We start from the raw sequence: 288,237 nt of genomic DNA, 5'->3' as shown, positions 1-288,237 counted from the left end.
CAAACACATGGCACATACAGAAACATAGCACAGTAGAGTATGTTTGGATTCATTTAAACAGATCACACTCGCACACTCACACACACACACACACACACACACACTCAAATATACATCTACTCACATACACAAGCATAAATACACACACTGACGCCATGATGTATCTGTGTCAGTGAAGCACTAATTCAGTGTTGTTTGTCAGTTCGCTGACAGTTGCTCACAAAGAACAATAACTGGTTGTGTGTTTTTCACTGGTTTTATGAGCGAGAAGCTGTATTTATACAGACGAAAGAAAAACAGAGACAGAAAGTGGAGGAGACAGAGAAATCAGACATGGCAAATAAGGGAAAGGGAAAATGTGCCTGTCTGTGTGTGGTTGTGTGTGTGTGTGTGTGTGTGTGTGTGTGTGTGTGTGTGTGTGTGTGTGTGTGTGTGTGTGTGTGTGTGTGTGTGTGTGTGTGTGTGTCTGTCTGTCTGTCTGTCTGTCTGTCTGTCTGTCTGTGTGTGTGTGTGTGTACCCTGTTGCCAATGCTATTAAAGTTGTATTGCACAGGGCTTTTAGAACATCGACCATCAGCCAAGCAACTTAAGCTAATAATTTTTTTAAAACCTCAGTGCTTTGTGCATGACAGTGCTCCTCTACAATATGTGTGTGTGTGTGTGTGTGTGTGTGTGTGTGTGTGTGTGTGTGTGTGTGTGTGTGTGTGTGTGTGTGTGTGTGTGTGTGTGTGTGTGTGCGTGCGTGTGTGTGTGTGTGTGTGGGCGGTGAAACAGGGGGTTGTTGGCCTGTATTTGTGTAAGACCTTTGCACCATATCTTCTCACACATGCATGCACATGTGAGACCAAGCATGAAGTTTGAAAATGATAGCATCTAAAAGTTGCTCTGGTAATCTGCTTTACATACTTATTACTAATCACTGGGATAATCTGCAACTTCTACAGGTGTTCAATAGAGAATATCTCCAGCTGCATCTTTGCCTGATATGGTACCAGCCTTACATTATTACATTACATTACAGTCATTTTAGCAGACGCTTTTATCCAAAGCGACTTACAATCAGTAGTATATTACATATCATTCACCCATTCACACACTGATGACAGGCTACCATGCAAGGTGCCACCATCAGACTCTAACTAACATTCATGCAACATCCAGTCCACACCGACGGCAAGCCTTCGGGAGCAACTTGGGGTTAAGTGTCTTGCCCAAGGACACATCAACTGCCGAAGCCAGGTATCGAACCACCGATCCTCTGAATGGAGAACTACCTTGCTCTCCACTACGCCACAGCCGCCCCTTAAGCATAAGTCTTTACAGAGGGTGTTGAAAACTGCCCAGCACATCACCAGGACGGAGCTGCCATCTATAGAGGACCTCTACACCCAGCGGTGTAATAAGACTGCTGAACTCTTGACACTTTATCATTATATACTTACTGTCTATCAAACATTCCTGTTTAAGTTTTGTTGATTCATTTGCAATTACTATCTAATTTATATTACTTCAGTTCATATTTTTTTTATGTTTTATTGTATCACATTGCATTTTAACCTACACTGATATGTTTTATATTTTCTGTCTTGATTTTTTTTTTTACTTGTGTGATCTTCCTTTTCTTTTTTTAATACATATTCAATGAGCATTGTTAGAGAATGCCTTTTCATTGCCAATGACTGCTTGTTATTGTAGCGCATAGGAAAAACACAGAACTTGAACTTGAACATAGAGTTACACTTATGTCACAGAATTGAGCATTTATAGCAAATACAAATACAAAAAGCTCTGCTCGTTGAGGGAGCTCTTAAAGGAACCAAGCAGCAATGAGAATTCTGTTAGGAGAGATAATTCCCCCTGAACACATTAATGTTGAATATTATTTAAATCAATAAGATGAAAAATAGAGCGCATAAGGAAGCTGCAAAAGGCATTGGCAGGAGCAAACCAGCAGAGTGACATTGAGTGCTCTGCCTGAACGAATGCTATGTTTCAGTAAGGGCATGCACGAGATTACAACGTTCACATTACCCCTGAATCTGTGATAATTGCATTTATATTGGTCGATTTTGTACCTCAACATTTAGTTATTCTTTGCCATCTTTTTTCTTCCAAATGCGGAGACACTAATGTCTTTGCAAATGTTACACCAAAAAAAAAGCAAGTTGAAATTGAAACTGTAATTGAAAATAAAACTATCCATTACAGAGTGTGAAAGAGTGAAATCCAAAAAGCCATTACTTTATTAGAGATATAAACCAAGAAATGAACATGCAGCCGCAAGCACAGCACCACCACCAACCACCACACACACACACACACACACACACACACACACACACACACACACACACACACACACACACACACACACACACACACACACACACACACACACACACACACACACACACACACACACACACAAAGATACTAAACTGGAGTGATAAAGGACATGGTGCCGGGAGGAAGGAGAAAAGGAGTAGACTAAAGAGAGTTTTTCTGTATGTGTCAAATTCCACATTTCAACGTTTTCTCTGTTCCATGAGGACATTGGAGCATTAATTAAACCTGATAATCATTTTTAACTCTGTGTCGTCCCTCTGCTTTGCCCGTCAGGCTTGTCAGGATGAATGCTGCCAAGTCATGATGGCACTGCGATGGCAACGCCCGCACTGCTCTCCCTTTATTTTACCCTCATCGGTCAGGATGGTTTTAGAGATAAATACAGTCCTGACAACAAATGCTGTGCTCGTGAACAAACTCAGAAAGACTGAAAATCGTCCATTTAAGACCATTTAACAATTTGATCAGCTCTGGCTTACAGCATCTGCCCACAGTCTGCCCAAGTTATAGTGTGCAGAATTACATTAATTATAACTCTAAAATAGTCTTATTATGGTTGCTTAAATCAAAGAGCATCAGAAGCAAATCATCAGGAATGTTCTCTGTGATGATGACGATGCGCAACGCCGGTGTTGCAAACTGTATCCATTTATATAGGAAAAACCCTCTTTAGAGTTTGATGTACTTTGTCCTATGTTTGTCTATTAATGCCCCCGCCTTTCATCTGTCCCTGGTGACCTTAACTGGGCTTACACAACTGACACAGGGCATTACTTTTGTTTTTGGAAACATGAACAGATGTCTGTATATGTATTAATCACTGTAGACTTGTGCACTGCAATGATTAGAACTCTGAGGTTGAAGTCCTCGTGTTGTATCTATTTTTATAATTTTTATCTGATATGGACCTATGTGTCTGAAACATCAAAAATTTTATATTTATGAAGCAGCACTTTAAAGCAGACAATTCTCCTATTCTTGTCTTTTCTCAGAAGAAGCCACAAATGAGTGAGTACCTTTTTTCACCCGTTCTCTATATATGTCCGGTATGTACACATTCCTACTACTTTGCTTTCCTATGTGGATGTCCAAAAAAAACACAGGCAAATCACTCAAGGTGACTCTGCCCAAAAACGAGCAGCCAATGCTTTGTCTGTGAGATGAAGAGAAAGACAAAAAGAGGGGAGGGAAAGAGAGGAAGAGGGAGATTAAGAGAGGGAGACAGAGAGAGAGAAGGGGGGTCGTGGGCATGCGGCAAAACAGAGAAGGACAGACTGAAGTCATTCAAGCTTTCTTCCCCCTGAATAATCCCAGTTTTGTCCAAATTTAGTTGGAGGAGATTGTGGAACACCCAGTCCTTGACATCAGCCAGAAAGTCATGTAACAGCACCAACTTATATTCTGACTAAATCACACTACTTTCTCTCCTCGTTTTTTTCTCTATCATTCTATTTACTTCTTCCCTTCCCTATTTCTTTTACTCCTCAAGTCCACAATGATGCAATATTATGTAAATGTCTCAGTCGTTGAGCTAGGATTGTCAGGAAGGGGGTCAAATTGACCCATTAGTATTTTCTTTGGTGTCTCTGCTTCATTCCAGGGGGACAACAAACAGTATGGTGAATGATGTATACTTTATGCTTTACCCGATGAGTACAACAAAAGAGAACTTAACTTATGTGACAACTGATATAAGATATAACACAAATTTAGTTTTTGATTACACGCAAGAAATGCAATTTTTTTTCAATATTGTAGAATCCTATTGGTCAAAAGTAGGAGAGTACTTGCATAATACGAGAATGCATGGTCCAGAGAGGATTCTGTGCATGCTTTTAAAATGCGCTTCACATGCGCTTCCCCTGACCAATAGGCTATCTTAACCGTAACAATTCGTCCCTTCGGACCATCCATTCTAGCATCAATGGATGGTCCGAAGCATCCTCTGTCGTTCTCCCATAGGTTTCTTCCTTTTTTCTCCCTGTTAAAGGGTTTTTTTAGGGGAGTTTTTCCTGTGCCGATGTGAGGGAAGGACTGAGGATGTCGCATGTGCACAGATTGTAAAGCCCTCTGAGGCAAATTTGTAATTTGTGATTCTGGGCTATACAAAATAAACTGAATTGAATTGAATTGAACCAAAGAATTTCCCATCTCTTCAGGACCTGGTTAGCTAATGGTACCTACAATTTCCCAGACTGACAGAACAAAGTGATTTGAGTACGAATGCAATGTATTTAAAGGAACTGTGTGTATTTGGTGGATTTGCCAGCATCTAGGGGGAAGGCTGCAAACAGCTGAATGTTCTTCAAGCTTTGCAAAGCAAGTAGGATAACCTTTGGTGGCCGATGCAGAAGCCTGAAAATGTGAAAACGCGTTACACAACAATTCTTATTTTCAGGTGATTATACACTAAAGAAGCTCAGAATGAGCATAAAAGTTATAAGTTGAAGAAATCTCTCTAGTAACAGCAGTTTAATGCTCAAGAAAATTTATTTCATTATTTTATGTTTAAGTCTTGCCAGGTGGATGATGGCACAGGGCACTGTTCAGTAGTGTTAGACAGAGTCTCCTGAATCCACAGACTCCACAGACACATCATCCAAATGTAAATGTGGCAAGGCGTCACGGGGGACAACGTAGTCGACCATGTTGGGGAGATCGGACACAACACAGCAGCTCAGGGCACTGCGGAAAATCTCCATTTCACAAGCCTCAGTCCACTCATCAGTTGTTGCGTCGTAGTACTCGACGTTATAGGAGGTGGTGAAGCCGTTGAAGCCCCCAACAACAAAGAGCCGATCATCAAGCACCTCAATGCCAAAGTTGCTGCGGGGGGTCAACATGGGAGACACTTCGTGCCAGGTGTTGTTACGAGGGTTGTAGGCTTCTGCGCTGCACAGACGGATTGAGCCATCAAAGCCACCAACCTTTGGGCGGGAAAGTGAAATAAAGGGGTTAAACGTTTGAGTGGAGTTTGAACCGATTTCTCAACACCCTTGCAAAAAAAGAATACTTGAACTCACCAAATCTCTTCATACTTCACGCAGTTAGTGTGTCAATGTTTCATGTACTTACTGCATAGACATGGTCTGCATATGCAACGATGCCAATTCCACTGCGGCGGCAGTTCATGAGGCCGATCACTGTCCACTGGTTGGTCTCTGGGCTGTAACATTCAGCCGTTTGCAGGCACTCGTTCCCATTGAAACCGCCACAAACGTAAACCTGGGGAGAATAGGAGGGGCATTTGCAAGAGGGGTTTTTAAGTAATTAATCACTTTCTTTGGCTACAACTGGTTATAAATTATACAGAGATATTTCTACTGTATTGCCAAATAACATACAACTGAGACTGAGACATCTGAGAATCGTCAAACAGATTTTTTTTTTTTAGTTAGGTTAATGTAAGTGCCATATATATAATAAGTAGTGAACTGTGTTAAATGTTTAACATGTTTACCCTCTACTTACAACATCCTCACAAAAATGAACTACAGTGTGCTATAGTGCCACACACACACCTCATATCACTCCCATGCACACAACATCATAAATTCTTCTGATAGCCTGTACGTTGCTGAAGATCTTTAGTCTGATACTATCCTCTGGCCAATTACTTATTTTACTTCAACACAAATGCAAAAAGGTCAAACAGAACCACTAATTGTGTATCTTGACTTTTCATTTTATAATCTGGTTCATTTTACAACATTGCAGTCTTGTTTTAAACAGGTAGAAAATCAAATTAGCAATGTTCCAGACTCTATCATACTACTCTCTGTTACTCTTGAATTACTCCCAGCTGCTATTCCCCTTCTCCCACCATGTTGTGGAGTGTTGTGCTGCTGGCGTCGCTCCTATGCTCGTGCATTGGCGCAATAAGACTCCACTGGTTGGTTTCGGGTCTGTAGCGTTCTGCACTGCTGAGTCGTGCGTGCCCATCATAACCTCCCATGGCATAGATGCACTTGTCCAGCACGGTGACGCTCACGTAGCAGCGACGGTAGTACATGGATGCCACCTCATGCCAGGTGTGTGTGCTCAGCTCAAACCGGCGCACGCTGTTGAAATGCTCAGCCCTGTCGAAGCCACCAACACAGTAGACATTGCCGTTGAGGAAGGCAGTGCCGTGATAGGCACGGGGACGCTCGTGATTGTTTGTCACGTTGATCCAGTAGTCAGCGCGGATATCGTAGGCCTCAATGCCGTTTGTTGGATCGCCACCACTCCAGCCGCCAATGGCCAACAGGACGGCATTAGGCAGGCGAGGACGGGCGAGAGGGTTGCAGAGATAAGACACAGAGGGTCTGTTTCTCATGATTCGACTGATGGTTTCAATGGCTTCCTTGACCATGGGCTGGCACTCAGTGTTTTTATTCACCAGCTCATTGGACATCACGTTGCTTCTCATGTAGTCCATACTCATCAAGGCCAGTCGGACCTACACAAAGGAAACAGGACAGAAACGTTGAATTGAACTTAATGGACTGTATTTGAGTCCAGTGTCCAGATACCTGTTGCGTTTTATAATTATGTTAACTATGACTAATATTCACCCTTTTTTTCTTGAATATTCAAAACTCAAATTTCCTTTTCAAACACTTTTAGACTGGTGGCATTCTGTATTTTTGTTATTTTTCAATAAATTGCTTTAAAAGCTAATAACCAACTATGTGTTTGTCTGGCTCTCAATACTCCGACTTTCTTAGCGTTGCTGTGGCACCAAGCCCATTTGTTCCTACTGAAGACATAAATCTTTAATAACGGACCATGGATGAATACTTGAAAGAAACTCAGAGGAATAAGCTATATCTGGCTTTGGATAAACAGACAATATCTGATGGTAGGGTTGGTTTTGGTCTTTCATTGACAGTAAGAGCAGTATAGAGCATGAAAAGCACCCTTAAACTGGACTTGGTCTTGGTATTGACTTTAATTTGACTAAGGTGGTTATTTGACTGTCGCTGCGATTAGGATAACACCATCAGCCAAATGCTGAAGATGTAACTCTAAACAAAATCTAGTGACAGAAGGTTATCATACCTTAGACAAGAGTACTGCGATGTGTTCTTTTCGTTCTTCAGGTACATGGGCGATCCAGCGAAGGACGGCCTCATACGCAGTGCTCTCTTTTCTCACATTGAGTTCATCTCTATCGAGGATGTCGGCGAGTTGCTGCACAGAGAGCTGCAGGAACTCTTCAGAGAAAACAACCTCTTCAAAGTGATCAATGATGTAGCGGTAGGCCTTGCTCTGCAGTTCGGAGGAGAAGCAGATGTTGGTGAACTGAAAGATGCCGATGCAGTTCTTTGGGCAGAGCTGCTCCCCCAGGAAGTTGCAGCAAGTTTGCACAATGTCCATTACATTGAGCTGATCGGCTGCCAGCAGCAGCTCCTGTGCATTTTCCTTCGTCACAGAAACAGAGCCGGAGTATGCAAACTCAATGATGAGCTGCATCATGTCAGAAGACAGGCCGGGTATGTCGAAGACCTTTTTGTCTGGAGACGACCAACGTCTGAAGAGAGCGCTGTGGGTCGGGATGACAAGGATAATGTTTTTAAGTAAGCATATGCAAAATCAACATACTACACTAATTTGTATTAAAGGGAAATTGTACAATATGTACAATCATTCAGAGTTTAACTAGCAGTAAGAATGTCACTGCCAAATAAAAGTCACAAACATGTAATATTAAATTTTGCATTACATTTTTGTTTTCTTTTGTGATCTCTCTGGAACTGTTTCAGCACCATCTACAATTCATCTCATTTTTTTGCAGCTGTAAACAGCTTCACCACTCCATTTGTCTGTTGAATCGACCATCCAGTGTGTGTAATGTATTTTTCTTTTTGCATTATTTCATTTAGTCACTTTTACGAACACACAGAATACTCAATGCTACAATACAAAACTAATCTGCTTAAAAGCACAGTACTATTGAACTGAGAGACTACTGTAGAGTTCATATAATAAATCCAACTTAAATTAAAAATCTGCAATCTGCAATCAATGTACAACCCTCCCAAATTTCACGTCATGAAAGTCTAGATTTAGTTGCAATCAACTGAAAGGTTGCAAGAACCTTCATTTGAGCTGGTATCAGATATCTTCTCTTCTATGTTAAACTTGTTTTATCACAAATGCTCCATTAACCTATGTAACTCATTACATGTTGTGATTAATCTCTCAGACTTCAGATCATTAAACATTATGTTCTGCTCATTTAAAGGATATACATTCACAAGTTTCCCCCTGATATCAGATAATCAACTCACAGGAAGTACGGGCTGCATTTACAGAGGATGACCCTGTGGACTTCAAATGCTACGCCCTCGACTTTGATGACTGCGTCGCAGAATTCTCCTTCCAGACGGAGTTCATTAAACACTGAGCTGGACTTGTGTGAAGATTGGCCCCGGTCGCCCATCTTGATTTTCCAAGTATGAGAGTTTTTGCGTCGTTCGCTTGTCTCATCAGTCTCAACAGGTCTAATGAGTCAATATAGAGAATGTGGACACACATCATAATGGGGTGCTACAATTCTAGAACCAGGATTCCATTCTAGAATGGATTCTTATTACATGACTGATGATCCAATTCAACCTGTAGACAGTGAGATTGACATACAGGCATAAAGTTAGGCGTTATTTATTGCTCTAACTTAGTTTCCATGTGTTTAACAGTAGCCTACACCAGTCTGACAGTATAGGTGATGTTTCACCAAAGTGGCAAAAACCTTATGAAGGTTGCTTTGTTTTGCATATAATCCACACTGTAAACAGTGTAGTTTGGCTTTTGTTGGCTCTTGTTCATCATCTCACAGTGTTATTACAGCTATCCACCAGTAAAATAAGCAACTCAGTCATTTTACGGTCAGTTTAAACTCCCTGGTAGCTATGTTAGGTACTATATACTAAATAATCGAATACAATCCACTACAACAGATCTACCAGATATGTTTAGTTTTTGTTAAAACTTTCAGAGAGGTGTTAAACCAACTACTAGCTTACTGTTGAGGTCTAAGTTTGCAGTACTGTACATGCATCTATGCAGGAAGCCATTCCTGTGCACATCGACACACACTTACACAGAGTCAAACACATATTCATTGCCCAAAAATCTGCAGTAACTCCCTGGTATTAAACTGCTGCCTCCCTCAAGGGCAAACACAGCAGGTAGCCTGAGATCTAATTACCAAGTTAGCCTTTGGTTGACTGAGTAAAGACCCCATCCAAGAGAAATCTGAGCTCAGTTCGCGACATTGTACTGTGATAAAGAGGAAATGTGTGCAGCAGTGAACAGTAGGAGGGAGCATTGTGTTGACAAATGGCTGCTAAATACAGCGGCTTCGGATTACACGGTATCCGAGGAGGTGTTCATAAAACAAAGCGGCAGTGGAGAAAAATGACTGTAATCAAACAGATTTCATCAAAGTACTTGAACTTATTCACCGGGGTCATTGTGGTTGTTTTCAAATCACTGGCCCACTAATCTGTCTGGAAGGCAAAACAACTCAGGAGTGAGATGTCAAAACATTCAGACACACAGTGTGATCTGAATATTTACAGGGGAAATAAGTTTTCAAAGCCCCAAAAGCAAAAAACTGGTACTATAACTCACTGAATGAGGCTGATAGAGTTGTTCATCATGACTTTCGAAACTAATTTTCAATTTTTGAATTGTAAAAATCCAGCAGCCTATCTGCATTTTGAATTGCTAAAAGACCAATTATGGAGCAACTAGTGTATGACTCAATTTCAAACTATTAATGTAGTTATTTAAGTATTTTGCAGCATGATACATATTTACCTGTTGTATCTCTCACGTAAACTTTCTCTCTCATGTTTAATCTCTGAATATGTTAGTTAGATAATTTGCAATGATATGGAAATTTTTCCCACGTTTAGTTCACTCTACAATTTGTTTTTATGAATTTAATAGTTGTAGGTCCCTGAGATTCCCAGTCTTAAATCTGTTTTCTAAGAGTTTTTCTCCCGTCTGTTAAAAATTCAATTTTAATGGGGGAAATTTGGGGAATTATGGGATTATTTGAATTATTGGGATGTCCCCTAATTTTTCTTTAGTGCCACCATCAGGTTGACATATGTAGTTTTGAGTGAAATGTCTTCATAGATATTGGATTGATTATCATGAAATTTAGTACATACATTTGTGCTCCCCCCAGGATGAATTGTTATTACTTGTTGATTAGATAATTTAACATCCAGTTTAACATGTGTGTGGTTTAGAGTTAAACATCTAATCAATAATTGGATGAATTTAATGAAATTATGAGTTACTTATTCCCCTTAATATAGGTGTGATTTTGGGCTATTTTATCACTGAGGTATTCTTGTGTGTTTTGAAGTGTTATTGTAATGTTTGGACTTGATAATTGCATTCTCTCTGGATATTTATTAGGTTGGGAAAAGTGCTTGAAATATACAAATGTGGATTGACAGTGAGCTATGGCAATAAAGAGAGTGGTGTTTCTCAAGAAATATGAACTTTTACATTATATTTACAAACATTTTCTCAAAATAACGAGAGATCATATTTACAAAGATCATCTTTCGTTATGTACCTGAGCTATCTGCCTTCAAACTCAGCATCAGTCAGGAAAAATTGTTGCCATAAATTTTACTCAGTGCAATAAAATGGTAATTCAGTCTTATTTTTCATTTCGTGCCTTTCTCTTTCTCGCTCTCTGCAGAATGCTTCCTGTGTGAGGTTAAGCTAGCATAACCATGATTAACTGGAAATATGACTAAACAGTCCTCTGAGCGCCTTTCAGTCATTATGCCCAAATATGACAGATTGTTAATACTCCCAGATTTTAACATTCATGAGGGAGAAACAAAGAAACTGGAGCAACAAAGTGTGAGCAGAGCAGAGATATGACTGGACACTAATGAAGATGTATGTTGCCAATACACCTCACTCTGTATGTGTGTTTGTGTGTGTGTGTGTGTGTGTGTGTGTGTGTGTGTGTGTGTGTGTGTGTGTGTGTGTGTGTGTGTGTGTGTGTGTGTGTGTGTGTGTGTGTGTGTGTGTGTATATGTATGTGTGTGTGTGTGTGCTTAGGAGGAATGGACTTCATCGGGATCTAAATTGCCTCTAAAGGAGCTTGATAAATGTAAGTAGAAAAAAAATGTACACTTGTCAGTTACAATTTATTCAAATAGTAAAACGTCTATTGCTCTATCATCCATGTCATTTCTGTGAATCTATTTGCCATTACCACATCCTACTGATTCATAACTTATCACCCTCTTATTATTTTTTCTTATTACCTTGCTATGCTGCTGTAGTTTTAAAAGTGTGTTTAAATGTGTTGCTTAAGAAACAGCCTGCAGCAGGACTTAATTCTCAGGTTGTCAGTCTGTCGCAAAGTCAGACTTAAATAGAAGAACAGTCAAACATGTTGCCAAATATTTTTTATTGTTGTTATGTCGTTGTTTATGGCTTATGTAAAATGAGAATTTAAGCAGCAACTGTTCCTCTGCAAAATCAGAAATCGCAGCAACAGAAAGTTAAACAAGTTTTCCATGAAAAGATAAGCACAGTAGTGCTATTTCGCTAGTCGCATGCCATTAAACCATTGCAAAGGAAGAGGGTAAAATTAAATTAAATCATTACAATACCTACAACAAACAAAAACTACGTTGGAAATGTGATGAAAATAATGCTGAAATATTATCTATTTATGTTTGCTGCATGAATCAACTTGATGTCATGTAACAGTCTCCTCATCACTCCACACAGACCATCTGGATGGAAACTCACGTTATAACAGCCATGCAGCAAAATGGCAAAAAGGTAGAATGGGGATGGAGGAAGTCCGAGATTTTTAAACACTTTAGTTGTAGAATTTCTCTTAAGCCGCTTACAGACTACAAATAAAAACAATTCAGATGTTCAGACTGTGCAAGATGGATCTCATGAAGTGTTAGTGGCAATCAGGGTGGGAACGCTAAGTTTTGTGAACGGTCCATGTAGGCGTCATGTTTTAGCAATGGTTAAGAACGTGGGGAATTAATCCTTTTTGTTTTAATCTCTCCATCATGAGTCCAACATTGTTATTGGAGTGCAATGCTAAATCTGTGGAGTGCTCTTTTAAGAGGTTCAGTAGGATATTTTCCCAGTTTGCAAAAAATGTGAAGAGACTGCCAAGTATTATAGACTTCTGATTTGTTTCTAGTTTCAGGACGAAAAACACCAGGTCCACATATAGTTTTCCTGAGGCCTCGATATGATCAGTGCCATGTTCAATACGCATGATCACTGTAAACAGCCTCCCGTTGCACTGTTGCTTTTGAGATCAATGACTAAAACACTAACTGATACTCTTTTTGTTGGCAGAAGAAAAAGTTATGTAATGTTCCAATATTTTTTGAACTGTCTCAGGCTCTTTCTTTCAAATCAAGGACAGATAGAGTATGAATCTGGATGACAGTAGAGAGAGACGAGGAATGGTTGGAAGGCAAAAGAGAAAGGACAGTAGGAGGAGAAAGAAGCTCTGCAGCAGCTGGAATTGATTTTTTAGGAAGCGACGGAGAGAAGCAGGAAACTGCTGCTACATCCCCTTGAGCCTCCTCACACACACACACACACACACTCACACACACTCACACACACACACACACACACACACACACACACACACACATCTGTGAGAACACACATGCACGTACACACTTTGCTGATTCTGCACATGACACTCTCTCTCTCTCTCTCTCTCTCTCTCTCTCTCACACACACACACACACACACACACACACACACACACACACACACACACACACACACACACACACACACCTCTGCCTCTCCGGCTCTTTCCTTTTAACCTTGCACAAAACCCAGATTCAAATCAGTGGAGAACATTGAAAATGTTTCTTTTTATGTTTTTTCTTCCCATCAGCTAAATTAGCTCGCTGGTAGGCTCTGTTACACTTCAAAAAGCAACACGGAACGGTAATAATGAAAAAATACCTGTGTGTGTTTAGGTACAATTCATTACAATGATATTGATCTGCTCAGAGGAAAAAGCTCTGAGGCCACTTCTGCCACTGTTTCCTCTGGAGGCCACCACAGCGTTTTGATTTATGATGAGTCAGCAGTAATTTGTTTAACTAGAGCTACAGAAAAGTACAACTGGCTCTTTGTTTGTATGTTGAAGATACATCTCCGTAAAGTTGAGTAGAATATGCATGTGAGTCACGTATTATTGCATGTAGCTGTAATGTTTTACTTTATATTTTTCCCTGCAAATCAGACAAGAGTGAGCCATTGTTCTTGAAGCTGCATGTTGAAGGGGTATGAGTCTGAGGGAGAGCGATACTAAAAACCAAAACATTTGTGCAAGAAATAGACTCTGCTCTAACATAAGATGCAATCCCTAGCATGTTCGGCTGCAGTTTTGATTTAAGGCCTTTGCACACTGTGAGCGTTTTCCATCTTTCACACAGAATGTAAAAATCATGTGGCGACAAAACGATGTAATTTTCTTCCAGAGCTAGGTACATTTTTCTAATCTTTTGGTCCTTGAAAAAAGGCATCAACCAATCACATATTGAAAACGGACACTATATTGTACAACAACATGGAGGCTCTGTAGTCCGAACCAAGAAGCAAAATTAATTTGATAAAGGCAGCACATACTAGATCCACTCATTCCGTTCTCACCTCACACAATAAAAAGTTTTAAAAAGTAATTCGAAAATAGCAATTTTAACCACCTAAATGAACTTGCTTTAGTTTAAATAGCTAGCAAGCTACCGCTGATAAAATCTGCCAGCCACAGTTGTAATATCAGCTGGCAAAATTGAAAAGAAGCTATCTTTTTCTACCTCTGCCAGAGATCAAGGAACTTTTGTTTAAAAAATCACTAAGAAATGTTTTAATCTGCCACACCGTTATTGTTATAAACTTTATATGTAATGTGCAAGGACAGACAGGCATAGCAACAGTAACTAAGGGGAGGCCACAAGAGCTTTTCTTACTTCTGAGTAAAAGTCCTGTTTTTTAAAGTATTTTCTTTTTCATCACCTTAGTACTGCATGTGCAAAGACTTCTTTAAATAATGCACACGTTAGCTAATTAAACTCTGGACAAAGCAGAAATCCCCAGCTAACCCCTTGATTGTCTCACTAGTTGATGAGATAACTTTAAGAGTTTGAACTCCTCACCTTTCCTTCTCATGTGAGGTAGATGTGTGGGTGCTTTCAGTATCTTTAGATAAAAACTAGAGCTGCAATTTATCTGTTTAAGTCACCAAATTCAGTCTCAACTGGTCTTGCGTGTTTTAGACTTCCTAAAAGACTCAACAAAATAAATGAACTGTTCCTGGAAATAAATATGTCTGTGGTTTTCTTTTACCGAGCCTCAACGGTGTGAATGTGTGTGAACAGAAAGTAATGAAAAACAGCACGTTTGCTCAACCAGCTTAACCCAGACAAATAAAGGTTAATGAAAAACGAGCCCCTTAACTGAACGTGTAATTTCTCTCGGAGGTTGTAAAGCTTTTGTGTAGTTATGTAAAGACACACCTTGCCTGAGCGTGTGTTTCTACACTAAACACTCACACAGCAGCAGGAAAACCCTGCAAATTAACTGTATAAATATGCAAAAGAAACCGACTGAACATGCTCTTGAAAACAAGTGATTCTTCAATGTGAATCAACAGTTGTAGAGAGTTCTCAGAAATGTGAATATGGATCAGAGTACAACTTTTTCTGCCCCGTCAGCTTTTTATTTTTTTCAAGAAGCATTGCAGCACCACAGACCTACTTTTCCTCTCCTCCTATGTATCACTGCACATTGCACCAGTGTCACTGTTTGTTCATCTTTTCAATGTACTTTCAGAAAACTATGAACTAAATAAGATTACAAAATTGAGAAACCTTAAGGCAGAAATACATTGAAGAAAGTAAATGTAAGTAAATGTATGCACTAATCTATACACATATATGTGTTTTATGTTTGTTGGTTCTTTGATATTAAGTATGGTATCCACAAAACAAGAAAGAAGTTATCACACAACTGCCTTGATCCTTTTTGTTTATATTAATGTTCCAAAATCTCACAGTTAACCATGTTTTTTTTGTTATTAACCAACTCAGCAGCAGGATCACAATAAGATCAGATCAGATTTTTGTTGTAAAAATAAAAAAAGGTTTAGACCAGAAAGACACTTATGGGCTTTCAAAAAGACTGTAAAAAGGATATAAAAAGACGTTTAAGAACAGTGTTTTGCACATCTCTGTTGTGCTCAGACAGTCACATCACATTCAGGTTCAGATTCCAAAAAATAAAAATAATTAAAACAAATGTTTACTATAACATGTTAACTGTCGCTGGTAACCTGTGCATGTCTCTACAAAATGTTAAAAATGTTATTGGGACTTCTGGCTGTTCCAAGGTCAGGGCTGAAAACTGAAGGTTACAATGCTTTTGCTGTAGTTGCACCTACACTCTGAAACAGTCTCAGAGAAACCAAATCAATCTTAAAACCTATTTATTTGGTGTTTTATTTTTATTTTGTGGGTTTTGCATTTTATACTCCTTCTTTTAATAAGGCACCTTACTTGTGCTTGCTATGACTTTATAAATAGAGTTAACGTGTTTGCTTGCTTGTTTAATTGTATGTAGTGTGTTCTTACTTTTACAAAGCAAAAGAGCTACAAAAAAGTAAAAGAAAAACATATATTTTAATACTGCTTGGATGAATTGAGAGTTCAAATACATTTTACAGCATTTAGTGGATTATGGTACTTAGTAAACATTAGTTGGATTAGCTGGAATTGTGAATGCAGTAACATGGAGAGCACAAGTCAAAAAGAAACATAATCAGAAGATTCAAATAAATACATCTCTGAAAAACAAAAACAAGATGGATAAGACTGGTAATAGCCTATAATACAAAATAATTAAACTTGAATAAAGAACCAGGAGAATGATCCTTAACAGCATAAATGACTAACAGAGATATCAAAGCAGTGAGTAATGAATGCAAAATCCAACCCAAACCTGAACTCTCCCTTTAACCAATATCCTGTGTAATGATTTTTCAGCACGTCCTCGTCCCTGAGCTAGCTAACATACTGCTCCCAAGCCAACTTAGAAACTGTAACTCTGGCTTAACAGGCACAAAACAGCTGACACAACGACACACACACCTACACACCACTACACACCCACTCACACACATACACACACACATACACACACAGCGGTATATTACCGGTCCACCAGGGAACTAAACTGCTTACAGGACACACTGGTAGGAGTCCTTAATGACCTAAGGTGTGTGTGTGTGTGCATGTATGTGTGTGTGGCAAGAATGTGTGGACACAAACAACTTTTGTATCTGCATTTCCACGTGTCTCACACAGAATGGGTGTGTGTGTCTTTGTGTGCTCCTGAGCATAACTTTGTTGCATGCAGGTGTTGTTCCTCTGAGTGCACGTTTGTGTGTGTGTGTGTGTGTGTGTGTGTGTGTGTGTGTGTGTGTGTGCGTGTGTGGATCAATAAAGCTATAGCTGTAATAAGCCAGCTAAGCTGCTGTGACAGTATTGCAGCAGTCCATGGAGAACAGATATGAGAAACTGTTGTCTAATTTACCTGAACAGCACAATTCAGAAGTGCTTCATTTCCTAAAATTTCATACATAAACACAAACAGGCACATATACGCACACACTGTACACTGTTGTTAGTATAATGGGGTAATGGATTGAATGAAGAAGCACCATAAAGTTGCAATTTTATAAGTTGACATAAGGATATAATTAAGCTGTATTGGAAAAGAAAAGCTGACTCAAATTTTGATTTGAAGGAGCAATATACGACATTCAGAGCATTAATAAGCATCGAACAACAATTTCCTCTGTAAAGATTTAGTGAAGTAATGTCTACCTGAGGAGCGAATGTTCTACACTGCTCTCATATGGCGACTACAGCTGATAAAGCCTTCCTAACCGACAACAAGTTTTGTTTGGGTTTGTGTATGCTAGACAACTGCTGAATTATAGTGAGTCTCATAATGGAGTGATGTAAAGGTTGCATGAGTTCAGATGTAACTGACACTGTATTGCCACAAAAAAAGACGTCAAGTTAACTTCCTTTGTGTAGCTTCATCCCACAACAATGTATCACTCGGCTTTACAGGCCCTCCACAGCTATGGATCCCAACAAGAACCTAGCAAACTACAGTAACAAGACAAGTAAATCCCTCCCAAAAAAATCTTAGCACAAGAGGGAAGAAAACTGGAAAAAACCCTCTTTTATATCCTTTCAATTCCACACACAGAGTGGTTTTTTTTGTTGTCTTGTTGAGGAGATTTGTGTACTTATTTGGTTCAGGAGTATCTTGTAAAGTAAAATTCAAGGAGAAACAATGTAAGTGTTGAATCTTTCAAACTGTTTTCTATTTAAATTAATGTTTCTGGACAGCTTTTTAGCCTACAGCCTCTAATCAAATGGTTATTTTACATTTGTCCTGCACAGTTATCTCTCATCTTCATTGATAATTAATAACATGAAAACAATTAGCCTGTAGACAACATCACAGCACTATAGTGCATGACAGAGAGGGAAAGAACATTTTAAATAAAGCCAATACAGGTTACTGTAAACTAACAGGATACTTTTTTTCAGTGGTTAGCTGATAACTGTTCTAATCAGGTATGACTGAATTGAATGCTAAGTAAACATTACTTATATACACATTCCTATCAGTTATGTTTATCCTGTACACACAAGAACTTTGCTAACTCTGAGTTTAACCATATTATCACACAACCTGGAAAGAAAAGTTGAAAGTTCAAGTTAAAACCCCAAATGTAACTATCAACTTTAAAAGTCCATTAAGACTTACCTCCTGGTTCATCCCCCCCCACCATGTGCAATGGACATACAAATTGACACATGCACACAAGAAATAAAAATGACATGAATACATATATATGTGTGTGTGGCCATTCATTGAGATAAAGAGATAAACTGATATTGTAGACAGAAATAAAAAAAATTAAAAAACAATGTTTCCCATTTATTAGAAAGAGACCACCTAGGAAATAATGACGTGGTGTTGGAAAAGAGAGTAAGGGATGTACGAGAAAGAGGTGTTCAGGAACTGATACCTGTGAAATAAAAATAATCATATTAAAGTGCTTACACACACACATGCATGCATGAAAGAATATGATAACATGTGAGTAGAAAATGACACACACACACACACACACACACACACACACACACACACACACACACACACACACACACACACACACACACACACACACACACATACAGCTCAATGGACAGGAAAGATGAATGATGCAAGTATGAGAAATAACAGCTCAGTGTATCTGATGGTCTGTCCTCCTCTCCTCCTCCTCTCCTCTCCTCTCCTCTCCTCTCCTCTCCTCTCCTCTCCTCTCCTCTCCTCTCCTCTCCTCTCCTCTCCACTCATCTCCACTCTCCACTGATCTTCTCTGTGTTTATTGTTGTGTTCATCCCCGGGCTAATCTTAGTCATGGCTGTCTGTTTGCGTGTGAAGGTGAATCATCCATGAGTGGTATAGTGGTTTATTAAAGGAAAACCATTAGCCTTCTGTTTGTTTCTCTCTCTCTCTCTCTCTCTCTCTCTCTCTCTCTCTCTCTCTCACACACACACACACACACACACACACACACACACACACACACACACACACACACACACACACACACACACACACACACACACACACACACACACACACACACACACACTCATACTCACACACATATATATATATAGAGTCACCCCAATTGGCCTATTGTTTCTCCCCTTTGCTTTTCTCTCTCGCAGAATATACATGATTAATCCTCATTTGATGACTCAGTTTGTTATTCTTATGTGTCTGTGTGTTTGTTCGTATAACATTGCATTTATAAACATATATATATGTGTGTGTGTGTGTGTGTGTGTGTGTGTGTGTGTGTGTGTGTGTGTGTGTGTGTGTGTGTGTGTGTGTGTGTGTGTGTGTGTGTGTGTGTGTGTGTAAGTGTTCATGAATTCATTAATATGTTTTTGTATACTATGCCTGTTGCTATATAAATATATTTTTCATTTATTGTTAAAAGATTAGATGTCGGGATTTTGACATATATCCATGTGTATCTTCATTTTTGTCCCTCCTTTTTTTTGAGGAATAGACATGGGCTTCCACAGTGTTAAAAGTAAATGGTGGTTGCAACATTTTTGATGTGATTTACTTTTGCACAGAAATGACCTATAGAGAGAAAGATAGATCTAGCGAGAAAACCAATCATTCAGTTTTTCAGTGAAACCCTTAAGTGCTGCTGCATGGGGCTGTGTCATGCATCACTGCCTGCCTCACAAACAACACTGAAACCAGCCTGAATGGTACAACAACATGTTTAGAATTATATATGTGAACAGCTAGTTATACTGAGTTATCAAGCATTCGGAAGGATACTTCTTGTAACAAGCTCAAACTCAATTTAAGTGTTCATATAACAGGTGTAATGCATTATATGCAGTCAAATTGTCTACATGCTCGAGTGCAAATATGTAAATATGCAGGTCAGTGCAAACACAAATAATCTAAAAATAATCTAAAAATTGAAACTCACACCATACAACTTCAACCAAATCCAGAAACTGATGATGAGTGTCAAATCAGCTGAAGTGCATATTGTGTCAAATCAAGAGAATACATCATAAACACATCCAATATACATAAAAAAAAACGTGTATTAATATAATGATATAACGAAATGTTATGTATATTTTCGGTGTAAATTAAGACATTTTTTTCAGCTGTAGCTAGAGTTGCATAGTGATGTTTGTTTTAATGCACTGAATGATCATTCAGGCTGCACACACACACACACACACACACACACACACACACACACACACACACACACACACACACACACACACACACACACACACACACACACACACACACACACACACACACACACTGTGGTAGAGTGTATTCGGTGCAGAGCACAGGAGACTGTTGCTGTTAAAAAATGCACATCCTGCTCTGTTGCACAAGCTGCTGCTGCATGGCTGACAAAGTGGGTCAGTACTCACACACACAGACACACACACACAACACACACACACACACTAGGGACATTGGCAGACTTGCATTCCTATGTTCTCCCTTAATGTCTGTCTCTCTCTCTTTCTTTCTTTAACTCACTCAGAAACGCCCTATTAAGAGCATTTCGCTTGCGTTTGGCAATATTTGCTCCAGCTGTTCCAGCACTCAGAGCCCGTGGTGATGAAGACTATACGAGAGGGGAGCAGGCCTTAGATGGTCCTGCAAAGAAACAATGGCAGAGATGATGAAAGGGAAAGGAGGACAGGAGGATAAAAGAATAACAACAGCGGGAAACAAGGAGACAAATAAAACAGATTCTATTGCCACAATCTTCTCTTTGTTCAAAGGCAAACACTGCTAATTTGCCAAATGAGCCTTTTGATTAACTTACCGTTGTGTAACCAAAGGGCTGATGGCAGTTTCAGCTCTGTGTGTCCAGTATTTAATTAGATCACAAAGATGCCTGCTAAAGTTTTAGCACCCTAAGAGTGTTTATTGGACCATAAAAACTAGTGTTGCATCACATCAGAAAAAAATAAACAAACATACACAGACTTGGGTGGTGATCAAAGTGTGTGTGCCGAGAAAGAAGTTGCTGTATGTCTCTGAGAATAAAGCACAACCAATACATCAACCTCTCTCACAAAGACATAACTGGGGGATGTACAGAAGGCAGGTGTGATGACACACACACACACACACACCACACACACACACACACACACACACACACACACACACACACACACACACACACACACACACACACACACACACACACACACACACATACACACTCACACTCACTGCAGTGTCTCACACTCACGCATGTAAATAAACACAGGAGACAGGAGATCCGGACACATGTGAACCTGCCACATTCAGTTGCATATTACACTGTCACTCTCATATTGCTCTCTCACTTTCTAACACACACGCACACACACGCACTCACACGCACTCACACACACACACGCACGCATGCACGCACACACATAGTTGCACAGGAGCAGCATGAAAGCCAGAAGTCCCTTGTCCTTCCTTAGCCACCTGTCAGCAGACACCAAAACCATCTGGTTTCATATCAATCACATAATGGATGGATACCTAGCGGGACACACAAACACACACACACACACACACACACACACACACACACACACACACACACACACACACACACACACACACACACACACACACACACACACACACACACAACACACACACACACACACACACACACACACACACAAGTATGTCCCACCATTTCTCGGCAGCAACATTTAGGTCTGAATAGTAAACCCCACTAAAACCCAATAATAATGAAACTCTGTGATTCCTTATTTAGACCAAGAGAAGGTTTCCATTGAAAGCAGCACTGATGAAATGCTTTGAAACTCTTTGATGTTTTATAACACTTGTATTTAGTCTGTGATATACAACATCTATCCACTGGAACCAATGAGACGCCTCAGGCAGCACACGGCGAGTCAAAGACACTATTGTATGCTACATTTAAAATAAAAAATGCAGGTCATGCATGTTCACTTTAAATAATGGAGGGAGTCCTTTCTGGTCATGCAGGAAATCTGCCTTCAGGTACAAAAATGTTTTTCTCCATGGTTATTTTGTGTGAAAGACAATCTTTTTTTTGTCAAAATCCCACCTTCATCTCATCGTCCCTCCAACATATTAAAACCTGCAAAATAAATATTGAGATTTCAAATCAAGTCACCTTGTATCCCGCATACATGCAGTTCAGCCAGATACACATATGTCCCTGATTTAACCATTTATAGCTCCCAAATAAATGTTGTAGCCATGGTGATTCTGCTGGGATAACCAAACTAAACAGGTTGTCCAGCACCCTAGCTTGTTGAAGGATTGACCAATTAAACACTCACTTGGAAAAGGTGCACTGCTAACTTCATTTAGCACGTTACGAAGCTAATCAGCTGCTCAGCTGCAGCAGATAAAATAGCATGTTAACATACCTGCAAATGACACTTTTCCCCGACGCTCTTCAATACCACTTCCAACAAACTGCCCATTTAAAATACAGCACAAGTTTGTTAACTGTGTGTCTTGTTCCCAAAACACAGCTCACATTGCAGGTTGCTGTCAATCTGAGGCAGACACAGACAGACTTTCTCATATTTTCTCTAAGAACTTTTTAATTAGTTATGAAACAGTTTTTATCTCAGCGAGAAGTTTGTCAATTTCTATAAAGTTATTCTCAATTCGACGTGAAATTCGACAAAATCATGCAGGTTCATCAGAGACGTTTCCAGTTCAGACTCCAGCAGGGCCTCCATTAGGGATCAGCCCATCGCAGACAAACCCAGATCCGATTTCTCTGCCGCCCTCAACCTGCTGTCAGAGCTCCAGCAGGAGGGAGTGAGCTCAGCGCCCGGCAGCAGCATCTCCTCCTCTGAGCTTCGCCTTGCTGCAATCAGTCCTCCCATTGCTGGACCCACTAGAGGGAAGGGAGGCAGGTAGAACCAGAATCAGGGATAAGCTGGAAAGATTGTCAGGCGATGCTGCAGTAAAATTAGAGGTTTTCAAAAGGGACTCTGGTGCTCTGACACACTACCAATTTTCTACACATGACCGAAGAAATCAACACAAAATCAAAGCTTTGCATGCTAACTTTAAATCAATAAACAACAACCATACAATAAATCTAAAAAACTAAAATCAAACACACTACTTTGTGATTCTATTTTGACTTCATAAACATGTTTTGTACATTTACCCCACACTCTTACAAGCTCTGTGGACACACAACAACCAACATGTGTCAAATTAAAATCAATTTCTAATCATTTCGTAAAGTATTATTTTCAGAAAAGTCTCCTCCATAGTTAGAGTGGACAGAAATGCTTCTGTACAAAAGATAATTATCTACACCCTGACTCAGTAACATGTTTACCACAACTTTTCTTGGACATAGTATTCTGAGACTTCGTTCAGTGGCGGTAAGAAGTGTCTCTGGTGAAATATCTCTCAGCGTAATCAAAACATTGTACCAAATTATTATCATTATTATTAGCCCCATCAGTTAAAGAGCACAGCACCAAAATACAGGCAGCTTGTTTGAGTCTGAGAGGGATGACTTGATCAGTCTGCTGTTAAAAATGACATTTCCACCATCTCTCATTCCCTTCATGTCTGCAGAGACGATAGAGTTGGCGATGTGACGTCCTGTCTTAAGTCTGAGTAGAGAGAGAGAGAGAGAGAGAGAGAGAGAGAGAGAGAGAGAGAGAGAGAGAGAGAGAGAGAGAAAAAGACTGACATCCCCAATTAAAAACCTCCAGTCCTCTATTTCTTTGTCTTTGTTCCTTTATGTTATTTTATCGCCTCTTAGACTCAGTTTCTTTCTTCATTTAATCACATCTTCACTTATTCTCTATGTTTGTTTTCCTTTTTTATTCCCTTTCTCAGATTTCTTAATCTCCATTTATCCCTCCTACTCTGATTTTACATTTTCCCGTGTTACTCTCTGCCTGTCTGTCTCTTTCACCCCCATCCCCACCACTCTATCATCTGATCAGTAGAATTAATGGCTTTATTTCCATCATATCGCCATGGTGATGAATCATGTCGTTAATCATCATATCGCTGGGGTGATGGATCATGTCATTAATCAGGATTTTTTTTTTCTGGGCTAAAGCAGCATGTTAAAGAAAGCAAACCCCAACATTGGTGATTAGCAATTAACACAACCTCATACACAGACACACACAAACACTAACACACACACACACACCGGAGGCACCCTGCAGTGTTGGAGCATAGCCAGGCGGGAGAGTGACTTCATTGCTTTTGGCTTAATCAAACTGTCACTAGTAAGATCAGAGTACACACACATGCACTGAAGTCCATGCACACACACACACACACACACACACACACACACACACACACACACACACACACACACACACACACACACACACACACACACACCCACGCACGCACACACACACACACACACGCATGTAGTGACGCTGCTGGATAAATCTAATGTAGTTTAAGCGTTGCAAGATGATTTGAACATTAGACAGATGTTTACATGGGTGGAAAATCCAAAAATGTAATTCTGCTATGCAAAATGATTTCATTTGAATCCCCATTGGCTTTATAATCGGTACAACAAATGATTCACTCTACCTTTAGGAATGTCTCTTTAACAATGGATGGACATGAAATAGTTGCCCTGATGATATCTATTTAACAAAATAATTTCTCCACAAGGTCAAGCTGATATTTCCACTATAATTGGGAGGTTTCCCAGTTGTCATTGAATTTAGTTTATTCTCAAAATAATCTCACTACATGGTCCTTCAATAGCTCTTCTGAAGATCTGAACTCATCACACACTAGATATATAATAAAAGTTATTTTTCTAGTTTTATCAAACATTTTTTAAGTGCTTGTGAAATACTGCAACTTCAGCTAAAAATACCCAACTGCTCCTTGTGTGGTTTATACGAGATTACTTATTTGTTCGACCCAGACTAGTTTTATGAATTTTACATGTCAGCAGATTAATTAAAGATTATTGTTGCCCTCCTGCTGAGAGAAGGTTGACACTAGACTTTAATTGCCCTGACTTCATCTGGGATGTCCCAGTAGTTAGCAGACATGTTTGATGTTTCATCAGTGGCCTTCTACTGTGAGCAGACGAACAAGCTGAATTGTCACTCTGATTGAGGTCAACAAGGAAATTAGGCAGGACAATGAGTGACAAAAATATGTCTCTTGGGTTCTTGGATTAACAAGGTTTTCTCAGGTGAACTCACAAACGAGAGCAAACCTGAACATTTAAGGTAATGGGTGATTTAGCCTCTCAAAATATATCCCAGTTGACCAGTCTGTCAGTCCATCTCCCACTATTCTCTGCATGGGAAAAAGGTGCTATATATCTAAATGCTAACTAAAATCAAAACAACAATCTGTCTCACAAACACATTTTTGACAAACATGCACACACACACAGGCTTTCTTCCCCCAATGATCTCAGATGAATTTCATCTGAGATCATTGCTTCATTAGTGAAGCTCTAGTTGTTCAGATTGATTTAATTATCAAATCATCTATGCAGTTTTGTGTGTGTGTGTGTGTGTGTGCGTGTGTGTGTGTGTGTGTGTGTGTGTGTGTGTGTGTGTGTGTGTGTGTGTGTGTGTGTGTGTGTGTGTGTGTGTGTGTGTGTGTGTGTGTGTGTGTGTGTGTGTGTGTGTATGTGTGTGTGTGTAGTTTGTGAGTTTTAGTGTGTGTGAGAGAGATTATGCAGTGATCTTGGCTGACATTGATCAGCCTAGTCTAATTGGGAGCATCTAGCCGTGTAATTGATTCTGCTACACTTCACAACTAGATGAGTTTAGCAACATCAACAACAGTGATTCACACTGATGAACAGAACTACACTGAACCAAACTGAGCTAAACCAAACCAAACTGAACCCAGCTGACTTGATCTAACCTGAGGGACAGATGTATATCTTATATTAATGATTGCTACATTCTTACAGAGATTTCTGATCACTGACTCAAGAGAGACAAGCAGAAGCTCAGGGAAAAATACTAAGTGACAAACTGTTCAAATTATGACTCCATCCATTTTACCGGAAGGTTTAGTTTTAACATGTTGATTCGGAGGCAGGAATCAAAGGGACGGAATCTGATTGGCTGGGAGAGCCAATGACACTTGACCCCTGGACAGCTATTAACACCAAAAAAAAAAAAAAAAAAGGTGCTCTCTTGCTGCCTCTTCCTCTTTTTTCCACTCTTGTTAAAAGGGACTTTTGAATGAAAGATATTCTTTTTTATTTGAACGAGGTTTGGCAAAAGCTGTCATAACGCCATTCACCTCAACCAAAGGGGGAAAAAAGATAATAAGGCAGAGAGAGAGCTCGAAATACGAAGTGCAGACTTCCAAAACACAAGACCTTCCTTCGTATCATCTTTCTATTTTATGGTCTAAAAAACGGAACAATCTCTTAACCATTGCATCTTATAACATCTACAAATTTTCAAACTTTCTCCCGACCGACAAAACATTTGATACTCACACAGCAAACTGGGACTACACGCGGAAAGTAGCAATTTGCTTAAACCAGGTACATAATCATCTCTCCTTATTTTATATATTTTCTTTGTGCAGTGCCCTTTCAAAGAAAGAAACATAACATACCATAAAAACTTGGGTTTGCCAAATAACCAACAATGTCTGAAAACTCCGAAAACGAGAAGAGGCTGCCCAGTAACCATGGCCATCTGTCAGGTGAACATAACATTTTCCTGGGTTGATGGTGGATTGCTAATTGATTGATTGTTGAATGTTAATTAATAAGATTCAGACTCAAAAGTAGAATCTCCTCTGAAGTTTGAATCAACATTGAATTGCTTCACAATGTTCCTTGGTGCATCTTAAAGGGGAACACCTTATTAAGAATTCCAATATGTTATATCCATGGCCATGGAAACTCACTTTTAAAGCCCTTTAAACTCTAAAACCAATGGATTGTGGTTTCAAATCTCAAAGTTCTGACAAAAAAACATGCTTGATTATTACTTGAGTGGGAGTGTGTTGATGTGATTTGATTGACAGAGACCTGGCATACAATCAAAGAGCCAACCAACCGCAATTAGGTTATTATTCTTATGTTTCGAAGTCCTGATTGGTGCACAGAAGTAAGTGACATCATCTTTTCTAAACTGAGCCTCGCCTACGTCTACAGTGAGAAGAGCAAAGAAAAAACAGGGTCTTTAAGGTTGATACAGTGTTATCAAAAAAGTTGTGATTTAATGAATATATAGTAACTTGAAAAAAAACCCAACGTGAATATGCTGCCCATGAGGCTATACAGTATATAAGCAGGGAAATCCACTCCGGTGAGTAGGGTCCACATCATGTGTTATTTAGTACAACTGTTCATTGTGGATTATTTAGGGATGTACTGTACTCCCTGATTACCCACAATTCTAAATCTGGCAGCGTACACTGACCAGTTTGCAGTCTTGTATAAAGAGGTGTGAAGGAGAATTAGCAAGTGTGAAGCCTTGAACTGTACTGTATGTAGGCTGGAAGGTTGGTTGTGTATCTTGCATGGCTTTTCTGACTGCACCCACGATGCAGAATAAAGACGACTAAGGTTTTACTCACCCATTATGATTCCTGACACATTATCTATTATGTCAGCGAAACAATTACAGGCTGTTGATTAGGGAATTACTAACTGCACTGATCTTTAGGATTTCATAAAAAATGGAATATTTCAAAGTGCCAGTTATCACGTCTGCTTTGAACTTTTGGACAAAATGCTGGAATTGCTTCGTGGGGATGGGCAGGGAGGACTGAAAACTGCCTTTTCAAGAGGCTGCCATCTTTATGCACCTGGTCAATTTGAATGAAAAATTACCTGGGCACCAGCTAAGTACACTGGCAGGTCAGCACAACACCGGGAAAATGGTGTTTATGCGAGTGCCAACTTCTTCGGTGTGTGTTCGTGTGTGTTAATCTGTGTGTGCGTGTGTGTGTGTGTGTGTCCTGAGGATTAGTCATGCTCTTCTGCCTCTGCAGCACTGCCTTCTTCCTGCCTCTCTCTCTCTCACACACACACACACACACACACACCTGCATCCATCTGGCCAGTCCCCTCTGATAGCAGAGGTGTGAAACAGAGAAAATCAGTCGACTGAGAGAAAGAGAGAGGGGAAGAAAGAGGAGCAGAGGGATGGAGGGGAAGAAGGAAGTGGGAAGAAAGAGGGGATATTAAAGAGAGATGGAGGGGAGGATAAATGGACGGGGAGGTGGAAGCAAGGGTGAGAGCGACAGCAAAGGTGGGGGAGAGAAGGAGTGGGAGAGTGATATTAAACACCAGGGAGCTAACTGAGCAAATTCACCTGCCTACTCTTTCTTTTTTGGTGACTATCTCTCTCCCTTTTCCCCCCCGTTTCCCCCCCCCATCTTTCCTTTTCTCCTTCTCCCTCTCTCATCTGTTTCTTCTCTCGCCTCCTACTCTCCTAATTAGCTCCAAATCCTCTTACAACTCCTCCTCCTCCTCTTCCTCACAGTCTCTCCCCACTCCCACCAAAAAATCAGGTTGACCTTAATGAACAGATGAAGAGAGGAGGGGAGCAATTGCATCGAGGGAGCCCAGGAAAGGCTGGGTCAGCGTTTCCTGGATCGGCGTTTGTTTACTCAGGACTCCCCCATGTGAAGCTGTCAGAGTGTCTTTTTGCCATCTCTTTTTCTACAGAGGCAAAACTATTAGGCATTAGGATCATTTGGATGTTTTAATCTTTCTCTGCTGTATCTAGTGGAAGAGTGGGAGGGGAGTTGTTATTGTTTGTGGTATTTCCTCAGTATTTGACAGGATACAGTGACAGGAGAGATAAGAGGAGGCGGGGTAGAGATGACACACAGGAAACAAAGAAAGACTAGAATCCACAACATGTGAATATTGTGAATTATATATAAGCAGCCTCATGTGCCACTGAGACGCCTAAATATAAAACATGTTACTGCAGCAAAAACACTTACAGGTTAGAAATCACCTTTACAAAACATATTCTGACACCAATTTTCACACTTTTTGTCTCTGTGTATGGCCTCCACCAACCCCTGAGAAAAACATTTGTCTTATTAGCTGCTAAAGGCTCCACTTTGTTTACCAGCTAGTTGCTAACTTTGCGTGTCTGCTGTTTGGTATTGGGAAGGTTGTGAAGAGCGGAATTAAAACAGCTACTTGGGGCAAAAAAAGATGCCATGAGAGTAGACCATAAGAGCAGTAACAATGAGATGCAAGACGCTAAAAGGCTCCGTGGAGCTGAGAGGAATTGCAGAGCTGAAAAATCATTATCTGTGGTTTCACCATTACAGGGAGTAATTTGAGTAGTGCAACTTTAAAGTCTACATGTTTTCCCCAGATTGAGTGTCAAAACCATAGACTGAATAAGAAGTGGATGGGTTTGTGGACTATAGTTTCTAATCCCTTGAGTTAGGCATTTTATGTACAAATTAATTTCCCCCTAAACTTGGCTCCCTAAGTTCTTATAAAACATTTATATCGTAGTTGGTTGGTTAAAAACGAACATTTTGCAAGACTATAGTAAGCCGTTAAAACATTTAATAGCTAAACTGTGTATATATTGCAAATATCCGTAATTCAATTATTCCTAGTCAAAAGAAAATTGAAGATGTCCACAATGGTCATTTAAGATATCCATACTCGTCATACTGTACAATGCCTTTTTAATGACCTTTTTCGACATACTATACAATTACTTTTTTATCACTTTTTTCTACATGCTATAATGTGACTTTCTTATGACTTTTCTCCATATACTATGACTCGTGATCTTTTTTGACATACTAAATTATGAGCTATTTTACAAGCTATACTTTGACTTTTATGATTTGTTTTTTGAACAAAAAATATTTTTTCGACATACCATGACTTTTTTTAATTTTGATGCTGTACAATTACTTTTTTTCGCCAAACTATACTATTACTTTCAAAAAATACTATGACTTTTTTCAACATACTATGCCATGACTTTTTAATAACTTTTTTTCAACGTACTATTCAGACTTTTTTCCTGACTGTATGTTGACTATATACAATACATTACAATACTATACTTTTTTATTACTTTTATTGACATACTATTCATTAACTCTTTTCATGCCTTTTTGTGATTTACTATATTAGGACCTTTTTTTCATCTGTCCACACACTATACTTTGATTTCATTTTCCAACATACTATAGTATTTTTTTTTTACTTTTATCGATATACTTTTTTGTGCTCCATTTCGACATACTATGCTATGACTTTTTTTACTTTTATCGACATACTATACAATAACTTCTTTCACGTTTCATGTTCTTTTACAACATAATATACTTTTTTTGGGGGGGGGGGATATTTTTAAATACCATACTCTAACGTCATACTATACTGTGACTGTTTTAATCATCTTTTTCCAATATACTAAACTGAGACTATTTTTGACTTTTACCGACATACATTACTATGATTTCTTTTTTTTAAATACAATAATGTCTTTCTTTGACTTATTTTGACCTACCATTCTTTTAAATTTTTTCAGACCTTTCCAACATTATATACTGTCTTTTTCATGACATTTTGTGCCATACGTTAATATGACATGTTTAGACATACTATACTTTGACTTTTTTTTACTATACTATGACTTTTTCATGACTTTTTTTCAACATACCATGCTCTGACTATTTTACTTCACTATTACTTTGTTTTTTGCCTCTTTTCGAAATTCTACACTTCTTTTTTTTTTTTTTTTTTTTGTCTATACCATGCCTTTTTTTTTTCTTGTATCAGGCCCTGTATCATGTCCCGATGAAACATGCCACAATACTCTATTTATCATCAATCTACATGAAAAGTACAACATGAATAACAAGAATTTTCTCAAAAAGAAGAAATTTCTCCTGCTTCACTTCAGTTAACCACTTTATGAAAAACTTTATATCTCCCTGGGTCTTACTAACAGTGTTCTGATTGGCCTGCTGTTCAATGAAATTGGCTGTGTCTTCATCATTCACCTCCACAAATCGCTCCAGACTCAATATCCTGTTAGCCAAACAGCATATCAGTGTGAATGGGTGAAAGAGATGTAGTGTTAAAGTGCTTTAAGTGGTTGAGAGAAAAGCCCTTTAGATATACACGTACATTTATCATTTACCATATTTTCTATTTCATATGTGCAGTAATTTGAACTCAACCATTCATTCTGTGATTATGTTGCATTTTTTTCTGTTACGTTTTTTATTGTATCTTAACTGTTTGATTACTCTTAATATACTTGTTCTGTTTTTTTCTGATGCCTCCTTCTGTTGCATTATCCCATTTGCTGATGTAATACTGCAAATATCCACAATGTGGGATTAATAAAGGATTATCTTTTCAAAATACTTTATTAATATATTTTATTACTTTGTTCAAAGTACTATATTATGACTATTTGTATAGTATGACAAACTAGTCATACTTTACAATACCTATGTGTTGATATTGGTGTCATACTATACTTTAACTTTTTGTTTAACTTTTTTCCATATGCTGTTTTACAATTCATTTTCAAAACACTATACTATGATTTTTTTTTGGACTTTTTGACACTATACAATGTGTTTTCAACATACTATAGTGTGACTTTGTTGTGATTTTTTAAAATACCATATCATGACTTCTTCGACATAACATTTTTAAGTCATACCATACTGTGTCAATTGTTATCATCTTTTTCTAGATACCATACTGTGACTATTTTTGACTTTTTTCAATATACTTAACAATGCCATTTTTGACTTCATTAAACATACTATACTATGACTTTTTCAACATAATATACTATGACTTTTTTTTTCTTTTTCATCATACTTTACTATGACTTTTTTCGACATACTATACTATAGTAATATTTGAAATTTAGTTTTTACTAGTAAAATCAAAGTTGTAGATATTTTAAAATACAATTTCTACTTATAAGAATATTATTATGGATAACTTTAATTATATTTCTGACTACTGAGAAACTTTTGAAAATGAAAATTGTAAGAGAAATGTTTTTACAGATATCTAAAATGTAATTACAGATAGGAATGTGCTACGATTAAATGGTAAAACTGTTTGCCATAGCCAGACACTGTTTAAAAATCTTGTAATTAAGATTTGGCTTCTTAACAAAAATCACTTGCCCTGTTAAGGTCTTTGGCTGAAGTATTTGGTCTTCAAATGGCTCTTTAATGGCACAGGACTTGACAAAGAGGAAATTCCTCCTCAGAGCACTTTTCCACAGATGAGAAGTAGCTTATCATAAGCATAGTCATGTTGCATTTGTTGGTCAGATTTGATCCAAGAGCTGTGTTTTTCTGCCTTAAAGGGATGATGTGATGTGACATAAGACAGATAACATAGAGACATCTCCAGCACCATTACAATTATTTTAATGGTCAAAATAGACAACAATACAGTGCAGTAACAGCTTGACATTTTTGTAGATATGTCATCTCTGTGACAGCATTTTTGTACAGTAATTTCTGCCACTTGTTCATTATTCCCTCTGCTAACACACATTACTTTTGGCTTTTCTTTGGGGAAACACAGGAAATCACTGACTTCACAAGTGGATGAGGCAGGTCTATTTCACATGGATTTTTTGGTTCAACCAGAACTGGAAGCATTCAATTATTATTATTTTTTTTTCCTTTTAGAGTTCAATGAAAATTTCATCAGTATCATTTCATGAGTTTTGCACTTTCAGGCGAGGGGTAAACAACTCATCATATAAACACTCACTGAAAACGCTTTGAAGTAAATACATTACATTAACATTACAAACACCTCTACAAAGGTCATTTATGGTAGCTTGAATTACTGTATTCATCAACCACAAAGCTAAACTGTATACTGTGAGAATTGTTTTGTCTTTATGGCAGAAAGTATCTTGTCATGACTATGGTTTTGCAACCTGATCTCCTCGATATTGTCTCCTGCTACAAAACACTATGGACTTCTACAATATTTAACCAAGACCACAACATTTCCCTTGCCTTAACTTAATTGATGTTAGTTCCTAAACGTAACCATAAAAACATCCTCGATCATGCCTTAGCTACTTGAAGTGGACACTGTAGGAAAACAAATTAAATGCATCGAAAACACTTAAAACACTTAGATGTAAAGATACATTTTATAACATGGTAAAAAAATTGTCATCATGTTAATAGAAAGCATAAATGGGGCATTTATTTTCAGTTGCAAATTAGTATGTAAATGTATTTTCTAAAATGCACACACATGCATCAGGAACTTGTGCCTCTTGAGAGAAGTTTGTTTTCTCGTGTTGATTTGAAATCTCAGCAACGAAACAATTTAAAGGCCACTAATTAGAATTCATCCTTTGTAGTACAGTTTGCTCTTTAGACCTGTTGCGATGTTTACCCAACTTTGTCCACATGCCTGTAGATACAAATATTTGAATTCGTTGCATTTTTTTCTTAACTCTCACTCACTCTTTTTCCTCTGAGTCATTCTATAGAGTGACGACTACACCTCCTTCCTCTGCACATCCTCCTTCCTCAGTCTGCAGAGTGACCTCGCTGAAGCCTGGCCATTGAGATAAGCTCACACCTTTCTCTCCTGTCCAGCTCTTCTGCTCTCCTCCTCTCGTTCTCCCATCCTCCTCTTTCCTTCAGAGCACAAGATTTCTCTCCCTCTCCTCAGCCTTTTGTGGTTTATTTTTTTCACTCTCTATTCCCATCTCTGTCTTTGCATCCATTTTCTTATATTTTACTTTTCCAGCTCCCAAGTTCTCTATTTGTATTTTTATGAGCCTCTCTTGCAAAGTTAACATATACCGGATCACCAAAGCGAAACACATCGCCAGGAGCTGTTTGTCTTGCAAGGTGTGTGTGTGTGTGTGTGTGTGTTTGAATGTGTGAGAGAGAGTGTGTTTGATGCATACATGCTTGTGTGTCTATCAGAGGGGGGGATTTGTGCTGACTGGTAAGGGTAAAAGATTCATGACCCAACAAAGCTTGTCAGGGCCAGACACACACATGCACATACGCACACACACACAAACACAATTTTAAGACCAGGTGAATCGGCAGAATTTGCTCTTGGGGTGAGACAAACGGAGAGAGAGATTTTAAGGAAATGTAAGAGACTCATAAGAAAAAGGGGGGAGGCAGAAAAGAGTCCTGGGTAAAAAGAAAATGTCGAAGAGTAGAGACACAGAGGGAAAGAAGACAGCTCATGAAGCTGAAAGGTCTTTCAACCGTTTAATACATGAGGGATTTCTTGGCTGTGATGACACATCAGAGGAAATGTAGAGAGAAGAAGAGGGATGGAAGCACAGCAGCAGAAAAAGACTGACTTGCCTTTCAAATCACGACTCCGTGGTGTGCTTTCAACTGGTCAAATTTGGGAAATCCCAGGTTAATTTGATACTATCAGCAGAATCAGTCAAAGTCAGAGCATGTGGCCTACCAGAGGACTTTCAACAAACAACGGGCACAATCACATGTAGCTTTTTCTTCTTCTTCCAAGCACTCTGATATTTACCTTATCTGATGTGCTAGCATAAGAAAGTCTTCCATTATCTCACATTAACTGATAGACAAAGGTGAACCCCACTGTTGGCTTTTGTTCAATGTTTTGCTAATTCTTAATCTTTTTTTCTTTAAGGGCTGAAATAAGTGCTCCTATCTAGACTTAAAGGGTAATGTTGGTATGTTTCAAACTGGACCCGACTATCCTATTTTTTTGTGTCTAACAAAAACTTGGACCACTATTTCTGAAATTGGTCCAGTATTGAAGTAAAACGCTACAAACGGCAGCCGCTAAATAGTCTGCAATGTAATCATATCAGGGCAACTTGGCACAGTCAATTTATCTCCAATTAAAGTGTTTGTTTTTGCAAATGACAGGCTCCAATTATTATTTGTGGCCTGAAATCTCGCAAGGGGACATTTTGCTGAAGACAGTAGTTAAAACGCGATGCCAGCCCGGGAAGAATTTGTTGTGTTGGAGTTCAGACAGTGTTGCTTAGTGTTATCTTAAAGATTGTCATTATTATGGCTTAATATTTAGATGATTTTGACAATAACATTTTTTTTAAAAAAGTATGAACTCCAAACACACACAAGGTATATATAAAGATGCAACCAAATACAAGAGACACAGATCCCCTCTAGGCGGTGCAAACAGAGGAGGAAACACGTCTACTTAAACTGGGTTCAGGTGGAGTGGAGGTTTTTAAGGCTGAATGTCAGCAGGCCAATAATGCTTTGTCTACAGTACAACAAGAAAGATGTAGTAAATAAATATTTCAGCCTTTTTTTGTCTTCTTATATTGAATTTGCTAACTTTTCCGATTCAGCTACATTTAAAAGCTTTGTGTTTGCAATATTTTGCAAATTTGAATAAAAACAGGTGGATGGATGTGACCTTGTGTCCGATGTTTGTCTCTGTGCACTAGAAAGTTTTTTGTCCTTGTATACTTATTCACATGTCTCTACATGTAATGTATGTGTGTGTGTGTGTGTGTGTGTGTGTGTGTGTGTGTGTGTGTGTGTGTGTGTGTGTGTGTGTGTGTGTGTGTGTGTGTGTGTGTGTGTGTGTGTGTGTGTTTGTGTGTGCACTTGAGATGCACATCCAGCCTTCTGCCGGTCCATCTGACAGCAGCAGGGAGGCTCAGCGTAGCATGAGAGAGCAGAGCATTATTTTATCTAAATACATTCAGCTCCCTCTCTGTCTCTCCGCTCCTACAGAATCAATAGTCATTACACTCAGAGTGAATTGATCTCTCAGTGCTGTTTGCTGATTCCTTGGACTAAACTAACACCAAACGAATCCCGGGCTCTCCATAAGGGTCGATGGTATCATGTGAATGAATGTCGAATGTGAGGCGGCCGGCAGGGGAAGTCGGCGAGGAGCAGAGGTCACGTGTAATAGGATCCGCTTCATTTCCAGACGCTGCATCAGTTCACTAAGATCTCTATGTGTATACCTGGTAAAGCAGCTTGTTAAAATCAGCCAACAGGCTGGACTAAATGGCTGATGATTTACTAAGCGTTATGTGGTGATGATCGAGGGATGAGTGGTAGGTCAGTGAGGAAAAGTTGAGATACAGATGAAAGGGAATGATGGAGAGGAGGTGTGAGTGAGTGGTAGAATGAATATGTATGATTGAGAAAAGACATAAAAAGAATCCTACCATGGCTTTTGAATCATCATCTTGTAAATTCACAGAAACATTGCTTAAATGTGACTCTGTTTCCTTTGTTTATACTTAAATAATGAACCTGTAAAGCAATATTATTGATAAATATCTACTTTTATAGCAAGTGCCTGCCTTTTTTAAATTCACCTTTGGTAATAATACAAAAGCTGACAATTCTTTCTCTTTACCATGTATATAGTCAAATAGAAGATATATGGTTTTAAGGGAAAATTTCCCTTATTTCAGATTGTTACATGAGAGACTGATCAACTTCATACATCTGTGTTAAGTACGAAGCTGGAGTCAGGGCATATTAGCTTAGCTTAGCATAAAGACTGGAAGCATCCAACAAAAAAAGTTTAACCTGGCCCAACTTTTGCCACAATGCAGCGCCACGATCATTGCGACCGAATACAATAATTGCCATTGTGATCAAATCGAGTGTTATAAACATCTGCAGTTTTTTGCCATCTGAAAAGCCCTCAAACTCAGAGATCTCAAACTGGACTTTCTGGATCATATTCATTTCTCACTGGTACCATTGCAGCCCCTCGTGCTTGCTGTCTGAACATCCACACAAACATCAGATTGATATCTTCTCATCTAACACTTTTATTTAAATGTGAACAATTCCTTTAATATATTTTGATAGTGTATAGATGAAAATGAGAAGACATGTAGGAGAAGAGGAGAAATCTTTAGAAATGGTGAGATACTGTAGATCCATCCCTCTATAGTGGGAGGACGGAGAGATGAAATCACTCTGTGTGTGTGTGTTCTTGAGTTTCTCTCCTCCAACACGACAATATTTTATCAGTTTTCATTTCCAGAAACACACTGTAAACAGAAACATTTAAATATAAAGTGGAAGGCAACTTAAGCTGATAGTCAATTCCAACTCTGAGCGGATCTGCCGTGGAAGGAGATTGAAATGTAATGTCACGTCCAAAGCTGTGACAGCGTAATCAAACACAGGCACGCGTTAAGACACACTTATTTATAACATAATCTGTGGTCATGGATATGGGTTTATGGTTTTGGATTACACACACACACAGTCGAGTACAATGATAACATGTGACAATTTTTGCATTAGCTCTCTTCTTGGTGTCCAGTCTGTAACTAGTCATAAGACAAATTTTGATGGATCTTCTCCAGGCCTGTATCAAGGTGGTTAATGTAATTTTATCTTTTTCCATCTCTTGTCTGTTTTGTTGACAGAGCTGAAACCAACATCTGGAGCTTTAAATCGGTCTCTGCAGCAGTATTTCGGTTCTGCCCCGGACAAGAATAAAGGATGAGGCTCGAAGCGTCATGGTATAATGCAGCTACATGGCCAGTGTAGCATAACTACTGAACCAAGAGATTAGATTTGGAGCTACTCTCTCACAAAACACATTATTTGTTTTGTGGTCTGGCTGAATGTGGTTTATAAAGGAGTGAAAGTCTTGAAACTGTAAGCACTGAAGCAGCCAAAGGCTTTTCTGGGCCATGTTTAAAACACTACAACCTTTTGCTTGTTCAGGATGAGCAGTTTATAACTTTCAGCTCCTGGCCTTGACATGTGTCCACTCTACGTCTCTTTTAATATATGAATATTTAGTCCTACATCCTACAGTGCTCCACTGCGGTCTGCCATTAGATGTCTAATGGAGCGTGGACCTCATTTTAAAAGTTTAGGAAGTAGATCACAGTTTTCGTCTCCATGTTTGCAGTAAAGGTGTAATTTGTTCACCTCTTCTAGGGCTCCATGGTAACTAAGCAGGGCTGTCCTTAGAAAGACGCTAAATCACCCAGAGAGTCCCTGAAAGCAGTAGGTGCTTCAGTCACCACAGCAGCACAGCAGCACAGCTACATGCAAGGTTTGACACGGGCTGCAGCACCCGTCTCACAAAACACCTGCTGCTGTCTGCAAGCAGCTTTTCACATCCAAGAGATTTGCCTTGGTGTTTGGTGCATGGCAATAAGCATAGTAAAATAACATAAAATAAAAGCAGGTACTGCAAAAGTCAAAATAGGTAAATATAGAATGCAAAAATGATAAAAGAGCTGTACGGTTTGTGGATGTGCAAAATATTGGCGAGGTAATACACAGAAGTTCACAGTATGAGGCATAAAGAATATGCTCAATGTACAGAGGTTGATGCAATTTTGCGTAGTGCTCACAGCAGTGACATTTTAACAAGTCCAGCAGCATCTAGAAACAGCATTGTCTGGATAATCCACAGACAGCAAAACATTTTTATAGGCACTATTTCTTCTGTAGGGAGTAGTTGCACAGAAAATCGCTCACAGTGAGGTCTGTGGATTGTACAGGACGGACAAACCAGACAACATTTTTTGAGTTTGTTAAATGCCCTAAGTACCAAAATACAATTTCATTCACATCAATTCTAATGGTCTGAAACAGAAATGTCAAAGTAAAACTATCTGCATGGACAGATACCACATGAGGTCAGTGATAAATATGTTTTTTGGGTGATTTGGGTGACCGGCCCCTGTAAAACATGGCAAGAGTCTCTGAACCTAAGTCAAGTCTGTGAGCCGGCATCCTTCAAAAAGCAAAGATCAGATTTTACTGTGTGAGTGTGTATGCACTGGTTTTTATTGTAAAGCCTGTTGATTCTTAAAACAACATTCATCACTAGTGAAGTAAACCATTTTACATAATCAAGTCTGCTATGTAACTGGCATATAATTATGTAACCCTATCAGTAACTATACATTGACTTACATTTAGAAAAATCTTCATTACCTGCTTCTATAATCTTGAATGATAAAGCCCATAAATAACAAAGCTACCTGTAACTGCAGATATTTATGAACATACCTCTAAATACCCCTAAATACCCCTAAATGAAAGTGACAAACACGCAACAAGCAAGTCCATTCTGGATGTAATTAATCTGCAACTACACTACTGCACTGCTTCCCTTCACACACACACACACACACACACACACACACACACACACACACACACACACACACACACACACACACACACACACACACACACACACACACACACACACACACACACACACACACACTCCTCCACTATGACAGTTGCATTAGAATGAATGAGAATCTCCAAACCAATCACTTTTTAGCTTTATGGATCATCTGTCAGCTCAGCCATTAGACTGCCAACTTCTTGACATTTACCAACAAATTCATATTTCTCACACTTGTATGCTCACACACACGCGCACAAACACACAGAGGAAAGAAAATGAACCCTCAGTCACCCGGTTGGTCCTCACTGTGGTAGAAGTACACCCACAAACACCCACACAGACACACACTGAACGCTTGTTGACATTTGCTAGCGCTAAACATTTTTCTGCCAGGCATTTTCAAATGAGGGACATGAGATAGATCCCTCAGACTTAAGACAGATTGATCCGTTCCCGCCATAAAACTTGTTTCACAGCCTCCCAAGATGGGCTTCTCAGCAGCGTGAACACTCTTGACACAGACAGATCCAATTTGAGTGTAAAATTTACTCGCCGTCTCTTGTTAGCCTCTTCTCTGCAGTGTGTGTGTGTGTAAATTAGATTATGTGAGGTTGATGGAACGGTTGAAAGCTGAGCAGGCCTGAACCACTGAGAGCTAGTTTGAGAGATTAACAAGACATCACGACTTAGTTATGACACATCTTAAATTAGTCAGCGGAGAAAAGGGAAGAAACTTTTAACCAAATGCCAAACTGAACTATCAGCCAGCAAAGATCAGCTTTTATTGAGCACCATGAAACCAGTCCATAAATATGTTTTTTTTATACATACAACTAGCCATGATCTTGGCTCGAATCGTGTGAATATTTCACAGGGGGAATCTGTCGTAAACTTTTGTAGGATGTTCATTGGCAGGCAACAGTCTCAACAATGAACTGATTCTAGAAAAAATGATTGTCTTTATATCAAATTCATGATATATTGAATTCTTCTGTGCCGTGGAGCTTCATTTTTGTCCAAAAACTATTAAAACCAATCAGCGTGCCACTGCTGCACTGGCTGACATGTTCCTTTATCAACATGAGCACACACACATAACCACACTGTAGTTTATTTTGACTCAATCGCACATCTGCTGCTGTAAATACTCACTGGAGCACAAAATCCGCCACTGAGAAAAGTCCCTAATGCACTATTTACTAAATTGCTAAAAACTACAGTTCCCAGCTGATTTAGGACATTTCTGGGTCTCTCTTTTTTTTTTTAACTAACACTAGATATTTGTGGCCTGCAAGCGTTTGATTTAGAGCTGGATTAACGCATTGTCGTTTTAATGCGTTTTAATTTCACCAGTCTTTTCCATTAATGGGAATAAGATCATAGAAGCCTTAAACCCTGGCACTGCTGCTGCTATGCTCATTTTATTGAATTGCATTGTATACAGCAAATGAACAGCTCTTTATCTTCAAATTCAAAATCAAAATGAATCCTTTGAGCCTAAAGGTGAATATATATTCTCCCAAAATTTGGGACAAAACCTCAACTTTGTGTGTCATGTACACACAATGACGCACATGCATGTGCATAGTGGTAAGCGATACACACCAATGGTTTAACACTATGCCGTTGATGTGATGGTAACTCTCCAAGATATGTCCCAATGTGTCAGCAAAGGCAGGGAGAGGAAGACTGCAAGCTAGTAAACATCGACATAAACAATGCTGGATTTAAATACCTAAAAACTCTTTGTGAAGGTCTGAGAAAGGAAATGCATTCAACACTTTTGTTAGACCTTAAGAACTCACACTTGTTTTGGTGAGTGACACTAATGTAAACTAAACTTTAATTTGTTTACAAGAAAACTGCACATGATCTAACTGATCAATAATATTTTGTATTTCCTCCCTTTAAAGTCCAAATTATCTTTCAAATCCTTTTCCACACTGCCAGGAATACATTTTTTGTTGAGAAACACCTTATCCTTTATTTAACGTTATCCTTAATATTTTCTGGCCTATATTTGTATATTTTGTATATTTTATTTATTTATTTATTGAGTCTGGAATCAAAGTTTTAATTCCCACCTTGTGTTAGTGGCCTCAAAAGTGGCCACTCGACTTCTTTTAAAAGTGGGTCGAGAAGCTGGTCATTGTAGTGAAGGGTAAAATTATCAAGTGGAAGCATTAATGGGTAAAAGAGATCAATAAAAGGGAACAAAATCAAAAGTGAAAAAAGTGGAGAAAATATGGCACTTGGTCAGCTGCTTTGAAAAGTTTGCATGAAATAAAATCAGGTGACATAGAGCCTCATAACAGACTTTCTGAAAGGATCTTTTCACCACTTTTAAACAGTTTGAACAGCACAGCTAAAGAAGCACATGAAGGCCCTTAAATCTTAAAGCTAAACTATTTCAACCTGCTCAGAGAGACAGAAGACTCGACGGGGCTCTTCCGTAATACTCTGGTGTCCATGGGAACAGAGGTGAGGTCAGCAGAGGTTGGGACCGATTGAAGCCATGGGACCAAAAGGACGAAAGGTCATGTGTGAAAGGCACAGGAGGTTAGTCCCAGGTGTCCACGCAGACACCCACCAAACGCACATACAAAGTAATGAGTATCAGGTATTAATAGAGCTGTATGGACCGGGCCTGGTTTAGGCTAATGAGGCCCCGGGGTTATCAGAGATTCACAATGATAAGATTGTGCTTTGTTACAAAGTTATAAGAATATTACACATTCAACTTTAAAACTTAATTTTGCACAATCACACCTGCTGGATGCTACTGAAGTCATTCTCTGGTTTATTATGTTTAGTTCCACGACTCACTATATTTATCTGTATTTATCTGTAAATAGTATTTTGATTTAATATTTATATATTTATATGGCGATATTTTCTCTTGAATCCTGTGTATGGACCTTTAAAAGCTATTTCATTAGTTTTGCGCCTAAAATTTAAGACAAAGAGAACCCTGGTACTGAAGCGGTGCTTGGTATCGGCAGATACTCTAAGTTGAGGTCAGGGCTTCTGGGGACGTGACCAAAAATCTGTCAAGTGTGCCTGTGTGTGCCTGAAATTAAGGCAGCTTTGCCAAATATACGATAATTGTGTGATCAATAATGACAAAAGTGTCATAATGTTTGATAATTTGACATTACTCTGGGCAGTCTCATTTTAATTCATTTCCAGATGAATCTTACATCTGTGTTTAGGCATCTCTTCTCACGGGAGCTTTTTTGTAGGCTACAAACGTGAGTCGCGAGCAAAAATCAAACCAAAACACACTTATGTGCGTAGATTTGTAGGTGTTACAATGAGTCACTTAAATATATGTTTTGTAAAATTACACATTGATGCATATTTTTCTTCTCATAGTTATCACTATTTTATGATAATTTCCCACAAGACACTAATTTTAAGCCTCTGGTATGATAGTTTAACATTTCCCATCTGGCAATGCTGCATTGAGTCTTTTTCTGTGTGTGTAAGCTGTGTGAAACTGTGCCCTGTAGGCTACTCCCCATTGAGGAACATCACAACCTTTAAACATACCGGTCGTTGCAGGGAGATGACTCGTTAAACATTTATCTTCATCAATATTACAATTATCAATTATCGGACAAAAACAGAAGCATTAAAAGTATTATTGCAGCACCAGGAGACAAAGTGAAAAATGTTGGGTGCATGTACATTTTGTGCTGGTGCGTCGAAATGAAAAGGGTAGGCACCCCAGTAGGCACCCCCAGGCATGTTGTACTAAACTGCAATGGACAATTATTTTTACTGAAAATTATGTCTTTCAGTCTATGACTGCTCAGTTATCACTTCATGTTACGTTGAACGATCTATGTGTTATTTCACCCTCAGCATCCTTTTACCGACCAGTCAGCGTCTGAATTTAGTAAAGTAATGGGTCATACATCTATTCCCGCCAGTCTTCAAGGTAACATGAGAGATTGCTCCATTTTAAATATTCACACACAATGTTAGAGCATGTTCGGCACATCTAACGGTTGAACCTTCACACAGTCGTAGTCACTACCGGATGTTCACGCACACATCTAGCGCACAAGGTTGCTGCTAAGCTGTAAAGTCACATCAGCATGCAGTGACATGCTGCACGCGTGTTGCCTGTAAAGCACTTTGGGACATGTTCTGTGATCCATGACAGAGAGAAGGGCTGAGTGGGAGGAGGACTAGAGCGGGAGAAAAAGGGCTGCAGACAAAGAGTTTGTGTGTGGAATGCATGTGCGTTTCTGACTGGGCCTCCACACGGGCAAATACAAACTCACAAGCCATTGTGATTGGTGCAGCTTCACAGTGAATAAAATGCAATGTGTTCAAAATGTTAAATTGTATCAGTGTACTGCTACTCTTAGATTTGTTGATCAGAGAGATGAAGGCACAACGCTCTCTCAGGGCTAAAAAGAAGCATTTATCATTAATAAAAAGGAACCTCCATAAGATCTTTGATTTCTTAAAATACTTAAAGCTTCTAACAACAGATCAACCTGACTCTGCAGTAAATAGTGTTTTAGCGTCTTTTGTCTCATTGTTTTGATTTTACGGCCTGAAATTTTACTACTTTTGTTCACTTTCACTGCACTCATCAGTGTTGTTTAAGGCAGCAGCAGGCAGCTGTTGTCACCAAAAAGCTTTAAAACCACTGTACCCAGCAGCAGACGGACAAGTTAACAACTAACTGGTGTAAATTGTTGAACATCTAGCAGATAAATAGCCAGATAGTTTTCCGAAGAAGTTGGTGGAAAGCAAAAACAGACATACAATTACAACTTGATTGCTATTTCCAAGCTCAAAACTGGTAATGACGATGACTCATGAAAGTAGTATTAGCATATTTTCTCACAGATATGAAATACCAAGAAGCTCACTTTCCGGTCTGTTTCTTGAGAAGCAAAAGGGAAATTAATGTGAAACACATCAGTTAATCAGGGTCTGGCTTTACTGCATACTGGGATCTCCCCAAATGTCACTTTTCTCTAGATAATTAACACTGATTTGCCTACATTTCTGAAACATTACCATGTAGCCAATTAATTAAAGGTTTGGCACAGTTCCAGGGCCACAACCCACAGGGACAAGATCAACTCAATCAATTAGAAAAAAAACACACACAAAAAAACAGGCAACATGGAGATTATTTTGTTGAGTCCAATGAATTAATTAAAAATAGAAGTCAGCGGTGAAAGTCGAGGTGCTGCTGTTATTGGCGACACTTGGTTGTGTAAGTGCAAACGTGTGTGGGTGTGAGAGAGAGAGAGAGAGAGAGAGAGAGAGAGAGAGAGAGAGAGAGAGAGAGAACAGCATTGGGCACACTGGGGACAACAGCTGCTCCAGGGGTCTTTGTCATGTTTTTTTCCCCTGATGACACACACACACACACACACACACACACACACACACACACACACACACACACACACACACACACACACACACACACACACACACACACACACACACACACACACACACACACACACACACACACACACACACACACACACACACACAAGCAGTATTTTATTCTGCTTTTACACCCATACACATGCATTCAGGACTTTCTTTACCAAACTCCACCCTTTGTGTTTTTCAATTGTGTTCTCTTAGCTAAAGTAACCACAAACACACTCACACAAAGATTGTTGTTTGGCTTATGCAACCTCACAGAAAGCCTGAATCAAAGGTTTCATTTACGAAAAGATGTTAAGACCTTCAGTGACGGTTAGGGTGAGCGGCGACATGGAGGTTAAAAGAAAAGTGGTGGTGTGTTTAGTGATCTTGGACGTCATTTAGTGTTGAAATTAGGGGCCATAACTCCTTCAGGCAGCTCTGTGCATAAATTCAAACCCTCCCTCTCCACATCTGCTCTCAACTCTGATCTGACCCACACTCACTTCCACTACAGCTCATTAGAAATCCTCAAGAGACTGCGCTTAAATATGTGTTCTTGAGGACCTCGGCTATCTCTTGGTTGCCTCAAACACGTCCACCAGATGTCTTTTTCTACAGTATAAATCTTTGCCTCATTTCATCCCTCTTTAACCCTCGTCTCTCTGCATCACCTCATGTCTCTGATTTGCTTTCCATCGCTGGTCGTCTCCCTGGAGGACGGACGGACAGATGCGCAGCTTTATCCTCCCCAAACACACACATAAAAACACATGTTTTCTCCAAGGAGGCCAGTTTAACAGAGCCTATGAAAAGACAACAGCTGTACAGTACAAATAGACAAAACGGAAGACAGACATGTCCTTGTTTTTTTTTCTTTAGAACTGCATAGCAACAAAAAGAGCAGTTGAATTCTTTAAATTACTCTATGTGCAGTAAAACAGTAAATCAAAATTTTCATTGTGGATCAGTGTTTTTTTCTTTCGTAAATGGCTAATAAATAGCAAAAGAATAATTATAGCCATTATAATTTACCATTGTTATAAGTCGTGTTAAAAAAATTTGTTTGACCAAACGTCGAAAACCCAAAGATATTTAGTTTACAATCATGAAAAAAAAAAACATTTGAGAAGCTTTGAGAATGAAATGCATTATTGATTAAATAATAAATTATCAAAATACCTGTCAATTACTTTTCTGTTAACCAACTAATTGTTTTTGCACTAAAATGCTGTGTGTACATGTGTGGTGGTATACTATTATCCAAAAACTGAGCGTCCGCATACCCAAAGCAAGCGCTGGGAAAATCCTCTAAACTGGAAACATCCGGCTAATCCAAGTAGATGTTTGAGCTTCTGAGAGAACTAGCAGTTTTTATTTTCTGTTGTCAAAACTTTTGGTTCAAAGGTACATAATAAATATTCACACTGTAACCAGAAGTGTTTTTTTAATTGTTTATTAATTGTTTTGACCTCATAGACAAAACCAGCTTCATATCAATGTCAAAGACATGTCTCAGTAAAACTGCAGTACAAGTACAAGGTGCAAAGAACCTGATATGTAAGTGTTTGGTACCCATAATATGAGAAACATGCATTAAAATGCCCACAGAATTTATACATACACACAAGTTATTATGGGCCAACATTATTATCTGTAAAAGCATTTGGTGCGATCAAGTTTTTGGGGAGATTTTCAGACCTGAGGACAGAGCAGTCATGAGAGGCTCCACACAAGTTCACTGGAGGGTCAACTTCAGACTCTTCATCACACCACAGTTAATTCATAATTTGGCATGAAATTCAAGTTATTTTAAATAACAGAAAGTGTGTTTTTGGTTGATATCAAACCCAATCACAAGCTGTCAAATCACATCCACTGCATCCAGATGTTGTAATAACTATTCCTCTATTTCTTATTTGATGTTATTTTGCTTCTTTTAATTTCATTTAATGATTTGCATTCAACAGCAAAAATAATAAATTGTATGTGTTTCCAAATGTGTTTCAAAAGATGGATCACTGGTTTCATAAGCAACATAGACACTGAGCTAAAATCATTAAAACGTTCTGGAATGAATCTGGGACTTTGTTTGTTTATTTGGCAAATGCATGTAGATTTGACAAGATGGATAGTAGTTGAAGTGCAAAAACTAAAAAGTACCAATTGAATGTTAACTACTATCAACAGAGCATATTCCAAGCTAAGAAAAGTTAATAGTTGCATTACAGACAAATAAAATGATGTATCTTCTATTTTTACTTTACTTTAGACTTTTTTTAGTTATTCATGAATTTTAAGGGCCTAAATCTTAATACAAACCGTTTCTTAAGTAAACTTTTAACATGGGCTCAACAGCATTCATCGTTTTTTTTTTCTTTAATTTTGGTTGGTTTTATCCAAAACTAACATGCTTCAATCATTTTTCATCTAAGGCCTCGGCCAGACTAAGACTGCTGCAGGTGTTGGTGTAGGTGTTTGAGTGTGAATGTGAGAAGAAAAAAAAAAAAAAACACAAGGAGAAAGTGTCTTTAGCACGCCAAGAGCCAGGGGCAGGAATTAAATCCTCATTATGATCTGGCACAGCAACCACTCTCTCCCTGTATGAGTGCGTGTGTGTGTGTGTGTGTGTGTGTGTGTGTGTGTGTGTGTGTGTGTGTGTGTGTGTGTGTGTGTGTGTGTGTGTGTGTGTGTGTGTGTGTGTGTGTGTGTGTGTGTGTGTGTGTGTGTGTGTGTGTGTGTGTGTATAGGTCTACATGGCACTTATAATACAATTGCACAGTAGCATCTTGACTTATGTTTGAATATCACAGACACTGGTCAAAGGGTTTTCCCTGCATATTTAGCAAAACAACAGCAAGCAAAGATTACATGCCAAAACTGCACATTTTTAAATTAATAAAAAAGAAAAATTGTCAATCACCTGTTTCCAAGCATCATAGATGCAACATAACATGCAATCACTTAAAAATTACAGCCAGTAATAAGAATATTCATTCAGTGCAGAATGAGCTTTTTGTGTAATGAGAGTGCCGACCATGCACCAAAAGATGGTAAATGTTCTCCCTTTCAATGTCATTTGTTTATAATCTTAACCTAAGAAGCGAGCTGGAACATGAACCAACATTTAAAGGAATAGTCTGATATTTGGGGAATTATGCTTATTTGCTTTCTTGCCGTAGTCAGTTGAGAAGATTCATACGTACAACCAAACTGTGACTGCGCCCAGCCTGGAAATAATCTGGCAGGTAACCAAGGCTAAAGCTACATCTCGGTTTTAATATGGATCAAACAAACAAGATGTCTTGTGTTAATGAGTAAACTTTAGAGGTGCTGGAAGCAGGACTTTGTTACCTTTGGAGAGGGTCCGTTTCTCCCTGTTTCCATCCTTCATTTATGGTAAGCTAAGCTTAACAGCTCCTGGCTATCTTTTTTTCTACTGTACTTTCATTTAATGAGCGGTATCCATCTTCTCATCTAACACTTGGAAAGACAGCAATTAAGCATTTTTCTTTAACTTCTAATCTGATTCATAATGACTGAGCAGACACAGTATTTCACATGTAAAATAACTGGATCCCCTTTAAAAAATACAAACCATCAGACTGGTGATTACAAACCATACTAACCAGAAGTTTTTTATAGCCCCACATATTAGTTTTAAATACACATTCAGAAAATCCAATAAATCTAATCAATACATGAATAGCCAATCAGATTGTCGCTCTTAAAATAAATTAGACTGTCAACAATATATACATATATATCAAGGCACTTTGAGCCCCACAACAAAAAACAAATATAACTTAGAGAATGCCAAGCGAGTTAAAGAAAGGAAAAACTGACCTGTGATTTACAATTCCTCACAACCAACACACACACTCACTCACTCACTCACTCACTCACTCACTCACTCACTCACTCACTCACTCACTCACTCACTCACTCACTCACTCACTCACTCACTCACTCACTCACTCACTCTCTGAGACACATGTCATGTATTACATGATGTATAGCTTGTTAGACTGAAAAGTGGAACATGCATAGGCTTTTCAAACAACCACCGCAGGTTATTGACTGACCAGATAACTGAACTGGCTAGCAGGCCAGCAGACTACCTGAGATACACGGCATTGATTGATTTATTGATCCTCTAATAAAATTTCAAAATCGCAGCTATTGGCATTTTCTGAAAAATTGTCTGAAACTAACTACTTGATGGGGTGGTTGACTGGTTTGTTACTACTCAGCTCTGCAATCCTTCTCAGATCAACCTAAGGCCCTACATGTGACATTTTGGTGGCTTTCTCTCTTAATACTGTAATTTGTACACAACAAAGCACATACCAGTTGAAATTATGAACTGCACAGCGACTAAAATCAACAGGGTACATGCCACGCATCTACATCTGATGACAGAGAGTGTTGTGACTCAGGTGAAGTTGTGTTTGCAGATGCAACTCAGCAGCATGCTAGCAAAAAGCTGATAAATATTTCAGAATATAAGTCGACACAGAGGATGCATTGCTGTTTGGAGAGACCCCCTGTGCTCTGTACACATGTATGTACCCCAGTTAGAAACCGCCTGTATTATTAATATTCACTTTTCAGGCACTAAAACTCAGGGATTAAATTTGGTTCAGCAATATCTACAGGGTGTGTGAAATAATAACATGATTTCTTCAATCACACTGTAGCTGTGAAATGCTGAAGAGAAATATGATGTAGAAGAAGAACTGAGTCCAAGTACTGTAGTTCTGTTGATGGCTGTTCAGGGTGGATGTTGGCGCAAACCTGCTAAATATTTTAAGAATGTAAAAGTACTGGTGTATTCTGCATATTCATTCAGCAGTTGTAGGCCACAACATCTAGGAACTGCCACAGAAAATATAGAAAATAACGTATTTCATTGCCTCCTGCATCTGATGCCTCAATGCATCTGCAAAAGCCCCACTGCGTGCATTGAGTGCTAACTGTGTGTAATGTTCACATTTTGGGCAGCAGAAAACTCTACTGTTAATGTAACTCGCTGACACCTGCAGTAAAGCAATTAATACAAGTGGCTCACAGGCAAATATCTCTCCCGCCATCTTTCCCATTTCTCTCCCGCTCTCCTTCTTCACTCATAACTGGAAGCTTTCAGCAGAAAACACTGCTCTTTAATAATTTGTATTCGTGTGTCATCGCGCTGGCTACGGGCACTTTTAGCTCTCAGATACGGCTGCAGATCCAACAAGCGCACTAAAACACCATCAACAGAAGTACGGTGAAACAAGCATGACAGTCTCAAAACGACTTATCAGCAGAATAATCAGCAAACGCACAGAGACACGTGTAAAATGTTACACCAATGGTATGGTGAGAGCAACAGCCTGAAACAGCGTGTGTCTCACATGCATGGATGGATAATTATACAAGGGGCCCCTGGGCAAAAACATGTTAAAGCCCGCCACACCTCCAACATAGGAGGAGATGCCCCACACAGAGAAACACAAAACGACTGCAAACCACGGGTTCACGTCTCTCTTTGGTATTTTGCAAGTCTGAAGTGGTTTTTGGTCTCTTTGTGGTTGTATGATGATTTAAAAAAGAAATGTTAGCAGTAACTCCACACAGAAGCTCTAGCCCAGGGGCCCAAAAGGTCAGAGGGTCATTCAGTTACCCATCCTTGCTTACATGTGGTATGAGTTTTGGGATACTAGCTCACACACATGCAAACACACATGCATCCACTCACACACATGCATACACATCCCGAGGCTGGCTCGTGGCTTACATATGTTCATAATGGTTGTGTAGCAACAGCCTGTTTGGCTCCAAGATGACTGACCTATTCCTGCTTTTCTGCAGGGTCTCCTCTCAGCAGGGGAGAAGCCCTTCAAGTCTTCGACGTCTATGTCTGTCTGTGTAAGTTTGTTTATTGTTCAGGAGCAGATGTGTGTCTGCTGTCACCATGTGTAAGTGTGTGTGTCTAACACTCTAAATCCCCACCGCCACATCAGAACAGTTGCAGTAACACCTCGGGTCCCCAGTCCATAGCCGTCTGAGCCACGGCGAACACGGCCGCCCCGAGCGTAGCCGACAGCCCCCACACCGCCATCTTCACCATCCTGTTCCCCTTCCCCCACAGCTGGACTCGGTCTCGGGGCAAAGCTGCTTCCTGACCTGAGTGGTGAGGGGCTACGAGCACAGAACAAGGAGGAGGGGTCAGACTGTGAGGAGCGGACACAAGGAGAGGTCACGAGGAGTCATAATACTGGAGGCTGAACCAAAGGGAGGATCAAGCTGCATTTTGTTACTGGGATTTAAAAAACAAAAAAAGGGGGATAAAGGGATGTCGAAACAGAAGGAGTTGAGACAAGGAGGAGGCAAAAGTATTAAACAACCAGTTCTGCTCCATGATCTCTTCTCAGCAGTACTCTCACTTTAATTAACTAGAGGCCCAAAATAGTTATGAACTCCACTTAAAGTTTGGCTTCCCCCATCAGCCAACATTCATCACTTGTTTAACATTTAGACAGCAGGTTGTCTCTAACTGACTCCCATTCCTTGTCTTCCACTGTGAAATCAGGAGGTGCTCTTTCTGTCCGTTATGCACTTCATGTTGGAGGCTGCTAATTGAATTTTTATGAAACTGCAGGGAATAATGTGCATCAATTTCAATATTGCATCGTTTTGCCCGAGGGGAATGTTAAAGCATATTTTTGATTGCCTGTACGTCACAGACAATATCTCAGACGCCACTGATCAGATTTTCACAAAACCAATGGTAATAAAGCATCTATTTGTTCCGTCCTGGCATATCTTAAGTTGCACTTGATTGGTCTGATGGGGGTGCTACATCATTTGTTTACTTGTTATTGATTGGCCCAAAGGGGGGCAGCATTTGTGGGGGATGACATATTTATTGCCTTGTTCTGAAGAGTTGTGTTCCCCCAAAATTAGGAGCTGTAGATCCATCAAACAATTTTTTATATTTGCGTCGAAATGTTTGTTCTTACAATTTCAAAGTCGATAATCTTTTTTTCCCCAAAACTTCAAAGAGCATCGAACTACATTTCCCTTTTACTTCACTCATCTGCACGTGGGTCTGTACTGTCTGTATGTATGCAGTCCTTCTTCAGTCAGTAATAAGATTACAGTTACTATTTTTACCGTGTCTGGAGTTGCTGGAGCCCTGGGCCTTGGTGAGGCGTTGGAGAACAGAGTCAGGCCTCTGGTGGAGGGTGGAGGACTGAAACGCCTGGAAGGTGCTAATGGACAGACTGGGGAAAGAAAACGGAGGAAGAGAAGGATGGGAAGAGGAACGGAGAGTTAGGAGGTGATGGAGAGCACAGTCAGGTCTAAGGTTAGCATGGACAGCTGGAATGAAATGATGAGTTGAAGGATCAACTGATGGATAAAGACAGGTGAGGGGAATTTGAGAGATCTGCCAGCTCAGTATCTCTTGTATATAGGAAGCTATGGGAGTAATGCATTATGGGACATCTTTTAGTCAAGGCCTTGTGTCAGTGATGCCACTTCCTCTCCTGAACAATGACTGTTAGTTACACCGAAGGACCAAGAGAGCGAGACTGATTGAAGAACTATGGATACACTGGGAGAATGTTCACACACACACACACACACACACACACACACACACACACACACACACACACACACACACACACACACACACACACACACACACACACACACACACACACACACACACACACACACACACACACACACACACACACACACAACCCCAAATTATTTCTATAAAACATTAAACTTATATATTCGTGTTACATGTTTTGATGAAATTATTGAGAACATAAAGTGAAGCACTACTGTTTTGTAGACTAATCATTTGATTCATTAATCATAATAGGATTTACTGTATCGAATCATTTTGCTGAATGGTTTGCTGCATGCCATCTAACCATAAAATCCCTGGTTGGATTCCAAGCCTTTGTTGCAAACCATACGCCCCCTCTCTCTCTCTCTCCGTTTCCAGTCTGCCTCTACACATTTAGTCCAATAAAAGGCAAAACATTTAAAAACATATGTAATCTTAAATACATAATCATTCACTGATTAAAGTATGGTGAATATAATCATTATTTGCAGCCCTAGATGCACAACAGTTTGAGTATGTTTTGCCTTCTTGCTTAGGCCACATGCAACAAGTATATTTGATTTATAAAGCACAGAGGGCTTAACACCTTCTATCCTAAGACAAACTATTTGACCTTGCATGACACCTCATTCAGCTATCATTCATCTAATGTGGATGTATAGTAGTAATATAATTATTATTATTAGCCATTTTTTGTTTCAGTTCTTGTCCCCTAACCTCTTGCGAGACTGCAGCGCTGCCCGCTTGGCCAGTAGAGACGGAGGGTATTGGTCGAACAGGTCCTGGGCTTGGTCAATCAGAAGTTCGTATGGGAGGTCCTGGGGGATGCGTGAGAGGAGGTGGTGGACCATGGCCATGTCACACTCTGTCTTCTTCACCTGCTTCTCTCTGTGCAACACAATCTGAGGAGGAGAGGAGGGGTTAAACCACACCAAAGCTGTGATTAGATTCTACATACAGTTCACTGGGTATCTTCAGTGATACTAGTGAGGCAGAATGAGCAATCAGCAGTGGAAAAGGCAGATAAAGAGTTAACCCCCCATGCTGAGCGCTGTTCTCAGCCTTGGAGGAAACATGAACTACATTCTGCTTTGTTGTTTCACACACTTCAAACAGAACTCTCCCTCTGCCCAGCCCCCACACACACACACACACACACACACACACACACACACACACACACACACACACACACACACACACACACACACACACACACACACACACACACACACACACACACACACACACACACACACACACAGAAATACAAAAACATCCTCAACTACCAACAAGCAAAATGTGCACAACTGCACACACTAATCAACATGCACAAAACTGTTTCTGTTTAAAAAGGCCTATTCACACTCAAATAAAACCACTAAAAACAAGATCCACAAAATAAAATTCTTTACACAAACACACCTGCACATAAACATCCAGCAGTAAACATTTCTGCCAAAACAAGGGGGAAAAAGTCCCAAGTATAAAAATGTTTTTCCTCTGTAATCTGTTTCTCCTCCTCAGTCAAACATCAGTCAGCTCTCCTTGTCGTTCTGTTTCCTGATGAAGTCCTCGTCCTTCTCCCTCTCTTTCCTCTTTTATCTCTCCCGCTATACCTCCTCTTTCACTCTCTCATCTGTTCATTAGGTGGTATCTAATTAACTAGTCTAGTGACTTCACAGTACTCTGCGTCACTGTATGCACGAGTATATGAGTGTGTGTGTGTGTGTGTGTGTGTGTGTGTGTGTGTGTGTGTGTGTGTGTGTGTGTGTGTGTGTGTGTGTGTGTGTGTGTGTGTCAGCATGTATTCACATGTGAGCACCCTGGATTACTGACAAAACAGAGGCGCTGCCTTTTAGTTCATTTCCTGTTGGCTGCTATGACGTCTTACCGTAGCGGCGAGGTAGATGGGCATCAGCGGGTGCGAGGCCAGGAAGAAGTCGTAGAGTCTCATGGTGTGTTTGAAGTCTGACAGCACGTGGCCGTACCATGTGATGAGCCAGGACAGTGCGAAGATGGTTCCCACCTCCGACCTGTAAGAAATGCCAAAACATATAAAGGGATGTAAACATAGACAGACAGAGGAACAAACAGACCAGACTTTAAATGTCACAATTTTTGATCTAACCAGAAAATCTTAACTGAGATTCACAATCTCCTTCACAAGAGTGTCTTGGCCAAGATAAGCAGCAGTGAGTTACAAACTAACTAAGAAAAAAAATATTTTTTACAAGAACAGTATTTAAAAGGAAATGCAGTTATTAAATAAAAAAAATACAGTTTAGGAATAATGTGAAAACATATGAGCAGATTACACGTTTTTCCTTTCTTATAGTCAGCTAGTGGTTTCATCACATCACAATCTATCACAGTGCAAATCTCTCCGAGTTGACTTTCATACTCTAATAGAAATTAATGGAAACCAATGGCCTCATGGAAGGCAGGAAATTACTTTGAAAACTAATGGTACACCTGGTGGTGTGAAGTACTGTACAGTACAAGCAGTTCTTAGTCAGTGGGGTAAAATAAAAAAATAAAAAGAACTGGTATTATCCGGCTAATCTTAGCCAATAAAAAGTTCTACAGGTTCTCACGAGACAAAGAATACAGAAATAATGATCTTAAACCATTTAAGCTTGTCTTAATAAGGTTTTAGCCTCTAAGGTGAACCTAAGATAACCTGAATGACAGCACAGGGGTTATTTTCTCAGACTTGACAAAGCACCTGCAGAGGACATCATACAACATGAGCAGCACTTTCTTTGATTTGTAAACTAAATTGCAATAGTCTGACTTATCCAAGAGTCATGAATCATTCGTTTGGAAGATTTTCTTGTGACCACAGCCATTTCTAAAGATGTGGTCTCATGAATTTTAAAGAAAAATACATTTAATTTACCTTCACATACTGTTTATAACCCTCCTACACGCTTCCCCTGTCTTTCTTTGTTGTTTGCAGACATACATAGACAGTTATTTCTGACAGAGTCTCAAGTAAATTGGATACTCTTAGAGGTTGTTGATAAATATTAGATAGGAACATTCAGGGAGGAAGAAGAACAAGTAAAAGGGGAAGAGAGTGACAAGTGAAAAGGAGTGGGTGGAGTGATGGACAGGGGGAGGGGTAGAGAGAGGGAGCAAAGGGCAGAGACCAAGGGGGCATAAGAGAGATCAAAAGGAGTCGAAAGGAGAGAAAAGGGAAAGAAGAAAGGAGGAAAAGATAAGAAGCCAGGTAACGGGAAGAGGAAGTGCTCACAAACAAAAGAGCGTTCCAAACTTTGAAGTCGGGTGTTGTTTATCCTTCTGCTTTTTCTGCGAGTGAAACGTCTTGTTTTTTGTGCTTTTTCTGTTTGTGTGAGCTTGTATTGGAGTAGAGATGGGTAATTTGCACAGCATCAATTATGAACGGGCAACAAGACAGCAAAGGCACTACAGACACACACAGGCGAGCACACTATCCAAATACCTTGAGGACAATTTATTCACTCAGAAACATCCCAAATCCCAGTCCTCACTACACACACACACACACACACACCAAGATTCACTAACAGTTACCAGTTGTACCATACAATTATTTCTTGTTGTTGCTTCAATAAACTGCAAAAAGATCATGAATCACTTTTCTGGATGATTACATTTCACAAATAAAGGTAAATGTGGTGCACACCTTAGTGGGGCAGAAAAGACTCTGAAACAGCTGTTGGACCATCTGACACAGTAACTCCCCAATGAGACCAACTACTGAAGCATTTTCAATTGAGCTTCAAAATCATAAACAAAACACTGGAATATTTGTCTCTGTGAAGCTCACAGGTGAAAATTATCACTTTAGTGCCCTCTAGTGGATTTTATTTACATTACGTCAAAAGCGACTTTAAATAAATAATACTTTGAAATGTAGTCAGTTACTGAACACAAATTACATGGCAATTTTTTGTAATTAGCAACAAAACCATTGTAAAACAAAAAAATGTGATATAATCTGAATGCCTACAATTACTTTTGTATTACTTCAAAGTCCAAAATTGAAAATATTGCACTTTATATAAAAAAAGTGGACGCAAAGTTTGATCTCAAAGCATTTTGAATGCAAATAAAATGCATTTCGCATTTTCAGCTATTACAGTTGGTCAAATCAAATTACCTTTATAATAACCTAAGGGTACTGTGTGTATTGTACAACATGTAAAATGCTGTTTGTTTTGTGTACTTTTTTGTTGCCGGTGTTTTTTGATCAAAGGCCACAAACAGGGGACTTTGCTCTTGTAACGCAAGAGGAGCACTTACTCAAAATGCTCTTTTTCATTTTTAATGTAAAAAAATGTAATAAAAGCTCCATTATCCATAACTCAACAGTTAGACAAGAACACATTTTAGTTAAATCAACAATAACAAACCTGTCACCCTGAGCGGACTAACTTATTATATACGAACATATTCTTTATTTACAATTGGTCAAATCAAATTACGTTTTGACACAAAAACATGCAGGCATAAATATAATCAAAAATGTAATCAAGTAATCCTTGACAATGTAGGCTAACTATAAACTGGGCTGTTTTATAGCTACTTATTTTTTGTAATCTGATTACGTGCGTGTGAATGTTTACCTGATCATGAAGTCATGTAGTTCGGTATCAACTTGTTCCAATATAGGCATCAAGTAGTTTAAAATGTGTTTGGTGCTGTCCATGGTCGGATCCATGAAATCCCTACAGACAGAGAAAATAGTCAGTAAAAAAAATAAAAAAATAAGTGTGTTTAACTTCACTGAAATGCCTAGATAAATGGTTCATAAGAGAAAAAAAATAAAAATAACCTGAGATGGTGGTTGGACAGAGTGTCCAGCATGGCAATGGCCATCCGCTCCCCGACTACCAGCAGCAGAGTGACGGCCACATCATGGTAGCCTTGGTAGTAATGGAGCTGAGGGGTGCGTTTCAAAACCTCCAGTATGATGTCAATCAGCTGCTCCTGAAGCACAGCTCTCTCTGTGGCTGGCATACCTGAATTAGAGGAAAATGTAATCTTAATGGAAAAAAATTAAACCTAGAAAATGCTTGTGATTGTCGCTGTTCTAAATAGGTTGACAGAAGTTCTGGCCCGGGTGCTTATAACCAGGGTTTTACACAAAACCAAACACTGCCCAGTTGTGGTATGAAAAGGAACACATCAATCCTTTGCACACTATTTGCATAATACATCTAGTTTAACTTCCCAAAATAACATAATTCTTACTTTTCTTGCACCTTTTACTGGCAAAATGACATACAATTCAGCATGTGTGGAGAAGCTTACTGTAGTATACAGACAGAGATCAACAAAACTGAGGCTCTAATGTTGTAAATCCAGCTTTCCCTCATTCCCTGCTGCTTTTTTCAATTAATGTTTTTCTGAAAATTGTTTGCTTCTTCTTGACAGAAAAGATTATGAAGTCAAAACCACATTTAAGTGAGATGGATCTGACAGCTTCTCAGATGAATAAGAATCTGACCCTGTTGCAGATTTTACTCAGTTCATTAATCATTAAGCCTTTCCAGATATCTGCATATTGCTGTTAGAACAGAAGTACAGGTAGATAAATGTCACGGTGAGCTATGCTGTCATCTTTAGAAATAACAAAGGCACACACCAACACACACACATACACACACAGAACACAGACCTTTAGGGAACCGCTTCATGGACCTCCTGACATCCAGGACTACTTGGTTGTAGTCCTTGTGGTTCTCCCTCACATCTCGACCTACACCATACGCAATGTAATTATTATTGTATTGTTGTCAGCATTAGTACTAGTAACAGTATTTTGTAGTATTGTGAAGCATCCATCAACCCATTAAATATTAGCATCAATCACTAACCAGGTTTATGTGGTAGATCGTACACATTGATGTTCAGTAGTTTGGGCCAGACTTTCCTCCTGAGTTCATCAGTGAGCAGTCCTCCCTTACTGGCTGCAGCTGTCCTCAGGGTCTCAATGTCCACTGGATCACTGCGAATGCACAAGTCAGAATAGGACATGGGTCAGTGGGATGCACTACTTTAGAGCCAAACAGCAAAATATTCACATTAACAAGTCTTAAAAAAATATTCTTAAAACAGGTGATGGTTTTGAGTTAATGGCTCTTAATAATATCAACTTTACAAACGAACTTACTTCAGGAATTAAATGTAAATCTCTTTATTGTAGTGCATTAGTATGTATATATATATATATATATATATATATATACATACATACATACATACATACATACATACATACATACATACATACATACATACATACATACATACATACATACATACATGCACACACACACACTTAACCACAGTAATAATAAGTAATAATACACTAAGTTACTTGTTGAAATTGATGCATATGCAGCGCAAAGCCAGTATAAAACTTGGCTGGTATTCTAACGACAGAATTTGGATGACAGCATGATGTAGGATGTGTGTCCACATATCAAAAATGAATGGACAAAAGAAAAGTGTTGATTTGTTTTTGTGCAATTAAAAGTGAATTCACAAAAATCAGCCTCAGTCCTGCATGTGCTTTCATGTGCCATTTCCCTGTCAAGTCCCACATGCCTCCTGACACTAAAGACTTCATGATCCTCATCAAACTATTCCACTGGGCACATGTGAGTAATCTTCATGTGTGAAATTAGCTTAGCAGGGAGTGCGATGAAGGTCACTGTCTAGGGATAAATGCATACCATCTAATTGTGGAACAGTGAGCAGCAGAGGGAGGCTCAATCCCACTTGGGAAAACACATCCTGTGGCCCTTTGCTCTTGTGCTAATAGAGGCATTTTGTATAATGAACCTCTCATAACTTTCTAGATTTCTAGAAATACAGGCATGTCGAGGCACATTTTAAAAGAAAGCTGCCATCGGGTGAGAACCTTGTATCTACTGGGCAAAACTTAACACCCAGTGTCTTGAGTTCCTTCACTGTTCAGGTGTTTAAAAGACAAATTCTGTTATATTTCATCATTAGAACGCACTCTCAGACATTCTTCATCAAAAAATCAAAGGGTCTAATTAGTACCAAGTTAGCAAATTTGATGAGGAATACTTAAAAAAAAAAAAACATAACAGCATCCCAGAGGGTGTTTTGACAGAAAATGTGATAAATTAAAATTAATTAATCCTGGATGACAGGACAGCAGGAAGAGAAGGAAACCTTAACAAGCAAACTGTAGTACTGATTATCATAGTAACCTGATCAAAGCCTGATGGATCTCAGCCAGCTTCTGTTTCCTCCCACAATCTGGTTCTGTAAAAGAAAGACAGAGGAATGGATGAAGAGAGAAAGGAAACACAGGAATGACAGAGAGACAGTGCGGAGATAATGTAAAGGGCAAACAGCGAAAAAGATGGACGGGGACACATAGAGAGGAAAAGAAAGGTAAAGGGGAAAAGGATGAGAGATAGAAAGATGTGGAGAGAGAGAATGATAAAAGGAGAAGAAAGACATCAGGAAGGAGAGAGATTGGGCATGGCGTTAGACACACGTATACAAAAACAGCTTGTAGGGTTGGGATAAAATAATCAACACACAATTAATAGATGTGTTGCAACAGATTAACAGTAAAATGTACCTGTTTTAATTCAAGTATGACTTTTAAAAGGATATTTTTTTCTGCTTAACATTATTGGAAGACAGGTAAAACTTGAGGCGCTTCCTACCTATTGAATGATTATTTTGACTAACACCCTGACTAATCTTTCATGAAAACAATGCCATTATGATGCCTGATCACAATGATGAGTCATAAAGATGACCATAGTTGTGAAAGTGCTAAGCAGTGAGTTTAGATCAAATTCAAAATAAGGTATAAGTGTTTTTGAATGACTTGGAGGGTAAAACCAAAAACCCAGTGTTGAGTTCTTTTGTGCGTTTGTCTATTTCAAACCTTTTGTTACAGTGAATACTGACATAATCATGTCCATCTTCTTCTGTCTGGCAAACAGCTGCAACTTTCTAAATGGTCCAAGTCGGCTGACAGGCTGCCACGCAGGCACCACTGGCAGATAAGTGGCCTAGCTAATGTTTACTTTGACACAAATGTATCTAAAGGACAATCGGCGGTTAGATATGTTAGGACAACAATGGCCCACTCGTGATTCGTATATTGTAGTTTGTGTCAGCTGGCTGCAGTAATAGTATTAACTTCACTGGCTTTTCAGGTCAAGTTTCAGGTTTCTGTCTGTCGGCTACACGTACAGTAGATGGATATAGTCAACGTTATATATGCAGCCTCGTTGTAATGTTAGAACTAGCTTTGTGTGACTCAGTATTTATATAAGTGTGCGTTTATTAAACAAGTTACCTCGCTATTTGTTGGCTGGCTTACCTTTCGTGACAGATCCATTCCCATTCACCCCAACTCCTGCGTTTTGTTTCTTCCTCTTAAGCCTTTTCATCCCTTTAAACGCGGATTACCCAATGACGAAGTTTGTGTTGTGCCATAGGCAAGTCAACAAATACACACTATGTCTCCAAACAGGTGAAAACAGGGACGATCTTTGGCTGAACGTGAAGGGTTCTCTCAACAGCTGTCCCTAAAAGACTCAACCCAACTTGCGATCATCCTGCTACGCTCTGATTGGGCAGAAACGACACGTGACACAGTGCACGAATGCGATTGGCTCCCCCTTCACTGCGCACCGCAAGGTGACTTGATTGTAGTTTTGTAGTCCTGATATTTGAGCCATAGTGTGCTGTGATAGTCATCGCTCGATTGAAATGTGCTTAGTGACACTTGCTCTGAATATGTTCACCTTTTCCACAAGGCGACAGTAAAGCTCCACGTAGCAACTGTTAGAGAAACTGGAATTTTAGTATGGACAATAAATAATACTATGTTATTATGATAACATGGACAATAGTGCATATATTGTGTGCTCTACTTTTTATTTTTCTCTCTCTCTTTAAGTGTGAAAAAATACAAAAAAATTTAACCAGAATAAATAAAATATAGTAACACTTTTGAGCACATGCAGAATTCCTAGTTTCCTGGATATTAGGTCATTTAAGGACATATAGAAGCGGTACAGCTGCCCCACCCTGCCCTGAGTGTTTCCTCTCATAGCGCTTGGTTGCATACAAACTGTTTACTGTGGCAAATCTAAACCCTGCCTATGGCCCTGACTCTAACACACATATTTCACACATACTTTCCTCTCCAGACTGCAAGAAGGCCAAAGCTGGATTAGGTTTGATTCCAGAGGGAACACATATTGCAAAAGAATTGCTTCAGAGTATATTGGACTAATGGATGGGGTTGACATAGGTCATCATTCTCTACTTTATGTATTCATACTATTGGCAACAACACAATCTGATTCTAATTCAGTGATTGGTGGAGTTTGTGTTGAGAATTGTCTCTACGTAACTTCAACAAAAAATGTATACATATTTAACTTGTTCGGTTTAATTTAGCAATGAATAGATAATAAAACAAAAAAATAGATAGATTAAAAAAACAAAATAGCAATAACAGAAGAATAAACTATACATATACGTATATTAGCCTGTCAAAGGATTGTGTGGCCCGTAGTTGTTGAAGGGTAATAGAATAATGTATCATATCTTTCTGTATCTCTGTTGTGGCAGAGAGTTAAACTTTTACAGAGATACGTGCCACTATCACCCAGTGCATTTCACTTATTTGTCAATCAGCCAAACCGGAAGTGGATTGGGACATCGGCTCTGTCGGCTTCATAGGGGGATGTCAGTTAAAAACACAGACCTGGCAACCTAAATGACACTCGCAGCCGGAGCTGCTGTGGTGATGAAACGCATCTTAACCACCAGCGTTCACACGATTTGGGACTTTTTCGTCTATTAGCTCTGGATGTAACCCCTACGGATGGAAACAAAGAATCAGGTGACCGCAGGTTGACCAGCGGTGTCAGGCAGGTAACAGCTGCGTGACGGGAGCCGCTGAAATGAGCGATAGAGCCGAGATGAGAGGGCCCGTAACCCGCCGGAGGAGGACGACCATCTCCGGCGGAGGCAGCGGAGCCGCCGCGGTGAAACAAGCCAACGGGAACAAGTGGCACGATGCCGGGGGGAAAGCCCCACATCATGCCGCTGACACCAAAACAAAAGAGGTGTCCAGGCATGCGAGTAAAAACGGGAAGATGGACAGACAGATGGGGACGTCGGAGCAGCAGCAGCCCCCCGGCAGCCCGAGGAGACAGAGGAGTGTGGAGGAGGACTTCAACCAGAGGCTCAGGTAACGTCAACCGTCGGATTTCAAAGACGTTCGAACGTCACGTACGCAAAGTAACTAACGGTAACGGTAACGGTAACTGACAGGACAGGAAGTGGTGTCAGTTAGACAGATGTGACACATCTGTATGAAACCTTTTCACTGGGGGCTAGACGTTTGTCAGATATGATCAAATGGGGCTCAAAAGGGGCCACCTAAATGTCCCGTAGCATCATAGACTGTATATATAATAATAATCATAATAATATATATATATATATATATATATTACATTACAGTCATTTAGCAGACGCTTTTATCCAAAGCGACTTACAATAAGTGTATTCAACATAGGTATTCAAGAGAACTACTAGTCACCAGAAGTCATAAGTGCATCTCCTTTCTTAAACAAGCATCTTAAAGCATAAACCAGAGCAAAAGTATAGTGCAGAAACAAATTACTACGAAAACAATAAGTGCAACAAACTAATACGAATGCAATACGTGCTACGAGGAAGGCTTCTTGATGGTAGTACTTCTTGAAGAGGTGAGTTATAGTGCTGTCACCCATGACTGCATAATTCTATTAAACAGGCTTGAAGTTAACTTTACCCGGGGGATTGGAAATTAATCTCCCATGTCCAACACCTTTCTTTTGAATAAAAGCCAACTTTATCCCCACACTTTAGAGTTACTTGTATTTATTTGGCCCAAGCACAAAAATAGACTTTTTAGGCTTTGAGTAAGAATTGTAATTTTGTCTGAATATCAAGCTGGTGTAGAGATTAAGCCCAAACATGACAGATTGGTTAATACAGTTATTACAGTCATTTAGCAGTTATGTCCCTTGATGGTGTACAGCCTGCTTTGCATAGACATGTCACTGCTACAAGGACAAAAATAAATATTAAAAAAACAAATGCTGTTGGTCACAATTGATTTAACCAAGCATTTGTATTTTTACGTGTAACGTATAGGTATCATTTCAGGAGCCTTGCTTTACATGTACTTTTACTTTGTAAAAGAGAGAAGGGGCTAGATATAAGACTGATATATGGCGGGAGATTGGGTAGGTATGAGTGAAAACAGACATTGTGAGAGGAGACATAATAGCCTGACCCTTACCCTAAATATTTTATGGTGACACGCCCACTTCCCCAGATATGTCTTCACCTTTGAAGCCAACTCTACCTATTGTTGTAAGCTGCCAAGAGTCTGGCCGGTGTTTTATTCACACTTGAACTTAAAGATAAAAGGTTTAAATCGTAAGGGCACAAAGAGGAAACTGCAACACTAGAATGCTAAAATAAAGTGATTGTAATACTTGTATTCCAGTCTTGTCCAGGGTATTCCTGATTTACAGCAACTGTGAATCAACAATGGCATGTGCTTTTGCAATCCTGTGCATGCTGACTACCTGTCTGTCAGCACGTTCTTCTGCCGGCCTTGTATTGCCAGCAGAAGAACTCATTTGTCTACTCTTTCTTCTCTATATGTGCTCATTTCCTTCACTACTTCACTTCAAACCACCACTGTCTCTTCACCTCATCTTCATTGTCCACCTTTCTCTCTTAAATACTGAATTATCCCCTTACCTTATCTCTCTATATCCTGTTTCTCTACTCTTTGTACTTGCACCTCTGCTTCTCCACCACCCACTCTTCTCCTCTTACTTTTTTCAAACTCTCCGTCCCTCTTAATGTATGTTCTTTACTTCATTCTCCTTCTCCTTTATCTTTCATCTCACCTCTGCTGTCCATCTGTCACATTTTGGCCAAGGCAAAAGTTATTGCCTGATGACAGCCTAAGTTTTCCCAATGCTCTTTTGGCATTGGGTCAAAACCTTTAACCTACATACATACAACTCTTTCATTGTGTGGTGCAGTTGTAGGACTTAACATTAGACTACTGGATATAATTAGTTCATATAAGACCCAGTAGAAACTGAAAATAATTTATTTTAATATCTCAACGATTTTCATTTCAAATAATCACAGTGCTGCTACATTACTAAATACAACAAAATACCAGTCCATAAGACATAAATAATTTGAAAGTTACTGCAGAATTACTAAGTGCTTTACAGCTAGGAAAGAAAAGGTGTCAACCAAACCAAAGACAAAAACAAGCAGTAAGACATACTAAATTTCACAAAAATGTGAATTCATGCTTCACAGGGCGTCCTCAACACTGTAATGTCAAATTAGTACATGTTAATTGCTTCGTACACCCCCACACACTCTAAATCATTTGGGCCTAACAATGAGTCACGATGAGTTCTCAGTTTGAATTATACTGCCTCTTTCAAAAATAATTGTACAATAATATTTCTCGTCATGTTTAATTTGAAGATGCAGTTGAATGTTTCCTTAACAGAGGTTTGAGAGCCACTTGAGTGATGTAGCCAATGATTTTATCCCTGAGCTTGTGGAGATAAACTGACAGGAAGAAATGTAAAGAGCTTGATGAGCCCTAAGAATCATCAATAAAACTGTTGACTCTGTGTTTCCATGCAGCTGTCATGTCCTCCAGGAGTCTCTCTTAAGTTCAGCCAGTGGCTACAGCAACTACAGAGGAATCCTCAACTGGTGTGTTGTCATGCTGGTGAGTTGAATTACGTGTCTATTCAGATCTGAAAATGTACTGTGACTTCCACAAAGGACAATGACTCATAACTACTTGATGGAAACATAACTTGCATTTTAATCATTTTTAAAGAGGCATCATTCCTAACCAGTTGCATATCCCAGTCTTTGTTTTTCACTGTCACTCACACACACAAAAACATATACTGCATATAAAGCTGCTAAGTCCTGTAGCACATGTTGCTACACGAGTGATTTTGGTGGTTGCTTTAAGAAGAAAAGCAGAAGTGCCAGCCCACACATGTACAGGACACATCCTCCTGGGATTTTGAGTTGGGCCCTTCTCAGTGACTTTCTGTGACACATGTCTGTTTGAGTTGTCGTGCGAGAAGTCTGATAAGTTGTTTTTTGGTTATCTCTCCTGAGTAGATTTTCCGCCATGCACAGTTACTCCCTCGTGGCCCGGTTGTCATTTCCTGCACTTGTTTCTCATTTCTACAATGTTGATTAAGAAGGTTTATTAGTTACATGTTAATCTCAGTGAGTTTGCTTTAAATGTTGACCTTTCCCTCTTATCAGAAGTAGACTTTCTGTTAGCTGTACTTGCATTTAGGGGGTTCTGATACACCTGCAGTCCACATCCTAAGGATTAAAGTGACAGTTCATACGTGGATCACCCACCATGGTGGACCATGATGAATATGAATGGAGGGATCATCCCTAAATTTCAGGAGAGAGATTATTATGGGGTGCAAAGTATGGAGCATCTGTTAAAACTTGTAAAAAATGTTGGAATTTTAGTGTCTTCTTTGATTTGACCCATATCCATCAGCATTATATGGTTTATTTTAAATCCTTAAAAAGTCACATGTTATAATAATAAATAATAACATCCCTTACTTGCCTGATGGATATTCACTGACACTATCTTCTGCTTGAAGTGGAGTTAGTGTGCTCGCTTAGCCAATAAAGTTGTTGCTCATACTAAAATTCTAGAATAAAACATTAACCCAAAAAATTAATCTTCTTGCAGGGACATTTTTATTTATAGCTCTGAAAAAGAGTCAGTGTGCATGACAGTTTATACTTCTATAGCTTAAGCTTGCTAGGATAAACTGATAAGAATAACTTGAAAGCAGCAACAAAAGCTGGTTGCAAAAATATGAGACAAGCACTCCATATGACAAGAAATTGAATAAGCAGGAGCTCTTGTTAAAACAAGCCAACAGGAACTTTCTGCTCTGTTCCAGTTGCTGATTGAATTGTGTGCGTCTCTGAAGCTGCCCTGCAAAGCTTCTCAATATTCAACCAATGTTAGTATTTTGATAGCGTGGAGGATACAAATATCCAGTTATCCATAATCCTAATAAAATTGAAATGCATGTTTAGTTTTTAGTTTCTATCTATGTGCACACACGTGCATTCTTTGCATATGTGGATATGTAGTTGCATGATCGCAAGCACAAGGGTTATTCCCTGTCCCTGCGTTTGTGTACATTATATAAATTTGTGAGTGTAAGTATTTCAGTTTTTTGTTTATTCAAATCAGGCCTATTTTTGCACTTCTGTGACAGGATTAATTTATGAAGACCACGTCCTGTACTTTTTGGTTACCAGGGAAAGCATCACTTGGTTCAGATCAGACCGTTTTTAGGAAGCCTTCAGGATTAGGCTGTAAGAGTGTGAAGTGGGACCGCAAAGTCGTGATTGTGTGTTTGTGTTTGTGTTTGTGTTTGTGTTTGTGTGTTTGTGTGTGTGTGTGTGTGTGTGTGTGTGTGTGTGTGTGTGTGTGTGTGTGTGTGTGTGTGTGTGTGTGTGTGTGTTGTGTGTGTGTGTGTGTGTGTTTAGTTGTGTAATTTGTCCCCAATAACCAGGACCTCGGCTAAATGCCTAAAATGTCAGCTGCAGGAGCACATGTTTCTACAGATGAGACATTAGATTTGTTGTTATGCTTCCTTCATTTTCTATTTTTAATATTGAAGTTAAAGTGTTTTCAAAATATTACTAATTTAATTCATTCACAAACCTTAAAATATAGGTTGTCGGCCCAAAGATAATTTATAAATTCACTAGTTGCCTTCCGAAACAGCTAAACTTCTTCTTTAAATTCTTGTAAAGTGCTTGTGAAGGAAGTGTTCATGTTGGTTTTTGATATCAGAATATTCTTGTTGAACATGACTTTCTCCAGTAGTTTGGAGGATGAATACATTTCAAGATCTATACCTCTCAAAGACAAGACACATACACTATTTTAAGCAGATTAAGTTTGGTGCTAAAAACAACTTTGTGCTAGTGAACCAACAAAGACATTTTGTTTTAAGATGCTCTACCTTGTTCAGTGGGCCTGGATGATATGAGGACTTAGACAGACGTTGAAGATATTTGGCATGACACTTTTTTGATCCTTGTCAAGCAAAATCATTCTGGGATGTGATACAAACAGTTGATGCTTCAGCTGGTTTTCATCATTGTTCCCTCTGATGTGCAGCCAAACAGATGATGTGAACAGCTTACATGACCACAAAGAGCCAGCTGCTGATTTATTATCACACTCAATTAGTTACTTTGCACCAAGGCTTTTAAAACGGTCACATAAGTGTAAATGACTAGTTTGTTTTATTGTTATTGTTGTTGTATTCTAAAATGTTTTTGGTCATATGAATACAAACTGCTGACTAGTTATTAGCTACAGAACATACATGCATGTCCCCAATAGTCTTTGCTGTGTGTTGAAGGAAAACATTTAACAGAAGACATTGGCCAATGCAAAATGTTCAGTCTTTGTTGGCACCAGTTCTCTCAGATTTGCTTTGTATGTCAGGGTCCTAATGTTCAGCCGACCCCGCAAGCTCTTTCTATTTTTAAACTTACCATACCTGATGTGTCTCTCCAATCCACAGGACACTGAGATACAGCTTAGACAAGTTCATTACTGAAACTATATCGTCACATTTCATCTGGTTCACACAATATCCAACACATACAGATTATTCACAGGTAATACAAATTGTGTTTATAGATTGTGAATTTTGATTTACTTGGACATTATTTGATAAATATAGACGTGTTGTTGTTTGAACAACTTATCTATAGTGTTTTATAACTGAGGAAATTGTAAATGACTATAAAGAGAAGTAGATAAGAACATGTGCTTTACTCAGAGCATACATAGTCTGATCTTTGATTCATTGAAAGGTTTGATTCAACAAATAATAAAAAAAAAATGTATTGTTCATACAACAAGATAACATTTTTATTACTGACCATAAAACAGATTACAGAAAAATACTTCCACAGGGTGGAAATAGTTCTTCAACCAGGCAGCCTGGGTTCAGTTAATAAACCCCCTGCCCAAGTGTCTTTGAGCAAGACAGAGAATCTTGCCATCTCCCAGGGCTGTTGCTCTGTATCTGACTTTGCACACTGACTTCTCTATGATCAGGGACAAGAGAGGACACATTTGTAATGTTGAATAATTGCCAAATCACATTTTGCAATGTTTTCTTAAAATGCTCTGGAGAGGCCTCTTTCACAGGATCATGATCTGCATGATGGTCCTCTGTTGTCCATGCTGAAGGTTACTGAGGCGAAGGTTACTGCTTTGGACAAAAGACAAAGTTAAATCAAAACCACATTGCTGCAGGGTCTTGGCAGGCGAGCGGGCCGAGGGGCGTCAAGCCACATAAGCAGCAGTGCATGACCTTATCGTGTGTCATACGCTCACTGTCCTCATTAGCTTAACTGTCTCTCTAACTCCTGCATTAAACACACCACATAAATTATCTAAAATGTATACATGCTATACATATGCATTGTGGCTCTCTGGGGTTAGGGTTAGGGATATGTGGGTGGATAGCTTTATCTCAGAAAGCTCAGATAACTGCTGGCTGAGTGAAAGCTGGACTCAGACCTTGAACTTAAAGACATAATATAATAATAAACTTGTTTTACTTGACACATTTAACAGAGGGGGCAGAAGCAGGGTGTGACAGTTATCAGGTGCGATGGCAGAAGGAATAAGTTGCTGAACTTAGGTTTGAAACAGATCTTATCTAGGCAGTCATTTAAATGGGTCATGAAGATATGAACATGCAATTTTATGGTGCTCTTTGTTGCTCTTTCTGTAAGTTGCTCTGAATAAAAAAAACAGCTTCAACTGTCACAGTGGTTTTTGAAAGAAAACATCCTGTTTTTGTATTTAATAATTACTCACTCAACAAGCACAATCAAACACATGGAAACCTGCATTCTAATCATTAGCAGAGCTTATTAGCCAGATTTATAGCAGAGTGCTAAAGATATTGTTGGGTCAACAAAGGGCCAGATTGAGTGAATGGCCAGATACAAAACTATGATTCTTTTTCATGCTGTGAACTATGCTCATTAGCTCCTGTTGCCTGTTGCTCTCTTTCAGGTGCTGAGTAATGCACGCCTCTTCTTAGAGAACATTATAAAGTGAGTATGCACCTTCACACCCATAATTATATACACAAGCAGGTGCTGTTGAAACACACGGCCATTTGATTATACCGCTGACCCTTGTTTATTATTACATTACATTAATGTGTCACTTTTGTCCAAAATCAATAGGAACAGGAACATTTGAAGTACATCCAACAGCACATGCACTTAGGGCTTTGTTAGTTTGTCTCTAAAGAATTGAGACAATATTAAGTGCCAGCACGGTGTGTTTGAAAAATTATACTTTTTAATTATATATTTTATTTTTAATTCATTCCTATTAAACTAGATATAAAACAGTTTCTAGTTTAGCTGACCTTCCTAGGGGTTACAATAATTATTTAATTAACCAATTGTCATAGATTACACTGTTACTAGCAGAGTGAAGTTTCTTGCCATACTCTTAACCTCACATAAACATTTTTAGCGTCACATCTACACAAAAGCATTTCTAAATGACGACTGGTGGGAACAATAATTTCTCTTCTCTTATCCAGGTATGGTATCTTGGTGGACCCGATCCAAGTCGTGTCCCTCTTCTTGAAGGACCCCTATAGCTGGCCAGCAGCTTGCCTCATCATTGGTATGGAACATTTACTCTACTGTCCCAAAGTCGTGTAAACAGCTGTTGAATGACTCACAGCCGTTTGTCCTTCTGCGACCATCAGGGTTGATGTTCAAGTTGATCTTATTGGACAACAAGGGAGGTCTCTGTATGCCCTGTACGGAAATCAGGAAACATAAGTCTCCATCACTGTAACACACAGTGTTGTTGACTGTAAAAAAACATGTTTTACAGTCTCGCCAGGTCCCAAGTGGCTGATCTGATACAGATTGTGAGAGCAGATTTAACGAGCCAGATGCTCAGTGATAGCATATAGAAGCATTGTTAGCATGAGTTCCTGTCCTGAATATTCCAGCTCAGCTGTTATTGATTATTTACTAAAGAAGGGTGGCTCCTGACATTGTCTATTTTCTGGGATCAACCAGTAAAACAAGTCAATAGAAATGTGAATGAATGTAGCTGTCCTCGGCAGGGATGGGCACTCGCCTACAAATCAATCTGAATTAAATAGAATGCTGCTATTTAGAGAAAATACTGGACTAATAGAGTACCTGAAACTTGCTATCATGCTTGACAAAATAAGTATTCACCACCAGTTACCAGTTTCTCCGTCTCTCTGTGTGTTTTATGGTGTCACACTGTAAAAGGTAATACAATAAAGTCTGTTGTTTGTCTGTCCTTTGTTCCAGTGTCCAATGTGTTCATCTTAGCAGCCTTGTACACAGAGCGGCGTCTGGCTGTGGTGAGTCATTACAATGATTTGCATACATTTTCCTACTTGCAACACATTTCCCTTTACTATTGTGGACACTGCAAATTTTGCCTAATTGATTTATTCAGTTTGCTTGTTTAAGCTTGGTTGACGAATTCCTGAAAAACTTTAACTCCACCTTTTTTGGATTCCAAAGGCTAACATTGGAATTATAACTTTGTTCAGGGTTATTGCCAAACACATTGGTGAGCTGTTAGATAAACTTCAAAGAGAGTTGAGGTTTGTTATGGATATTCATCATTGAGGCATCTCCCATGAAGGATGTTTGCCTGAAAGAGGTGCGTTACACATCCTGGAGTCTACACTGTGAATTCAGCGTCACAGCGCCTCGCCTCTTTATACCTGTTCTTAACTCTGATAAGAACATCACTCCTGGTTCAGATTAGATTACATGTGATCTAAAACAGTCATTGCCAAAGACTGGGTCTGGACCCACAGGTGGGTCGCTCAAGATCTTTAGAGAAATTAGCAGAATATCTTTCTTAGTCTTTTACTTCACATTTTTATTTGAAGTACACCTTTGAAACCACATGAAAGAGCCTGAATGTTCGTATTGTTCTGATAATTGTAGCCTTCTTAAAACACTGAATCCAATATGAAAGGCTAGCGTACATTCTGTTTGTTTAACTGATGAGAGGAAAAAAAAAAGAGACTGTTAACTCTGCCTAAGTGTATATATTTGGTCATTTATATATAGTATTTAACATGTGTATATGTTTTCAACACCAGCATTCCTCTTCAAATGGCTGGTTTACCTTTTTAAGATAATATAAGATGATGCAGAAATGACAGTAAAGATGGTCAGAACGTTCATTTACAAACAAATCTCATGATTTTCAGCCTATTGTGAAGGTAGTCGCGATGGTTTGCTATTTTAAAAAGTGTCTCCATAAAAAGTTTGGGTAAACACTGATTTAAAACATTTCTGACAGATGCAATATTTTATTTGTAAAAAGCCCATTATATCTTGAGTTGCACAGTAAAAAAGCTGTGATTTTCTGGTTAAAGGAAACAATTATGAAAGCACATCAACAGTCAAATCAAATGTTTTACAGAGACTCGTTTCTGTTTTCAATTTATCATTCCTAGGGTACCATTTCCAAAAGGACAGGACTGATTCTTCATATTTTTAACCTGACATCGTTGTTGATCTTCCCTGCAGCCACTATACTCACTGTAACTTCCATGACCCCAGGTACATACTGAATATATATACATGTTTAGAGTGTGTTTATGAGACATATGAAGCATTTTGAATAAGAACTAATGCTTATTTTGATACAAGCGCAAAAAACACATTGGTCTTCTGCATCAGAAATAGCATTTCAATCATCACTGATGTCAGAAGTTATAATATACAAAATACTAATTAGCCAATAATCCAATAAAGCCAACATTTCATTTATTGCTCTTAGTCAATGACCCTGTGTGTGTTTGTTTGTGTGTCAGTGGGTGGCGTGCTCTCGTTAGGAATCTACACAGTGCTGCTTCTCAAGCTGTACTCCTACCAAGACACCAACAAGTGGTGTCGAGAAATAAGAAAAGCAAAAGCCAAGAGATTAACAAGATCATACTCATGTAAGTATATCAAAACACACACACACACACACACACACACACACACACACACACACACACACACACACACACACACACACACACACACACACACACAGACATTAAGTCAAAGAAATGTTATCCAGATGTGAGTAGACTACTGTACTGGGACAGAGGTATGAGGTGCTCTTGAGCAGGGCACTTAACCCCAGAGTTGCTCCAGAGCAGTTTAGCGGCCAACAGATCAGACTAAGAGTAAAACTGACTTGACAAAATAAATTTGAGTCAAACACACAGACGTCAGCGCACACTTCACAGGATTCACAGGTTTTTTTAATTCAATACTGTACTGCTACTACCATCTAGTGGCGACAAGACAAACTGCAGCTTGCGGCTAACTGTCATGCACACAGACGGAGATTAAAGTTGTGTTTGTTGAACAGCTGTGATCACTTTGTGTGTTTTGAAGCTATTTTAATCCTAAATGCTACTTGACGGCTTTATCTTCTCACTGTGGGAGCTCGGATAAACTGAAAACACACACAGAGACATCCTTGCATTCCAACATGCTGATTGTCTGTTGTGTAAATATAATGTAATGTGATAAGTTTTGTAAAACCACATTGGTATGGTTGTCAATGAAATGAGCTTAAAGTACCAATTCATTTCCATTTTCATGTTTGTCTGTGTTTCAGGTCCGTCCGTGGCACAGTCAAATGGTTCAGCAGTCCATCCTCATGTCTCCTACCCGGGCAACCTCACACACAGAGGTAACCATGGTGTCGGCATGGCGATAAAATTCACTGTGGTAAATTAAATAATGATTAACAATCCTAAATTAACATTTTGTTTCTTTTGTTTGTCTTTAGACATGTACTACTTTGTCTTTGCTCCAACTCTCTGCTACCAGCTGAACTTCCCACGGTCACCTCGAATACGCAAAAGTTTTCTGATGAGAAGACTTTTTGAAATGGTAAGAGGGAATAAAAACAAATAACATTAATTGTTTTTGCTCTTGGTGTAAACTAAGATGGAAAATGAAATGACAACATACATGTTGTCATTTTGACTCGCTCTCTTTGTAGCTTTTCTTCATGCAGCTGTTGGTGGGATTGATACAGCAGGTATGTTGAACATTAACACACCTTAAATCACACAGACAAGCACTCAAAATACACACCAGTCTGCACACACACACACATTGAAACACAAGGTTAAACAGAAAGACATGGAAATATTTGCCTATTTAAACAATTTTTCTCCACGCAAAAAATGCAAGCAATTTTCATTTGTGTCTTCCAGTGGATGGTTCCTACCATTCAGAACTCAATGAAACCATTCCAGGTGCGTACACACACACACACACACACACACACACACACACACACACACACACACACACTACACACACACACACACACACACACACACACTACTAAACTGTATTGTGTATGAGGATGAAGGGATCTCAGGAGAGCAAGAAGCAAGCGACCGTAGACTGGAATTTGTTTTGTCTTTACAACAGTGTCAATAAAGAAATTGTCATTGTGTCTCTAACAGGAAATGGACTTTTCTAGGATGGTAGAGCGCCTCCTAAAGTTAGCTGTGAGTATCATGAGGTTCTGTAGTAACACTGGACACACAATTTTATCCTGTCATAACCTCACAATGAAATAAATAAAATGAAATGAAAAAAACACCACTTTTACCACTTAATCCTGCATATTGAACTATGAGGTTTTCTCCCTTGGTCATAACTGTCTGTATTAGAGGGGAGGTAGCAACATCGCAACCATAGTGTGACCTTAGCAACCTAGACACTTCTCCTAACATCTCCTATGACCCTCTTCTCCCCCTCCTCTTCTCCTCCTCCTCCTCCTCCTCCTCTTCCTCTCCCAGGTCCCTAACCATCTGATATGGTTGATATTCTTCTATTGGTTTTTCCACTCTTCTATGAACTTTGTGGCAGAGCTGCTACAGTTTGGAGACAGAGAGTTTTACAAAGACTGGTGGTGAGTTGAATAAACATCAAATACACAAAATGACATGCGCACACAAATACACAATGCACACATTAACAATTTTAACATGTTGACTCAGAGTCCGTTCCATTAAATCTCAAGGATAATACAGCAATTGACAGTTCAGTCCAAATATTTTCAGCTGTGATCCTCTAAATTGTGGATCATGTGTCACACGTCACACAGTAATTCAAGCGTATTCATTAAATATGTAGTCCTCATTCAGAACAACCAATGATCTTGTAGTCAAATTCTCAAACTGTGCAACTTTTGTTTATTTCAGGAACTCTGAGTCCGTCACATATTTCTGGTCGAACTGGAATATCCCAGTTCACAAGTGGTGTCTGAGGTGAGCACCAATTTTTTTTATTCAGCATTGACGCCATTTTGGCTTCATGTTCTCTTTGTCATCTTTATGAAATAAAATCCAAAAGAAATTGGTAAAAGAAATAAAGGTGTGGACCGCCGTTTATTTGGGGCTATTTTCCGACAGATTTTTTAGATCAGTGTAATTTGTGGAGTGTCTTTGCTTAATCATGTATCTTTGTGTGTTACAGACACTTCTATAAGCCGGTGTTGAGGATGGGAGTCAACAAGTTTCTGGCTCAAACAGCAGTCTTCCTGATGTCTGCCTTCTTCCACGAGGTAAAGTCTAAATATCTGCTCATTCAACCTCAAACCCGTGCAGTTTTTACTTATTGTCTGTTCATGAAATGGCCTGTAAAAAGATTGTGCAGCTTTTACATATTTTTAATATCTTTTTAGAAAAAGTTCTGTGACTGATATATTGTGTTTCTCTCTTCAGTACCTGGTGAGTGTTCCTCTGAAGATGTTTAGACTGTGGGCCTTTATGGGAATGATGGCTCAGGTGAGAAGCATTGAACCGTCCATCGCTTTCACTTCGTCACTTCGTCACAAATCTCTTTCTCTCCTCTGCTGTAGGCAAACACACTCTGACCTCTGAACTTTCATCTCTTCAGGTTCCTCTGGCTTGGTTTGTGGGTCGTTTCCTGAACGGAAACTACGGCAACGCTGCTGTGTGGATCTCACTCATTATTGGCCAGCCTGTCGCTGTGTTGATGTACGTCCATGACTACTATGTCATTCATCATGGGAGCACGACATAGTACCGGACAAACACACGCGTTCCCACAGTCACAAACACAAACAGGTACAAGTCATGTTGCAAACACGCACACCAGTCTGCAGGACAACTCAATGAGTCAATGTAGAGCAAGTTAAGGTGACATTAATAGAAAGACATGTTATTTTGAACCTGTCGGTGAAAAGCAGCAATAGGAAAATTGTCTTTTGACTCCTGTTTTTTTGCACTAAAGAGAAATGAACCATAGTATGCCAGGAAATGATTCTAAAAACAAGAGCAGTGTTTGCTTTAAGGCAGCATTCCACTTTAGTTAGGCAAACATACTTTTATAGTCAGCCTCATGTATTAACTTTGGGATCCGCAGTCACCACCCACTCTAAATATCTGTATCTAGCATGGGATGTTTTAACTTTAAATAATCCTGGGCCCAAAGTGTTAAAGAACTCTGATTTCTGTAATTGGAATTCAAAAAGTTAATGTGAGGAAGATTCTTGAGGTCTAACTAAGATTAGATTAGATTAAAGCACTTTGGTGCATTTAAAAGTGGAAACTCTGCTTGTAACCGAGCACTCCTCGAGTTTTTTGAAAATGTGTCCACGTTTGTGATCCACTGCCAAGCGAGCACAGGCCCGACGAGGATCCTGTCGCCAAAGAGCTGATGTGAAAATGTTGTTTCCATATCAGTGGTTGAGAAGTCACTTCTTTCTTGTATCCAAAGGCAACAGAGGAATGATGAAGCCAGATAAACAGATTGATGCAGTGCAATAGTTGAGTATAACAGATACTGTTATGATACAAAGACTTGTTAAACAAAAATGATTAATGACAAGAAACTGAAGGAAGAGATGCTAAAAAGTGAACGAGAAACTGTAAAAGGAAGTTTTTGTGACTTTATTTGTACAGTCGTGGACCTCCAGGCAGCCTCTCCTCTTCTGTCTCCTAACAACATCAATGCAAGCTTTTAGTGTAACGGTACATGCTAGAGGTGTGTTGTTCCCCGGGCGCTTCATTGCAGCCCACTGCTCCTCCGGGATGGGTTAAATGCAGAGAAATAATTTCCCCATTGTGGGACTAATAAAGGATTGATTATTATTATTATTATTATTATTATTTGTTATGACACGTGTCTTTTTGTGTTGCATTTGACTTATCAGATGCTTTATTTTATACTAGTATCATTTTATTTGTCTTTGACACTGTCTTCATTTATGTTGTGCCAAATAACAATTGGTGTTATTTTAAATTTATGATTTTACTCAGCAGTTGATTTACTGATTTCAACCAATGAATGTTTTTGCACTTTAAAGAGATGCATGCTGTTGACTAAAGCAATATATTTTAATGTATTTTTTAAAGTTTTATCAATCATGAAAGGAAGATATGTTTTGTTGAAATCATTTTATGTTTTTTGATTTGCTTGTTGACATTAGGTTGACTTATTTTTTTTTAACTTTTTAGGAAAGTAAAACAGCAGCTGCAGTGGTAATAAGGAGAGTTTAAAACAGAATTTTTATGCCATAGTTTTTTCAGTATTTAAATTCTAAAGACTCGATTTCTTGGTTTGACCGGATTTAAAAGTTGCCAATAAGGACGTTGCCATATAAAAGTTAGATATTGTGTTATTTTACCTTTTATGTTTTGAACTACTTTCCGAAGAAATAGTGACAGTTGACTGATCATGATAAGTCTGAGCCTTTCTTTGTGAGATCTGTCTTTTCTTTCCTTATTAATAACATTTCAGGTAAATATTGTTTTTAAATTATAACACCAGTTATCAAAAATACTTTGTTGGCATTCCTGATTGAAATTAATTGAAGTGCCTGCTGTTAAAAAAAAAAGCTTGAACTCAAAATGTAGAAAATGATAAATACAAATTGTTTTACATAAAAAAGACAGAGCAAATACTTCCTAAACCTTATCCTTTGTGGCAAATAGATACAAAATGCATTTCTATTCATGGTAATTGAAATATTTGGAAGCTGAAGACTTACTGCCCGATCAGTAGTTCAAATTCTTGTACAAATGAACCTTTAAGCAGAATAACACCTTTTTCAATTTCAAAGCAGTATATTTGATTATTTCATGGAAACAAGATGTTATTTTGCAGAGCCTCATTCAAGCATAACTCGTATCACCTTATTCAGTGCACAAATGGTAGCTTTAATATCTGTTAGACTGACCCACTTTTATCAACAGATGGGATCCAGTTTTAAAAAATAGTGTAAACTTTATAAACTGTGAGCAGCGGTGAGTGCATATTTGCTCAATGTTCTTTTTTTTTTTTATAAATAAAGTGAACATCTGAGGATTATTCCAGAATCAACACATGTAGCAACAGTGTTTTAGGTACCAAACTGAGGTACCATACGGCCAAAATACAAAATGAGTTTTTCAGTGTATTTTCTTTTGAAATGAATGGAAAGACTAAAACACTAAACAGTAAAATCCTTCGATATCAGAAAATACTGGACACATTCAATGGTAAACACAACTTAAATAATCCAAAAGTGCAAATTTACAATTTCTCAATTGTATGAATCTCCTTTGAAAAATATATTGACTCTAAGTTGTTTAGTTTTGTTTGCGTCTTAATTTGTTATGTTGTGATATTACTTGAAAAAGGAAAATATAAAGTGACAGGGTGTCGACCCCCAGAGTTTAACATGAGAAGCTTCATCACTACAGCTTGAGATGAGACGATCAAAATTCTTCTAAAGGATTTGTTGCATCTCCCAGTTCTTGTTTTTGTGTTTTTGTACCACTTGCTGTTCCCACAATATTACCGCACTATGTCTGCTCTTGGAATAAGAGTATGAAATGCTGAAGATGCATCTTAAAGTTGAACTGTCTTTAGTTGCTTTTGAATGATTGTGTGATGCAACATATAGTTAAATGAATGTATTACTGATCTATTCATACTGTAAACAGAAATCCAAAGTGAAACAAAGATTATTTGTTATGGGAATGCAAATCATTTTCACAGCCTTTCACTTGAAATGATGTGTGTCATTTGATAAAGATTATTTATATATGACCAATGGACTTGTCTATTAAGCCTTTTTTTTTTTATTAGCGGTTAACCGTTGAGTATCCTGAATTTACTGGTTATTATCTTTTCAAGCACATGTAACATGGCTGCTGTTGAATGCGTGGCACAAACTATTGTTTCTAGAAAACTGAAACAATAGTTTGAACCATTAATGTCAGGATTGAAAATTTTGAGGACAGATCATAAAAAACTTTATTTTGCAGAGAGCAACACAGGACGACACTCAAAACTCATTGTTTCAAAATTACAAAGTTCATCATATTAATACACACAGAAAATCTTATAGTGAAACTCAACATTGGGTCCGGTGGAACAGTGCAGGATGAGAATCTTTACTGCTACAGGAGACAAACACACAAAGGAACAAGAGTTAGGCAAACTTCTAGAAGTGGATCTACTTTTTTTTTTTTGGTATATAAAAATATATATATATATTGGTTAAATAACTTTTTCAAATATAAAAATGTCATAATGGTATGCTCTTTATTCTGCTTTCAAGCCATAATTTGCCACAACGCATTTATTCACGCACAGTGGACTAAAGTTTATCCTGAAACAAGCACCCCCATTTACTGAATTAAGAAACTGAGGTTGAATCTAGAGTCGCTTTGAATCGTGAATCGATTTTGAATTGAGGCCTCTAAGATGAGTAAATGAATTAAATCATGAGATAGCAAGAGATTCATACCCCTATTAATGTGTTGTTATATGTTGTGTATATTGTTTTGTGGGTGACATTTCACCTTTGCTTTCTGGTTCTGGACAGGCAGGTAGAGTTTAAACTCAGCTGGGAGCTCGTCCTCTGAGTACAGTCTGTCCGAGAAATACACTCTCCTTATTCGACAGTTAGCGTGGATCTGTGAGGAACATAGTTCAGAAATCAGCACCAGAAAGGAAGATCTACAGTCACACAAGTGCATCCGGAGACAGCTGGTTTCTAGTCCGTCTCTGTGCACAGACCTGTACTCGCAGCGTCTCGATGTAATTGGTTCCGTAGGCCCTCCTGGTGAAGTCCGACAGGTTGAACTGAATCTGGTTCCAGCCATCATCCAGCCTCATAGGCATGGTGCAGATAAACGGCTTCACTCGTGTCGTGCTTTGATAGTTACTCGCTCGAAAACGCCGGCGGACGTTTTTATCATCTAACACCTAAATGTTTTTTCAAGGATGGGGAGAAAGCATGAATCTGGTGACTGCAAGGAACGAACCCACACATAAGAATCACACATTCGTTTGTTCTGACACCAAGACATGGAAGCCCTCTGTATCTGCAGGAATCCTACCCTACCTGGACTTCAAAGGTGAAATATTTCTTGAGATTTTTGATGATCATAACGAGAAAGGGAAGCTTGATGCCCAATGTCTTCTTGGGGTCTGCGGGACATGTTATATACGTGGTACTGCAGGGAGTAGATGAAATAGAAAGAAAGAAGGGAGATGAATGAGGGTTACTTGAATGGGTTTACCTGAGCTGAAGAATCAGTTAAAAATAAACTCACCTGACGTTTGTCCCCTCCACCTCCAACACCAGTGAGTGGATGTCATTGTCTGTGATTCTCTTGATGTGACCATTCCTCACCTGTGAACACACAGAAATATAATGAGGTTTATATGAAGAAATCAAGCTGTGGCCTTTATTCCACTTGAGGCAGCAATAGGCCAAATGGTGGCACTGTAATTAACGCCTAATAACATGATTTTGAAAACACAGCTCACACCTTAAGCAGTATTGATTTGAAATTGAACACACATGTTCAGCTCAATGTGTGGACCATATAAGACTTTTTTTAAAAACACATGTTTGACATCTCCTCCTAAACCATAGGTCTGATTGCTATCAACCTTTCTGTGGATGATTATTGGACCAGGATAACAGGTCGTTGCTCAGCACAAAAATATACCAAAGTCACCAACCTTTGGGTAAATCATCACAAAACTGGCAGGATGTGTCCACAAGTATACCTGAAACATACCTTGAAAGTCGCTTTCAGGTCGAGAACAAGGGGGCTATACAAATGCAAAAAAAAGGGCGCAGCAAAACACAAAATCATATAAATCAAAAATAGTTTGACCATTCAATAAAAACTGTCCGGATAAGGCCATTAAACAATGACAGTTTGTCCTAACATTGCCAAACTTGTTGGATATCTTTAATTAACTCATTGAAACATCTGCCCAAATGCTGATAAATATGACTGGCAGGACTTTTGAGTGTGCAGTTACTGAAAAGCTGCATACATTGTCATGAATAAACAAGTGTGGAATCGGTGTAGCTTCTTCTTTAGACAGAATTAAACCAGCTGAGGTGAATTTGTTCAGCTTTTCAAAGCCCGAAACCCACTCACTCCTACCTGTGGCTTTGATTATTGATTTAAATAGGGCTTTAACCCAGAACGCCATATGTTATGTTATTAGTAGCCATATGTTACAAATGAGCTACTATAGTATTGACCTATAAAACCTGCATCAGTGAGGACGATGAAGTCGGTGAATAATGCCAAAACCTTTACATGTTGTTGTCTTGTGTCGTCTAGAGCTGCAACATTAGCAAATCTCAAATTGTTTTAGACAAAATAAATCCTCCACTGTTACTATTTTTACCTGTTGCTTGGCAACAGCGCCATTTCGGCCCACCTTGTGTCATGCCAACGTTAACATGTAACAACCATTAAGAGTTGGGGGCTTTATGAACTGATAAAAACAACAAGGTGGCTTTGATACAAATGTTTATCAGCGCCACAAAGCCCCTTCAAGTCAACCGAGATGAATACATGATGAATCATTAGCTACTGCAGCCTGTGTTTGGTTTCAAATGGCCAAGAAGAGGACACTTGACAGCACTACACAGAGGAGACACAGTGAGCGGATCTGTGATTAACCACACTTACCAAGTGGTGGACGGAGGCTTCATATGACACGTGAGCTGACACAGGCTCAATCAGCTGTTTGAACAATGCATCCAAAACACACCACACACAGAGAGTGCAGTTGTAACATCGCCAGGCCAGTTAGCTTTAGCACGGCTAGCTAACACGGCTAGAGCTGGTTACAGCTGCTCACCTTTTTGTCCCAGATCTGAAGGGGTTTGCTGCCGATGCTGTATAAAATGGACAAGAATCCGCTTTGAAACGTATTTTTAAACATCTTCCTCGCGCCTGGTCCACGGTGGTTGTGCACACGTGCGTCAGTCTGCTGGGTGAACTCGGACTGCTGCTCGCTAACAAGAGTTCCTACGTTTGTTTACAGATCTGGTTTCCGTCCCCATCGCTACCGGTTCCGTGTGGTACGAAAAACAAAAACGTTCCGATGCCAGAAGTGAACACGCTTTGGTTGAATATAAATCCGCCTCGCCGGGTGTTTTTATTCTCCCACACGTCCCCGCTCGGCACGAGTCAAAGCAGAAGGGAACTGTTCACATTTAAATGTTATTTCTACGAGGGTTCACCTCTCCATTACTTTAGTGTTGCTAGGGAACGCAAGCGCTTGGCGTTGTTCACGTCGGGTTCTATATGGTGACGCAACTCAGTCGCCGTGGCAACACAAAGCCTGACCGATTATAAACATTACATTAATCATAGAAATGTTGATGCATATATATATATATATATATATATATATATATATATATATATATGATATATATATATATATATATATATATATGAAATGGTCAAAACAATATGAGCTCATCATGGTAGCCTAATATACAAAATAAATGTGAATAGATACAGTACCAGTCAAAAGTTTGGACATTCTCATTCAATGGTTATTCTTTATTTTTATTTTTATTTTTTTCTAACAAACAAGTGCTCAACAAACCAGAATATGTTTTATATTTCAGATTCTTCAAAGTAGTTGAATGAGAAGGTGTGTCCAAACTTTTGACTGGTACTGTATATATATATATATATATATATATATATATATATATATATATATATATATATATATATATATATATATATACACATATACATATATGAACCACAAGTTCTTTTTTTAGAGAACGTATTTGCATGCCACAGAAACTTAATGTCACTATTATATCTCGTGTAATGAATTATTGGGCTGCATTACAATTTGACACACTGAACCACAAGTCTAGGAATATTTATATATTAAATCTCTGCTTCATTTGAGAAGTTCTATAGATGCATTCCTGCTCATTGTCAATATGGTCATAATTCTGCACTTCCATAAAGTTGTGGAGACAAAATATTGAAAATAATTGTCAAAGTGATAAAGCACATGCAGAAATGTCCAGACTTTAAATCCCCAGTTAGGATACTATTCTCTGTATAATGAAATTTGATAGCATTTGACCCTCACATGGTAAAGGCTTGCAAATGTATTTGTACCACAGGTTTTCTGTTAAAAGTCCAAGCAAAGAAAATCAAGAAATGCTATTTTCGGACTCGAGAAAAGCTCCTCCAGACATACAGAAAAAGTGTTGAGTGGGACATCCTCCTCTCTTTGTCCAACACTTAAAACAAGCTGAGCTAGGGATAGATCATCTGACAAAGGTTTCAAATATTTGAGCAAGCTGAAAAACATTCAATCAAACATTAGCCAGGACCTTTGCAACATATATCACCGGCAATGAATCATAAATCATAAGTCCATTTCTAGTCTCATAAGAACTGAAGATGAATGCATTCACTAGTATTCAGGTCAGCTCTGTGCTACGACAGTTTGTTTGACATTTTGTCATGTACTTTACACAGCTGCACCTGGACGCCCACAAAAACACACACATTCTGGAGCGGTGGCCATCTCTAGTTGTTTAGGTCACTGTGCTTTATGAGGTGCTGCTTTACTCCAAATAGTATATCTCTGTTAAAATAAATGCAAAAGACCTCCTCTCTCTCTCTCTCTCTCTCTCTCTCTCTGCATGTGCTCTCTCTATTCCTATAACTGTGTCTGTAAATTTAATTAAACGGGTTCACAGGCTGGCAGCTTTGTAAAATCATCTACAGAAACTCTCTTCTCTAATTGACTTAGGTATTTACACAGAGACAAACAGGTGGAGAAATACTTTTTCCCTTCAGACCCTTTCAATGTGGGACCACCCTGGAGACAGCTTTAAATAAACTTATTAAATACCTACTTGAGTGTAATAGTCCATTCCGGTCTCTCCTTCCTTTTGTCTCGTAAATACGAGATAGTGTTCATTTTTGCACATTTTTCAGTCAGTTTCTCAACTGCTATTTCAGATCCTGTTATTTCCAATCCAACCAGCAGTTGCCTTTAGTGTGTGTGTACCCGCTTAAACCTACATACTCACTATTTTTGCCTGTTTTTCTGACAGTTTCTTGTCAGCCTTTTTGGAACTGTCCTGGCCCCACAGTGGTGGAATGAACTCCCCACTGACGTCAGGACAGCAGAGTCACTGCCCATCTTTCGGCGCAGGCTGAAAACTCACCTCTTCAAGAAGTACTACCCTGAGCCTTCCTCGTAGCACTTATTGCATTCGTATTAGTTGTTGCACTTATTGTATTCGTATCAGTTCGTTGCACTTATTGTATTCGTATTAGTTTATTGTACTTATTCTATTTGTATTAGTTTGATGCACTTATTGTATTCGTATTAGTTTGTTGCAATTATTGTTTTCGTAGTAATTTGCTTCTGCACTATACTTTTGCTCTGGTTTATGCTTTTAGATGCTTGTTTAAGAAAGGAGATGCACTTATGACTTCTGGTGACTAGTAGTTCTCTTGAATACCTATGTTGAATACACTTATTGTAAGTCGCTTTGGATAAAAGCGTCTGCTAAATGACTGTAATGTAATGTAATGTAATGGAAGCTTTCTTCCTAAAAAATCTGAAGAGGCCAAAGAAGATAAAAATAGAAGGAAAGTAGAAGAGGAAGACTCTTTTCTACTGTATACTATTATATATTGTGTTTATTCCTGCATTGAACCATTGTGGGACAGGAGGGTGACATGAGAAAGAGATGAGTAAGAGCTCCAGCTGCAATCGTCCCGCCCAGAGGGGTTCACATCCCAACTCTCTACTCACTACAGAAACTATAGAGAACACTGGAAGACAGAAGAAGTAGAAGAATCATACGAATATCAGAAGAATACAAACATTAAAACTTTTAGAAGTTTTGGGAAGATCTACTGGACAAGGGCTTTTTCACTCTCTAAGTCTCCTTTGAAGGTATGTTTCAGAAAAGTTTTTTATAAACTGTTAAATGATCGATTGACCTTGTTTTTGTTTTTTTTGTTGAGAAAAGTTACTTAAAATGCTTCTTTCAAGCGCATTCTCCATTAGGGACTGGATGTCTTGAACCATAAGGGCTGCACCCTAATGGTATTTGGAGGAAACAACAACCTCTGATCACAGCAGTGCTTATTGGTTACATGCAGCACCTTTCTGTGAAAGCAGGAGCTTTCAGTTTACAAGATGACATGAAGTGAATTTTATTGTTCTTTACCGATTTAAGGTTTAGGTAAAAGCAAGTTTTGGAGACTTAATAGTGATTTTTATATGATCTGCACAATTATTTTACTGGATGGGAGCTTGACATGTAGAAGAAATGGGAACAAGAGTGTGTCAGAATTGTTCTTTCCTTTAATCCAGGCCCATGGCCATGTTTTATCTGACTGTCTGCATGATGATGAAGAGTGGAAAGCCCTTATTTGGCAGGACGTGTTAACAGGAGCTCATCCATCTCTTGTATTTATAAGGAAAGGAAAGACATTTTTGGGTGTCTTTCAAATAATACCTTAAACAGGGAAATACAGTTAGTGATCTACCTTTTTTTTTTTGTTACAAAGTCAGGATTGAAAGTGGGGAAAAAAGCATTTCTCTCAGGTGTCAAACTGTTGAAATTCATTCAAACCCTTTAAATGCTTTTCCTCATTTAAAGTAAACTCATTTACAACCCTGCCTCAAGGGAAGCAACATAAAGGAAAAAACTAATTTGAATTAACCCAACTTCGTCATTTTCTTTTGTTAAATAAACAAAAGAAAATGACGAACAAACAAAGTGGTGAGTGGAGACTCTGCTCCTACAAAGCCAGCTGGCTGGAAGTGCTGGGGCTTTTAATTTCAGGGACTCGGAGCAGGTGCCACACATCAACAATTAGGCTTGTTGACAGACTCCGCCCCTAGTTCACCTGTAATCCAACCAAACATTACGATTTGTTGAAATATCTTAATACAAGTTATATTTGAAATTAATACCTGAAATTTAGGTCATACTCATTTCACTATAATTAAACATGTTTTATCACATGAAGTGTAAGCTGTTAATAATGATTCATTTTTTAAAAATTAAATATTTAACACAAATTGACTTGGACAGGAAAAGTTGAATTATGAATTAGAAACTATTAAACTGTACTGTGTACTGCTTGTTTGGTAATTATATCACACTCCATTTCTGTCTTACATAATACTTTACTTCACATAACAGCTTAACACACTTTAGATGGAAATATTTGCTGCTATAGCAAGGACATAACAGCCAACATAACATGCACTGTATGAGCATCAAAGTTCTTTCTTTGCTTTGGAAAGGGTTGTTTCACAAAGCGATCAAACCACTATTTCTAAGGTCACATGTCAACAGATCCATCTTCATGACAAATTAGAAGACTCCAACTGCTGATGACGGCCATGTGATAAGTCTAAAAGCCCCAAAAAGGTTTTGGAATTGTGATGGCATTGTGAAACTACTGTACAACTCATTTGAGCATTAAACCTTAATAAGTACGAAGAAATTTATCGCGGCACTGCAACATATCTGCCTTTTTTTTTAGTAGCCTCCCTCTTTGGATTCAAATTTTATTTTCCAACATTTTATCTCTCCTCACTTCCTCTAAGCCAAACCAGAGTTCCTTTAGAGTTTTTGGTCTATTGTTAGCTTATTGTATAGTTATATTCAACTTAAACCTCTTGAAAGAGAGCAGCACTTTAAAGCCTCCCCTTTCTTAAACAGGATGTGTCACATTTATCAAATTTATGTGACTCATTTAAGACAAACGTATATCTCAGGTTCAACACATGTGTCAAGTGTGCATTACATACCAGCACACACTGACATGGTTCCTATCAATATGGTACACTGTGTTTAGCACACAAGGTCACTATTCAACTTTGTTGAAAGTGTCACATCCTTTTAGAGCGCGTATGAAGATGGACTCAGCCATCTCTACAGTACGAGAGGACGTTGTTTATAAAATGAGGATTTCTGAAGTCTCTCTCTCTGGATTAACTCCTGCTGATGTTGACCACTATTCATCTCTAGGGGTCATTACTCTTTCTTTTTTGGTTTTTAGTATGTGTGCGTCTTCCCACAAGTTGTTCCAAGCCAATGAGAGCACATTTCTTCACTTTAGACTTAAGCTGTTTAAGTTTATTTATAATACACTACGACTGACTCCAGGGTATAAGATTAAGGCATCTTTCTCTTACAAACATCATGGGAGTTCCTTTCATTAGTTTAAATTCCTGCTGGGTGATGGTTATAAGTAGACAGCAACAACAATACTAACATGCTTTTAGTCTACATACAGATGAGTTTGGGAGATTATACAAGTTTATATCTTCACTATAACAAAGACACAAGTGTTTCAAAAGTAATTCCATTGCTATAATGAGTCGTATAACTGCCAATTGAGAAAAGCTAATATTGACATCCAAGGAACTCAAGTCAGTAAACACATCACAAAATTGACTTGTATGCAGATGATGTATTACTCTTCTTATCAAACCTTCACTTCATTGTTTCTCAGTGGAAACAATGGCCGCCTTCTATCAGAATAAATAAGAACATTTATTTTTGCACACAAGCTTCTCCATACCTATATGAACAGTGAATGCATGGTTTGTCAAAGCAATCTCAACCCTTTTTTCTGAGCTTACATCTTTAGCACACTGGGGTCACTCAAAGCACTTTAAGGGACTTCTCTTCCATGTGGCTTTAAAGTTAGGCTTTTTTGTTGTTATTCAGTAGACTAATTTCTTCTTTTGTTTTGTCTTGTCTTTTCTTCCCTTCTCCTTCTACTCAGAACCCAAACCTGTCATTCATTCATCCCTTTAAACCAATGGAGAGCCTTCTTACCAACATCAGCTCCACCACCACCACTAAGTCTTTTCTGCCCCTCTTGACCCCGGACCCAACTAACTGCAGCGCCTGGGACCTGCGGTGGGGGGCACCATACCTGCATAGGTTAGCCCACCTGGATGTGCAGCTGTACCAAGACTTCTACACTGTGTGGGTTTCTCTCATGGTAAGAGGGGATACAAGTTAGTAGGAGAAGGGATCATGTTAGTCAACTTTCCAACGCAAATGAGCCGTGGTTCATGTTAAAGAAATACATGTAATATAAAGCCTATTTTTTAAAGATTCATGGCAAAAACAAGATTTTTTCAGAATTTAGGTATGTTAAGGAGAGAAAAAAAGTGTAATATGACTTGGTTTGAAGTATGGCCACCTTTTCCTACCCTGTATAATATCCACAGTTGTATTCACAGTACTCCATTTCACCATGCTGCAGGTGTGTAACTCTCTGATGCTGGTGGTTGGGGTGGTCCTCAACAGTCTGGCTCTCTATGTCTTCTGTGGGGCCTCCACCCACTCCTCCGCCTCTGTGGTTTACACCATAAACCTTGCTGTGGCTGACCTGCTGGTGGCACTGTCGTTGCCCGCTCGCATCGCTCTGTACCACAGTGGAGGGAACTGTGTGGCCTGCTCCTACGTTCACACCTTCAGCTACTTTGTCAACATGTACTGTAGTATACTGTTTCTGACCAGGTGAGTTGGTCACTCTTTCATTCAACATTTAAAATGAAAAAACCTATCAGCACAAACCTTTTATATATCTTATTTTCTGTGTGACTTGCCTTCCCCCCCTCCTCTATCAGTATCTGCATAGATCGGTACCTCGCTGTCGTCCATGCGTCCAGTACTCTCAATCGATGGAGGACCACAGGAACAGCCAGGTGTGTCAGCGCCACAGTTTGGTTCATCGCTGTTGTGGTCACCTACTCTTTCCAGGTGAGGACACATGCACTACAGATAAGTACACGGATAGATCTTCAAACTGTGGATTTAACAAAATAAAGGAAAAATAAACAGTCTCCCTAACTAGGCTTCCTTAAAGGAATAAAGCAGAAAGAGCTCTTTTAGACTTGATTTGTTGGGATCCCTCTCTTGCTCCCTACAGACCACAGCGTTGGAGTTCAGCTCCTCCTGTGTGCTCCTCCCTACCCTCTTCTACCTCACCATCCTGGAGTTCCTGCTCCCCCTGCTGGCCGTGGTGGGCTTCACCCTGCGCGTCGCCTGTTTTCTCTCCTCCACCCAGGGCCTGATGCCCCAACAGAGCAGGGCGAGGAGGGCACGTGCCATCAGGCTGCTGGCCACCGTCCTGGTGGTCTTCACCATCTGCTTTGTGCCGTTCCACGTCCGGCAGGTGCTGGTTTACTTCCGGGTCAAAGTCGGAGGGGAGGGACTAGGACAGGGGGCGGGGCATGTACTCGCCTATCACATCACAGTCACCCTGAGCAGCCTGAACAGCTGCTTGGATCCAGTGGTTTACTGCTTTGTGACGGACAGCTTCAAGAGAGTGTGGAGGACAAGGAGGGGAGAAAGGGAGGGGGACGGGGAGGCGGGGCTCACAAGTGGGGGAGAAGGGGAGAGGAATTCAGTGAATAAATGCCCGGGTACAGCACTGGCAATAGCTCACAGCGTGGCCACACTAACTTTCACGAGCTCCCCCCTTTCTGCTGCTAACATGGAACATTCCAACCAAAGACAGGTGACCCCCTCAACAGCTGTGAGTGTAAAAGTCCAGAGACAAAGACTCGCCTAGAGTGATTGATAAACAGATACAGAAAGAGATTGTTGGGCTGGAAAAGAACGAACTGAATTATCAAGGCAAGATGTAAAAAAAACTGAAAAAAAATAGATACCACAAATTTCTCCTTTAAATGAAGAAAGCATCCCTTCAGTAGCTGCCTCTCTCCATACATCCCTTCATCTCACCATGTGCTCGTCTTATCGTTCCCTTGACCTTGACCTCCTGATGCTAGTGAGTGAGAACAAATTCTGGACCTCTAAGGGACGGGTTTGCTGGGATTGCGATAAGCTCGTACTGTATGAGAAACCAGATGCTTCATTAAACTGTGCAAAAAATGACCTTAAGACAGAATTCACAAATATTGAAAGATCTAGAATTACAGTTCTGTCTGCCAACTCATGTGGAGTGGGTTATTATGAAACCATAGAGTATATACAGTGCTGAAATTTGGCCACACTATATGAGCTCAGCCTGTAAAACCAATAGCAATCTAATACAACAACTCAGCCATCAATTCAACTTTTACAAGGATAGTGATGAATAGTTTTGAATGACACAATCAGAGTGATTTGTTCAACTAAATGTTTTGTTTTTGAGGTTGAAGTTACTGATGTTGAACTGGACCAAATGTAGGTGTAATGTTTTGCCATTAGTGGGGGCGTTGTAAATCACACATTTCAGTACAACAACAACTGCAACCCCAGTTATGAACATATAGTTGAATTAACAAAAACTGTCCATTATCATGTCATGTACTTCATTGCATTAGATTGTATAGGTTATAGTGAAAAGTGTTGACTACTTAAGTAAAGTAGTTCACAAATGTTGCCTCATATTTATGGGTATTTTTTTAGTAAAACTTCAAAAAATATATAATTATTTAGGACATAGGACTGTAATTAAAGCCTCATCATGTAACCATACAATCTCACTTCCCATGTTTCCTGCCTGTATCTTCATTGTAACTTGTCCAGTAAAGGCCAACATACAAAAATGCAAATGTAGTGTTTGGTTTCAACCAAGTAATGTGGCCAAATTCTGACCTTTTATATGGAAACCCTAAGTTGTGCGCTGTCTTACCATTTATCTCACTATGTGTGACCAGTGTTGCTATGTAACGCCGAAAGAGAAGGTTAGAAACATTTACAAAGAAAAAATGACGTCAACGACATTAAAATGCGGAGTGATGGAATGAAAGTGTTAGAGAGCAAAACATTGGGACAGAGTCATGGTCAAAACATTAAATAAGCTAGAAGCAAAGCTCTCTTGGAAGTATAAACACTTGTAACAGTTAGTTTCTCAAGTACACAGTGAAGCTCTCTTTGTTTATCATTTTACAAGTGTCTAAATGGAGGGGTTTCGTCAGCGGCACACAGAAAACATACATCTCTTAAACACTGACTTTAAAGGGAATAATGAAAAACAAACCACTAATTGAGTTTGAACAAATGTCTCATTTTATATTCCTGACATTTTGGAGGACATGGTCAGGTGATGTTTGCAGGAACAGACAGCAAATGTGCTGACAATATTTTTGTGTTGTTTTAGAAAGTTAAAGCTTCCTATTTTTCCACTTGTGGAAATTTTTGAAAGCACGGAACAGAATCAAAGGTCTAAAAACACGGTTCTTGACTGTTGACTACAGCCTCACAACCATTGCTTGTTCTTTCCTCTTCTTACTTATTAAAGTTTTTTTCTCTTTGTGTTTACGTTTCCACCATTTTTTCAGATTTTTATTTGAGGATTTGTTAAATGTAAATTTATTTTTCATTTAAACCTATGTAAGTATATAAAATCTTATACTTTGCTGTAGTAAAAGTAGAGTTGTTCCTGCACCTTTAACACCACTCTTCCCACACTTCTATTTATTAGTAGTTACTTTTAATTGTGGGATTCACCAAGACACAATATTTAGCTGCTGTTGCATTCAGTGTCACTCTGAACTATGTATGACTTTGTACATAAACTGCCAAAAATGTCAGTGAATAATATTGTATAACAGAAAGACAGTAAAAATCAGCTTGAATCAGATCAACAGAGCCCTCTTGTTCCACAAGAGGACAGTGTCTCACCACAGCACCATCTCACTGGGATATTATGTAACAGTAAATTGAATGAAAACGGGCCTAGGAAACAAATAATTTATATATACCTTAAAATAATCTGACAATTTATTCAGGCACATGTAGCAGCTGCTCAGTATAATATATAAAAGTTGACCTGTGCAATCTGTGTATACTGTTATAATCTCTTTTGATGTAGCAAATAAATGTGGTAAAGGTTCAATAATTGGAGTCACGTTTTTAAATATTACATATTAGAGAAGAGCTGTTCAGTCATGGTAGCAATGTAAGTCATTAAAGTGACTGTAATTTCCCTTTAATCCCTCTAAAGGGGCCGCAGGTCATTACAGTTCACTCAACATGATGTTCTGGCCCTGTAATGTTATACCTCTGCATAAGTACATCACTCTCACACTCACACTCACACACTTGCCATCAGCTGGTCCTGCGGTCACATGAGTCTTGACAGGACAAATTTGCAGACACACACCAGTTTCAGGTTCCCTCTCTGGTGTCTCTGTATGGAAAGAGAGAGGGGCTGTGACCATCAGTGTATGAGAGTTTACTGATCTTCCCCCTTCTCTCTCAGCAGTCTGACCACACGGCATCATGGGAAACCAGTAGGCTGCTTCGAAAATGCTGTGCTTAATACTCTGAGTGAAATTGACTTGCTGCATTGCTCAGATCTGTGGGTAAAACAATGAAATTAAAAGTCTGTAATGAGGGGGAAATTACCAATTTACTTAGAGTGGTAAAAAGTTCTTCAGAACATTTCTGTTAACATTATCACCATCCTTTTAATCCTCTTTAATACATTGGCTTAAATCTTGCAGAGTGCCAAAAATCAGATCCGACCAAATATTTTAATTTTAGATTAATTGTTTATTTTTGGGACAAAATTGTAAATCTAAATAAAAATGTTATGTAATGTTTGCTTCCCTGCTGCTTTCTAAATTACATGTATTTCATCTATTTTTGAAGTTTCTGGTTATAACTGTATATTTACTGCAACTTTTAAGAAGTTAGACTGTGTATGATGTGATTAGAATTCAGTTTCACTTCAGGACAATATATGTGGAGCTTGTAATCACATGATTTGAGTTGCCAATACAAGTCAGATGAAGCAGACACAAAACACTCTGCTCACTCTCCACCAGCAGAAAGTGTTTAGAGTACTTTGGTGAGCTGTAAGTTTGTTTTTGGAATCTTAAAAAATGACAGGAGTCCTTTTTGGTTTAATTCTGAACAGATTTTAAAGGTGCGTTCCATACAGTGTTCATCCAGAGTCCTACATGTGAAGGCTCAAGCTTATTTACAGAACATAGAGATATATACAGTCTTTATATAGAAAACAAAACTACTAACAAAAATAATCATCTTTTTTTTATAGCAGCAAAAAAGAAGAAACTAAAAGAGAAATATGTATATTTACATCTTATTTTTTCAAATAACAAGGCATAATATATATATATATAGTACACTGCGCATACTTGATTTCCCAATCTTTAAGTATTCTTCATGATTTAATCTCTGTTTACCAGCGGCAAAGTCTCTCTCTCTCTCTCTCTCTCTCTCTCTCTCTCTCTCTCTCTCTCTCTCTCTCTCTCTCTCTCTCTCTCTCTCTCTCTCTCTCTCTCTCTCTCTCTCTCTCTCTCTCTCTCTCTCTCTCTCTCTCTCTCTCTCTCTCTCTCTCTCTCTCTCTCTCTCTCTCTCTCTCTCTCTCTCTCTCTCTCTCTCTCTCTCTCTCACCGACAGCTGCTGGGAACATGAAACAGCATCACCACGTCGCCACATTCATTCAATGATCAGGAACCGTGGAGCCCGCATGGCTGCCACTGAAAAAGTGCAAAAGGCCAAACTCTTGTGTGTGACTCTGCCTTTAAAATACAAAGTAGACATTTTCTAGTTGAGTTAAAACACCAGAACAGAGAAAATAAAGACTCGTAAATAACCTACGGTTTTACAGCCAACGATTCCAGAGTTAAGTGTAAACCAGGTGATTACAAAGAACAGAGAACATGAACCCAAAAACAAACACTGAGATGACATTTTTAACACACTCTTGCCTCTCACTTTACATGTGAGCAGCTGAAGACGACTGCACACACACACACACACGCACGCACACACACAAACAATCCAGTCCGCCTCTGTAACATCTCCCGTAACAGCAATTAGAATAGCTTTAACTGATTTTGGAAACTAAGTGAAATGTGTCCTTAACGGACACGAAAGCTCTAAAAAATAAATATCAACAGTTTCTTTCTTCCTTTTGCAAACCACTTCTACCGTTTCTGTTTTTTCTTAACTTATTATGTGCAAGTTCTGTGCAATGTCAGGCTTGTCGAACATCAAAACTAAAATTATTTCGGCTGAAATCACTTCACATTCATTCACCTTGTTTTGAACAATTAAGTCACAAGATGGAATCAAAGGTAAGAACTCAATCTCCCAGCAGGCTATGCTGCTGTCTGAACATTCCAGAGTCTGCGGTAAATAAAAGGCTTGGGACATTAAGAAAAAAGAGAAAAAAAATCAAAGACTTCCCACTGTATTGAAAAAGAAACAAGTTGCACTTCAAGTATTCGAGGCCTAGAGTTTCTCACCTACACTTTTAACAAGGAGTGTTGCTCGGGAAGACGACACAAATCTCGTCATCAGTCCACATGCACATTGTGTTAAACAGCAACGAGATGTGTGCCGTCTCAAACTTAACTCATAAATGTGCAATAAACTTTAGAAAGTCACATGCTTGTTGAGCGTGTACTGACCCAGACCGAGCACAATGATTCAGCTTAAATAGTACATGTTGGTTTTTCTTTTACACATTTAAGTTCAAACAAAAGACACAAACATCCAGCCATGCATTAGAAAATACATCCCTGACCTATTAGGACAACAAAGAGCTTGAGTGATTTGTACATAGTCATACTTTGGTGTTCCACACATGCATATTGCTGTTGTCACATGCAAACCTCCCCAAACCCCAAAGCTTTTTTTTTTAATCTTCATGTTTGTCATTAAACTGACGTTATGTGTCCATTATTTAATTCAGACTATTTTATTGCCCTAGTGGTTACAGAAGCCATTCAGAACTCTGGCATCTGTATCCCCTCGTCTTTTGTCATTGTCCCATCCCTGCTTTGTTTTATCCCAGCACCACAGTCAGAGCAGGCTCAACCGAGGAAGAAAAACACTCTCTCTCTCTACTCTGCTCTGGGACTGAATGAATGTACCTGAAATTATGGAAGGAATCTATTCTGTTAGAAACAGGATTAAACTCTGCACCAGCACACCTACAAGTGAATAAAAATAATAACCACATCATCAGTGAGTGAATTCTCTTCTAAAACCAAAAATATAAATAGTCTTCTCTGTTAAATGCTCTAATACACACCAAAAATAAAATGTTCAGTAAATGAAGTCACTGCAGTTTACATTTTGAATCCTTTCAATTTGCATGTTTTAGCTGATTGAGCTAAAAGGACGACTGACCCAAATCCACAGCCTTTCACCCTGACAGATTCAGAATGTCACCACCACCCGCACACAGTCCTCTTCCCAGCTGATTAACAAAGGCTATTATTGCAACAAAAGATCTGATTTGTCAGAAAGCAAAATACACAATAATCTTTCGGCTTTTTTCATTCTTCCTACAAGTTTTTTTTTTTTTTAAACATCCAGCATTATCAGCTATTACAACATTCCAAGATTACTATACCTTTTCGGTCTACAATCAATATCATTCAGTATTAATAAAAGTTTAGTTTTGATGTATACAACTTTCATGGGTTTTATTTGCCAGGCTGGCTTTTGATGGTAAACCTTTTTTTTCCTGGGATATTTTGTAGTTTTTCAGGAGGCAATCGGTAAAGTTGTAGTTTTCAAGAGCAGAAATTAGATTTTACTCAATTTTAAATCTGCAGACAATTTTAAATCTGCCTCCATGGTCTTATTTTGGATCAAGTTAAGACATGTATTTCCAAATCTTTAAGTATTAAAATTTTGCTTATTCATTTAAAAGAACAGTTTGGCATTTTAAGAATACATTTATGAGAAGATCTAAAGCACTTTCATGTCTGTATCCTGAATATTTTCACATTCCTCCAGTACTCCAGTCCTCCCTCTATCCTCTTCTAAATATCCTTTCAGCGTACAACACACAGATATTATCTAAAATACTATATTATACTTATATTTGGCCCAGTACAGTGGAACCAAGACACCTAGAACAGGAGCAAAAATCCTCTGCCGAGGCTCACATAACAAGCCTGAACTATTATTTTGCCTCTCTAACACCACTTATTTTTTCTTTTAATATATCCAGGACCCATTCTAATATTCTTGGGTCCGATTCCAGATTCTGGCGATTACTGGTAGAGTTACTGGAGCGTCCTGCTGGTGTCCTAAGACAGAAGCGTCCAACAACCCAAGAGGACTTCAAAATAGGCTTTTCTTACTGGATGCTATTTAACACAATTTCAAACAATGGCTCAGCTAATGTGCAGTTAGTGACAAACATTGTGCTAACAGCATTTTCAAAACAAAACAATTCTGAAGCAAGAAAGTAGAGAGAGAGAGAGAGAGCAGATCCACAACTCTCTCCTTTTTTTTCTCTGGTGTTTGGTTTGTCTCTTCTCTGCTCCTCTATCATGCAGCATGTAGGTCAGACTAGATTATTTAAAACAGACAGAAGAATCATTCTGGGCCCTCAGAAAAAACATGACAATAATATTTGGGATGGTAATGCCCAGTATACTGCACATATTGCATCTGCGCTCTTCCTGGAATTCCACTCAATACACATCTGTATTTTTGAGCCTGCCCTGTGGAGGAGGGCAAAAACACACACACTTGCAATCAATCCTGGGATTAAAGAGTCATTTTTCAAGAACCAAGAACCAGGCTTTGGGCTCTTAAGTTTCAGAAATGCCACTTGCAGAAGTCTCTACAGTCTTAAAGCTACTGTCGCACAGTGCTGAAAAAAGTCCCGCAAATTCGAGCGTGTTATTGGGTTTATTTTGGTGAAACGTCAGCAGAAACACACACACAAACACTCTTGTCGATCTCGTCGGCATCATCCCAGCAGATTCAATCAAGCCATTTCAGCAGCGAGGAAGAACAATTTTCAGCATTTTTGAATGATTGCAGCTTCAAGGACTAATGTTCATCAACGATTTTTAGTCTTCACGTATTCATTCTATTGTGTGGACCACTGATCACGAGCTGTGTTTGTGTGTATGTATGTGTGCAAGTCCCCTGAAGTTTCGTGTCCAGGCGGCTGCTCAGTAGCACCTCCTATAGTTCCTGAGAGACAACTTCTCCTTTAAACCACCCCTGGACAACCCTGACGGATCAGTGAAATGTTTGTGAGGGCTGAGTGTAAAGAATTTCTGTGATGGTCGAAACAGCACTGGGACCAGAATGCTTTGTTGGCCTGGTGTGACACTGGTCCCACGTCAGATTGATTGTTTTCTTCAGCAAATCAAGAAAAAGCCTGTCGTAGCAAGAAGAGACACCAAGCGTGGATCAACGCACACCGATATCCCAAAGTCTTTCCATTTGCGGCCATTTCGGAAGTGAATTTTGTTGTTTCTGCAGCAGCGTGTCTGTCGGCTTAAGCCAGCCAATCACAGAGCTGACTCATTCTCCGTGTGACAGGAAGCGGTGGTGGTGGTAGTGGCCTTGCCCTTCTTGTTGAGTTTCAGGAAGCTGGGTTTCTCTGTCACCACTGTAACAGCCACTTCATTGCTGTTGTGATTTTCCAGTTTTGTCAAGGACCGTTTTGAAGCTTTGGCTGATTCCCCATCCCTGTCAATCACATTTAAAAATCACAACTGTTAGGACTGTGTTTTTGGGTAATATGTTTATTTGCTTTCTTGCCAAGAGCCAGTTAGCCGGTTAGCTTAACTGAGCATAAATACTGGAACCAGTCACAACAACTGAGCTTTGGAGGTTCTGATGTTGTTACCTGTGCTAAGCTAAGCTAACCAGCTGCTTGCTGCAGCTTCATATTTACCGTAACAACATTGAAGTGGTATCACCATTCTCATCTAACTTTTGGCAAGTGAAAAAGTGTTTTTCCAAAAATGTCTAACTATTGGTTTACTGACAGCAAAAGACCAGAACTGACCCGCTGTTTGGAGTCGGGTAAATGACCAGGAAGAGGGCGGTGAAGAATCCGAGGAGGGAGCCCCCAGAGGCCACCATGGGAATGACACGAACGCTGCCAACAGCCTCAACTACAGCACCCAGAGCTGAGGCCACCAAGATCTGACTGATGTACACCTGCAAAATATCAAATGATTACATAACAACACAATCTTCAAGCATGCTATAGCATACTGTATATTTACTTTACAAACAGATTTCATAACAATATGAACACTCACCTGGCAGGATAAGATAGCACAGTCGATGCCAAAGCCTCTCCGGGAATTACCAGGACTGTGCCTGATGTACTGCAGAAGGCAGAGACAGTTACAAAATACAGAATATCACCTAATCTGTTGACCTTATCTATCTTTATCCATCTATCTACAAAACAGATTACTTAACATCATTGTGATGTAACATTGAGTCCCTGGGCAGGTTACATATAAAAACATACAAACAAGAATTTTCAAGTTGAATATGTCTGTACCTCTTTCATTTCATGATACTGTCCCAGCAGAGCGTAAGGACAATAGGAGATACTCATGGAGATTATGCCCATACTGCTGATCATCACCATTGAAACGTAGACATTAGGGAAGATTGCCATAACAGCAGTTCCTAATGAGGGAAATAAAGAGAAAAACATGTAATTTATAAGCCACTCACTCATTTATTTTGTTTTATTCTGTAACTGTACTGTGGCTCATACCTATGGAAAATGCAAGTGTTCCCATGATGTAGATGTACTTAATGCTCAGGTCAAAGTTGTCAAGGTACTTCTGAAGGATAGCTGGAGAAGGTAGATTAGTTGATTGGTTAGAACAGAGCTTAATGTGGAGACGTAAATAAAAGAGCACTTTACAGCTGAGAGCTGTTTTCTTTAAAGGAACACTGTGTAGGATTAGGGGGAAATTATGGGCAGATATGGAATATCATATTCATTACTATGTATTACCAACTGTAAATAAGAATTGTTGTTTTTTTTAAGCTTAGAATGAGAAATGTATCTATATGTGGTGTGTGTGCATGAGATAATGTGCATTCCTATGTGCATGCGTTACCTGAGCAAGTAGCAGCAGTCATGGCATATATAACCAGTCCCCAACATCCCATCTGAACTCCTTTGTGATAATCCTCCAACAAAGTAGAGTTAATAGGAGCCTGAGAGAGAAAAAAAAACATGCTTAGTTTTTAACTGAGGTATGGATAAACTGGGCAGAGACAGACTTTTCGTTAATCTTGAACCTGCTTGACATGACATATGAGAAAATCAGAGAAAGAGACAAAAAGAAAATAACCAAAAGAAAAAGAGAAATTGAACTTTAGGGAACTGTAGGGAGCCATAAATATACATATGTCTGTTTAGCTGCTGTTTCACGTACAGTAGGATCTCCATGGTAGATGACTTGACCCATGAAGTCAGTGAAGAAGACAGCCTCAGCAATAATGGAGAACCAGGTGAGCAGGTGACAGGCGCACAGTCGCAGCAGCTCCGGAGGCATCTTCAGCATGGAGAGCCACAGCAGCCGCACTGTGGTCTCAACCTAAAGACAGGAGACAAGGTCAGACAATACCCACCCTAAAATATATACTTAATATATTAGAAAGAAATGACGGGGTTCGAGAAATGTCATGTTTAGTAAATTCCTTCTCACCTCTCCCTCCTCGCTCTCTGTATCCCCACTGGAGGAGTTAGTGTTTCCGCTGCGGTGTCTGTTTTTCTGCCTTGGCCTCCTCCTGTGTCTGGACTCCACTTCGTAAAGGTCGTTCATGCTGCGAGACGGCTTGATGAGATAGGCGCCGTTGGCCCGGCGGTAGCGTTGGCTCCCCACTCGACCGTAGTAGGAGAAGGTACAGGACGGCTGGCGGTAGAAGATGTGACGGTGACGTGACTGCCGCATGGGGGCTCCAGTACTGGCAGCTGGAATAAGAGACAGAATATGGAATAACGTTAAGTTATGGGTTATTATTATTATTCAGAGGTTAAGAAACCTTAAAGGTACTAAGAATAGGGGAGGACATTTTCCCCTTCTTTTTTCATTGTGTCCACCTAGAACACTGGCATGGGATTGCCCTTAAGTACACTCCTTTGGATCTAGCTTTTCATCCCCTGAATGACTCCTCAGAGTTGCTGCTCCCAGAAAACGTAAATATATGGCCCTTAAAATATTAACGCAAGATTCAATATACAAAAACTTCAATACAACGTCACAAAAAAAGTTTAAATAGTTCTTAAGTTGTTATATCAGTTAAAATAGCAATATAAATACTGGGTAATTCATTGAAAATTGCATTTTTAATTAATACTATTTTGTATTTAATTTAAAGTAAAAAATAACATTAAAATACTAACCTTTGACCATTCCAGCACGATGTGCCAGTCCTTTAGAGCTCAGCTTGTTGGTGCTGGCTCTGTCAGAATTAGTCACACCGGCTAACAGCCGCCCGTTCAGTGTCCTCTGCTCATTGAGCTGGTTGTTCAGCAACGCCTCCTGACCGTCGTCATTTTCCATTTCCTGCAAGAAAGCCGAGAGGCGGGAAATTCTGGGGTTGGTGGCCTGTGTTTGGTGGTTGTTGGTTTGGAGCAGGTCCTGACTTCCTGCACTGCTGCTGCGTCTGATGTTGCCAAAACGGGGTGGTGGAGTGCTGCGGTTTTGATTGAAGAAGTTACCGGTCGTAGGAGACGAGCCCTGATAGGGTGAGAGGCGGTCAGCAAAGATGGATGGCTCCAAGTGGCACAGGTACAATGCATCGTGGTCCAGGTGGTCGAGAGTGGCGTCTGCCATGGCGAGAACACTGTCACTTTTACCTGGAGACGGACAAAGAGATATTAGTTTGGATGTGGTTCCATAGCAGTTGACAATTTAACTGACAGTGTTTCATCCGGCATTTTATGTGATCTAAGACCAAGCAAATATTGACCTTACCTAACCTAGGTTCATGGTTGTAAAACATGTGTCATTGTGTCATACTGACACTTGCATGAATCCCTATATTACCTAGATAATCTCTAAATATGACTGTAGTGTCATTGCTTACTTTCCTAGATCTTTAATCCTTTAAAACAAAGGACCACCAGATATAACCTTGCGACAACTGATTTCCTTTTACAAATTTCTCTGGATTTGAAGGGTAAAAACAGGTCATTAAGATTCTGCGAAAGAAGCAGCGGGCTATGAACTTACTTCTCACAAGCTCCATCTCAAGGAAGTCCATGTCCATATCCCCATGCTCTGACAGGTTGTCTCCGTAGGGGTCATAGAGGTCGTAGCTGTCAATCGTTTCATCCTCTCCAATCAATTCCAGCTTGGGGGCGAGAAGTCCGGTCCTGCCATTGGCTGATGGTTGCAGTTTGGTGCGATCCGGACTCTCCTGGCAAGGACAGAAAACCAGAGTCTTAGGGGTTGTTTTCTTTAACTACCATTTTATTTTACAGTGCACACAAACAAACACACACACATGCTGTACCTGATCCAGCCTGTCATGTTGGGGCAAGTACAGCTGCTCCTCAATGCTGAAGAGATGTAACAACACAGAGACGGAGAAGAGGATGGCAGCGAAGAAGAACAGGATCTGCTCCTGGGACTTGAAGATTGCTCCAAGGAAGGTGTGGGTCCAGTCTAAACCTCCGAGGGCGTAGCCGACCGCACCACCAAGACCTGCACACATGGACAAAAGTTTAAACGTACAATAAAGACATAAGCAGAAAGAGGTTTGTGTCTGATGTCATTTTCTCTCTGATTACTAGTTTATGTCAAATATGTATCCATTCCAATCAGTTAAGTCCTTGTTGGCAGGGACCACAAATATTTCAAAGTATATTTATGTGCATTGAATCTACCAAAAATCCTGTGATAGTGTGTCAGAAGTCAGTGGTACCTGCTGAGGCGGCATGGATGTTGAGCGCCATGTCTTGTTCCTCCGTGTCCGCCACGTCTAGCAGGTACGCTCTGATTGGTCCCTCCGTTGCATCTGCACTGAAGTCCAACACCACCACCCCGAGCACAGTAAGAACGATACCTATTGGTTGTCTCCCCTGCTCGTCCCCCATCGACAGACCTAATGGAGAAAGACATGAATAGACAAATAGTTTTAAGTGTCAAATACGGGTTTTTTGTTGTTATACAATGATCTAAACAACAATGAAAGCTGTTTGATTGTTGAACCGATAACAGAAAAAGATGTGGATAAAAATAAGGCAGATGAGATGGACAGATGAGCTTTTTTTTTATTAAAAATATAATTTTTATTAGAAGTCCTTAACATGACCACTGACCATGTAGATAGTTTATATGTATTTGTCCAGATTTAAAGCTATTTGTCACTATTAGGAAGGAACTGAGAATATATGTTACATATTTAAATAGGTGAAACCGTCCTTTAAATGGGTTTAAGGAAATTTTGGTTAAAAATATTGACAAAAATTGAATAGAAATCATATTTACAGCACATGTACATTTTAATTTTATAAATTAATATAAAAGAAGGAAATATAACACACACAAACATCTGGAATTATTACACTGATTACTTGGTTACAACAGCTACAACAGCTACACAGCACCAACACAAAGACATACACAAATGGGTCAATGCACATTTCCCATACTGCTTTGCATGATGTGCGTGACCTTGTGTGTCTCATTACATTTGAGACCCAGTCCTGCCCTCGAGCTGCTCAATGTGGGTTTGTGTACGCGGCCTGTGAAATAGTATGAATGTATGAATACAAGAGAGTGACATGGGAAAGCTTGAGGATCATGTGTATAACTGTTTTTGTGTGTATGCGTGTGTGTGTGTGTGTGTGTGTGTGTGAAAGAGAGAGAGTGTGTGACTCAGCATGACTTTGGAATGAAATCCATTAACGTCGGGGAAACAAACTATCATAGAAGGAACACCAGTGTGTGTGTGTGTGTGTGTGTGTGTGTGTGTGTGTGTGTGTGTGTGTGTGTTTGTGTGTGTGTGTGTGTTTGTGTGTGGGTGTGTGTGGGGGGGGGGACAATGGAGCGGCACTACTTACTAGAGCCAGGCAGACGGACAGGAAGTGAATTGTGATTGGTGGAAAGGGGGAAGCAAACAGGAAGCATTTCCCTGTGAACTGCCTGCTCCTGTGTTCCCATGTCAACAGTCACACACACACTCATACACAGGTTACTACAGTTTTCCCATGTCACCCTGTGTTGTTCACACACATTCATATATACATAACCATGACAACATACACTTTCTCTCTCTTAATCTCTAATTTCTCCCATACAGATACAAGTCACTGGTCTTTTCCCATGTCAACCCAGCTGGCAAGGGGCTCACACACACACACTCATGGATACACGCACACACCCAGGTGCCCTAAAACGACCTGAGTGCCAACCTCTGCGCAGAAGAATGGAGTTAGAACAGAATTGGATCTGCTGACAGAAAACAGTTCACACAGCTATCGTTTTGTTTTTTTGTAACTCCTTTGACAATTCATTTCACTTTGCTCCATTTACAGACATTTAAAGCCGTCCATTGTTGCGCTGTACATTTTTCATCACTTGGTCCACATTTGAATATATTATATTATGTGAGTTGAGTGCACCAATATCGGATTTCAAGACCGATAACAATAACCGACTGTTGTGGGATATACTAAGGAGGAAACCAATAATATTACAGCTGCTATTGAAAAAACTCCTAATTAGAACACATAATGACTTTATGACTTCTTTACAGTGTCTTTTTTTTTTCTTAAAGTGCTAACAGGCAGCACAGCATTTTACTGTGACACTTACCATGTTTATTCATTTTGCTGTTTTAAGAAAAGGCTCCTCACTTAAAGACGTAATTATCATCTAAAATTAAATTATCAAAACAATGAAAGTAATTCAAGATACAATATCAGCCACTGATAAATCGTGCATTACCTACAATTAACACCAGAAGGGCTCTGATTATTGAGCACAAAAGTGCTGTACAGCAATTAATTTACCATTATAATGTAAAGTCTATTAAAGTCACACGTGGTTGACTTTCTTTTGCCTGATTTGATACACAAGTTACATTCAGAATTTTTTTTTCTAACTATACAGTAGTACCAGCAGAGAATACAGCCAACCAAGGGCTGAAATGCTAACAACATGCCTCTAGCTAGCTAATATATCAGATATCAGCATGTCAAAGGATTATTTTAGCATCCTACGTCTACAATGATGCAGTTCAAAACTAAAATGATGATGGATGATGAAAAAAAAAAATGTCTTGTTGTGTAACAGAAATGGTCAATTTTACATGTTTAGAAGAAGGTCGTGATGATAAAAACGTGAGCTTTAAAAAAAGCCACTAACTGCAGCACCAATCAGCTTAAACAACGGTTTGTAAATCAATCAATTCCTCGATACGCTGGTGACACAAACCTTACACTGCTGTAGTACGTGTGTGTGTGTGTGTGTTTGTGTTTGTGTGTGTGTGTGTGTGTGTATAGACAGATATGGTCAATGACATTACAACCGGAACTACAGTGATGTAGTTAGCAAGAGATCAATATCTGTGAGGCATGATTGACAACTGATCAATTTGATTGATTGGATTGGTTGTAGGTGTCCTTGACATTTGGATGACGTAATAAGCTGAGGGTCAGACTGAGGGTAACAACAGTCTTTGAATGAGGACACACGGCCCAGCAGGGGAAGCTTTCGGCAAGTGATGCTGAAAGAAACCGTCCTGTTCTTTTAGTTCCTCTGTGGCACTAGTGCATGATGGGTAAAACAACAGTGTCTGACCTTAACCTAGACTTGTTGGTTTAATTTCGGGGTTCAATTCCCACTGAGGCCGTGAAAGTCTCAAGTGGTTTAGATAACAGCGTTCAGCAGATGGCACATAGCAAACTTCTGCATTTTTTGGCGATTTTTCTGTTAGTTATAAAAATTCACTTGTGTACTTTTTTTATGTATTTAATGTGATTATATCTGCTTGTTGCTCCCATGACATGTTCTGTTTTGTTGAAGAAAAAAAGTGAAAACAGCTGATCTCTTTTGAGGGGTAATAATAATGAAAGCATCAAGTAAAAAGTAAACAATTGTGAATCATTAACAGTACATTTTCACACCTAACCTGCAATTTAAGTTTTTGATCCCTTAAAACTCCGCAAAATGATCTTCAACTATCATTTCAATAAAATTATAAGATAATTTATTTGTTGCTCAATCAGCAGCTGTGACTTTTATGAAATAGTGAAGCAATGCAAAGAGTTGCTCTCTCTGAAAACACTATGGAAACATGAGGTTACTTGACAAACAAGATGTCTGCAGCTGATCAAAGGGCCCAGAGAGCAGAAATGAATGGAGGACTGATATGTCGTCTCTCAGCTCCCACTGACACACAGAATATAAATATTGAATAACAAACACTCACCGATCAGCGATCCATTCAGAAACAGCGCCACTCCTATCAATGTCCCGATACAGAGAGCCAGGATGAACGGTCTTCTCCTGCCCCATCGCAGAGTGCAGCGGTCACTGGCCGAGCCGATCAGAGGAGTGAACATGAGGCCGAGGACCGGACTGAGGAACCACGTCAGACTGTAGTACTGCTCTGGTAGACCTGCACACAGACAGACAGACGGATATGAGTTATAGACAGTGATGTTGACAGGTAGTGAGAGGTGTGAGCTCTTTGATAACCAATAAACAGATTTGACCATTGAGTTTTTCTGTAATCCACCAGGGGGTGCAAGTAGCATCTTGTAGGACTGAGAGGCAAGGCTTTGAATTTCATTCATGCAAAACTGCTAACAATTGATTTGTTTTTGTATTATTTATCAATTCTCTAATGGGGTGCAACACATTTACTGCACCAGATAGAGCTAAAGGCAAAATCAGTACAGGTTAACATCGTAAAAGAAAACAGTAATGTGAAATTAATTAATTAAAAAACACACTTTTAAAACAGACAGGATGGAACATCAATAATTGATGTGATGTGATGTTAAGGATTACATTTATAGAGAACACTACTTTATTTAGATATTTTATAAAAGTCAAACTTCATACTACTACTGTCTGACTTAATCAAAATGCTGTTAACGGTATCCTGCTGTTGTTATGGTAATTTTTATATAATTTAGAATATGATAAAAAGAAAAGCTACTTTTGATAACAATGTTGTTGAAGTCATAGCAGGTGAAGTATACTGCAACATAAGTTGACCTTTGTGTTGTTGCCTTAGTTACTTAAGTGTAAACGTGATGCTGCCTTTGTCTAAGCTGTTTGTGAAAATGCACTTAGAGGGGAAAAAAGGAAAGAAGCCACGGCAACCGTACGCAACACGAGCATCTTTTTGAACATTCACCCTGGATTATCACACACAGTACTACATCCACTATTGTGTGCTGGTTAATGTAGAGAAAATTAGCAGCAGTGTGGAGACTCAGTGATCAAGTTACTTGGGCTTTTGTGACACAACAGAAATATCACCACATTAGTTTGTCCATCTGGATTATTGTGTTTATGAGCTCATAAATGCACAAAACAAAAACAAAATAAAACTGAGCGAGTTCATTTGAAAAGTAAAAAAGCTTTTAAAAGTCATTTTCATGTCATATTTGACTACTGGTACCTAAATAGACATATTTACTTTAAAGCAGGAGGTCATAAAAAGTAACTGAAAGTTATGCTTGCTAAAAGAAAAAGAAAAGAACTGAATAAAAAGGAAAATAACCTTTGTTGAGTATTTTTTTAATTTAAAAGAATATCCATTTCCTGCATTAAATGGATTGAACTTGACCTTAACCTAGACTGTTATGTCCATTTGACTACTGAGAACATATTTAATTATTTTGTGCCTCAACTTTCCACCGCCAGACACCAGGTGAGGATTACACGCACACAGGTTGCATACAGTACATTTAGGCGTGAACACATAGGATGGAACACTTGAATGGAACTACTGTTGGGCAAACATTTTTAAATAGCTGTTAATAATGTCAGACAACACCCCTGCACACACACCTGTCATCAACAAAACCAGTTCTTGTCTACTCATTCAACCTCATAAAGATATCTGTCAGGGCAAGGAACATCTCTCTCTCTCTCTCTCTCTCTCTCTCTCTCTCTCTCTCTCTCTCTCTCTCTCTCTCTCTCTCTCTCTCTCTCTCTCTCTCTCTCTCTCTCTCTCTCTCTCTCTCTCTCTCTCTCTCTCTCTCTCTCTCTCTCTCTCTCTCTCTCTCTCTCTCTCTCTCTCTCTCTCTCTCTCTCTCTCTCTCTCTCTCTCTCTCTCTCTCTCTCTCTCTCTCAAAATCAGGCTACCGTCTGACTGAAGCTTAATGCAGCTCAATAAAAAAAATAAACGATTACATTTAATGACATTTCGCCACCACACTATCGCTTTCATAGAGAGACAGAGAGACAGACTTTAATGATAAAGTTTGGGGAACACATCTTTGAACAAACTTTATAGGTTGAAGTATGCCTCAAACCAAAATCTACAATTCAGATTACTTCCGTTCAATATGTTTGGGACGCCAGTATTATTTCATTCCTCGGCCAACTAAAGAGATGGAAAGATGAAAGAAAGCTGGGGAGCGAGAGCGAGTTGTACATTTTAAACCCATTTTCATATTTCTCAAAGAGACAGACTGTAATGACATGGACATCAATAATGGAGTGCCATGATAACTAATAATTTAAGAGCTTTTGTAAAATGTCCCTACCTCCTGCAGAGATCAAATGACAGACGTCTAGATCAGTTTAGTTTCTGAATATATAGTCTGAGTCTGTGACTCTGGATAGTTTACCTGCTGAGGAAGCACATCCAGTATAAGAATTTTGGAGACACACAGCTCATTTGGTTGGTAAATTCAAGAACATTTTGCTCGGCTCATCAAAGTCGGTGTCTATGAGTGTGATGCTGATGGAGCTGTTGTCAGCATTTTGAAGATTGGGAAGAAGTCTGTTTGTTTGCACCATGCTGCAATCATTGTAATTTTCATGTTTTCATCGCCGTTGATGAATCACATGTTTCTCTATGGCAAGAATTATGGTCTGTAGACTTTTCGGAGTCTGTGATGCAGAGCCAGAACATTGACAACGTGATTTTTAGTGAAGAGATTGCTCAATTTGTAACTACCAGATATAGCTTGGTAATTTCCCCATCTGTTTAAATGATGTTTGAAAGTCAAATTCAGTGGGGACTATTGGGGTTAATGAAAACACATGTGTCACATATGCAGACTATAGTGAGACAAAACAGTTTGGTGGGTCTGGCCTGAATGAAATATTGGCAAGCAGCAGCGCATCACACCTTCTGCAAAGTATTTGAACTAAAATGTAAGGCTATAAGTCTGCCAGGAACACAGGTATATTAACTGTATTACAAGAGAATTAAACATGCTGGGCAATCGTGTTTTTTTATTAAGATTATTTCTTGCCTTTATTTGTTAGTTGACACTGGAGAAAGAACAAGAAACATGGTGAGACACTAACAATCATCCCCAGCAGGGACATTGTTATTACAAGGTGTGCATCTACTACCATTGTGTCACATTGGCGCTTTGCCCTCACTCCAAACTTTACAGGTCCTGTACAACTGTCAACCTCTGTGTTTCTTATGAGGTGGGCCATAAAGAAGGCTTGACCCCTATCCCCGTGGTGACCAGGTCTTTGGAACCCTGTCACCACGGAGACTCCATCACCTTCACTTCCTGGCTCCTAATATCGACGTGTCATTCACAAAGGGCTTCCTGTTGTGTGGTTCGCTCAAACTAAGGAAAACTTTGTTTCCCTCCGTTTGTCTCACATTTATTTTTATTGGCCCTTGCTGTCTGTCTTACAAACACGCACACACACGAAGCTAAACATAAACTTAACCGGAAAATGAAGGCACCTGTATGCACACATACAGCCCACACAAACAAATGGCACACACACAATACCTGATTTAACTTAAACAGTGGCACAGCCATAAAGCAGGAGACAGAGCAGCTGATAGGAATCTGTCTGTCTGTCTGTAGGTTTGTCAACATCAAAACAGGAAACTGTTTCTATTAAACAGCACACACACACACACACACACACACACACACACACACACACACACACACACACACACACACACACACACACACACACACACACACACACACACACAGCTAGTAAATAAAGACATGTCTCTGTTCCCACACACACACAGACAGACAGACGCACCTACCATAATAGCTGAGTTCCCACACACTCCTAGTACTGTAGGTACACCCCCCCCACACACACATAGACAGGGAACAATACTGAGAGAATCAAGACGCAGGAAGTATTTCAGAAAGAGAGAAAAAGAAATGAGGGGAGTATGGAGACAGGGGGGGAGGAAACAGAGAGAGAGGGAGTGTGAGAAAGGATTAAGATGAAAGAAATGTTAAAAAAGTGAGAGGATAATGTTTGACAAGGAGGAAACAGAGAAACATAAAGAAAGAGAGAGGGGGAGAGACCGGAAAGATGGAGAGACTGGCGGAAAAAGTTAATATTAAAGCCGGCAGACGGCAATGATTGTTGTTGATTGATCGTGGGAAAGAAAAATTTACAATCTGCTCCATCTATCATCAAAGCGCTAATTTTACTATGGACATTTCCTCCGCACACACAAACGCTAAATATGGAGCTCAGTGTGTGACTGTTGAGTACAGACTGTCCATTCATAACAACTTCTGCGTAGACTTTATGTGTTTTTCTCCACGTCGCTCCTGCACTCAGAAATATACGCCCAGTCAGTAAAACTCTGTGGTTCCAATTTCTTTCTAAACATTACATTTTAGATTAGACATAGCTTTTTACAACTGGAGGGAGTCTTCTGAAAATTGCTTTGTGAGAGTAAAACATGTTAAAATGTGAAAAGATAGCAGGAAAGACAATGCTTTTAAGAATCACATGACCCAGAATGTGATGTTGAAATCAAACAGTCAACACTTTTTTTCCTTTGACAAGTTTCTTACTTAAGTTTATTCTACTGTATTTATGTGCACTTTAATTTTTTTAATAATTTAAAACAAATGATGCCCTCTGTTTCCTTCTTTAAAAGGGACATCTGACACAACAGTCCTTTCCTTGTTTTCAGGAAATCCTGGACAAGAATTACTGTATTTCTGTTTTTGCACTTTGCACTTTTGCACTACGATGTGTTTTGAAATCATTTCCTGAAGATATATGAATTAGTTAACTGTATTCTGCTTTTCTGGAAATTTCTTTCAGTAAATCCTGCTGCCATTAGTACTTACTTTTGAATGTTGAATTGAGAAGGGCTTGCTAAAAACTACATTATCGAGCTGTTTTGGAAATTACTTAATCTTTATTTTAATGAAACTTAATTTTTGGTACTCTTACTAATTGATTTTGAAGATTTGTGACTTCAGTAGAAACAAATGGGCTTGAAAAAGTGTTGAGAGACGGACTTTGTCAAGACACATTATCGGTTATAGCCTTATTTCCTTAATGACATTTGTTGTCAATAAGGAAAATGTAAAATATTGCTTGAATCCATTTCCTTCTCAATATTTACTCTTTACCGCACAGCTGCTTCGTCTAATATGTTGACTCGCAGAAACAACTCAAATTACTGTATTTTAGTAATTTGATCTACACGGTCGTTGAGTAGAAATTCACTTTTACAAGCTATAATCATGTGCCATGAGACATGCATATTTTTCTACTTCACCTCTCATGATGATAACAATAGTGTTCCTATCCGGTAAACAAACCCCACCATCACTCTATCCTCACGTCTGCACCTCTCCATCTCTCTCTCTACACTCTCCCATTACTCCCCCAAAACAAAAGTCCTTTCTCCTTCCAGCTCCTATAAACTCAACAATCTGCCTTTTTCCCCAAATAACTAACAAACATCAACCTCTTTCTCTCCTTCTCTCCCTTCATCTCTCATCTCTCTCTGTTCCCATCCCTCCCATGCCCATTCTCCCATACACAAAAAACAATCCCTCCATATCCTGCGTTGGCGTGAGAAAACCACAAGAAAAAATGACAAGCGTCCCGAAAAGAGCCGGAGAAATGGTGTGAAAGTGAGAGTAGGGCAGAGGTCACGGAGGGAGAAAGTGGGCAGGAAGGAAGGAGGGTGATAGCCAGAGAGTGAGGGACAGAGAGCGCAAGGAAAGGAAAGGAGGAAGCAGGTGTTTTTTGACTAAACAAAACATGTGAACTGAGTCAGGTGTAGCATTCAGAAAGCAGGAAAGACAAGGAAGAAATGCAACGGAAGGACTTCGGAAGCAGATCTAAAATATTTACACAAATATTTTATTATTGATAAGCATCTGGTTGTAGGTTTTATGCCAACACTAGCTGCAGGCCGAAGGCCCATTTGTGTCACTGCAACTAACTAGATCTCTTCTGTATATTCCTCTTCTTAGGAAGGGACAGCAGAGATTTGAAAAGTATGCAAACATCAAGCACCACTACACTATCAATACATCATCAATACTTTGGTCAGGTGCTTGAGTATTGATTTGTGTTAACAGCTACATCAGCAACATTTGTGAACAAAAGAGAAAGAAAAAACAACTAGTGATTTTTTGATAAGTAACTTCTAACAACTATATGGTCCCAAAACATTGGGGTTTTAAATTAGTTGGTGTTACAGAGTCACTGATTTCATCCAACTTCAGAGGACATTTTTGCTCTAATTTAAGATAACGGTAAACCCATTTCCCCTTAGTCTGCTTCGCCTACTTCAGTCAATCATTTACTTAATTTCCCAGAATCCCCTCGGACAAACTGATTTGTTCATTTCAGCACAAAACTTGGCCTTTACAAGAAATGTTTATAGGGCCAGTAGCTCAGCAGCCACTTAATAGACACAGACTTAACATAACATAATGAGTGAACATCTCTGATAGAGAGAGTGACAGAGGTGTTATTGTGTATTAATGTGCCCAAATAACAAAAAAGAACATAAATGTTGTTGAAGAGGATGCTGTATGTCTGAAGGAGCTACAGTTACTCTCATTTAATAGATAAAATGACAAATGCAGACTGTATCTGTTCTTGTGACTGACGTTAATCATCTTGTGCATTTATTTCTGATGATCTGTGTAAACAGCTGAATAAATCCACAGTGATTCAAAGTGGTGAAACAATAAAACATTACCTCGAATTCATGGAGGGTGCAAACATTTTATAGGCGCTGTAAATGTTGGACTAACCGCTTTCTACTTAACATACCCGGCAGATATTTGTGAAACCTAGTGAACTAAATGCTGTTGAGATTAAAGCAAACATAAAGAAGGTATACCAGATTGTTCTATCTGCTAACCTCAGCCAAAATGTGTGCTCCCTTGAGAGTAGGAGAAGAAAGGGGTGAGATCGAAAGAGAGAGAGAGAGAGAGAGAGAGAGAGAGAGAGAGAGAGAGAGAGTGGGAGAGATTAAAGGAGAAAGGAGTGAGTCATTGTACTTCCCAGCAGTAAGAGATGGCGAGAACATAAATCACATAAGAGACACACATAGACTCAACAAGCTGCACAGGCAAGGTCATCAATAACAAAGTGCCTGGCAGAGTGAAATACTGAGCGATGTGTGGCTCAGTGGACTACGGCGAACTGGCAATCAATCAATCAATGCAGAAAGGAGAATAGTGGTGGTAAATAAAGAATGAAGATAAGAAAAGTATTCCTAAAATTCTGTGTAGCTTCAAACTTCTTATTTTTAGGTTTGGAAATGATTGCAGAGAAAAATAATTGAACCCAGTTATGGCTTTTTCTTATCCGATAGTAATTGTTTTAAATCTTTTTATATTTATTATGTCTACTTTCATTCTTTATTTGTACTGCAAAGCTCATGAAAGGTGCTATATAAATAAAGTTATCGTTATTATGCATGTGTGTGTGTGCATACTGACAGATTGTTAATGTTGTTCTTTAGGGGGCTTGGAGGATGGGCTTTACTTTGCACACACAAAAACCTGCTTTACATTGAGTGGAAACTGGTTTTAAAAGTTGTCTATTCAGCTCATTCGATGCAAACCAGGCTGGATGTAATCCACTGAATGTGTGTGTGTGTGCGTGTGCGTGTGGTACAAAAAAAACACCAATGTCCTTGCTATGTTAAAAGGTGGCATTCAAATTGCATGAAGCAAGCATATATAGCGCATGCACACACACACACACACACACATACACACACAGCTGCTTCTAGTCAGCAGAGTTATGTAACACCACTGCAGTAAACTGGCTACCTCCTACTGAGAGAGACACAGAGGAAAAGACTGAAATTGAGAAAGAAATTTAAGGCGCGACACCTGGTGAATGCTGATCCAGAAATGTCCAAATGTATTTATTCAGATTTATTTTAATGACTCTACCATTAATAAACGACCATATGTTACTGACAGCAGGGAGGCGGGCCCCCCGACTGAGACTGACCTATCACACAGAGAGCTCCAAACAGCATCACCGACTGCCCTTTCACTACCAAAGAAACGATCGATGAAGCCGATCAGCAGCAATCAGTCAGGGACCTTATGTAACCACAAATACAGTAGGTCAGCAAAAACTCTGTGGTGCGTTCAGGTGACGATTAAAAATGACAGAAATGCAAAAGTCGGATTGGTTATAGACAAGGTTACAATGAAGTATGTTTCCCTTCAACTCATAGTGACCAATGGGCAAACATTTAGCAGCTTGATGGTATAAAATATCCATAAGACTAATCCTTACATTTCCAGTATGCCATTTTTGGCAATAAATGTTTGCTAACTATCAATCTCTGAATGAGGTAACACAATGATGATGAAGCCTATGGCCGGCCAGTGAAAGCTCTGGCATTTGCAGTTTTACGAACTGGTTGCCTGGGGTGACATTCCTGGCAAAAATCCTAAGCAGCGCACAGTGAGATCAAAAAACACACCGGCAAATAGAAAACAAAACCGAGATCTTGAAGAATGAAACTTTAAAGTCTATGTTTATAAGTGCATAGTGCCTTTTTCATTAACAAACAACTAATTCAATTTGGCTTATAATTATGTTGGACACTACCTCAACTTAGACAACTTACTGCATCATTGTTGTTCCTCTGTCAGTATTTTTCCTCTAGTAGGAGAGTTAGCCATGAAGACTTATTTGTCACTATGTTTGACAAACTAATGTTTTCAAATATATATATATATATATATATATATATATATATATATATATATATATATATATATATAAAGGTTCTTCCTTAATTTGTATTTCATTTCAGATCACACAAGCAAATGGAGACCATGATAATAAATCAGACTGTGGTCAAAGCACCTTGACATTTAATACCACCTTGGAAAAACATACAAAGTGTATTCCTGATTTAAACAAGTAAACATTGAGCCCACTTCTTTTCTCTGAGGAAACAGATCTTTTGTACTTAAATTACTCCCACGTTCATCATTTTAGACGGATTCATGACTGTACCGCACAAGATTAGTCTCGTCAGCATCCATCCATCCTTCCTTTAAGCTACATACTGTCAAAGTCCACGAGCGGCTGTGAGAGGTAGCAGATGTTTTTCTACTCTCCTTCTTAAATACACACATATAAAATAAGCCTTAGGCCAGCCATTACTGCATCTCTCACTGGCGCTATTAGGGCCGTTGTGTGTGTTATATATGTGTGTGTGTTCAGTTTTATAGATTTGTACTACCAGTCCAGCATGTTCTGTACTTTATGAAAAATAAACTCAGAACAATCTGAGAAATGACATGGACACAGAATGTATTTGTAAAGAGCGTATAATCCATAGACGGTACAATCCATTTCCACCAATTTTGTGGCTATTATTAAGATTATTTTTGTTCAAAATGTATTTTTGCACAATATTTTAGAGCATTTGGTAATCAGATGATATTAATAACAGTTTAATCTTTGATGCATATTTCTCATTTGACAGCCTGAGGATCAGGGTGTAGTTATGATTTATCATTTCATAATGTGAAAGAGTGCCGGTCTGCGATTTAATCAGTCGCACAGTGAGGAGAATTCTTTGCAGCCGCTTTATGTTCCATTAGCCTTGGGCTGAGATCACTGCAGAGCTTTGAGGTTACTGGCTGTGGTGTTTTGAACGAAGTGTTAATGCATTGTGGGTGTTGTGTTTATTCCTGTGTTGGGCCTTTTGAGGCCATGTGAATCTTCTTAAAACCAAACATCTGTGATGGGAGCTTGATAAATCGCAGACAAACATCTGACTTATTAAACCAACACATGGAAACTCTACCCGTTTGTGGAGTGAGGATTAATTTAGAAGTCAATGTATAAATATTTGATCACAATTTTGATTTATGATCCTTTTAATGTCACTTCACAAATACTAACATTTGTATTATTTCATGTTTATTCATCAAATTATTCAACCAAATTATCATATTATAATCAAATGTAAAGCTAAAAGAGATGTAGAACATGTATGTCAAAGTCATAAAGTAATGTCAGTTGCATATCTATCTATCTATCTATCTATCTATCTATCTATCTATAGTTTGCTAGCATAGCAACCATATGTAACTGTGTATTGACTTGAGCAAGGGCATGTTTTGTTTTGTGTTAATGAATTGATACATGTATAAACTGTTATTCACGAACAATGACTCTCATCCTCAGGATCTAAATATTTCATAACTCTATCATTTTTCTCTTAATGGAACAATTTTTTTAATGGTTAAAAAAAAAAAAGATATATGATGTGTTTCTTTTTATACAACTAGTTGCCCTTTTGTGACATATACAGCAAATGATTGGTTAAACTGTCAAAACAATAGCATGACAACATTATGGTGATAACTGTTTGAAGAATTTGCTTTCCCTGATGTTTCTTTGTCCCTCGTCATCACCTGAGAGCTCTGTGGCGGTTTGTTTTTGATGACTTCACCTCCCTGGAGGGGGAGAGCTGGCAGCAATGTGCTGACAAACAAATACACACACATTCAGCTCTGCATGCCTCACATATCTTACCCTAATAGCTCACACATACCTAGCTTATCGCCTGTTGCGTGGAAAAAACATGTACACCCCACGAACCCACATAACATGGCTTTGTCTTAAAGACTAAAGCTTGTGCTGACTCTGCATTTACATCACATACACAAAAAACAAAGATTTGAGTTTCAGTGATTTTGTTTCCTGCATTCTGGTGAAGACTGAAAATAACAAAGCGAATAGTTCGCTCTGGCATGGAATGCATGACACTATGGCCTAAACTAGTCATCATATTTTCTGCGTTTACCAATGCCCAAATTTAGGCGTACAGTGATTTTCCCTGAGCCCAGTGATGAGCGCAGCGCGAACCGCGTTGTGTCGAGAGCAGCTCTAATTAGGTGGAGTTGTATTGGTGTCCAGGTGACAACAGTCGGGCTTGTTCCCGTTGTGTAGTTCCAGAAATTTGTCTGTAGAAATACGGGAGAATTTGTGACTGCGGTTGGAAACTGTGCAATGACTAACAGGAGTCTCCTGGGGATCAATCATCACATACTAGTGTTGCTGTTTGCTGTGTTCTTTGTCCATTGTATCAGTATTACACTAGTAACCCCACCCTGCAGCAGTGGTGATGTTGGCAAATAACCCTCTCTAAAACCCTTTTGTGTCTCCACGTGTGTATAGCGATAACATTAATAAATGAACAAAGTTACTGCTGAGATTATATAAAATGCTATCAATAGGAAGGCTTTTGAATAACTGACTAGACTGGTGTGTTTGTCTCTCTCCCTCTCTGCAGAAAGACAAACAGAGGAATGAAGATGCTGTTAAAAGGTCTCTCAAGCTGGCAAGAATACAATTCACACTATGACTGGCTACTATTTCTCACTTGACTCTAAAAATATGTTTTTCTCTTTCCCATCCCACATACAGTGTTTCAACGGCCCCTTGATATGTGGCTTCCTCATATATTAACACTTTATTCATCTATTCACCTGTCCTCCACCTACTCTGTCCTTTGGTCAGATTATGCCGATTAGTCACAGTGTGACATCAAGCCAGTCATTTATATAACCCTGTATTACTCTGTCTGCAAGGTCATCTGCTAGATTAGACCAGCTAGCATGATAGGATCACTCAGTGGATTAGGCCACCTGGGATGCTAGCAATGCAAGATCAAGCCGATTTGCTGCACAATGAATAGCATGCAAAATGGAAATCTATATTTTGTAGAATGCTGCATAAATTACCATGAAGCACAATTCAATGGAGTCATTGATGTTAGATTAGCATTTTACAAATGACAAAACCAGATGGATTTTAGCATTGTACTGAATCTAGCATTCTGTTCTTGTATTTTTTAAAGCATCAGGCACGACCAGCAGAAGGCCACTGGTCCACTGGGCTGCATGCTAACATGCTTCCAAATAACTAAATTGATCAGATAAGATGCATCAGTATCCAGACGATCATCCTGTCTCAGTATCCAAATATAACTGCTGCACGGTGTGTCAAACTGTGGCTGGTTCATCCAAGGAAATTGACTAATGTAATGGTCAAGACACTATTACAGTAAATTGAGGCTTTCAGCCACACAACCTGAATGAATAGGAGGACATTTCCAGTTGGATTGCAGTAATCTCATTTAGTAAAGCCAGGAATGCTTCCAAAGAAGGATAACAATGCTGCAGGGCTGCCAGCCCTGGATTGTTTTTTTCCCCACGTACCACATTGTTGGCACAGGTAGTGCTGCATCCACAGCCAGTTAGTCAAACAAGCAAAAAGAAACAGATTAAGTTTAAACAAGACTAACTGTGAAAAGGTGCCCTTTGGGTCACCGTCATACTGTGTTGTCCTGATACTCAACCAGCCTCATGTGGTGAACAAACAACTGAGTGACATCTTGGAGGTCTGCACTCTAGCAGGGGTAAAAAAAAAACAAAAAAAAACGGTAGGCATCAAATTCCATTAAAACAGAATATTTTGCTTCAGTCTTAATGTGTCAATGGGTTAAAATAAAATGTGCAAATTATCAATTCATTTTTTCATTTTTGATAGCTGAAAGTTTAATTTCTTAGCACAAGAGAAGAAAGTCAACTTGTGAGAATCACCTGAATCAAAAAATAAGACACATTGCTGCACTTGTATCAAGAACACTTAACTCTAACAAACAACAAAGTAAATTTGTATCAAAGACAAGTGGAAATTGTCTCATCACACAAGCAGTTTTTTCACCTTTTAAGAAAATAAGAGTTTAAGGCAGCAGTAGTAGACAGATGGACTTCTCAACATTGAAGCTCAGGTTGGTAGTTTTTTATTTTTTCAAAGAAATGTTTTGTTGAAATTCATCACTGACAGCAATGATTGAACGGTCTAACCAAAAAAGAACAACAAAACATGCCGTGTGCGCTTCTTACCTCCTCCTTGTTCCACTCCCTCTCTTTTCACTCCTCATCATCTCTCTTAATCCCTTTCTCATCAATAACGCAATCTCTCATTCGCTCTACACTCATTTTCAGCTGCATTAAGTCATTAGGTGATGCTGTTACTCAGGACAACTTTCAAAAAGGTCAGTCGTAAAATATATCTTCTGAGGCATGATATTTCAAAGTTCTCAATCAACCTCTTATTATGAGCGATACATAAAAATATATTTTTTTCTCAGGAAGCGAGTCTAAATTGGAAACGGGTGTTGTGTCATGTGATTGGTCCATCATTACTCATGTATGTGCATGCTTTTAGGAGAAAAGCCTGTCTCCTTGTATGAGTGACTGCTGCCACAAGTTCATAGACCGAAAAGAGCTCTGCATGCTCTCCACACCTTGTATGGAAGAAGATTATTATCCTTTCTCTGGGTTGTGTAAATATGGGCTCCTTGACCAAACCGCGTCTGCTGCACACACACACTCTAACAATCTTTCCTTTCTCTGACCCCAGTGTTGTGGGGTTACACACACACAATGGTTTCACTCAGGGCGAGCCAACCAGCCAGCTATCCAGCTAATTCCAGTAGCTACAGTCAGTCTCCAGCAGGCATGGAGCATTAACCACATGGAGGGGGGGTCGATATTTGTTATCCTAAACCTTGGACCTCTGCCCACACGGTTGGGGGGGGGGTTGATCTCACTAGGCCTGTTTGTTTGTCTGTTAGCAGGTCAAAACATGAATCAATCTGCACAAAACCAGCCATTGTGTGGGAAATGCATGAAGACGTGTAACTTATAAATTGATTCACATGACAAAACCAGTGAGCTGATCATAGATGTATCACAAGAACTGGAAAGAGGCACAAAGGAATACGTTAACTCCTAAACAGGTCATGATTTAGGTCATCTCACTAGGCCTGTTTGTCTGTTAGCATGTCAAAACATGAATCAATCTGCACAAAACCAGCCATTGTGTGGGAAATGCATGAAGACGTATAACTTCTAAATGGATTCACGTGACAAAACCAGTGAGCTGATCATTGATGTATCACAAGAACTGGAAAGAGGCACAAAGGAATACGTTAACAACTCCTAAACAGGTCATGATTCCTTCTCTAAATGATTTTTTTCTCTTGAAAAACTTCATTTTACAGGATAACATTTGAATACATCATGATACCTTTATAATACGACTTCGCAACAAATTTTTTCTCAATGCACCTTGAACGTATCATAATGTAACTTAATGCAACCTCCGTACGTTAGCTGTTAGCTCAAGTATTTAGCCAATCATGACAACAGCTATCGTTAACTAGCTCTCCCTCTTCCAATTTCAATACAGATATGTTCTTCACAATGTGGCATTATCCGAAAAAAAAAAAAAAAAAAATCAATACACACACAGATTTACACCGACATTCTGTTTTTACATTTTCACATTAAAAACAAACACGAGTAATACCAGGAGAAATTTCTCTTCAGCCACCTGCTACTGTTCTCACTTTCTTTCGGCTGTCCTCCTTACACACCTTTTAACCCCCAAAAACAGAGCAGAGCATCTCATCAACACCTAGCAGGCTCCTAGTGGGCCCTCTGATATACTGAGTCTACTTAAAACATCAGTATCAAAACTAGGGCTGAAACTAACAATCAATGTCATTATCCGTACATTTGCCCTCTATTAGCTATTTAAAATGTCAAGGTGATGTCTTCAAATGTCTTGATTTATCCGACCAACAGTGAAAGAGACAAATATATTCTGATTTGTATTATTATTTAAAAAGGACAAAGGATTTAGAATACAAAGTGCCTGAAAACTTAATATAGTGTGTGATCGGGGACAGGGAGTCATGTTGTTTGTATGACGTTGTTCTGGAATTTAAGAGGACACCTTGGCAGCTTGATGAATGCCAATCCTGTTCACCTTCTGCGGATGGACTTCCATTTGATCTGTCTGGAGATTAGCTAGCTAGCTCACACACACACACACACACACACACGCACGCACACGCACGCGCACGCACTCACACAGTGGGCTTACTGTCTTTTGACAGAGCATCGTCTTTGACCGAGAATTTGTCAAGTCCAATTTGGTCTTGAGTACATGGGAGGCCTCAGGGGAGATGGAGAGGGTGTAAAGAGTGAAAAGGAGCAGAAGAGGGAGGCAAGAAGGGGAAGAACATGAGAGCGAGAAAGGGAGGGAGAGAGAGAGAGAGGGTGATAAAAGGCTGAAACAGCCGTAACCTTGTTTGTAATTCAAAGTCACTTCCCATGCAATCCCCCCTCCCCTCTCTGTTCCCCTCCTTTTCTCTCCAAATCTCTCCTTCCCTCTCTGTGGCGTAGTGTGATCTCCTAGCTTACATAACCACGGCGACATGAGTGGCAGGACGCTCTGTGGCCACCGTGACTCCTGGCTGGCTCACCCAGGATGAGCCGCCACAGGGAGAAAGGCTTTGAAACATTTCCAATTTTCTGTTATTTTCAAAGGACGGTACTGAGATCTGCCAAATGTTAAAAAGAAGGCGTCTAAAATGGCTAATATGTTATGGCAGACAAAACCATGGTCCGCATAAAAAAGTAATGGTAGGATTCTTAAAAACAATGTGTACCTTGATTTCATAATTACTGTAACCTTATATCAGGCTTGTCTCCTGTTGTAGTGTCAGACCAGTAATTTTAGCTCTGGTTTAGCCGCCCGGACCTATTTTTTTTAGATCATGATGTGTCTGAGCCCCTCTAAGTAGATTTTGGAGCCACTGAGAGGTACAACTCACAGACTAGTCCACTGAAATAAATAATATTAAAACAGACAGCCCAGTGATTTTGGTCTCTAGCTGAGATTCATCACTGGTTTGGAGAGTTAATCAAGTCTAGTTCATCTTTTCATGTCAGGCTAATTGGCTGCTGCTCAATCTGACCTTTTATACTGATCACAAATTGCCTTCCATCGAAATTAATTATGAAGTAGATAGCATTCAGCAGAGCCCAGTGCCACATGTTTAAATTCTATAGCAATTAGGAGATGCACATCACTGTGCCTGAAATGTGGCATCTACAGGAGATCTGTTCAGGTTGCAGCTTTTGGAAAAGAGGACGGCATAATAGGAAAAAAGTAATTTTTTCAGTGCTTGTGCACATACATTGGGTTGTCTGGAGAGACCAACAACCTACTAATTGTGAAATAAGCCAATCCAGTCAGTTTTTGGATTTGCCGTCTATCCCATTCAACAAGCCATTCAGATTTGGGCCCCCTTTCTATGTCACATGAAGGCTCATCAAAATATATACCGACCCCCATATTAGTATCTCAACGGTATTGGAAATGCCTCTTATACAGTGTAAAATGCTCAGCTGGTTTTATGAATCCAACAATGCTCCAATATCATGTTTTCATATCATTTATCAGCTTTACACAGGAACAACAACAACACATGTCACTGTACATCCTGCCTGATCTGTTCTGCACATGTGCAAACTATCACTGCACACCTGTGGTTGAACGCTCTTGTGCACCTGATTTTAGTTGCGAAGTCGTATTATAAAAGGTATCATGATGTATTCAAATGTTATCCTGTAAAATGTAGTTTTTCAAGAGAAAAAAATTATTTAGAGAAGGAATCATGACCTGTTTAGGAGTTGTTAACGTATTACTTTGTGCCTCTTTCCAGTTCTTGTGATACATCAATGATCAGCTCACTGGTTTTGTCACGTGAATCCATTTAGAAGTTATACGTCTTCATGCATGAAAATGTAAAAACAGAATGTCGGTGTAAATCTGTGTGTGTATGTGAACTCGTTACTCACCTATCTGCAGCAGTACGGGTGTCACCAGTGCCGTCTCCATGGCGTAGCAGAACTCCCGGCCGAACATCACAGCCCCATGCATCACCCATCTCTTCAGGGGTATGCCCTCGACCGATCCCTCGCTCACTGACTCCTCCCCTCCTCGACCTCTGCCTCCCAATCCATCCGTCTCGCCTCCTGCTCCTCCTTTGTCCTCGTCCGAGCCCGATGCCGTGGTGTTTTTGGCGTTAACCCCGCCCACCAGAGGTCCGACCTGCATGGCGTCGGCCTCTGTGTTCTGGGGAGGCATGTTGGAGGGCATGCACGCAATGAGGAAACAAGTGCACCCCCTCTGACACGCTGACAAATTACCTGTAGCTACCAAAGAAGAAACAATACAGTACTTCTCCCCACCTTCCTCAAACTATCAAGTCGTTTCAAGTCACTTGTAGTTACTTTAAAACTGGTACTGACCTAATTACAATCTTTACAACCTACAAATTGCAGCCTGTGGTAGTAACTTGCTTGTTATATATTTTTTAAAAATGGAGTGCTAAAAACAAAAAAACTAAAAACCCTGTAACAGATAGTGTCCCAGCATTAAAGGTAATACAATTAATCTTGGGTCCTGCTAAAACTTAACTAAGGCTATGGACACCAAGTAAATGAAGGAAAAACTGATCTATGTATATGGCATGTTAATGTCAAGAAAACAAAACAATCAGCAATCAGTTGTCCTCTGAACAAGTCGTCCTAAAAACAAGTTGTCCTCCCAAAACACTGCAGCCTAATTCAACAAGTGTTAATCCTCCTCTCGGCTTTTTGTTTTGTCCCAGAGTTGCAACAAAAAAAAACAAATCAGCTTTCCAAAGGCTTGTAGAAAATCCAGAAAAAAATAAAGGAAGCAGTTGAATTTTCACAGGAAGAGTGTGCGGTACATTCCAAGAGTGAATTTGTGCGTGTTTCTTTGTGTGCGTCAGGTGCGTTTGTGTATGTATATGTGTATGTGTATGTGTATGTGTGTGTGTGTGTGTGTGTGTGTGTGTGTGTGTGTGTGTGTGTGTGTGTGTGTGTGTGTGTGTGTGTGTGTGTGCGTTTATGGCTTTCTTGTCATTGAGGTTTCTCCCTCTTTCTCCTACTGTCTATTACAAGCTGTAAAAATCCATATAGAAGACCATTCAGTAAGTTCCAGAGTCATTTTGTCTATGGAGGGCTGGATTGAGGGCCGGATGACGGAGTGGGTGGGGGCGAGGAAGAGGCCACTGGGGAAGGGGAGAGGAGGAGGAAGGCAGGTAGCAAAGGTAGGCGGAGCTCTTCTGAAAATCCCCATCGATTGGCTGATCAATCTGGATGACAAACACCAACAGGAAGACAACCAGCAGGTGGAGAAGTATGGCGCCACAACGCAGACGACCCCATTGGTCAGGAGGAGAGATGACCGGTGAGGTGGTTGAGAAAAAAAGAAAAACAAGGGAAAGAAAAACATCAGTTAGTGACAAGCTGAAATTCTGTTGCATTTGCTATCACAGCCGTTTTTATAACTGCTTATGTGCGTAAACAAACCTATTTCTCACTTCTTACTCGCCTCTTGGTATATCTGTCCATGCAGAGAGTTGCAACATTTTTGCTACAGCTCAAATATGAGTGGAATAATGTTATGTACTGTAAAAATACTTTCTAAAAACTTAACAGCAACTTGTCTTATGGTTACGCTGTGAGCAGTTTTTATTGAAACTATGATCCGAAAATGAAAACTTCTGACATTAAGTTCCGTGGGTGTTCTTGGGGTCATTAGATCTGGATAGATATTGTGCTTTTTTGAAAACAGAACTGAAATAAGAAATACCAGTCATATTTATTGTAGTGGCCCAGAGGCAATAAATGCCACAGCCGCCCCTGTATGTGTATTGTATTTGGGCAAAGCAACCCCACGTGTGTTTGAATCTGTGAGTGTGAGTTGTGTGAGAGTCCCAACATGCTGATACAACAACTCAAGACACACACACGCGCCTATGAAAAGAGTCCATTTTTAAAGAGTGTAATTGGTTTGAGCACATGATTCATCCTCGCAGACACTCGGACAGTCTTTCAAACTGGACGGGGAGGACGAAAGCATGCAATGAATTTATGAGAAACGTATTCAAGTTGAGCTACTGTTTCGAACAGAGGGCGTGTGTGTGCTTGGTGAGAAGAAATGAAAAATATGTGGACAGAAAAAAAAAAATAGAAAGAGAGGAGAATAAGGCGTGAAGGCCTTCAGCTAATAATACGCCTCAGAGAGAGTAAAAACAGACTGTGTGTGTGTGTGTGTGTGTGTGTGTGTGTGTGTGTGTGTGTGTGTGTGTGTGTGTGTGTGTGTGTGTGTGTGTGTGTGTGTGTGTGTGTGTGTGTGCAATACCATTTCCTACAGAGTAAAACTCCCAAATGTGTGTTTTTGTGTCCAGCAGGCCAGTGGATTAAAACCACGTTCTCTAACACCCAACACACACTACTGCTTGCCACGTGAACGACACACACACATAACAGTGCTAAGACCCTCATCAAGCCTCTTAGGAGTGAGATTGAGAAATAAAACTAAATGAGGGAGAGAGAGAGAGAGAGAGAGAGAGAGAGAGAGGAGGTAAAGAGATAAGGATGGAGGGTTTGAACAGGTGGAAGGAATAGGAAATGGAGGAAGAGAAATCAGGAAGAGGAAGAGAAGGAGAGATGAAGAGCGAGAAGAGAGAGACAGATGGAAGAGGGCAGATGTTGAAAATATTCGTCTCTCCACCCATGTCTTACTTTCTCTGTTGCAGCTCTCCTCTTCATTTTCAGAGCTCTCACATGTTCCCATTAACATTCATGATGCACCAAAGGTGGTCATGAATATTTTACACTTACACACACACGCACACACACTAGAGGACGACCACAGAAAGAACACCACAACTGTGAGGTAGAGAACACGATTTGCCAAAGCACTCGAACTGGCAAAAGCCTCTACGACAAAATGCTAAAAAAAAAAAAAAAAAAAAAACTTCTTCACACTTTGTGCTGTAAAAGAGGAAGTTAACTCTTTTTAAAATAGATTGGATACATTTTGATCAATATTGTTGTTCTAAATAAGTATATTGTGGTATTATTTGTTGTAGTTTGTTTGTTGTAGTTTGAGTCTGGTGTGGAGGATTTATATCCTGTACCAGAAATGTTTTAATTAAAAAAATTGGCTAACTGGAAGCCTCAAACATCTCTTAAGAAACGTTTTGGTGACACTGAGGCTACAATCTGTTCCCTCAGCTGCATTACCACGTACACTTGAGAACAACAGATCGAATAAATGATGTCTGCAACTGATGGGATGTGCATCATTGGGCTAAGACGCACAGAAGAATCACTGTGGTCTTTCTACATATTTCACTACACAACATAAAGCAGTATTATCATCAGTACAGGTCACGTGAGAGGGGGAGAGGAGATGTGAGGGGAGATGGAGAGGATGGGGATGAAGCAATGGTAAAATATGGAAAAGCATGAGAGGGAGAAAGAAAGAAAGACAAAAAAGAGGGAAAGCAGGATGGAGTCATGCTAAGAAAGAGCTCAAGAAGAATTCGAATGAGGTTTAATACTTGCAAGGTAAGTAACTAAATGTTTTTTTCACATGGATAGAAAAAGTGCCACATACAGAAGACAAGGGGAAATCAAGCAGGTGGAACGGAAAGAAGATGCCTGTAAAGTCCAAGGACAAATTAAGAGTCTGTCATTTCCTGTGTCTCGCAGATCAACACACACACACACACACACACACACACACACACACACACATACACAGAAGCTTTCTGAGTCTCCAAACACACGTAACACAGGTCTATTTTGGTGAGTGTTTATTGTGATGCCACAGACAAGATTACCTGTGACACTGGCATGAAATCAGGGCAAGCTCAGCCCTTCCCACTTCATCTACCCTCTCCGTCTTTCTCCTTCTTCCATCAACTCCCTTACAAAAAAGTCTCATGCCTGCTGCAAGCCTGGTCATGTATGGCACATAGTAGCAAAGTGCAAATAAGCAGTGACTTGAATTGGGTATTGCGTTGCATGTTTTCTGTGCTCCTGTGCAAACCCTTTGTGACATGACACATGACACATTTCTGTAGAGCAGGTTGTAGGAATATATATGCATTTAGCTGCAGCAGATAGGGTTTTCTGCTTGCCGCCATCTTGTCAAATATCTCAAGCCAAGAAATATTTTATGGGGGCAACAGGGTGGAGCTGGGGAGGGACAAGTTAGCGGTACCAGCTGACTGATTTATCTGTCAATCGAGGGAAAAGGGTGCAAAATAAACCCTTATTTAATATGAAAAGGAGTACTTCACTGAGAATATTATCAGAGAAGACAAAATCAGCAAAAGATGTGTTAACCAGAGAAGTGTTGGAATTTTTGCTCAAAAAAATACCTCATTGTAAATTAATATCTGTGGGTTTGGACTGCTGGTTGCATAGAACAAGCAATGTGAATGCACCAACCTCTAAAAAAGGGCTCTGTTTTTTTGACATTTTCTGACATGAAAATGTTCCACTAAGAAGATAATCGTTAGGTGCAGCCCTAGATGTGTGCGTCTCAATCTTTCTGGATCAATTAGTGAGTCCTTGTATGTTCGATTGTCAAGTCCTTATCGTTATTACATAAGCTTGTATCTGCACATTAATGTTGGTGTCACACAGCAACAAGGTACGTGAACACTGCAAACATGACCCTAAACATAGCACTGACCCATATAGAGCTGGATGTGAATTACAAGGCTGAGGACCTCAGGATTGAGTTCACATACTGCTGTTAATGTTGGTGTTCAGACTGCATGGACAGTGAGGGAAAATAAAAGGGAGGGCTTATTTGTTATTGCAAAAGAGACACTTCACTACAATTTTTCAAGCAAAGACAGACCCAGAGACCCGGTCTGGTGCTTCACTTGGTTCAATATGGGAGTATTTGTGAAAGAAGAACCTCTGAACAGACAGGAAATAATGTAATCTGGTATCATATACTGTCACTGGGAGCTATACGTTGTCAGTGTTACATTGTATGCAACCCTCTATTCATTTCAATAACAGTCTGTTCCTGGTGTCACAAGAAGCTGCTTTTCATCCACTCAAGATAAAGTATTTACATGTATTTGCACAACGACACCATGTGTCATACATGACCAGGCTTGCAGCGGACATTAGAAATACGTGTTTACTTTTACTTTTTTACATATCAGGGAGACGGAGAGAGGACTGGAGGCGAAGAAGAAAGATGTAGAGGGTATGAAGTGAGAAAGGCCGAGCATGCCGGTGCTGCAGGTAATCTGGGCTGAGGCACAAGAATAAACACTCACTAAAATAGACCTGGGTTACGTGTGTGTTGGTGAGTGTGTTGATCTGCGAGACACAGGCATGTCCTTTCCCTCCCTTCTGCTCGTTTTCTAATCATCTTTTGTGTCTTTTTCTGTCCATCTGAGGGTAAAAAAGTAGTTTCTGGCAAGTATTCAACTTAATTTGACTGTTTCACAGCTCTTTCTTAGCCTGTCTTCATCCTGCTTCTCCTCTCTTTTGTCTTTCTTTCTCCTTCTTTGGCTTTTCCCATCCTCCCTCTGCTTTAACACCATCCTCTCCATCTCCTCTCTCCTTCTCAACTCTCACGTGGAACTGTACCTTGTTTATTTTGGCCCCTTGGAAAGCTAAGGTGAAATTCTATATCAGCTGAGCTCACGTTAGGGACTCACACACATGCACAAACACACAGAAACAATAGGACAACTGAGTGGTGCTACATGTGTATGGACCTATAATCAGATAGCATTCATTGCAATGTGTGTGTGTGTGTGTGTGTGTGTGTGTGTGTGTGTGTGTGTGTGTGTGTGTGTGTGTGTGTGTGTGTGTGTGTAAAGAAATTCCAAATGTCACTGAGAGATGTTTAGTCTTTTGGCTCTTCTGTCTTTTACTGAGATACGGTGACTTGAGTACAGAGACTCTTCAGTCTTTAGTTGCATACTCTCTCCCTGTCTCTCTCTCTCTCTCTCTCTCTCTCTCACACACACACACACACACACACCGACAAATACACCTACACTCACACTTAAACACACGTTTAGCAGCAGAGAAGACAGTTCCTGGACATCTACACCCACAGACAAACATGTAAACACACAGGCTTCTAACTGCAAAGTAACGCATGCACACAAACACTTCAACATTCTCATGCTGTTGGTGATATTCCATGAAAAAGAACCATATTTTCAGCTTTGGGAGGCAGATGGCAGGGATAAGTACCACAGAGAGAGAGAGCGAGAGAGGTAAACAGAGACTGGATGTGTGCATTATGGTGCAGTGCTGCTGCAGTGCAGAGAGTACAGGGGGGGCACATGTGTATCAACGTGCACTAGCGTCAATGACAAATCCCTTACTCCATAATCACTTTACGGCCTGGTATGAATATGACATAATATACCTGCTGTTCACATACGTGCACTCAAAAGCATGTACATATCAAAATATTTATGAGAACCTCCCACTGACAGCTCTAAATTAATATCCAGTCTCAACCTCACCTGAACCTCACAGCTGAGCTAAATGTCTGGGCTCGTTTTATACTCTGTGGTCGTCCTGGTTGATAATATTACAAGATGACATAAAGACGACATAGTTTCTGAGTGGGAGTGACAGCTCTGAAGGCACTCTAGGACAATCAGTCACCTTACCGGCAGGTTAGTCAAGTTTAACGAATCGATCGAGCCATAACAAGTGAAGAGAAAGCCTTCACAAAGAGCGCCAGGCTTTGAAGCTAATTTTACATACTGGCCAAACGGTGGAATTACAATTTCCGAATAAGTAATGTGATGGAAGAGGGTCTCCCAGTACAAACACTTGAATGGTATTTTAAGTACCTTTTTTTAAATCAGATCATTCTTTTACTAATTACCTGAGGCGTTATTTTTTTTTAAATGTCAACTGAAACTCTTCAAACTACAGGAAATACCAGAAAAAAAAATAAGAGATACTTTTCTGCTTGTATTGTTGGTTCACAACCGCTGTCGAAAAAAATCACAAGACAAAATAACAAAATCCTGTTCATGCTGTGTGTTCTCACATATGCATAGACCTACATGTGGTTTTTCCTCACAGCTACAGTACCTCCCACTCCAGTAGAAAGGACTAAAACAACCAAGTGGCAAAATGGCTGAAAAGCTTCCAACGCAGGCAAATAAAATCCAATAATAACTTTAACTTTGATTATTTGGTTAATTTAAAAGGAGACAGGACCGTCTTGGAATAATGGATACATGATAATGTCTTGTTTCCAACAAGTCTTCCAGTATTGCAGCATTATATCTAAAATAGTAGACCATTTTATGCATATGATTATGAATTTTGAACCTTATCAGTATGAAATCCAGCATTGGGATCCATATTTATGTTTGTTAAACTTCTCTGTCCTGAAAAACTGACTTTCAAAAAGTAGTCTCCCACACACTGCCAACCTAAACGTCTCCCTTTAAAAGGACTGTCTAGTAGTTAGAGGTCACAAAAACAAGTAAATTGTGTCTATTATGACACCTGAAGCCTTCTGAATAGGGCTTAGGTCTATTTTTAATGGTGCTACAAAGCAGGTTCAAGAAATATGCAGCCAGTGTTAGCATCACACCGGCAGGCGTTAGATGAGGAGAAGGAGGAGAAGACTCTGCTGTGTGTCGTGTCAGCTAGCTTTGCAGCCAGTCATACCTCAGTCATCATAGTGTTTATTTTTAGCATTGGCTAACAGGCTAGCTAGCACGCAAAGGTGACCAGAGCTTTATTAAAAAATACAACATTATTAGTTTGCATGCAACGGTAAACTGTCCCGTCTGTAGAGCTCATTCACACACACAACACATACACACCGATATTTAAATCCACTGCCAGCTGATCTGAGCTCGTCTAGACAGATGATGGCAATGTAGTTTCTAGTGTCTCATAAATTTTGTCTTTACATAATCTGTTGACCAAGAAACCTTTTTTTATTTCACAACTAGCACACGAACAGATAATGATCTGAGTCTCATAATGTCAAAACACTGTGTTAACTCCTGCAGGTCTGAATGTCTGAAACTGGTTGAGGTTTTGACAAGCTGCTGACAGCAGCCTTGGCCTACTTCTACACCGGAGTCATGTTACCCTCACCACACACACACACACACACACGCATACATACACACACACACCACCTCAAACCTCATCTGTGCCCCCTCTAACTACAGTACCCCCTACCCAACATCACATTACTGCTCCCCCCATGTGCATCCTGTCTCTCTGACCCAGGGGGCCTGCCCCCTTTCAGAGGGACTGTGCATGCGCATGTGCGCGTGTGTGTGTGTGTTCGTTTACATGTATGTGTGGCTATCCCCCCCCTGTAAGGCCTCCTGAGGCTTAAACCCGGTGCAGCAAGACAAACAGGAGATACAGAGAAAAAAAAAACTAAAGGAGTGTGGGAGGAGATGATATAGATCTATATCTAACCAATGATTGTGAGTGTTTTTTTCGTTTCTTGTTTCCATCCATCAGCATGACCAAGCACAATCTGTCATAGGGATGCACCCATCAAACTTTTTCAGATCCGCTATCGATACCTTGGTTTTGAGCCGATACAAAGTATTGATCTGATACTAGTGTTTATTTAATAAGCTGTATGCCTCCATGTGATCATATTATGTGTGTAAGGCAACATTAGACTTGACTTAAACATTGTTTTCCAAACATAATGAAGCAACAGGAAAAACAATTCATGTGTGAACCTTTTAAATGCAGCAACCCATTGGTCAAAACTTGAACAGGAATGAAAATGTCAGTATATAATGTATATAGTATATAAAAAAGTAGAATTTAATTTATCGGCCCCATTATCAACAGTGCCTGATCCAGGAACTTGAGTCAGTATCGGCCCGATATCAGTATCAGTATCATGGATCACCAATCTGTCACAGTCTATAGTTTTGCTTCTCTCCGATAAAAACAAAAAAAGTTACCCTAAACCTGTCACTAAGACAGCTTAAACCTTACTAATAAAACCATACATGTTGTTTGACAACAATCCAATAGAATTCTGACTGACAGAACAGAGTTGTTGATGAACACACAAGACAAGTCTTAACCGCGGCCACACGTCTATTGGAATATTCCACTGTAGAGCTGACACACACACGCACGCACGCACGCACGCACACATGCTCGATGCTGATAAAGGCCAACTGACATAAACAGCATCAAACTGCTTGACCAAACACATCCACGCATTTTCATCAACAACAACAAACACATGCAAACTATCAAGCAAACAAACTGGCTCTGCACCAATGTAATAATACGATACAGAATTTAATCTTCATATTGTTAACACAGTAACATTTGGATTAACTTTTTGGTGCAACATTTGGCAGCATTGGCGCTACTTTAACCACAAAGAAACATCTTGTTCTCTATAATTTCCTGTTGTCAAGCTGGTGAAAACAAGTCCCGCCCATCAGTTATAAGTCATTGTTACAGTGGGACAGGGGATGAAAGTCTAGTTTTTTTCCCTTGTTTGTGTTTAGTTTTGTTCCTCTCCTCACATGTTGTTTCTTTCAGAGAAGGACACGAACAAATTAAACTTTGGTTAAGATACAAACTAAACAGTGTCCAAAAATCTCAGCAAACCTGCAGCTTCACACTCCTGCAAAGAAACAGGGCCTGATTTAACTTGGCAACATGTCGGTACATGTGTGCTAGCTGCCATGTTTTTTTTCCAAGGATGGCGAAGGCATTACGTCCGCCCTAGGCCCCGATCAGACTGAGCCCTCAGCAGCCCGAGGAAACTTTTTGTAATTGTTTTCAAGCGAGTCCCCTCTATGTGCATTGTGTCTTTGCAGGAGCACCCTAAGTGCTTCGAGTTGAAAAAAACTTAAACTCAGAGTGTACCTATAACTATCGTTATCTTTTGTGTTAAGCAAACATTGGAATTCATTCGGTGGTTGCTTGGCAAAAAAAAACAGGAAAAAAAGAGGCATTTAAATGCAAAAAAACCCACTGTCTGATCAGGCGTCTACAACATATTTATGTTTGTTAAACTTCTCTGTCCTGAAAAACTGACTTTCAAAAAGGAGTCTCCCACACACTGCCAACCTAAAAGTTCCCTTTTAAAGGACTGTCTAGTGGTTAGAGGTCACAAAAATAAGTAAATTGTGTCTATTATGACACCTGAAGCCTTCTGAATAGGGTTTAGGTCTATTTTAATGGTGCTACAAAGCAGGTTCAAGAAATATGCAACCGGTGCGTCTTGTATTTTCACTCTGCAAAACACCCTCAAAATGTGATCTTATGTGAGACGGATAGTTTTTTTGTATTGATCCTTGATGTACAATTACAAAAACAAGGCTTAGTATGGGTAGTATATCAATACTTTACGTACAGCTCTGTCCAACCCTAAAGCACGGCGAAGTGATGAAAAGAGAATATGGTGTCTACCTACATTCAAGCAATCATGAAGTCCAACAACGTCTTCAAAAGATTAAAAAATAGTTACTTTTGTTTTAGTTTAGTTACACCACCCCAAAGATAAAACATGATATGTTAAAAAGCAAATGAGTTGTCAATAAAACAAATTAGCATAACGACAGGTTAAGTCGAGTGAATAAGTGTTGTCATGAATAACTCATTATTTAATAATAATCATTATTTGAAAACATTATTACAAACATCGTTTTCATCCAAGTCATCCACATGATTTTATGATCAAATCTGGCATCAGGCAGCCTGCGCTGACTCACAATCATGCTGGATTTTTAACAAAAACTGGGAAGAGATTGAAGAAAAAAAAGAAGAAAGATCAGAGCACAACAATATTTAAAATACCACATTACAAATCAATAACTGGACCCTTACAACAAGTGTTGGAGCATTTATACCAAAATGCTTTATGAGCGTGTACAATTATATATTTGGGAGGTCGCAATAAAATGTAACTCTGGCTGGACTCGTGACAAACAAAACAACACAACGACACAAACAGAGACAGAGAATGAAAGAGAAACAAATGTTTCACAGCACAAATGACACACTAACCAAGTATGTGCAGTCAATCAATGCTTCCCTAACGGACACGTGACACTGAGTTGTTTCATAAAGGTTTGTATTTAGTGACAGGGTCTATCCACTAAATCAACTTTTATTTGTGAAAATGAGTAAAAAGGATTCTTCTATGGAAATCATCTCAAACGTGTTTGTGTCCGTTGATTTGACTGCAGTATTAGTAACAGTGTTATTAACATTACTGGCGCACAGACGGTTATATCTGATCTTCACCCTAGACACTGGACCACCTGTCTGTCTGCAATCCACGGATTTCCTTCTCTTAAATGTGAATATTTCTCTGTGATGTCAATCATATTTATGTTGGATTTTTGAAGTTTTCAGACAAAACAAGAAATTTGAAGAGGTCAACTTTGGCAATGGGAAATTGTGATACACATTTTTCCCCTACATGCCGACATTTTGTTGACCTAATTGTAAGTCATTTAAACAAGGAAAGGATATGTAATCAAGAATGAAAGTAATCCATTGTTGAAACTGTCAGTTTTTAAAATGGTAATTTCTCCATAGTAGTGGGTCTGAAAATCTGCTAACTGCTCAACATCTACAACACAGCAAAAATAAACAAATCTCATTAAAATGCCATGTCTGATATGTCATGCATACCACACCAACAATTAAAAAGGTCAACCTTAATTATGGCAAATAAAAGAGAGAGATATGCGTGTGTGCTAACTGGTGTGTAAAGGCAACCAAAGACGCTTCACGCAAACCTAATCTGATTTGCCAGCAGTCATCTCTAGTCAGCTCTTTGGTAACTTAATTGGCTAGCGGGACATCAGTTTGTCCTGGGACATCAGAGGAGATGGGAATAGCGATTGGCCAAAACCCAAAAGAGATGCCTTTAGGAGACAAGCTTCATTATTTGATTTACGACTGACATTCTCCTTCAGGGTAAAATGACTTTGGACTAAAACTTTGGAGAGAGAACAGTTAAATGACTGAAAAATTGTCTCAAAGTGCTGATGTTTCACAACTGACGGGGTATTAAAATTAACCACAGGCTGCAGAGGCCAAACGGCTCCAGGGTGTGGTGAAGCCAAATTTGTTCAAACTTTTCACGCTATCTGAGCTTATCTGACCCTTACAATAACTTTTGCTGCTTTTTTGTGATTCTGTGATACACTACCGGCTTCTTCTTCGCTCTAAAACTGATAATTTCAAAGTTTCTACCGCGTGTGAACGTTAACCAAATTAATGTAAATTATTTAAATTCTCTTATTTTTTTAAACATTTTTTGAGGACTTCTCATCCAAGTTGGTGTAGGAGTTGAGTTTGAAAGTTCCTTGTTGTCCTTGAAAACTTTAGTTGCTTTGCGCATCCACAGCTTTCTTGTGACAAGTTAAAACCATCTAGGACAAACTACAGAATAATAAAGGCTTGCAACACTGGAGCTAAAGCCAAAATGTGAAAACAAGATACAAATACGAAGACAAGAGAAGAAAGAAAAAATGAGAAATGGACGACAAGACAGGGGAGGAGGAGATCCAACAGGAGAGCCAGAAAACAAAGTGGAAAGTCTCTATTCTTAGAAGACGTCTTGTGTTATTGACAATCTCTCTGGCTACTGAGAGCATGTCCTCCAACTCAAAGCCAGGGCTAAATGCAGTACAGCCATCTGATATTGACTTTGATAACAGTCCTCCACCACTAGAAAACCAACCAGCCATGCATGAAGTGCTCCTGATAGTCTACACACAAACAAACAAACAAACAAACTGCCTGCGAGATTCCAAAGCAACCCCTCACACATCTCATCTATTAAACCGCTGATGAATCAAACCGTTCTCTTTATCCTAGATGTCGGTGTTAGCATGCTGTTAGAAGAGAAAGTTCAGAGATGATAACTTTGCAAAGCTAAGAGCCCAAGTTAAGAAGTGTGCCCACCTAGAAAGTAAACAACCCACCAGACTTGCGAAAAGCTGTGCCAGGTCTTTGAATGTCTAATGCTGCGTCTCCGAACAACACAACAGCATTTATAGCAGCAACAAGTGTGTGTGTGTGTGTGTGTGTGTGTGTGTGTGTGTGTGTGTGTGTGTGTGTGTGTGTGTGTGTGTGTGTGTGTGTGTGTGTGTGTGAGAGATCTGATAGAGATAAGGGAGGCTATTGATGGCACTGATGTAAGTGAGACGACAAACACACACACACACAAACACGCCGTCTTGCTCTCTGATCAGAGGTGGGAAAATAAACTGGCTCAATCTTTTCTTTCCCCTCTCTCTTTCTCAGGTTTGTGCAAAAAAACTTCACAGCAGTAGGAAGTGGGTTATCTACACACAGGATCTGGGCTCAGGATACAAAGCCAGCTGTGTGTGATTGTGTGAGTGGGTTTGTGTGTATGTGATGGACAGAGAAAGGCAAATAGAAAAGGGACAGTGTTAGGTAGAAACACTTCAAACTGAAGCTAATTTGTCAGTGCTTTTTTTGGTCCAAACGGCCAGTAACATCTTAAAAATGTAGTCCTGCTGGTTTTCAGTTAACTTAATTAACTGATCTCACTATAACTCCATGTTTATTTGGGAGATTTTGTGTGGCATTGTGGCCTTTTACCAGACAGTTCTGAAAGTAGAGAGTGTGTGAGGACTCAAGGGACGAGGAGGTTGCATGATAAGAGTTTAAAATCTCTGTACGGCAGGATACCTTCTTGTTTGAAGGAACCTGCCGGTTGCGTCAGCTCCCACTGAGATTCTCAAGCTCCGTCATGCTGTGTGTAAACCATTGAACAAACAGATCTGGAGTCACAGGGAGTATACTGGTGTTGGCTCACAGCACAGAATTCAACAGAATTCTTACAACATGCCAAGGTCAGTTCTGAATGTGGTGCGTTTCGTGAGCCATTTTTTCAAAATAAAGCTCCCGTACAAAAGTGTTTACAATTCAGTTGCAAACCTCAAGCACGTCCCCACTTGTCCATCGTAAATGTAGAGTGTTTTTGTGTTTGTTTTGTTGGATGGCTCTACCAAGACATTGGTTAGCAGCAGTATGCGTGTTATACATGGAGAAAACATGCAGTTATGCAAGGATAAGATGAAAGCAAGTGGACTAAGACAATATTAACATGTTGTTTTAGAGATATATATAATCCAGCTCTGCATGCAAAATATTAAAATATATGTAAGTGGGCAGATGAGCAGAAAGGCTTTCTCTGTGAATGTATGCTTATGAGCCGTCTGTTGTGTGGTCTGTTTGCACGATATCTGTGCAAATGTACATTTAAGTTCATGAGTGTGTGTGTGTGTGTGTGTGTGTGTGTTCACGTGAGTGTGTGCTCGTGACCAATTTCGTCTGGCTGAATGTCGTTGGTAATAACCCGACGCTGACTCAGCAGCAGATGACAGTCAGCAAACATTTTACCAAGAGGAAGTCGGTCACTTTCACTTCAGCTCAACCTGCCAGCCTCAGGCATGACTGCATGTCGAAAGCAAGAGGCCGACATAAAGAGACGCAGATTTGTTTAAAAGGAAGAAGTGTGAACAGTCGTGAACGTGTTTGTGTGTGCAAATGCAGTCAGGTCGATCCAAACCGATCCGAGCGCCATCAGATCCTCACATACTGCACATCTACTCTATTCAGTACTGGTATGCTCCTGCTGGTTGTGGTTTTCACCAGAATAGAAACACAATAGACTTGAAAGAAAACCGAGGAAGAACATATGTTGGACATTAACATCTCTCTTTGTTATGTTTTTGTGTAGATTTACTCAGCCAAACTGCAAAAAAAAAAAAAAAAAAACCTCAAGGAGGGCTTTAAGATGCAGTGTTAAAAAAGCTGTTGTCTCCTCGGCGTTTGTGCTTGCATGACTCACCAAAAGGCCTTGAAAGCTTCATAAATGTCGTCGAGACGTTGACGGTTTGGTCCACCCTGCAATTTTAAGTCCTGCAGTCGTACCTGAACAAAAACAACAACAAGCAGACACAGTGAGTCAGGTTTTAATATAATAATATAAAAAGTTACATAATACTTTGCATAATAACAAATACAAACGCAGCAATAACCAGATACAAATATAGAGATTAATATACGGAATAAACAGTAGAATCAGCTGAAATGAGGGAGGGCAGAGTGATAATAAACCGTAGGCTACAGTGCACTAGATCGATACAGCACCCGACTCCACAGCAAATGCACACGTCCGCTCCGACTCTCTCATGCACACAAGCATGAAAATAAATCAGTGGCTGCCAATAATTCAGAATACACACAGACCAGCTAAACACTTAAGGCAAAGTCTCTCTCTCCCATCACTCTGCCTTTGCACCAGGAATGGGATGGAGCTGCAGCTGTCCAGCACGGATACATTTGACCAAAATTGAAAAACTGATTACACAGAAATGTGTGTAGAATCCTTGGAACATATCTGGTAGAAACAGAAGCTAAAATGGTATCAAGATGATGTACATTAAAGATCCTCTGAGGGAAGTTAAACTCAATTTGTGATGTTTTCTTAAAGTAAAGAAGCAGAGACATTTATATCACTGCAACAACGCTTTTTTTTAATTATTATTACCATCTCAAATTGTTTGCTTGTTAAACGAACAGCCTAGTTACCAATTATACATTATAAGGTATTCATCTTATTAATGAAACACTGCTACCAGGTGCTCGGTATCGGCCGATTCCCAAAGCCCAGGTATCAGTATCGGGGACTGAAAAAGTCGGGCGGTGCATCGATTGATCGACTAATCATTTCAGCCCCTAAATGTCTTCTTTCCATATTGAAGCCTTGACTGAAGTCTGAGGACACCAAAAAAAAAAACGCACCAACAGCCACCAACAATGAACACACACACACACACACACACACACACACACACACACACACACACACACACACACACACACACACACACACACACACACACACACACACACATATATATATATATATATATGAATAGTTGATTATTACCACAGCAGGGAACTCCTCATATTGTTTTGTCCGGAATGCAAACAAACACGTAGATCATTTGTTTTTGATGACACACAGTCACAGGTGTGTTTGGCAGTTACCTGCTCCCTTCCTGGTTAATTGAGAATAATGCAGTGATGGAGGATATTAAGCTTAATCTACTGTCCAAACTGCAACCCCTGTACCTTTAAGCCAGCTTTGCATCCAAATCCTAATTATAAACACTTTATGATCAGAGCAAACCTAATTATGCAACATGACATGATCCAGGCTGTCTGCAGATCCAGCCTCTCCTCTTTCTTTTTTTTTTTTTTTGTTTTTGACACGGGCCTACACAAACTACTGTAAATGCATCCCCCCATCTCCTCCTCCTCCTCCTCCTCCTCCTCCTCCTCTCTGCAGCAGCAACCTGAGATGCTGTGTATACCGCCTGCCGGAGCAGAGCGACCTCGGCTTACAAAATGTTTAACATCCGTCGCCCCCCCTCTCCGCCGGTGTTTTTATCCGCACTCAGAGCTCACCTCATCGGGTTGTGTCAGCCGCTGGCCCCGTGCTTGCGTCCGCTGAGCGGTCGGACAGTCGCTCGTCTCTGCAGCAGCTTTTGTTGCATAGGTTGCCCGTTACTCCCGCGAGTGAAGCCAGGGCTTTAAATACGCCTTTAAAGGAATATCTGTCGGAAGAAGAAGCGTAGCGTTGATTTCCGCCGACGTCACGGCTACTTTGCATAAAGGGGCGGGGCAACGGTGGAGCAGAGAGGCTGAATTTTTCAAGGTGAAAAACACATTGACACCATATTCAATAACATTTAGGAGTAATTAAGTACGTTTAATGGACTTCAGTTTGAGGTACTTTTACTTAACTTGAGTATTTCCATTTTATGCTCGGCTACTTATACCTCTACTTCATATTTCAGAGGGAAATGTTACTTTTTAGATTCACAACATTCACCATTCACAAGACTTGGGCTTCAGCAATAAATAGACAACAATGTACAAAACAAACATTCATAAATAACAAACAAACAACAATAAATAGACAACAATGTACAAAACAAACATTCATAAATAGCAAACAAACAAAACACGGTAATGTAGTGCAGGACTGCAGCAGGGACTTGATGGGACATGAACATGCATGCACACACCCTGTTGCCAAAACATACCTATACCAAGAGAGTGTGTGAAACTGCAGCAAGGATAACAACAAGATAATAAGACAACAATAATTATGATAAATAAGATTACATTTTGCTAAAATTGCACAAATGTTATTACATCACTTTTGAATCCGAGGACTTGATTTATAATGAGTAATACATTTTTAGTGTGATATTTATATTTGTATTTAAATAATCAAGTACTTTTTCCAACATTCATTTTCTTAACTCTTTACTTCCCAGTGTTGGGGGGGTCTCACGGCCTGTATGTGTGAAAAATGATACATGCTTTTTTGTCCTTTTCATCCGACCTTTTTAAAACCCATTATGTAGAAAATGATAGCCTTAATAAACGTAAGAAATCCAAATGGACTTATTTGGGATTTGGGAGGGGTTGTCCTGCATAAAAATAAATAAACAAATCCAAAACAGAACCTTTGGGTTGCATTAGGAATAGCTTTTTACTGAATAATGCTAATTTCTGTGAATATAACACTTATTGTTCTACACACTGTCCAACTAGTAATATATATATATTATGTTCAGATTAGTAAACAAAGTCACATATGTATATCCAGTCTTTCTTTCCTTTTTGTAGCTGTATTTCTTCCAACCTTTCGGTTTAATAAAATAAAATCAAAACTAGATTAACTCTCCCTGGAACCCCAGGACAAAAATAAGCTGCGCGCCTTTAGTTTCTTCCAATGTTTCAGTTCTGCAGTGAATCATGAATCCCTCAGAAAACAGAAAATGAAGAACAGCTGATCAAGGAAAAGAATAACAAACCGGTTCAGTGGCCTATTGTGCCATCATACATGAGTCAGCCATTGCGTCCAGTAGTGCCAGTGTTTTTAGCATTTAAACTAGTATACTATTTATAATACTATATTAGTACTATTTGTATTTTGTTGATGTTCATAATATTCATCACATTCTATAAATGCATTAGATGAATTAGACTGTTGAAGACAGATACCAAAGGACTCTACTCACAACATGCACAAAAGGAATGTTTTTGTTCTCCTTTAATCTTCCTCCTTAGAAGAAGAATGGTTGTGACACCGGTTTGGTTGGTGTGTTAAATCTGCTGAAACCTGTTTCAGTTCTGGCCTTTCTTGGTTAATGCATGACAGCCATAATTAGATGATGTAACATTAATTATCATGAAAAACAGCAACAAAGAGCAGGTAAATGGGGCTGTCAGCTTCTGGATCTCCAAATGTTTCTCAATGTTAACATCCATGCTGACTTCATGATTTGGTTTCGGGAGCCTAAATTTAGGAGGAACTGGTACAAAAAAAGAAACAGACAGAAACTCAATAAACAGAAGAAATGGGTGCTGTGAGAAAACAGTGTTTTCTCATGTATAAAAAAAAGGGGGGTTAAAGATTTACATTCGGACAAGTACCGAAAAAGCTGAGAGACAAGGACAGGGAACTATTGAGAGATAAACTGCATTGATGATTTTAGTGTTTTTTATTTATTGACACCAGTCTTATCATTTAATAACATACCACTTTTTGTTTAACTAAAAGATTAAATACTGCACTAGCTGCTACAGTGCTTATGGCGTTATTAAGGGATTTCAAAAAAATTCTCCATGGCATTGTGCTGCAGAGCATTTAGCTAGTGTTGTTGTTTCAACGCTTTAGGCTGCTGCACAAAAAGCAATTGTGTTTCTTTTTATACTCTAAATCTAGCTCTTGCTTGCTGTAAGTAAACATTTTTGGATTTAGAGCAAAGTGATTAAGAGCTGCAGGAGACACAGAGAGCAATTTACTGCACCCGAGGTATGAGTGGACCTGCACAGTGAGGGATTAACAGCTGCTTAGGGCTTTATGTAACACAACAATGTCGAGCACACACATACACGTACAGATTTATACCAATACAAACTGCCACCAACTGCACACCCACAAGTACGGTATTTGAAGGATCAGACGTTGTGAACTACATGTAATTGAAATAATAGTTTAGCTACATTTTGCTGCAGCTTGCTGGTTGTTTATCTACAGTCCTATTTGCATAGTGATAAGAGTTGTTTAATTACATTTTTTGTCATTTTACGTGGAGTTAACTACTGAAAACTACAAACAATTTGTCTATAAAAGCTCCAAGAGCCACCACAACACACCTGACCTTTCACCTTTGTGAAGTGCCTGCATGTGCAAAAGGGTGTGGGGGGGGGAGTTGTTCAGTGCTTACACAGCAAAAAAGCTGAGAGACACAGACAGGGAAGTATTTAGAGAAAAAACGCATTGATGATTTTGGTGTTTTCATTTAATAACATAACACTTTTTTGTCTAACTTAAAGATAACATTCTGCACCAGCTGCTACAGTGCTTATGATGTTATTAAGGGATTTCTATCTTTTTTCTTAGTGGCATTGTGCTGCAGAGCATTATGCCTCTGCTGACTAGTTATTGTTCCATTTGTTAAGACCAGTGCTCAATTTGGACAAAACGGTCTAAAAAGGTGCAAGATAAATTGGAAGCTTCCCCCACTCTGCGTATATGAATGAAACCTGAATAATTTGACTGAAGATGCCACCTTGGCCTTTTTTTTTTAATTTATCAAATGAGCATTTGTCACTATTTTATAACATTTCATAAACAAAGGGGGTTAATAATTCAGCCAATCAAATAATCAGCAGATTGATTGTTGAAAAAAAAAGCTATTTTATATTGATATAGTGGGTTCTGAAATTGAACTTCAATCAACTTTCATCAGAAAACATGCTCTGGCATTAAGTTCTCTCAGTATCAAATAGCCCCCTCTTCTGGTGAACTGTAAGAAGTGCAAAACTATAAACCATCTACACAGCAAATAATTTGCATGCAGCATGTAGTTCTGGGATGGGCACACTAATAAATGCATGCCATTTAACTTTGAGATGACCTTGTTGGATTGCTTTTACTTTGCGTATAGCGATAGCTCCCAAGTTTTTTTTTTACTTGTAGTCCCTTAAAGTGAAGCAGCATCCACTCATGAGACTTCCTCACCAGTTGCGTTACGTCTTTTCTAGTATTTTATCATTTTTAACGAGGTAAATCGTAATTTAAAACTCGCTCCGGTTTAAAATAAAGACAAACTCAAGACTTTCTTCATAAAAATGTTTATTTACTTTGTTCACTGTTGGTTAATTATAAAAAAAAATCTTGTAAACAGTCTTGAAGACATACTATAGCGTCATATGAAGTCTCAAGTTGTTTGCATCATCACCAGTTTAGTTTACAAAAGTAATGTATTTTATGTTCATATTCATCAGATATATACAGTGTATAAATACATCAATAAAAGTTAAGTTGAACCTTTGAATGAACCTCAGGTAATACGAAGAAAAATGATCCCATTCATGATGTTAACATTTTGTTAAACAGGACAGAAAAACAGATGTGTGCTTACTTCTTTACTTTGATTGTTTAAGAGTCCTAGAAAGAATTGGAAAAAAAAAGTGATATGAAAGCAAACTTCAGTCTTTTCTGTTTCACTTAGCCAATACAAATAATGTTAAAAAATGACTAGTTATAAATCCATAAAACATGCATATATCACAAATGTCTGCAGAAAACAAATACATATGAGAAGCAATTCATAGCCTGGCCTTTTGAATTCAAAGTTATGTATAACTTCCTTTTTAATATGAAGGCATTTCATAGCAGTGACTTTATCTCTCCTGTCAGTCTGTACATAGAAACATCTGCCTTTATCCTTGAAACCAACTATCCGGTAACACAGGTTAAACTAATCTTGTAGAAAATAAATAGAGAACATGTTAAAACTTATCTTACAATGAGGTAAGTATTTGATAAAGAAATATAACAAGAGCAAAACACTGTGGGGTTGGTCCTTATTTTGTGAGTTTTTATCAGATTCCAGTTGTTGCAAGACTACGCTTGTTCATCTTCAGCTGCTCTGAAACATTTATCCATCACAAGTCAGAGTTTGGGTGCAGCTCCTAACTTGGTATCATCTATCATCATATTTACAGTCCGTCTCCAACATACATTGTCCATTAAAGAATAACTTCGATCAAAATAAACATTTTCTTTCTCACATAATGGTGAAATCTTTCATAATTTGAGTTTTGTTTTCAGGGTAGTTTGACTCCTTTGTGATGCAGAAACTCTCCTCAATAACACAGCTGGAGGTGATGTTCGGTCACACAACGTTCCCACATAGTAAAAAGTGTGATCATACTTAATATAAAACAGAGTGCAGCATTAAATAAGGCACAAGGTGTGACTATAAAAAAATAAGTAAAAACCTTCAGCAAAGAGAAGTACTTTGGTTAAAAAAAAAAAAACATCCAGCAGAACTTGTGCCCACTTCTCTTTTTTTCAGTCTTAATTAGTCCTTCATGTTCCCGATGAATAACGTGTTAGTACTGTTAGTATTTCTTACTAACCACCTCATGGTGACAATTCATGTAAACCTGGTGCTTCACACCATGCGATTCCTTCATATGTATGAGATGCAGAGGCAAGTTGAGGTTGTGATTTTGATCCGTTTTCCCAATCACGCTTGTTTGTTCAAAGGACATCCCAGGATGGTCAGCTCTACTCCACCTTCCAGATGGCGATCTTTCCGTCGTTTTTGCCCGCGCCGCTGAGGACGTACCGGTCTTCCGCGGAGCAGAGCGCCGTCACCTTGTCGTTGTGGCCGTGAAGCTCCTTCAGGACCTGGTGGCGTTCTGTGTCCAGGACGTAGATCTTCCCTTTGGTGGATCTGCGGCCAACGCAGCCGACCCAAACCTGGAGAGAAAAGGTAGTGTTTAAAAAAAAAAATGGATTGAGATGCATTCATTGGTGATTTTAAAGTGTTTTAATTGTGTTCATCAGTTCTCTGTATTGACCTGGTCTTTAACTTTGATCATGCAGTAACATCCGGTGCAGTCCTGTAGAGTCACGCGGTGATACGGTTTGGCAGTGTCCTTAATGTGCCAAATACACACTTCTGCTGAGTCAACACAAACACTCCACAGCTCCTCGTTCTAACATACACACAAACACATTGAGGAAAAAGGGTCACACTCAAATACAAAACCAAAACACACCAATACACACACAGAGAGAGAGAGAGAGAGAGAGAGAGAGAGAGAGAGAGAGAGAGAGAGAGAGCAAACTGTGAGTGTGGTACCTCAGGTAACAGCAGTATAGAGCTGAATGTAGCTGTGGTTCCTTTTTGCTGCTCTGGTAACGTCAGACGATGTTTCAATAAACCGTTCCTCCACACCTCCATGATATTGTCCCTGGAAGCTGGAGATAAAGACAGACAGAGATACGGAGAGATTATTCTATTGCACATAATCGACTCCCATGTTTGCTGTTTTAATGCTCCAGTGAGAGAGTGTGAGACTCACAGCACCACAGCGTCCCGTTACAGCTGTAGATGGACTGCAGGCGGTCGCAGGAGAGGCGAAAGTGCTTCTTTACCTGAGGGGTTAGTGACACAAAAACCATAACGATGACGTGAAACATCACAGTTTCAAACAGGAACATTAAAAAAAAGAAAAAAGAAAGAGGGACGAGCGGTTAATAGCAGTTGCTCTGACGACAACGTTGAATAAAAACACATAATCCTTGAATAACTTGTAAACTATCAATTTATCAATTGATCATCAGCACTTTGACCTTTTATGGGAGCATTGTGGTTTAATTAGTACTCGAAAGGAGAAGAGTTGGTTTGAAACTGACCTGGAGCGTTGAGACGTCCCACACCATGACGCTTCCCTCTGCACTGCAGGAGTACGCCACCCTCTGGCTGAATAACATATGAAAGTGTTACAGGTCAGACTTAGACAGGGCATCTACATTAACTATAAAAATATACATAGAATGGACACTTGGTGAAACAGCGTGCGTCAAAGTTGTGTGACAGTTGTGTGTGAGTGTGAGTGTGAGTGTGTGTGAGTGTGAGTGTGTGTGTGTGTGTGTGTGTGTGTCTGTGTGTGTTACCCGTATTTGTCATTGTCGAGCGCCAGTCCGGTGACCTCCGCCCTGTGTTCGGTCAGCTGTCTGTTGCAGACCATGGCCACCATGCTGATGATGTAGATAACAGAGTCCTCAGAGCCCATCCAGACCTGGTCCTTATCAACTCCCAGCATGCAGTTCTGAAAACACGCTACTGATCAGAATTCACACAACTACAGAGAACGTAAATATGAAAACCTTTTGGATGAATAATAGGCAATAATGTGGATGTTTAGAGGGGGCAGCACACACTAACGTCTCACCTACATACCTTTTTGGGGATTTGTGTTCAGTGACACTAGTTTTCTTTAGAAACATAAGGTAAGTGAGCAAGTAGTTGAATAATGAATTTGTCAATGACAGAAGATGAATTGATATATTGATATTTTAATAATCAGATGATCGCTTAAGTTGTATTTGCAGCAAAAAATGCCAAACATTTTCTGGTTCTTGCTTCTAAATTGTGACTATTTGCTGCCTTTTTTATGTCACTTGATAGGAAAATTGATTACTTCTATGTTTTGGACTGCTGGTCGGACAAACCAAAACATCTGAAGATGTCACCTTAAGCTTTAGGCAATTGTGACAAACATCTCTTCACAGTTTCCATGCAACTTAATGCACTGCAACTAGGGGAAACATATACATTTTTTCCAAGTTCTCTTGGTGTAGCAGGTATGCATAAACGTGAGCAGATTAGGTTTTTCATAATCATAAGCATAATTTTGGGCTTGGGTTAAACAGAAAGTGCTGAAAATGTATTGTGCGATACTTGGATTCTCCACTAGGTGGTAGCATTGTATAAAAAAAGGACACTTGGCTCCTAAACACACTGTCCTCTTAATAGCAGTCCATCTAATACCATGATCTGTTTCAACAAATTTAAACTTAACAAACTTAAAATACTGTGGAAAAATGTGTTAAATAAAAATAAAATATTTATATGAAGATTCTCAGCCAGAACTAAAAAGAAGAGAAGAAAAGAAAAAGCATGCATAGTTAAAAATAGTATAGGTTGTATTTGATTGTCCACACACGTTGCTTGTTATTTTCTTATCAGTTGCTTTTTTAATCATCCGTCATGCTTCTAACTACTGTAGTAGGTAAGCGCATGCTCCAAATGTTTTAATACATGACCTAGTAGTGAAATGTGTGCAAATATTATGGAAGAGCCTAGAGAAAACACACACACACACACTGGCTAACATATTTCATGTGACTGTGGCCTGCATGCTTGGAGTAGAGGTCAGCGATTAGCACCGAGCCTTAAAACTTTACACTCCTCCTTAACTTCATTTACCTTGAACATTCTTCAACAAGCTTTAAGGCGTTCCACCCCACTTTCACTTGTTTGTATTTTGTTGTGAAAGGCCGACGTTTGCACAGCAAATGTTATGGTCTTGGACGGAATGAAAACTATTCGAACACACTGTGCCCTCACCAAAACATGTGCTCGCAAGTCTGAAGATAATACAGACACTGTTTAAGGTGAAGCATACAGGAATAAACCAGAGGAAAACAGTTTTGTCTGTATCTGATGTCAGTGGTATGCATGTACTGCTGATTCTTTCCAGTGATGGGAAGAAGTCAAACATCTCGTCAAGTGCTGTCACTCAGTGATAGAGGAGCTACTAAAAAGTTAGAACAGCATTATCTAGCATTACTTTTTCAATAACTTACCGTTAACAATACACACAAATGTTTTTTCATTCAAATAATGCCAAAGTTCTCAAATGCATAAATCTTTCATGCTTTGTAAAGAGATACAAACTAAGAAAATGGAATAGTTATAGCTCTGAGAAGAGAGTTTTGTTGGAAACATCTGATTCTGTTTTGTCAAAACTCCTGGGCAGAATATTAAATAGTTTGTGCAATGTGTGTGTGTGTGTGTGTGTGTGTGTTTATTTTTGTTACCAGTCTTGCATTTCCAACTTGGCAGGTGTGTGTGAGGGACCAGCTGGAGGCATCAAACACCATCACCTTCCCCATGCTCACAGACACCCATAACTGACCTGAAACACATGTGGTATTCATCAGTTATTTCACAGTACCTTATCGCAAAACTTGTGACCTACAGCTGCAAGTGTTTACTCCTACAGGAGGCCAAGAGGGAATGTCAACCGACAGCTTGAATGGAAACACTACGTGTGTATGTTCAAAACAATTTTTTTTTTAGCTGCCTGACTCCACCCAGGCTTCACCTAACGGTCAGATATCCTCTAACGTATTCAGCGCTATTTAAAAGCACCACTGGCGGGAAAAAAAGAAAGTAACATCCAGTATTTCATAGGAGGAGCGACAGAAGGGGACATAGAGGAAATGAGTGAGAGAGAGAGAGAGAGAGAGAGAGAGAGAGAGAGAGAGAGAGGGGGTAGAGAAGTAGGAGTGAACTGGCCGTATGCCAGAAATTCAATTCAGTGACCTATATTCAAACCGGAGTGTCAGAGAGAGGCGGGGAGGGAGGATCTGAATGGCCGGAGTTGTTCTTTTCACCAACAGAAATCTGAGAGCTGACTGCTGCAGAAGAACTGAACAGAGTCTGTATATGTGGGAATCAGTGAGTATGAGTGTTTGAGAGCCGGGGGTCAGTCTGCCACCAGCCGGGCATCTAAGTGGCCCCACATGGTCGGTCCACTGAAGCCAATGGCTTTATAGTTCTTTTTAAGATGTTTCCTCTCAGCCTTCCTGCCACGTAATGCGCCAGTCTGTCTAGCCCCAGCATAATAAAGTCAGAGGATTGTTTTCAAAGGCTAAACAACAATAAACAATTGTTGTAGTTTAAGGTCGAATGTGATGATGATCCCTGATGGGTGACGGATTAAAAGAAAATAAAGTGTCTGAGAAAAGGTTTGTCCCACCACAAGCTGCCAGAACAGCTTTAGTGCTCCTTGGTGAATTGTTGTTCCAAACTCTAGAACTCTACTGGAGGGATAAAAACAATTTGTCCCAAAGTTGCTCACTTATATTGTGTATTTATGATGTTGAGGAGAGCACTGTCTAACACATTATTATTCCAACATCTCCCATAGGTGTTCAGATGTGTTGAAATCTGGTGACCATTTGTGTCTTAGGTGAAAGTTTCCGCATTCAGGTTTTCCAAGATTTAACAAGTATAGCCATAAGTAATTTAAGTCTCTAAATTACCTCCACTTGTTGAACACTTTGCGCGTTTTTGCTCTCAGGGATTACTTATTCCCCAGCTAAGCAGATACTTACAAAGTGCAAGGTAAATGTTAAAAAAAGAAATTCAAAAGTAAACTACATTTCTTTTATCTGTATTATCTTTTATTTTCTGTTAATTGTTTTTAAACTCCATAAAACCTTGAGTACATTTTGAAAAATATATTTCTTTTTCATTTTAAATACAAAATTTAGAATTTTCATCATCAGCATGGCCTCAAAAACTATTTTAATGTATTTAGAGGTAGCTGTTTGTCACTACAGAAGAGGAGCAAACTGGCTACATGTCCTTTGAGCCTTTTATTTTGTAAAGATTTGTTTCCCACATTAAATGCACTTATTTGCTTAAGCAAACTTATTTAAGATTTTAAGATCGCGTAAAATAAACCCACAGCTACTTTTACGATGAGTATATTTTAGGTGAGCTTTTTCTTGCTTTAACTCTCTTGTGAGTGGGGTTGCATCAAAGTTAAGAGGTCTTTCTGCAGAATTACAAGCATAAATATGGCCAAAAGTTTACTGTTTACTAATGTTTTTACCAGAGAAAGACTGCATCACACCTGATGTTGACTTGTTTACTATTGCTGTATGTGAAACGTGATTATCTGACTTATTTAGTTTTTTCGATTGATTTCAAAGCTCTTGAACGGCTGATTTGTATATATATATGACAACTTAACCTTAAGAAGAGGTTTCCCTCCTTATACATTACTACATGTCTGGCTGACTTCCTTCTGTTTTCCTGTAAAGAAGATCGGAAGTTGAGAAACTTTGTGATTGCGTGAGTGAGTGAGTGAGTGAGTCTGCTAAATGACTGTAATGTAATGTAATGTAATGTGAGTGAATGAGAGAGAGAGGCGATGACAAAGCAAACGTCGTGTGTGTATTTCCCAGTCTGTGTAAATGTCAGTGAATGTGTGTTGGTGTCATAGTTGAATGTAAACTCCCTTGAGAGACAGAGAGAAACCTGACATTTGTCAGCTCAGCATTAGTGAGAACAATGAGGAAATGGCTTGGTTACAGTTTTTTACCTGGTGTGTATAGAAGTACATCTACAGCCTGAGGCGCAGCGAGCTCCAGAGAGGGGTTGATTTTGTGCTTCAGCGTATCTGCAGTTGTCTTGGGGACCATCATCGGCACTAGAGACACACAAACCAATGTTAAAGAGAGTTAGCTAACCTTTCACGGATGGTGAATGCACAAACATGTACTGGAACCCCCAAACAGCAATAAAAATCTCCACATAACCTCTGATGAAACATTATGCATGGGGTAAAACATAAAGTTTCCAAATTATCTCAATCCAGTCTAAACTGACTGATATTTAACCACAGCCTGCATTAGGAATAAAACAGGTTTTAGTGTATCAGAGAAGCATCCAAAGTGAATCAAAGCAAACTAAATTATAACGCCTTCCATGTTGATGAAATGGGTGGTGAAAGTTCAGCAAACAGAACAGAATCTACAACAATAATCATCCCCACCTTCCATCTTGATGCGGTCAAAGTGAGCCAACTTGGAAGCAGCGTAGATGGCCTTACTGCTCTGAAGGCTGCCCACTACTGCGTCCATCAACAAGGCGTTGGTCAGAGCCTGCTGCATGTACTGGGGGTCCTGGAGACAAAGATCCATTCACAGTTACACCACAGCTTTACATGTAGCACCTTGCAAAAATAAAAAAAAGTAGATAGTGCTTCACAAAAAGGCATAACAATGAGATTGTACAAAATAATTCTAGATCTAAAAATTGATTTTAGGGTGTGAATAGTGATACAGAATTAACTATAAATGAAAACAGGCTTTGGTGAGATAAATCAGAGATAGATATGTCTTAGTTATTTGGTTTATATTGTGTGCAATGCTGCCAGAGTTCTTGACAATGCGGCGGCCTGTCAACCATGAAAGACAGAAATAAAAAAATAAATAAAAGAAGAGAGTAACCATTAGAGAGAAAGGAGAGGAGTGAGAGACAGAGGTGTTACAGTTAGATCATCTGGTTTCACAAAGGAAACCCTCCGTCTCTGTGCAAATGTGTATTTATGTTCGAGTATGTCTCAGGGAATTTCAACCACACCCACCAAAAGTCAGTGAAGTTTACAATGACTGGCGCACGCACACACACAGAGAGAGAGAGAGAGAGAGAGAGAGAGAGAGAGAGAGAGAGAGAGACCTAGATAAGGCCAAGGCATGAGTAATAAAGGCACATGATAACTCACCAATTATCTTTCTGTCTGTGCAATAATTCCTCTCATATTCTGATTCACCCTTCATCCCCCACGTGTACAGCATACCCTCATACTGGCACACACATACTCACATTCACCCCTCAGTTTCAGCTTTACCTTGTGTTGGTCAGCCATATTGCGCCCGGCCCACATCTCTTTGACCATCAGGTTCCATAGCTCCGTCTCCGTTTTCAAATTGGCCTCGAACGCCTCTTTCCTGCCCTGAACACGCAGCTTCAGGCTGGGGATTCGCAGGAGCAGGAAGGGGGCAGAGGACACTTTCACCTCCTAGAGGAAAAGAGAGGAAGAAAGGATCTAGATCACTATGCGGGATCAACATACTTAGATTGAACCTAGAGTTCTGGCGAGAGTTCAAACTCAAAAGCTCTTTTGTCATTCCTTCTGTCTAACCTCTAAATCTCGGTACTGTGCCACCTCCACGTATCCCGGCCGTCCGTCGGTCAGCAGGAAGAGCCGGCGCTGAGTCATGGCGATCTTCCCCACGCCGCGGCTCGTCTTGACAGAGGAGGACAGCTTGAAGACGCACTCGCTGGGCTCAATGTGCTCCGAGACGGACGCTGGCAAGCACACCTGTAAGAATCACATAAAAACCAGCCAGCTGATTTCACTGACTTGTCAGCTGTTCAAGGAAAAAAGCTTTTCAATAGCAGGTTTTTCCGTAACGGTCTTTATTGGCCCAGATGTTAAAATTATACATTTATGCATTGTTATACACAATTTGTAAAATTAAGATCCTTTCATCCTCTCTTTCAGATACAGGGGATCACAATCTTCCTCTTTCACAAACTAGACATTTTAAAAGGAACTCAACTGATACAAGCTCTAATTCAAACACAATCTTAGTGCTTGATGTTTCCTGATGTATGCCTGTTAGCAGACGTAAAATAAGCTTACAATTTAAATTGTGATCAGCTGACAAGCACAACACGATTGATTGTCCCTCTATGTCACCCTTCACCATCACACCGTGAATGTGAATATAACTGTAATTGATGTGGCCAAAACTGTATATTCATATTTGGGCCTTTAAGTTGTACGTTACAAGTGAAGCCTGCATACAGACCTCCTGTGCCTCCGCCTCAGTCTCCTTCCAGATGGTGTAGAAGACTCTAAACAACTCTGGACCCACCTGCTTCTGATGACCTGCAACAAACAAACACACACTTTCACCATTAAGTATCCTGTATGACTCTGTGTCGGCACAGCCAGATGACTTGCGACGCGGAAAAAAACTATATATCGATCTTAATTTACCCAGAAATGATTGACTGAGCTGAAATTGTTCAGCTACATACTTTTCTCTCACACACACGTACAAACATCTGGTAGCTGACCGGGCCAACTCCTTTTTTAAGCAGTCAAATCTTCCAGCTTGCCTGCAGAGTGAGCAGTAGGGGGGTTGTAGTCCTTACTGTAGATTACAACAATGACTAAATACAGCACACATTCAGTGCACTCCCCTGCACCCAACATCCCACACAGGCACAGCCATCTTTTAATGACAACTGAGCATAAAGGGCACAAAAAAATAATGTGTATAGTTTAAAAGTTCAATGTTCAGCTCAAAATTCAGTTTCATTATGACTTCAAACAACCACAGCTTGACAATGACTTCTAGTTGTCCCAAATCTCTGTTAACCTCTAACCTTTATCTTAACATGAGTTATTTAGACAGATATGGAGACAATGAGTCACTTAAGTCATATTAAAGTGAAGTAGTCTGCAGTTGGATGATAACCAGGCATCCAACACTCTCAGGCATCTCACTCTGTATCTCATTCTCCAGCAGGTCAGAAGAGGAAAAGGAAAATTTGATGTTTGTTCTTTTTACCCAACGGGATGTTAAAAACATAATGTGGAAGGCAAGATAACCTCTCACGCCAGCCTTTCTTCCTGAAGAAAGATGTCCAGAAGGCGATTTTGGCTAAAACCTCAGCTTTTGAAAAAGTACCACACCTCCCCATCTTAAACTATCATGCCTGCCTAGTAGCTCTTATCTTGAATCAAAAACAAATACCCCTTATTATTCAGCCCATAGCTCATATGACTCAAATATCTGTCCTTCCCGTTTACATGCCCGATCTGAGAAAACAGGAATGTCGTCGGATCACTGTGGCTCTCAGGCTGGCTGGCACATCAGTGCATCACCACATGCAACTTATAATATTTGCCATTAGCTGCCAGCTAAATGCCAGTAAATTACCACTGGAGCCCTGGTTACACCTACAACACCAAACAGCCCTGCATGACAAATCTCCTCCTTCAAGAAGGGGTGAGGTAATGATTAACCTGAGGAATGAATGTTAGCCTGGAAAGAGGGAGAAGGAGTGGGTGTGTGTGTGTGTGTGTGTGTGTGTGTGTGTGTGTGTGTGTGTGTGTGTGTGTGTGTGTGTGTGTGTGTGTGTGTGTGTGTGTGTGTGAATGCTTAGGCAGTAACTTGGAGTTAGTAAGAAAAGTTCTTCGGGAGCACTTGTTTGATCAAAGGAATGGGGAAAAAAAGGCCTGAGCTGCTCTCATAAATGTGCATTAATAGCACATAATACACACATACATGTATGTGTATGCAGTATACTACACTACTCACCGACGGTTAGAGCGTCAAAGAGTCTATGTATGGTCCCTTGGTCTTTTACGATGCCGGACTCCTGGATACATTTCACAAACTCCTCCAGCTGCATATATGTTTTCGGCAGACGGAAGCGCTTCACGGAATCTTCCTCACGCCCGTTGCCGTCACGCGCACGTTCACGCTCCTGGTCCCTCTTGACCCGACTGATGAGCCGTTTCAGTTCTGGCCGTTTGTCCGCCTGTTGGGAGATTTTATCTGTCATTATTACAGCGCCAATCAATATTGTCATTATCATCAGATTTATCACAGAGGATGTGTATGTGATGCAACTCTGAGATTGTGAATTGAGTTATTAATTGCTATTAGAGATTAAATGGTCTTTCTTTGCCAGATGATATTTTATGTATTGTACAACTCAACAACAATATGACCAATAAATTATATATATGGATCAGTTGCACTTGATGCAAATAACTGAAGTAAATCTAGATAGCTGCATTTACATCCGGCAGAGTAGAACACAGTGTCCTCATTCATGACGGACTGACCTGTAACCTTTCAGCTTCTGGCAGAGAGTCAACCAGTGACTTCACCATCTGAGAAGGGAAGATGTCCGAGTCAGTCTTATAAAGACTCTGGAAGTCCTCCAGTGCATCCAGACATCTGTTGGACACAGTGTTTACCAATCCTCGTAGGTAGTGGTACCTGGAGAGACGGATGGATGGATTGGGTTAGGTGTCTGATAAGGGTTATTTAGTTATCTGGAATTCATTGGTTGGTTTACAATTTTGCAATTCTTTACATTACATTACAGTCATTTAGCAGACGCTTTTATCCAAAGCGACTTACAATCAGTAGTATATTACATATCATTCACCCATTCACACACTGATGACAGGCTACCATGCAAGGTGCCACCATCAGACTCTAACTAACATTCATGCAACATCCAGTCCACACCGATGGCAAGCCTTCGGGAGCAACTTGGGGTTAAGTGTCTTGCCCAAGGACACATCGACTGCCGAAGCCGGGTATCGAACCACCGACCCTCTGATTGGAGAACTACCTTGCTCTCCACTACGCCACAGCCCCCCAATTCTCAAATGAATTTCCAAGTTATTCACACATAATGATACAATCAATTCCGCAGTACAATTTTTTTTTTTTTCAATCTCACAACTAATGGTGTACAACCTGTTTTTCGAGTTTACTATTTAAAAAAAACAATGACTCAGCAGGAAATCTGACAGAGAAGCATCAGTTTCAGAAAACCGGTTGGCTGAGGTTTCCAGTAACAAATTGGCAGTTTCAACAGAAGCTTAAGCCATGAACAGCACACTGCAGTGAGCAAATCATACAAGATCATTTTACAGCATTTTATTTGCTTTATTTTAAAAGTTCAAATATAGATTATAATTAGTGATGTAGTCAGTCTTAAATTCATGGATCAGTAAGTAAAACAATTAATCTGAGCATTCACACACACAACTACAGTGCCGAAAATACTCACTATACGCAATACACATTTGTTGATAAACAGTTAAAAGAGCAAAGAGCATTCAATATATCGAATATTTAAAGTTTATTATTTCAGCTAAAAAATAAACAATATACATTCTCTGTTATGTCTCCTCACAGTACCTGGCCGTCAGAGCAGAATCTTCAGATGGTGTAGCGTTAATAGCCTTCCCCAGCGAAGAAACCATGTCAGAATAATAGTTCTGGACGTAATGGTAGGCCAGCGGAGGGGGGAACTCTGGGAGGCGGAAAACCTTCACTGCTTTCTGAGGAAGCTTCAACCCTGGAGGGTGACATAGTAAATGAGAAATAGTTCGACTCTTAATTGACTCTCCATGAATCCATTTCATCCATCGGTACTGACCAACATCAGGTGTCATCTTCCTGACGGAGGCTGGTCTGCTGGAGCTGATGGCAGTCACAGTATCGTTGGCGGGTTGCTCCAGGTTAGGCAGGCTGGCTCCCAGCCTCTTGCTCAGTCTGTCATTAGGGCTGGTGAAGTGGCTGTAGCCACTCCGGGACAGATCAGACAGGAGCGGACGCCGAGGAGACTCCGTCATCGCACGATTCCTGTAGAAAGACGTGGGGGAGACAGATGTTTAAAACAGGTTTAATTATGATCTCTGTCAATATTTTAATCATTACATAAAGGAAATCCAATTGGCTGCGCAATAAACCCAGATGATTATTTTTTTTACAGCACTTAATTGGTTATAAACAAATTGTCCATTCCAGTAATTCACTCATGAGTGTCTTTATTACCTGAGAGGTTCCTCAGAAAACACCTCAGTCTGTCTTCTACACTGTGTGCATCACTCAATCACTCAGTTCATACAGATGGAAAATATGCAAACTATATGAAAGCTTTGTTTTTCCTGTTTTTGGTCTGCAACTAATGATCATTTGCATTATCCATTAATTTGCTTTTCATTTTCTCATTTTTTGTAAATAAGAGGTGATGCCCTGAAATAGCTTTTGTCCAACAGGTTGAAACTTAATTAACTATTGATCACCTAATTGTTCCAGCTCTGTCAGGCTTAGCAAGTTTAATAACTCTTGGGCAGCCATAAAGCAGACGAAGAGACGGGTTGTGTTAGAAAATAACTACTTTACATGACTGTATGTCTCATGGGAGGTGAGAATTACCAATAAGGCGCGCAACCTGAAAATGTATTAACATGATCTTTAAAATATATTTGTTTTCAGTGTGCAACAAACGAATATTTTTTCTACTCAGCTTGCACTTTTATCCCCTCAGTTGCCTATTTAACGCTGCCCCTCAGCTATGACATCATACTAGCAGATATCCCACCTGTGTGCATGGTTACGCGTGTTCTGCTCCATGCGGCTGAAGGTGTCCCGTTTCCTGTTAAGCCTGTCTCGTAGGAATGAGTGGAAGATATGGGTGTCTAATACCTGGGGATGACAACAAAGAGAAGCATGCAGCACAGATTATCAGAGTTTGCGTGTGTGTGTGTGTGTGTGTGTGTTTTTTTTTTTTTTTTTTTTTTTTTTTTTTTTTTTTTTTTTTTTTTTAATGTGTGAGTGTACCTTCTTGTAAAAGAGCTGGTCTGCTGGCTCCCTGGTCCTCAGAAACTCCTCACTGTTGAAAACTCTGTGTTCATGGTTTAGAAAGTCCTGGACGCCTCTGACAAAGAAAAAAGACAGATTGAAAGAGGAACAGTTGGACCAAACATACAGAAAGAGAGAGAAATGGTTTCATTCTGATTGGATTTAGTTTAATATATCTGAACATGTAACTTCCACCTACTGACCACTTTATTTCAAAGAATCGCAACTATTTGTAAATCAAACACTCAGAGAGCATTACCTGAAGATGTTGACCACTAGTTCCAGAGCGATGTTTTGTATCTGTGTGTTGAGGCGTGTCTGCCACTCTCTGCGTTGGCTTCGTAGTGCGTTGGCATCAGTGCCCGCTCCAAGATGACACATCTCCAAGTCATAGTGAAGCTGGAGACACTCTGCCCTACAAACAGAGTACAGCAAGAATGTAAGACTCGGATAGACCAGAGCAGTCTCACAGGACTTTTCTTTAATAAACTGTGTTCCCTTTGTAATTTGATTTAGCAGGTATTTAGGTGGTAGATTTAATTTAAGTTTAAAATCTGTTCCAGCTTTACTCTACCGCCGGTTCAAGTGCCAGAATGAGTTATAGTCAACCTAAATCCTGCATCGAAGAGTGCTGGTACACTGTGTTTCTAGCCACAACTCAAGCAAATTTACAGCCAGCAGTTTACTTTTACAATGTGTGTTGTGTGAATTTGGTGTGTGCGCTTGTGTTACCTTGATATAAAGCTCTCAGCTGCAGCCAGAGGGATAGCTGGTATGTCAATGCTTTCCGACCATGACGAATGAATGATGCCATCATCAACATTCACCAGAATTAGCTCCTCTGTCTCCTACACAAAAACATAAACACACACACATACACATATTGTAGGTACAATGGGTACAATTCATTACAACACAGTCTGACTGTGCCCTGCTGTGTTAGACTAACAGGCAGCTACTGTTAAATATGTGAACTGAGCTTCTGTAATACACTGAATAAAGATGAGTGCAATGGAGAATCGGTTATTGTTAAATACTGTATGCGAGCTCAAACGAGACAATTGCAAAAAGACTGGTAATTTGAATTACACACTAGCAATTGTATAATACTTGTGATAAACCTGATGTTCACTATACTGCCAAAAGCTTTGCCCTTTCTGGGAAATAGCCAAGACATTATAAGGCAGAGTTGAAGCAGTATGTATCTTTTAATTCCACTGGTTCTGACTATAATGTGTAATATATATATGTTCATTCAATAAATAATACAAGATTCAATCATGATCATAATATGTCCTCCCTAGTAAAGGGAGGAATAACAGTTTAGATATTAACTCGATATCAATTTTAGCCAAAATCCACCCAACTTTGCTCCCTTCTTTATGACCAGAAAGGTCAGCTTAGCTGACAAGACTTTGGCCCAAAGCAAGAAGGACAAGACTGTAAGCCTTGATGCTGATAAAAAAAGTTTGTAGCAGTGAATGGTACTCACCGCAGCGACCTCTTCAAAATTACTGATGTGGCAGCCCATCAGGAAGGCTGTGGGAGCCATGAGGAAATCAAGCATTCCTCTCGCCAAGACAGGAACATAAGGCTGCTGCCAGGACAGAGGCTGAGAAGGATGTCAGAGGAACAGAGGACAGATGGAACGAGGGATAAGTGGATGCTGCAGGAAGTTATACAATATCTCTTCAAAGTAAAAATACAATACTGCAATTGTGAGACGCAATGTTCCTCCTCTACTGACCTGCAGGTACAAAAGCAAACTCTCTGCGACCAGAGTCAGTTTGGCCCAGTCAGCAGAGAAGAATACCAGCCTCTGCTCTTGAAGGAGGCAGGACAGCACCTATGGAGAGAGACATGCCTCATAGTGTTACCTAATATAGGAATTTTTTCATAAACGACTAAATCAATATATTTTACATCACTTAAAGACTCATTCTTGTGTCTCTGCGTGCCGCATTACCTGGAGCAGTGTTGTGTTTGTGAAACAGAGGAAAGGAAGATGCAGGTCGATGTCGATGATAGGACTGTCCTGATCCTCCCTTGATGTTAGAACCACTTGGATGGGACGGAGGTTGAAGGACTGACACACAGAAACACACACATGTTACTGTTAAGATCTAGCAGTTGAAACTAGACACATAGAGAGACAAGTACAGATAAAAGGAGAGTTACAGAAAAGGTGTTTTCTGACCACATGTAGCTGTCCAGGTGGTGGTAAAGGGACCAGGGACAGCTTGGCTGAAAATTCCTTTATGGTCTCCTCAAAGTCAGCTTGTCTTAAAGGCCGCAACTGGACCAGGAGACTGAGAAGGTGGAGTCGGAGGTGAGAGGGAGGGAGACAGATTTAACATGTCACCAAATCACCTTAATCAAGGTCAGGTTATCCATCAGTCTATGTGATTAATAGAAATTATTACCATGACAAGCAGTCTTTCAGAGCGTTGTAATAGGGGAACTTGGAGATGACACACAAGGCAAAAGGTGCATAGAGGCGGGACTTTGACGAATTCCACCTGTGGCCATTCTGGACAGCACCTTCCAGACAGGACTGACAGGGTGGACAGCCGATGAGTAACAACTGATTACATTCTTTGGATTCAACATGTTGTCCTGTCTGAGTGAGAGTGTGTGTGTCCATGTGTGTGTTTGTACCTGTACAGCTCTGTAGTACTGCATGACGACTCCATGGGTTCGGATCCCAAACAGGTCGGTAAAAACCAGGAAGTGATAACTGTCTTCCCTCTGCTCATTGGCTAACTGAAGACCACCTATCCAAAGGAAACCAAAAAGTCTGTTTGCTGCTTTTTGTGTCATATAGGAGTTAAATTCACGTAAACATGGAGGTGTCAGCGAGGCCTCCTGATTAGATGCGCAAACCACCTCAGCTGGCCCATTCTGTTGCGAAGGAGCAGCTGCTCTCCTCAAAAGTCAACTAAGGATGTCTGAGGTCATTACCCTATCTCTAAGGCTGATCCCAGCCACCCTATGGAGGAAGCTTGTGTGAGCAATTGCATTCTTTCGGTCACTCCTCAAAGTTCATAACCATAGGTGAGGGTTAGAACGTAGATGGACTTTCCCAGACCTTCAAGAGACACTGGAAAGGCGTGTGAGCCAAGACAGCCCAACAATGTCCAGAGTCTTCAGCATCTCAGGGAGAATCTCATCCCCGTTGCCTTACAGTCGAGAAGCTTTTTGACTATCTAGGGATAAAAAACTGGTCAGGTTCAAACGCAGTCTTTCCACCCCTCAATAAGATCTCAAGTCGGGTCTTCAGTTCTCCTCCCCTGCTTAACACAGCCTGAGCAAGTCCAGCTTTCCCTTGCTGAGTCTTTCTGTATGGCAGAACTACCTTAAGGTCATCCGAAAGTACTTCTCCATAGTCTCAACAAAACACAACCAGGATTTTGGTTAGGCGACCGCTGCAGCTGCAGCTCTTCTGGCCAGCCGGTACCTGTCTGCTGTTTCCAGAGACCCTTGGGCAAGATGGTGATCTATGATGGTAGTGTCCATAGTGCAAGATCAGTCACATCATTACATTGTCTAGTTTGATCAGTAGAAATCATGGTTCGGAAATGTAATGCCATGCACAAGAGAAGTAAGCAAAGCACACTAGACAAAAGTAAAAACTTGTTGCTTAAGATGGCCACTGCAAAAAAACACGTTGGTCTTACCGAGGTAACATAACAGACTGTTGTATTTACAGGACAAATAGATTTTGCACCATTTTGTTATCCAATTTAAAACATGGAAATGTTGAGTTTATCACAGAGGAAACACACTGTACCAGGGAAACAGAGCTGCGGCAAGGCAATGAGGTCCAGATCCTTTGGAACACTGATGTCTTCTGTTGCTGAGGACGCTTCAGTACAACTGGTTGTTTCTCCGTTAGGCAACACCTCTGCAGCACGATCTCGCTTCTTCTGCAAACAATCAGAGAAACAATCAATATATTTTCTGAAAGTGACCGACAAAAATGCCCGCTAAATTTGATCTGAATGGCCCAGTCCTTTGTCCAGATGTTAAGTGTCTTAAATTTCCCATTAATATATGAATTTGTATTCAGAGTTTCAAATAAATAAATAAAAATTGTTTACCTTTTTGATAAAGCTCCTCCTCCTCTGGACACGACTGAAAGCTGGTCCAATCAGCTGGCTGGAGTTGGTCTCCTTGGAAACAAATGGCGGGGCATGGACCTGCAGTACCTCTGCTTCCAACAGGGGGATTTCTTCCAACTTACTCTGCAGATGAAGCTATGACACAGTTATAAATATTTAGGGTTATAAGTCAGTGTACACATTAACACCCAGCAAAAAATCTATTCGAATGCCTTAATACATTTTTTTCTAAACTGTGTCAATAACTCAGTATTTTGGATAAAATGTTTAGGCGTGTGTGAAGCTGTGGAAAATAAAGACACCAGTATAAGTAGAAGAAACGGTAATTGTGTATATTGAAACCATGACAGATGTTTAATACGATGTTACTACTACTTTTGAAATGTGTCTTTTGCAATTCAATGCTAAACAGCTGGCTTTATGGAAATTATCAAAAAATTTCAATGCATCTGACCAACCAGTTCTAGGCTAGGACTACCTGTGTTTTACACCAACAATGTATTCACTATTTATCTCAAGAGTATGAAGTATACTTTACTTAACTATACTTGAACTTAATCATACTTATTGTTTATCATAATCCTTAATTCATAATATAGCGCACGTAACATGCTCTTTCTGTTCATAAATGGAGATTAACTGCCCCGCAAAAGGTCCATTCAACAGTAATCTGATCGCAGTTGTCTCCACTCTTATGAGTCTCTGTTGATACAAGAAGCATGGAAGGTGTAATTGCTGCCCACATCGGTTTGTTTGCATACTTTCTTTATTTGCCAGAGGTTTAGCTTCCGTCTTTGTATGTATGAGTGTATATACCTGGTATATGTCTCGAAGTTTGTCACTGGGCGCTCCAACCACTACACATGCCTCCAGCAGTCCAGACGGGAGCTCCGCCATCACACACACTGCCAGACACACACAGTGCATTTAGATGAGATGATATCATCATCACATAAATGTGTCAAACATCAGCAATTTTTCTATAACATCTGTACTGAGGTAGATCCCGCCTCTCTGGTTATATTACATGCAGTTAATTGCAAGAAATGTTGCAAATCTAAATAGTACATTTTAATTCCTTGTTTATTCAGGTATTCAATTCAATCCATTTTACAATAACAAAAAAATCTGATCTTTTTTATTTTATCTTTAAAGCATGATAAAGCAGACCTTTCAGATGTGCACACATGCAGAGACGGGCACACACACAGATATAGAAAAAACATTTATGCATGCATGAAATCACAGTATGGTGACATGGAAAAAAAGAAAATACTTAAAGAACATGCATGCTGTCATTCCCGCACACAATAAAAAAAGGAAAGAATGACGGACGTTAATGTCAAGCACAAGCCTGAACACACTTGCTTTTTTTCATACACGTACAAACACTCTTTCCTCTGTGCTATTATGCAAACAACTGAGTTACTGAGACAGTCAATATGCTTATATATTATATTTTTTTTTTTACATATACTGTGATAGAAGATTGTATATGTATAACCAACTCTTCTTCAATTCTATATTTACAAAGAACCACTGGTAAAATCTGATAACATCAATGACGACACATGGCAGAGGGAGCTGTGGTCATGGTTCAAAGGTTTCATATTTAGGCCATGAATCACAAAACATTCCTAAACCAGATGCTGATCTCAGTTCCAGTTTTCCAAATGACAAAACGAGAGCTTGAGCAACCTAATTTGCAAATAACAATACCAGCTAAAATTAAAAACCAGCATACAAATAACCCACACACAGACAAATCTCTTTTCCGGTAACTTCCTCCAGATGTGTGCTGATACACGTACTCATTCACAAAGACATGCTGAACTTACTCACCCAAACATAAACAGATGTGAGGGTTTGGTCACTGGTGCAGTAAACCAGTTTTGTCATCAGATTCAGAATCACAGTTTTTTTTTTTAGATCAAAGTTCCCTCAAGTTAATATACACTAGAATGAAACATCAAAGATATGTCAGTTGAGCACCGTACCCTTCGTAGATAAGATAGAACTAGAATATCTATTGATGTACCTAAAATAAATCTAAGTAGGGTAAGTGTAGATGTTTACATACATATATAAATAAGCTTCCTTTCCCTTTTGTGTCTATTTTCCTCCTAAACACAGCATGTGATCTTTATTAAATTGGTTTAGCTACTTTCCACGCACCCCGTGGCTAAAATACCGTGTTAAAAAAACACTTGTTTGGGTATCATCGCCCCAGAGAACTGCTTAAAGTCCTTAAAAATCAACCTACCTACCTATATGGGTGAGGCAGATCCACAAGTAAACTCTATGACTTGCATTAGTTGCCTTGATAGACAAAATTGCACCCTGTTAAACTTTGCTCCTTTCTCTCAACCTTTCTCTTTCCTGTCTCCTCCCTGCTTTTCTCTGGATCTACATTTCCCCTCTCTTTATTCCCGTAGTTGTTCTCTCGTTTTGTCCTCTTTTCTGTTTTGACTTGATTTTCTTTCTTCACCTTCGACACGCTTGCTTGCTTGCTTGCTTTCTCAGTCTTCAGGCCATTCCGGCCTCTGACTAACTACCCTGCTGTGTCACGGAAACACACGCACACAAACTTACGGTAAGTCATTTATTCCCTCAAAACCCCTAATTGTGGAAACCCTGTGCGTGTAGTGTGTGTACAGTTACACCTCTCATAAACGTAACCCAATGTCCACCATCAAAGCAGTTTTAGAACTATCTCACACACACACACACACACACACACACACACACACACACACACACACACACACACACACACACACACACACACACACACACACACACACACACTTAAGAAAACACAGATGTCATGCATGTGAGACTGAGACAGACAGACAGACAGAGGAAAACAATGTGAATTGAGAAGTTCACATTGTGTGGCTTTCTGAATAAAAGCTTGTTCTTCATTTCTTCATCCCTCATGGTTTAAAAAGACTCCACTATAAAAACAACACTTGGTGGAATATCTGTTATCGTCAACATACCCAACAGAAAATACAGTTGAGACTTAAGTGAGGACTTTGTAGGTAGCCTCCAAGCAGACACACAGAGGCTGTCCAGGAGCTTTAACAAACAAGCTTGTCTACATATATTTTAGAGAGGAAGCTACATTGATGTAGCTGACATCAATTTCACCAAGCAGTTGCTGGTAAGAAGGTTTTGTTTATAGAACTGAAACGAGGTATGGAGGAAGAAGGATGTTTCCCAAATGGAAGTGGTTAAAGCTGAGGTAGGCAGTTCATTTTTGGGGGCATCGAAGGGCAAAAAATCGTCTGAGTTGATCTGGTCTGAGGGAACTTGACTGCACCTCCTCTTGTGTTTCAGGCTTTGGAAATCAAGCATGTGACGGGATACTTTGACCAATCAGAGAGAGAGTAAGTTCCTATTGGCTGTTCTGCGCACATGCACATCCCTCCAGTGAAAGCCTGAGTCAACAGCGGAATATCCTGCTGGAAAGGTTATTATTCCACCATTGGAAACAGATGCCTTCACTGCAAAGCAACAAGGAAAACAGACTTATCAAGAAGACAGTCTAACAATATTGGCGAAGCGTATCAGGGATGAGGAGAAAATGTTGCTCATAGTTTAGGCTTCTGCCCACAGTTACCATTAGCAGAACACTAAACATTTTCTCTCCATCTCTGAAACGCTTTAACAATATTGTACCTCACTGAGGCCTCGAATCACATATTATCCCAAAGGGCTTTACAGGCACACAAGATTGCAAAGAAAACAGGAAGGTAGTTCTCATAGATTTGCCGCAGCATCAGGATCACAGTCACAATCGAGATAATGTCTGAAATGAATGGCTAGTGCTCGTACAGGACCCTGATGAAGCATGAGTAACCAATACTAATTCTGGCCTTTTATTTATTTAGTTTTTTTTTGCCTTTTCCAGAAATCTGCCTGCCCTGGGGTACCACTTGAATTACAATAAACTGAAACAATGAAATTATGGAATGCATTTCTCCTATAACGCATAAATAAGCTGCCTACCCCCGCTTTAAAAGAAGTGATTCAAGGGCCGACGGAAACAGATCTGCCAGTTTTTGTAAACTTGCAACAATCTTATCTAAATTTAAAATCAGATGGAGTTTTTAAATTGGAAATCGGCACCGTCCCATGGACAGAAAATGGGTCAATGATTTTTGAAACCTGTTAACGGCACTTTTACTTTGAATTTTAACTTAATCTGGACAAATGCATGTGTATTGCAGTAGGAGCAGTCTTTGACTTCACATCCCTGTTAAATCCAGATAGAGCACTTAGAGAGAGAGAGTTCACTGAGCTGTTCTGGGACACAGGAAGAGGGTGAGCTCTCTTAAAATGGGTGACATGTCTCTTTAATGGGAACCAGACAACATTTACAAGGTTGTGGCTGGTTTGTGAGAAAACTAGAGCTTATCATTCATAACCTGAGCCAGTGGACAGATTGCATGCAGTGGGAAATGAGTGTGGCCTGTATTATCAAGACAGTCTTTAAAACCTTTTACTGCTTTTTCTTTCTTTACTTTGTAACACTTAAAAAAAAAAAAAAAAAAAAAAATGCCTTTCATTTTAATGTTGACACAATCTGTAATCTCACTTATTTCCATGCTCCACAGTTGTTTTGGCGGGCGTGTGGAAAAGTACTAAAAATGAGCAACACGATAGTATTAGTTATAGTTATGATCACGTTGAATGTACCTTAGATATTGAAGACAGCGATTGACACATGACGTTACCGTAAAGACAGTCAGTGGACGGGAAACTGACTTAAGGTCAGTCTCGCAAGACTCTTTTGACAGAAACGTAAAAATCAAACTGACCTTAGATTAACTTTTCTCGATCATTTCCACTGGACAGACGGTTTAGTCACACAGACAAGACGTCTTCTGATAACATGTCTAAACGCTCCAGCTCCGTCTCTCCCTGTCCGACGGTCCTGACACACTGCGGTTACCCGCTGCTCCGTCAAACCCGAAGGCACCGCTCAGTCGGAGTTCCCAGATTTCAAAATAAAAGTTGTTTTCTATTACACTTCCGGGAGCCGGCTAAAGAGTACAATGGCGCCACCTAATGCGAGTTATCGGTACTGCTACATGAAAAGACATCAATAAAAATACATGTATGCGGATCTTTTTTTTTTTTTATGACATAATAACTTATTGAATTAAAATTAAATCATTGCAGACAACTTTATTATTTCAGAAAAAATGAAAACGAAAATGTTATACAAATAGAAATGTTATTTAAATTGCCTACATTTAGAGCAGATAAGCAAGTCATGAAGTAGCTGCAATGGGTTTTTTTTTCTGTTTAGAACTTTTTATCATTGTTTCATATTTTGGTTGAACAAATGGAATACTTTGATTTTTGTTTGTTTTTTTAATTAATATGTGTGTATGTGAGGGAGAGAGAACCTGACCCAAATTGCACCTGAAAACTACCACACAAATATGGGTTGAGGATAAAATAATGCTTTTTTTTTCAGCAATTGCACTCGTATTATAGACGTTTTTTAGCTTTTACCACATATGAACACGGTGGTCACGTTGAGTCATACTGCTTCAGAATGTTTTTTTGTTTTTTTTAAAGAAACATCTATCTGAAGCAGAAATATGCAACTCTAAAGTGCAATTGATTTTGAGATTGATACACATGACCACCCGCAATATACACATCACTGTCCCAGAAACAAACATTATACAGGTTACGTATTTAGTAGTATTCTACATGGATTTGATAGTATTAGAGCATATTTGTTATCAATAACTAACCAATTATCATACAATTGATGAAATTGTATAAATTTGTATTCAGGAGGGCTTGTTAGTCAGATCTGTCTATTATGTTTCTTATTATTGTCAGGACGTAGCGCTGTCAGACACCAGTGTGAGAGAGGCCAGGCATGGCAGAGGCAATAATTCATAATAATCTTTTTTTAAGGGAAAACGATACTTTCATTCAGCACATTTCTAAAAGACCTGTGGATGTATTTTTTTGGTCATCAATATGACTTTTAATTAATAAGTAAATCCTTACAACTGACCAATTGCCAGGGTTGAGTTAGATTACTTTTAAAAGTAGTCAGTTACTGAATACAAATTGCATGACCATTTTTACAATTGGTAATGTAATCCATACTTTTGGATTACTTCAAAATCAGAAATTAACTTAAATGGATGCATCAAGAAAAAGTTACACAAATACTTTTTTCTGTCTTTAAAAAAGACAAATCTTTCATTCTCACTGTAAATTATATTGAATAAAAACAGAAACAATGGAGGTTAATTTCATGGAGGAATTTTATTTTGAGATTCTCCATGAATACAATAACATAAAAAAAAAAATCAGTGGCACAGTTTTCATATCATCTAAGTGAGAGACATCTGAAGCCCCTTGTCTCATCCACTCACATCTCTGGTCTCATAGCTATTAAACAGATGTGCCAATCACAGTAAAAAGTGATAAGGACCGCAGCTCAGCAAACTGAAAGCTTTACTTTATGTCTCAATAACGCCACTTTTTCTTAAAAAATAAAAAAAAAAAGATATTAGGAAAAGATGCTATGATGCATCTTGGTAACCGGATTTCTCCTTCATACAAAAATCCCAATAAAGAGTTATGGAACCAGTCTGATGTGTGCAGAGGTCTGTATGGTTATAACCTATACTGCAGTAATACGTAGTGACCACGAGATGTCGTCTTAGAACATGTGAACAGAGCTGCAGCTATAAAGTGATGTTCTCATTAGTGCATCAATAATAAAAAAATCGAATTATTTAATTGGCCTGTACTTTATTCTGAAATGGGCTATTCTCTATACTGTTTTTGGTACTGTAAGGATATATTGATAGTTATACTTTTATTTTACTTTGGTGAAAGTTTGAATGTATGCCTTTGTATTTGTATTTCTTGAGGTACATTTTCCTGTTCTTACTACAGTTTTACTACAGTTTTAAACATGTAAAGTAGGCCCTATCTACACATTCATTCATTCATTCATGGGCTGGTGTGTGCTGTGCCTGAGGCAGGGCTTTCCTCTGAGGGAGTAGTTTTCTCTGTGTGTGTGTGTGTGTGTGTGTGTGTGTGTGTGTGTGTGTGTGTGTGTGTGTGTGTGTGTGTGTGTGTGTGTGTGTGTGTGTGTGTGTGTGTGTGTGTGTGTGTGTGTGTGTGTGTGTGTGTGTGTGTGTGTGTGTGTGTGTGTGTGTGTGTCGCTCCCAGCAGCGGCCATATTGGAATGCTGGATGTGGAGAGGGGAAGCAGGAACAGGCGACGGGAGAAGGGAGAAGGGGGAGATAGGCATGAGCGGAAAAAAAAAACAGTAACTACAACTAACCCAAGCTCCACAACTAAAACAACGGACTATTGGCCGACTCACCACAGCTTCTCCCGCCGGTAAAGTCTTCCCAAACCTCTCGGACGTCCACTGGAACAAGTCAACGTGAGTGATCTTGTGTTTTGGGGATTATTTCAACAGCAAAGAGAAAGTATGGGATGCGGTTTGTTCCAACCTTCGTGCTGGCTGGCGTTGACGTTAACTTATCTGTTTCCTTTCCCCCCCCAGTTTTTGAACCTTTTCTCACTTGGTTATACTTTGGAAATACCTGATTCATTAGTGTAGCGTTACAGCAAAAGTAACCAGGACGGAGTTTCCTTTTTTAGTAACTTGGAAGCAGTGGAAAGGAAGAGTGACCGACTGCCACCAAAACTCACAAGAAATGAATGTGGAGAAACACTGACGCTGACTTTAATGTGTGGCAAATATTCAACCTACATTTATCTCCATAATTAAACATCTGTTTCATGTGCTTTTTTTTTTTTTTTTTTTTTTTTTTTTTTCCCCGTCCCTTCCCAGTGTCAAGGGTTCAAGGCTGTTTTGGTTACCTTGATGTGCTCCCCCCACTAAGAAGCTGAACTCTTCCATTCAACCTTAATGGAAGGGTTATGTTTCATTTTGCTTCTAGATACTTCCATAAACCTAACCAATTGGCCCAGTTATTTAAGGCTGCATAACTGTGTAAATAAGGTGTCCCAGCAAGGCTCCCTCATTTTGCTGTTATTATTTGGCTTATCAAGTGCAAATCAGTTATGTGACGTTTGAGCAATTCATCCACAAATGTAATTTTGCACAGAATAACTCAAATTACTGATTAGTAAGTATACATCTGCAATAGATTTGATAATTTTTTCCAGGTGGTCAAGTGAAATGCCAAATATTTACTGATTCTGGCTTCTCAAATGTGATGATTTGCTGCTTTTTCCAGCTTTATGTTGTGTATATATTATGTTATAATTATCTTAAGTAGAATATATTTTGTTTGTGGGCTGTTGCTCGGAGAAAACAAGATATTTGAAGAAATCAACTAGGGTTCCCAGGACCTTTTTTGATGGCATGTTTCACATTTCGTAGAGTTCATAAAGAATCGACTTATCAAATCCATGGACAACACTTATTTGGGCCAATGCTAACACAAATAACCCCAGATTGTTGGTGTTGTTCATTATAATCTGGAGAACCTTAAAATTCCACAAAGATATATATATCAAATCTCCGACATAACACAATGGTTAAAGGGATTTAAGATACTTGAAAGTTTAATATCCAAGTCCAAGTTAAACATCTCAGAAACATGCCGCTCTGAGTTCTGCCTTTTCCCAACTGTGAAAGATTGCTGGAGCCTGATTTGCCTCTACTTCATATTCAAGATGCAAGCAAATGCTAATGAATTGCAGTATCCTGAGGCCACTGAGGCTTCAGACCTACAGTATACTAATAGGAGTGCTGTTTTGCATTCTCTACTTTGCAATTCTGAGGACAAGCTTAACCTAAAGCAGTATTTTGTTTTCTGATGCGATCCATGTCTGTTAGTGTCGGGAAAGCAAAGTTTCTTTGAGGTCATGGTTTGGTTTATGGGTGCACCTGTGCATCGCAGTTGTTGTGTTCACTGTTTGATTGAGTCCGCTGTTTACTGAAGCAAGCCAAATGAGGTGGTTACAATGGTGTGACAATAAACTCTTGGAAAATCATTTCTTCTGAATAGCAATTTAAAAAAAAAAAAAATCTGTCCCAGGATGACGTCCTGCAGAAACTAGTTCCTACACTACAAGCCAGAGTTTTCATGGTTTGTCTTAAATGCTTGTTCAAAATACAAAGAACTGAACGCTGCCAGATGCAAAGCTAAATCTTCTCTCACAACTATTAATCTTAATGTAATTGATTGTGAATTACATTCACAGAGCTTTCTACAGGTCTGAGATGGTATTTCCTAATGAGCCAACAAGGCTCACACTGCTAATGAGCTTATCCACTTTATTTAGTTCCACTGCATTCAAGTGCCACACCGCATACAGAACTGCTTCTTTCAGTGATCTTTGATGGTGAATTTGTTTAGACAGTGACAACTTACTGATAACTTTTTTGCCAATTTATACAAACAATAGCAAACAGGCTTTAAGTGTGTTCGAATTGATACGACTTTTTTTTGGGGGGATTTGTTTGCATTGAAATTCATCCCGTCCATGTTTGTTTGAACCGATGCGGTGAACTACAACCCCAGTCTACTCATTTGGCATCAAAGGACTAAAATGAAAGCAGTGTAATCTTTTATCTGGAGTGGAAACATGTCATTAGTGTGAGAAACAGGCACAAAATCATGTTGTTTTGCTTCAATTTGTGACATTCATCATTTCTGGGAAATTCCTTTGAATAGATTTAGTGTTTTCTTATTTCATATCGTTAATTAGGCTTATGTGATAGATGTCAGTAAGTTGGTAGGAAGAACTCAATGCACTTCACAGAGAGTAAATACCTACAACTTTCTGACACGACTCTTCCTTTGGCAGGTCTACAGCAGGCTAATACAGGCATGGTGTGTGTGCGCACTTGTGTTTCCATGTGTAAATTGCAGAGCAGTGCAAGAGGCCTGTATTTATAGAAACACTTGACTACACTCAGAGATCTTACTGGAGCGGTCCATTACATTGCAGAGAACTCTACTGTTTGTAGTCTTTTTTTCTTTTTTTCTTTCATACAAAGCTCTGCTTTGGTACCAAGTTACTTTTCTATTCCTTGCAGTCATCTACTATATATTCTACTCAAGTTTGTTCTATCCAAGTCGGATGGGCAGAGAAAGACAGAAAAAACTGTAATAAAGACAAGAGGGTAACACTAACAGAGCCAACAGTCTAATATCTGTAGATTGCAGTATGTGGTGTGACTTATAATGACTCAAACTACAGATATTAGCAATCACTGCAGACACATGCTGTGTGTGTGGAGGCATGTAGGTCCTGAATACGATTATGTGTATCCTTAATATGTGTGTCATGAGGAATTCATGATACCAAATTAAATCATCTGTCCTGAGGGGAAAAGAACAACCCTCTACTTGAGTTTTCAGTTTGAATATATATTTTTTTAAATAAGTTGTTTGCTGTTTTACTAGCAAACACTGGCATATTTATTCTACCTGACATTTGGCTACTTCATACCTACTGTGTAAATACTTGCAGCTCTGTGGAGGTGGGAACTGTTTACTCACATCTTGCGCATAATTATGAATTCTATTAAGGAAGGGGAAAAAAAAAAATGAATGAATGGACAGTTGAATCGAGCGAATGGTGTTCTTTGTTTCGCACCAGTAACTTAATTTGTTAGTGTGACTACGATTGTATGTGTGTGTGTGTGTGTGTGTATGTTTGTGTGTGTATGTTTGTGTGTGTTCATGCAAATGCTGGCTGTGATTGTCTTATAAATTTAGCTTCCACTGTATCTTAGTGGAACTTATTCCCCTGCATCCTCCCGCATGTGGTTTCAGCTGTAAAGGAAAAGGTGTGTGTGTGTGTGTGTGTGTGTGTGTGTGTGTGTGTGTGTGTGTGTGTGTGTGTGTGTGTGTGTGTGTGTGTGTGTGTGTGTGTGTGTGTGTGTGTGTGTGTGTGTGTGTGTGTGTGTGTTTGTGTGTGTGAGACAGGAGGCTGAAGACAGGAGGCTGAATGAAGGTCCATTCCCTTAGCTTCTGGATTGGTTGCATGCAGGAAGCAGCCCCCACACCCACCAGACACACATACACGCACACACACACACACACACACACACACACACACACACTCACAGAGCACTTACTGTACATCCTTAAGCATGCTGCGTCCCTCAGGAGCTGAAAGGAAAACGCCTTCTTCCTCCCGGCAGCAGTAACACTGTTCAGACGTCTCTGGGTGTTTATGTGTGTGTTGGTATGTTTGTGTGTACCTGTGACTGTGTTCATGTTTGTGTGTCGCTGTGCTGTGATAATGACTGTGCTCACACAAGATAACATCAGTGAACGCTGTCTTGGTTTTGTCAGTTGAAAAGTATGTCTGCGCTCATAGCTTGGTTTAGTAAAAGGGGTGTGCATTCGTGCGGTTGCATTTGAGTTAATTAAGTTAACATTTTGCAATAAGACATTAATACTGGATGGTGGACACTTACCATGTGTAGTTTTGTGTGTCATTGTGTGTATCATTGATCCCAATGATTTGAATTGGGGCTGATTTAAGGCATTTTTTGATGGAATGATTGGCTATATGAGGCCCAATTCATTTCTGATCCATTGTTTTTTCTTGGCCAGTGGTCAAAAACTCCCCATTGTGCTCTTAAAAAAACTTGACAGCATTGTAAGTAACATAATGTAGTAGTATTAAGTAGTAATGACATAGGACATACCTTTTTGGGAGTCTATGGCAGCTGTCAAACTCTCCAGAGAGGCATTTTCCAAACATTTGATAAGGAATTTGATAAGGAACAAGGCCAGCAATTTTGGAAATTGACATTTCTGCAGAATACTTCATGCGAATGGGATTTATATTGGTCCCAACAAACCAGATACATCCCTAATTATTTTTATAATATGAAACTTTGTTATACCTCTGTAGAGTTTGGATCCCCAAAACAGTAACTGAATGATTGTGTATGAGACAAGATGAGTGTATGAGTAGTATGAGTAGTTGGATTCATTGCAATTGTATGCCAGTCTGTCCAAGCAGGTGGCTATGTACTACATAGTATGTCGTCTCTACTGCAGTTGCTGTTAAAACATGCATGGGTTTTTGTGGAATACAGTATATTAACAGGTTTTCAGATCTTGTCCAAATACAGTTGTGTTAGTGGATCAGTGTACATGGATGGACCACTGCAAAGCATTCTTACTGTGTGCACTGAAATTTGCTACAATGGCAGGAAATGACATCGTAGTTAATGACTTGTCCCTGCTTGGGGCATGCACACACAAGGACACCCACACACACACTTAGAGCAGGCTACCTTCGGTCATGCAGGTCAGTGGCGCAGCATGTCAACTAGTGATGAATGGAACTGGAGCACAGCGATTCCCTCTAGTGTGTGCGTGTGTGTGCGTGTGTGTGTGTGTGTGTGTGTGTGTGTGTGCGTGTGCGTGCACGCAGACTGACTTCTTGACTCAACAAACTAATGGCCGCTCTCTTGTTCGCCCTCAGTTTTCTCAAAGTGAAGCAGTGACTGAGCTGTAGACTGGAGAAGAACAATTACAACCACAGATATTGTAAATAAGTTGCCCCTCACCCTCTTTGTTTGTGTGTGCGCGTGTGTGTATTGTGTGTGTGTGTGTGTGCGTGTGTGTCATGTTTGAGCGGACAGTCAGTGTAATTACATTGCAGTGAGTCAGAGGGAGACAGAGAAAGAAGTAATTGTTGGGCTTTGTCATAGAGACACTGAGAAAAAAGAGGTGGGAGGAGAAGAAAACTTGGAGTAGAAAAGAGAGAGGAAAAACAAAAATGGAGAGATGAGGCAAATGGAAATTGTCCCAAGATGTTCTATAACTCTAGATTTTTAAACACTTTAAACATTATCATCATACCTGTGTTCACAAAAATGAATCAATCTTCTCTTACATTCATCGGTAGCCTCGGTGGTAGGTTTCTTTTGCACCCTACTGTGACTGTCTATTTGTTCAGCTGTCCGCCAGTTAGGATGTCTCAGGATATGTTTCAGACACCAAATGCCCTTTGTACAATAAATAAAAAAAATACACGGAAGGAAGTTGGGAAATTAGTGAAACTGTAGTTAAAGGAATAGTTCAACATTTTGGGAACTAGAAGATAAGAGGTGTATGAGGTGATTGATACCACTCTCAAGCCTGCAAATTTCCCTGCTGCGGGACTAATAAAGGATTATCTTATTTTATCTTATCTTATGTCTGCACTAAATATTGAGCCTCCACCACCAGATGATTAGAAGAGCTAAAGTCTGATAATGGGGAAACAGACAGACTGGCTCTGTTCAGAGTACCAGCACATAAAAGTGCTGGTACTATAAACTAACATGTTATATCGCATGTGTGTCAGTCCTACAAAAACTCACACTTACAACTTTGTGGGTTTTATTGGATGAATTATTTCTTGGCTGGGCGCAACAACTTCACAACAGTCTTCAGTAGTTCCATGGAAATGTGTCCTTTTTACACTTTCATTTTTTGTACGCATTATACAAACACAATGTAATGTGTTGATTACACATGATAAAACATGCTAACAGCAATTCCAAATGGAATTAATGCAAAAGTAAAAATGCTCATGTTTTTAAATCCAAAATCAATAGTGTTGCATAACCTTTATGGTGGCTGAAAATGTACGGTATCCAGCCAGATACTACTCGCAATATTTAAAGGCAAGGAAGAAAATCTAAATGTATTGTTGGTTGTGTATTAGTATTGAGGGACTTCTTTACTGGTTAAAACTAGACATAAAGCGTTTAAGTTGCACAAGCCAGGTTCTTTACTGAGCAAAAGAAAGAAAGAGAGAGAGAGAGAGAACGAGAGAGAACGAGACCAAGCAGACATTGGTGTCTGCTTGACCAATCATATGACCTCATCTCTTCTCTAGATTCATGCACAGCCACACACACACACACACACACACACACACACACACACACACACACACACACACACACAACTGCAGTCATAATAGAACGCAGGGAAACACACATGCACCCACAGATCAGCAGTGAAACACCTGGATACGAGCCATAGGTATGACATCACACACATATTAACTGGTGTGCCACCATAAACTAGTTTAGCTGAGGTCAGACGTGGGTATAATGCCTCAGTGTGTGTGTGTTATTAGTCACCAACAGGGAGTCTCTTGTAACAAAGCTTCATTGAAGAATAGTCTGGAGGCGTGTCTGTCTTCCTCTCCCTGTCTGTCTCTATTAGTCTGCTAAAATGTTTTTCGTGTTTTTAAAGTATTTTAACATGAAGTCTTGCCATCGGTGTGGACTGGATGATGAATGTTAGTTAGAGTCTGATGGTGGCACCTTGCATGGTAGCCTGTCATCAGTGTGTGAATGGGTGAATGATATGTAATATACTACTGATTGTAAGTCGCTTTGGATAAAAGCGTCTGCTAAATGACTGTAATGTAATGTAATGTAATATAAATGTCAGCAATGGCAAACACAAGAAAACTGGCACAGGCTGATTTAAAAATAATAATTAATTTCAATCATAACTTTTTTTCTTGCTGTTTCAAGCTGATGTGATCATTTATGAAGTGAAATAGTTCCAGCATTTTGAAGTTTAGAAGGAACCAAACAAAAACGGAGGATTTTTACTTAATTTGTTTACTTTCCCAAAGTGTAACTCCTAGGTGTACAAGGAGCTGCTTTAATTCATGGTTGATGTTCAGGTAGAGTAGAGAATCACATTAATCCTAAATATTTAAGGACCAACCACGCGTTGTGACAGCAGCAGAGGTTGCTCCCAGACCACATCGCTTAAAAAATGCATTACCACTAGAGGGCGATGTTCACACACCATCTCCTCCAGCAGGGATATGAGGGGCAGAGCTTAGATCCACCCTCTAAATGAGAGGCAGAGGATAGTAGGGGTGTGTATGTGTGACATCTTGGCCTACTAATCCAGTGGCCCATTAATCTGCTTTACTCCTCAGCGACTCTCGTCTTGTCCGTCTCACTGTTGCCTTGCTTTTCTATCAAATGACATCTCTTGAACACATTTTAACCTGTGTTTTTATATCGTCAACCAACATTGTCTCCCATCTTTACTCTTTTAGAATCAGTTTCATGAGTCTGGGTATAAGCTAAACACTTGAAAATACCCCAAAATGCCAGAGATTGCTGACCGTGGCTGACATAATTTCTTCTAATACTTTCGCTACACACTATGATAATTATTATTAGTCTTGACAATTTGATGTACATAATGAATCTGCTGCATATATTATGCAAAATAAACTTCAAATGTGGGGTGAAATTCTGTAATGAGGCTATGAGGTGTACAAACTACAGCAAAAGGGTATACTATTTGTATTTGCAAGGGTCTGCAAGAAGCAAACATCATATTCCTACAACTTATTTTCAGTATTTTTCAACTATCATGTATTCTTTAATGAACTTATTAAGTACTAGGTTGTCATGATTTAAGGTTATAGGGCGAGGGAACTATTCTGTCTCAAAATATTAGTGCAGTGTGGGTTCACTTCCCTCCGTAACCCTGCATGTGATTTGATTTCACCATAATTGGATTACATGTTCAGCCCTCACCAAACAAAGTCAGTGGAACAGTTGACTGTTATGCCCTGCGTCTGTTTTTGTTCTTAGATTGATGGTTTCTGTAGGACAACGTTGAGCTGAGAATATTGCATTATGACTAAACTGAGCAGCTCCTCAGGGGTGCGTTTGTGATCGAGAGGCAGAATAGCCAAAGGCAGCACAGCTCTCCCTCTTCTCTCTCTCTCTTTCTCTCGTATGTTATCCTCAGCTTTGTATTTTCTCCCTCTATTATTTCCTCCTCACTTTCTTTCCCCCCCCCCCCCATTTTGTTTTGTTGTTATTTCTGTCTTTAATGCCTTCTTACTTCACTTTTTCCTCACTACTTTTCGGGAAGTTCTTGCATCATTTCTCTCCCCTCTCCTGCTTTCCCTCTGAGTCCTGTACATCTGGCTCCCTCTCTACCCCTCCATCCCTCCCCTGGGAGACAAAGACACCCCCCCTCCTCCTTTCTCCTGTTTCTTCCTTGCATCTCCCACCCCCCCTTTCACAGCCATAAGCCGCCTACTAGCCCTCTCTCTCTTCTCTCTCTCTCTCTCCCCCTCCTTCCCTCCTCCCTCCCCTTCTCTACTCCCACTCATGCCACTGTGCATCTGAGTGTCAGTGTACTAGCAGTAGTAGTAGTGGAGGGAGGAGGGGGAGGCTGGGTTGTAAGATTAAGCCGACATTAGCCATCATTACTGAGTTAGCTGGCTAGCACCTCTCAACACAGCCCAGAGACCACAGAAGCCTGGGATTTGGGCTTTTCCCAATTTAGCTGTCTGTCAGGGGGGGTTACTCTCTTCACTTCTCTTCACTTCTCTTCTCTTTGGGACTTTAAATGGAAGGACTATACCATGGTAAGATTGTAAAAACAAACATTGGTCTGTATGTGTGAGTGGGTGGTTGCATGCGTGTGCACTGCACTTGTGTGTTTAAGCATGTGTAAAATATGTCCAGCATGTGTTTTTAGAAAATATATGAATGAGCATAAACCACCTTTTTGTGTTTTCATTTTGTAGCCGGTTAGGTCAAAATGATTGAGTTTATTGTGTGTGTGGCAAACACGTTTGTATGTGCGTGTATCTGAACTGTATGTATCAGGAGGGTTTAGTTCTAGTGAGGTTGTTACTTTTGTTTTTTTTACTGTCTGACTTACAGTATTGATGAGAAGTGAAGTTTTATGGTAGTTATAATAATAATAATAATAATAATGATGATGATAATGAGGAGGTGGAGGAAGTGGTATTCTAGATAAGGTTGTTGATAAATGTAGTTTTGCATTAGTCACTATTACGATGAGGTCAAGGAGAAGGAGAGGGAAGACTTTAAAATGGTTTGTTAATTAGTCAATTGACAATTTTGATAACTGATTCATCGTTTCAGTAATTTCTTATATACCAAACATTTCAGGCTTCAGTTTCTCGAATGTATTACTTTTGTTGTTTCTCTGTATTTAAAATTAAGCCTATTTGGATTTTTACCAGTCAAGGTATTTGACGTTGTTAACTTTGGCTCTTGGAAATTGAGACAGGCATTATTTTCCTATTATTCTCTGACAACTGATTGAGAAATTGAGGTAATAAATTGCGGATGAAACATTAATGAAAGTTAAAATACTTTCAGCCCTAACTGACACCATTCCAGCATTTACCCAAATATTATTTTATTCTGTTAGTTCACCATCTGCCACCCTTATAGCAAAAGATCGTGTTTGTATGTGGAAAAAAAGGAGATGTAAGTGTTTGGTTGACTGTATGTAGGAGGCTTCAACTTGGCGTGTACATGTGCAGTGAAGGGGCTTAGCGCTGTGTGTGTGTGTGTGTGTGTGTGTGTGTGTGTGTGTGTGTGTGTGTGTGTGCGTGTGCGTGGGAAGCAGTATGTGTGAGATGATATGTGTGTCAAATTAGTGGGTTGTGTTTGAATACATGTGTGCATCCTTATGCAGTGTGTTTTGCACACATGGCTCCATGTGTGGGTGTTGGTATGCATTTCAGTGTGTTCTGTGTACATTTATGTGTGTGTGTGTGGGTGTATGTAAATGTTGGCATGAAGTAACAATCCCCCTGTAGCTTTTTGTTTCTAGGTTAAATCATCTATATTTTATATTTTCATGTTTTAATATTTCGATCTTGGTTCATAATTGATGGAAATTTGCTAAACAAGAAGCATAGCCACACACACACACACACACACACACACACACACACACACACACACACACACACACACACACACACACACACACACACACACACACACACACACACAGGAAGCTGCACCTTTACCTGATGTTGCATTTAACAATTTTAGCCGACACTTCCTCAGATGACGAAATTATAAAGAGGTTCATCAGATTAAAAAAATGCAGAAGAGGTCAAAATCTTCTATCCTGATAAAGATAATTTCATATCTCTATAACAATATGTATCACAATATGTCAGGTTTTCTAATAATTCAATAAATAAATAGTCTATTTGAAATAAACACATGGTAAAGCCTGTATTTTTTATACTGTAAATGAAAAAGTTCTTCACATTTAATTAAGTACTTAAGTACAAAATGAACAGATTTTCTGAGAAATTAAGTTATGTGGTTATAATGATCAATTTAGACAACGTAATTGTGTATCACGATATCTCAATATATGATTCCACCACAATGTGATTCCATAAATAAATCATCATATTTTCTTATCCATATAACGGAAAACCACCTTCATCCCAAGAGGAGAAGAATAAGAAATAAAAGGGTCGTTACCCGTTTGATCATAATTAATTATACATATATTAGCCTGAGCATGGAGCTAAGTCAGTAATGATTTGCTTTCATTGGCCAATCAGGATTGGGTATTCATTCTTTAGGCTTGTAAAACCAGTTCCCTAGTGTTTCCTCTCATACAAAATGAAAAAAGAATTCAATATTTAATGTTCCATTTGATGTTATTCAAAAAACACGTTTTCAATGCACTTGTAAAAATATGCTGAAACCTACAACAGGGACTGCATTTCAGTGGGTCATTGATGTCATATGTGTTTTGATTTATCATAAAAAAACCAGATACTGGTATAATAAAAAAATATAGTAATTTAGCGCTTTTACTATCTCAGCAGTTCATTCGTCCTAAATGTGCTGCGATGAATTATACACCGTGTGTCTGGCCGGAGTGTGATGCATTAGCATGCGCGCTGCTCCACTTGGCCTGTCGGCTTTATCGCTGCACCTGAACTACACACACTTGAGCGAATGTGTGTGTCACCGTGTATGCGCTTTTGCAGATAAATGTGTATGAGCAGTCATGCGTTTACTTGACCTTATTATGTTGCAGGTGTGTGTGTGTGTGTGTGTGTGTGTGTGTGTGTGTGTGTGTGTGTGTGTGTGTGTAATATATTTTATATGGTGTCTGTGTGATGGGTTTTGAATAATTGCTTGATGTTTATCTGAATGTGAATAATGAGAAAATGCAAAAGTGCTAAAATCAGTGAAAAACACTGATTTGTCATCAATAAGAAAGAATTATTAAGCACATTATGTGTCACTTTCAAAGTCAAAACTGTGCTCAAAACCCGTCCCTGTAAAATATATTTTCAAGGACAAAAAAAATTCTGTGTTTGATTTTATGAATTTGTATGTTAGTGTGACTGGCAGGTGTGGTTGGTGCCTTAGGGGTCCTGTAGTTGCGTCGTTAAGACTGCACGCTCCAGTAACGCCCCATTGTCCATAGGGTCACACACACACACACACACACACACACACACACACACACACACACACACACACACACACACACACACACACACACACACACACACACACACACACACACACACACACACACACACACTTTAACCATTAGACATAGAGCAACGGGGCAGAACAACTGACTGCTCTCATCAGGTTGATTTGGTTTCATTCTGTTTCATTTTTTGTTGGAAAAAGAACATCTGGCTGTTCCTCCCCAGTCAGTTTGATATTTCACTGTTGAGTTGAGCTGCACATAGTTTTGTTAAATTTCTTTTTTAAACTTTTTTTCCCCCTGTCTTTTCCTAACAGCTGTTGTTGGCGGTCATCAGCTGCTTCAGCCTTTCTATTTTACATGTATATCCAGAGCAACGCAAAGTGAATCTACAACGTCTGGACCATAAACACGGCATTTTGGATACAAACATACAGATTAAATCGAAGCTCTCGTTAAAAAGAAGTGATGAAGAACAGCCGCTTGGGTTGTTAAAAACACTGCTGCTCATTTCATTTTGATGATGGAAATTTGTTCTTCTTCTGTGCACACTTTTTCCTTCTCTTGTTTTTATATTCATTTAATATTAATGTCACATGCATAACACAAAATAACTTTTTAATCTCTCAGTTTAAGAGGGTATTGTCTTTCATTTGTGACTGTTTCCGTCACTAGCTGCAACAAAGTATTTTAGACACCATTGCATAGCAGACTCACTCTTGATTGTTCTGTCTAATTACAGTTACCAAATAAAACTGTGATTAAAGTACAATTATACACAGCTTGCAGACATGGTGACTTTCAACAGTGTGTCTGTGTGTAGATTTGCATGTGAGATGGCGGTTGACAGCTTTGTTTCCATTTGTGGAAATGCCACTAAATTGTCAACAAGTATAAAACAAATGCAAAAAATTCAAACCTGAATTTTAAGAATTATGGTAAGATTCTGTGTTCTTTCTTTTTCATCAAACAGAGCTATAACTCTGAGGGGGAAGTGTTCGTTTTTTGGCATAAGACTGACTTATTTTGGGCTGCCTGATCTCTTCTCTATATTTTGCATTCACTCCTCCACAATAGCTTGTACAGATCACAAACCAACAGCAGGATAGTAGGAGCTACTGAAAAGGCATTCTTTATGGATATACCTTCAACAACACAAAATGTTGCGCAGTATTTCTCCATAGATCTGAAAAATACATACTTGCTCCTCTCCTGTGTGTGTGTGGATCTTGAGGACAGCTTGAAGAGCAGGTGTTTTGGGCCGCCTGCCAGTCTACAGGCCAAGTGTGTGTGTGAGATACTCATGGACCTCTTTGATATATGTGCACTGGGGGCTGTTAAACAGACTGGTATGTAATTTGCACCATGCTAGCACTCCTGCGGGATATGCAGTAAAGACAAAAATCACATAGCTAGCTAGAGTTAACTCTTTTTTTCAACACAGCATCACTACTGATAAAACACAAAGTGTTTAAGCTAATTATTTGTATAAAGACGTCAATTTCTTTCCCGAGCTCTCCAAGTGCAGGCTAATCTTGTTGCTCAGACATTAAAACGCCACCGTCTCCTCTGGGTTTTTTTTGTCTAGACTGCAACACCAGTTTGGCTGAAGATGTCAGGCTACATAGCACTTAACGTACATTGAACGCTTACGGGAGAGACAGGGAAAGACAAATAGTCAGCCAGAGCCTCCGTGGGACAGATTGGGTGTGCAGGGTTCAGATTGATCTACTGTGAATGTCATTATAGACACTTTGAGACTGAAGCAGCTCCAGATCGGTTTATCACGGTCCATTTTAAGCGTCATCAAAAGGGTAATCCATTTTAACATGAGATGAGAGGAAATATTGTGCTTGAAAATACAAATAAGTCTTACAAAAGCCAGCATATTTTGGGGGCAGCTGGCTGACTGTACTTGCATTCTGACTTCCCTGCAGACTAAGTCAAAATAAATGAGTTTTCCTCTAGGAGATAAAGACTTAGACACTTTTAACGTGATCTTACTTGTCATGGCGCCATTTGAAATAGGCCAATAGTCAGAGCTTGTTGTAAATGTTTCTAAGAAGGGATGAATTTACATGAAGCAAGTTGTCAGATAAACTGGAAAGTATCACTTTTTATGACTTACAATGTGCTTGCAAAGAGTGAAGCTAAGCAGTTCTCTGAGCATGTTATGTGCGATTGAGATAATATTGGGGGAGGGGGGTTGTCAAAAGTTGTCTTACTGCAATAATGCTGTATTTGAATCCCACTACCACACACACACTAACTGTAGTGTCCTGGTTTCATATTTCAAAGGGTTTATTGATAAAACACACATACCATGAGTCACCTTTCTGCTATTTCCTTTTGGGATGTGGGTTTTCTCACCATTACATCATTTTTGTTGACGACCCTGCTGTCATTTCATCCTGTGTTTGTGTGTGTGTGTGTGTGTGTTGTGTTTGTGTGTGAGAGTGTGTGTGTGTGTGTTTGTGTGTGCGCATGCTTACCCAGTGCTTGTGTGTACATATCAGGGTGTCTATGCACTTAGGCACTTATCCTCCTGACCTCTTCCTGCACACCGTCATATCACTGCTCTAACTGGGTGTGATAGGTCTGGGCGTCAAGTTCTCAAAAGGCTCCTCATGGGCTTCCTGTGGGACTTTGGGAGCTGTAGTATCGATGTAGTGTAGTACGCCGAGCTTCCTAATGATAATAGTAGGAGTATTTTATTATTATTATTTTACCGGGTAAGTCCCATTGAAATTAGACAATCTCTTTTCCAAGGGAACCCTGGCCAAGACAGCAGCAATAAGAGCATTTCAAACGAGATACCAAAAAAACCATTTAAAACACATAAAACAAACGTACAGGATTAGACTGTTAAGACTGTTCATTTTACTTTCAGCGTACAATCAGATGACGGGACGTGAATATCAAGCAAACTGATATACAAAAACAGAAAACTGGTTAACATCATAATCAATATATACATACGTTCAACAGCCATGTGAGCGTCTCTGAAGAAAAAAAGCGTGCACATTTGCCGAGAAGCAAGTTCTAGCCTTAACACTGTGTACTGTATTTATACTGTTGTGTTCAAAATTCTACAAGGATTAAAACTCTGCACCCTTCAAAAGTACAATCACGTCATCCTGTAGTTTACCCAACAACAAGGTGGACCGACCCGAAGCACAGTTACTGTCCTCATCTCACAGCTGCTAACCATGAAACCATGAACATTTTCCACTTGGCTAGTGAGATCAACCAATAGAGCTTCATCATATGCCGCGTGGGAGTAAATCATGTAACAATGTGATATATATATATTTTTTATTTTTTTAAAAATCAATTATAATATCCTCTTGACTTTTCAACAGGATATTGATTGAAGCCAAGCAGCAGGCCCCGCTATCCCTCTGTTATTCACATTCAGTAACTGATCTGAGAACACCTGCTGTGGAACTTAATACACTTAAGCTTCATTTTTTTTCTGACATGATGATTTATTTATTTATTAATTTGCTCATAATTAAACCAACCAGCTAACTCTATGTTATTTATGTGTTTGTCTTTCAGATATTTCCAGGATTGTCTACTACACAGGTGAGTTGCTTACCCTCATGTTTGTACGCTCAGGTGTGGTGAGGTCACCACAAGGGGTCCTTAATGGGGGACGAATGAGGAGTATTAGTTTGAAACTCCATTCAATGACCTTGGGACTAGTTTGATAAATCAATCTTAACACATCGACCACTTTCCAGCTTTGAACCATGTTTTCATCGATAAATTAAAGTTGGCTCAGTTGACATGTCATTGGCTTGGTTGTCATCATGTGACCTTACTTTCAAGTTAAATGTGATGACGACTAAGCCAATGCCATGACGGCTGAGCCTACTTTTAATTTGGATGTGATCTGATTACATGTTTACTCCATCCTCTATACTTAAGTATATTGAGGGAAAATTCCACCAAATACCACTTTTCATGTTTAAAAAAAAAAAATGGTTTAAATTGCCTTTCAAATTATCAAAAAGTCTGAACACGCTTTGACCTAAAGGCCCTCTGTAGACAAAAATAGAAGGTCACTTTCATTTACTGGAACCGGAAAAAAGAAGCAAAGTGCCATCATGTGTCAACATTGGAGGGAAGCTTATAGACTGCACATGTGTAATGAAAATAGGTGCATGTGTTGTTTTAGCGTTTGTGCGAAGAAACACTAATTGCACATATTTATGAGTCATGGTGTGTTTGTGTGTGTGTGTGCGTGCGTGCATGCATGCATGCATGTGTGAGAAACAAGAGAGAAAAACCAACACAGAGTGGGCATATCTATGTGTGTGTGTGGGTGTGTTGGTCTAATTAGTGCAGACGGGTGAGGGAGAGTGTGAACATTGTGTTAGTTAGGACTGTGTGACTGATCTTCACACTGTAGATACCAGAGACATTATATGCTCTTTGAAGATAACTGAATCTCCAAACCACCTGAGGGTATGATTAATATTTTCATTTACTATTACTTTAATAGAATAAGCAGTGAAGTATATGTGTGCGTCATGCCATCACGCACTGCCGGAAGGCCTCGCTGGCCAGCGGATGAATTAAGTTGCCAGTGTCCTGCAATTCCCATTTGTTCTCAGCTGTGAGGAAGCAAGAGAATAACAATGGAATAGTCAGTACAGAAGCAAAGTGTTACAGGATGTTTTTTCAGGGGTAATTCCAGTGTGTGTACTGGTGTTTTTGTGCTTTTGTGAGCTTAATTTAAAGACTCTTTTGTTTTCATTTCATTCCTTCATGTCTTAGGTGACAACTTTAAGGTGTATCATCAGTATAATCACTCCGTAGGTATTACCTTTTCATTGGACCACTTATTTAGCTGTTTATTGGTTTTATAAGCAAGTCCAGAGGGGATGCATTTTAAGTACATGTGCAAATAAAATTAAAATGAAAAAAATAAAATAACGATCACTTTAAACTTTTTTTGTGTTTTATTCTTTTTCAAATGATATGAAACCAGTACAACAACTTATAGCACACTATAAATAATATAAATCAACATTAAAAACTTACATATACAGAAGGAAAACAACATAAAACAATGACATAAAGGCCCTGCAAATATTATCGACACATACATGTTTTTTATTTGACACTGTAAAGTGTGTGTGTTTTGAGAACAATCGAACTTAATTAAAACCTCATTACAGTATTACAAATGAATAGGGGGAGCTATAAAATTGACACTGTAAGCAGTTAAAGGGACGTTGACACACAGGTATGAAAAAAACACGTTTTATTGTTCCATATAGTTCCGTCAATGTTGGCGCCAAAATAGTAATCTAGTAGAGTGAGGAGTGATGTGGATTACACGCAGAAAAACACAGTTTGAATTTATGAGTTAAATACATTTGTAATTGAAATTTAACTTCATGGCATGTGTGGGAACACTTTGATTGTTCTCTAATAACACATATGCAAGGACACATCAAAGTAGCTATTACAGTTCTGAGGTTTACCCTGCATCTTTGAATTTGTATTTGCATTTAGTAGATGGTGGGTATTGTGTTTCGCTCCCCTGCTAAAACAATTATGTGTTCATTAACACACAGCGAGATACTGATAGAGATGGAGAGAGAATTTGGAGCAGTCCCAAAAGAGCGCTTCCCATTCATGGCGACATCCGGCCCTCTGACAAAAGGCTTTCAATAGTCCACACACACACACACACACACACACACACACACACACACACACACACACACACACACACACACACACACACACACACACACACACACACACGCACACCCTACTAAACCCCCCTGCTCCCACCAGATTTTCATAACAAAGGCCAATGCCTGAGATGGAGCACACATTATAGGAAACACACACGTGCAGGCACACTCTCAAACAACACAACACACACACACACACACACACACACACACACACACACACACACACACACACACACACACACAAGGTACCATTAAGATTTCACATTGCTGCGTGCGTTTTTTATTTGTGTGTTCTCAGTAACTCATTAAGGTCGGTTCAGTTCTTCAGTTGATGTGTTCGGCCATATAAATGTCCATTTGACGAATGGAGGCTGGCATCTGGTCACTGGCGGTGATAGGTGCCACTCGCTCGCAGTGTATTGTAGGCACGTTGCCTTGGAGATGAGCCTCCAGGGCAGCACCCCGAGCACTCTGAGAGCTAGAGGGAGGATGGTTCCCCCCCCAAAAAAAGTACAGGCCGAGTGACTTTGAATGTGCAGTATGAAGTGTGATTGATTGAGACCTTGTTGTGTGTGGAAGTGGATTGGTTGGCATGTTGCTAGCAGCTGCTAGTTTACATGCTGGGCACAGCCAGGGCAACGGCTGTGTTGGCAAAAATGCTCCTTTTTTTCTCCTCCATTGTCTTGAGGAGTGTTTATTTATTTTCCATCAACAATATTTTGTGTTTGCTAAGATGGCAATTTTGATCAGCAAGAAAGAGAAGAGTTCAGGGGATGGTTGCAGTTTGCCTTTAGATTTAGATATGCTTATTATGTATTAGTACAGTATGGACAGTGGAGATATTCAGCTTTAATGATAGATGATAGAGATCTCAAGTGGTATGATTACTGTTTTTGTCCTGGGTGTCTTTTGTGTTTTGTTTTTTGCTTCTATCTTTAGGTATTGAAACACTTTAGATGTCTGTGGTAGTATTTTAGAGTAGGTGAATAGAGATTTTCTCCAAAAATGTTCTTCTCTTGTCTTGCATTGCTTGCATTGGCGATGGTAGCAAAATTGGTGCAAAATGAGGGCTGATCTGAGGTCAGCTTCATAAACAGAAGTGGGAGGTTTTTTTTTTTTCCATTGAAAACTAGCAAGATTAGCATATTAATAGTTTCTAGCTCCTCCTGCTCCTCCAGAAGCTCTCTCTCTCTCTCAATCTCTCTCATTCCCCACTCAACCTATTTCAGTGGGGCTGCCATGTCCTCTTTTTCTTCCAATTCTTCCTGAAACAATTGCTGCACTTCCCTCTCTCTCTCTCTCTCTCTCTCTCTGCTCGCTCTCTTTGTCCCACTGTTTTGTTTCCTTTGTTTTATAGGCTCACTCTTTTTCTCTCTTTTTCTTTTTCCAAGAGAAGAGGTTAACTTTCTGTTTGTTTATGACTGAACAGAGTGCTTGTCTCTCCTTCTCTCTGCGACCGCTATCTAACTGAACGTCCATTGATCAACGGAGCACAAGTTGGATTTGCCTCTGAACTTTTGCTGAAGGGGCAGTCTACTCACCATCACAGGGACTCTACTGAGTGAAATATCCCGAATCCTCTAGCGAGCAACGGACGCTTGACTCTTCCAGGGCAACTGTGTAACTATGGAGTGCAGGCATGGAGCAGAAATTGGGCAAAAAAACAAACAGTGAATTGTCATCAGAGAGGGGCCACGGAGGAGCAGAAGTGGGCTGAAAAGAAGTTTGTGGATGAAGCTAATGCTACATCTCTGGGGATCTTTCTTGACTTGTGCAACTGTGGATAACAGGAAAGGATTAAGAAGAAAAACAAAGAAGAGGATTCTTTTTTTTTTTTTTACATTTTCCCTGTGTTTTTTTTATATCTTCACACTCTATACAAAGTGTCAACGGACCAGAAAATTGAGATTTACCCCTCTGGATGAAGCTGTTTGCTAACGAAGCTGTTGACAAAAGTGGGAGACAAAGATTTCTACATTGGAGACAGAGAGAGTGTGTGTGTGTGTGTGTGTGTGTGTGTGCCGTAGTGTTTGGGAAATTTGAGTGTGTTCTTGCAGTTGTGTCAGGAACTTCGTGTATGTGTTTATTTATGTAGCTTCTGTAGACGAGAAGTTCAGTGTGTGTGTGTGTGTGTGTGTGTGTGTGTGTGTGTGTGTGTGTGTGTGTGTCTGTATTTGTGTGTAATGCGTGGCTGTGAGACCGCTGGCTGTCTATCTGTCTTCGGTACAGACAGACACAGGGAGGGACAGACATGTGTTTCCATGGTGATGAGCGGCTGTAGCCCCTTTTCAATGTGTTGGGACAGAGGTACGAATGACGTCTCCTTTACACACACACACACACACACACACACACACACACACACACACACACACACACACACACACACACACACACACACACACACACACAGACAGAAAAAACACGAGTAGCAATCCCCTCCACAGTTTGACATCCGACTCCATGGGAACTGACTTGGTGTACAGCCAAAGCTACCGTTGCTCGGCATTAGTAGTGAGTGAGTGTGAGAGTGAGAGAGAGAGAGCATGCATGTTAAAGTGCTGAAAGCCATCATTGGGATTTTTCAATATAAAAGTCTTAACCATTTGAAATTGGCAAAGTAACCTGGAAGTACATATTTATCTTGCTGTGATAAACTCAACAACTCTACAATCTCTCCTTTGAGTTCTGTGTGTGTGTGTGTGTGTGTGTGTGTGTGTGTGTGTGTGTGTGTGTGTGTGTGTGTGTGTGTGTGTGTGTGTGTGTGTGTGTGTGTGTGTGTGTGTGTGTGTGTGTGTGTGTGTGTGTGTTTTTCAGTCAATGCTTTCTCCGTCTCTTCCTCTCAGGTGTAATTACCTGCTAGAACATATCAATTTTCCTTTAATGGAGGAGAGAGGAGGAGAAGCACAAGACTAAAGGGAAGCAGAAAAAGAGAGGGTGAAAGCGATCTCACTATCTTTTTTTTCTACACAGTGTCCTGATTTCAACAGCACACACACACACACACACACACACACACACACACACACACACACACACACCACACACACACACACACACACACACACACACACACACATATACAAAAACACGTCTTGCACAGAGATACATAGAGGAGGTATTTCTTGTCGGGCATTCCGAGATAAAATTGCAGGAAGTGTGTCAATGTCAGGACTTCTTATTCAGGAAAAACGTCAGCCTGAGGTGCATTGTCTCTGTTTCATAGACACAGGTGGTTACACATTGAGCCTTGACCCTGACTGTACCTCTCTCTCTCTCCTTATTTCTCTCTCTGGTATTTCATTGTTCAGTGTCTTTCATCTTTTTCTCTCCAAAGAACAATGTTGCCAAAGAATGTCATATCCCAAACAGACATTTGCCGCACAAAGCTTATAATATGTAAGAGCAGGATTCAAGTCCACAAGATTACAAGTGCATCAGTTTGTATTTGACAGAAAAGAGACCGAGGAGAAATCATGTAGTCCATAATTATAACTTTGATTGATTAGTAGATTGACATGCATATAATTGGCAACTATTATTTTAATGGATGACATGTTTATGTCATTGTTTAAAGCAAAAGTGGCAAACATTCTCTGGTTTTTAGCTTCTTTTTGGTTTATTTGGTAGGGACAGTGCACATTAATAAAACATTTCTGTAAATGCGCCAGAGTTAGCCAAGAGGCTATTTTTCATCTGTAGTCCCTAGACAGATGTTTCAAAGTCACCCTAAAAACAGAATACAAGATTAAAATTATGCATTATTTACCCTTTACAAAGGTTACAGAAGCAATAAAAGAAGAGAGAATATTAATATAAGTAGTAACATAATTCAGGACACCCTTGTTCATAGTCAGGTACTATTAAGACATCCCACACAGAGGCTCCTTAAACGACACATACAAAGCAAATAAATGAGGGGAAAATTATGTTAAAAGTGTACATTTGCTTCTTTTCTCCGTTTTATGTCGATGTAAACTGAATATCACTGGGTTTTGGACTGTTGGTTGCCCATTACAAGCAATGTGAAGATGTCACCTTGAGCATTAGGAAATATATTGATCAAATGATAAATCAAGAGGAAAATCAGCGGATTCATCTGTGATGCAAATGTTAGTTACAGCCGTAATTTGAAGCCATCATCTTGGCCTTGGAGTTATTCTTATGGGCATTTATTCTCCATTGACCGATGATAAACATAATAGTTTATTTGTTGTTAACTTCTATGAATGTGTACATGAGACAGTAGTAAATATTTGCTTAGAGGCTGAACTCTTCTATTCAGATTCTACTTCTTATTCTTGCTCATTTCACCAATGTTCTGATTTTACCCCTTTCTCCTGCCCAGAATATGACAGACACCTAGCAGCAGTGTCGGCAGGGAAAACCATGGCGACGGCCTACCTGGACCCCAACCTGAACCATGCCCTCCTGGGAGGCGCCAAATCACGGCTAAGCGGGGGGGCGTCGGACCGATCCATGGCTGGCTCCGTGGACAGGGTTCTGAAAGTCTTCCATCACTTCGAGACCAACACTGAACACAGCTGCTGGTCCTCCAATATCAGATATGGAGATGCGACCGATGTCAGGGTAAGAAGAGACACGCACTTTAACGTCCCATCACGTACTGAATGTATGTGTGGTGAGAATTCACTCAAAACGTCAACCTTTTGGTGGCGCTAGAGGAAAAAAATCAGGAAATTACCACTGTCAGCAGAATACATCGCACAGGTTCAGATATTTCAATCTGAAGCAAAGTAGTAGTGCAGATTCTTTCAACCAGAACAAATATAGAATATCCTCAGCCTAAATCTTTTAAAAAAACACAGAACATTATAACTTTCAAAGCAGTAATATTTGGTGCTCATTTGATGCCACTTTATGTAGCAGTTTACCCCCAGCAGTAGTTTAAAATGTGGATTTCTTCTTTTGGTCCTCAGTTCAAGGTCTGCTCTGATAAGGGACTCTCAGCACAATGAGAATATTTTGATAGCAAATACACATATCCCCAGGGCACGCTCTGTGTGTGTGTGTGTGTGTGTGTGTGTGTGTGTGTGTGTGTGTGTGTGTGTGTGTGTGTGTGTGTGTGTGTGTGTGTGTGTGTGTGTGTGTGTGTGTGTGTGTGTGTGTGTGTGTGTGTGTGTGTGTGTGTGTGTGTTTACGTGTGTGTTTACTTTTAGATCCACTCCCATGATGCAAAAACTACTTAGCACTGCTCAAACTTTAGGGGTCGCACAGGATACGTCATTCCAAATCTCCTCTCCTCGTATCACCTCCCTCTCTCCTTCAGTATCTAGGTCAGACCCCCTAGCGTTGGCAGCACACATGGTCCTGTGAGCATTATCATGCATGTGTGTGTATGATGTCTGTCAACTTGTTTGGGTGGGAACGTCATGTTGAATCTCTTAATTTCACCAACACACACACAAACACTCATGCCCTCATTGACCTGATGCAAAATGCCAGACGTAAACATTAGAACAGTTGGCACACTGAGGTATGACAGACTGACTTCTCTATGGACTGGATAGCTGCTTTTGTCCACTGGGCATCTTTGTTTTTGTTTTTTTTAGCATTCACTCCACTGATATACATGTGTTGACCCACAAATGATAAAGGGGAAAGGCTTTGTAATTTAGCCCAAGAGTAATATCTGCGGAATGTACACTTTTTGTTTAAATAATAGTTGTGTTGAGTCTTTTAATGCAAGTTTATTTAACTGTGCAGGGGAAGTCGATAGAAAAGAGCCTGTCACATTAAATTTGAACTCTTTCTTTCCAGGGAATCATCCAGAAGATTCTGGACATCCACAAAGTGCGCTGGACGTCTTGTTTTGGCCTGCGTCTCAGCAACAGCCAATCCAGAGACCAGGTGCACTGGCTCCACCCGGATATGGGCGTGTCCCACGTCAGAGAAAATTATGACCAGGCACGACCAAATGAGGAGTGGAGGTGAGAGAAGAGTGTTATAAGTTTTGTGTATTTTTATTGCAAACAAAGCACATGTTTGACACGGAGCTGTTTGTTTTGCTGTGATTTGATTGGCTTGCAGGCAGAGTTGTTGTAAAGGTTGTGTCAGACCAGATTTTGCTCTGTGAAATGTACTCGTGTGCTAACAGGAAGCAGTTTGGGAAGGGTTGTGAGCATAAACTGTGAGTGTTGGTGTGGCAAGTGGAATAACAACAGCACATATTTGTAAATTATACTTCTTATCAGCAGTGTCCCTCATCCTACTCTGCTGCTTGTTTTGTTTCGTCACGTAATGGATTTTGTAGTACAAGATTTTCGGTGTCAAAACTGAATCAGACTAAACTCTAAACAAATTTGAAAAGGCGTCAATTTGCAACCGGAAGCAAATGCTCCTCGCCTCGTTCCTCGTAGTAAATGAATGGAGAGGAGGATCTGTTGTTACAGCCCCTTAATTAAGGCAGCCAGCAGGCAAAGACAAATCATAAGATATAACAGAGGTGTATAAATGTTATCATCGAGTCATAAAGTTACCAGGCAGAGTAGTTGTCATTTTATTCACTGAGATGCAAAAGATGAGACGTCGTGCAGCTTGACAGGAGATTCTATGGCAGACAGGTGCAGGTCCCTGAGGAAAGAACATTGAGAAAAGCTGTGATACACTTTATAACCAGTTTTCTAAACTTAATTGTCACTTATTCTGCCTAGTAAATTTAGTCAAAGTCACTGTCTCCTCAAGCAGCTAGCCTCAGCAGTCTGCCTTGTTGTACACCAAAGTAGCAGAGTAGATTTATCGCAAACAACGTTAAAGTTGGTACGACCCATCTGTTGTGTGTGTGTGGATGAGTTGGTTTGGATGTTAATGCGCTGGTATATATTACGTTGATTGTGGCGCTCTTGCTGCTAATGCCATTGTGAGGTTAGAGACCTTTTGCACTGTGGACATAAATAGAGAGAGAACCAGATGCCGGCTTTGTCGGACTAAGTCAACAACTCTCTCCGCCTCAGTCTGTCTCTCCTCCACTGATCTTGCAATCAGTCTCCTTATTTGCATTCTTGCATATCAATCGTTTCATCACCTCCTTCTGTCTCTTCCTCTCCCTACTCCTGATCCTCTCTCTTCTTCTCCTGCTCATTACGATCTCTTTCATCATGCCTTCTCTGTGATTGATTTCATCATGTACATTTAGTTGACCCAACAACCCTCAGCTATCCTCTGTGCAATACAATAATTATACAATAATTATTCTATCTGTATATATACCATTTTTTAGTTATTGTGAATTTTTTACTTTTTAACTAATATTCTTTACTTTACTGTGTGATTACATGTTTACTTATTTATAATACTTGTTTTGATCTTGTTTTTACTCTGTCTCTTGTTTGCACTATCCTCTCTGCTGCTGTAATCCTGCAAATTTCCCCGCTGCGGGACTAATAAAGGATTATCTTATTTTATCTTATCTTATCTTATCTTATCTTATCCTTATTTTATTCTAACGTTTTTACCACATGGAAGACGACTCAAACATTAAACTGTATCCCAAACAGTTTTTCCCAGTAGATGCAAAAGCTGCACGTTGTTGTACAATACTTTATTTTGCTTTTTAAGTTGGAAAAAATGTAATTGTTGCATCTCTGCACAACATGTTTACTCTCCCTTTCTTCTTGTCCACTGTAGGTATGAGCTAAGGATCCGGTATCTTCCAAAGGGCTTTGTGCAGCAGTTTACAGAAGACAAACCTACACTCAACTACTTCTACCACCAGGTACACACACACACACACACACACACACACACACACACACACACACACACACACACAAATGCACACAAACATATTTAATGTTCTGCCAGCAGCTATCTAGCAGCTGAGACATATGGCACTGCTCGAAGGACTGCGTGTGTTTGCATGTTGTTAATCTAGGTCACCATGACTGTGGGCGGATTTGTGTGTGTGAGGTAGATGGCTTGACTGATTTGTTGTTTGTAGAAATAAATGTGTTAATAAACATATTTTTGTGATGCCTATTTGTGTCCTCCAGGTGAAGAATGACTACATGACTGAAATTGGAGAACAGGTGGAACAAGATGTTGCTCTAAAACTGGGCTGTCTAGAAATCAGGTGGGATGTGCTCACACTACTGTACGGCGGTTCTCGTTCAGGACTTTGCGCATGAATAACTCAAAGCTACGATGTACTACAAACTACTGTAGTACTTTATGTTCTAGGTCTATTGTCTTTTTTTACAACAAAAGCAGGAGTTTGCTCCAATCGTAGATTAAACATGTGTAACTTGAAACAATCGTAATTCATTCCATCTATTTTGCCTAAACTATAATTTAAAGCAATATCCTTGACAATTGAAATTGTTGGGTTCACTAGATGAGTTGTTTTTGTGTAAAACTCTTTATGCAAGCCTCTCAGGCACACTCCTCATTCTTGCCAACATACCACAAATGTTGGTTAAGTTTTGACCTCCTCTGTCTTTTTGGAAGTAGGTGAAGTAATACCAGGGATCCCTGTGCTGCTTAAATATAAATCCTGTATAGTTTTTGGACACATTTAAGAAGTAGTCACTTTAAATTGTGTGTCTGCAGTAAATGTATCTGACCTTGTTCTCTCTCTGTGTCCTGCTGGTTTCAATTCCAGGAGGTTCTTCAAAGAGATGAGAGGAAACGCCCTGGACAAGAAATCCAACTATGAACTATTGGAGTAAGTATGTTCTTCATGAGCTCACAAACGTTCTAGTACATCACATCCTTCCTCTACGTGGAAATATGTTTTGTAACTTTGCAGAAATAACAGGAAAGCAACACAGAGTCTGCTTTTTCAGTAGAGGATTCTTATGCAGTTCCTAGAAATCTGGATAAGTGGAAAACAATAGAAAGAATTTCAATAAGAGTTTGAGAATTGCACAAATGTCTGGGGACATCTAAACATCGTTCTTCAATTTTATTGTTTGTAATGTTTTAATACTTGATGATTTGTTTGGGTTTGGCTGCTCTGTCTATGTGAGCTCCCTGGTTTCCTGCATGTGTTGATCCACCACCATCTCTCTGCTAGATGGATGTTGATGAAGAACATTAACAAACTCAGCCTTAACGAGGTTTTGGCTCTAACATGACCACATTCTAACGAGCTGCCCTTCTTCCAATGAAGTCTTTCTTTCTGTCCATCAGCCTAACGAGCTCTCCAATTATCTGAGAAGAATGCCCTCTGTCTTTCCACCAATAACTCTTTGTCTGTTTTCTTCGTCCTCTCAGTCTGTCTGTCTGTCTGTCTGTCTGTCTGTCTGTCTGTCTGTCTGAGTCTCGTCTCTAGACTCTCATCCTTCTTTTTTGTCTGCTTTCCCCCCGTGTTCTAGCTGTCTTTGTTTGTTTTCTCTACGTCTCCCTCGCTGCCTGTCTCTGTTGATTGGGAAAAGATGTTGTGTCATGCATAGTTTAAACCAACAAGAGGGCGAAAGGGAAAGTGCTGTCAGGGCTTTGAATGCACCACGCTGACAGTAGGCCATCGGGGCTCTTGTTAAGTGTCCGTGGTCGATCTCAGGTCATACATTTTGGGTCGTGTCTGTTACTTCTCCCATTTTATTTCTCTGTTTTTCGCCTCTGCTTTTTCTTTTTTGTAATCTTTTAAGAGCAAAAGACAACAATACAACTTTTGGATTTTATGGTTCCGTAATTTCCGAATAATTCCCTTATTCATTTCCCAGAGGTTTCCATGAAAGAGCTTTCTCTTTTACATGTTCACTCTGTAGGTTGCGCTAGTAATTAATTGGAATGAATTAACTTGAAGTGTACTAATTGAACACTGTCTCTATTTCCCCATCATTTGTACTAATTATGTAGTTCTTTCCAGGAAACCTCACAGATTATTAACAATTTATGAGGAAATGACACACCCATCTTTACCTCGTATATAACGAGATAGTCTCAATAGATTTTTATTAGTATAAAAATGTTAGGCAAGTTTGTTTTGTTTGCACTTCTACACAGTTGTCTTTCTCCTGGCTGGTTCTTCTTATGCAGCCACTAAACATGTGCATGTCTGAGATCAGTTGGCTGGAGTCCTTGTGGTTTGTGAGCTAATGCAACATGTTTAATCAGTGGGCCTTCATTAGTTGTGCTTGTTCTTTGGGGTGGTCTTAGCGTGTCATCTTTCAGAGCCTTTTTATTTTGTGTTTGTGCAATCTGTTGCCGCTGTAATGGCTTTGGTATTTAGAGGGATAACATTTTTAGGGGTGACAAACAGCATATTTAATCCTCTCATAAAAATGGACAGCCAAGTGAAGTAGAAGTATCTGCACATGTGTTTGCCATAGAGGAGGATAATCTAAGATAAGGGCAAGCCTGACAGTTTAAACAACCACAGGGAAGCACTTTTGTCAATGATTTACGACTATATGTAATAATAATTGACTGATATTTGACCTTTGTTGGAGGAATAGGATGATGTGAGCTCTCAGCCTCTCCCCTACTCTCTCTCCACCCGTTCTGTCCTCCTCCCCCTGTGCTTAGTCTTCTCTCTAGAGGAGTTTGAATCATTAGTTAGCTTCCTGTTTTAGCTCTGCACATCTTTCTTTGTCTCTATGGTTTCCCTCTTTGTACTCCTCCCCGCCTCTCTCTCTCTCTCTCTCTCTCTCTCTCTCTCTCTCTCTCTTTTTCTACTCTCTCTGTTTTTCCTTAGCCCTGTCTCTTAGGAAAAGATGAGTCTTGCTCTGTATAGTCAGCACTTAGTCATAGCTTTCTGTTTCTTGTCTTCAGTTAACTGTCCTGCGTAAACTGTATCTGTAGCTATTGTTGGTAATTTCTCTGCAGAGGAAAAAATAAAGCTGCTGAGATCAGATAAAGACAGAAGTGCTTGTCAATTAACATTCCTCAGTGTAATTACAGCATAATAATCATTTGGCTCTCTTCCTATCCTTTTCTCTCTCTCTCTCTCTCTCTTTCCAGGAAAGACGTTGGTTTGCGGCGTTTTTTCCCAAAAGACCTGTTGGATTCAGTCAAGGTGAGAATAATCAGTTTTTAATGGGGATCAAAACAGAGGTGGAGTACACACAATGCAATACGTCAGGCTGCTGAAAAAACAGTATTCACTTTCGCCTTTTGAAAGATCTGTTGAAGAAACAGCTCAATAGGAGGGTTTCTGATCAAAATGTGGGTGTCCCGGTAGGGTGAGTAAGTGATGCTCTCCCCTCATTCAGCAGCTGCTATCATAGTGGCCCATCTGCTCCACTGGAGTTGCTAAATGAATAAAAGTAACCAAAGTGTTCGGTTTATAGGCAGCTCCCTACTCTAAGTGAATCCTCCTTCCAGCCAATTTTCTGAATGTGCTACTTGATGTGTTGTCAGACCCGGGCTGGCCTGGCTGACAGAGTGTGAAGCAGTCCAAGACTCCGCAAGAGTGAAATGAAATGTTGGCCAACTAACCAGCACAGTTTAGGGGACTGGAGACGAGTGAGAGAATGAATAGGAAAATATGATACTTTTACCAGAGCATCTATTTTATTTTATTTTTCACACACACTATATATAGATGAGTGTGATTAATGTTGTTTTCACCAATGAAGAATCACAGTTCTGCAAATCTCATTGTTAGAGTAATAGTTTGACATTTTGGAAAATAGCTTTATTTGCTTTCTAAAATGAGAAGATCTATACAAGTGTCATGTCTGTCTTGTAAAATAAAGGGCAGACAGCAGCAGGGATTTGCACTGAAATTTGAATTTGTTGGTTGGCAATAAGATTTTGTGTTAGAATAGACAGCTAATTTGTAGTCTGGCAGACTTTGGTCGTGGATGTTTGTATGTGACGGCTGTGTGTGATCGCACAATGAACACATCTGTGTCAGTGATAAATTTACGGCACGCGTTTATGGGGAGGGTCTCGGTGTGTGTCTGTGAGAAAGAAAGGCCCCAGTGACCCGAAAGGGTCTCGATGTCAGCAGGCGGGCGGACAGATGCTCTGCAGAGGGAGAGAAAGTGTGTGTGTGTGTGTGTGTGTGTGTGTGTGTGTGTGTGTGTGTGTGTGTGTGTGTGTGTGTGCGTGTGTGTGTGAGTGACCCTGAGGTCAGGTTTAAAAACACATTCTCTTTCCAACAATGAGGAGGGAGGAGGAGCAGGCAGCAATGTGCGTCTCCTTCTGGGGTCCCCCCCGTCTGTCAAGCCCTGATGACTCCCCCCTCATCACCTACTCTACCTCCCCTCCTCTCTCATTTTCTACTCTTTTGGCGGACATGACAAGGCACTCTCCCCTACGTTCTGTTTTTTTCTAAGCCGTGAAGATGCACTCAGTGACATATGTGTAGTCAAACATTGGCACATCTGACTTAGTTGTAGATGTCTGGACTGATGCTGAAATTTTTAAAAATGGCAAATATTGATTTTTATTTTATCACACTGTTTATGGTCTGTTTATATGATACATGCCCGACACATTTCAATGAATGTAAGAATAGAGAATCAGTAGAAGTATTAGTTACTTGCATTTAACATAATGAGTTGTAAAGCATTTATTTTGACAATCCTCCAAGTAGTTTTTCAAGCAAAATTGCCCAACATTTTCTGGTTCCAGCTTCTCAGTTGCAACAATTTGATGATAAAATAAATATCTTTGGGTGCGATGTGAAGACATTACCTTGGGCTTTCGGAAATTGTAAATGCCATTTTAAAAGACCAAACTTTTTATCGATGACCTTAGAAAATAATCATTTTCCGCAGCCCTATTGACTGACTTGTGTCTGTCTTTGAGTATTTTTCTATGATAATTATAATATAATTATATCATGCATAAACAGTTAAAAACAGTTAATGTTAAACAAATGGTGTCCGACACATCTGCTCGTACATACATCTCTTACATACATACATGGATGTGTGTGTGTGTGTGTGTGTGTGTGTGTGTGTGTGTGTGTGTGTGTGTGTGTGTGTGTGTGTGTGTGTGTGTGTGTGTGTGTGTGTGTGTGTGTGTGTGTGTGTGTGTGTGTGTGTGTGTGTGTGTGTGTGAATGAGGGAGAGAGAGAGAGAGCACAGCTGTCATTTACATTTCTGTCGTCCGCTAAAAGAGAATGGTAGTCATTTAATGGGATTATTCACCCTCAATGGACTCTACTTCACACACACACACACACACACACACATACACACACAAACCCAAGAGCAGATGGCTGTGGTAGTAAACATTGACCGATGTTAGCTGTGGTGAAAGCTTTATAAAGAGCAAAGTCTGTTCATTTATATTGACAGGCTGGGCAGCAGGTTTAATAAAACTGACCTTTAGCGGCTTTGTAGATCAAAGTTTGATCAACCAGCCTCGCTTGGGCCGAAGAGTTTGGTTCCTCATCAGGTTGATAACTCACTTTCTCTACTTTGTGAAGCCAAGGATTAGCCCAAAACAATTTGGTGATTCTGAAGCGAGATTTGTTGTGACATTTGATTTTTTGTTGCAAATCTTTCTAAAAACAGACATTTTTGAGTGTTTTCTACAGCAGGCCTAAAACATTGTTGCACATTCTGTGATGATCTGAAAGCACAATCATCAATGAAATATCAACAGCTGAAACACAATGTCTGAAACGAGGGCCTCCTTTGACAAAACTCTTCACAGAAAAACCAAGAGCATATAGACAGAGTACAACATATCTTACATCTCTTGCAAAAGCAACGTTTAATTCAAAACTATATAATCTCTTGTAAAAAAAAATGTATTTTGCATCACAACTTGACACACAATCAGTCGGATTTTTTGAATATTTCCGCCCTGACCAAGACCTGGGGAGGCTGAATAAGTCACTATTTTAACCAATGCCTAAATAATTAAGGCTTTTAATAAAACGCCTTCCCTTGCTCTGCATAAGAGTGCCTGAAGAACGTTCTCTTTTTCTGTCATAAAGTACATGTAAAGATTGGAAATGTTCAGAAATATTTTACAGGTTAGGCCACAATGACAAAACATAGTATTAGACCAAAACTCAATATCGCCTCCAGCCCAAAACTGGTACAAATCCCATCTGAGGAAACACAGAGATGCGATACACACCGTCATCATTATATCCTTCCTTCTGTAAACAAAGTAATGAATGTGACAAACTAATTTAAAAATATAAGATAATATATTCTGTATGCGAATGGCCAGCTGTGTGATATAACTGGTCAGCATAGTGATGGGCAGGGAGATAGCTACTCGCAGTGCTTCCTCTCAGGAAGGGTGGACTCTTCGGACTGACAAGATCTCTCTGGGTTATTACGTCTGTGTGAGTGTGGTGGAATTTCAGGAATTAAAACATAGATCCTATCAAGAGCACGGAGAAACACACACATAAGCGCCTAAGCATTATATTCTGTAATCATTTGTGTGTTATGACATCTGTTGAAATGACACACATACACACACAAGGCTGCACACACAGGAACATTGAAGATGTGTGTGTGTGTGTGTGTGTGTGTGTGTGTGTGTGTGTGTGTGTGTGTGTGTGTGTGTGTGTGTGTGTGTGTGTGTGTGTGTGTGTGTGTGTGTGTGTGTGTGTGTGTGTGTGTGTGTGTGTAGGTTTCTTGATTCCTTCAGGCTTATTGAGTAGACAGCTGGCAACATCGCTCTGTACTGAAATTAAGTCCAGATATTCATGCTTGTATTCACAAATGAATAACAAAAAACAGAAATAGAAATAGATAGTTGTTCAACAAAATGGTTAATAGAAAATAAGACTTAATTGTCTTTATATGAATGATACTGACCTCAAAAAGTTGAATACGAACAGAAGGGTTATACACATTGTATATCTTCTGGGCCTCATTAGACTCACCTGTCATCACTCAATTGCTTATGTCGAAGTCACACTTAAAGGCCAATAAATCAATACAGTTTGTCCTTTTGCGGTTGCGGTTGTAATTGATAACTGTTCTTTTATTTTGTGTAGAATGACCTCAATGTGATGAACCAGTCTTCTGTAAATCCACACATGCTTTTTTAAGCCTGGTTTGTAAGGCACTAAATCCCCTTTAATCTTTATCTTAATCTATATATGGGCAGCTATTTATAGTTACAGAGTGTCTTTACTGTAAATGTACTTGTATATTTTCTATGTGTTATGGGGGGTGGGGTGTTGGGGGGGGATTCCTCTTCATATAAGTCACAATTCTTTAATATATACATCAGATGAAGAGGATTAAAACATGACATTGTGTTCGTGTGTGTGTGTCGTGCATCTTTATGTCAAGAGAATATTAAATAATGTTCCTAGATGGATTTTCTTTCTGTCAGCTCCTCATCCGCCGGCTCTCTGTGATGTGACCTAAAAAAAGAAAATCAGGTCTGAGAAACGCAACTGTCTGACTATGAGTCTGTACGAGCGCTTCCATATGAATGGGATGAACGGTTGTTTAATTGAGTGGTAACCAACAGTGTTAATGTGTCTTTGTGAAGATATTGATCTGAACTGAGAGTGCCCCTGGAATGAAGTGCTGGGGTCAATTTGATTGGAACCAGAGTGGACTATTAGTCAATCAATGTGTTCCTCTCTTAGTGTCTCTCTGCACATCACATACACACACATACACACAAATGCACTCATGCCTCCTACTCACTTCTTACAGAGTTACAGATTTTTTTTTTTTTTTTTTTTAATGTTTTATATAAAGTTAGTTTTTATATTCATTTTCTTCCTTTACCCTCCCAAATTCTCTCCTCTCTTCAGGCCAAAACTCTTCGAAAGCTGATTCAGCAGACATTCAAGCAGGTAGCCAATCTCAACGACGAGCAGTGCATCCTGAAGTTCTTGGAGATACTCGCACCAATCTATCGCTACGACAAGGAGTGCTTCAAATGTGCCCTCGGGGTAGGTTTTTATTCCATTCTTGCCTCTCGTCTCTGATTAGTTGTGTTAGGCTGCCCCCTTTTGGTGGCATCAGGTTCTGCATGTATCCAAGATGTGACGCTGAGTGTCTTCAGTTATGTGATTCGTGCCATGAGCTACTAATACTCTGCTTCCTTCTAAATCCTTATCCTAAACTTGTTCTTTTCTCCCTCATGCCTTCTGTTGCTTTTTTAACTTGTATCCCTGCTCTTCTCTCTAACAGTCCAGCTGGGTGATCCAGGTGGAGTTAGCTATCGGGCCAGAGGAAGGGATCAGCTACCTCACTGACAAGGGATCCACGGTGAGTTCCTACTGAGACCACATCGTACCACACAGCCAGGTTTAAGAGTTGTTATGAATGGCCTTTTCTTGTATTGTTGCGTATACCAAACATATTAAGACCGAATGTTTCCAGGCCACAAAGAGTAGTCATTACTTTAAGACTTCACATATATGACTTGTTCATTTGATGATGAATGAATATGGATAGGTTTAGCCCAGTGTCCATGGTTTCATTTTGACTCTTCCTGTGTTCCTCTCTCTGTCCCCAGCCCACCCATCTAGCTAACTTTAACCAAGTTCAGTCCATCCAGTACTCCGCCATGGAGGAGAAGGACCGGAAAGGGATGCTACAGCTCAACGTAGCCGGAGCTGCTGAGGTATTACTACCCTGTCTGACTGTCCCTTTGTCTAGATATACAAATGCACCCATGAAAAACTCAATGAGTGGCAGCAACTCAAAATTGTAACTCTTGACATTTTTAGATATCGGATTTATATGTATTTCCTTTACTGTTTGGTATTCTGTTTTATCACTATGATAGAGAATTCTTATTGCTCCCCCTTTTATGTCTCCGCCTTTATGTAGTACACACTTTTCCTCAACCTGTCTTAAATGCAGGTTGAAAATGTCTTCCTTTCCCAAAATCAATTTCAACAGGAGAAGAGGGTCTTAGGAGAAGTTGATGTACTGAAATACTGGGAGTTTAGTTTAGTTTTATTTCTTCTCGGAAGTAAGTGTTTGTGCAGAATGCGGAGAGAACAATGCAGTGGGCTAATGTTCAAAATATAAAAAAGGAGTATTCAATCTCATACTTTTAGAGAGATCTGTGAAGCTATGAAAAGGACAGATAATTGCAGGTTTTCTTACTTTCTAAAGACAGTTTTATTGGTATCATTTGTTTAGTATTGATGACTCCTTTGCCCGCTAATGGATACTAAAGAGCTACCATAAACTGTACCCATTATGGTGCATAGCTTGGTTACTCGGCCCTGTGTGTGTGTGTGTGTGTGTGTGTGTGTGTGTGTGTGTGTGTGTGTGTGTGTGTGTGCCCTGTGTGTGTGTGTGTGTGTGTGTGTGTGTGTGTGTGTGTGTGTGTGTGTGTGCGTGTGCGTGTGTGTGAGTGATTGACTGGCTGAGATATATTCAGAGATTAACTAATGCTTTTCCATGTATTGATTCCCCATACTGGTTAAACTCACAGAGGAAGGCTTTCATAACAACCACTGTGGTATTAGTGGAATCTTTCTGTTTTATTGGCTTTTATAGTATTAGATTTACTTACACACACACACACACACACACACACACACACACACACACACACACACACACACACACACACACACAAACAAACACTCTCAATATTCTGTGAGAGAGAGCAGTTTTCCCCTGACGTCAGGAGCAGCTGGAAACCCCCACTGTGCTGTTATGTGTAAGAGAAAATCTGAGTGTCTGTGGAGATAATGGCTCTTTGTAACAGGCCTGCCACTGTGCGTGTGTGTGTGTGCGTGCGTGCGTGTGTGTGTGCAGCCTCTAACAGTTACGACAGCATCGCTGACCATGGCGGAGAACTTGGCTGACTTGATTGACGGCTACTGTCGGCTCATCTCCATGGAAACTCACTCTTTCATCGTCAGATTTCAGAAAGGTATGAAACTGAAGATCCCATATTAATGCAAAAAATATTAAAATACAACCCTGTAGCACAACTCATAGTGTTGACTTTTCTGTTCTATTCTATAAAAATAGATCTATTTAATGTAAGCATTACATTTTTTTAGTTTAGAAACAATCCATGAAAGATCAAATTGCTACTGAACAGCTTCTGGAATTAGGTTTATGCCAATGTCCACAATATCCCAATAATATATGCTATCATAATATTCAAAAAGTAATTTAATAATACAACGTGCAGCAGAGTTTCCTAAAACATCTTCCAATTTTGGCAAATTATCAAAAGCTCTTTCTATGATGGTGGTCTATGGCTTATATGGATATTGCAACAATCAATAAAGCTAAATTGTTATAGCTAGTACACTTTGTAAATTGTTAATACATAATATGTGATACACTGACATACAGCACTATTACTATAGACATTCTGGTTGTATACTAAATGTATCTATTTCATTTCTGTATGAAGGGGAGTCAAATCTTGTATGTAATCTTTTTTTATTCTGGGTTTTTTTTTTTTTTTTTTTTTTTTTTTGCTTCACATTACTGACAATTTGTGTTTCTGTCCTCTAGAGGGAGAGAGAGCTCTGCCTTCCATCCCAAAGTAAGTACCTGTCAAGTTCTTAGTATTGTTACAGTAGATCCTACATCTGTCTCCAACAAATATAAAATGTGCTGGGGTGTGTCACTTGTAGACAAAAAATATATATATATAGTAGTTAAAATAACCACAATATCATTCTCAAAGTTTGCTTAAAACTTTAAAGGTTTGGCACGGTGCCAGGCTTATCATTAAAAACAATGGACAGATCAACCTTTTAATGAAAATAATCAGTCCGTTGCAGCCCAGTGGTCTTATATTATCATGAAAGTGTCCATTAATAAATGAAATCAAAACTCAACAGACTAATCCGTTTCAAAAAGGTTTCATGCCCAAACTATTTACCAATAACTCAGCAAAGAGTGGGTTCATTGTGTTTGTTTATCCGTGACCGTAGAAGCTTGAACATTTTTGTGTTCACATTTTGCTGCCACTTGATCAAATACAAACACAAACCTTTTACTTATTTTTTGCTCATTTCAACTCAAATCTTTTTCTCCTCTTTCGCTCCATCTCTGGTCAAATAAGGAGATAAGTTTAGGAGCCAAATATTTTCCACTTAGGGTTTTTAAACACTGTGGTAGTCTCCTCCTCCTCTTTTTGGCCTCTGTCTCTCTGTCTCTCTCTCTCTCTCTTTTTCTCTCTGCCTGTTGTGGTTGTGATGTAAAGAGTGTGGTGAAGCTCAGATGACCCAAACGGAGAGACCAGTGCAAAGGCAGAGAGATAATTGAAGCAGACAGAGTTAGTTTACAGAGACTTTAAAAATCACTTCTATTATGGTTGGAGAGGCTACGATTTAACCAAGGTATGATGGTGTTACATCCAAGTGTTGAAGGTGTTTGACTGTTGTCTAATTTGTTTCTTTTTCTTCTTTTCTAGAGTGTCCAACAATGAGAAAAAGTTAGAAGCAGTCAGGAGTGGAGTGAGAGCCATCTCTGTCTCAGGTAAGAAAAATATTCTGCACACTCACCAGTCGACAGGTTAAGGAGCAAGATGTGCACAGTCTGATAGCTTTGTTGGCTCCAACTACCGTCTTTTCTTTCTGTCTTTCCATTTCCTCCAACATCTGTTTTCTCTCTCACCCATCTCTCATTGTTTTCTTTTCCTTTGGGACTGCCTCTCCCTCCGTCTCACCCCGTCCTCTGTGTTCCTGCTTTCTTTTGTTTACTTCCTCTCCCCCTCGGTCTTCCCCACATCTCATTCACTCTTTTTTTATTTTTTATTTCTCTTACACTGGTCTTCTTTCCTGCCTGATTGGCTGCAGACTTAGTGACACCGTCGACTCCCAAGCCAACCAAGGCGCGCCGTTTCCTCCTCCCCTTTGTCTTCTGTTCAGATTCGTCACCCAATGGTATCCTCTGCTCTCATTGGACAGTTAGTGGAGGAGCGCGTCCGCAAAATTGTGATGTGGTGGAAACAAATGCCTGATTTGATGATCATTCTTATTGGGTAATGTTACATTGCAGTAAAGATGGTGTTCAGTAAAACCTCAGAGAAAGAAGCCTATTGATTAAATCTTACATAAAACTGCACAATATATGCAGTTTAAAATGTACTATTTTGTCTTTCTGGATTGATCGTAGCACAAATCTGACTCAGAAAAGGTTATGGAGTTCCATATTCCCAATGCAAAATCAAGATGGTTTTGTGGATGAATAACTTCCATCTGCTGCATCACAATCTACCTCTTTTTTAAGGGATGCCCTCTTCTACTAAACTACCTCTGACCTCAGTGCCTGGTTTCTTTGACTAATTCAGTTTTACACACACGCTTCACCATAATAACTGCTTGTGTGCTGCAGTTTATAAGTCAATGCTCTTAAAGTAAGACTGTGACACAAATGGAATCTCTGAATTGTGCAGTACTTTCTAACTGGGGGTAACTCATTAAAACTTACTACCAGTGAAACATTTCTAGGTTTTACTTCTTATATTTGTATTCTTTTTTGAGCCTACCTGCTGAGTAAAGCTAATAAAGATGGATATTTTACATTTTCCTTTTTTGAACACTGGGACTGAAAGTAGCCAGCACTGACATACTGACTAAAATGTTTCTCTCGAGTCTCAGTTCAGCACATGCCCTGCTGTTGAGGTCATAGTTTGGTTATTTTTAATCATTAATTTCAGTTTTTTTTATGTCAGTTAATTCAGAGCGTAATTCATGGCATGGTGGCCAAGCGGTTAGAGAGATCGTTTTTCCTTTTGAAAGAGTTGAGTTGGATCACTAAGTATCTCCCCTGTTAAAGTCTTTTCAGGCAGCCGACTCAGTGATGTCGTTCTATAGGCAGGAAATATAGTTGAAAGAACTTAATGACACATAAATGCTATTGAGTATTGTGATTCTACTAAAACTCCCTCCATATACTTTATATATTTGTCCTGCACCAAGTTAAATGGGAGAGCCTGTGTCCTTGTGTCTCCATCTACGGCTTTGCCAGCTTTCCTCAGTAGCTTGCAGAACTGGTCAGAGAAAGCAATGGATCTGGACCGCAGCTGGTTTGTTGTTGAAACTTTCCAAAATCAATCAAACTTTTCGAAATCCCAAACCCTTAGAATTGAACTAATGTTAGACAATTGAGTTGGTAATGAAAGCTGTATAATGATAACTTTATTTGTCAATGAAGTGCTTCACAGGATTTTAAAAAGGAACTACAACAATAAAATATTGCAATGCACACGCAACAATAAGGACATACAATATACATGGGGAAACATTATTAAAAAGGTGAGGGGGAAAAAAACACTTTATAACAGAGAATGAAAGCCACATTAGCAAAGTACGTTTTAAGATCAGACATAAAAGCCCAAAGTATAACAATAGCAATCCGATTATCTGGAAGGGAAAAAAAAACATTACATTTTTCAACTAAAGGATACCGGAAAAAGAATTAAAGTAGAGCCGAGAACAGCCCCTCTGTTGCCAGGCCAAACAGGCTGCATGTTTACCGGGCAGACATGAAAGCGGTATCATCCTCCTCATCTAAATCCCGGCAAGTGTATTTCCTAAAATGTCGAACTCTTCCTTTTGATTTGATCTCTCCTCCGTGTTTGGGTTAAGATTCTTAAGAGACCATTACAGTAATCCAATCCGAATCTAGAAACTGTTGTGTAGTTCCATTGCAAGTAGAGATATGTGTGAAACCTTGATCATGAAAATGAGTACGATATAAGGATCTAACTCTGCCCACTGTTTACATCATACCACTTCATCTCTTAACCTCACATTAACTCTCTAACTCACAAATATTCACAGCTTGACATCATACTTAATTGAAATCATACTGGTGTTCAAATGTTGCTTTGCATAATGCTGTCATTTCTTGCAGCGGTTCATTTCACCAACATGTGTCTGTGCAGCATTAACCAACGTTGTTACCTCTGCTGTTTCACCAGAGATATTTTGAATCTTAGCTAACTGCCTGCTGAGTGCTTGGCTTTGCAAATTCTGCAACATCTCCCATGTTGTTTCAAGACTTTTCATGCTCTAACCGCTCTCTCTTTTCTCTCTCTCTCTCTCTCCCCTCTTTTCCTCCGCTCTGCCTCCTCCTTTCTGCTTTCTCTCTCTCTCTCTCTCTCTCTCTCTCCATTCTCCTCCTCCTCTGCTGTCCCGTTTCCTGCATGCTCTCCTGGACCCTGCAGAGGATCTTAGTGGGGATGGTAAAGTTATGCTGTTGTTTATCAATCTCTCTGTTGTCTCTTCTTTATAGTCCTCACTCCACCAACACACACTGCAACCGTCCTGGGAAAGGGTAGCGTGTGTGCGTGTGTGTGTGTGTGTGCGTGCGTGCGTGTGTGTGTGTGCGTGTGTGTGTGTGTGTGTGTGTGTGTGTGTGTGTGTGTGTGTGTGTGTGTGTGGTGGGGTGTGGGTTGTTGTTTATGCATGCATTCCTACATCTTTAACATGACGCTATTTGTGTATGTGCTGAATTGTGTACATATAGAGGGATTTAGGTCATTTAGAATGAAAGGATGTTTTAGCTGAATGTCTTTTTTTTCTCATGTTTCATTGATTGGAAACATGAATATATCGCCAGTAGCCTTAATGAGTTTGACCTATAAGCAAGAGTCGTTTACTATTTCAGTATTGTGTTTTTAGGATGTTTGAGTCTAGTCTTTTTTATTATTTTTTACAGAGGACCACCACTAAATCTCAAATATGTCTGCTTTTAACCACAAGAATGACACAAAAAGCAAAATTTGGAAATTTAGTGGTATTTCTCTTTAAGGGAACTTCTCCAGAAGTTCTCTTGCTCTCTCTCTCTTTCTTTCTCTCTCTCTCTCTCTCTCTCTCTCTCTCTCTCCACACACACGCAAAATCATGCACACGTGTACTCGCGTATATTCATGCACACACAGAGTGGAGTAGGGAGAGGTTTTCTGGATTCATGAGAGGGTGCATTCCTGGCTATAATGGGCTAACTAGCACACACACACACACACACACACACACACACACACACACACACACACACACACACACATACAGTATCCCATCCACTGGAAGCAGAAAGAGACAAAGTTAGACCAGTGCGACCTAAAAAGGGTTGATTCTTTATGACAAATCTCAAACCATGTGAGCGAATTAGCGGCAGAAATGGCCTTCACAGTGCAAATTAGAAATATGTATACAAAAATATATATAGACCTGAAACATATTGATCCATCTGCTGATTTAAGTACAACAAACAAATAAGAAAATGTTAAACAAACAGTTTGAAATCAGCTGGAAGCATTTAATCATTGCACGCATGGAAACATTGAAAAGACTTTCTGGATGAAAATAAAAAAAAGGTTTTATGTTTTATTGTTGCTGAAATGTGTTTTTTTTGACTGATGAAAGCCACATTTTGCTGAATCACTATTTTGTATATAATCGTTGATCTAATGAAACACATTTGAGCAGAAGCAACCAGAACGTTTGCTTTTATTTGATTTTCCCTTATGTGAAATCATAAATCATGCACAGCAATGGTTTAGCAAAATTCATGCCTGTTTGATTAAAAGTTCAAACTATTCCAACCTCTTCTCCTATGGGATGTACAATTTGACACTGAAATACGCTTTTTTGCTTTCCTGCTGAGAGTTGCATGAAACTATTGATACCTCTCTCCTGTCATGTTCGTTAAATATCCAGCTGGAGCCTGCATCTGGTTAGCCTAGCTTAGCGTAAAGACTGGAAACGGGGCAAACAGCTAGCCTGGTTCTTTAGGAAGTTTAAACAAACATGATATAACGTGTTAATTAGTGAGCTTACGAAGTGCTGGTTGGAGGATTTCATTTTTAACCTTTGGGCAGAGTCAGGCTAGCTGTCCCCCTGCTTCTGGTCTTTGTGCTAAGCTAAGCTAACTGTCTCCTGGCTGTAGCTTTGGATTTACTGTGAAGACATGAGAGTGGTCTCGATCTTCTCATCTAACTCTTGGCAAGAAATGTATGTATTTCCCAAAGCGACTTTTAGCATTGAACACGTTTAAATCAACTTCACTACAATCCAGTGAATTATTTAGCCTGCCTTATATTACAACCAAACGTCTAGTGCTTTCTCTAGCTTATTCTACATGGCAGGCTCTACATGGCTGATTATCTTGAGAAAATCTGCCACAGGCTTTAGAAAAGGATTTCTGATAAGTTTGGGAACATGTTCCCACAGAGCCTGATAAATCCTGGGCAGAGCTGTGAGCGCAGCACTCAGGACAGCAGATGTTTGACTCTTGTTTCCAACAGCTGAGTCTGCACACTGATTTTATTTTAAACACCACCATCTGGTTAGGATAGACTCGGCCCATCTTTCCCTCTCTTTTTCCTGCTGGCTCTCTCCTCTCGCCCCTCTCTCTCTCTCTCTCTCTTTCTATCTATCTGATTCGGCACAGATTTGGTCCCAATCTTGCCATCTGCTTACATGACAGCTAGATTAACTATTTATTTATCTTAATGTTTCACTCTCTCTCTCTGTTCTCGCCTCCTTCCTCCTGCTTTCTCTCTCCTGTTCATTTTCTACTTCTGTCTATGTCTCTTCTCTTTCTCTTTCCCCCCCTCTGCTCCTCCACTACCACCACAGTTTACTCCCTGCAGCCCAGCTGCTCTCACACAGACAGATACGCACAACACATGCTCGGCTGACCCTCTCCGCCAAGTGTGTGTGCGCAGAGAGAGAGAAAGAGAGGAGCTGCGTGGGTGTTGCTTTGGTTTTTGCGCAGGAGTTGTCGAAACTCTTCATGCTTTATTCCTTAGTTTTATTGTGCAGCTTTGCTTTTTACCGCACGCTTGTTTTGGTGTGTGTCGGTGACCCTTCATACCATAGCAGACGCACGGTAAACTGAGCAACATGAGCATGAATTTCCTTTTGTTTGTGTTTGTGTATTTGTGTTACTTTAGACTTAGGTTTTTTTTCTATTTAATTCTTTTGCATTTTTTTTTTTTTTTACCCTCTGTGTGTGTGTGTGTGTCTCATGTTACAGAGACGGATGACTATGCTGAGATAGTTGATGAAGAGGACACATACACCATGCCCTCCAGTAAGTAACTTATTCACTCTCTTTTCTTTTGTCTAACATCTTCGAGCTAAAGTCATACCAAAGTACCAAAGTTTGTACTCAGAAGCTTCTGTTGCGCTGAAGCAGGAGAACTATACAATTACTGTTTCACTGTTATTCTTCTGTCAGATGGTTACGTTCTCAAACTGCCTTTCATTTTGTTCTTCCATCTAATAAGCCGAGTGTGGTGTGAATCTTATCCAAGAAACACACTCAAACAGGGAACATCAGAGAAGCTACATTAAACCACTTTTGGTTAGGTAGTAGTTAATCAAATCCAAGCCAGTTTCGGCGTCTTATGTAAACAGCAGAGACACCAGCTGGAGGTCAGAGAGGCTGCAACTCGTAATCTAAAACTCTGGTTTGTTTGACAATCATTGCATCTGTCAAATTCATTCATATGTTAGTCAAAACCTTGAATGTGCTGGTAAGCTCGGCTATAGCCCTTTGAGTAATGGTGGTTTTAACCCTCGGTTCCAATTCATTTAATGTGGACGTCTCGGGCGGTACTCATGCATTTGTTCGCGTGGCCAACTTTTGAAAATGGACTGTGTTCTTCTCTCCTCCCACAGTCTTATTCTATCTTTCCCTGTCTGCCTTTTATTTTTGTGTCTTTCGCTTTGCTTCTTTTTGCAACTTCCTCTTAACAGACTTTCTGCAGACTTCTGACATATTATATTCCTACTCTGTGCTTGAGTTTGTACATATGTCCAAGTCATGCTGTCTGCTGTATGTATAACATGAAGCTGTATTACAGTAATGACTTAATAGCAAACCTACTCTTTTGACCGTTTTGTGGCAGTATTCTTTTTATTAACTTCTTTATAAACTAAACGTCAGTTAAAGAGTGAAATGGGTCAATTATCTGTGTCTAAATACATTTGTATGTGTGTGTTTTTTTTTTCTGAGCTACTCTCAATCTTAATACAGCTGTCTGGCTCTCTCCCTCTTTTCATCTCTTACTTCCTCTTTCTCCCATCGCCTACACAGTCAGCTATGGAGTAGTTGAAGGTAAAGCTCCCTGTCTCTCTGTTATTCTGTGCTACCCAAATGCCTCAAGATTTTACGCTTTTGTTCATATTTTTATTTGCCAGTCACTTGATTACGTTGTTGCCAGCCTAAAAATAAATGTGTGCATCTTCCTGCAAGTAATTATTTTTCATTTAATCAGAAAAATACCCATTGATTTACATGAGTTACAGTATCAATTATGTGGCTTTGTTATGAAGCCATGAACCGGTGTAGTTATGATTTCTTATTAGTGTTTTTCAAAGAAAAATACAAAGACTCAATGTACATAATATCCAGGTTGTTGTTGTTTACTTGTGTTATTTGGCGTTTTGTAAACCAAGTTCATTTTGTTCTTGTGTTGAAATAAAAGGGAGGGCCAGTCAATAAACAGAGCAAGATGTTGCTTCATAAATAGTTTAATCAGAAGAGTCCCCAGACTCCTGGAGCTAAACAATCTCCCAGTATTTGTGTGGTTCTCAATTTATTTTACCAGCATGTTGGTGTTGACATTTTTATTTCTTTATTGTAATTTATTATCATCGTGGTATGTTGTTGTTTTTCTTCAGACATCTCTTGGTTCTTTTGTGTTTGAAGCGATTATTAAATTCCCTGCAAACAAACTGGCGTATAGATTAATTTCAGTAAATGTCTTACTAATAATGGTAATGATGTTGGTATTTGTGTTTATCTCCTGATTGAGTCAAATAGCTGAGCTTTATTGAGTCTGACAGATAAGTGAACTAGTACAGGATAAGTTCCTGATGGTCAGAGTCCTACGTAAACTTTTTGAGCTCAGTGTTTGGTCCATTTTTTACAGCGGTTGGTTAGCAGCTGCCGTTAATGCAGCACTGTAGAAATATTTATGACCTTTTCAACAAAGCACAAATATTGATAACACATAAATGTCAAAGCATGTGGATGTCAGTTGCAAGAACAACTGGAGTGCATGTAAACACTGATTTTTATGAACATTGCTTTTTGTCTTTTACATAGTATTACCGTATGTTGGTATGTTTGTTATTTTGTCTGGCAGTGTGCATCTCAAATCAAGGTTTGTCGAGTTGGAGGTGTATAGAAGGGAATATAATCTGGGGTCGAAATGTTATTTTATATTGTTAATAGTTTATTATTTTAGTCTAATCTGATTACAAGTGGGTGGGGTTCATCAACAAGGACAAGCATTGACTTCCTGAAAGTTAGAAATCATTTCAAAGTATCTTAACTTCCTTTTTTGTGGTAAAAACAATCACCTGATGTCATCCAAATTGTCTTGTCCTGGTAAACTGGTCCAAGTAAAGCATGTCAAATGTAACGGGTTTTCCCAGTGTTTCCAGTGTATTCAAAAACAAGGACTAAACATATAAATCTCTCTCCTTCAAATCTGTTCTCTTTTACTCTCTCCTCCACTTCAGCGCGGGATTATGAGATCCAGAGGGACAGGATAGAGTTGGGCCGCTGCATAGGAGAGGGGCAGTTTGGAGATGTCCACCAAGGAGTCTATAACAGCCCGGTATGTCCAAATACAAACATACATAAACATTTGTTCATGGACACACTTTTAGTGTACTTCCCAATCAATCATAAGGCAATACAGCTGATTCTGATTCTGATTCTGATCATAAGACATGTGAAGGATAGTCTGTTGGGTTGTTACTCTATTATCCAGCTGAAAGTAAACATTGTCATTTTAGAAGTATACTTAAGTCTGCACCCTGCCAACAAGTGCAAAGATAAGATTCTGATACTTTATTCACTGAACATATTGAATTACAAACACTTTTGGTCCAAGTTAATGATTTAAATTGTAGTAAGAGTTTGTTTCAGTGCATTAAACATTAATTTACACATTTTATGTGATACATAATTATTGTGGTATTGTGTGTAATATTATATAAATTATGCATATTGATTTCAACCAGCCTTATCACTGTATTATGTATAATCTGCTAACTTGTGTGACCTGTACCATGTGTTCTGCAGGACAAACCATCTCTAGCTGTCGCCATTAAGACGTGTAAGAACTGTACATCCGACAGCGTCAGAGAAAAGTTCCTACAAGAAGCATGTAAGACCAAACTGTGTTTTGTTTTTATTACTTAAAAAGAGCAAAACTTTCACACACCAATAGGACGACAGTTGCGTAGCACACTGTCTTCTTCACTTGCATATAGATATATTTAGTTACTTTAGAAACCTGCTGAAGGCCTCAGTACTGAAACGTTTGAACTAAATATATCTATGTGCAAGAGAAGAAGACAGTGTGTGGGAGTTTTTTTGTTGTTATTATTACTTGATTTATAAGCAAACCATATTTAATTTCATACATACTGAGTGTGTTTATGTGTGTGTCTTTTTTTCCCTTGCAGTGACAATGCGTCAGTTTGACCACCCTCACATTGTTAAGCTGATCGGAGTGATCACAGAAAACCCCGTGTGGATCATCATGGAGCTGTGTACTCTGGGAGAGGTACGTCTGAGGCTGTGTGGATAACGTGCCGGTCACACAAACGGACTGACTAGAGTAGAGCGTGTGTCACTTCTTGTCAGTAGAAAAAGGAAATAGTTGAATGCAAGTCATGACTAGGAAAGGCCAGACCTGTAAATCGCTTACATTAAGAAAATGAAACACTTGATTGATACTTGTTAACACTTGTAGGTTAGAAAACTTCAAAGTAAAGTTTTGCTGACAGACTATTATCAGTGTGAGATGGTCACATGGACTGACTTGTTATCTGCCAGTGTTGTATAAATACACTGCATAAAACTATCTCTCCATCTTAACCCCCGCCCCTGTTTTTCCCTCCATCTTTCTCTCTCTGTCTACAGTTACGTTCCTTCCTTCAGGTGAGGAAGTACAACTTGGATTTGGCCTCTCTCATTTTGTTTGCCTACCAGCTCAGCATGGCGCTCGCATATCTGGAGAGTAAACGCTTTGTTCACAGGTACACACACACACACACACACACACACACACACACACACACACACACACACACACACACACGCATGCATGCTCTATATAGATTTCTAACGAACTGTGGCCACATGATGTCATGGATTGACATTATTAGTATTATCATGTCATGTCATAGTATAATTAACCATGAAAGTTTCAAGAGTTTTGTTTTCTGATGTTATTTTTAAATGCATGCATTTAACTTACTGAAAAAGTGACTAAAAGGCTGTATAATAGCTCTTTGTAGCAAATATGGAGTGGTTTTCAGGCACTGCCGTGGTGTTTCCATCATTTTCATGCTCTTTGATAGATATTTAGCATCTACAAAACTGACAAATAGCCTCTATGATTCAGGCCTAATGACACTCAATATTGACTTGCAGGGACATAGCAGCACGCAATGTTTTGGTCTCTACAGTCGACTGCGTGATGCTCGGAGACTTTGGTCTGTCGCGATACATGGAGGACAGCTCTTACTACAAAGGTAACGATACTCGAACACATAAGCAGCTTTGTGTTATTATGTGACACAGAACAGAGTTCACTAATGTTTCAAATGTATCCAAGACAGCTGCACCAGTTCTAGTTTTGTGTATGTGACCAACTTTTCCAGTTGCCAGTACTTTACCACCACCAACAGGTTACAGCAGGATACTGCAGTTTACAGTGTAACAAATGTAATGTATTTATACAATATTGACGTGACTGTGTTTGTCTTTGTATCAGCTTCTAAAGGTAAACTTCCTATCAAATGGATGGCTCCTGAATCTATCAACTTCAGAAGATTCACCTCTGCCAGTGACGTCTGGATGTTTGGTGAGTTCTGATCAATTATATGTGATTGCGTTTGTTGTGTTGGTTACTGTCATTAGAAAATATACTTACAGTACATCCTCTGAGAAACAGTACTGAAGAACTATGTCTGTTTGCTCCTCTGTCTCTCTGTAGGTGTGTGCATGTGGGAGATCTTAATGTTCGGCATCAAGCCCTTCCAGGGAGTGAAGAACAACGACGTGATTGGCAGAATAGAGAACGGCGAGCGATTGGCTATGCCTCCTCAGTGCCCGCCCACCCTCTACAGTTTGATGACCAAATGTTGGTCGTATGACCCCAGCAAGCGACCGCGATTCACAGAACTCAAAACACAACTCAGGTAATCAAATGTTTTATTTTCAGTTGATGCCCATAAGCGCTTGTGTGTGAATATTAATTACACAAAAGACCATCATACTAACACCATGGCAATGCTTTCCAAAGTTAAAAAGGTCTATGCATGTTACGTAGACCGTTTTCTTATGTCTTTAAAGTTCACAGACAGACAGAACTGGGCAGTCAATATCCAAACGCAACTAATTTATTGTATTAATTGTTTGGTTACAATATTAATGGTGTTAATAAAAATATTATAATGGTAAAGTTAAAAGCAAATATGGATTGAAGTTTTTAAATGTATAACAAGCCCTTTTTCAAATCCTTTGTTGTAATTTCATGAATAACTGTCTTGTTTTACCATATACACTGACTGATTAATGCCCATCAAGAATGTTGATACCTCGGGTTTATTTACCATATACAAATCACAGTAGCTGCTTTCCTTAAGTGCCCTTGGTGTTGTTAGAGAAGTTTCTCTTCAAGTGAAAAATCGCTTTCTGATGGATTTAATTTACTCCCACGATAAAGATGTTGTAAAGTATCCCCAACTTTTTGTCCCAAAAAAAAAATGTATTACCCTGCACTGAGAAATATGTTGGATAAATAAAAAGATGATTTAATAAAATCAGTTCTTTATGTGTAACTTTTGTAGCACCATACTGGAGGAAGAGAAGCTTCAACAAGAGGAGAGAATTCGAATGGAGATGAGGAGACAAATCACCGTGTCCTGGGACTCTGGAGGGCCCGATGAAGCACCGCCTAAAGTATGGCTGATGTGATTTTTTATTTAATTTTTTTTATTTTTTCAGCACGTGTTTGACATGGCTGATAATGACACACTGTTATCTTTCTGTCTGCAGCCCAGTAGACCAGGTTACCCAAGTCCTCGTTCCAGTGAAGGCTTCTTTTCCGGCCCCCAACTCAACCACTTCCCGGTACAGAAAACACACACATACAGAATACACACACACACACACACACACACACACAAAAACACAGCTACTGAAGTGACAAAACTGTGCTCTTCTGTTCCCTGTCATCCACTGCGGCTAAAGCAGTGTTTCTTCTGACCTCCAGAGGGGTTAGGAGGCAACAGCAGCAGTGTGCAGGGCTACAGGGACGAAGAATTCAGGACTCTTTAAGAACAAACTTACTGTAAACTATTCAAAAGTAGTCATCAAGGAAAACACATACAGTGTCAGGAATAGATAACAAAATATTATTTCGGGCTAACTAAATGTGTTGTGGTATTGGCTGCACACTCAACTTGTATAAATATGTGATCATGGTGAAATGCACTAATCTAATCAGTGTTAATTTAAGATCCTTGTTCAAATATTTGAAATGCTGATGTGTGTTCACTACCACAAACACTTGATGTTTGTCCCCCCCTAGCCGTGCAGTACAAGCTATGCAGAGGGTTTAGTTGTTCTTTTTAACCGACGACTTTGTAGAAATACCGTTTTCAAGAAAGGTGCATCAATCACAAATCTTAAAAACCTACCAAATACTCTTTCATTTTACAATATTGTAAACATCTTTTTTTCAGGTTCTTTAAAATCACCTTTTAATGTCCAGGTTGAGCAAGATCAGCACAATAACGGCCAACCCAGTAGAGTCAGTATTCAGTCGGAGTTAACTCAAGGACAGACTTGTGATGGAAGACAGCAAGTGTGGGCTACATGTGTCAAAAGTCATGAAGAGAAATGTGCTGGGAAGAGAAAATGAGAGAGACTTTCAGTGCAGTTATTCCTCTCCTCATAAAACGAGCAGACAGCAGGCATTTCCTGTAGCCACACACACACACAAATCAAGCCACTCTCCAGCTCGTGTGACAACAAGCAGCTCTCTCTCTCTTGTCCTTATAAGGAGTGTATAATCATAACGGCTTTACAAGTCAAACTTGATTAAATCACACATAAGAATAACATCTGTATATGTTGGTAGCATGAATTACACATCAGACTGAGAACAGCTGAACACTGTACGATAACTCTCATGATTCTTTGAGACCTCGTGCCAAATCCGAAATTGTTATTATTAACAACACTTACTAAGTGTTTGTGTGATTAATATCATTTTTCATAATGATTCCTTGATTGTTCACGCTTCAGAGACCCTTTCTATGAGTCTATTTTAAATATGGGTTCAACCTCAACCGCTGTTTGTCATCAGTTTTCTTTTTACATTAAAACATTTACAAAAGCACAATTGAGTTTTACTTGAGGAACACTTCAATTGTGGGTTGTAATCCAGACAGGAAAGTATAAGGACACTTTGATATATTAGTTAAGGAACTATCAGTCAATTTTACTATTGTAAACCTAATTTATATACCTTTACTAGACATGTTTTTCAAAAATTCCCAAAATGCCTTATTGCTCTTCTTTTGCTTTATTGCTTTTGAGTTTTGAGCATTTGTTTTTCCTGTAAAATGAGAATAACAAACTACAAAGCTACTTAGTTATGAATAGTTTTTATACCATATATAGGCAAAAAGCGGTAAACCTTGGCGAATTCTTTAGAATTGTGTATGTGTTATCAAAACAAGTAGGTAAAAACAATTATTATCCATGTTTTATACTCTCTGTCTCTGTTTGCCACTCTTTCTGTGTGTCCAGCCGTCAGCCCATGGTGGTGTAGGAGGAGTAGGGGGCAGCTACCCACCTATTGATACCTGGAATCAACACAGACCTGAACACACTGCACTGTGGAGCCCTAACATGGAGGTATGCACTCTCAGTCATAAAGGACATTTGACAGGGAGAACACACTGAAATTACATCTATTATATTCCCCCATGAGGTGGTGCGAGTGCATTTTATGACATTTCAGCTACTTAAATACTCCCTGAACCAGATGTATCGCAATGTGTTGACAGGGGAATAAAGTTTCTGCTGTCAGCAAAATATTTTAATCGGCAATTGGATTCATGTAAACATTAATATTGGCCGATGTATTGAAGATCACACAGTTCAATGAATCACTTGTCGGCATAGAATGATGATTGAAGTGATCTTTTTGCTTTCCTGTCCCTGACAGAAGTTTAAAATGTTATTATTTAGACTGTCTAAATATATTTTCCACAGGACGATGGATGTGTAGGCCATGCTGTGATGGAGGAGAGGCTGATGATGCAGCAACAACAGATGGAGGACGACCAGCGGTGGCTGGAGCAGGAGGAGAGCTTCATGGTTATGGTAATGGTGTTTATATACTATCTACAGTTTTCAGTTTCTAATGTGGACTATTGGCCTATTAGGAGCAAAACATCACCTCTAGAACCAGATGTGCCTGATTCTGACCAATTGAATCTGCATCTGGGGAAACTTGACAGCTAACCAAACTAACGTTAGCTGCCTTCCATCCTGCTCATGCTGGTTTGTTTTTATTTAAGAGGCTGTGGGAGGCTTTCCCTCTCAATAAAACTTCTTTATGCGTATCGTTGCTGCCAGATGAGCTAAGGAATACCTTTGTTAAGATCTTTGAACTGGCTCCATTGAGCTTGATTTATGTCATCAGACACTGAAACATCCCAAAAAGGAGCCAAATTCACTACCTTTTGCAAAACAAGTCTGTTTTTCTTCTCTCTTCAGGTCAAATAGTTTCTCTTCTGGACTTGAATCAAAGTTTATCTTTATGAACCAGGTCTAGGAGAGCTGAAAGAGAGTGAAAAACAGGGAGATGAGTGATGAGCGACACAGAGAGATGTCCCTTCTCTATTATTTATTGCCTCACCCAGGGGTTACTAAATATGATTTCAGCAATTCAGTCCGCGAGATCTGTCCAATTTAATGTTCAGTGCCAGGGACACAAAGTACCACACATTGCTAAATGAGTTAGCTTTATGGCTCTGACCCTCATGGAAAAAGACAAAGGAAGCTCCTTTAACAGGGATGAATAAAATATCCAAATGTGCAACTACTGCCTGCGTTTTTTCATTATTCCTGATGCACCGCCAATTGGAGACCACAAGTCAGTTCATACAAACAAGAAAGTCATTGTGGTGAAATCTTAATCCATTATTCTTCATCTGACTTTTAACCACAACTACATAATGTGAGAGGATCGTTTTTTGTTTTTTTTAGACGACGTAGTTTATTAACTCGTGAGTGGAAATCTGTGTAGCTGTAGCCTGAAGCTTAGTCTACACTAGCCCTTTGCACTGTAGCGTGAGCCTTAGCAGATGGCGTGCAAGCACCGGTAAATAAACAGAGGCATTTATACAAATGAATATTGTAAACAATTCGCTTTCGCTGCAAAAAAATATTCTCAAATGAAGATTTTTAAGAACTCCTGTTTCTAAAGCACTTAAATGTAAATTTGCCTTCTTTGTATAACCCCTAGACATGTAAATAAAGCTTTTGTCAGTGAACTATTCACTGACAAAAGTGTCAACAGTCACATGATCGCGCATGCCAATTAACAAAAATTCAGAGGTGAATGATCATAGACTGTATATAAGACCAAGCGCTGCGACCGTTTGTGAAGCATAGGCGCCGGCCCTGTTTACATTTTTTCTGGCGAGTGCACCTCACGCCAGCTTCAGTACTGCGAGTATAAACTAAGCTTAATGCATCATCACTTTGTGTTGACTTAGCCATCTATCATTGTATCATAAACTGACAATACTCGCAAGAGTTTATAGCCATAAAGAGAAAGTCCTAAAGTTCTGTATAATGCATTTGTACTAAACTTTTAGAGGGGTAATGGAATAGAAGCTACTTTTTTTTTTTTACTTTTATTTTTGCATAAAAGAAACACTAAATGTTGTTTGATTTTTCACAGTACTTTGAATGTGAGCTTCAAGTTCATGTCTAAGACAATAGTGAATCCTGGTGACAAAAATCTGTTGTTTATGCTCCATGTGCTTTGAATGGTTTCCAAGTGTTTTTTTAAGAGAGACAAAGCAGAAAATAGTAGAATAAGTAGACAATCACAACATTTCTGGTACTGTCTGAATTGCCGAAGTCAAGTCATATCATTGAAATGTGTTAAACCTTGTGATAAACAAAAAGAAGATCAACAGGAAAATAAAAGGGTGAAAACAGTCTTTAATAATATGAGAGGGGAAAGTAAGGCCTGAAAAGAAAGAGATGGAAGTTTGTGAGGAGGAACAAGAGTGGAGGACAGAAGGAGGGAGAAAGGAAGTGGGATTGGCAGGAGCAGTGGAGAGGGTGGAACAACGAACAAGGAGTCACCCATCAGGGAGAGAGAAAGAGCAACAGAGGGAGATACAGAGAGATGGAAAAAAAGTGGGAGGGAGAGAAACAGAGAGGAGAGTGAGTCGGTTGGGTCTTTTCTCTGTGGCTCAGTGGAGCTTTTCCTCCTCTGGAAAAACTTCTGCTCTGTCCGTCTTTCCCTCCATTCTTCTCTGACTCAACTTTTCTGTCTTCTTCAGTTCATTTCTCTCAGTCTCATCTTCCAGGTTCTTAGATTCCTCTCTCTCCCAGTTTTCCCTGGTCTCTCTGTCCTCAGTCTTTCTCTCTCTTTCTATCCTTCTCTCATACTTTCTGTCCCCATCTCGGCCCTTCTTTCGATGGCCTCCACTCTCTGCTTTCCTCCTCCTGTCTTCTTCAGCCTCTACTCTCCCAGGATGCATCTCTTCAAGGCGTGCTTCACCAAAACGGTACTAAAACAGAAAGAGAGAGGGAGTCGGAGGCTTGCTTGGGTTTTTGTATTGGTGCAAATGTGGACAGAGTTTTGTAGTATTTCTGCTTTCTGTTGACTAATTGGCACAAACAGGCTGTCAGGACTTAATCTGTGTTTAGCTGCTGCTTTTTCTTCCTTACTGACTTGATGATGAAGATCACTTTTTCAGGCAGTGTAAATGGAAAAATGATTGCAGGTTTTGGTCATTGGTGTGATTGTGCAAAATCATTTTGCTGGTTAATTGTGCATTTTCCTGTTGAAATGTCGTGTTTAGTTAGGAAGAAATAACTTATTTCTGTAACCTGCAGGTGACTCAAACTGTTTACTGATTATGTTTATTTTTCATATTTTTTTCTTTTTTGTGAATGCCTCATGTTTTTTTTTTTTTTTTTTTTTTAAAAGTGAGTCTTATATAACCATTTTTGATTTTATCACTTAACTAGGACTACCTGGAAATTGCTCCAAAACAAATGCTGAGGTATGTTTTCTTTATATTTAAAATGTCTCTCTTTGCCTTTTCCTGCAGAAGGCAGAGTCCAGAAACAGCAGAGGAAGCATCGACAGAGAAGACGGCACACTACAAGCACCGGTCAGTCATAGTGTGTTTTTCTGTCTGTCTGTCTGTCTGTCTGTCTGTCTGTCTGTCTGTCTGTCTGTCTGTCTGTCTGTCTGTCTGTCTGTCTGTCTGTCGGTCTATGTTTGTCAACACTTTTATTGAAAATCAATTGCTAACCCCACTCCACACACTGATGGAGAGACGAATGTTAAGGTCAAAAGTGAAACGGATTCAAAGTGTCATTTCGGAAATGCTGAAAAGAGAGGAAGCAAGGGATTTAAAGAGGAAAAGGAGGAGAAAAGTAGCAGATTTTTAAGAGGAGAGAGGAAGAAAATGAAATGGTGAGAAAGGCTGAGGGGAAGTATTCAGTCCGACAGACAGAGGAAGTACAGAGGCCGAGAAAAGTAGAGAAAGTATTTCTGTCTGTGTGCCAGGGAGGCACTGCCTACACACCAACCACATGACCACAGAGGGCTTATGGGGATTTTAAGCCCAGAAGCACTGCACAGTCTTATTTTACTGTAAATGTGTGGCTTATGATATCTTAAAGCTATTCTGAGCATTGTCCTTATCATCTCCCCACTGTATCAACTGGGGTTGTAGCTGAGTAATGACATCGCTGGGGGGAATTCTCAATATGCAATAACAACTGTGAATGTGGTATTTTTTCTTACGTTTACGTAGTGAAATCAGTATCACGAGATCATGTTTCTGCAGAGTTTAACCTCTCTATCTGTCTTTGTGATTTTCTCTGCAGTGTGGAAACCAACATATTTACCAGCCTATAGGGAAACCAGGTGAGAAAATGACCATACAGACACAAAATAACTGATTTAAACAATGTTAAATTATTCTGTTAAAAATAAATGTCCTTCATTGAAGAAAAAGAAAATTTGTATTAGCGGCAATATTTATTTAAATTATCAAAATTGTAAAGGTTTGTCCTTGTCCTAGTAATATAATTAAATGAAAAACTGAGTTTATAAAATATTTAAATATAAATATTGAACAAGGTTGAAATATCTCTGTAGGTAATTTAGGTCATTACAGTGTGTTTAATCATAAAAAATGTGAAATTGCATTGAAAGAAAGAAAATTGTAGAACAAGTACATGAACTACTACATGGTACATAAAGTACCTGTTAGCATGCATCGTTCTTAACCCCATACAACATACACATCATACCTTCATACTCCTTTTTTTCAGAACACGTGGCTCCTCCTAAGAAACCACCCCGCCCTGGAGCTCCTTGTCACCTAGGCAACCTGGCCAGTCTTTGCCCCATTGACAGCTACAATGAAGGGGTGAAGGTATATTTGCACACAACAACAAAAACACATCACAGCAAAGAACAATAAATCTCCTAAAAATACAGAATTTATTCCCCAGTTTAACAATGAGCAGATTTAGATTATTAAGATCTTTTTTTGTGAACACAGTTCCTTCACGTTGCCTCCACGTTTAGCCTTTTTTCCATTCTAGCATATTGTTTTTGAGTTGACTTCACTATTTGGCATTTTGCTGATGGTTGCATGCTGTGCCATGCCTTGCCTTGCCTCTGGTTTGCTTTGGCCTAATGTTCTGTCACTCTTCTCTCCCCCTTTACTCTTCTCTCCCCCTTTCTCATTAACATCCATGCATATTTTTTCCCTTTAACAACCTGCCATCTTATTATCCCTTATCCTGCTATTCTGACTTTGTACTCTGCATCCATGTCTCCACCCATCAAATCTGTCAAACCCTTGCCCCTCTCATCAAAACCCGCTGCACACCCCAACCCCCTTCAATCTCTTCCCTGTCAAATCCCAATCCACCCAACCACACCTCCCTCCCATCTCCTCAACCTCCCCATAGCCGTGGAGGGTAAGCTGATCTTTGTGTTTGTCCGTCGTCGATGTAGAGTTAGTTAGCTGATAGTTAACAGTAGTATAATGTATAGAGAAGCTTCAAGAAGCTTCCTGAGTTGTAGTTAAAATATTTTTCTTTACCAGAGGCAGAACAAAATATCACAGTTGGCATGACAAACAAAACATTTCAGCATGGAAGTTCATTTTTGAACTGGCAACAGTATTTGTGATCTCATTTTGGGCTTTCACATTCATCTCATGGTCATTAGCAAAGATGGTGAAGACTGTGAGATGTGGCTGAAAGCTCCAAAACATCTTGTCCCACTACTCCCGATTCAAGGCAATATATGCAACCAATTAGGTGTTAATAAGCTGGCTTTGGGCTTGTAGTAGCCAAAGCCAGAGTGTTGTGAAAATATCCCTGGTAAAGAAAAAATTTAACAAAATGTAAAATGAATAAGTAGTGATTTTTCTTAGATCATTAGAAGCATTTTAACCTGATCCCTGTATGTCTTCCATTGCGTCTTTAGATGATTATATAGTAAAATTATAAGTTGCTAAATTCAGAGTAAATCGAGTGCCTCCACAATGCTCTCAACATGGTGGGTGAGGGCAATGTTTCCACGGCGTCAGTCAGTGCGACGTTAAGCCTCGGTTTTACGTCGACGCATGGACATGAGCTGACGTAGGATCGTGACGAGGGAACGTATTGATCTTCAATACTCTGGGGTTTCTCTATGTAGTTGATGTTGGATGTGCACAGAACCTTAGCAAAGGGCCTTGTCACAGTTGTGAGATGGTGTTATGTCCCTTTGGCCGTACGGACACTAGCAGCCCTCGCCCATGGGCCAACCATAAATCACGCTTCATCAGCTGTGACCGCCAAATGAACGCAGTGCAGAGCAGCAGCCGTGAGCTAGCTGGTGGGTCACGCTCACGCTCACATGCACTAACTTGCACTAAAAGGCACATAAGGCCGGCCCGGCTGCATAAACAAAGTTCTGATACCAGAGAGAGACAGAGAGACTTCATTCTCTGTTGAGGTAGATATTCCCCCACTACACCTTTTACATAAATAATAGTTGTTTCATGCTTTATTAATGCTCTGAATGCCGTAAAAAGAAGCTTTAAATTAGTTCCAAACATTAACTGGATAAATAAATCTACATTCATTTTATGTTGTTTCCTGTGATCTTCACAGGATAAGCTGTGTCATAGCTGTTTGGCCATAACGTTAGGACGTTTTTTTTCTCATTCACAAGCCATAGTTTAATTCACAAAAAAGAAATTCATTTATTTAAATCAAGGTCTCCACTGGGGCGTTTCCTAAGAGTTCTTTTTCATCAAACGGGTGGCCTACAAATCACTTCAGCCATGCCCTAAATATGTCCCCACTTTAATGGCTGCCGTTTAAAGAAAATCTAATAAACTGGCTAGTTTTGTGAACAGGAAATAAACCTACAGTAAGGAGATTTTTGACCACCATGGGCCAGAAAGACAAAAAAGAAAAACTCTGATTTGTGTTAACAGCTTATCAAGTTGTTGATAAGCTCTGCAAGAAACCCTTTCACATGATACTAAATCATTTGATTTCACATTAATATAAAACTATTGCTTAATGCAGGTTAAACTAGAAAACTGTCCCTGTCTGTCCTGCCATCACAGTGTACTCACAGCCCTACACACTCCGCTGTCATAGTAGAATAGTTACACTATCTAGTATGTTGGTAGAAATGCATGTTGACAGAAATAACCATCTGAGGTGAGTGTGAGTGTGAGAAAGAGGGAGTTAGTGAGTGAGTGAGTGAGTGAGTGAGTGAGTGAGTGTGTGAATCTAGTCAAATACTGCCCCCCAGTGTACAACTTCTAAAAGTACATTTTAGTGGCTAATTGTAACGGTCCTACTTTCCTTGGTGGTCCAGTTGCAGCCTCAGGAGATCAGTCCCCCCCCCACGGCCAACTTGGATCGCTCTAACGACAAAGTGTACGAGAACGTGACGGGATTGGTCAAAGCTGTGATTGAGATGTCCAACAGGATTCAGCCTGCGGCCCCAGAGGAGTACGTCCCCATGGTCAAGGTAGGATCAGTATTCACTCACAGAAGGTACAACTCTGTAGAGAATTCAGAGGAAATGTTGGAGTGCTACACGTTTCTATCCCTTATTCTAGATTTAAGAAGAGTTTATATACAACAAGTTAAAGATCTATCATTGACAGGTTTAAAAGTGCATATTAAATGAAGACTGATGCAAAAATACATTGTGTGTGTTTGGTAGGAGGTGGGACTGGCACTCAGGACTCTGCTAGCGACAGTGGACGAGACACTTCCTGTTCTGCCGGCCAGCACACACAGAGACACACACACAAACACACACACACACACACACACACACACACACACACACACACACACACACACAGCTAAACATTTTAAATAGAAGTTTACCAGAAGTCTGTAACTAATGAATGTTGCCTTTAGAGTCAAATCACTGGATAAGAAATCTTGATCACGATGACTCTTTATAAAATAAAAAAAAAATATATATATATATATATATATTGCAAGTTTATTAAGAATAAATATAGCTAATAGCTAATTGCTATATCCATGTCCGTAACTGTTATGATGGTTATTATTACTATTTTTATTATTGCTGTTGCTTACTATTATTATTATAAAGATATTGCTGTTGTAGCATATATTTGTTTATTGCCACTGCAACAATTCCATTACTTTTATTATTATAGACTACTTGGACTTATACTGCTGCCTCTTATACAAACACACACACGCACACACACACACACACACACACACACACACACACACACACACACACCACACCCTAAGTAACCCAATCTTGTATAAACCAGATATAAATGTGCTTTAGATGTCACAGAAAGCACAAAATGATTTGTTTATCCCATTTGGGACACTGCATGTTTACTACAATAAAACGCGTAAACTCTAGTTTCCAAACCTTGTTGTGAGAGTTAAACTATTGTATAGGGATTTAAAAGGAGGGCAAAGTAACTCTGGTATTACAGCATCAATGTTTAAATATTTGTTTTACTGTCTACTGTGACCAACAGCAATGCTGAAGGCTCTGAACACTCACACAGGTGTTCAGAGATTAGACTTCTGCTCGGGTTGAAGTTGGGTGCAGCATGTATTGAAGCGGCCAGGAAGCTTTATTATTCTATTTTTATTTTAGTGTGATGATCTTTGTCATTTTGTTTGTGTTGTCACAGATCGAGATGGCCCAGAAGCTGTTGAATTCAGATCTGGCCGAGTTAATAGCGAAGATGAAACTGGCCCAGCAGTATGTCATGACAAGGTGGGTACAAATACGACAGATACCTTTTTACTGATAATGATTTACTACTTACTTCGCAGTAATGGTGACACAGTTATTGTCTTCTCTGTTTTCATGGACAGTTTACAAAAGGACTACAAGAAACAGATGTTGATGGCGGCCCACGCCCTCGCAGTCGACGCCAAGAACCTGCTGGATGTCATCGACCAATCACGACTCAAGATGATCCGCCCGCAATAGTGTCTGCTGCTGTGAAGATGGAGTGTGCAGTAGCTCGTAGCCAATCACAGAGAGAAGAGAACACTTAGATCAGTGACGGACAGACGGAATAATGAATTAACTGATGGATAGCAGACATGACTGACTGAAACAATCAGCTCCCTCATCTCCTCCTTCAATTCATCGTTTCTTTTTTTTGCTCTCTGGCAACGGCGATGTTTTGCTAAATATTTTCATGTTTTGTACTTTTGTTGCATTATTTTGCTTTTGTATCCAGAGAAATGCTCTTGTCCTCCATCAAGTATCCTCAAAGATGATTTTTTTTTTTTTTTTTTTTTTTTTTATCATTCAATACTACTTTTTAATCTTTGAAGAGAGTGAATCAAAGAAAGGTTTCAGAGGCTCACGTGAAGGACTGCAGAGATATTTTGGTGTTTGGACACACCAAAATGTGCCACATAAACCCGACTAACAGTCCCCACTTATGATGTAACAACTGGAACTGAAGAGCCAGGACGAGGAGGGTAATGAAGATGATATGATAATGTCGCTGTGTAAACATGCTTTTATATCATTATTAATTATTACTATTACTATTTTCAGCCTTGACTCCTACAGTACGTCTGTGTTCAGTCTTCCTCTTGAAAATTCAATGGGCAAAAATAAGTGATTTACAGCTGCTCATAACTGTCATAACTTCATCTCTTTTTTTTTTTGTTCACCTACTCTTTAGACCTCTATCTCAGGCATCATGAGACAGAGGTCATCATGAGCATAACAATAAAATATGAAAGCTGTATTTTGAAGAACAAAGAACAAATGTCACAGGCCACTTTTTAAGTTAACTTTCATCGTAAATATACATAGAGGCTATATTTTTAACACGTTTCTGAGGCATGAATTGTTAGTGAATAAGGGAGAAAGACAGAGGTGGGGGAAGGGGGAATTTTTGAAGTTACAACGGTGGTCCTAATTATTATGTACAGTAGGTAACTGCCAGATGTACTGCAAAACACAAAAAAAGGATTATTTCCATTAAAACGATTTTTGTTTTATTCAATAATTCTGCATTTTTAGCAGCAACTCCCTTTTCATTTTTGCAAAAGTTTCTACAAAAATGTCAAAATTCCCGGATTATTTTTTTTAATTGTTTTGTATATTGAAGCAGAATTCTGTTGTTGCATCAATTGAGTTGCAGGGTCCTTCAATCCTCACAAATGTTCACTCAAACAACATCCAGTGGAAGCTTTCAGTTACGCCCAAATTGGATTTTCAGGAACATTTAAATAGTTTTTGGGGGATTAAAATTCTGTTTCATATTTAAAGTAGAAGAGGGGTTTGTGGCCAAAATGGAGCACAGGTCCCGTCCTCTGGGTTTATCTTGTAAATTGTTCATGTCCAACATGATTTGCATTTGATCTCCCTTCTATCAGTCCTTCTGTGTTTCTTCTCCGTCTTTCTACCTTATTTATACTTTTATCCCCCCCCCCCCCCCACACACACACACACACTTTTCCTCCCTCTGTTACTGCCCCTCCCTCCCCTCCCCCTCATATTGCTCTCCTCCCTCTCTGACTCTCTCTCCATTCCACCGTTCGTTCTCTCCCCCCTGAGTTGAGCAATATTCTCAGGAAGGAGTCACATGTACAGTTGCTAAACCAAGCAAATAAAAACACTGTTATCATTAAGAAATCATGCGCGTGCTTATAACTTTGTTTTTTTTGGGGGGGGGGGTTTACATTTATTGATGTTATATTTTATAAGTATTCATATAAATATACCGTTCATCTATGACCTGGATGTTCGGCATTCACTGCATCGAGGCTCAGGACCACCGATCATCTGATCCATGGACGCCCGCTCTTCCTCCTGAGCCACTTCTAGATAGAGGGATAGCTGATTGATGATGATAAAGAAATAGATAGAATTTGATTGATTGTTTGGTTAACATATAGATATTATGTAATTTACCTTTCTTCTTTTTACATCCCCTCCACCATCATCCTGTATATGATAAAGCCATTGATTATTTGATTGATAAAGACAGTGATTGATTGGTTGGTTGGTTGATAAAGACATTGATTGCTTATTGATAAAGACAGTGATTGATTGATTGATTGATTGATTGATTGATTGATTGATTAATTAACATATAGATATAATATTATTTACGTCTTATGGAAACATCCCCTCCATTGTCCTGCCCTATATGATAAAGATATTGATTATTAAGTAAAGACATTGATTAATTAATGATAAAACAGCGATTGATTGATTGATTGATTGATTGATTGATTGATTGATTGATTGATTGATTAACATATAGATATAGATATTATATTATTTACCTGTCTTCTTTTTACACCCCCTCCACCATCATCCCGTATATGATAAAGATATGAATTATTAAATAAAGAAATTGATTATTTGATTGATTGCTAAAGACATTGATAGATTAATTGGTTGATAAAGAGATTGATTGATTGATTGATTGATTGATTGATTGAGTGATTGATTGATTGATTGATTGACATAGATATATTATTTACGTCTTCTGGAAACATCCCCTCCATCGTCCTCCCCTATATGATAAAGATATTGATTATTAAGTAAAGACATTGATTGATTATTGATAAACAGTGATTGATTGACATATAGATATTATATTTTTTACCTGTCTTCTTTTTACATCCCCTCCACCCTCACCCCCTATATGATAAAGACGTTGATTAATTGATTGATAAAGACATTGATTGATTATTGATACAACAGTGATTGATTGATTGATTGATTGATTGATTGATTGATTGATTGATTAACATATAGATATAAATATTATATCATTTACCTGTCTTCTTTTTACACCCCTTCCACCATCATCCCGTATATGATCAAGATATTAATTATTAAATAAAGAAATTGATTGATTATTTGATTGATTGCTAAAGACATTGATAGATGAATTGGTTGATTGATACAAATATTGATTGATACAAATATTGATTGATTGATTGAATGATCTGAGTGAATACTGATATTTCCCCTACTCCTCTATGTCTCCAAAGCAGCATGAAAACATCCTGGAGAACCAGTTTGTACTGCTGGAGCTTGAGTCGCTCTCTTCTCCTACCATCGCGACACTCTGTTCTCCGGCCCCGGTGTTACTTCCTTCTGTGTCCCCGGTGTTACTTCCTTCTGTGTCCCCGGTGTTACTTCCTTCTGTGTCCCCGCTGTTACTTCCTTCTGTGGCCCCGGTGCCGGTCTCTTCTCCGGCCCTGTTACTCTCCTCTCTGGCCCTCATCTCTGTGACTTTGCTCCGGAGCTCCTGAAACCTCATCGCCCAATCTTGCTCCTTCCTTCTCAGGACTCTCTTTGACTGTTCGCGTTGGAATCTCAGCTGCTCCTCGGCCATCTTCACAGCAGACTCAAGCCGGGCGATCCTCACTCGCTGGCTGTTCAGCAGAACCTCTTTCTCCTCCCAAACCTGACCGACTGCTTTGTCCACAATTGCCTGCAGCTCGCTGATCTTGAGGCAAACCACCTTCTCATCCTCCTCCTCTGTCTCCACTACCTTCTCGATGAGCCTATCTTTAACATGGAGTTCTTCCTCCTCTCCTCTTCCATCTTTTAAGTCATCTGAAAGAATTGTGTCACTACCGTGGCTCTCCACACTCGCTGCGATCTCTGCAGCAGGTGATGAATATGTGAGCTGTGGGCAGGTTGGTTCACTCTCTGTGTTGAGTTCAGGCTCATTTGCCTCGTCCGTTACATGGAGCTGTGGCTGCTGACCTTTGGCACAGTAATCCACACCTGTTCTCATAGCCTGGAGCTCCACTTCAGTCAGTGTCTCAGAGTATTTGCCCTGGATGCTGGAAGTGTGCTCCTCTATGGAACTTGTGGATCTACTCAGCTGAGATGGGGTCTCAGACGGGGACAGATCATCAGGATCTTCCATGCTCATCTGACTGAGAGTCCGTTGCAGCTGTTTGTAAGCCTCATCCAGCTTTGAACTGAGATCCATGTTCATCGCAGATTGCAGACCCAATCTGGAGGCAGAGCTCACCTGGACCTCCCTCAACTGACGACGGAGGTCCTCTGTCATCGTCTCTGTCGCCTCTGAAGCCTGGATCTGCTTCGCTTGGCCATTCTCCATCTGGCGTCTAAAGTCCCTATTTATACGTTCTTGGGCCAGAAGGTTGTCAGAGGTCTGCTTCAGCCTGACCTCAGCCGCATTCAATTTAATTTTCAGAGCTGCAATTTCATCTCTCTGTTCATAGCCCCAGGTGTCTTTTGTATTTTTACCCTGCAGCAGATCGAGGACTGCACCCAGGGTCTCAACCCTGACTTTCAGATTGGCTCGTTCTTGTCGGGAACATGATATTAGCCCGACCTTGCTGGACTCTAGTTGTTTACTTACATCAAGTTCCCAGTTTTGGACGTAGGACTTCACACGACTGTTCATGCTCGGAGTGTACGATCTTGCCATTTTTCTATGTCTCTTCGTTGGGTTTCCTGATAATGTGTGTTGCTTCAGTGAACGATATCCCTTAATGGTCTCTTGTGCTGAACTAACTGCATTGAATGGAATGAAGTTCTTGATGATGGCATCATGACATCATAAAGCAGGATTCCTTTGATGATGTCAGACAAAATGTGTTCCATTCTTGAATCAATGTTGTTACCATGGCAACAGCAGGTCGTTTGTAAACAAACAAAGTAAGCTTCCTGTGGCTTCTTCACGATGACATTGCTGTAAGTCGCTTTGGATAAAAGCGTCTGCTAAATGACTGTAATGTAATGTAATGTAATGTAAAGAATTAGATGGAATCTTCAGAAAGGGGGGGGACCAACAGTCAGAGGGGAGAGGATGTTTAAAATCTTTAAAGAGATTCTCTTTAACTTGTTCTCATTTCCAACATTTTCACTCTTCATACATCATTTCAGGTTAAAATGTAGGGAAATCTGTGCTCTTTCATACAATGTCCCTGTGAAAACAAACAGACTTACACATTTTGTCCTTGATTGAGACGATCTCCAACCAAAAAACAGCAAATCGTACCACTTTTCTAAACTGCTCCCATGCTCCCATTTTTAACACTACACACACAACGTTCACATTATGTGTCCATCAGGAGGTCCTAAATAATCAAGTTGAATGTTAAAGCAATGGGAGTTATGTTTTTTGTTTGGGAAGCAGTGGTAAGAAAAACATCAGCTTAGAATTTATGAAATGAGCTGTCTGACCAACAGTCACATAGCAGTTACCATGACAATGATGACCTTTGATTGCTGCTAGACAGACACAGGTGATCTCGATCCTTAAAAAACTGAATTTCAACGATGCTATGTCTTCAGATCCTGCAGAAGGACTGTCCTAATGTCGAGGTTCTTTCGAATTCAACCGAGGACTGAGTCCTTCGTTTAGAGGATTTTGAAGGATGCAAGTGTGTATCCTCTGTGCTCCTAAAACACCTGCAGTCATATGTGCACGATGGATTTCCCGATTCCCCCGATTAGGGAACAGCAAATATACTAGTAAACCCTTCGTTATTTCATATTAGTAGTCCACAAGAATCTGTCTCAACGAACTTGAGGTGAAAAATTTCCAATTAAGTAGTCATATCCAGAGAGTCCCAAGAGAGTCTGATAGCGATACAACCAAGTCAGCAGAACATTAATGCCACGCACAGAACAATACAGGGCGTGGAGATTTTTTTTCTAAAATTATTATGACTTTATTCTTAATCTCTATTTTTAATAATCTCTATAAAATTGTGACTTTTCCCTTCAAAAATATTATGACTTTCTCAGAGCATGCAGATATGTGGGAAAATGTTTTGAATGTGCATAAAGTTTTGAACAAGAGCAGAAATATTGGGGAAACCCCTATGAGCTTTTAAAATCCAGGGGATTATAAATGAATAGAAATAAATGGAATGTATCATTGAGGCTAGCACCTCACAGCAACAGGGGCCCGGGTTCAATTCCCGGGCTAGACGGCCTTCTGTGTGGAGTTTGCATGCATCATTAATGTATCATTGAGGTGAATAGTTACCACGTGACCATTTATAATGGCCGTAATTAATGTTATCAATTACACCTGTGCTGTTCCTGCAATGACACAGATCTATTCCCACCTGGCTGCTGTTGAAACCCGATCTCTTTCCTGTGGTAGCCTACTGTTAAACTACAGTTATGCGAAAATATCAAATATCTGTGGCCCCTAGTTGTCTCTTTGGAGCCGTTTTTTTGTTTTTTTGTTGTTCGAGTGAAAAGAGTCTGTTTACCTGGATAGATGATTGACAGCTGACATCGTCTTGAGCTGCGCTGTGTGGACATTACGCTAAACGGTAAACAGTTATTTAGATTAATGAACATAGAAAAAACATGTCGCACATTTTCTTATTTACGTGAACATATCATCAACAATAAAGGATGATATGAAATGATGATTTATACTACCTAGCAGTTACATTTATTAAAATGAGCTCCACCTGGGATGAATACATTAATGCATACATAATAGAATAAAACATATTATTACTCCTTTGACTTTTGGTACACTAAGTATATATCGATGCTAATACTTTTGTACTTTTACTTCAGAAAGATTTTTCAATGCAGGACTTTAACCTGTACTAGTATGTCTACTATGTGCGGTGGTATTAATATTTATGTACAAGATCTGAATACTTCTTCCACCACTGTTAAAATCAGAGAACACAGGGAGAATGTGCTAATATTGTTTATCACCAATGTCTTTGAGTTTTTTCCAAAATAAGTGTTTAATTACTCAAGGGTTCGCCCTCAGAAATATTGAGATTAATTTAGGAAACCTTTCAATTTCAGACCAATCATATCAAGTAAATTCTACTTCTAGTCGGTCTATTTAAACATTGATGACTTTAACTAAAAAGTCTTTAAACTAAACTGTACACTCCAGATCAGCATTAACAACTGATGAACCCCACAAAGAAGGTTAGATCATTTTCAAACCGTATTTGCCATCCAATCATTACAATATAGTTTTCGCTTTGTGTTTTGCGCTCCTCCACGATATCTCGGCGGGCTTGTGCAACAAGTGTAGTTGCAACAAAATATAGCACTTACACTTAATAAGTGAAAGTTTTTACTCAGTTTATTTGCTGATGATAAAAAAAATGAAATTAAGAAAATGAAAATGTGTTTCCGCCCGGTTTCGAACCGGGGACCTTTCGCGTGTGAGGCGAACGTGATAACCACTACACTACGGAAACTTATGCCTAACAAGTGACGTAATAACAACATTTAACTGCGAGGTTAAACCCATCTGCTAAATGAAGTATGGTCAGACCCACTATTTCTGCTCGTTTATGTTTCACGTAAGGGAAATGTTGGCATCATAGAAAAAAGGTTTTATTTCTTTTTATGGTTAGCGTCAACTAACTAACTCAAAACGAGTCTCCACTCCACAGCTTAAGTTGAGTTTAAAAACATGATTTACTCAGACAAAACATGCCATCACCTAATGAAAGTAGTAGAGTTGAAACGTACTATAAAAGCAAAGCCTGCAGCATGTTAGACAAGGCTTTAGGACACTTTTAGTTTATTTTGACAGGAGAAAGTGAAGCGTAACCAATAGACAAGATCCCTGTCCTTATATAAGCTTTTAAATATGTGTAATATTTAATGTCCAGTCCTATTCTGGCTCATTTGTTAGTGTTTTGTGGAGCTCACCTCACAACGCTCTTTCCCCTCATATCAGAAAACATGTGCACACCTCCTTAAACTATCACTTGTGTGCTTCCTGGTTATTTTATCTAACAGAGGAATTAAGTCATATTAAAAAGGAGCTTTTAAACAGTAAGCTGTACATACTTATAATGGACCACAAAATGACTCTTACACACTAGCTTGTCCCTCGCACCTGCAACAATATTCAAAACTTTTATTTTCACAGCTTTGGCACAACTACCAGTCCATTACCTTTACAGTGTCCATTGGTTTCCATGTTTGAGCTTAATCCTGTCCCACTACTGTTTGCTGCTACACATTTAACCCCGGAAAATTACTCAGATGAAGTTCAGGGACTTTGGTATAAAATGTGACTGAGTCCATTAACTAGCAACTGTTCTATGATCTAGTGTAGCTGTAACATGTTAAAATGTCTTGGTAGAGAAAAATGATGCTTGTCTGTACCAGAGGTGGTAAACTGGGGAGAACAGAAAGTTAGACAAGGCAGCAGTCTTTTTTTTATTTTTTTTATAACTTTTATTGCGTTTTCTTACAAACACATCTTTTTAATCAAAAAGACCGAAGCCCATGTCATCATCGGACTCCTCAGACTCATCTTTCTTCTCCTCTTTCTTCTCCTCCTCCTTGGCTGTAGGGTAAACAAGATAGAGCATGGTTAGCAAAGTCCTAGATGCAGTTGAATTTAAACTACCCTTAGTATTCAAAGCTCTGGGAGATCTCAGACAATTCAAAAACATTGGCTTGAAATTGGCTTTTCACAATGACTTCCAAAAGATAAATTGTAAATAGTTTTAGCTCTGAAATGAGAAAACATTTAATGTTGGCATCACGTTGAACGGTCCTTAACCAGACCAGTACCAAATTAAGGCCAAGTTACACCACTTTAGTTACCAAACTGTTCCCAGGTCTACACCTCAAAGTCAAGGCATGTGCTTGTTTAAGGCTCATAAGTATAGCAAGGGACTAAAAGTATAGTTCTCATTAAGTTTATCCTATTTAGCGTTGCTGTATTAGACAATAAAATGTCCGGAGCGTCTGACTGTTAAGCCCATCTAAAACCAGGTTTCCTGTTTAACTCCTAGTTACCTGGGGCGTCAGCGACGGCAGCAACTCCAGCAGCAGGGGCTCCAGCTGGAGCTCCACCTCCGGCTCCAACGTTGCAGATCAGGCTGCCGATGTCAACGCTGGACAGCGCCTAGGAAATGACAACATTTACAGGTGAGTAATGCACAGACCAACACAACATAAAGCATTAAAACACTATTGTTCATATGTAGAGCCAAGTATTCAGCAATTAAAGTCTGTGCTGATGAAACAAGGTCAACGGTCCATTTCATAGTTTATTGAACTGCTGCGGACACTTAAAACAAGAACATGAGATTTAAGAAAAGCAACAGACACTACTTCATCCTACGGATTTGAACCCCCTTTAACTCCCCACAAAGTTGCTGTTCTCTTACCTTGGCGAACAGACTTGGCCAGAAGGGCTCCACAGTGACTCCAGCAGCCTTGATCAGAGCATTCAGCTTGTCCTCCTACAGACAGACAAAACAGAAGTTTAAAAAATATATACTTCATTCATCCTTAAATAACCAGTATTGACTTTAAGAACATCAGTACATTATATGGAAATCACAAGTTAGGAGAGAGCAGTGTCTTCAGTTAGTGCATCACACTAACAATCCTATAGTTTGACTATTCCACTTGTGTAACTTGGTAGCTGGGCTTATTGACAGAGAGGGATGCTAAATTGAACAGAAAAAATCTAATAAAGAAAATAAAAAGTCTTGTTGGAGCTTCTCATATTTGAAGATGCTACAGCTGATATTGTATTTCATACTTAAAGCATGTTAGGTCTTAATTTAAACAGCTCTCATCATGTGGATGTTGTGAAGCACCCACGTGCACCAAACCCGCCAGGAAAACATTAGACGACCATCTTAACACAAGCAGACAAACTACAGTGGGCTTTTACTACAACGTTAAACTAACCTGCAGCACTTTTTAACTTTTAACGCGGCATGTTGTGCTTTTGTTGAGATTCACTAACTCTGACTTTACGCTGGTTAGCACCTGTCATTTGAGTGGAAGACGTAGGTAGAGCTGTGACGGGTTACAGCTAGAGACAGATGCAAGTAATAAACTCACAACACTAAACAGTCATACTGTCCTGATGCAGAAACGTGGCCCAACGTCAGCAAGGAGCATGCCGCCATTTTAGCCGGTAGATGGTACTGCTTAAGCAACTAAACACATTTATTGTTTTTTTAAACACATATTCATGTACATTATTTTTTAAATACGGCTCGCTACTATCTCAGCTTTATTATTCGGTGCTTTCACCACTAACACAACACTTCCACGGGTGCAGCTGATGAGTGTCGGCGGAGATGTCCGGGGCAAGCCGGGGCACTTACGGTGACGGTGACTTCATCGTCGTGGAGGATCAGAGCCGAGTAAATGCAGGCGAGTTCGGACACGGAGGCCATTTTAGATGATGGATGTTATGTTGGTGGCGGTGGATGCCTAAATTTGACGGTGCTAGTCGCCGGATTGCGGGCCTTAGCTTCTGATGAAGAACCGAGCACCTTAGGCACGCTTGTTTCCTGTAGCGGAAAAGGGACGGAACAGGGCGGGCGCATGCGTTATATACTCTGCGTCAGAGCGGCGTTGCTGTGACGCCATTACGCACGCACAGTGACGACAGACGTAGACCATACATAGCTATGCTCAGCTTTATTTTAACATTAATAGATGTCCTGCTAAATTGAAAACAATTACACACAACAAAAGCCTCTACAATTAAGTAACCTGGAATATCTTTAATTTCTTATTACATTTTTTTTTATATATTTGCTATTTTTCTTTTACAAATAGGTGTCTTTTCAAGGGGAATTCCCACACACCCTTTATTTTGTATTTATCTTCCAACAATTACAAGATTATCTTTCTTTCTTTCTTTATATATACACACACACACGCACACACACGCGCAATTGAATTAATCTGGACAGTTTTAAATTGAGTTTGAGTTAGTTGTCCCAGTAGTGCCCTCTAGCAAACCTCTGGAGGTACCATATCATTAGAAATTGGATACTGTGTAAGTTTCTATGTGTGCTTTGTGTAGATCCTGCTGCTATCATCACTTAAAATCTGAAACTGTGAAGAAAATGTTTACAAGAAACAAGTCCAGAAGTTTTAAATCCAATGCAAACAACATGTTGAGTCAAACAATTTTATTTAATCACAATCAGAAACACAATCATTACCATAAGTAAAACCATTTCAATTCAATTTTCTGGAAAATCTTGCCTGGTCTCATTTACACAGGAACAGATAACCTATGCTTGATCTTTGTGCACTGACCCAGTGTATCCATATATCTTTCTATTTTAAAAACAAACATAATATTAGAACTATGGCAGAAAAATCAAGATGTGACTGTAAATCTAAATGAAGTAATACTTTCCTCAAGTCTTAACATTTACTGTTTCCCTCACAATGTCAGTGTCTATTGAAAACATCAGATGGATCGTTTATGGGAACATACAAAAGCTCACAGACAATTTAAAGAATCATTCTCACATTTGGCACCAACAAATTTTCTTGGCCCTGATATGTAAAAAATACTCACGCAGGTAAAACTACAAAACTAGAGTGGATGGAAAGGACAGTATGGCTTTGAGGAGTACCAACCTTTGCTACTGTGTAATGAAAGTCAGTATATTTTAAAGATGTGGTCAGAGACAATTCAACTCAACAGATTCTGAAACTGTCGAATTTAAGATTGTAGAATGTTTAGGAAAATTATTCCCGTCTCCATGGCCACAAATGGGAATCTGCCACTGTGCTACAGCACATTAAATGAACGTAGGTGGAATGTACATTAAATCTCTTCAAATTAAAGTGATCTATTTGAAATTTCTGAAAAATTCTGTTACCTTTTAGGTTCCCTTTACTGTGACTCCTGGATTAGTCATTTAAATCATATATGTATATAGAGTGGCGCAATAATGAGTCCAAAAACCCAGAAATGATTAAAAACATTTTTTGCACCTTCAGTTGCCTCGTCTTGAAGTCAATTGGTTTTTGAATGGTTTTTGGTTAGATGCATGAAATAAGGTCCGTGGTAAACACAAGCTTAGATATTTTAAAGTTTTGTTCGACAATATAAAATAGGTCAGTAAATACCCCTCTCGTTTTGTCTTCCCTGCACCCCTCCATTCTCACTTTAGCAGGAAGCCTATACAGGGTCTGTCACTCTGGAATCTGTCATTGGGTTAAAACATGTTGGCTTTGTCTACATTGTCATTTGGGATATAAAAAAATTGAAATTACTACACATTCATACATTCTAAGTATTGGTAACAGTCTTTCACTGAGCAATATTTAAACATAATTAGCACAATTTTATACAATTTCTAGAAAAGCCCTCAAATTCTGCGTTGTGAATAATTAACTGAGCTAACAGTGCATCCACTTACTACTGGGACACTGATTTTTCAGTGTCCCAATGTCAGATTTTGCACTTATATAATAAAAATATGGAAAATCAATGTATTTAGATATGACTTCTTCAAAGCAGTCTGAACCAGGTTCTTTTTAATACACACACTGTAAATTAACTGGAATTTTTAAACATACATTTTTTTTTTAAATTATTATCACTTTTTTACCTTGCAATTAAAATTCTGAAAATAAGACATTCACAGTGGTCCTCAAGAGATGTTTTCATCTTAAAATGGAAGTCCCATATGGGAATGCCTAACCAATGTAATAAATCATACTTCACGCCAGTGATGACCTCCAGTGATATGAACAGTATGGGGCTGTTCCAATAGACAAGGGATGTGACTGGCTTTGTGGAATCACATGGTATTTGAACAGGAAGTGCTGACTTAGTATAGTCATCAGTGTACTCTTTCACACCAAAGCTGAGTATTGTCTGACCCATGATTGACATGGTCACAGTCGTGAACGGTGTGCCGACCATTCACACCAATCAGAAACACGTGTTTCCATGTTGTACTGGTTTAGAGGTTTGTCTTATTGATCTTCCTGTCCCGCCACACGCTGCAAAACAAAATAATTCCTCTCCTGACTGCAGAAGGCAGATGAGCTGATGTTGACCTTTCAACAGTTTGCACTTTGGGGAAAGGGAAAAAGACAAAAATCACTAGGATAATGATCTACCGGGTCCATTTACAACTAACTGACCAGATGCCTCTGGACTGTTACCAAATGACCCGTCAGTCAATATCAGTGGACTGAAGACAAAACATGCAGGTACCAGATCATGGAAGCCAATGACCCGTCGCTCCTCACTAGTCCTTATGAGTCTTTTCTTTGGGTTCTTCGTCGTAAGAAACTCCATATTCGTTTATTCTTGTTTTATCCACTGGGTAGAGCCTGGAGAAGGGGAGATAATTTGAGGTTAGAAAACTGTTGGGTATGTTTTGTTGTTGACGTAGGAATCTGTGTGGTGTGCATGTATGTTTGTGCTTGTACCATCTCTGGTAGAGGTAAACGAGAAACACTATATCGTCCCTGAAACAGGCCAGTCTGTGTGACGTTGGCATGGTGATGATGAAGGCAAACACATCGTCGATAAAGGTGTTGAATGCCTGGAAAAAATAAACCAATATCGATCAATTAATATTTTACAAACAAAATAACTAATCACTAACAAGGCTAGGCAGTGACAGTGACTTAAATAAATAATCGATTTAACATTTGAAAATAACAATCCTGAAAATGGGTTGTTATATGAAACGTAATTCATTCAAATGATCTGTAACAGAACACCACAATTTTAAGATGAAAATTTGCTGATTGATCAGTTTTAATAGAACAGCAAGTCTCTAAATCCAGACTATTGCTTCATTAAAACTTGTTAAATCAGCACAAACTGAAGAACTAACTAAGGAGTCCTGTTCTTACCTTGTACATGAAGGCCTTCCAGGGCAGGTGGGCCACAGATTTCAGCTGTTAAATGAAACATATCAGGTCAGTGGGATGTTTGAAAGACAAGAACAGTAAATCAGATCACACGCAATGCTGTGGTCCAAACGGCATTGGTTCGGCGTGCACAATTTCCTATAAGATCTGAAGCGGTTAAAGTTTCCTTGTGGAGTGTTAGACCTCTAGTAGCGCCATGAAGCATGTATGTAGCACTTATTATTATTTTTTCTTAAGATGTGAGACGTGGCACAAATGTCTTTACGATAACTGTAATAAGTCCATTGCCACATTATACATTTGATGAAAAGTAAGACCACTCTCACACACACACACATTAATGATGATAAACTGACCTTATAGTTGACAAACAGCTGAGGAAGCATGAAGAGGAATCCGAAAGCATATACACCTGAAATCATCAAGAACATGTTGAAAACCCTTTCCTTTTCAATCAAATAATAATGAGGTAATCAACTTGTAATTCTAATAATATTAATAGTACATAAGTTAAAAGGTGTTTTACTGTACCATACAGTTTGAGTTTAAAAAAAGCTTACCATTAACCATACTGTTGATCAGCCAGGAGTACCAACTAAAACAGGGATGAGAAACAAAAGGAGATAATGATGACATCAATATCCCATGATTAGTAATAGTGTTATGACAATCGTGCATGCTACGTAAACACACAGACCTTTTATATCGTAGAAATATGAGCGCATACACAGCCCCTCCAATACACATCGGGTAAAGGAGGTATGAGAGATACTTCATGGCCTACAGAAAAACACACAATACAACATCAGTGTGCATCCAGTTACAGCCAATGTATATTGTCCAGTAACAAAGGTGCATGTGGTTTAGTTATTATATAGCAGAGTCTATGCATGTGTGAGTCTGTTGTGTCTTACCAGAGTATCGTACTCCTCCGTTCTCCTCTCCGATTCATCTAATTTCCCAAACTGTTTCACATAAAAGAAAAACACACACAAATGAACTGCAAGCACACTTACCCATTGTAGCATTTTCCATTTAAATTCATAACAAGGTAAATCATACACTACATGCATTTGTTTATTTGTTTTATAATGGCTGTTAAGTGTTGCTTTTGCAATTTAATAAAACAATAGTGAAACAAATCAACCAGTACACACACACACACACACACACACACACACACACACACACACACACACACACACACACACACACACACACACACACACACACACACACACACACACACACACACACACACACACACACACACACACACACACACACCAGGAATGTTGGTTTGCCTCCTTTCCAGGAAACCTGAATCTTAAGGGCCTTCTTCACTTTCCACACCTGCACGAAGAAAAAAAAAAAAACAGAATATTATGCATTAATCAACAAGATGTATTCTTACTTCATATATTAGCAATAAACTTGTTGAATTCAGTTGGATTCCTGAACATGTTTTATGTCTATTCAGTTGTAAGTGCAGGTGAGTATTTCAAAGTGTGTGTATTTCAAAGTGTGTGTATTTCAAAGTGTGTGTGTTTCCAGTCTGTGTGTTCTTACTTCAATGATGGAGCCGATGCCAGCAGGTATGAGGACAAGCAGGCTGGTCTGCTGGTCAAACAAATACAGGAAAATGACGATGGTGCTGAAACATCGCCACAGCACTGGAAAACAAAAACACAAAATGTTATACCGTCACTGCTCTGCCTGAGTCACTGACATTTCTGTTGAATTATTTGGTGCAGACTTTATGTTGATTACACTTCATCCAGCAAATGATACGCGTTTCCAATAGCATTCCAAAATGTTGATGTACTTTCATAGTTATGCTCCATCATATTTTATCCTCTCTGAAGCTCCGGTATCTTCTACTTTAAAACATCCATAAATCTCCAGCACAGTTCCAGTGCAGGAGAACGGTCTGGCTGAATAATCAGAAGTACAGGCTTCTTGCCCATTCAGCTGTGGGCAAAATATTGCTTAACAGCATTTTGCAGATGGCCAATTCCTTCCAATACCTCAAGCAAGCACACAAGAGCATCCTTTATGCTGCTGCTCTTTTTCTTGCTCAGCAGAAGGAAGCAGAACCCAACTTCTGGCCACGAAGCAGTCTAGACTCTATTATAATACAAACACACTGCTGATGCCTGGTTTCTTATAGATTCACTGGTGTTACACATACTGTACTGCAATACTCTACTCAATCAGTCACAACATATATAAAATTGAGAACCGAGTCTCAAGACATTTCCTAACTTTTGCTCTCTGTTTTGCATTTGCTTCTCATCTAATATTGTGTTTTTCATGAGAACAAAGTCACCTACCTGCTTTGCTGGACATTCCCACCATGCTTTTCTTCTGCTTCCAGAAGCTGATGTCGTTCTTGAATGCCAGGAAGTCAAAGAGGAGCTGAAAAAGCAAAAGACAAGAACATACATTTGTCACGCTACAGTTCATTGTTGACCGTTCATGATCAGTACACCTCAGTGTTCTTTTTGTTTTTTTATTAAGGAGGTATCTTGACGGATATCTCAAAAGATATACTACTGTAATTGGTCATTAAACAACTTTATTATATAGGACTGCATGAACCTTAATCATTGGTTCCGTCCTGCTGATTTTATGTGCTGGTTGGAAAAGTTGAAGAAACTCCAACATGTCTAATCAGGAATATATTCACATGCTTTTATGTCAAGAAATTGTAAATTAGACAACCATGTGTCATGAATGTCTCTGAGCTTCACTCTATTTTCTGTTTTAGGGTAATGTGGTGCAGTGCTCTGTGGTGAAGACTTACATGGAAGGCAGCTACAAAGAAGGTCAGACCCAGGAAGTACAGGTTGGTATCCACAAAGATTCCTTTAATCTCGTCAGCATCCTTTTCTGTGAAGCCTGCAACACATACAGGGAGACAGACAAATATACGTGGTGTTATAGAGTGCAAGGCCTCTAGATTGTGTGTACAAGAAACAGAGAGACAGAGATGATTAACTTACCAAACTGTTGCAGAGAGAAAACAGCGTCTTGCATGTGGATCCAGAATCGAAGCCTTCCCAGAGAGATGGAGTCGTAGGAGATGGTCAGAGGGAGCTCACTGGAGGTACTGTTGATCTCCTACAAATACACAACCATTCTCTTTTAATATGTGAAGTGACAGATCAACATAATCTTATTTTATAGAGTCAATATCTTTAGATGTGTAATGGCCTCCAAACGTTTGTTAACTATCGTCATCCATACTTTTTGCTTTTCACTGCATCTCTGTGCAATTCATGGCTGTGGTCGGTGACGACAAATCAACAAGGATCTGGTTCATCAAACCATTCTTGATTCATTGGGCTGTTAGCCATGTTTCCATTCAATTGTCAAGCAAATTTTTACTTTTGAAATGTCACAAAGAGAAAAGCGAATCAGGCGCATTTTCATTAACTGGTTTGGAGTGAACAAACTCAGCTGCAGCGTAGTTTGATCAGAAGTTGGCGCTATAGGCTATGCATGGAAGTAATTTATCAAAAAACAGAACGGAGGAAGTAGAGGTAGTGAACCGCAAACCAATCAAGTAGTCTTGGCCCTCTAACTAACCCATGTATGATAGAAAAATGGAAAGAGGTCTTAAGGAATTTGTTTCAATTGAACAAAAACAGCTGACCAGTCAGGTGAGTTAAATTGTCATTACATCAGGATTTATTCTGCAAATGCGTTTAGAAGATTTTTTAGTGTTTAGCATTTAGAACACTTTTAGGACTAAGGCAAAACCACCAAGCAAGAATAAAACCTTTTTGAAAAGCCTTAATATTTTTCTATTTTTTATTTTCTTACTGAGCTTATTTAGAGGGAAATGCAACACTAGCAGTGTTTTCCATTAACATATTTTTATGTCCATTTCAGTCAATATCAGTGTATTACATAATATGTATGTAAATGTAAAATCTTACCACAAGGTCCTTGACACGGTTGCTGAGCTCATCAACAAACAGCAGAGGTAGATAAACCATCTTCTTACCATTTTGGAATCTGAAAAACAGAAAAACAAAACATCCTCTGATGGCTCTGGGTCCATTTTAATGCTTAAAAAATATACTTGTATGTATTGTGTTTAACATCTACAATCGCTTCAGCGTCATGCCCAGACTTTTTTTATTCCGAGAGAGTGTTGCGTGTGTCGGTTTCTGTATTCACTGTCTTACACTCTGAGGTATCTGTGGACATCACTTGGCAGATTTTCTCTGTCGAACAAGAAGTGGTCGCTGACAATGTTGAGTGTCAGGCGGGTGCGCCAGTGGGAAACTGGGTGATCGGCTGTGGAAGCGGAATCGGCCCCACCCCCTCTCGCAGGGTTACCGTCATGTTTCTTCTGCTGGGCTTCTTCTTTCTCACCCTGTTTGATCACATAGACAAAGTAATTAAAAACTCTTAAGTCAAACGCCGTATGAATAACTAATCTCTTCTGTATCTATATTGATAAGATACAGATACCGATCTTCTACAAATATGAGTATTAATAACAGTATTAGAAAATAAAACTCTTGCTTCAACTAAAAATAAGTTGTGATATAAACTATTTAAACATCATAAAAAGCTAATTCTCAGAGTGCTTGAAAACAATGACTATGAAATGATGAGTATAATAGACATATCGGGACAGTAAGAAAAGAAGACAACAATCAATCACAAAGCAAAAGCAAGTATTTTTTACCATTAGAGTTATGTTAAAATTTAAGTAGCTACCTTCCCATGCGCTTACACACCCTTCATTCAGAAAACATGAACAACTTAGTACCTGTGTTTGATCCTCTCCGGATATCAAGGAGATTTCAGTCGGTTTAGGGACCATGTATGTGGTGAGCTGGGCCACCAGGTGGACCTGTCGTGGATCCTGCCACGGAGTGATGCCAGCTTGGTGGACAAATACCAGTGCATATAAAGTTCCATTGTTTCGTGTCTTCTTAGGGAGGGAGACATTTACTATCCTGGAGGAAAAAGAGAGGAAGAGGATGATAGGCAGGATGGTATGACATGTATTATATTGTTTATCAGAACATGTCTAATGTATGCAAATGGATTTAACTAATCAGATCTGAGGACAGAGACACCTCAGGCTTATTACTTTATAACTTTTCTATTCTATGTAAGAGTAACACCCACTTCTCAAACTTGCTGTTGACATCAAATGTTTCCTCTTTGTGGATCAAAGTATGTCCTCCCTCTGCATTGGGCCGCAGTGCAGTGTAGATACTCAACTGGATACAGACAGAGAGATATTATAGACATTATTACATTTATACAGTATATTACCACCCTTGTTCCTAACCCAGCCAGTTAAACCAAACCATCCACACAGACAGTCGAAGTGAAAACACACTGGATTCAAAACCGAGCAGTGCTACCATCAATCCCTCCTACATTACTGACCTGTAGTTTTGGGTCCCCTGCCAGAAAGGATGTGATACAGTTTTCCCCTTTGGGGCTGTCGCAGGGTTTAGTGTACACTATTCCGAACATCACCCAGCAGGTGTGGAGCACGTACACCACAAACACCCCCACGATCAGGGTGGTGAAAGATGTTTTCAGGAACATGATGATAGTTTCGTCGTCTCTTTACAGCGTCTCCCTCGGCTAGCTGAGGAGCAGGGCCATATATCTGCAAATAAGAAGTCATAGATGGAGGGTTAGTATGGAGGACGAGGCTTATCCCAAAAGCAATGCTGACTGTATGCGTTTGTCAGCTGGCAGAGGCTTTTCCTCTTAACACTGACTAGCTACCTACCTGTCATCTGAGAAATTAAATTACATTACATGGCAAAAAGTATGCAAAAAAGTCAGTCACCATATGTGAATGTTTGAAGACTTCCTTTCACAACCATGTGCATCAATATGCTACTATATTAGCCTTCACGCTTCTTCATTCTGCCACAAAAGCCTTAGAGGTTGAGCACTGATATTGGGGCGATGAGGCCCGACTCACAATTAGTTTTCATTAAATTCATCCAAAATGTGTTGGATGGGACTGAGGTCAGGGCTCTTTGCAGGCAAGTCAAGTTCTTCCACTCCAACTAAAAAACATTGCTTTATGAACATGGCTTTGTCTCATGACATTGTTATGTTGAAACAACAAACTGACTTTATCTATACACTGTTTCTCAAATGTTTGACAACTTGCTAACAGGCATGAAACAACTCTTTTAGTGGAGGAACATGCTCATACACATTCCGTTTTATTACACTCTACAGACAGCTTCCCATCTAGATGGCGGGTGATAATAGCATGGGTTGACATTGACACAAAATAGATACTTAAATAGATTTTAGCAGGTGTTATTTCAATATATCAGACCTATTGTGAGCACTTTGACCAGATACTGATGGAGTTGTCCGTCTCATCTGCCACTCATTTACTCATTTCCCTGCGCGGTTACAGTAAATAGTCACCTGTTTGCTGGTGATAATAATTTACCACCATTTGATTAATTGTAGGTAAGCTTGAGGCTATCTTGAGCCCTTCACATCCATATGGTTGCTTGGTTTGCTAGTCACGATCAAAGGATCTGTTTTCTGATGTTGATTGAAATCTGCTGTCTTACACTCATCTTTACAGAGCGCCAGATTAAACAGATTTGGACTCATTTTCTCCCGCATGCTGTGACGTATAATGAAAGTTAAAATGCAGATGTAAACGTTAAACCTACCGGTGTTTAACTTAATCTGGCTGTCTGTCAGAGACAGGACACTCTCAGCTGGCTATCCGTCCATTCGCTTTACCGGTTCTACCGGGTAACATTGATTCTTCAAAGCCGTCCACCGATGTTTAGCTGAAGGCATCTGCTGTCCCCTGGGCTGGCCTCTCCATTCAATGAACAAATAAACGGGTCTGTGCAGAAACTGCTCGCGTAAAGCGTGAGGTGGATCTAAATTTCCGCCATTCGCTTCCTGGTTGGGTTCATGTACGAGATTTCAGAGGCGGTCACGCGAGACTTCACGTCATCGAGACACTTAAAGAGTGACGACTACAGGCTGTATTGGAATAGACCAGATATGTATTTATCCAATATAAACAGCTTTTAGAAATGACTAACAATTATCTATTATGACCTGTTTTAGGACTTATAGTTTTAAATTCTGATAATTAGTGGTTAGTCGTGGTTAGGGAAAGTGTCACTACCATGTATTATGGCTATTTGTTTGAAAACGGACTGCCGTGACCCGGAGTCGAACCGGGGTTTCTGCGGCCACAACGCAGTGTACTAACCACTATACGATCACGGCTAGCTAATGTTGTGAACTGCTTGAGGGGCTTCTGTTTGTGTGGCCGTGACTGGAACGATGAAACGGCTAATAAGCCTAAGGCTACTGATTTACTGACTATCTACCTGTGAAATATTATTATGTGAAAGAACCAATTACCCCAAATCTACAATAGTCACCATGACATTTAATCAGTGACATGTAACTGTTTGTCCCTGAAGGCACCGTAACCTACTTTAATCACTCCTGTGCAGAGGAGGTCAAGCTCACCTGCCTCTGTGAGTTTAGGCCAGACAAAATCATTTTAACACAAGCTGAAAGGTTTACAATCCTTTATTTCTTAGCAGAAATATATTCCACTCCATCTGTTATATTTTTATGGACAAGAAATGCTTTAAACTACTGGACTCTTACACAGTTGTTCCTTCCCACCCACAATTGTCTGATTTATTAGTAGGCTAATCTTTATTTGTTCTTTTTGCAAATGTTTTTATTCGTCAAGGCAACTAGGGTTGCAGGTATTTTCTGCATATTTTGGGAAAATGATCAGTCTCCTCGTCATCTTCTGTGATTGAAGTCAAACGTCTTTCTTTCTCTGTGTCAAAACATAGCACTGGGAACAGATTCAAACGGGGGTTGCTGTGGTCACAACGCGGAGTACTAACTGCTTATGAACTTAAACATACCAGTCTGCATTACTGACAAGCTAAAATGTCTCTTATAATTCCCAATGCCAGGAAAGTCTCAAAGAAATTAAAATCTCGTATTTTTCCGAGAATATCATTGCACAGATGGGCAGCAATAAGACAAATACAGTGAACTATAGGCTAGAAATGAGGTTAAAGGCAAAAATGTGTTTTTTTCTGATAAGTTACCTCTGGACCAATTTGCATTTAAACAATGCTTAGTCAGATCGTTTATGGGCTAAAATAACTTCCCTGTATTTTTTAATATTTCCTTCGTCTTTTTTTGTCCACTGGCCAACTGAATTTAACTTGAACTGAAAATAATAATAATTAATTCATAACATAAACATATTAGTTGGAATTTTAAGAAAAGAGAAAAATATTTAGGAGTGTTAAAATTCTCAAGACTGGCTAGAGCGCTAAGTATCATTTTAAATGCCTATTAGATTCAATGTTACTCTCCCTATATATTAGATTAGCATCTATCAGGAGGCTACTCTCTAATAACCATGTATGTACATTATACATACATCAGTGTGGTGGTTATCACGACTGCATGTATAATGAATGACTCGTTCCCAGTTTTTCAAAAATGATTATACCATTAATCCGAGCTCATCCAGCTTTGGTTGCATAAGACCTTCCTGTGACTGTGCCTCCTAATTTGTGATAAGGCAAAGCGATATTGTGAGTGCTTAACGTTTACCCACATTGTTGTTGTCCACCTCAGAGTTTCACCAAACCCCCCCTTTAACCGAAATCGACCTTATGGGACTGTTGGCGTATTATCATGCAAAATGAGGAGAATCTTTTCCCCAATTTATACTGATTAAAAACACAGGTAATAAAGTACTATTCTTTTTAAATGGCATTTTCCACATGTGTTTTAAACAGCGCTAGTAATAACCTTGTCAATACAGACTCACAGAGGGTTGTAGTTGCCTAAGGGGAAAATGATCTGACAGCTAAAACCAATTACTCCCACATAATCTCCGGGCATATAACAGACACAAAGTGATTTTTTAATGCCTTTTGCTCCACCTGAAATATTCTTAGCGTCACAGTGACATTTAATCAGTGACATTTAACCAGACACTGTTTGTCCCTAAAAGACATCGTACCCCACTTAAATCACTCCTGTGCTGAAGAAGGTCAAGCTCACCTGCCACTGTGAGTTCAGGCCAGTGGCACTGACCTCAATCTTCATGGAGTGCTTGTATCTCTCACTGTTTTCTTATCTCACATGTATTACAGCCCCATCTTTACACCCTGCAGTTGGCCTACGTGTTGAAGTGTCCGCTGTGTCAACACGGTCCCATAATTTGTCCAAGAACTCCCGTAACCTCAATGACTGAGAATATACATTAGCTGTGAATTCAGCACCATCATCCTGAAAGTGCTCTGTGGGCAAATTTCCCAACTGAACATCATTTCATAAATCTGCTGGGGGACATTATAAAGTTTCCTGTATATCAACCGTGACCCCGCCTGTCTTTTCTGTTTCACTGAGGGAGATGTGCTCAATCTACTCCTCTACTCATGTACACAGAGGACTCCTCTTCTCTGGCTTCCTGACTGTCAGATGGTCTGCAACCCTTCAGGGCGTTGTCAACATAGAGGAAAAGGACTGTCTCATGACATCACCCTAACTAAATGATATAACTAACTTTGAAATGAATATATTATGGTCATATATTTCTTTTAGCTTTGTTGTTTTTGCTGTCTTGCTTTAAATGTCTGTCTTGATTGGTGTTTGATGAAGTTAATGTAACCGCCAACTGTATCTTTTTGCTTTTTTTCATGCCTTGAAACCAATAAACGTGGAGATAAATACATATATCAATGATTTTTTTGATGAATTTGAGTTTATATTAAAACAAAGTTGCGATTTTTCAAACGCATATCTCTTCTGAATGTCTGTCTTATCTTTCAAGATAATATAAGGTGATGCAGAGATAAAGTCGTGAACGTTCCGCTCTTCTCATGAGATAGATTCGACCTATTGGGAAGTGGATCCCCAGAAAGAAAGGACATGCACTTTATTCTGAAGCCAAAATGTTTTTTTCACTTCTGACATGTAACATTATCATCGTTATCATTACCCAGGAATTTTACTTTTAAGAATTTTACATTTCGTATTAGTAAGTTAACTGGAAAAGCTAAAGGATCTGGATACGGCTTTTACCATTGTCCATTTATCAATGTGATTATATGTTCATGTTTATAGTCTTATGTTTGGTGTTTCACAAGAGCTTTATTTTTAGGACTTTATCCATTACTGTAATGATTAAAACTCAGAAGAATGCATGAATCAGAGGGATCTGCATTACAGTCAAACCTTTTCCAATGTAATGAAATACTCTGAGCCTTTGGGCGGAACAGCACATCGAGAGTGATCCAGAAAAGAGAAATGCAAAGAAAGAAATGGCATCACTTTAGATATATGACCAAGAGAAGGGCAGAACTTTCCCCTGATGTATTCCACTCCCGTTCACTTGTCAGATGTGATTAAAAGGCCTCAGCCTATCCCATACCAGTGATGTACTTGTTCCCTTCCCTCAGGAAACCTGAGTCACATACATTAGCTAAATTGCTGAATCTTTGGTCCCCTGTGAGCCAGCGAGCCGGCGGAGATCCTCGGGCAGGTTCTTCTTACAGTCTCTCCGTCTCAGTTTGAGACTAAAGGTGACCGGACTTTTTGCTCCCAGGGCCTCTCAACTCTGAAACACCCAGTTGGAGAATGTTGCGCTGGCAGATTCAGGGCCTTTTAAATCACTTCTCTTCTTACTTTTATTCATGAAAAGTAATCTTTCCCTGTCACTTTTTGCTTTTATGCTAATCTATGTTCTTTAATACAGTGAGCATTACCATTTTATGCTACTTTATACTTCTACTCCACGACAATTCAGATATAAATATTGCACTTTTTAATCTACAACATTTGCTTCACAGCTGTAAATTGAGATTAAGATTTTAGATACGAAACATGTAATCAGTTAAAACAGAAGAACACATTTGTTACAGATTAGAAAGCCCAATAGTACAGGAAGTTGTTTGAATTAACTGCATATCAACATGCAGCAACATTTAATGATTCCCATCTGCATAAGTAATAACCATCCAATAATATAATATGTGATGATATTACTCTGACTGCATGAGTACTTTTACTTTTGATGCCATAAGTACAATAATATTTCGTTTGTACTTCTATTTGAGTACTTTTTTCACAACTGCTTAACTGTGTCTTTTCTTATTTCATTTAAACGTATGTGTTATGTTGTGTCACATGTTTGTCTCACTCACATTGTAGCAATGACAAAGGACCATGGTTAAATAGCAACATATTTGACTTAATCTTCATAATCTTCATAAGATCTCCATAATAATTAGAGACACTATTTGTTCTCCAAGACAAAGCTACAGTTTTAGGAAGCATCTCTGCTGAAGTGTCACTTGAGCAGGACAGTAACAACTCAAGGAGTGCTGATCTCAAGCTGAACCTGCTGAAGAGGAAATGTTTCAAAAAGTTTGATAAATTAAAAGTGTCCAGCAATGTTTTTCTGGCAAAATTACAGCTTGTGCTATTAATGTTTTAGTTTGAACTATTCCATATATTTTTAGGATAACCTTGGTGGCAGTAGAGTTAAACATTTCACCACTCAGTGGCGCAACAGCTCCATCTACAACAAACAGATGGACTCAATTCTTTCATTAACCATTCGGAGGCTGCAATCTCTCTCTCTCTCTCTCTCTCTCTCTCTCTCTCTCTCTCTCTCTCTTGAGCAGTTTCCCTCAGTCTGTCTGTGTCCGTCCTTCCTCGATACTCTGCGATGATCCATAATCACCCCTCCGCGTGTCTCCATCAACATCCATCACTCTTTATGGAGTTTCGCAGTCAGGGGCGCAGAGGAGAGAAATCGAGAGTGAGAAAAAAAGACTGCCTTCCAGTCAGGGGCACAGAGAAGGCTACTCAGCACTCTATTTCCGAATGACCTCCCAGGTAGAAACAATGTGTCCCTGTCCACACATTTTCAATTGCAATTGTCTTGGAGTATTAACCCAACACCCTTTGCTCTCCAGTCGGGAGAGCCCTGCCAACCCGCTCCCTTAATTTGAATAAATATACATACATTTTGAGAGGCTCTTGCTCTAAACTTTAAAAAAGGGCAAAACCCCCACCTGGCTTTTAGGTGACACACATCAGCATTTATTGATTGGTGAAGTCATTTGAGGAACCAAAATTATTTTGTAAATATGTTAATTGTTTAACATTTTAAAGATAAATTATATAAATCAAAAAACTGCACACTATTATTGTAGGTTAACATAAAGCCCATGTCCAAAGTAAGCTGGCTTCATGAATACATTCTGCATATAATATTTTGCTTGCCTTGTTTCACAGCCAACATACAACACAAAGAGGCTGGGTCAACTTAAGAATCCAATTCCATTTAAATTTTTAAAAATTCATTCATCCGCGAGGGACAATTTATTGAGCCTGTCGTTGCACCTCATTTCAAATTATTAGAATCCAAATTAGGAATACCATTGTCCACTAATATTTTCTATTCTAAATTGCTTGGGCAAAGCAGAACTACTGTTTAAAATATTAATTACCTTATAAATGCTTTGCCATTCAATAATGCTAATACCATTTGCCTTAAAAAGACTCATCCGGAGCCCTAAACGGCAACAATACCATGCTTGAATGCTACAGAGTTGCATGACAGGAGGCAAATGCATCGCTTTGCATCACTTTTTTTTGTTTTTGTAGCTCTGGGTCACCCAACCTCTGTGTCACGTGGAGGCATGCCTATATCAAAAAGGTATACAAGTTTGGATGATATAATTTGGTCTAACTTCAGAAATTGTGGGCTTCTCCTGTTTTCCTCCAAAGGGGACAGCTCAGCCAAAGAAGGTAAATGGGTCACTGCCGCCCTTCTGCACATCCTAGGTTCCAGAGATGTCACCTTTCTCTGTAGTTGCTCTGAACCGAACATGTCATTCTATTTTTGGGAGGACTTAATGTAGTTAGCTGGTGAGGTGGCCAGGAGGTTTGAGCTAAGCAGAGAGGAAGCCATTGCAGAAATTCATAAAATATTATTACCAAACATTAGAGGTGCAGCTGGAAGGTTTTAAGTTAGTGCATGTATGTATCTAAAAAAGGCCCTACACCTGACTGCTGCAGCACTTAAGATTAAAGCTCAGGTGTTGGAGCAATGGTTAGTTCCAGCAGCAGGGGAGCACCGACCCTGTGGATGTGGGGGTATGACTTCCTCCCTTCTCTAGTATGATGGATGATAAATCCAACTGGATCACGGATGCAGTAACAGTGAAACGCTACAACAAACTTGGTGTTTGTTGTGCTGCCAACGTTTTATACTGTTGGTGTGTGTGTGTGTGTGTGTGTGTGTGTGTGTGTGTGTGTGTGTGTGTGTGTGTGTGTGTGTGTGTGTGTGTGTGTGTGTGTGTGTGTGTTGTCTTTATTATATAGACAAAGGTCAACACTGGAAAATGTAACGTTTCAGGCTTCATCCATCTTTGAAAGTGATGTATTTTACACCAAATAATAAATAAAATCCAGCCTTTCCTTAGAATGTTCTGAAATATGCAACTCTTTTTTTCGTTCGGCATTATGAATGAAAACTTGGAGCAAAATGATGCTTTCTTGCAGTTTATTAGCCCAGGACTGCATCATCCGGTGCAGTATTTTGAGAGGTGAACAGAGCCTTCCTACAAGATGCAGAGAGTCCTGCCAAGTGCACAGGTGCATTAAAGAATCTCTCTGTGATTCGTTCACTGTAGAGATAAGGCTGAAAAATCATTGGAGTAGTCCTTTAGGCAAGACAGCTTGCATCAGTCAAGCTGTCCGGTGCCAAACAGCGCAGGTTTTGGTTGTAGGCTACTGAGCAGCAGCTCTCAGCTAAGAGCGTGTGTAACTTTGTGAGTTAGATTTCGAAAAAAAAAGAGTGGGAACGTGTTCACTCAACCTTTTCTGGGTCAATAACACTAAAAAAGCCACCAGTCTCCCTCCTCTCATCTCAATCAAAGCTACTGCGTTGGTAATTTAGAGCGGGTGTTAAAAGGAAAATAACTTGCCTCATTTAAATGCTAATTTGTCTTCAGCAGAAGATTCAGTACAATGGCAACAGGTTGGCAGAATATGGAATATATTGTGTGAGAGCTCATAGATCAGACACAAAGACAGTTTTCCCGTCCACTGTTCCCCATAAAAATCTTTTATTTCTGCATGCATCTTTTGTGGTCCAGCAGTGCTGCATAAACACACAGGAACCAGTGGTCCGCACTACTGGCGTGAGTGAAAACCATTACTGGTGCTCCTTTTTACAATCACACCTTCTCCGTCAGTGCTGACAGTATCCCACGGCCTCTGCAGGTCGGCTGCATTTTGGCAGTCATGTTTTCTTTTCTTTTTTTTAACCATAATGCCATAGAGCGATGGTGTCTCTGCAGTTAATATAAGGAGCATAATTATACGCATCACAAGTGACTCGAAAAACCATACATATATTTAAATGGGCAACCGATAGGCCAGTGCATACAATAGCCCCAATTATGTTAGTATGTGTTATCAGAAAAAAAAAATATGATGCATTTGTGTGGAGATTTCTGAGTGTACTGTTATAAATAACAGTGTTTTTTTTCATTTCAATGCTTCCTTTTATTTCGCTTACAAGTGAGTGATTATAGTTTCTGTACACCTACTATTTGGAGTATGTTTACTTCTGATTGGGTTTTCATTGTGCACCGATTGAGTTGTCAATAGTTTTGAAAAAAACATTAGTTCCTTCTATGTAATTGATTTCAATGATCAAACAAGTAGTTAATGATCCTGTATTGTTCCTGCACTTTCATAGTTCTCTTATTTTTTTCCTTTCCTCCTTCCTGCCCATATTTCATCAGATCTTCCTTCCTACTTTCTGTCCTTCCAGTTTTGTGTCTGTCCTTCCATCATTTGGTCCTACTTTCCTTTTCTTTGTCCTTCCTTCCTCCCTTCTGTTCTGCCTGTCCTCTCTTCTTCCCCCCAGCTTGCCTTTGATTTTTCTTCAAAATCCATTAACAATAATAATATCCCTTCCTTCCTCCCTATCTTCCACCCTTGACTGCCTTCCACACACACACACACACACACACACACACACACACACACACACACACACACACACACACACACACACACACACACACACACACACACACACATACACTCCAGGATTTCTCTCCAACGCTGCCACTCTCCCACAGTCTGCCACACTCTTCTTTTTAATTCCTCCCATCGCTCCCTCTTTGCCCCGCTCTCTCACCGTCTATCTGAATCTTTAACCTCTTTCAATCTGTCTCTCTGTGTCATCCTCGGTCTCTGTCACTACTTCTCTCTCTCCGTCACTCGCCGTCTGTCTCGCTCGCTCTGCAGCCACACTCGCTCTGTCTCTTTGTGATTGAGCGAGTTGAGAAGTTTGTTGGATACCCTTTTACTGTCCTCCAAGGTTAACACACACACACACACACACACACACACACACACACACACACACACACACACACACACACACACACACACACACACACACACACACACACACACACACACACACACACACACACACACACACACACACTGACACAAACACTGACCTCTCTGTATACATCACTGGCTCTTGCAGGCGTTTCAGCTCTTTCTCTATTTGACATGCTTGGCTTAATATATGGCGAACATCTATAACCACACAATTAACTTTTGTGTCTGAGTGTACAGGTGTGTGTTTGCATGTTTGCATGCATGTGTGTGTGTGTGTGATTATGTGTGATTATGTGTGGGCTTGCTCATTTAGATTGTGGACGTTATGAATTTCCATTATGCAGGGTTGACAAGGAAATGGCCTAAGTTTTAATTGGTGGGAAATCGCCTGCGACACAAGGTCATTGGCTGATAATATGTCAATTATATGTGGGACAGCTGAGAGAGAGAGCAGAGAGAAGAGAAGAGGGGTAGAATAGGAGAGAAGAGCAGAGGATGGACATAGCCTCATTTGACTTGTCAGCTCTGACATGACACATACACACACACACACACACACACACACACACACACACACACACACACACACACACACACACACACACACACACACACAAAAGTCACCTCCAGGCACGACAGCAGGAAGTCTTCAAAGCAGCAGTCCACTCTCGTTCTTATGCTCTCCTTCCCTACTCTATTTTGTCCACACGCACTCCCAGGTTAAGTGGAGTGTTTAATATACTGAGGAGCGACATGATGTGATTTTTAAATTCATGGTTAACTGTTAAGGCAGCTTAATCTATTTTACTAAACCAAAACTATTTAACCGTTTCTGTCCCCCCACCCCCAACTTGTCCTAACCTCAAGCTTGGTCTTGGTCTCCTGATTGATTTAGTGTTTAAGATCTGGAACCCTGAGGACATCCTTGTGGATGCTAGACGAATATGTTTGTCGGGCATGAGATGACTGTAGTTAAACACCACAACACAAAGCCTTAATCTTTGTCTTTAAGTACTTCTTCTTACCCATACACGTCGCCTCAAGGCTGATATCTGCAACCAGAGCATGGCTGTAAGGACAGTTGATCATGTCATCTCTGGGTTTTTTTCTTTATTTTCTCTCTCCTTCTTTCTCTCTCTCTCTGTCGATATCTCTCCTCTTTTGTACCAGTAGATCTCTAGTAATGTGGCCAATTGACTTCGATAGAAAGGTAATGCACATTATGCCCACAAGGGAAACATAGGAAATGCAGATCCGGTGATGGTTATACAGAGGTTGCCACATCCATAAGAAAATGTTAATATCATTATTAGTAGGCCAACTTTTTACATTTGATAGAAATTCAAACATGTCTAGCCTTATTTTTTTTTGCTTTAAAATTAGCTTTAAAGAGTGTTGGCATGTAAAAGTAGGTGGGAGCCTAACATCAATGCTGCACATTCACTCTCAGAAATAAAAGATGAAGAAATAAAACCAGGTCGCTCCAAAAACTCTTTCTCCATCACACTTTTGCAATGACTTTTACATAAAAAACTTGAACTTTTTCTGCATCTTTTTTTAAAAACATAAGTATTGTTTCACGTTAAAGGTGTTTCACGTTAAAGGTGTTTCACGTTAAAGGTTTCACATTGTCCTCCTTTACCCCTTTTCTCTCTTTCTTCCTCTTTATTTTGGATGCTGCTGCTCTTTCGCCCCGCTGAGCTTTCACTCAGATGTGACTTGAACACTTTCACAGACCGCTGGCCTCCATACTGTGTCTATGAGTGTGTGCAAAGCTTCGATTGTTTCTCTCTTCATCTCTCCTCCTATTCTCCCCTTCACTTCCCCCCTCCATCTTCCCCCTTCTCCTCTCTCATCCTCAGCCTGTCTTCTCCTCTGTGTCTTTTTACTCCTTTGCTCTTCTCAACTTGTTTCTCCACATCCCACATTACTTTTTTTTCTCCTTGCTCATCTTTTTCCCTATCCTCTTTCACCCTCTTCTACTCGTCCAATCTCTCCATCTGGACGTGTGTCAATTTGGATGAAGTGGCTCTCGTCGCTGTGGCGATGCAGAGATGAGTGGATCATGGAGGGAAGGCGAGATGGAGGGCCGAAGGGACAGATGCACCGAGCGAGAGATAGCGGAGGAGAGATGGAGAGACATCTGATGTTCTCTCGCTGGGGCAGCCATGAGTGTAGCTACAATCTGTAAACACACACACACACACACACACACACACACACACACACACACACACACACACACACACACACACACACACACACACACACACACACAGTTGGGAAATGAACACAGGGGAAATCTGTGCCCTCTCAAACAGAGAAAATTAACTCAACAGGAAATTGTTTTTTGCTTTCTGTGCAAATATGACAGCATATCCCTCGATGAATGATATATAAATGATATGTGTAATTTATTTAGCTACAAAGGAAATGGAGAGATGATGGTTAGGATAAGAGAATGAGTGCGAGAGAAAGAAGTAAACAAACTTTAATTCTTAAAAGAATTGGTTGACATTTTGAGAAATACGCTTTTCACTTTCTGGTGGAAAAATAGATTAGAAGTACGGTACTACTCTCATAACTGTCCATTGAAAATTAAGCTACAGCTAGCAAATGGTTAGCTTAGCACAAAGATTGGAAACATAGGGAACACAGTTAGCCTTGCTCTTTCTGAAGTTAGCACTATTCCTTTAAACTTAGAAAAATGAATTAGCTGACTCTCACACACACACACACACACACACACACACACACACACACACACACACACACACACACACACACACACACACACACACACACACACACACACACACACGTAAGAAACACACACAGTTTTGTCTTTCTCTCTTTCCCACTCTAAGTCTCTGACAGACTGTTCAGGCAACCATGCCAACCGAGAGATCAAACACCATGGCAACAAGTGGCTTCTCTGATCACTGCGGATACGGTGAGACAGCTGACCACTTTGTAGTGCCTGTTTGCATGTACTTGTGTGTGTGTGTAGTTGTGTGTGTGTGAGCATACTTACCAGGTTCATTTAGTTGTACAGGAGTTCAATGCTAAATTGTGTGTGCACATGATTGTGCTTTCATGTGTGTAAGAGAAAGAAAAACAATTATGATGTCTGTGTCCGTCTTTATTCAATGTATATGTGTGTGTATATGTGTGTGTTTGTGTGTGTGTATATGTGTGTGTGTGTGTGTGTGTGTGTGTGTGTATGTGTGTGTGTGTGTGTGTGTGTGTGTGTCTGTTCTTTGTGTGTCCACATGTGTGACTCTCTGCGGCTGAGTATCTCCCCGGGCCCTTTTCTGATGGACCACTGCTGGATGTTGTGGAGATGAAAGGGATGCTGGGAACTCATCTCACGCTATGAATCCTGGGTAAGTAGCGTGTGATGTGAGCACATCCTCATCACTCAGTGAAAGAAGGCTTTCATCCCTTATCCGTTCCCTCTATCAATATCCCCTTGTTCTGTCTACTCTCTTCGTCCTCGCCCCCATTTCTTTCTTCTCTCCCTCGACTTCAGTTTCTTCTTTTTTCAATTGTTGTATTTTCTTTTCTTGCCTTTTTTCCATGCTCATTTTTCCCCCTCATTTCATACCTATTTCCTTTGCTCCTTTAATTCAGTTCTCCCCACTCTGCTCTCGTCTCCTCTCCTCTGCTCTGCTTTCCTTTCCACCAATTTCTTAGAAATCTTGCTCACCCTTTCTCTCTTTTCCTTTCCTTGTCTTTCCATTTATTTCTATCTTTTCTTTTTTCCCCATTCCTCCTTCCTTTCCTTTTCTTGGTTCCTCTTTGCTCTTGTCTCCTTTTCAGTTCAACTCAATTCCCCTACACTTTCTCTCTCCCCTTCTCTCTCTTAATTTTAAAAAAATATTTTCTCCCCTCCTTCTTGTTATTCCCTTTCATATTCAGTTGTTTTCCTTTCGTTTGGTTCCCTTTTGTCTTTTCTTTTCTCCTCACCTTCCTATTTTCCTCTTTCCTCCTCTTTCCTCCCCTTAACTCCTCCCTCCTCTCTCTTTTTATTTAATTTCCATAGTTTCCCTGTCTTCTCATCTCTCCTTTCCTTTCGTTTCTACTTTTGTCCCACCCTCTCCTTATGATCATTCTGTAATATCAGTGCATTACTACATTCCCTCGCTCTACTTTTTTCTTTTCCTTTCCTTTGTTTCCTTTTCTGTTTTCGCCTCTCCTTCCTTTTTTTTTGCTTTCCTTTCCTTTCCTTTCTCCTATCTTCTTCTTTCCTTTTCTTTCCACTCAACTCTTTTAGATCCTTCTCCTCTCCTCTCCTGTGAACATAAAATGATCAAAGTGCCCATTCTGGGCATGACAGTTCAATTTTACCAGGGCACACACACAGACACACACACACACACACACACACACACACACACACACACACACACACACACACACACACACACACACACACACTCACACTCACATACATGCACACACACACCTACACACACACTCTTGCACATACCTTTCAAAGGACATACATGCGGTAAGTGAGCCTGTGTCGAGATGGCAGATTTTATATGCTTCTGCTTGAACAAGTTGCATAAGTCAAGTTTCAAATTGTCAACTTATGATTATTCCTATAAGAGTATTTGACCTCAAACTTATAGATCTTATGGACAAAATCAAGTTGAAAACTGGCCTGAAAGTTACTGCCATAATCCCCTTTCTCAGTCCCTTCTGCAGTGCCGCTGGGCAAGACACTTCAACCATTGGGGTTGATCATGTAATAGAAGTCATATAGTTTATAAAGGAGCAGCTCTCAGCTAACTGACAAAACACAAGATGTGGATTTAGTCAAGAAAGAAACTATTTGGTGCAACACAGTTTAACAAATAACCAGCTTTACAATCTTTCCTCCAACTTTTATGTCGCATGACTTTTATTGGCCTAAAGTTCTAATGAATCATGTGATTTATCACTTCATCCATTCACAGTTTTCAGATGCCTAATAATGTGCTTAATTATAAATAATAAATAATAAAGTTAAAAACTGTAACATAGCTTCCAAAAGTATTCTAATCTAAGCAGCAGTGTTGTTTTCTCACAGATGCCAAAACAAGCCTGGTTTCTCCGATAAAGATTAAAGCAATTTCTTTGTCATATAACTTTTATAGTTTTTGTATTGTTTCATTTATTGTATTGTGGTCTTTTCTTTCCCAGTTTAAACTGATTCCTAACAATAAGAAACAATGGGATTGCAATGTGTGGAAATGTCAGTCAGTATGTGTGGGGATAGTGAACAATGGTGTTACTATAAAAACCATCAAGTTCCACCTAAGTTATTCACCTAGGTGAATGTAACTCCTACGGTTGGTAAATACCTGGAATTGATAGGTGAACTGAGACACAGGTTTCAATAAAGAGGCAACAACAGGGAGAGTGGTTTATCTGCCATAACTGGCCATTTATTACAAGCATTTACTAAAAATCTACTAATAACAATAAATAACACCAACCAAAACACACCTAAAAAAAAAAACCCCACACCACACTAATTTGATGTGACACAGCACCAGAAACAAATGAAGACAGTAAACCCTAAACGATATAAAATCAACCCTAAAACATAGTAAGACTAAACCACCAATATTAAAATCAGCTGCAGTCAGACTCGACACTCTGCCTGTGAACAAACCATTGTCACCATTGCTAGTGTGTTATGTTAATTGATACTTTACATCCATCTGTACCAGCTGACAGTCAATTAATCTATTTTCAGCCTCTAACCCTATAATAATAAAAGGTATGGCAGACCCATCATATCATCAAAAAAAATAAAATACAATACCTCAAAGTGCTTGCACCCACAAATTACCCAAACATTAAAAATACTAAAATGAATATAAAACATAATTGATATAAATTAAAAACAATCACAGGTTTTGGCCTACCAGAGCCACAGAGGGAGCACACAGAGCAGCATGGAGGCTCAACACTGTGCAGCCCTTCAGCCCAGCTTTGCAGCTCTCTGATTGGCTCCTTCACGGGACCTCCGCTCCATACTGGTCCATCCAGGTGAAGTTGGCATCTCCTGATAAGTAAGAAGCTAAACTTAACTAGCTAATAGCAATAACTGTGAAACTACAAATGGACCTGTGGAGGGAAAAAAAAAATAAACTGTGGAAGAAAGTCAGCAACAGAAACAACCTGGGAGTTTTAGTATTGATAGCGTTGACGTTGGCTCGCTAACTTGACTGTACGTAGGATTACGTACCGGAAGTTAGAAGCACTGGAAGGTGTGTTTGTGGACTGTGGCGTCTGTCGGATAAAAACAACTTTTGGAGGCCGAGTTGCACTCAAACTGGACTCCCCAGGTAAAAAACAAAAAACAAAACAGGACAGTCAGTCAACATGGCCATGAGGATTTGGACACTTAACCGACATATCAATGGAGTCCTCAAGTCCAGCAGGAAATGACATGACGTGATTATGAGAACTTTTCCACCATGTGTTCTTCAAATAGGTAGGTGAGACAAACACACCTGAACTAGTCTCTGCTAAATCTATGACTATGGCAAAGCGGCCCCGCCCTGGCTGTCTGTGTGAGTGACTGCTATGTAATACTGATGTGATTGTATTGCTTGTAAAGGGGTGAAATGTATTGCAGCTCGTTTGGCTTCCACACTGAGTGAGGGCCAGCACCATGGACAGGACCTGCAGGGCTCTGCAGTTGTGTGGGTGATATGTGACAGCCTGTGTACAATAGTCGCTTATTGGATTGGATTTTTTAGCTGTGCCTTTTTAGTGAGTAATTCACTTGATGAGGAATGTTGCATGTAGGCTACTTTGGCATCATTTGTATTTGTAAGTCTGATACTGATTTGATAATAATAGGAAATTCTACTTGTTATTGTTTTAAAAAATGTGATTAAGGGGTTTCTCCACCAGAATTTGACCTTTTTCAAACAGCATTTATTCCTCAATAACAATACACAACAGAATGAATTATGACATATTAATCAACAAACATTTTGCACTTTATTATCAGTGTTTAATAACAATATTTTGGAGGACGTCATGGATTCGTTGACTGAATGTGCCTCTTTGTTTAAGAACCTGTCTCACTTAGCTTCCTCCCATTTTTTTTCTCCACACCTCACCTAATGCTGCTCATCCGTGATCAGAAAAATAACGATAAATAATAATAACGACTGATAGTTATAATCAACGCTCATGTCTATACCCTTCAGTTGGTTTTCTTTTGCTTACAAGGTCTGCTCAAGTCTTCATAACTACAATGTGCCTTGTATTTTGGAACTTATTGCATTTATGCATTTTTGTTATGATTAAATGTTATGAACCTGCTTTTTCAGTAAATGCATGAATTGTGATGTAAATCCTGACGGGGAAGAGGAAGAATTACGTGCCAGTTGAGTTGGGCTGCTCTGGGTCAAACTCCAGGGCTGCTTTCATCTCCAGGTCTGTCAGTTATAAAGTTTGCAGCGCAAGAAGACAACGCTTTCTTCTATTTTATATTTCCCAGTGTCTTCCTGCTCCGCCTGCTCGTGGATCTTTCATCCTCCAACTGCAAAAAAAAAACACTTGCACATCCACGTGTCTGCTCCTCACAGGTTGTGATACCTTATGTGTCTTGCAGGCTTTGCACACTTATTCAGTGTCCTTCTAACAGACATCTAACACACTCTGTTTGTATTAATATGCATGACCGGCTCGATCCAGCTCTTTAAACTCAGCAAGCAAACTCACATGCACATTTTCTTTAAGGAAATGCAGGTTGTGTTGTTCTTTGCTCATTCTCTTCCTCTCTGTGTCTGTTCTCCATCTCTCTCTTACCCTGCCGTCCTCGTCTTCCTCATCTGTTCCTCTTTGTCAATCTCTCCATTCTGATGTATGATGCAATGAAAGAAAAACGTGACAGTCAACTTTTTTCCTTTGCTCTATTCCCCTCAGACCCGTCTCTCCCTTCCTTTGTTTCTTCACTCTTCTTAAAACTCTTTAATTCTCTTTTCTTTACTACCTCTTCTTCTTCCACTCCTTCTTCTCTTTTAGCTCTATCTGTTGTCTGTCTACCCCCTCCTCCCTCCTTGCCCTTCTACCATCATCCCTCTTCTTCTTGCTCCTCCTTTCCCTCTCTAGAGTCCTCTCCTTTCCGTCGGTTTCATTAACAAGATTTATCTTCTCTAGTAATAACAGTATACACACACATATGCACAGGCGCGTGCACACACACACACACACACACACACACACACACACACACACACACACACACACACACACACACACACACACACACACACACACACACACACACACACACACACACACACACACACACACACACATGCCACTGTACACCAGTCACACCTCCTGGTGCTGCAGTACCAATTCCCACCAGTCAGGGTCACTGTGGTACTGTGACGAAAGGAGCAAGGGAGGGGGAGAAAGAACTGGATAGGAAGGTGTGTGTGTGAAGGAGTTATTAAATGCATGTATATGAGTTTGTGTGTGCGTGTACATGTGTGTGTGTGTGTGTGTGTGTGTGTGTGTGTGTGTTTCCATGACACTGCCAGACTGCAAACTGGCATCAGGATGGTATCTTGATGCGATTGCACCACCATCATTTAAAATGAACACCATCCACAGCGGGTAAAATGGCATTCTGCTAGTAACCTCTGTAAGTCTGAATCCATATCACACACTCAGACTGCTTTAATGCCTTCCTGAAGGCCACAGCTCTGTCTGTCTGTGTGTTTGTGTGTAGATAAAAACCATCAAGGTCCCCGATATTCTCGCTGCGTGCAAGCACTCTAGATTCAGAAACAACAGGCTTTATGACTGCAAATATTTGCACAACTAGATGAGCTGGGCGAGGAGTTAATGGAGGCACTTTTCAAAAGTTCAACATTTATTTGTCTCTCGCTCTGTTAGCCCACAAGACTACGATCTCCGATATCATAATCCCTCCAAAGTAATGGGCCCCGCTGCTGACAGAGCCTGATTGATGCCGGTTTCCCCTCCATGCGGAGCTAGCTGGCTAGTTGACATTGACAGAGTGACTGACAGAGAGGTTGACAGAGTGACAAAAGCCGAGTGACTGGCGTTCATCATCATAACGTTTCTGACTGACAAAAAGAATTGGTGGGAATCAGTGGAGACTTTTAAAAAAAAAAGCAATTTCCCCTCCAAAATTACAAGAATTTACTTTACACAATTTGAACTGTAAATGCCTGTCTTTTGACAAAGTTGTAATAGAAGCTGTAGTGTACACTGTAACTGTGTCTACTCTGGAAAAAAACAAAAACTCGACCTCCACAATCCACATTGCTTCTTCCACTTTTCCATTAAACTAAAACTTTAATAACTTAAACAGAAACTTGAAAGCTCTACTCTTATGGTATGTTTTTAGCAAAAAACAAACATTAAATGTTGAAAATGAATACTTACTTTTGAATTATATGTATTCACTATCAGATTATGTACCAAGCCTCTTAACAGTGATTAGTATGTCAGTATTGGACAGTTTTAGGCTTGTTTTGACTCACATACAGTTGTATACGGGGTGGATTTGTAATTAAATCACTTTACTCCGCTCTCCCATTCTTATTCTTGGGACATATTAACAGAATACCTCACTCCTAAATTAAGGGCTGGGCGTAAAAAAATCACATATCATGATTTATTTGGGCTAAATACCTTGATATCGATAGTGTGACGATATTGTCATGTCTACCACTGGTGATTTTCCAAAATATTTCCAAAATGAGACTTTTGATTAAAAAAAAAAAGTGAATATAATAAATTTGGTAATGCAAATAATAGAACAGCTAGAACAGTCTAGCCTTTAAAACCAAGACAAGACAACACTCATGCCATATTATGATAGTACATCATCCAAAAACTAAGACAATATCTAGTCTTGTGTCACAATATCGATATGATAACGACTTCCCTACCTAAACTTAAAAATATATATAAAAAATATATATTTCTTTTCCTTTTCAATCTGTAACAAACTATCTGGTGCTATTTTCAAACCAGTATGTGCAGACCTCCTCCTGTGTTCACCACACAGTGGTAGACTGACAGATGGATCGTCCTCACTGAACACACCATGATCACAACAGAGTTTGGCTGTAGCTATGGAGAACATGTATATAAATACCATGTTACTGTGGTTTCACAGTCCAACTCTGTCTGGACTGTTTGTTGTAGCTTTTACCTGAATGAGATTGATTGGTAGCAATTTGTTAGACAGTAGTGGGTTTACACTGCTTCACCAACACACTGGTAAAGTAGCCCGTTGTGATTAATGATTTTGCTTCAATCAATCTGAAACGTATAACCTGGAGATTTGTTATACCTTTTGATAGCTTTTTGTCAAGTATTTCTGATTTACTGCACATGGAGATGATCAGGACAACAGTTATTGTCCTATAATTAATTATTCACACGCTCAGGACGAGTTATTCAGTATATAGACTTGAAATACGCAAAGTGTCTTCAGTATCAGTGCTTATATGATACTAAGAGTTTTGCCTACAATGCCAAAACAATACATTTTGAAAGTTTTGGCATACCATTAAGAATTTAGCAACGAGAGGCTGTGATTTATTCTGAACTTAACTACAGCTAAAGTGCGTTTTTAGTCACGACGTGGAAACCATGACACTATAAATCACGGCCTGAAGATGCTTATTGCTTTTATAAAATGGTTACTTCCTACTGTATACCTGGCAAGGTTTCATAAAATAAACACACAGCAACAAAAAATACAATCACTCTCATCATTATTCTGTCAAGCATGTAGTTCTTCAGCGACATTTAGCAGCAACGGTTGTCAAGCAACACACAGATGCAGCTAAAAGCGTGCCTAAAGATTGATGGGTGATTACTAACATTAATGTGGATATCGTCATTAATTGTGCTTAAGTGTTGAAGTAGTGTACAATCATGTTGGCACTCTTCTTCGCTGGTACCGGGTTGTTTCACTCTGGACGTTTTAATTGCCCGGTGCCAGAAGCAAGGGGATATTACTGTAACGTCTTCTGTCGCTGTAGTTTGTGTGCCAGTAAGATTGCAGAGATGATTCACATTTATGTCTCGTCACTGACATGATTTATCTCGCCTCCAGGCCATCATCAGAAAGTGTTTTTACAGAGGGTGCTTTTCAAGCGGTGGATTGTAGCGTGCCGGCTGTCGGCTCTCTCTTTTTTTTTTCTTTTTCCGGCATCATCGGATTTTTGTGCATTCATTGAGTGTAGTTTGAAGTTAGAAATGTTTCTTGATTTAGAACAAGTGATGTTTAGCTCTGCCCAGGGCAGCACTAAAAAGTATTGACATTCAATACCCAGCCCTTACCCTGACCGACCAGCACTGTACAGAGCGCACATGCATGCAGACACACGCACGCACACACAGTTTGAAGAGCGCGCATGCATGCAGACACACGCACGCACACACAGTTTGAAGAGCAGACAGAGCGAGCCAGACACACAGACATGGAGCAAGACAGACGGTCACACACATTCATATTTGCACAGTGAAAAAGCAGAAATAACGATAAGCTCTAAAGAGGCGTGTAAATGTTATTCGAGTTTGCTTCATGCGCGTTCTTATTTTTCAGTGTGTGTGCCCATATACGTTTGTAGGTGTGTGTGTGCGTGAGTGTGTGTTTGTGAGTGTGCAATGGTGTGTGTCGTGTACTCAAGCCAGGAGTGTGTTGTTGTCACCTAAGGCCCTCTAACATAATTTGTACGGTTTCCACACTACACACACACACACACACACACACACACACACACACACACACACACACACACACACACACACACACACACACACACACACACACACACACACACACACACACACACACACACACACACACACACACACACACACAGATGCGCATACATACCCACAGTGGTAGCAGGTGTCTACCTTGTCCAGAGAGCAAAGCAAGAGGTGTGCCTCTGTGGATCTGTCTGACTGTTTGTGTAAGTGGTGCGTGTGTGTGTGCACTTGTGCACAAGCACAGGTGTGTGTCGGTTGATAAAGTTTATCAGCTCAGAGCACGTTGCTGTCAGCAACCAGTGTTGTGAAGGGAAAAGGCCACGCAGACAAAGTGTGTTTATGTGTGTGTGTGTGTGTGTGTGTGTCTGTGTGTGTCAATGGGGGAGGAGGAGACACAAGCACTGCTGATGACCCTCTTCTCACACACACACACACACACACACACACACACACACACACACACACACACACACACACACACACACACACACACACACACACACACACACACACAGAGCAGAATATTTAAATCCATTTTGAAGAGGAAGAGCTATCATTTAATCCAAAAGTTTATGTTTGAAACACCAATGTCTGCAGCGTCTGAAACATTACCTTTTTTGTAAGTGAAGGCATTGGAATATATGTCCATAAAGGGGCTGCTGATCATAGCAACTAAGACACAACAACAACAGGAGACGCTTAAAATGCCTCTAGATTCCTGTCTAAGCCACATTCTCAGTGTGTCTGCAAACCAAATCCAAACATCTTGTTATGTAACTCTGTGGCTGACATTAATAGTCTGCCCTGTGACAACTCTCCAACAACAGTTAACAAAGATCGTCCACTACTGATGACCAGTTTTAATCCGAACATCAGCCCAAAGATTAACCTCAGACAGTAAAAACGTATGCCACATTTCCACTGCATGGCACAGATCGGCCCGACTCATTCGTCAGCAAAAGTTGTGGATAGTACTTGGTACTGTTTTTGGTTACACCTCAGAGAAGTTTACAAGCTGATACTAGAATATCGAGTTAAAACTCTCCGGACCATTGATTGGTCAGAGAGAAGTAACTCTAGAATCATCACTTCTGAGTCACAGGACATCCTGAACAAACCCACAAGCCACCATCAATAGCAACCGGAACACAGTTTAGGCTATTTGTCGGTGTATAGATGCGACAACTCCTCAAGACCCAAGACAAGTTCCTGTGTCTTGCTTGCCACCTGCTGATTAAAGCGAAAGGCCATTAGCCATGAAGTTAGCAACAACATCGGCCCAGGCTCGCTTAAGGTGGACTGCGGACCAGCTATTCACATTTTGATGAAGAGCTGCTCCTCTGAGTTTTGCTTCCCTCGTCATATATTTACATTCATATACAGTCATAAATCGTATACCCCCCTTATACAAGGTCAGGAAGTTATGGAAAAATACATACTGCCTAAGCCTTAAAAGGATCAAGCGAGAGAACACGCTGTGTTTGTATCGCGGCAGTTTTAAGCGGTGTCGCTATGACGATCAGCTAAGAGATCCGCCTACATTGAGGATGTACCGTCTGTTGTGGAAAATGAAATAGAGAAAAGTACCTGGTACCAAAAGCGAGTTGAGACAAGCTGAACCGTACCATGCAGTGGAAATTTGACTATACAGACTACTTTTCAAATAATTAACCCAAATGCTTTTTACTGCTGCACTATTGTTACATGTTAGGAAAGTGAATAAAACTACTGGCCCATGCAAGTACAATTTGACCCCAGCATTTGACTTGTTACTTTGGCTTCAGTATCCCGCTGGGCAGGGCGTCCACAGGGACCAAAACCTTTGGTCTTGTTTAAATTTGTGGAAGATATGAGTGAGCAACATTCTTTGCTCTCCCAACTGCTACTGAAGTGCCTCTGGGCAGATTGACCTTCAAGTGCTCCAGTTGCTCAGTGGTTAAAAGAGCATGACTGTACACTGGGCATCTCCCAGCCGGGAGTCACAGTAAACCTCTGAGAAAATTTTTGTTTTTTTGTCAATTGGCTTGGTTTGTATAGATCTATTACATGCATTAACCAGTCTAGTTAAATATTCATAACCTTTCTCTGCACAATCAAACCAATACTGTCTGTTGTGAGGGTGAGGTTTTTATGCAGGACTGTAAATCACTAAATGGCTTTAACCATTGATCTGTTCTAGTGGCTTAGTTGTCCACATGCCAGTGGACAAGAATATTTTCTTTTAGCAACATGCAGGTAAAAGTCTCCGTCTACCTCACTGGTTGTGTTTGAGTCTCATAACAGTTGACTGTTTTCAACACACCACTGAGAAGAGTTTTGGGGGATTTGGGAGAATATTTGTCTCTTTAACAAAAGCCCACACCACCTGTTGTGCCTCTCTTTCACACTGTATATCAATCATACATCTTCCAACTTCCTTTACCCAACCGACTTCATATCCAAGTAGAAACAACAAACAATCTTTGGTTCCAGCTTCTTAAATTTGAAGATCTGCCATTTTTTTGGATTTCTATATGATAGTAAATAGAGATTCCCAGACGCTGACCTGATAAAGTGAATTGGCCGTGGCGCAACCCTTCCACATGAAGTTACGCTTTTTTTTGTCAATGTCTTTATGAAATTCAGCAAATTCAGTGATATCTGTTAAATATATTTAGTCACGGTGAGCTGCGGAGTATTTAGTGACAGCAATCTCTGCCCCATTTTACCTTATAAAAAAATATCCAAATAAGTTCCAGGGTTAACATGTTTTGAATAAGGGAAGATGAAAATACAGATGATTGGTGCATCCTAATAAACTAAATAGAGCGGCCCATAAGTTGATTCATTTAAAAAATAATGAACGTTGCGCATCTCATCCTTCCTCTTATTTACTTCCTCCCTCCTTTCATTCAGCTTGCATGCATCTCCCATCTCACCTCCCTTCTAAGTAACATATAAAGGTCATCATTTTTCTCAGTAAATATATTTCTAAAGGTGCTATTGACATGAAATAACAACCCAAGTAATCCATACATACAAAGAAAACCAGACAAATAAGTTCAGAAATTAAGTTATGTGTAATAAAATGGAATGACACAGGGGAAAAGTATTTAACAAGCTTACTGAAATTTATGTAATGCTTCGTACAAAAGCCTTTGTTGGTAATGACAGCTTCAAGACGCCTCCTGTATGGAGAAACTAGTCGCATGCATTGCTCAGGTGTGATTTTGGCCCATTCTTCCACACAAACAGTCTTCAAATCTTGAAGGTTCCGTGGGCCTCTTCTATGAACTCTGATCTTTAGTTCTTTCCATGGATTTTCTATTGGATTCAAGGATTTCGGGTGATTCTAGCAGCTTTATTTTCTTTCTCTGAAACCAATTGTGAGTTTCCTTGGCTGTGTGTTTGGGATCATTGTCTGGCTGAAATGTCCACCCTCGTTTCATCTTCATCATCCTGGTAGATGGCAGCAGATTTTTATCAAGAATGTCTCGGTACATTTTTCCATTCATCCTTCCTTCAATCATATGAAGTTTGCCAGTGCGGTATGCTGAAAAACAGCCCCACACCATGATGTTCCCACCTCCAAACTTCACTGTTGGTATGGTGTTTTTGGGGTGATGTGCAGTGCCATTTGACCTCCAAACATGGTGTGTATTATGGCATCCAAAGAGTTCAATTTTGGTCTCATCTGACCAGACTATATTCTCCCAGTATTTCACAGGCTTGTCTAAATGTTGTGCAGCAAACTTTAAACGAGCTTCAACATGCTTTTTCTTCAGCAATGGAGTCTTGCGTGGTGAGCGTGCATACAGGCCACGGCGGTTGAGTGCATTACTTATTGTTTTCTTTGAAACAATTGTACCTGCTTCTTTCTGAAGCTCTCCACAAGTGGTCCTTGGCTCTTGGGCAACTCTTCTGATAATTATTTTCACTCCTCTGTCAGAAATCTTGCGAGGAGCACCTGGTCGTGGCTGGTTTAAGGTGAAATGATGTTCTTTCCACTTCCGGATTATGGCCCCAACAGTGCTCACTGGAACATTCAGAAGTTTAGAAATCCTTCTGTAACCAATGCCATCAGTATGTTTTGCAACAATAAGGTTGCGAAGGTCTTGAGAGAGCTCTTTGCTTTTACCCATCATGAGATGTTTCTTGTGTGACATCTTGATAATGAGAAACCTTTTTATAGGCCATCAGTTGGGACTGAACCAGCTGATATTAATTTGCACTGACAAGGGGCAGGATTGCTTTCTAATTACTGATAGAGTTCAGCTGGTGTCTTGGCTTTCCATGCCTTTTTGCACCTCCCTTTCTTCATGTGTTCAATACTTTTTCCCTGTGTCATTCCATTTTATTACACATAACTTAATTTCTAAACAAATGTTCTTATTTGTTTGGTTTTCTTGGTTTTTGAATGTATGGATTACTTGGGCTGTTACCGACATCTGGTGAACATTTCATGTCAATAGCACCTTTAGAAATATATTTACTGAGAAAAATGGTGACGTGTTCAATACTTATTTTACCCGCTGTATGTATGGAAGTCCCGAGAGGTCAAATTAAAGGTAAATAAATGAGAGGATGTTAACATAAAGCTACATGATCCCATGGGTATTATCAAAGAGGCTTGGGTGATATCTCTATTATGAGCGCATATTATAGATGTTGAATATCAAATAGAAGAGAGTCTCATCAGTCTTGCATTGGAAAGGATGCTGGCAGCCTACTAGGAATTGTCACATGTCTGAGCATCCTTGAACGCGCCATGAAGGACAGCTTCTAAACAGTCTCTGCTTTCAGCTGCAGTAAACCATGCAACGATAATGCACGTTGATAAGAAAATATAGAAAACTAAGGCTGATTAAATGTCGCTGTGATGGATTACCCACTTTAGCAGGTTTCAGGTATCTTTATACATATCTGCATAACACATCAGAATGATTGTTTTGTCTTTTAAGTCAGAAACCCTTACTATCCTCAGGAAGTTGAGGTTTGAATGTGGCTCATGTTGTTTATCATGTGTGTCTCCACTGTCTTAACACAGTGGACGCATTTTTTTTAACAATTCCTAAAATAAGTATGTACACTAGATGGCACTGTTGCCATAACTCACCTCACACACAGAGACACACACATACACACACAAACAAGCACAGATTGGCAAACACAACGCTACCTAAGGCTCTAGAGAGGGAGAGGCATTTTCTGTCTATCTCTCTGTCTTCATTCCTTTCTGTCTCTCTCTCTCTCTCTCTTTGACACACACGCATACACTCCCTTTCTCCGCCGGCTGCCCCCCCACCACACACACACACAGATATACACACTTAAATTACCTCTGTCTATCAATCCTCTGTAATGTATCCTTATTACAAAAACAGACTCCCCATAATACTGAAAGCCATTGTTACAGCAGCCAAATGATGGAAAATCAGAAAGATTTACAGTAGACATGCAGAATTGTGTGATTCATGAAATGCTGCAGTAGAGATAGACAGGCTGCAAAACCCTGCTTCACATTGACACCCTTGCATGTCACTGCAGTCGCGTACTGTCAGCTGGAATAGTCTTTTTTGAAGAAGTGCTTTGCTGAAGAGCACTTCAGGAGAGTGGATTACCTCTCAGTCACCACTCCCACAGATTATTCTGCCCGTGTGGATTTAAAGTGTCGTCTGCCTGGTCACCAAATCACTTCTTTGTAAAGGAGGCCGCCGTCCCGAAAGATCAAATATGAATATGTGTGAATGTGTAGTCACGTTCACTGTGTCACGGAATGCACTTTATCCAATCTCCCTCAAGTGGGATGAGAGTTTGAACCAGAACACCCATAAATCAGTTAAGAACAAGAAGACACAATCATCTCTACTTGGTTATCAAAACAGACACGCAGAGAGAACTCACAGATTCAACCAAGAGACTGTCCTCACGGGAAAAAAATGGAAGCATTGGCTGTTCATTCAAACGCTTTAAAACCTTTATGACCTATGTTTGCGTTTCACCGTCAAGTGAACCGTGCCGCTGATGAGAATATCAGAGGCGAAGGCGTAAGTAGCTAGACGTTGTCGTAGCATCTCAAAACCTCACAGACAGGTTGTGAGGGAGGTTGGCTGTAAGTGCGAAGTGTCCAATTTAGACACTGAAGACTGTGGTTTGCATCCTGTTTCTTCCAGCCACCGTTATGTGGTGGCATATCAGAATACAATCGTATGGGTCGTTTTAAAGTCAGTGACCAGCAGTATAATCAACGCCTCTCTAAAAAAGTTTCAGCAGAAACTGAACATTAAAACCTTCATGAAGGTAGGATTTATTTCAGGGATATTATTAGACTACATTATTTTTAGCTATAGGTCTATCTGCTAATCGGGCAACAACTGAGTGTAACTGGAGAGGACACCACAATGACAGGGAATTTTAACTTAATAAAATGTTTAATCAAGATTTGCAGACAGGTCACTATTCATCATCAGAATTTCGTGTTTGACCTCTGTTCACCATCAGTGAGCCGACGAGCAGTGCCAGGCACACACCTCTGAAACGCAACAGCAAAACAAATTTGCTCTTTTGTGGAGTTGGCAGTTAAAACACTTCGATGCTTGCCAAGAAACTTAATAATGCACAGGGTCAGTAAAGGCAGACGGCTAAATTATAAACTAATGAACACGTTCAACCAAACTTTTCCAAATAGTTTGCTCTGCATGAGTAGAGCGAAGTAGGAGGTGAGGACCGTCTGAATCACTGCTCACGGAGCAGGACACAAAATGGCTGCGAAGTTTGGCCACGGACACTGAGCTGTGACAGTTGAGCCGTCACATCTGATTTAACAAAGGTTGCTGGTTGATTCCTCACAGCGACAGTAGCCGATGCTGCTGCTGACGATGCTCCCTCAGGAAGTGTAGCTAACTGCCATACATCCTGTACAACCACAATCCTGTTTAAAGGACAGGTATTAAAACCAGCTGGCTAGAAGCAACTGTTTGGACGGACTGGGTTCAAGTTGAATCTGTTCAGGACTAAGTAAAAAACACGTATACAAAGTAACATACAAGTACACAACACCATACAAGTTCTGAACTTGTTCAAGTAGTCCAATTTAAGCCTCTTAACTCTTCTATCTTATAATATTTCAGAGAGAAATACTGTACTTTTTACTCCACTTCATTTATTTGACAGCCTCAATTAGTTGCTTCTGCAGATTAATATTTCCAGTACTGAATATGATGCATTGTTATATTAAACCACCAAACAATAAACGTTAATTCAGGGTTTTTCCAATGGAATTGTTTAGCATAGTGGTAAGCCACCCATATCCTGATACATCTCGTCTTCTGACCAGTTTTAGTAGATGATGGTCTGACATATCTGAACATTTTTTTTCTTTTAACCTAAAAGTTACCAATTATACATATGATCATTTATAATATTCACAAACTTGGTCTTTATTTTAGGCAACGAGCCCACCCCTCCGCTATAAACACAGCAGGACACTCTGAATTAGCTCTACCTGAATAGGGTACAACATTTCATTACATATTTTAACAGTAATACATTAGTAATAATCCAATGATAATATAGTAATAACACAGACTGGGACCTTATTGTTGCCAGTGCATACTTTTATTTGAATTACTTTAAATACATTCTGGTAATTATCCTGCACTTTTACATTGTGTATTGATATATTTTAATAAGTAAAATATCTTAAATCTTTCAACACCCACCAAAAACTTTCTCCTTCAGTTTCCAATATGTCAACAATAACAGTCATAGAACCTGCTGTTTGGCCATCTGCACTACTGCAAGTCAGGGATTCTTCAGCTTTTCAAGCTGAGATCCAAATCAGTAGTCTCTCCTCCTCCTCCTCCTCCTCCTCCTCTTAAGGTGCCAGACTACTTTCCAGCTTGTACTGTAGCCCACTGCAAACATTGCTAACTATACAGCCAAGGCCTAAAAACAGAGCATTCGTCATGCTCCCTGTACTAAATGTTTCAATGTCACCCCCCTCACAGAGATCAAACAGTTAACCTGGAGACTAAATGACCTTGAATTGTCAAATAAATGTGAATTAAAAGGTGTTACTGCCCAAAGAGAGTTTCTGGATGAGTCAAACTAGGCTGGTTGCCAGTATTTAACATCTGTAACCTTACACAAACCTGTGTAAGGTTAAAATAAACACTCAGCGGCTGTATTTCAGGTCATTGAGAAATTAACTCAGACGACTGGGAGATTTCTTGCTGAGGCACTGCTGAGCGAAGGCGTTTTAGCTCCCATAATGCGCACTAACCTGCTGCAGAGATGTAGCATGCTCCGTTTAGACATACACTTTCAGATAAAGATGAAATACTACCTATCCTCATGTGGTTAAAGGTCTTTCCCTCAGAGAGAAGCGTAGCAGAATGGTGGGGAGCAGATGGTGTGGAGACGCGGCGAGGTGAGGAAAGGAAAGGGAAAAGGGATGAAGACAGTGTGTGTGTGTGTGTGTGTGTGTCAGCGTGTCAACACACAGATATTTCCTCTGCAGCACTCTGTCTCTCTTCATATCTCACCCGAGTGTCAGGGGAGTGGGCGGCAGGGCCTGTCTGCAGAGACCACACACACGTTTAGCATTCAGAAAACTAGCCTTGGCAGCGCCGGTTGGTATCACGAATGGGGCAGCAACACATTCTGCAGTTATGAACAATATGCATTGTGTGAAGTTCTGTAAGTCGGATGGTTCACCTCTTTGGACTGGACTGAAATACTTGGATACTAACTATTGGATGAATTGAGATCTTGTACATGCATTCATAGTCCCCTGGAGACAAAGCCCATTGACTTTGGTGGTCCACTGACTTTTCCTCTTGCATCACTACGTGGTTGACATTTGTGGTTATATGTAAAGTGTCTCAAGACCAAACTGAATGGATTGCATGAAATTTGTTGCCGGATTTCATATCCCCTAAATGATCAATTCTATTGATTCTAAGTTTTGTGGCCACTAAAATGTCAATCTAGCAACATTTTCAGCTGAACCATAGGATTATTAACATATCCACTTTTTTGTTTTATGACAAAATACCTGGAAAACTAATGACAGTCCCATCAGCCTCAGCTGCACTCTGTGTTTACTGCTAATTAGCAGATGGTGAAGGTGATGAATATTACACCTGCCGACAGCAGCATGTTATCATTGTCATTGTGGGCATGTTAGCATGCTGATGTTGGCATTTAACGTGCAGACTCACGGAGCTGCTAACATGGCTGTGGACATTAAGTATCATTTTGTTAATCTCTGAAGTGGCCCTCTTTTATGAAGAGAATAAAACCCACCTTGCTGCAGAAGTGTTTCAATCAATGGACAAAGTGATAAAAAACTCATTTCTGAGGGTGATGAAAATAATTTGATTGAGGAGGCAGAAGGCTGTTAAAGCCACATCTTTTATATGGGTGCATAGATTGGAATGTAAACTGCAGTATTGGTGGGGAAACCCATAAACTTCTTGGAAATTGGATTCATACTTTCTAATATCTCCTAAAAAGAATGAGTAGAGTCGGTTACATTATACATTTGCAAAGTACAGTCCTGCCCTTCAGACGGACAACCAATTTGTCATCCCTTGGACAAACTTGTCTATACTACACAGAAATAATCTCTCAAATCACTGCATTATAAGGCTCATAAATGTTGATTTTATGTTCCCAAGCATGCATCAAATCACTTCCTATTTCAGCCACTATGACACTTTGTGTTGTTAAAAGTTTACTGAAAATAATTTCAGCGAATGACTGAAAGGCTGCACTAAATTATTTAAATGCTCACTTGATTTGACATTGCCTCAGTAGGTTTCCAGAAACACGAATGCTGATGATTCCTTTATTATTTAGTCTGAGGTTTTATTGTTGTTAATCGTGACAATGGATTCAGATGACATGCATCATTTGCGGCAATAATTTAGAAGGAAATAATGGAAAACAAAGCAGGGTAGACCTGAGAGCAATACTAAATGCAGCAGGACAAAAAGTAATGTTTATCTGAACTATAATTGACTATTTGATGACACAAAGGAGACATTAAAACCACAAATATCCCACTGTACTTCAGCAACAGGAAAACAGACAAATTAGGCTACAGAGGAAAGGAACATTTGGAGACTGAAGGCCACACAGCAGTCTTTACTTACCAACTCTGTAGGAGGATCACAATAAGTTTTGACATGCAGCTCTTTCACAAAGTATTCAGCTTCACTTCCATCTTTTCACAGTCTTACAACCTACCTTTTAAGTAGTTTAAATAAAGAATTGTTTCTGATCAGCATGTCAAAGTGAATTTTAAACAGAGTAAATGTGCATCTAAAAAGTAAACACTCCAGGAAAAAGACACATAACAGTAACAGTATAAGATTGAGCTAAAATATGTTGTGCCTGATAAAGCTCAAACTGAATTTGCGCTGTCTTGGAAAGTGTTGCATCTGGCAGATTTCCCAGCTGGTTGGACCGTTTGCTGCATGTCGATCCTCTACTCTATTTCCCCACATGTCCTGTCTCTCTGTCTATCAAACACAATCATAAAATGCCCCAAGGAACATCTAACAAAAATAAAACAACTGTGGAATGACTTGAAGTTAACTCCCCATCAGACATAAAGGCATTGAAGAAAATATGCGGAAGAAAATGAAAAAAAACCCAAATCCAGATGGACCAAACTGATAGACATTTCCGAGAAAACCCAAAGCTGTAATCACTGATTCAACAGCTTTTTTTAAAAAGTAAATCATATCCCCTGTATTTCCATCTCATTCATTTTGAAATTCATAGGCTCACTTTTTCATGAGGTGCAAGTTTGTGGACCAAAATCCAACATAATGTTTGACATTTTGGATGAAAATTGTCCAAACATAATTCATATAATTATTCTTTTGGATACAATATTTATATTCAAAGCTCAATAGGTAACTTATCAGAATCTAAACCTCCTTAAAGAAATAGATTGAGAAGCAAATCTCTTTTGGGAAAAAATAATTTGCTGTAAATTGTAACAAAGTAGCACAACAAAACATGAAATGGGAGCCAATTTGCTCTAGTGAAGAGTGAGACTGTCGGTACTGTCAACTTATTTATTTCAATTACTGAAGGGATTTTATTTGTCTCATGATGTTAATTGTCAATGTGTTTTTTTTCTTTATCTTTTTGTGATATTGTCATTTTATTGTCGCATTCGTTATGTATCTTTTTTTACCTGTCTTTAAAAAAATTAAATAAAGAGAAGAGGCCCTAAAGAATTTGAAAAGGCTGATAAGTTGCAACACCACAACATTGAAAGTAAAAGTACACACTGACAGTAACATGGTGGCATTGTGATCTTATTAACCTATTTATATATTTATCGCAACAGTTAACAAATGATGCTAAGTACCAACAATGAATGAATGAATGAATCAGGCCTCCGGTTCAACATTTTTAGCAGCCATATGCAATTTTGCAGTCCATACTAAGCCTCAGACAAAGAAAAGTGTAAAGGGAAAGAAACTCTGTACAAAACAACTTTTGTGAGAGAGAGAGAGAGAGAGAGAGCCAGCTGTTTGTCGGGTTGGGTTGGTGAGAGGAGTCTTCAGCCATGTCTTTATAGATTGTCTGTTGTCCTGTGGTGACATTTAAATGGATATCCATAAAACTAGCACATCAAAATATGAGAACGGCTACATTTATCAATAAGCTATCCATCTGCAGCAGCTCGTCCCTGGAGACACAGTCTCAGTGAGCTGCTGTGGGCGATGAATAAACAGTGTGTGTCACTCCGTCATTTAGCAACAACACAATGTGTTCATCACAGATCACGTGCACGTTCAGCTTTTATTCATTCTCAGGTTACTACAGTTGAACCAAGTTGAATGATTCTGCTTTCACTGCAGTGAGTGTGCCACTGATATAGTAATATTTAATATATCTTGCATTAGTCTGGAAATCTCTTTTTCACTTCAACATGTTGTGCAGCAACTAAATTATATTTAGTCTTTATTTGATTTATAGTTGTTTGTTTAATGTCTAAGCCAATCTGTCATCAAAGTGTGCCAATCACCATGGGGAGTTGAATATTTGGAACAATATTTGCATGTTTCATAATGAGCCTTTGGACCAAATAGACATTATATAATGGATGTAACAATGGACTGTATATATCAATGGATGTCACTGAAGCAGTTTTGTGAAACAGAGTTTGTTCTGTGATTCAGAGAACTATTATATGATTAATATTGTGAATAATGACAGATAAACTTACAAATAAATTGTAGCCTGCTTGTCCTTATGTTTGTAAAATGTATGCTTCAGTTAAACCTTGTGCCTAGTTACAATTATCACCATGCTCTTCCTCATTGTGTATTTTACAATTTTGATATTGCATAATGCAAATTACATTTAAGATAAACTCCTGGTAAATATTGCTATCAGACTTTGATAAAGAATAAAATGATCTATCACGGTAGAAGTTATTTTACAGTACAATGTTGAAATATATATATTTTTATATTTTCTTGTAAATCAATTGAGAGGGTTTTAATAGATAAAAAAAATCAGACAGGGGTGTTTATTTTCTGGCTAATCCAGCAAATCAAAAACCTGACAAATTAAAGTACTCAATTACATTAATGTTAGAATCATATAAAAATCAATGTTGCCATAAAACAGTCATGCTCATTGATTTGCAGCATTGCCCACAATAGCCTTTTTATGCCCAGATACATCAAAGTTACATCACGGTATATATTTTATGAGAAAATCACTCACCGTAGACATATTTATATTTTCTCACCATACTCTATGGTCATATCACTCATCCTTAATCCATAAAAAAAACCACTGTGGAGGGCGATCAGCATCTGCTAGTTTTGACAAAATAAAAGCATTTTACATCTGCAGTTTGTGTGTTAATTATATATTTCAAGATGCACCGTCATTTTCATGCTTAATTTAATCTTTTTTTTAAAAAATGACTGGACTGTGAGTGGCAGCTCTCCGGCGGCAACAAACTCAAAACAACAAGCAGCAGGAAGAAGGTGACGGAGAGCGCAGCAGGTCACCTCCAAGGACACCGCTCTGAGAAGCTTGTTGAAGTGTCACAGGAAGTCCATTTTCCACTCCAGGTGCTGCAGCTGATTGGACTTTGGTGTTACCTATGACCAATTAACAATCAGTGCACAGCCTGCTTGACCTGCCACTCTCCCAGAGACGGCTTAGATGGGCTGGCCAAACATCTCTATCCCACCCTGTTAGTTCATAGGTCAGTGACAGTGGCTTTTAATGACAGTGAGCACGAAACCTTGATGTGCTGTCTCACCTCTAGAGAAAGCTCACTCTGGCCAATACTTGACCTGATAAGGTTCGGGGTCAGCCCTCTCTTTGCTTTCTCTATATTTCTGAAAAGGTTGTACATCTTTTGAATCTACAGATGACTGAGGAATGGGCCAAGGCTATGAAATGAAATTTCATTCCAGTTATACTTACTTCCTCCCAATGCTCTATAGACTTATCAGTAGAACTTGTCTTTGTTTCTTATTACACAGCGACGCTGTGGGTTGTCACACTTTGTGGAGAAGTGGGAAAAATTGGTTAGCATGCGGAGGATTAATTACCGTTTAATGTGACTTGATAATTTATTTAATCCCAATTTTTCAAGATGATCATTAAAATGACAGCCATAGATTATCACATTTGGTTACATATGAAGACCCGGTTGTTAATGAAAAATGGGTAGTAGGATAAGAAATATAAAGCACACTATTTGCATTATGCAATATCAAAATTGTAAAAATACACAATGAGTAAGAGCATGGTGAAAATTGTAACTAGGCACAAGGTTTAACTGAAGCATACATTTTACAAACATAAGGACAAGCAGGCTACTATTTATCTGTAAGTTTATCTGTCATTATTCACAATATTAATTATATAAAAGTTATCTGAATCACAGAACAAACTCAATGGTTCAAAACTGCTTCAGTGACATCCATTGATATATACAGTCCATTGTTACATCCATTATATAATGTCTATTTGGTCCCAAGGCTCATTATGAAACATGCAAATATTGTTCCAAATATTCAACTCCCCATGGTGATTGGCACACTTTGATGACAGATTGGCTTAGACATTAAACAAACAACTATAAATCAAATAAAGACTAAATATAATTTAGTTGCTGCACAACATGTTGAAGTGAAAAAGAGATTTCCAGACTAATGCTAAATATATTAAATATTACTATATCAGTGGCACACTCACTGCAGTGAAAGCAGAATCATTCAACTTGGTTCAACTGTAGTAACCTGAGAAAAGAAAAAGCTGCACGTGATCTGTGATGAACACATTGTGTTGTTGCTAAATGTGTTTTTTAAACGAAGGTCAGACTGTATGAATGTGTGAATGGCTCATTAACTCATTCCATGTGATGGACTTAGGCAAGGTAGTTCCATTCATGCAACACATTTGCCACAAGAAATGTACTTTCTTTATTTAAGATTAAAGATTAACTTCATCTAATGAGTCAGTTTACAGGGTTTTCAATTGTTGACTTTTTGTATTTCAAAGCTTCAGATTTACAAATTAAACATTTTGAGCTTGAAGGTTTATTATTGATTTGAAGCAGCAGGTTGACGATAAAAAAATCAAAGCACAATGACCTCTTACTGGAAAGATTTCAGAGCTTTCAGATGCATCTCAAAGGCTTCAACAGCGGATGGAGTTTGCTCAGTTGTGATGGATTTTGGTTGAGCTGTTGTCAAACTAATCAGGATATGGTTTTGTTGGTTGTGTTTAGAACTAATATAATTACACATATTATACATTTTATGTTGCCAATTAATTCTGAGCATCTAGACTGAAATGCTAATTAATCTTCCGGCCTCAAAGTTGTCTTTAATTGCACCCTCATACTTTCCCTACATACATAAATAACATGTGTGTCCCTGCTATTTAAAGCAGTTATAGGTGATGACACATAACATGTTGCACCTTCGAAGCTTGACTATCGAGGGGAAGTCACAAAAAGGAGTATTTACAGTGATGCTGTGATTTGATTGTCAAATCTCTATATAAAAAATGCGACTCACAGCAACCACTAATTAATCTTGAATTCAAGAGAAAGAATGGGAAAAGTATTATTGTATTGTTGCTCAGCACCTTCAGTGTTCGGTAACCTCCTTTATTGTTTACCTTCTCACAGTACTTTTCCATATTATCACTGTCCTGCAGAAAGTCTGATTTCCTTAAAGCAACATATACGAAACTTGAGGCTAAACTGGTGTCCCTTTGTAACACCCTCTACCCATTTCTCCCCCCTCTCCTCTTCCTGGACGCTTCATTCCTCCTATCTCTTTTCCAACCCTTTTCCCTCCTCCTCCTCCTCATCCCCCCCACCAGGTTCTTGGCAGTGCTTGGCAGTCGCCCACCTTGTCCAACTAGCAGGTTGATGTGTGTCTGTGAGTGTGTGTATTTTCTGTGCCTCTGTTCAGAGTGTGTGTGTGTGTGTGTGTGTGTGTGTGTGTGTGTGTGTGTGTGCGCACAGTATCGCGTGCATGTGTGTGTGTGTGTGTGTCTAGCAGTAGTCTAGACGTGGTTTCCTCTCCTGTGTTTGTCTTTCTCCTCAGGCCAGCTGATCTGTTCAGCCAGGAATGTTACTGCTACTGCTGCCATACTGTCAACACACACTCTCTCTTTCTCTGCAGCTTCCCCTTTTTTGCCCTCCCACTTTATCTCCCCACTCATGTTGGTTTTCTCTCTTTCTTTATCTACAAACATCTGCCTTCTATCTATTTGCCTAACCCTCTCCCCCTCTTCTCAGTCTCTCAGTATCTATCTCTCTGTCTCTGTCTCTGTCTCTCTCTCTCTCCTAAAAGGCTTCTAACATCCTCACTTCTTCTTCCCCTTTTTTTCCTCCTTATTGTCTAGCTCCTCTCTCTTTCTCCCCTCCTCCTCCCTCTCTCCTGTCCCCCTACTCTCTTACTTCTCCTCTTGCAGACAAAGTAGTCTTTCACTAGATGTCTGCTGGCAAAAAAAACAGCACACCTCAGCGTGTTTATGTGTGCATTTATAGAAATACTAATATTTCTATAAGTCCTTATATGGATGTTTTTGAATTTGATCAACTACTTTTCAATGAATTATCTCTGTGTGTGTGTGTGTGTGTGTGTGTGTGTGTGTGTGTGTGTGTGTGTGTGTGTGTGTGTGTGTGTGTGTGTGTGTGTGTGTGTGTGTGTGTGTGTGTGTGTGTGTGTGTGTGTGTGTGTGTGTCTGTGTGTCCATAGCCATGTCAGCCAGACTGGCATCATGTTGGCACACCTTAAAGACCATAGACTGACAGAATTAGAAACATGTACACACCAGATACATTGCATTACAGGTGACCTGTTTTTTTTCTATTCATTTTCTTTATTTATACATCTTTTAAACTCATAATACATATTCATACTACCTAACAACCTTTGGGGGAAGTGTGACTGTGTGTGTGTGTCTCTGTGCGTCATGTATGTAATGAAGTGTGTCAACCGATGTCCAGTGTATATATATATATAACGTGGCATTAAACATTCAGAAAAATCATCATTATTTATAATCCATCAGTAATGTTGATATTTAGTTTAGTTTAGTTTATTTGGACACAAGTGTTGAGAAAAGAAATGGGAGACGCCAAAAAGGGGTAACATGCAGAATAATAGTAGGCTAGATAAATACACATAACTGTTGATTGTCAAGTAGGTTAACAGTAACAATGACAAATGAGTATGACCTTTTTCAGAGCTAATTAAAAAAAGTAAAGACCATTAGTCAAATGCTTTACACAAATGCTTCAAGAAAACACTGGGTTCTATCTTCTTCTAAATTAACTCAATGTGCCCAATCTTAATCATATAGTTTACTATACATTAGAGCAGCTGCTGATATAATAAGACCCTTGGTTCTTACCATATTTAAGGCAGTTTAATTCATGGACTTTGCTTTGCAGAACAATTTGCAAGGTGTTGGTCAATCCTTGGCATACAACCCATTTACAGGCTGGTTTTAAGCTGAGGAGACGAGCATGAAGCGTCTGGATACGTAACATGGATCATTATACTGTTGTTAATGTGATTAGATTTTTGTTGGACAAAGCAACTATGTGTGTTATCTTTGGGTTCCTGAGCTTTATAATAATAAACAATGCTCTGAACTGTAACTAAACCTATGCAAGTATTTGTGGACCTTGAGAAGTTGTCCTGCTCAGGTGCTTGCTCGTGTCTGTGTTGTTGCAGAGAGTAGAGTTTCGTTCTATTATGGCAACCATACCCGTCTAACAGCAAGGGGAAAGGCAATTATGATTTATAATGAAAGCAATCTTTGGGTGGCACGGCCACCACTTAAAAAACGAGTATGCATGTGCCACCTGTGCGCCAGTCAGACGTGAACATATGCATTCAAGGCCATGTATTTATTTAGTTAAAAATGTAATTCCCATTCTTACTCCTTCTTTTATTACCTTTCCTATTTCCTTCACTTTTCATTTTTCCTTCATCCCTCCTTCACTCCTTACTTCCTTCATTTCTCACCTTCACCTCGACTCTCTCGCTCCTCCCTCTCCCACTGCTTGAGGCCTTCAGGTTGTAAAAATTAATCTTCATAAAAAGAAAAAAAAAAGTTTCTTCTTTCATCTCCCTTGGTCCTCCTTCACAAAGACACACATGCAAGCACACACACTCTCTCACTTTTAAATTAAACTGATAAAATTCTCTTTCTAGTTGGCCTTGACAACGACCTGCACTCTCTGAAACACACACACACACACATACACACACACACACACACACACACACACCTTGGCACTGGCCACACATCTCCCATAAATAAGCAATGGGTATAGGCAAACAAGGAGGAACAAGGAATAAGAAAAGATGAATAAAAAATGTAATAGAGGACTTGTGTCCCAGAGTTTTGGTCCGGCCTTCCTGAAACAATATAGAGAGATTAAAAGACTTATAAGCAGTACAAACAGATGTCACTCCTGATGCCCATCACTCCAGAGAAAGAAAAAAAAAAAAAAGCCTAGATGACACTGAAAGAGCTCACTCGTTGATTGTTTCTTTTTTTTAACTACTACTTACCTAACCAAACCTTTTAACCACGGACACGGCGTTTGTCCTCGATTGCACAAGCCGTCCCATATTAAATGGTCTTTACTCTGAAATGTCCACACACACACACACACACACACACACACACACACACACACACACACACACACACACACACACACACACACACACACACACACACACACACACACGAACACACACACACACACACACTGCTCCTTCTCCCAGTCTCTAACCATCTGGTTAACTTATCAGCCCTCTCTCTCTAGCGGTTGCCGCGGCAACCAAAGCAAACAGCGGCTGGGGGCTGCCACACAGTACAATGCCTCTCTGTCTTTCTCTCCTCCTTTTTTTGACTCTCTGTGTACTCCCTCGGTCCCTTAATCCCTCCATCCCTTGCTCCCTCGGCCTGTCACTCCTTCTCTGCATCATTTCTTCTCTCTCTCTCCCTCTCTCACTCCTTTCCTGCATCCCTCCTCTTTTCTCTCCCTTCTTGCTTCCCTCCCTCCTCTTTTCCTCTCTGCCTCTCCAGACTACATTCCACATCTTACCTGCTTTCTAAACTTGACTCTCTCTCTCTTTTTCTTCTTAATTATTTTTCTTCCTTTCTCTCTCTTTCCTTCTTGCGTTCTCCCTTTCTTTTCCTCCCTGTCTTTCTCCCAAAGGCAACTCAGCCAATCAGGCTACTAAATTGAATTTCTGTTTCTGCTTTCTACATGAAATGGAAAAAGAGTTATGGTTTTCACAAAGAGCGAGAAACAGAAGTCTATATACGTCTATATATGGGTTTGAGGGGGAGATGAGGTGAAGGAGTTGGAGAGAAAGTGTGTCTCTGTAGTTACAGACATCATTAGTATTGATCCATTCTCTGCTTCTGTCCCATTTAGTCTTTGCTCTTGTAAAACTTCATGTTCCATAATTTTTGTCCTCACATTAAGATGACCATTTTTATGTTAAGGCTTGGTATTTTACCCAAGTGTGAAGTTCCTTTTTGTTCAATGAAAAACAATATCATAGCAGATCTTCAAAATGATGCATTTTCTTTTTAGATAAGAGAATAATTGAGGGTGTAACGGATCACTGATCACTTCTTTCCAGAAGGGACTGCTTTTTCTGTTTTTTACTTATGTACAGTATCGGTGCATTCACAGTGCTTTCATTTAATGGCTCATGAAGCCAATATCTGCCTTTAACACTTAAAAGTGAACAAAATAGTAGCTTAAATGATTTTTGGTGACTGTCTCATTTCACCATTGGATCAATATTAGTTTGATTATTTGTCAAACTGGTTTGGGTTCCTCTCCGCTTGTCGGGGCTCTTCACCATTGACTGCAGGTGGAAGGTGGCAGCTAAGCCGGATCTGGATCTGTCCATGGCAAGCAGAGGCCAAGCTGGATTCTGAGCTGAAGGAGTGAGTATCTGGTGAACCATCATGCTGTAAATCGTTTGATTTCACGAGGAAGCAGACCCAATGACAGGCATTAAGAAGAACCATATAGAGTTGGTTGTTTATGTAGGTTATATAGACGCATCAGTATTTCATTGAATCGGTTAAAAGTTTAAGAAAATACCCTTACTAGACGGCTGAAGTGATGAATGTCTCTGCAAATCACATTTGGTACTGCTGTGGATGATTGCTGGAAGGCTTGTAGGTCTTTAAACTAAACATATTTTTCCTGATTTGTGTAAGTGTGTGTATGATTGTAGCTGCACTGCACCACTTTGTTTTGCATATTTGCATGTGCAAGTGGGTGTGTTTTCTGCACTGCCCTTGCCTAAGGCAGTGTACGTGCATGTGTGTGTGTGTGCGTGCAAGTGATGAATGTGTTAGGTGAGCAGGTTAATCTCTTGCTAATGTAGATGAATTGTCCTCAGCCCACGTTACACAAAAAGTGCAAAGACACACCCACGCACACGGATGCAGGGTCCTAATCGCAAAAGAGACACACACACACACACACACACACACACACACACACACACACACACACACACACACACACACACACACACACACACACACACACACACACACACACACACACACGCACACTTACTTTAGATACATTGTCACTGTACCATGCAAAGAGCATGTTGGGCAATGCAGGGTGAAGGGTACTGGACAGCCAGCAAGGGGATGCTGCATTTACATGTGTGTTTTTAAAGACAAAAGAAACAATATCAAACTATCTGCTGCAGAGGGATGCACTTTTCTTTTCTTTTTTCTCTCTGTTTATATTCCCCCTGTTTCCTGTGTGAGTCCAGCCGTCATTCTCTCTTTGTATCACTCAGTGATATAGAAATACAAAAATGTGTTTTGCACACACATGCAGTGATTCATTGCTGCTAGTTTATTCGGTCAGAGTGCAACAACTTTGGGACCTGGAGAGTGTGTGTGTGTGTGTGTGTGTGTGTGTGTGTGTGTGTGTGTGTGTGTGTGT

General features: G+C 39.6%; 10 protein-coding genes and 2 non-coding genes across 13 annotated transcripts; 3 read left to right on the top strand and 9 right to left on the bottom strand.

Annotated features, from left to right (window-relative positions):
* Nucleotides 1–4,901: 4,901 nt before the first annotated feature.
* Nucleotides 4,902–8,773, bottom strand: LOC129097611 (kelch-like protein 10). Its single transcript, XM_054606511.1, has 5 exons — nucleotides 8,622–8,773; nucleotides 7,390–7,873; nucleotides 6,170–6,787; nucleotides 5,422–5,571; nucleotides 4,902–5,273 (listed from the first exon to the last, which is right to left on the bottom strand). Exons 1-5 carry the CDS (start codon nucleotides 8,771–8,773, stop codon nucleotides 4,902–4,904), a joined length of 1,776 nt encoding a protein of 591 aa, XP_054462486.1.
* A 37,319-nt stretch (nucleotides 8,774–46,092) lies between these two features.
* Nucleotides 46,093–60,845, bottom strand: zgc:63863 (uncharacterized protein LOC393372 homolog). Its single transcript, XM_054606474.1, has 10 exons — nucleotides 60,637–60,845; nucleotides 59,501–59,555; nucleotides 58,133–58,263; nucleotides 57,934–58,014; nucleotides 57,088–57,274; nucleotides 56,879–56,980; nucleotides 54,157–54,298; nucleotides 52,980–53,164; nucleotides 51,791–51,900; nucleotides 46,093–50,815 (listed from the first exon to the last, which is right to left on the bottom strand). The coding sequence occupies exons 1-10, from the start codon at nucleotides 60,704–60,706 to the stop codon at nucleotides 50,634–50,636; spliced, it is 1,245 nt and encodes a 414-aa protein (XP_054462449.1). The 5' UTR covers nucleotides 60,707–60,845; the 3' UTR covers nucleotides 46,093–50,633.
* Nucleotides 60,846–62,011: 1,166 nt separating this feature from the next.
* Nucleotides 62,012–78,594, top strand: dgat1a (diacylglycerol O-acyltransferase 1a). The gene is made up of 17 exons (XM_054606441.1): nucleotides 62,012–62,523; nucleotides 65,016–65,103; nucleotides 69,499–69,539; nucleotides 70,043–70,128; nucleotides 70,800–70,852; nucleotides 71,972–72,077; nucleotides 72,332–72,460; nucleotides 73,135–73,209; nucleotides 73,309–73,412; nucleotides 73,525–73,563; nucleotides 73,742–73,783; nucleotides 74,000–74,044; nucleotides 74,339–74,451; nucleotides 74,744–74,809; nucleotides 75,018–75,105; nucleotides 75,266–75,328; nucleotides 75,441–78,594. The coding sequence occupies exons 1-17, from the start codon at nucleotides 62,234–62,236 to the stop codon at nucleotides 75,585–75,587; spliced, it is 1,575 nt and encodes a 524-aa protein (XP_054462416.1). The 5' UTR covers nucleotides 62,012–62,233; the 3' UTR covers nucleotides 75,588–78,594.
* A 194-nt stretch (nucleotides 78,595–78,788) lies between these two features.
* On the bottom strand, nucleotides 78,789–81,994 carry cfap20 (cilia and flagella associated protein 20). The gene is made up of 6 exons (XM_054606232.1): nucleotides 81,675–81,994; nucleotides 80,114–80,193; nucleotides 79,903–80,014; nucleotides 79,575–79,763; nucleotides 79,358–79,471; nucleotides 78,789–78,952 (listed from the first exon to the last, which is right to left on the bottom strand). The coding sequence occupies exons 1-6, from the start codon at nucleotides 81,756–81,758 to the stop codon at nucleotides 78,947–78,949; spliced, it is 585 nt and encodes a 194-aa protein (XP_054462207.1). The 5' UTR covers nucleotides 81,759–81,994; the 3' UTR covers nucleotides 78,789–78,946.
* Nucleotides 81,995–86,753: 4,759 nt separating this feature from the next.
* Nucleotides 86,754–89,437, top strand: LOC129097649 (G-protein coupled receptor 20). Its single transcript, XM_054606556.1, has 5 exons — nucleotides 86,754–86,780; nucleotides 87,635–87,856; nucleotides 88,124–88,380; nucleotides 88,491–88,623; nucleotides 88,793–89,437. Exons 1-5 carry the CDS (start codon nucleotides 86,754–86,756, stop codon nucleotides 89,435–89,437), a joined length of 1,284 nt encoding a protein of 427 aa, XP_054462531.1.
* Nucleotides 89,438–93,236: 3,799 nt separating this feature from the next.
* Nucleotides 93,237–138,413, bottom strand: LOC129097447 (solute carrier family 45 member 4). Its single transcript, XM_054606309.1, has 16 exons — nucleotides 138,308–138,413; nucleotides 136,683–136,765; nucleotides 121,787–123,111; nucleotides 105,037–105,225; nucleotides 101,524–101,703; nucleotides 101,113–101,303; nucleotides 100,830–101,016; nucleotides 99,998–100,453; nucleotides 99,300–99,565; nucleotides 99,027–99,188; nucleotides 98,706–98,805; nucleotides 98,354–98,434; nucleotides 98,132–98,262; nucleotides 97,881–97,949; nucleotides 97,622–97,776; nucleotides 93,237–97,299 (listed from the first exon to the last, which is right to left on the bottom strand). Exons 3-16 carry the CDS (start codon nucleotides 122,085–122,087, stop codon nucleotides 97,119–97,121), a joined length of 2,649 nt encoding a protein of 882 aa, XP_054462284.1. The 5' UTR covers nucleotides 122,088–123,111; nucleotides 136,683–136,765; nucleotides 138,308–138,413; the 3' UTR covers nucleotides 93,237–97,118.
* Nucleotides 138,414–142,071: 3,658 nt separating this feature from the next.
* dennd3a (DENN/MADD domain containing 3a) lies at nucleotides 142,072–165,070 on the bottom strand. Its single transcript, XM_054605784.1, has 30 exons — nucleotides 164,947–165,070; nucleotides 160,937–161,025; nucleotides 160,100–160,255; nucleotides 159,790–159,925; nucleotides 158,658–158,773; nucleotides 158,423–158,553; nucleotides 158,197–158,308; nucleotides 157,966–158,085; nucleotides 157,747–157,845; nucleotides 157,492–157,611; nucleotides 156,732–156,847; nucleotides 156,259–156,414; nucleotides 155,979–156,075; nucleotides 155,740–155,843; nucleotides 154,792–154,997; nucleotides 154,551–154,710; nucleotides 153,458–153,614; nucleotides 152,925–153,147; nucleotides 151,404–151,483; nucleotides 150,731–150,910; nucleotides 150,437–150,607; nucleotides 149,579–149,708; nucleotides 149,126–149,233; nucleotides 146,829–146,926; nucleotides 144,900–145,054; nucleotides 144,639–144,705; nucleotides 144,305–144,377; nucleotides 144,082–144,200; nucleotides 143,798–143,935; nucleotides 142,072–143,696 (listed from the first exon to the last, which is right to left on the bottom strand). Exons 2-30 carry the CDS (start codon nucleotides 161,015–161,017, stop codon nucleotides 143,502–143,504), a joined length of 3,804 nt encoding a protein of 1,267 aa, XP_054461759.1. The 5' UTR covers nucleotides 161,018–161,025; nucleotides 164,947–165,070; the 3' UTR covers nucleotides 142,072–143,501.
* Nucleotides 165,071–167,404: 2,334 nt separating this feature from the next.
* On the top strand, nucleotides 167,405–228,438 carry ptk2aa (protein tyrosine kinase 2aa). Its single transcript, XM_054606192.1, has 34 exons — nucleotides 167,405–167,564; nucleotides 182,983–183,009; nucleotides 189,490–189,731; nucleotides 190,923–191,092; nucleotides 192,789–192,876; nucleotides 193,154–193,233; nucleotides 193,762–193,824; nucleotides 196,065–196,119; nucleotides 200,803–200,943; nucleotides 201,185–201,262; nucleotides 201,513–201,620; nucleotides 202,775–202,892; nucleotides 203,492–203,522; nucleotides 204,399–204,463; nucleotides 207,159–207,176; nucleotides 209,975–210,031; nucleotides 212,473–212,570; nucleotides 213,041–213,125; nucleotides 213,427–213,527; nucleotides 213,887–214,002; nucleotides 214,400–214,500; nucleotides 214,743–214,832; nucleotides 214,965–215,169; nucleotides 215,821–215,932; nucleotides 216,029–216,103; nucleotides 217,790–217,897; nucleotides 218,258–218,368; nucleotides 221,347–221,409; nucleotides 222,134–222,173; nucleotides 222,584–222,687; nucleotides 225,147–225,302; nucleotides 225,501–225,580; nucleotides 226,476–226,562; nucleotides 226,664–228,438. The coding sequence occupies exons 3-34, from the start codon at nucleotides 189,531–189,533 to the stop codon at nucleotides 226,779–226,781; spliced, it is 3,123 nt and encodes a 1,040-aa protein (XP_054462167.1). The 5' UTR covers nucleotides 167,405–167,564; nucleotides 182,983–183,009; nucleotides 189,490–189,530; the 3' UTR covers nucleotides 226,782–228,438.
* A 5,505-nt stretch (nucleotides 228,439–233,943) lies between these two features.
* Nucleotides 233,944–234,016, bottom strand: trnav-cac (transfer RNA valine (anticodon CAC)). Its single transcript has one exon. It is a non-coding gene; the product is annotated as a tRNA-Val (tRNA).
* Nucleotides 234,017–234,994: 978 nt separating this feature from the next.
* rplp1 (ribosomal protein, large, P1) lies at nucleotides 234,995–237,128 on the bottom strand. The gene is made up of 4 exons (XM_054606336.1): nucleotides 236,912–237,128; nucleotides 235,955–236,029; nucleotides 235,581–235,689; nucleotides 234,995–235,122 (listed from the first exon to the last, which is right to left on the bottom strand). Exons 1-4 carry the CDS (start codon nucleotides 236,981–236,983, stop codon nucleotides 235,040–235,042), a joined length of 339 nt encoding a protein of 112 aa, XP_054462311.1. The 5' UTR covers nucleotides 236,984–237,128; the 3' UTR covers nucleotides 234,995–235,039.
* Nucleotides 237,129–237,715: 587 nt separating this feature from the next.
* Nucleotides 237,716–247,408, bottom strand: clptm1l (CLPTM1 like). 2 transcript variants are annotated; one of them, XM_054605894.1, is made up of 19 exons: nucleotides 247,148–247,408; nucleotides 245,874–246,102; nucleotides 245,607–245,701; nucleotides 245,242–245,431; nucleotides 244,649–244,839; nucleotides 244,397–244,475; nucleotides 243,458–243,575; nucleotides 243,259–243,353; nucleotides 242,786–242,870; nucleotides 242,022–242,125; nucleotides 241,740–241,805; nucleotides 241,367–241,417; nucleotides 241,150–241,232; nucleotides 241,013–241,047; nucleotides 240,809–240,864; nucleotides 240,435–240,479; nucleotides 240,003–240,118; nucleotides 239,785–239,903; nucleotides 237,716–239,640 (listed from the first exon to the last, which is right to left on the bottom strand). In XM_054605894.1, the coding sequence occupies exons 2-18, from the start codon at nucleotides 246,036–246,038 to the stop codon at nucleotides 239,819–239,821; spliced, it is 1,659 nt and encodes a 552-aa protein (XP_054461869.1). In that variant the 5' UTR covers nucleotides 246,039–246,102; nucleotides 247,148–247,408; the 3' UTR covers nucleotides 237,716–239,640; nucleotides 239,785–239,818. The 2 variants fall into 2 exon arrangements, with proteins under 2 accessions (XP_054461869.1, XP_054461868.1); XM_054605893.1 differs by having other exon boundaries at nucleotides 237,716–239,903.
* A 244-nt stretch (nucleotides 247,409–247,652) lies between these two features.
* On the bottom strand, nucleotides 247,653–247,724 carry trnah-gug (transfer RNA histidin (anticodon GUG)). The gene has a single exon. It is a non-coding gene; the product is annotated as a tRNA-His (tRNA).
* Nucleotides 247,725–288,237: the final 40,513 nt, after the last annotated feature.

The sequence above is a fragment of the Anoplopoma fimbria genome, chromosome 10 (genome assembly GCF_027596085.1).
Source record: "Anoplopoma fimbria isolate UVic2021 breed Golden Eagle Sablefish chromosome 10, Afim_UVic_2022, whole genome shotgun sequence".
Lineage (NCBI taxonomy): Eukaryota > Metazoa > Chordata > Actinopteri > Perciformes > Anoplopomatidae > Anoplopoma > Anoplopoma fimbria.
The sequence above is the reverse complement of the archived record's forward strand: the minus strand, read 5'-3'. Positions and strand labels throughout refer to the sequence as shown.

Excerpts from the sequence above, each read along its gene's own strand:
- LOC129097611 (XM_054606511.1), bottom strand. The coding sequence starts at position 8,773 with ATGGGCGACCGGGGCCAATCTTCACACAAGTCCAGCTCAGTGTTTAAT. Across the intron at positions 7,874-8,621 it reads AAATGCAGCCCGTACTTCCT|CGCTCTCTTCAGACGTTGGT; the intron begins GTGAGTTGATTA and ends CCCGACCCACAG. Across the intron at positions 5,274-5,421 it reads ATGCAGACCATGTCTATGCA|GTTGGTGGCTTTGATGGCTC; the intron begins GTAAGTACATGA and ends TCCCGCCCAAAG.
- zgc:63863 (XM_054606474.1), bottom strand. The coding sequence starts at position 60,706 with ATGAAAAGGCTTAAGAGGAAGAAACAAAACGCAGGAGTTGGGGTGAAT. Across the intron at positions 57,275-57,933 it reads CATGAAGCGGTTCCCTAAAG|GTATGCCAGCCACAGAGAGA; the intron begins GTCTGTGTTCTG and ends CCTCTAATTCAG. Across the intron at positions 54,299-56,878 it reads CTACATGACTTCATGATCAG|GTCGGAGGTGGGAACCATCT; the intron begins GTAAACATTCAC and ends CATTTCTTACAG.
- dgat1a (XM_054606441.1), top strand. The coding sequence starts at position 62,234 with ATGAGCGATAGAGCCGAGATGAGAGGGCCCGTAACCCGCCGGAGGAGG. Across the intron at positions 70,129-70,799 it reads AGCAGCTTGCCTCATCATTG|TGTCCAATGTGTTCATCTTA; the intron begins GTATGGAACATT and ends CCTTTGTTCCAG. Across the intron at positions 72,461-73,134 it reads ATTAACAAGATCATACTCAT|GTCCGTCCGTGGCACAGTCA; the intron begins GTAAGTATATCA and ends TCTGTGTTTCAG.
- cfap20 (XM_054606232.1), bottom strand. The coding sequence starts at position 81,758 with ATGTTTAAAAATACGTTTCAAAGCGGATTCTTGTCCATTTTATACAGC. Across the intron at positions 80,015-80,113 it reads GTGGAGGGGACAAACGTCAG|TACCACGTATATAACATGTC; the intron begins GTGAGTTTATTT and ends TACTCCCTGCAG. Across the intron at positions 79,764-79,902 it reads ATTTCACCTTTGAAGTCCAG|GTGTTAGATGATAAAAACGT; the intron begins GTAGGGTAGGAT and ends AAAAACATTTAG.
- LOC129097649 (XM_054606556.1), top strand. The coding sequence starts at position 86,754 with ATGAAGATGGACTCAGCCATCTCTACA. Across the intron at positions 87,857-88,123 it reads CTGTGTGGGTTTCTCTCATG|GTGTGTAACTCTCTGATGCT; the intron begins GTAAGAGGGGAT and ends ACCATGCTGCAG. Across the intron at positions 88,624-88,792 it reads TGGTCACCTACTCTTTCCAG|ACCACAGCGTTGGAGTTCAG; the intron begins GTGAGGACACAT and ends TGCTCCCTACAG.
- LOC129097447 (XM_054606309.1), bottom strand. The coding sequence starts at position 122,087 with ATGCCCTCCAACATGCCTCCCCAGAACACAGAGGCCGACGCCATGCAG. Across the intron at positions 100,454-100,829 it reads TGAGATGGAGCTTGTGAGAA|GTAAAAGTGACAGTGTTCTC; the intron begins GTAAGTTCATAG and ends GTCCGTCTCCAG. Across the intron at positions 97,950-98,131 it reads AGTATCATGAAATGAAAGAG|TACATCAGGCACAGTCCTGG; the intron begins GTACAGACATAT and ends TGCCTTCTGCAG.
- dennd3a (XM_054605784.1), bottom strand. The coding sequence starts at position 161,017 with ATGGCGGAGCTCCCGTCTGGACTGCTGGAGGCATGTGTAGTGGTTGGA. Across the intron at positions 160,256-160,936 it reads AACTTCGAGACATATACCAG|CTTCATCTGCAGAGTAAGTT; the intron begins GTATATACACTC and ends ACTGTGTCATAG. Across the intron at positions 156,076-156,258 it reads CTAGTGGTCAACATCTTCAG|AGGCGTCCAGGACTTTCTAA; the intron begins GTAATGCTCTCT and ends TTTCTTTGTCAG.
- ptk2aa (XM_054606192.1), top strand. The coding sequence starts at position 189,531 with ATGGCGACGGCCTACCTGGACCCCAACCTGAACCATGCCCTCCTGGGA. Across the intron at positions 214,003-214,399 it reads AGTAAACGCTTTGTTCACAG|GGACATAGCAGCACGCAATG; the intron begins GTACACACACAC and ends ATTGACTTGCAG. Across the intron at positions 225,303-225,500 it reads AGTACGTCCCCATGGTCAAG|GAGGTGGGACTGGCACTCAG; the intron begins GTAGGATCAGTA and ends TGTGTTTGGTAG.
- rplp1 (XM_054606336.1), bottom strand. The coding sequence starts at position 236,983 with ATGGCCTCCGTGTCCGAACTCGCCTGCATTTACTCGGCTCTGATCCTC. Across the intron at positions 236,030-236,911 it reads ACGATGAAGTCACCGTCACC|GAGGACAAGCTGAATGCTCT; the intron begins GTAAGTGCCCCG and ends GTCTGTCTGTAG. Across the intron at positions 235,123-235,580 it reads TGCCGTCGCTGACGCCCCAG|CCAAGGAGGAGGAGAAGAAA; the intron begins GTAACTAGGAGT and ends TTTACCCTACAG.
- clptm1l (XM_054605893.1), bottom strand. The coding sequence starts at position 246,038 with ATGTTCCTGAAAACATCTTTCACCACCCTGATCGTGGGGGTGTTTGTG. Across the intron at positions 241,806-242,021 it reads GCATCGGCTCCATCATTGAA|GTGTGGAAAGTGAAGAAGGC; the intron begins GTAAGAACACAC and ends TTCTTCGTGCAG. Across the intron at positions 241,048-241,149 it reads ATATTTCTACGATATAAAAG|TTGGTACTCCTGGCTGATCA; the intron begins GTCTGTGTGTTT and ends TCCCTGTTTTAG.